General features: G+C 44.9%; 2 protein-coding genes across 5 annotated transcripts; one reads left to right on the top strand and one right to left on the bottom strand.

Moving 5' to 3' along the window:
• Window positions 1–3,690: 3,690 nt before the first annotated feature.
• AMFR (autocrine motility factor receptor) lies at window positions 3,691–33,630 on the top strand. Of its 2 annotated transcripts, none has more exons than XM_048515745.1 (14): window positions 3,691–4,192; window positions 10,506–10,598; window positions 12,304–12,468; window positions 13,456–13,608; window positions 16,622–16,662; window positions 18,055–18,187; window positions 19,524–19,657; window positions 21,513–21,623; window positions 24,800–24,990; window positions 26,727–26,830; window positions 27,916–28,050; window positions 29,316–29,399; window positions 30,710–30,894; window positions 32,122–33,630. In XM_048515745.1, the coding sequence occupies exons 1-14, from the start codon at window positions 3,926–3,928 to the stop codon at window positions 32,264–32,266; spliced, it is 1,941 nt and encodes a 646-aa protein (XP_048371702.1). In that variant the 5' UTR covers window positions 3,691–3,925; the 3' UTR covers window positions 32,267–33,630. The 2 variants fall into 2 exon arrangements, with proteins under 2 accessions (XP_048371702.1, XP_048371703.1); XM_048515746.1 differs by having other exon boundaries at window positions 3,694–4,192; window positions 30,743–30,894.
• A 6,290-nt stretch (window positions 33,631–39,920) lies between these two features.
• GNAO1 (G protein subunit alpha o1) lies at window positions 39,921–210,742 on the bottom strand. Of its 3 annotated transcripts, XM_048515433.1 has the most exons (9): window positions 209,845–210,742; window positions 209,043–209,085; window positions 142,137–142,278; window positions 93,123–93,283; window positions 76,034–76,162; window positions 74,870–74,999; window positions 65,147–65,300; window positions 61,223–61,343; window positions 45,321–45,498 (listed from the first exon to the last, which is right to left on the bottom strand). In XM_048515433.1, the coding sequence occupies exons 1-9, from the start codon at window positions 209,960–209,962 to the stop codon at window positions 45,336–45,338; spliced, it is 1,161 nt and encodes a 386-aa protein (XP_048371390.1). In that variant the 5' UTR covers window positions 209,963–210,742; the 3' UTR covers window positions 45,321–45,335. The 3 variants fall into 3 exon arrangements, with proteins under 3 accessions (XP_048371391.1, XP_048371390.1, XP_048371392.1); XM_048515434.1 differs by lacking the exons at window positions 45,321–45,498; window positions 61,223–61,343; window positions 65,147–65,300 and adding exons at window positions 39,921–43,069; window positions 45,499–45,652 and having other exon boundaries at window positions 209,845–210,702; XM_048515435.1 differs by lacking the exon at window positions 45,321–45,498 and having other exon boundaries at window positions 59,125–61,343; window positions 209,845–210,739.
• Between the last annotated feature and the right edge of the window lie 33,267 nt (window positions 210,743–244,009).

The following is a 244,009-nucleotide window of genomic DNA, read 5'->3' as shown; positions in this document are numbered from 1 at the left end:
ATATGGTTGCCTAAATTAATCCAAATGCTTTCCCCACCAAATGCCTTGAACAGGCTTCAGAAAGGATAGAATGTTGACCAGCTATGTGTCAGTTAAAAGGAAGTCCCTGAGAACACTGATAACCTTGTAAGGTGTGTGTGTGTTCGTGTTCAGATGAGATACTTAAATTGTGTCTGCATCTACTGCAAACTGAGATGGGCTGTGATGTTAAGTAGCCATGAAGCAGGCTGAGCTGCAGCCTCTATGTTGCAGATGAATTTACAGCCAGCAGAGCTCGGGCTCGGCCATCCCCTGCTGCTTCCGGAAAACCTAAATGTCTTCTGCTGTGCACGTCCTTGTGGCTGGCCATGCTGCTGTGCTTTGCTAGGGGCCTTGAACACTTCTGCCTCTGACTCCCAAGCTCAGGCTGCCACTACCCCTTCTGGCCTCCCTTCCCTGTGGCAAAGTGTGGCAGTGCAGCCAGAGGCAAGGACTCGCATGGCAGGAGAGGGGGAGACTGCTCCACCTCCAGGCTCCTTGGCTGTGAGCTGCACAATGTGGCAAAGTGCCACATGCAGTTTGGCCACCCCTGATATAGAGGCATGCTGAAGATCTGTCAAGTGATCTTTGTAGATTTTGAATAGCCACAACATTACTGAACTGTTTGTGCTGTTAATCCAGGCCAGTTTGCTTGACTTCCATCAGGTGTTTACAGAAGGATGTACAATGTAATTCATATCTCACTACGTGAAGACGATAACCACTTTCAGCTTTAGCAAATGAAATGACTTCCATTTCTGAATAAAAGTTGTAACTTTTGGTGTCTTCCCCCTTTATTTCAGCTTGAATCATAAATCATTTTTGAGTTTCTCTGCAGAGTCTGGAAACCAAGTTACTCTTCTGATTTCTATGTAAGAAAGAAAACTCAGCTTGTTATTTCATTACATAACTTGTAAACAGCTTATGGGTGGTGGCCATATATTATTAGTCACTGTGAAAACATACCGATTTGGCACTTAACCTTGCCACTGACGAGCACGTAATAGAGCTGCCTGTAAATCAAGGTGATCTATTACTAAACCCCATTTCTCAGAAATAGATAGCCAAAAGCTCAGTGAGACTACACAGACTTTATTGTGTGACTTTAAACAAACTTGATCATCACTTCAGCCTTTGACCATTCTCACTCATCATTCACACAATTGAAGGCTTAACGAATAATTTTAGTAAACATTTTGTAATTTTTATTAACATGGGTTGTGCTCAAGTGGTCCAATAAAGGCATGGGGTTGCAAACATTCTTCCGTATGCATTAGCTGTCTCAAAATGTTCAACTCAATCTGAAATTTGGTAAGTGAATAAGGTACCACAAACATAATCCTTCAAGATGTTGTGGAAATGAAGATCCCAAGGCAAGCTATGCATTTTGGTCACACTATGAAATGAAAAAAGTCACTCGAAAAGACTAATGCTAGGAAAAGTTGAAGGCAGCAGGCAAAGAGGAAGCATAGAATCATATGGAAGAGACCCCAAGGGCCATCAAGTCCAACGCCTTGTAATGCAGGAACACATAATTAAATAACTCCTGACAGATGGCCATCCAGCCTCTCAAAACCTCCAAAGGAGACTCCACCACACTCCGAGGTAGTGCATTCCACTGTCAAACTGCCCTTATTGTCAGAAAGTTTTTCCTGATAAGGTGGAATCTCTTTTCTTTCCCCTTGAACCCATTACTCCTGGTCCTAATCTCTGGAGCAGCAGAAAGCAAGCTTTCTCCCTCACCAACATGGCATCCCTTCAAATATCTAAACATGGCTATTATGTCACCTCTTAATCTCTTCTCCAAACTAAACATACCCAGCTCCCCGAGTCTCTCCTCATGGATTCCACTCCTTTTACCATTTAGGTTGCCCTCCTCTGGACCCTTTCCAGCTTGTCAATATCCTAAGGTTAGCCAGGAAGACCCAACATGAGATACATTGACTCAGTAAAGGAAGCCACCACCCTCAGTTTGGAAGGCCTGAACAAGGCTGTTAACAATAGGAGGTCATTCATTTGTAGGGTGGCCATAAATCAGAAGTGCCTTGACGGCACTTAACAAGCACTACCAGCAGGTTAACATTCTAAAGGCAAAAAGGAAGGGCAGCAAAAGAGCAAACGCTACCTCCGCTCCACAGCCATTTTACATTAGCAAAACATGCCAAAAAAGGCTAAAGCTGCCTTCTCTGCTGCAGTCTCAGTCGTAATTGGATCCCAGTTGTGCTGCAAAAGTAAATTGTCACAGGAAACTTGCAGCTGCTCTAAAAGCAAGTCGTCTCCACCATAGTAAGTTAAATGTAATGGTCCAGTTTGTCTCAGTGATTCTTTCAGCCTGACTTACAGTGCAAGGTTGTTGTGACGATGAATAGGCAGAAAGCAAGCCAGTGGCACGCGATGGTTAATGTTGGTCTACGACCCGAGAGACCCAGGTTCAATTCCCCACTCTACCATGGAAGTTTGGCCCAAAGATGCTCCCCTCTTAACCTACCTCACAGGCTTGTTGTGAGGCTAAATTGGAGGAGAAGGATATAAGTTGCTTTGAGTCCTCAGTGGGAGAAAGAAAAGGTATAAATGCAGTTAATAAGCAATAAGATATGGTTTTTGCCTTCCTGGAATAAACATGGGGAGCCAATCGTTAGTATGAGCCAGTCTGTCACATCAGGGGGATTTGGTTTAAATCCTCACTCTGCCATAGAAGCCCATTGATAAGGGCTCAATTCTTGTCTCAGCCTAGCCTACCTGGCAGTGTGTTGGGGGCTTTGAGAACAAAACGGAGAAGCGAGAACGATGTTCTGGGGCCAGGGATGCGGGAGGAGAGAACACTGTAAATATATAATTCTTATAAACATATAATGCTCTTATTTATATTTATTTATATCTTACATTCCTACCCTGCCAATCTCCCAGGGGACTCGAGGCGGCTTACATATCTATATATAGTAAAACAATACAATAATATAAAAGCAATATAAAAGGTATAAACATTAAAACCAGTTACCAACAAGATTGCACAAAACCTTGTAAAAAATAAATAAAGCAGAGGTGCGTGTCTTCTCTCATATACACAAACACATATATTTTCTTCTCATCCATTTAACAGAAATGTAAATATATAATACTCTTCTCATATAAACATAATGACACTTAATTTGTATTCGGATTTACTGTTTAGCCAGCAACACTCTCTGCTTTTCTTCCTCAATTAGTGCAACCCAGTCACACGCTGTAGGCGGAGATCAGTGGCCCCTTCCGCGCATGCAGAATAATGCACTTTCAATACACTTTTCAATGCACTTTGCAGCTGGATTTACTGTGTGGAATCGCAAAATCCATTTTCAAACAATTGTGAAAGTGGATTGAAACTGCATTATTCTGCATGTGCGGAAGGGGCCAAGTGCTTCAGAATACTCCTTGAAAATGCACAAGTTAACAAAACTGCAAAAGCCAGGGTGGGAAAACCCTGATCTAAAGTACGCGGCAGAAACGATTTAACCTGCTTTACGGACAAAATCGAGACTCAAGTGAAATAAATAAGCGACCCTCCTGCCTCCCGCCCGCCCCTGAGAGTCTCCGCAGTTGTCCTCCTCTCGGGCCGGGCCTGTTCCTCAGCCGCCCCTCAGCAGCCGCGGCCTCAGCGCTACCCCTGCTCGGCCAGGCCGGCGCCGCCTCTGCCCGGGCTCAGAGCCGGGTTGGCAGCCACGAGCGGGCGGGCTCCTGAGGGCGGCGCTCATGCGCCAACCGAGCCCGGGGCGGGCGGCGCGGCCCTTTCGGCGACTGACGTCCGCGTCGGGTCGGAGTAGGCCTCTCTGCGCGCTAGGCCGTTGCCGGGCGACTCCGCGGCGCGGGAGGGCCGCTCCAGGCGGAGCAGCAGCAGCAGGAGGGCCCCGCCGCCGCCGCCGCCGCCGCCATGCCGCTGCTCTTCCTGGAGCGCTTCCCTTGGCCCAGCCTGCGCACTTACACGGCGCTCAGCGCTCTGGCCTTGGCCGGCAGCATCCTCAGCGCCTACCGCGCCCTCAGCCAGGCCGCCGAAGAACAACGGGAAGGCCCGCCCGAGTCGCAACAGCCGACGACGACGGAGGAGCAGCCGGCCGGGGAGGACAGGCCGTCGCCGGGATTGGGGCCGAGCGGGGCGGATGTCGCCTCCTACTTGCTCTCGGACGGCCTCTGCGTCTGGGTGAGTGGCCGAGAAGGGCCCGGGATGGGGAGGGGGCAGTGGGGGGTCAGAGGTGGGGAGGGGGCAGACCTTTATTTATCCATTTGCTTGCTTACTTTACCCCACCAGCTCCTTGAAATGATCCTGGAAACACTTGGGCAACTAATGCTGTTACCTTAAAGGAGGAGTTATGTGCTTCCTGTGGCTGGCCCCGGTAACAAAAGGTGACCTCATTCTGTATCAGCTGTGGTTTCCCAGTCATTTCCAAGGGGAGTCTTATTTAGGACATATAGTAATTCAGTCTTCTGGATTACTTTTTACATAGATCAGTTTGTCTCTAAGCTGTCGGCGGCCTCTAAATATGCAGGAATGCTTGCAAGGTAAATACAATTGCAGAAAATGTCTTTTTCTGCCATCGATATGCTTTTCCAGTAGAAGAATTTCCTCCCATCAGTGAGGAGGGTTAAATTCTCCATAGTGATACATGCATTGACTCCTTGAAGGATGTTATAAACCTTGACAGACTACATATCGCGGCTCTTACAGAATCCAGCACCCTGTCAGCATCCCTGAGGGAGGCCCAACTAAATTGATCACTAATTCTAGGGCCAGAAAGGAAGCAGGCGACGCAATCCTGTAGACATCTGTGTCAAAGCAGATCTGGGATTTCATTAGCAAAGGGGGGGAAAAGTGGAACTGAATACCAAATGTCCACGGATGACACTGTTTTAGCAGGATCAGTACTTGAGATGCTCTAAACAGAGCCCTCCGGGGATAGGGCGGTATACAAAACCCACAAACAAACAAGCAAACAAACAAACAAACAAACAAACAATTGGACTTGTTGTGATCCAGCTAATGCAGTGGTAGCAGAGAGGTGAGCTGTCTTTGCTGCTGTCAGTACCACTACCACCTCATAAGCATTCAAATGGGATCTGTAGTATGGCCTGTCAGATTCAAAGTGAGCTTTCTGCCAATAATGTTCTAGCCATCTTCTAGGAAGTTGAGTAAGAACAGCTAGGAACAACCCTGTCAATAGTATGTTGGGGCCTGCCATTTATTTTATTTTATTTTATTTTATTTATTTATTTACTTACTTACTTACTTACTTACTTACTTACTTACTTACTTACTTACTTACTTACTTACTTACTTACTTACTTACTTACTTACTCAAATGTCAGTCGCCCCTCCCACAACTAGCTCGGGGCTCTTTACAGAATGAACAGCAATACAATAAAACTATCTCAGCATGATTAAAAGCCTGTAAAATTAAAAGCTGAGTAGGGATCTAACATTTACGGTGCAGTTAATTCAATTATAATTAATCTATAATAAATACTGCTAACTGAACCAACCACTGTAGCTGAATCAGAAGGCAGACAAATAAAAAGATGGTGACAACCATGGGACTTCACACCTACAGTGGAGCAACAGATATCCACGGAGGCATATGGAAAACGGCCGGGCCTCAGCAAAATGCCTGGCCCCCTTTGCACTCCTAGAAGCCTCAGTTCATCTTGAGATCCATTAGTCAGGGTGGCCGGGATGGGGGCAGACAGAGGAAGGATGTTACTTTTTGAGTGGGCTTTAGAAAAACCTCATGGCATCGCTAGTTCTGTAGCCCCTTCTGATGACCAGAATCTGTTTCGTGGAAATGATGAACAACGCAGTCCTATGCGGGGAAGAGCTGAATGTAGCTGTGAAACTGACACAGGGCTGCTCTGATGTGGCTGGCCCCTCTGCCAGCATAAAGGGCACTCCCACCAGCATAGGGGGCAAAGGTGCTGGTGGTTGGCCACCCCTCAGCTCCATGGTGGTGAGACCTGGAAATCAGGGCCACTGCGGAGTTGTGCTGACCTCCGATCAGAAGCTGCCTGGGTGGTGTGGACTGGGATGTTCTTAGGGGTGGAGGATGGTCAACTTGTGGATTCTCAAAACCAGATCAGGAATGACTTCTGCCAGCTTAGACACTACCCTGTTTCCCCTAATATAAGACATCCCCGAAAAATAAGACATGGTAGAGGTTTTGCTGAAGTGCGAAATATAAGGCATCCCCCGAAAGTAAGACATAGCAAAGTTTTTGTTTGGAAGCATGCCCGACGAACAGAACGCAGGAAAAATAAGACATCCCCTGAAAATAAGACATAGCACATCTTTGGGAGCAAAAATTAATATAAGACACTGTCTTATATTCGGGGAAACACGGTATTAGTTTGCCCAAGTCCATAATGCCTGTGAAAAAGTGGCTCAGTTGAACTGCAAACCATGGTTTGTTGCTATGAGCCCAGCTTTGTGGGCAGGTATGTCGTGGCCTGGAGCCTTAGAGGGCTTTCCAGCAGCAGGGTTTTTTAAAAAAAATCTGCCTTCCCGCACCACCAGAAAGCACTCTGGATGCGGTGGGGCAGGGCAGTAGTGGCATTGTCCCTGGCCACTTCAGGCTGTGGATTGGCTTGCCTGTCTAGCAAACATCCTGTTCAAATCCATAGGCATCTGAAGCACCCTGGGATAGGCCCATAGTCACTATAAAGTTATGACTTTCACAGGGCAAGGCAAGATGGCCTCTGGATATTTGTGTTCCCCAGGACTGTCAACTTGTAGACTCTCAAAACCAGATCAGGAATGACCTCTGCCAGCATAGACACTATTAGTTTGCCCAAGTCCATAATGCCTGTGAAAAAGTGGCTCAGTTGAACTGCAAACCATGGTTTGTTGCTATGATAGCAAACCTCGAAGCAATTTAGGGCTTGATTGCTTAATCCCTTCTCTCCTGTTCTCTTGATTGTGGTGAGATGGTTATATCCATGTTTGTGGCAAACTGTAGATTGCCAGTACGTCTGAACTAGTAAACTAAAGTTGTGCTTACCCTGCAAACCAGGGCTCGGAATGCTGATTTATTCCTGTTTTGGAATATATGCAAGGCCAAATTTGCCAGTTTGGATAGAGTGGCAAACGTGGAAACAACAGATGATCCTGCTGAGTGTGAAAGGAAAAGAGAATAGAGGTCATGTGAGCAGGCCTGAAAATTCTTTGACACTCATTTTATAATTTTATAGTTGTGGTTGCTGTCATAGCTGGACTTAGCCAACAGTTTATGGGATCTGTATATGTGCAGGCAGCTCTCCATGTTTGATCTGCCTGGAATGAAGTCCTAAATTCAAATTACAATTGCTTCATAGCATGTGAACTGTGAAATAATTGGAGTAGATAACCATTGTTTTAACACTCTTAAATCATACCAAAGTGCCACTTGTGAGCTGTTAAACAGAAGAGGAAGTAACTCCATTGAAATGCAGCAATTTGGACTGTTCACTCCATAAAATATATAACTGTAAAGTTGTCTGATTACAGTTAATCTCCTAAAATAGCCCACCCCTTATCCCACTCTTGTTTTGCTCAGAATCTCCCACAGCGCTCATGTCAGTTTTTGGGAGCCTTGTGTTGCGAGAAGCAGGTCTAGGTGTGCTGGAGACGGGGGTGGTCTTGATGCCTGGACACTGATGCCAACCCCCCCCCCCCCCAGTGTGTCTTTCACTCGTCAGAAAGCACCTGTCCAAAATCAGTAAGCGTAGCCTATCCGTGTCAGTTGCCTTGGGGGTGGCATTAATGTGTAACTTGATGACCCCTCAGTGGCTTGTGTTGAATTCATTTGCCTTAGTTGTCTCAGTGGCATTGCTGTAAGTATGTTTATATTTAAGCCGTGTAGTTCATGCTTGGCCAAGATGTGCCGGGATAAACAAGGGATAGGCAGAGTTCACTTGGGCTGAGCTCCATGGAAGAAAAAGTGTTGCACCTCTCCCAATGCATGTGATTTATAATGGCATGAAACATTAACAGTTGATACAGTTCAACACATGGGTCATGTTTGTTTAAAAGGCTGCTGCTTGAAAAATCTCAAGTTGCAGTCAACCACTCTGCGTCAAAACACAGAGTGTTTAGGGTTATGCCAGATTATATAAAAAACTCTGGGGTGTATTTGATCTGCAGTGACTTTGTGAAGACATGGAAATCACCTCTTGATCCTGGTACTAATTGAGGTGACTGAGGAATATGTGTATGTGAACTAACTCAAATCCTTCTTGGATATATCCTGAAACTAAGTAGGTTTCCTTCACCTAATGATGGAAACCTTGCAGCTAGTAGGAATGTGCCTTCCAGCATCTGACAAAGGAAAATCTGTCTCCGTAAGAAGCGTTTTATGCATTGATTAAATCTTTGTGACTTTACCATGCTCTTTTCATCTGAAACAAGCCCCGGTGTGGTGGACTTATTACCACACTAGCAATAGAGTTACACTGTCTTTAAGTCCTGATCAGTTGAATTTGTATTTTTTATTATGAGGTGGAAAGTTACTTTTTAAAATGCGAGTTCTCTTTTACACAGATCCCTTCAGGTGTGAAGATAATTTAGAAAAATGCCCGAATCATAAGAAGTGTGAATTAGTTCTTAGATAAGGGATTTCTTTTATAAAAATTAAGAAAGCCAGTTTTTATATCTTTAGTAGCTAGCCCACTAACTCTGCAAACCTTTTTATGATTAGGTACTGGTAGCCATTGCTAGCAGCAAGAAATTTGATTCAAGGGAGAGAGGAATAGCATGTTAAGGCTCAATAATCTGATTGAGTGGCCTTAGCAGGTGAAGAGATATTCTGAGGCGGCTTGCCATTGCTTACCAAACGCGGACATCCTCGATGGTCGGCCCCATCCCAATGCTGAGGAGGGCCAACCCTTCTTAGCTTCCAAAATTTGATGAGATCAGGCTAGCCTCGGCAATCCAGGTCAGGGCATGTGGTTGTGTTACTGTAGGGATCATTAAATCAACTAATAGGATTAAGGCGTTAACATATATTTTTACAGCTCTGAAGTCTGTGTAAACCCATGTTGGGCTCAGATATGCAACAGCTAGCAAACCTCATTACTTAGTCCAGTGTTTCCCAACCTTTTCGACATCGTGGTACCCTTGACCTCGCTCTTCATATCTCAGGGTACCCTTGAGGTTCATTTGATTTTTTTTTGCATTTTTTAGGTTTTTTTCTGTTTTTGGCCTGTAGGTGGGGGGAGTGGCAAGCAGAGGGAGGGGAGGGAAAGCAGCATTGACAGCCGCGTTGTTTGTCTGCCTAAATTCGACATGGATTGGGGGGATTTAAAGGGAGAGCTCCATTTAAATCTACCCCCCCATGCACACCCAATTTAGACAAATAAAACAATACTGTTTTTCAGTGTTGTTTAAAGGGAGCCCATGAAGCTTCCAACCCCCCCTTCAAAATCCATTTGATTCCGGTGGGGGGGGGGGGCAGGCGGTAGCATTGTCATGGTACCCCTGGGATGTGCTCATGGTACCCCAGGGTACCACGGAACCCTGGTTGAAAATCACTGACTTAGACTAACGCAGCTTCTTGGTTTGGGATAATTACTCTGAATAAACAACTTCAAAGCCCTACATCAGCGTTGGTGAACCAATGACGCCAGGGGTGGGCAAATTGCAGTGTGTGAGCCACGTGCAGCTCTTCGCCCCGTAGTGGCCTTGATTATGATTATCTGATGCTGAAATCCAAGAAACATAATGTTTGGTTTGCATGGGGAAGGCTGGTCGGTGGAACAAGACTCCTGCTCTCCTGGCCTGTCTCCTACTGTGTCTTCTGACTGTGAGGCCGGAAGGGTCAACAAGAGGCTGGGGTTGGAGGTGGAACTGCCCCTTTCTCAGAAAGCTATGCTGGGGGCTGACAATTTATAAAATTGACTTTTTAGCATTGCAGTGACCTGAATTGGATTCAGACTGGGTGGTTTTCTTGCGGCCATTTCAGGCCAGGAAGATAGCATTCCCCCCCCCCCCCCCAGCCAGAATCTCAGTGCAAATTTCAGCCCCATGCACCCAAAAGTGAAACTTTAAAGAATTGCTGGGAGAGTGGAAAACAAAGCGTTTGTGCAGGTATGGTTTGGTGCTGAGGCTGCAATCCAAAGACTTACTTAACGCTCACACAGTGATCTTTTAACTGTTGGCAGGGTGGAGGGAGTAAAACATTAGACTCTTGAGCAGGTTTTAGGACACCAGCTTTTAGTCCTCTGTAAAGTGAGGTACAAGTGACTGAAATCTGTACTTTGTTGCTTGTGTGTTGTAATGGAGAGGGAGGCAGGTTAGGGAGCGGATGAAGTCTGCACAATCCTTGTCACACGGAAGTTCCAAATAAATGGAAGTAAGATTGCATTTCGGCTGTGATAGGCTGAAGATTATTGCTTTGCACAGTTTTCATTTTTAAAGAGGTATTGTTGCTTTTTAAAATCATCCTGAGACTTGGTAAGCCAAACATCCATGTGCATTTCTCTTTTTGTTCCAGGTGCTCGTGAATACTGCTTGCTGTATTCTGATGCTAATCGCGAAACTAATTCAGTGTGCGGTGTTTGGTCCTCTCCGTGTTAGTGAGAGACAGGTAAGGAACAACCTTTGTGGTTTGCTGGTGGGTCATCTTACCAAATAGCTTTGTGTACCATGATTGCAGATAGGGTGGTGGGTATTAATTTCAAAATATATTTGGATTCTGTTCCATTGGCAGTTTTAAGGTTTGATGACGGCAAATGTTTTTGTTTGCTTTGAGAGCCCTTTTGTACGTTGTTGGTGTGTCTGTTTCTATTAGTTGTTAAGATTTCCATCTAGGAAATGAAGTAAATTCATTGAGGAACATAAATAACCACACATTATGGCCAATGCAAACTTTATGCTTCCGCAGTTGCAGTTTGTCTCAGCAGTTGTGCAGGAAAGACAAGAAAAAGTTTAATCTTTCAACTTTCACTTGCTTTCTGCTCTGTGCAGTCTTTTAAAGAAAAAGATTCCCATTGACTACAGAGAAGAATGTGCTCTAGCCAATAGCAAGGGTCACTGTGCTCTCTGTAGTCAAAAGACAAGCTAGGACTTTGATGGGAGGAATATCCTCCAGGTCACCTGAAAATTCCCAGAATTACTTATCATTTTTACTCAGCAGTCCTTGTTTATGGCTGTGGCTTGCTTTGAGGATGGAGTCAGATGATTGGGGAGGAGGGGGAGGGTTCCTGATCAGTCAGAGAATGTTTTAAAACTTTGCTTAAGGAGTTATCTTCTTAATTCTGTGTTTGATGGTTCCCTCTTGGGAAGGATCCTTCTAAGAACAAAGGTTAATTACTCATTAATTAAGACTAATTAGGTAGAATGTGTCCAGCAGTCTTTTGGATCCAGATCCTTATGCAGCCATGAACTGGCAACTGGAGTTCAAAATGGGTCCGAAATGATTAGCAAACCTCAGATTAGAATGTCCTCCATCAACAACCACATTCTAATTGCTGCTACTGATGCCCAATTTCCCACTGATTCGTGAATTTTTAGCATATATCCACATGTATTTAAAGTCGCAATATGAGGCCCCTTGGAGTTTATGTAAGCCCCCAAAGCATTTTATTAGAATTAGGAGACACCCACACATTTACTGTTTTTAGTTTTTTTGTGCCAGTTATCATGATTACTGTGATAATTTTGTTATAAAATAAAATTGTAACCTACTGGGAGCAGAAATGTTTGCATGATTTTAAGTTCCAAAGATTGTTCAAAGGCATCGAGATGCATTGAAAGGCTGATTCTAATTGTAGAACAAATCTTGAATAAGTGACACACGTCTACCAAATGTCATTGTGTGCTCCTAGAAATGCCTCTATCTTTTAAATGTGTGTGTGTATGCGTGTGTTTTATTGTGGCTGGAATAAGCAGAATGCTTGTTTAATTGTGCCTTTCAGTTATGCCAGTGTCAAGCAGTGGGTGCAATTGATAGTCTCCTGTTCTATTTATACACAAGAACTCAGATACTAGTATAAGTTGTATTGACAGTGTTCAATATACCCCTGCTTTCTGCTTCAGATTCCACTTTCGCTTAGTGATACAGTCTGCAGAAATTTTGGGACCTGTTATTTGCTTGATAAAAACTCTTAGCATTTCAAAGAATTAGTGGTTCTGTGATGGTCAAACTGCAGACTTACAGCAAATTCTTAATCAAGAAAGTGCAGGAAAGTGTTAAGCGTAATAATTGTAAAATCAATTATGTGTGGTTTCCAGAAATTGTATTCTTGAAAGGTTCTTTTTAAAACTCCACATACTTTGGTTTCTTTTTTCAGCATCTCAAGGATAAGTTTTGGAATTTCATCTTCTACAAGTTTATCTTTATTTTTGGCGTGTTAAATGTCCAGACAGTGGAAGAAGTGGTCATGTGGTGCCTTTGGTTCTCTGGGCTGGTATTTCTCCATCTCATGGTTCAGCTTTGCAAGGACAGGTTTGAATATGTAAGTTTTTTGCTGTTACCTTAGAGCTGGGTGGGTATGAATTTTCTATAGGCAGGAGCGCTGTTATTCTCCTCAAGGAATAACTGATAACATATAACTGAAAACTGGGACATCTTTACATGAACAGTGGAGGCAGAAGAGGGCACACAGGCTAGGTTTAATATTGTGTTGGGGGTGAAAAAATAGTACCTTGTAGAAGAGGAGTCTGTTCTCAGATTGTGGGCCCTGCTTGAAGTCCATGTTGTTTGTTTATTTATATGCTGCTTTCCTCCCCAGTGAGTTGGCCAAATCAGCTTACATGCTCATTTTCCCTTCCTCCATGTTATCCTCACAGAAACAACCTCGTGAGGTAGGTTAGGCTTTGGGTGAATTCCTGGCCCAAGGTTGCCCAGTGAGTTTCATTGGCCGAGTGAGAGTTCAAGCCCAGGTCTCCCAGATCCTAGTCCAGTGCACTAACTGCTTCACTAAACGGGCTCCCTGTTTTCAATTCTGCTGTTATGGAACGTTGACACTGCATCAGGATTGAGGAAGTGCTTTGCAGACGGGGGTCTCCTGGAACACCCTTATGCAGGAGATTAGCCGGGCTGGCTGCACAGCTTCTGCTGGTTCTGCTGTATAGATAAACTAGTAGTCAAACCAGATTGGATGATCTCGCCTGAAGGGATCTGATGACCCTGATGTCCACCAAAAGATCTAAGTAGAATTGTAAATTCATCCACCACATACTGGACAGTCTTTGTTTTAGAATGCTCCGCTTGGGTCCCAGTGCCTGCCAAAGGAACCAAGTGAAGCATTCTAAAACAAAGACCGTCCAGCCTGCAGTGGATGAATTTACAATTCTGCTTTTTAATCTTTTCCCTGAGAACAAAAGCTGTGGAATTGTGCCCTAGGCATGCTCATTGATCTGGGCTGGGTGATACCTTTGAAAGTCAAAGTCAACAGGTGGATGTCTTCTTACCCCCACCCCCTTTATGTTGTATATTTCAGCTCTCTTTTTCTCCCACTACACCAATGAACAGCCACATCAGAGTCATGACCCTGCTGGTGGCTATGTTGCTTTCCTGCTGTGGATTGGCAGTTGTGTGCGGCATTTTTGGCTATACCCATGGAATGCATACATTATCTTTCATGGCAGCTGAGGTGAGCATTCCAGTTAGAGGTGTTTGTGCACTCTTTTGGTTGACATTCTCTTATTTGGAAATCATTATGTGCATTGATTTTTGAACTGTTTAGCCAGGATACATCGAAAGTTATTTTTTCTATTGCAGAAAAAAATAAGATTACTGTAATATTATGTTCCAGTTTGTGAATTACTTTCACTGGAAGCAGCTGTAACTATGAGGAATTAACTTCTGTTGCATATATGCAGTGATGTGTGTTTTCCCTGCAGAACCCTTGAACTAGAAAATATTTCGGTGCCCTAAATACAGTGTAATCTGATTCAGCATGCTTATTTTGTCTTATGTTTGGTAAATAAAATTTTTTAAATATCCCATGTCTCAATATCAATGAATATCTGAGTAGGGAAAAATGAAGTGTGGTTTTAGCATTACCTTTAAAATGCAGAGTTTAATGCACGCATAATTTTTATACAAATTATAAAAATGTAAGGACAGTATATCATGTGCTGTGTTTACTCATAACAAAAATGATCTAAAATATAAGATAGCTTCCCCAAATAAGAAGTTATACATAGAAATGAATGACCGTAAAATTTAAAATTACTCATCCTTTAAAAAAGTTGCAATATAAACAAAGTTTTTTATTATATAGTAATCAATAGACAATAAACAGTACAGAGAAAAATAATTACTTTCACAATTTGCACCTCTATAACTATTCACAGGTAGTATTTTCTTCAGTGATTTCACTATAATGATGCTATGCAATGGTTTTTGCTGGTTGGATATTAGTCACTGTTTCTCAGGCCCTTTCCCCATGGGCCAAATACAGTGTCCCAGGGACAGCAAAAATGCCGTCCCTGGGAGACCATTCGCACAGGGCCTCAGTTATCAAAACCACTTAAAAGGAACTGGATCTTATACAGCCAATTAATTATTGCCTTGGTTTCAGTTGTAGTCTGATATCAAATAGAAAATTTGACTTTTTAAAATTTCTGGATTATAGTATATATTTGTTGTTTTAATTCCCTTCATTTGCAAATCAAGAAAACATGCTGATACTTTCTCACACATTTGCTTCGGGATAATTGCCTGAAAAAACATTAATTGCAGCTTTGAAACTGCCACGGTTGCATGATATCGAATTGCCAATGGCATCCATTCATTATTGTTAGCTTTCTGAAACAATCATTAGAAATGGCAATTTTTCCACAAAAAAATGAAACAGTGGAAAATGTTCTACCCCATAGCTGTATACGTAGCACAGTAATTTATTAAATTGGTTAAAATAACCAGCTTTTAACAAATTGAAAGGGATTCCTGTTATGTATGAACAATACTCTCAAATTATTTTTAAGCATTTTATTTATAGTATTTTTGATTTTGATTTACAATAATAATTACAGTTTAGGATTGTTTATAATAATAATTACACCTAAGGGTTTTCACTGTTCATAATGTTTCCGTACACATTAGCTTATTATCTTTATAACTTCCGTGTAAGAGAGACCAGTTTCATTGTGCCTATATTGCAGATGGCAGGGGCTGAGGCTCAGAAAGAGTAGCTTTTTAAAGGTTAACTAGGGATTAACAAAGCTTGGCTACCGGTAAAAAACACCAGAATTAAAGGCCAAGGGCATGCTAAATTCATGGACAATGGACTCTACCCAGACACAGGATTTACAGTCACCAATACTGCTGCTGCTGCAGAGAATGCAAATGCGACTACAAGTGTAAAACCCCAGCCGCAATACAATGCACTCAACCACACCTTTGCATAGCAAGTTCCACCCAAACACTTACTGATTGGTTCCCTACCCTGGAACATGAACGATATATACCCCACTAAACATTCCCTTCTCACTAGACACAGTGTATAACAGACTTCTCTCTGTGAACCACCTCTGAAGATGCCAGCCACAGATGCAGGTGAAACGTTAGGAACAAGACCTACCAGACCACGGCCACACAGCCCAGAAAACCCATAACAACCAGTTGAATCCAGCCGTGAAAGCCTTTGACAATACATTAACTAGGGAGTTTGTGACAGATTTGAACTAGGTACTTAATAGATCACAACTGATTCTGCATTATGTTTCTATCCTCCAAAGCGCTCGCAGTCCTTTCCAGTTTTTCATTATTAGGAATGCAGCTTCAGTTTTTGATCAAGTTCCCAGCCAATTTTTGTTATATATCTTAACATAACTCTCAGTTTTAGTTGTCAGCAAGTGGCCCACGAGCAACATCAAAACCACTGAGCTCTTCCCATCAGCCTTTTTGTACTGTTGCCTTTTCCCTTTCCCTCTCCTACTTTCTGTCACAACACAGTTTGTAAGGCAGTGTAGTCACAGGAGCTAGAGGAGCAGGTAAAACTGACCAGGGTGGAACTAGTCAGGATGTGGGACCAGCTTACCTGAAAGTAGTCATTTAATAACATTGCAATGTGGAGTATGCCAACATATATTTTTCTTTGCAGTAGAACAGTGACTGAACTTATTTGTGCATTTTCAAAATACTGAATGGTAGTTCCAGTTTAGAAAATTAGAAGGCAATGAGGAAACAAAGGAGTACTAAGCAAAAGCAGTACGGAGCAACGTAGCGAAAGACCTAACGTTTCAGAATAATTTTTATTTGCTTGTTTAGATGATTTCTCTGTTGCCTCTCTGAAAGGCCCTCCTGCTGCATTAGATCTCCTCAGTTTGGAAAAACAGTTTTTTTAAAAAACATTATCTATCTCTAAGACAAGTTTTACCCTGAACTGGTAAGCCCAGGCAATCCTGATCTTATCAGATCTCAGAAGCTCAGTAGGGTTGACCCTGAAGTATTTGGACGGGAGACCTCAAGGAAATACCAGTGTCCTGACGTGGAGGCAGGCAGATAGCAAACCACCTCTAAAATTCCCTTGCCTTGGAAATCAAATAGTTTCTCCACAAATCAGCTGTGACTTGATGGCCAAAAAAAAGGACAGACAAGTTTCAAACGATGTTCTAAGAGGTCCCTCTTTCTTTTGTTTTTGTCTTCTTCCCGTATAGTCTCTGCTTGTTACAGTGAGAACCGTTCATGTGATTTTACGGTAAGTTGAAGCTTGGGGCCTGGTGTGGGGAAGGAGAGTCCCTCCTTTGGGGGGGGGCAAGACTGGGGGTGGGTGGGGACCCTTTTCTGGGCCATTGTTGCCTCACAAACTATCCCCAGCAGGGAGGCATTCTGGTTAGAAAGGCAGTGGCAATCAACCTCTAAACATCTCTTGCCTTAGAAATTCTACTTGTTCACAATAAGTCAGCTGTGACTTGATGGCAGAAAAGGAGACAAGTTTCCAAATGATGCTCTAAGACATAGGTGTCAAAGTCACGGCCCTCCATGTGTTATGGACTACGGTTCCCATCATCCCCTGCCAGCAATGTGCTGGGAACTGTAGTCCATAACATCTGGAGGGGCGCGAGTGTGACACCTATGCTCTAAGAGATCCCTCTTCCTTTTGCTACTGGACCCAAGGTGTATCATCTATAGCCTTCATTGATTTGTCTTTCCTGGGGAGAAAGTGTCCAGAGAGATGCAGATTTTTGCAGCTGGAAAGTTTAGATTAAGGGACAAGGTATGTGGACCGAAGCCCTGGAGTTTTTGAGAGTTGGCTCTCTTGCTTGCATCCTGGCAGAACCATTCTGACTGCAGGCAAGTGACGTTGTCTCCTGCTTACTCGTGGAATTTCTCTCCACCAGGATCATGGAATGGCCTCTGTGAATTAGCTAGGAGGGCCATCTCCCTGTGGGCTGTTGGGTAGTTTTACAGGGAAGGGCTAAGCTCAGTGGAAGAGCATCTTCTTGGCATATTCAGTGTCCCAGGTTCAGTGTCTGGCGTATGTCGTTAAAAAGGATCATGTAATAGATGAAAGACCACTCACTGCCTGAGACCCTTGAAAGCTGTTTTCAGATGGCCTGATTCAGTATGAGTCAACTTCATGTGCTTAGTGGAGCTGGACCAGAGAGGCTTTTGAGGGGGACTGGTGGCTTTGGTGGTTGTTTAGGGCCTGTGTTTTTTTCCTCAGGTTGTATGTTTGATTGTGTTAATCCAGGGGTCTGCAACCTGTGGCTCTCCAGATGTTCATGGGCTACAATTCCCATCAGCCCCTGCCATCAATTGGCCTTGCTGGCAGGAGCTGATGGGATTTGTAGTCCATGAACATCTGGAGAGCCGCAGGTTGCAGACCCCTGTGTTAATCTGTTGAGATCTATTGTGTTCATTTTTTGAAAGCCTGTTTGGGGCCTGTAGAGTAAAAAAGACTAAAATGTTTCAAGTAAATAAACACTGGGTTATAGATCACTTGATGTAGAATTAGTAATAGGAGTAAAGTGAACAGGTGTGTACCAGAGTGCATTAGGAGTACTATGTTGTTGTTTCTTTATTATTTGAAAAACTGGCGACATGCTGTTCCAAAGAGGTTGTGATACAGGGATTTCTCTTCCCCTAGTTACGTCATTCATCTCTGGGATCTCAACCATGAAGGCACATGGGAAAGCAAAGGGACTTACGTTTATTACACGGATTTTATCATGGAGTTAACTCTTCTGTCGCTGGACCTGATGCATCACATTCACATGCTGGTATGCAGCGTTACTTTTGCCACTCCCTGTTCTTTACAGGTTCAGTAGAATAGAATTGGCTTGTGTAGAATTGTCACAATTCAGGGTTGCTATTTTGTACATTTCTGTAATTGAAGGTTAAGAGCATTTGGAAGGGAATCTTTGCTTGTTGCATTTGCCTTACTGATTCCACACTCCTTTGTCTGAGTGGCAGAGGCTTATCTGGTGAACCAGATGTGTTTCCGCACTCCTACATTCCTGCTGGGTGACCTTGGGCTAGTCACAGTTCTTTGGAACTCTCTCAGCCCCACCTACCTCACAAGGTGCCTGTTGTGGGGAGAGGAAGGGAAAGGAGCTTGTAAGCCACCTTGAGTCTCCTTACAGGAAAGAAAGGTGGGGTATAAATCCAAACTCTTCTTCTTTTTCTCTTCTCTTAGCTGTTCCCTTTGCAGTAGAGGCAGAAGCTGCTCTCTAAGCCAAACATTTACTTGCCCCTTTGTAGTTGGGACCTAATGGCCCAAAAACTGGCAGTTCGGCTGCCTTAGTGGTACTTTCCCATAAACACATGCCCCTCCACTGCATCACAATGTGAAGCTACCTAGAAATATATTTTAGCCAGATTCTCAAATCTAGCTGTTCTGCTGCAGACCAACACGACTACCCTCTGAAACTAGAAATATTTTGTTACAGTGCTGCAGGTACCTTAATTGCTTGTTACAAAAGATAGTTATACTGACAAGCGCTTGAGCAATGTCAAACAGAAATTCCATGAGAGACTCCTGTGGGCTTAGACAAATAGCAATTAGAATGTTGTGTTCTTTCAAGATAGTTCTTGTTAATTTTTTTAAAATGACATTCGGCTGTACTACAGATCTGGCAGAAAGGACATTGACGCCCCATATTGGCTCACTGCTCAAGTTCTATAACCCTTATCCTTAGTGGCATTCCCACTTTCTGCCTTCATGGTATTCACCTCCCCCCTCCATCCCCACAAGACCATGAATGTCACCACAGTAGGCAGCAGGAACACCTCTTCGCACATTGTAATGCAGATGAGACCGCCTCTGTACTCAAGCAGCCTGTGGGTTGGGCTTCGCTGCTAATTTTTGTTTTGGAGAGGAAAAGAGTACGCTCTTGCTCTCGCACACCTTGTGGGAAACTGCTTGTTTTTCCCTCTCGTTTCCATCAAGCCTGGAAAGGAGAGCGCCTTGCTTGCAGCTCTCAGAACCCTGCTCTTCCTGAGGGCTTCCAAATAGGAGAGCTGGGTGTTCGGTAAGGCGCCTTCCAATGGCCAGGAGTCGGGGTGTGTGAACCATCGAAGCTGAAGTGGATGTGCTCTTGTGTCCTTCTCTTGAAGCTGTTTGGCAATATCTGGTTGTCGATGGCCAGCCTGGTGATCTTTATGCAGCTGCGTTACCTGTTCCACGAGGTTCAGCGTAGACTTCGCCGCCACAAGAACTACCTCCGTGTGGTTGGGAACATGGAAGCGAGGTGAGCAGGTGGATCTATTGGCTGGTAATGATTGCAGGCGGAGTCCCGATTTGAAAGCTTAAAAAGTCTTTCCCTGTGATGACATGCTGATTCAGATGTTCAGCTGCTTTTTTATCATTAAAAAAGCAGCATGTAAATAGAAGAAAGTTGGGGGGACCCTTTAGGACTTAACAGAGAGTCTCATTTTCCCCTCCCCAACTTTGTCATCTTTCCCTTTCTGAAGGCTCCTGTAGCCTCTCCCATTTTCCTGCTTCCTTCTCTTCTTCCCACTGATCAGGCAGCCTACGTCTATCAGCCCCCCGCCCCGCCCCGCCCCGCCCCGCCCCGCCCCGCCCCGCTCCACCTTCAGCTGTCTCTCCTTTTTACCCCTTAGCAACCTCTACCCAGGAAAATCAGCAAACCAGAAAAGAAGAAAGATGCTAGATGCCGGTTTTATTGTTATACAAAGCCCCTAGGTTTTTTGCCCTGCACGCTTAATTATTAGCCCTTCTATTGTTTGTAGCTAATGTAAAATTACGTTTTTATAGATCCCTCTGACAAAGCTTTTATGGCAGTACTCGTAAGGGCTTTGTATAACAAAAAAGCTGTCACCTGCTGCCTTTTTTTCTTCCCCAGTTTGCTGATTTTCCCAGGTAGAGGCTGCCAATATAGCAGTAAAACTGCCCACTCGTGTCTTTCCTCTTTTTTAGGATGTAGTGATGGCCACAAATATATACAGCATTAAAAGATGACTGGATGTATTCATGCAGGATAGGGCCATCAGCTACAACAAGCCAGCGGTGTATAGTGGTTAGAGAAGGTGGGCTCTAATCTGGAGAACCGGGTTTGATTCCTCCACTCCTCCACATGAGTGGCAGAGGCTTATCTGGTGAACCAGATGTGTTTCCACACTCCTGCATTACCTTGGGAACTCTCTCAGCCCCACCTACCTCACGAGGTGTCTGTTGTGGGGAGAGACAGGGAAAGGAGCTGGTAAGCCACCTTGAGTCTCCTTGCAGGAGAGGAAAGTGGGATATAAATCTACACTTTTCTTCTAAAGGGAACCTCCACAATCGGAGGCACAAAAGTCTGAATACCAGTGCCAGGCCACATTGAAGGAAGGCATTGACCTTCTGTCCCGTTCGTTGGTCCTCCAGAATAACTGGTCTACTGCTGGGTGAGGCAGCATGCTAGACTAGATGGATACTGAGCTGAACTAGAATAGCTCAACTGATGTTTTTATGCCTGCTGAGCAGATGGAAAGAGCACCGTGCCCTGCATTCTTTCCACCCACCGATAAGAAGTAGTCTCAGTAGTACATGGCAGTGTTCCATTCATCTACTCTTATCTAGCCACCTAAATAAAGGCGCTTTATTTGAATGTTCTCGTTTGTCCTCACAGCCCTTTGAAGTTACTTTAAAAATCAGTTAAGAAAATGGGGCTCTAAGAAGACTGATGGAGCAGATAGGTTTGTCAGAATCACGTAGATCTGTTTAAATGATGATGTGTGCTTCTGTTTTGTACTCGGTGTTCCATGCAGGGAACAGTCATGTAAATGCAGTGTTCTTGTCACCCTAAATGATAAATTGGCCTTTGGTGACTTTGGTGTACAAGATATTCTGGTTAAATATTTGACTGAACCATCCACTGAAGCTGGTATCCTAGTTCCAGTCATAATTCCAGTGTAAACACAGTAAATACCCGGTGGAGTTTTCGCTGCCATTCTGTTCGAGTGAAAAGAAGGCATTTTCGCTTCAGTGATATTTGTGCATTGCCAATGAGTAAATGTTTGGTGGGAAACCTTTGGTCCTCCCCACCTGTTCTGTATGGACCTGGACGACGGCTGGCAGACTTTTCTTTTGTGTTCTTATTGTAGGTTTGCAGTTGCGACACCAGAAGAACTAGCAGCCAACAATGATGACTGTGCCATCTGCTGGGATTCCATGCAGTCCGCACGTAAACTCCCCTGTGGTCATCTCTTCCACAAGTACGTACCTGGGAAACAAAAGCCGGGTAGAATTAGCTGTGTACTCTCATTTGTCTGCAGCTAATTATTGGGTTAGAGTATATCGCCGTATCTTTGTTTTCCTCTGCACAGCGATGCCCCAGTTTCCCTGAGGATTCAAAGCTGACAGTAGAGGCCTGATTCCATTTGGTTTAGGGGTCTGCAACCTGCGGCTCTCCAGATGTTCATGGACTACAATTTCCATCAGCCCCTGCCACCATGGCCAATTGGTTGCAGACCACCCAATACCCAGCAAACAGGGATATATGCTTGTTTCTATTCTGTTTTCCCTGTCACATGAGTGTATACGTATCAAATGAAACATATATCATAACATACAAAAGTAGGGCAAAAAATTGTCGAAGACTTTCACGGCCGGGTGTTGTGGGGTTTCACAGTCCTTGAACATGTATCCAAGCAAGTTTAAATATGCACAGAATAAGCCAGGGCTTAAAAATGAATGATAATTCGCATATTCAGTCAGGATTATTTTCTAATGCGGAAGCATACTTTTTCCTGTACGCCACAACTGATGGACATGAATCTTTCAGTGGAAAAGAGTATAGAATGTAGACTGGGGCATCAGTTTGGTATCTGTCTTTTAGAAAGTTCCTGTGGCTAATGTGATCTCTGTGATCTTATCTTAGAACTGCTAATTCTTGAAGATTAATTCTTGAAGGCCAACTTATTGGAGCTGCAATTGCACGTGCAGAAAGAGAGTGCTGTGTTCAGTGATGTGTTGCAATAGTTTGAAGTTCTGGAATTTCCAAATGGGCTTGAAAATTATCCCAGATCTGTAACCAGGACAGCCGTTTGATAGTTTCATAACAGTAGGCTTTCCCTCTTGTGTTTGAACATGTGGATAAATTGATATGGCATATGAAAAGCTTTAAGATATTTTTTTGCAGAAATGGCTGCCTGGTTGCAGCAGCTTCAGGGCAGATGGAAGAAGTTACTTCTTCATGCAAATTCTTTAATGTTTTAAGGCATATGCTGCTACAGTAGATAGCCAGTGACTTGTGAAGGAGGTTAGTTGTGGAAAGTAGTTTTTCTGCTCTTATTTGTCACAATAGCAAAACAGCGGCAAACCTTTTGAATATCAGTTGCTAAGCAGTAAGGGTGGGTCAGTTCCGTTTCGGTTTCCTTGGAGGGATGTGGTTGGCCCCTGTAGGAGACCGGGTGCTAGGATCGGTTAACTTTTCAGCCTGATCTAGTAGGACTGCTTGTCTGCCCTTGTGAGGTACCTGAAACAGCCCTCAACAAGCCTGTTGATTCAGTTGATGCCTTTTGAAGCTGTTGTTCCTGTTTCTGTCTCAGTTGCCCATCTTGAACTGGAGAAAATTAAAATGCAGAGGCCAGTTTGTTGTGGGTCACTGGAAACAGGGACTTTAAATAAATCTCAGTATTTCAGTGAGTAATTCAGTGGTTCATCATTACTAGCTTGTGCTTCTGTGCACTTTTTAAACCTTGAAACACTGCAGTAGAGCTGCCTTCACCCTGTATAATTAAAATGGGATGTTGCTTTTCCATAGGGTCAGCTTGTTCTTGGCATAATTGAGAGTGGACGGTTGATTGACTGAAGTCATAACACCAGGATTAAAAATACACATTCAGGAAACAGGGTTTGCTCCGTTCCAGGGGCAACCAGCATAGCTCTAGTGGGCAGAACATTTTTTATGAATAAATAATAAACATGGGTTGACGCTGAGATTGTAATCGCTGTTCAGTGACTTTGTTGCATGCCAGTAAGGAGGTAAATGTTATTTCTCTCTGAGTTAGGAGAGTTGGGGGTTTGTGTTGGTCTTCGCTCTCAAGCAAGTCGATTTTTTTTGGCAAAATGTGCCTTCTGTTTACTTATTTGTGTTAAAATGTTTTTTATCAAGCAAGTAAGATCTGAGGCAGGGATGACACAAAATAAAACAATTTAAAGTAAAGACAGTATAAAGGCAGTTTTTCCACCTCACATAGAGATGACTATGGGGAGGACATGGGCAGTGGGGGGGGGGGGGAATTCTGGATCAGCCTGGGATGTCTTGTTTTTGTCTTTGGGTTTCATTTGACTTCTCGCTTGTGTGTGATTAACAGAAAACAATTGAAAGGTTTAGAAAATGAAACTTCAGGAGAAATTGTCCAAAGTAGATTCTTTCTGTTTGTGGCAGATTTTATTACACCGGATTGTGATAGTCTGACAACGGTGCCTTCTTCATGTTCCAGTGCATGTTGTCACTGTGGGTGACTTCTGAATGAGTCATTTTTTCCTCCCTCTCGGGCATTACCTGATGATGATCAAATGCAGTGGCGAGAACATTAACTGAAGCCCACCAAATGGAGTATCACTCCAATGTGGTGTCACCTGCATTAGTAGCCTGCCCTTCATCGTCCCGGTTGACCTTTAAATCTCCAAACAGTCTCGGTCTATATCATTTCAGTGGTTGTCTTCTATGATACATGTCTCTATCCAACTTATTAAATTAATACCGAGGGTTAGGGGGGCGGCGGCGGAACTTGCTGTGTGTATCTTTACCATCTGAGGTGCAGTAAATTGGTGGCAGGGCTTTTTCTGTTGTGGAGTCACATTTATCGTATTTTTTAATTAAAAAAAAAAACCCTTGTATTAGCCAGCCACCTTTTTTCCTTATGGACCTCAAGGCAGCTTACATTATAAAAACATAGAATAGCGTACATAACTCTCCACCCACATGATGTAAATAAATAAATAAAACCAAAATCTAAAATCACAGTCTAGGACTGCTTTAATCAAATATAGTTCTAAATAAACTCCTCTTCAGCTGTCTCCTAAAGATCACAAGTGGGGGGGCCAGGTGCACCTCCCTGGGGAGGTTTTCCACAGCTGTGGGGCTGCTGTTTAACAGAACCTCTCTTATGTACTCACCAAATGAGCTCCTGGCCAGCGTGGTGTAGTTGTTAAGAGCAGGTGGATTCTAATCCGGAGAACTGGGTTTGATTCCCCACTCCTCCACCTGAGTGGCAGAGGCTTATCTGGTAAACCTTTACTGTTAGCTGCTCTTGTGGTGTTTACTTTATTTGAAAAGTAGGGATGAAAGCGTCCAAATAAGCACATACAATCTGTTGAGTTTCCAAGGAGCACTTTATCATTTCCTGTTTAAAAGGCTCACTTAACCTTCTGTCTTTGTCAGCTCCTGCCTGCGCTCCTGGCTAGAACAAGACACTTCCTGCCCCACCTGCAGGATGTCTCTGAATATCACCGATAACCGTCGTGCCAGGGAGGACCACCAAAGAGAGAACCTGGATGAAAATTTGGCTCCTGTGGCCGTGGCAGAAGGCAGACCTCACTTGAACCAGCACAATCACTTCTTCCATTTTGATGGTTGGTTTATCTGCCTTTTATTTTCTTAACTATTACAGTTTAGTTTAGTGATAAGAAAATGTCCTGTGTTGAGAAACTTTCTGAAGCGAAGAGACACTTCTTGGTTTTAAAAAATGCCAGTTTTTTTCTACTGTAGAAGAGTAGCGTTCTGTTTTATGCAACATGGTGATGTGGCTGAATTGCAGGTTCAACTTCTGTCTCTCACTGGATAAAGTAAAGCAAAACAGCCTTTTAACTGCTGACACGCAACAGAGATAAGCTTTGTATTCTGCTTTCAACATGAGAATACTTTCCTGGAAGTTCATCGGAAAAGAGTTTTGACAGCTTTGTCCACGTGCATTCAATTTCTACGCACTTTTTAAAGAAGGTGCACCTAGGTGGGCCCCCTCAAACCAGCAGTTTCCTCACCATTAATTTTAAAAATTGCTTAGATTTTCTGAATGGGCCCAGTTTTGTATTTACAAAATGTACTGTATATTTCTCATAATCCAGTATTGCCATTTATGCGGAATGGCTGGGAGCTGTCCATGGTATTCAAGCTCCTTCAGTAATCCAGCCACAGTACCAGGACATCACATTCAGCCACCCCAGTTTCAGAGGTTCCAGCTGATGTTATCCAAACACTCTCTAGAGCCCATAATGGCTGAAAGTTGTTTCTTTTATAAATCAATGACTTTAAAATGGGCTATCAGTGTTTTCAGATAAGAGATGCTTATACCAGCATTTCTGCTGAGGAGTCCTTAGGGGAACTTCTAGCTTTTGAAGAAACATTGATTTCACTTAAGAAAGGTTTGGTTGTTCAGATCTTTTAACTGTTAGAGCAGGAAAGAGTGGAAGCACTCTTCAGAAAAAGTGAATGAAGGACATGTATGGAACTCCTGACTATGTGAAGAAGAGGATGAGGAATAGCTCTTCCAGGATCTTATCATTTGCACAGAGGAGAGATACAGACAGGGGTGGGGGGAGTAGGGTTTACACAATGACAATAGTTGTAGGAGCAGATCTTCTAAAACAGATTTTATTCATATTTTGGGAAGGGGGCATTATCAAAAAAGGAGGAAATTAATATTGAATAAAACAGTGGTAACACTTGCAAGAAGAAATCTGAGCATTTGTGTGTGTCTTGTTAGATTATTTGAGATCATTGTAAGTTAAGACCACTGTTCCCATATGGCAGTATTATTGGAACTGGAATTGACGTGTAGTTCATGGCTGCAGGAAGACACGATTGTGATAATTGTTTTATATACCACTGATTAGTATCTTGGTAATTTGAAACAACATGATTTGTTATAGTGTAGGACCAGTTTGCATTTGGTTTTGAGTAGAAGGCAGCATTTTATGTTAGGGTTTTTTTAATGTTGAACATTGTGGTTTCTGCTCTCAATCCCATGCTCTGTACTCCTTCAGAATTGCAGCATTCATAGATGTGACTCATGATAGTTTCTGATTTTTGATACATTAGATAGGATTTCATGCTTTTCTTTCATTTAATAAATCAACAGTTATTTTCTTCTTTCTTCATCGTTTCCATCAGTGAACAATTCTTCCGTTGCCCATCCTGATTATACCTTACTCATTGATAGTTCCTGCAAGTGGGTACATCTTAATTTTCTTCTGTTCTCCTTATGGTGGAGTTTACTTCGAACATTTTAATACAGTGGGAAATGTACGTGACCGTGAGTTAATCCTGAATTATTTACTCAAAAGGCATTTTAATGGTTTCTTTCTTGCAGGCTCACGCATAGCTAGCTGGCTACCCAGCTTTTCAGTGGAGGTGATGCATACCACCAATATCCTTGGAATTGCGCAGGCGTCCAACTCCCAGATTAATGCAATGGTAAGTCAAGTTGCACACTGCTGGCTTCTTATTTATTTGTAGAGAACTGTGTACTTGGAAGGGAAACTGTTGCAGTGGTAACAATTGGAAATGTTCAGCCTCAGCATGCTCCATCTTGACTCTTCCAAGAAGTAGTTGGTGGCCTGAGAGTCAAGGAGCTGTCAGTCTGTTGCTGCTGCTTTTACCTTGCTATGAATGTTTCCAAGAACTTACATCTCCACACTGATAGGTGCTGGGAGATGTCGTTACCCAAATTAGTGGCCTGCAACCAAGTAGCAGCAGTGGTGTAGGAGGTTAAGAGCTCGTGTATCTAATCTGGAGGAACCGGGTTTGATTCCCCACTCTGCCGCCTGAGCTGTGGAGGCTTATCTGGGGAATTCAGATTAGCCTGTGCACTCCCACACATGCCAACTGGGTGACCTTGGGCTAGTCACAGCTTCTCGGAGCTCTCTCAGCCCCACCTACCTCACAGGGTGTTTGTTGTGAGGGGGGAAGGGCAAGGAGATTGTAAGCCCCTTTGAGTCTCCTACAGGAGAGAAGGGGGGATATAAATCCAAACTCTTCTTCTCTTCTTCTTCTACATTACGGGAAGGGGGTGGTGGATTTTAATTCATGCAAGAGGTGGGTAACAGCAAAATCTCTCCACCAAGGTATACCAGGATCCTTCTATTGGAGTCTAGACCTTTGTATAATGAGAACTGTTTTGACAATAGAGGGTTTTTGTTGAGTCTCAGAAAAATAATAAAAATTACTACTATAATCTTAGGGTGATTCATTCATACATAGTCTAAGAAAATAAAGTATTGAATGGGGTTTGGAGAAGATTGAGGGCAGGGTTATACATTACCAGTCCAGGTCAGGAAGCAAAAGAGCTACACATGAGTGGAGAAGGGGTGATTGGGGATTGTATTACTTACGGTCATCTGAATCTGTTTATTGGGTGTTGGAGTTTATTGTTTTAATATTAGTATATTTATATTTGTATGCTGCTCAGGGTTACTTGCAAAGCAGCGCTGATGGGTTTTCAGGCGCCCAGCTTGGGTCCCAGACGGGTATTGGCGTCAACATTGTCGTTTTTTCCCCAGTCACATCAGATCCAGGAGATGTTTCCTCAGGTCCCTTACCACCTCATTCTGCAAGATCTGCAGCTGACTCGGTCTGTCGAAATAACCACTGACAACATCTTAGAGGGCCGTATCCAAGTGCCTTTCCCAACACAGGTGCGTCAGATGTAATGCACAATGAGCCCGATGCTTCCAGTCTGCACTTGCTTGTGGACGTGTTTCTGGTATCAACTGCTAGTTCGTGTCTGGCTTGCCCCCTGTAATGTTAGCAGTACTGAGATTTTTTTAACCCTGAAATGGGAAAACTTCATTCAGCATCATCGTGCGTCATATTAAATACTAATAGTAATAGTAATACTAATAGTAATAGTAATAATAATAATACCCTGTCTCCCCGAATATAAGACATCCCCTGGAAATAAGACGTAGTAGAGGTTTTGCTGAAGTGCGAAATATAAGGCATCCCCTGAAAGTAAGATGTAGCAAAGTTTTTGTTTGGAAGCACGCCCGACGAACAGAACACAGAAAAATAAGACATCCCCTTAAAATAAGACATAGCGCATCTTTGGGAGCAAAAATTAATATAAGACACTGTCTTATTTTCGGGAAAACATGGTAATAATAACAATAATAACAATAACAATAATAACAACAACAACAACAACAACAATAATAAACAATTTTTAAAAACACGTGTCCGACGTGTGATTTAATGCAAAATCCAGCATAGTGATCTTGTTTGCTGTGTATTACAGTTTTTGTATCAATAAAGTAATAATAATTGCCTGTCGTACACTACACTGCTGGCATAATTAACTGGACACAAGCTGAATTGGATACCCTGGAAAGAAAAACAAGGAAAATTATGACCATAAATTGAGCACTGCACCCAAGAAATGATGTAGACAGACTCTACCCAAACACAGGATTTGCTTTCACCAATACTACTGCTGCTGCAGGGCATGAAAATGTGAATCACTCCCTGGACTGATAAGCCCCACCCACAATACAATACTATCAACCACATCTTTGTATAACAAGTTCCACCCAAACACTTGCTGATTGGTTCCCACCCTGGGACATGGACAATATATACCCCAAACATTTCCTTCTCTTTGTGTGTAACAGTGTGTAACAGACTTCCCTCTGTGATACACCTCTGAAGATGCCAGCCACAGATGCAGGTGAAACATTAAGAACAAGATCCACCAGACCACTGCCGCAGCCTGGAAAACCCACCAGAACCAATAAAGTTACTTACTTCCAGAGGGAGTGGTCTTCATGCAAAGTATTCTGAATAAAACGTTCCTGCAAATTACTGAGATCTTACCTAACCATGATAACTTAGAGCTGGACCAGTATGCTATCGGCCTTTTGTTCCATTTTCACATCAGTTCACTCAGTTCTGTTTATGCTTTCAGCGATCAGAGAGCATTAGACCTGCGTTGAACAGTCCCTTGGAAAGGCACAGCGCTGATCAAGAGGATCCTGAAGAGGCTGCTCAGGTAACTGACAAAGCAGGGGAAAAGTGCATTAATTAATAGTCAAGGGACGGGTAAACAAGCACACCTGGCAGCGTAAAGGTCTCCTAGTGCATGTCCATCCTGTGCTTTTTGCTGATGCGTTTCTGAAGATGCCATTACAGACAACCTCTGACTAGAAGGTTTAAGCAGGTGGCCATTGTGAGCATAATTATCTCTGCTGGGACTTACTTTAGGACTCTTAAGTTACATGTTGAGGAAGGAAGTCTCAAGGGATTGGCAGAGAAGAGAATACAGTTCTTCATAAGCCTATACTCTGTTCCACATATGGATGCTAGTTTGGTCAGTGGAGGTGCAGCAGTTGAAAACGTTGTATGCTTCTGCGTTAGAATATAGCCCGAATGAATATGACTATATATTGTTGAAGGCTTTCACGGCTGCAATCACTGGAGTGTTGTGTGGTTTCTGAGTTGTATGGCCATGTTCCAGCAGCATTTTCTCCTGACATTTCACCTGCATCTGTGACTGGCATCTTCAGGGGATCCTCTGAAGATGCCAGCCACAAATGCAGGCGAAACGTCAGGAGAAAATGCTATTGGAACATGGCCATACAGCCCAGAAACCCCACAATGCTCCAGAATATGACTATAATTCATTTTCATGCACCGCCTTTGTCAAAGTCATTCTTTTGTGTGTTATTGAACATGGTACTTTGAAACAAGAGCATTATAGGAGTATTATAGGGGGACATTCAAGGTGCCAACAGTCCTCCCTCCAAGAGTTCATTAATTACTGGTTGAAATCCCTGTCTCCCTTCTCGGGGTATAGGATACTGTTTAATTCCACTTCTCCTGTATTCTTTAAGTGGTTCAATATCCAGTGTCCCATATTTGCCTGGGACTTACTTCGCAGAACCATCCTGTAGGCAACCCTTCTGCTCCTTTAGTTTTTAAATGAATTGACAGGGAGGGTAGACATGATGGTTGATTTATATGGCCACTTGCTGCATGTCAGAATGGATCATGACGGATCTGACCTCCCAGCCATGTGCTCTGAGCATCCGTTGGCTGAAGTGTATGTCCCTCTGCCCTTTTTCCTTACCCCCTGGCACCTGTTGGAGGGCAAGATCAAACCTTTTGATGCAGTTGGACAGCATTTACATGCTTTTGACATGCACATTCTGAACAGATTGGACTCTCCCCCAATGTCCCCAGTTCCTTACTGCTCTTTTGATGGCTTTGAGTTCACACAGTTCTTCTTGGTAAGAGGCTGAGGATTATGAAGAGCTGCCTGAATTCTGCCCTCCCCCACCTCAGTTTTCTTCTGCATGGTAGACTGAGAGAGTCCCTCTGAAACTTAAATCACAGCTGGAAGAAATGGCAGAGTTCAATGAGATGGAAGTGGACTCAGCCGAGATGGAAGACTTTGAAGTGAGAGGGAGCCGTTTTTCCAAGTCGGCCGATGAAAGGCAGCGGATGTTGGTGCAGAGGAAGGAAGACCTTTTGCATCAAGCTCGCAGGTGAGGTTGTGGGTGTGTCCCAGGTCCAGTTTTCTCTTAGTAATTGCAGCTGACATGGTATCTCTCATATCCGGTTTTCTCTTAGGACTTGTAGCTGAGGTAGTATGTCTCAGATCTGGGGTTCTCTCAGTAATTATAGTGGGTGCGGTATCTCTCAGATCTGGGTTTTTTGTGGGTTTTTTTAGTAATTGTACCTGACATGGTTTCTATCCGCTCCAGTTTTCTCTTAGTAATTAAAGCTGGAGCTTTTCTAATATGTTGAAAGTCCTCTTAAATCATCTTTCATTGGTGCTGAACTGTCTCCATGGGGTGTGGGAAACATTTATAAGAAGAGGAATTTGGATTTATAGTATCTGTCCTGTAAGGAGACTCAAAGGGGCTTACAAACTCCTTTCCTCTCCCCACAACAGACATCTTGTGAGGTATGTAGGACTGAGAGAGTTCAGACTGTGACTAGCCCAAGATCACCCAGAAGGCTTTGTGTGTAGGAGAGGGGAAGAAATTCATTACACCAGATAAGAGTCCACCGCTCTGGTGGAGGAGTGGGGAATCAAACCCGGTTCTCCAGATTAGTGTCCACCTGCTCTTAACTGCCAGTGCACGAGCAGCAACAAAAGCCTGACTTCTGCCAGGGAAGCACCAGTCATGCAACTCCATGGGCCGTGCTGATGTCAATCTCAGATCTAATCAATTGCTGTGAAGCACGCTGGCCCTCTGCTACCCTAGAATGCCACTGTGAGGCTTATCCGTGACTTGCCTCCCTCCGTGACCGAGGACATAAATGTCCATTGTGCAGCTGGAGAGAGAGAGTACAGCTATGCAAGGATGCAGATAGTATGTGCCATTCTTGTGGATTGGACTTTGGAGTACTGCATAGCCCCTAGCTGCTCTCTGGCTGTCAGAACCAGGACAAATCGGGCAAAATAGTGAAAATTATAAACAGCATTTTGCCTGCTGTCATAATTAATGTTAGGTCTCAGGGTTCACCTTTTCTCTCTTTTTGATACAGGCTTTGGGTTGCACAGCTTCAGAATTTCTGGTTTTCACTTTTTAAAAAATCTGCATGGAGTGCACAGAACTTTAAATGTATCTTGATTTTTCCAAAGGGGAAAAGTTGAATGCAAACCAAGAACCTCTGTTGCCAGAGTGAACCTCTCTGTTGTTGTTGTCATGGGTCTGTGTTTTGGTCTGTTTTGGCTTTACCTGCATGATTTCTCCCTTTCTCAGGCGTTACCTCAACAAAGCTTCAGATGAGATGGGCTCAGACATCCCCCTGCAGGCCGAAGGAGCAACTTCCGACCCCATCACCTTGCGTCGCAGAACTTTGGCTGCTGCAGCGGAACGGAGGCTTCAGAAGCAGCACCCGTCCTAACACTCCCCTGTTTTGTCCTGGGTCGTCTTTCCCACACAAGCGACACAAAACCATTCTGTGCCCTTCCCTGACTGCTGAGGGAGGGGTCTCTCCAGAGCTCGGCTAGCTGTGCTGAGGATGAGCGAGCAGGCTGCATCTTCCCTGTACAAAGCATGTGGTATCTAATAAGTGTTTGAACAGCTGACAAATTAACCTTTATGGGGTCCTTTGGGGTTTTCTTTTTAAGTGTGACATTGATTCCTCCTTTGCAAAAACAAACAAACAAAAAAACAAAAGAGCAGCCTTTTTAAAGCCTTGGGCACGGACTGCTGCTTCACATAAGTTTCAGGGGACGCCAGCTGACGAGCGCCACATCCATTCAGCTGCCTGCCAGTGTTCTATTTAAACTTTTCCCAGAAGGAAATGGAACAAGTGAGAAAAAAAAGTATTGACAAAGTATTCTGTCCATCACTGCCAAGTCATCACGCGTCTCATCAGTGGTTTTTTTTTAAAAAAAGTTACATAGGTCTTTGCAGACCCTTTTAGGTGAAGGTGGCATTTCTATGCATCGGAGCACTGAGGTGACGCAGCTCCTGCCTTCTTGAAGGGAAGGACACCTTGAGAGCGGACGATGTCGAGTTAAGTTTTAGCGTGGTGGCAAATGAAGTGTTCACTCTTCTCAGCTCTGAGATGGACCATGCTTTGTAGACACTGCTGAACGACTTGCGCAGGAGGCCGGGTTGTTGTCCCCCTATGCATTTCATTGCAATATTAGGCTGCTTGAATCAGCAGTGTCCGTAAAGCAGATGAACGGCTGTGAGAGCATAGAGGTCTGTTCTGTCAGGCAGAGCGGGCACCATCCAGAAAGGGAGCAGGGGGAGTAGGCCATTGTTCCAGAGGACGGGAGCGTGCAAAAGGATCTATTTTTTTAATCTTTCATTTTGCAGTAATACACTTGTGAGTAAAATCAGATTTGCCGACTGGAGACAGTTGAAGACTACTAGACAATTTTTAGGTTAGGTGTGGTCAGACTTCTGCTGTAGTATTACAACTGCCATAAATGGCGGTGGAGTAATTTTAAGTGTTTGAGGAGTAGGAATATCCCTGTTCTTCAGAAGGTGCCCAGTGGTGTTAAAGAAAATTATTGGGGAAAAAAATACCCTTTTATTGCAGGTTTTTAGGATATTTGAAGGCAAATATATATGAATCGCATAAACATTTAGGCGGAGATAATTTATTTTGACGAATCCCCTTTTGGGAAGCCTTACTTTGCAATGCTGTTAGTTAACTTTGACAAGACAACTCTTCTTTTGTGATTCGGTTTTGCTCAGAGCCACAGTTCTTTATTGTTAAAAAAAATAAAATTATTGATCAGTGTTGGAAAACGTTTCAGCGATATGTCTCCTAAAACTCTCACATTTCTCCTTCAGTGGGGCTACAGTCACCAGACTGGCTAGGTCAGACCTCCTTGGTATGGAAGATGGACAGGGAAAAATACTTAATGCATGGGTCTTAATGCATGGGCAGAAAGCAGTGTTAAGAATCGGGAGCGTTTCTGGAGGAGAGGAGATGTGACTTGGAATGTCATTCTGTAAGTTGGAGCTTGGAATGGGGTTGGAGGTGACAGAAACAAGAATGAACGCTTAGCTCTGTCTAAGAGGGAAAGCCCTCCCGCCAAAGGCACCAACTGACCCCTTTCTGCCCTGCACTCCCCAGATAACATCCATGTAGGAATCTTTCCCGCTGCTTTGCTTGGGAAGGCAGCTGAAAAAGAAACGGATAGTGGACTAGCCTCTTCTCTTCAGCAGCAGCCAGACTGATGACATCACCTGTGCACACAGTCCAAACTGGAGGTGGTCGAGTACAGAAGAGGATAAATGGACTGTATCACTTCAGGACAGGGGTTATATATATATCGTTCACAGTTCCTCTAGAGCATGGGTCTGCAACCTGCGACTCTCCAGATGTTCATGGACTACAATTCCCATCAGCCTCTGCCAGCACGGCCAATTCCATGCTGGCAGGGGCTGATGGGAATTGTAGTCCATTAACATCTGGAGAGCAGCAGGTTGCAGACCCCTGCTCTAGATTAATCATTCCTTGTAAGTGAAAGGAAACTAATGTGTAAAATGAGAGCTTCCTTTTGCCCCTGACATGTTAATTTACTAATTTGCAGGAAGGTTTTAACATGCATTAAAAACAAAGGTGTCCCCCACATGGAGTCTAAAATGGTTCAGCTCTATCACCTCCAGATTCTTCTGCATGGGTGGACCTGCCCTTGGACTTCTACAGAGCAGAGTGTTCACAGCATTGCCCTTCAATGATAAAGGCTGACAGGCAGGCCCATGTCTTTCTATGGGGCTGAATCCAAAGGAAAGGGGGTACAGGAAGCATTTGAGACTGCCCCCTCCCCGGCCCTCAGTGAACGACCACTACATCGCTCACCCAGCTACGCTGAATGCATATTTCGTTCTATGTGCTTTTGAAAGCTTATATCCTGAGAATCTTGTTGGTCTGTAAGGTGCTACTGGACTCAAATCTAATGGCATACTTCTGGAAGTTGCACAATGGACGGTTTTCCTTCCTGGGTGTATGAGCTGTTTCAATTTCTAGACAGAATTGTGCAATATGAAGGAGGCTTTTTGTACACATGAAACAAGGAAGAGGAATGAGGGAATGAACAGTTTTTAATTCCTCATTGTCTGAAGCTTCAGGTAAGAATTAACAGCAATAAGAGCCTTCACTGTTCCAATTGTCAATTGCCAATGTGTGGTAGAATAAGAACACAAGTTCCATAATTCAAGATCTCCGACACACTAAATCCTGTAGTGGTAAGCTCTACAAGTTAATTATGAAGACGGTACTTTCTTTTGTCCATTCTGAAATGGCCATCAGCATGAGTTGAGTATTTGGACTCGTACTCTAAAAGGTGTTTATCAGGTTACCTTGGAAGAGAAGTACGTTGGTGGTGATTTCCGCACAGCAGAAATATCACGTCTTGAGGACATGATGAAAAGCGTTTGGGGAAGAAGTTTGCAGAGCTCTCTCCCCCGCACAGTGTTTTATTTTCCTCAACCCAGGTTCTTCAAAAATTGCTAAACTAGCAATCTTTTCCCCCCCAATTTCAAATGCACTACTGTGTATATAGCTAATGATGTAGGCAAGATGCCGTTAACTCAATTACCGGGTTGCAGTGACAGTTTCTAAACCCTTCAGGCAGAATTTCATTTGTCCCCAACAGTGTTTCGGCAACTGCTGTATGAAAACTCATCCTTTAGGATTTTGAGCCCTGATGCCTTCTTCAGCTTCATTGGAACCGCTGGACGTGTCGTCTTAAAATTCAGTAGAGCTATTTTTCCAGGCACGGAAATTTTTATATTTCTGCTCAGGTTTGCAACCTGTAATCAGTGAGCCGTGGATGAAGTGGAACGTTGAAGCAGGCTTGCAGATCCATGCCCCACAGCGAGTTTTAGTCAAAATGTGACTATCTGGCCATCGGTAGATCTTGGACAGCAAAACACACACACATGGAGTTTGGAAAGTCCATCCTCTGAGCTTGTTGGATTCCAGGCAGATTTCCTACACGGTGTCTCATGGAAGATAACTGGAAATGTGCTGCACCTGGAAGGACTCTGTCTTGCATGCTATAAACCTGTGGAATGACCAAGAGCTTAACTCTGACCTGGGCTCTTCTTTTCAAGATTTGGCCCTCAGCCTAATGCTGGACCATGTGCCTGCCAGCATAAACAGTCTCATCAGGCCAGAAACTTTGGGCTTTAAAGGCTGCTGCTGTTGCCAAACACTAGATTCTTCCTTGCAGGAAAGCTATACCTCCACCGAATATATAGAAACCGACATGAAAAGATTATTGCAGGTTTCCACCAACGTGGTGCCCGTGACCACCTTTATTCAAATGGAAGGTTTTTACATCTATAACAGCAGCAGCCACTGGTAAATCAGGAGAAATGATAAACATCTGGGTTTCTTCCATTCTTTCTTTAGGCTTTCCCTCATTTTTATTCCCCCTTCTATTTCTCCCTCTTCTCCATGGATTGCCTTTGTTTCTTTTTATTCCCCAATTCCTTCCTTCCTTCCTTCCTTCCTTCCTTCCTTCCTTCCTTCCTTCCTTCCTTCCTTCCTTCCTTCCTTCCTTCCTTCCTTCCTTCCTTCCTTCCTTCCTTCCTTCCTTCCTTCCTTCCATCCATGGTTTTTTTTTTTTGCAAAAGGAGGAGAGAGGTATTGTTTGCAGTAACCGTTTTGGGCTTGGCTCTGCCCTCCTGCAGCCATTTTAGGGTTGTGCTCACCACCCCCCTCTTAAAATTCCAAAGGTGACCACAGGCTCAAACTGTTTCAAGACCCCTAGGTTACTGGATTTAGCTGTGATGGGGAAAAAATAACATTAATGGATGGGCTGCAGGAATGTAATCAAGTGGCATTTGGGCTGAATTTTGAAAATTGTATGATATTTAGTGTTTAGTTGTAACTGCTGAGGTAAAGCTTGCTATCCTCTCCCCTCTTTTTTCTTCATTGTATTTGGTTCCTTCCCTTTTCTTCTCTCCCTGTGTTGTCCTTTCCTTTAAAATACTCATTCCTTTCTATTCCGTGTTTAGTGCTGAGGGAAAGGAGAGGCTGACAATCAGTGTTCTATGTGGTAATTTTAAAAGTGGCAATAAAACTTCAAAACAATATTTCTGCTCCTTGTTCTTTGCTGTCTCTTTCACACACTCAAACATTCCTGAAGTGCTGTTCCGCAAGCTGCGCAAAAGACATCCAATATGATACAGTTGTTGGAGCATCAGCCAAGAATTTGGGAGACCAAGGTGCCACAGAAACATATTGGGTAACCTGGGGATACCCTGACAAAGCAGGGTATAAATTGGAGTGTTGTGGGATTTACAGGCTGTATGGATGTGTTCCAATAGCATTTTCTCGTGACGTTTCGCCTGCATTGGTGGCTGGCATCTTCAGAGGATCTTCAGGGTATAAATTTATAAACATAAAATACGATGGCAGCTTTGGGCTTGCATCCTTCATCAACGACCCAATTTGTGAAAAGGACAGAGGTGTCTAAATAGATTTGTTGGGGAGGGTGTGGGGTTGACCCTTTTCATCAATATATGTGTAAGCTAATTGCCCTAATAGGGGAAACATTGTAGGCCCCTGTCTTGAACCACAGACATGTTTAGGTTAGGTGTGGTCAGACTTCTTCTCTAGTATTACAACTGCCATAAATGGCGGCGGAGTAATTTACCACAAAGTAAGGCTCATTCCGCACATGCAGAATAATGCACTTCCAAACTGCTTTCAGTGCTCTTTGAAGATGAGTGGAATAGCAAAATCCACTTGCAAACAGTTGTGAAAGTGGTTTGAAAACGCATTATTTTGCGTATGCGGATGGGGCCTAAATTTTAGGATACAAATAAAAAAGGAATTGGAAGCCACATTGTGCGTCACGTACTTTCATTCTGCGATGCGCGGCTAGTTTCAGTGTTCTAGGATATTCTAACACCTTTTCAGAATCTTGATTGTACAATTCCAATTTGTGTAGGATAAGTTTAAGATCAAACACTTATGCAAGATAAATTGTAGTATAACCTCAATTTGCCTCAGGGCCATGCAAGGAGGGGAGAGGGCATTGAATAATTTGCAACTGGATTGTTAAATCCGTGCAAGAAAATCTAGCTGTGAATCACCACTATAGCACTATAATAGAACAGTATGTAATGGAGACACTGATCAGGTTGAGAGCCATTTCCTGTGCTGTTAAGGGGTGGGCAAGAATGGGGAAGGCAAAAATATTCTGTTGTCAGCCAGTGTTAACTTAGAGCAATGAGGGAGCCTGCCACAGAAGCTAAGCAGAGCTGCGCCTGGGTGAGAGACCCCACCACATGTGAATGCCTTGAGCTCCATGGTGCAATAAAAGTGGGATACATCTGGAATAAATAAATATATTCCCCATCCCCAATGACTTATATTTTTGCAGGTTTAACACATGCAGAGGGAGCCTTTATATATGTCAGATGGAAATGCGATAACCTCATCTAGCTAAAAATGTTGGTACAAACTGGACTTTCACTAGGGATTCTGGCCCCAGAGGAGGTGCCATCACTCAGCAATGGGAAAGAAAGTGAGAGGAAATGGCGACATGCACTAGCATCATATTGGCCTGCTGATACCAAAAACTAGAAGTTTTGTGATGTCGGGAAGGAGGTCCAGGACTGAACCATAGAGTTCTTGCAAATCCTAGGTTGTCCCCCTCACAGTCTGGTTTTGCCAAAAGTGATATCTGTATGCCGGTGAGCTGTTGACACTCCTGTCCCTGCCCCTAAATGCTCCTGGGGGGTTTCAAGCTGGGGCATGACAAGCCTAGGTCTGAGACACATGACCCCTGAGGCTCTGACAGTTATAGATCTTGGTTATGCCTTCTCCTGCAAGCTCTATGGTTAGTCCACTTCTGGATGTGAAAAGAACTTGCTGGAGACCCCAGAGAGCTACTGCTAGTTAAAGCAGACAGCACTAACCTTGATAAGCCAATGTTTTTATTCAGTATTAAGTGGTTTAATATGTTCAATCAAGAAAGTGTGTGAGAAAGGAGAAGCCAGAGGAGGAACTGATTGTTTTCTCCCTCCAAAACGGTTTTCGGAGGGAGGACGGGAAGCAATGCTGCAGTTTGGAAGTGTGCAGTGGCTCCATAGACTGCTGCCTCTCATAAGGAGCATATTCCATAGAGAATCTGGCACTTGGGCCCCTTCCACACATGCAGAATAATGCACAATTGTTTGAAAGTGGATTTTGCTCTTCTGCACAGCTGCGAAGTGCATCAAAAGTGGATTGAAAGTGCGTTATTCTGCATATGCGGAAGGGGCCCAAGTCTCTCTAGATTTTAGAAAGAGTAACAAAATAAAGCTCCCTGTATGCTTTTAACCTTCTAGACTAGCCAACTGAGACATCATTAGTTCCTTAAGAGGTGTTTCCTTTCATGCACTGCAATGTGTTCACTTACGGATCAATGACTTGTGACTGCAGAAATAGAGCAGTAGTGCCAAGCAGAGCACAAAAAGGGCAGAATGTGGCACTCAGACACGATGCTGAGCATCCCGAGGTTTTTATTTTTAAGAGAGCAAACTGTGGTCACAAAGAGATGCTTGAAGGTATGTGAGGCGTGCCTACGGAACTACCAGAAGCCTGGTGGAAGAGTTCTATAGGCTGTCTGTCTATGTTTGTGTGTGTGTGTGTGTGTGTGTGTGTGTGTGTGTGGAGGGGAGGTAGAGTTTCACTTTCCTTAAAAATTCTTTCCCACCCATGACCCAATAAACCTGGAATACATTATGCAATAGTGTAAAAATGCAGGATTGATTTGTAAACTAAAACAAACAAACAAAGTTTGCTAAATTGGCATCGCTTGGATGGACTGCAGAATGTACCTTTTCTTGACATAGAGCTTTCATGGGTTATTTTGATGCACTTCATAGCCAGCCCTGCTCGTAATGTTTTGCGCTTTCTTTATGAAGTGCCGCTCCAACCAAGTATGCAGCCAAACAAATGTTAAATCAAATAAGTAAAATGAAAAAAAAGAAGAGAGGGTTGCTGTTCTCTCTTCAGAGGGGACATTAAAGAGAAACTTAAGACAATAAAATAATGGTCATCTTGAATCAGAAGGTGAGAGTCGTGGTGGTACAGACAAACATTCTCTTTATTAAGCTACACATGAATTTTCCATTAGTCAGAAAGAAATTGGCAGTGTCTAATAGATCACAGAAATCTCACTGATTGGTAATAGAAAGGCTTAGAAAGACCTGGAGCTTTTTAGATATCTATATATAGATATTCTTTAGTTTTTCCTCTTTAATCTGTTTTTTTCCCTTTAAATTTGAAACAGATGTCACTGGCTTTCTCCAGCAGAGGTACCCCCTTAAAAGTGAAACGGTGAAGACATCTGATTACTATGACAAAGGGTTGGTCATGAAAACTGTGGCTTTTAAAATAATGTAAACACTACATCTGCTTTTGCTTTTCAAAATTTTTTGGGCTTTTTTTGTGTGTGTTTTAACTTTTTTTAAGATGGTTTTCTTTTTTTCTTGTTTTTTGTGATTTTTTTTCTTTTTGCAGCACAAACATCTCACATGAGAAAGAGAGAGAGAAAACACCATTCACTAAAAGGAAGGATAAGAGGAAGGGGAAAAGAAGCCACATGGAGAATCCACTGGGAAGTGTGGAAAATATTTTTTTTTTTAAAAAAATTCAGAACAGAACCAAAAAAAAAGCTTTACAACCCAAACTAATCCATTTTCCTTAAAAAATGAGACAGAGAAACAAAGAAAGCAAGAAAAAGGAACAGAAACGGGTACGTGGTACACAGCGTCTTTCAGAGCAAAAGACCCAAAACAAGGGAATTTGGGAAACGTTGGCCACTTGGGACCAGTGACAGATGTGCTTATTTTTTAAAAAATAACAAATCCAGAGAGTGAATGAGACTATTTAGAACAATGAGTCATTATTGAATTAAATTGGCTGGGGGTGGGTGGGGGATGAATCCCTTTCTGGTCACCTGGCTCAATCTGAAGGCAGGATTGCCTGGTTATCATTTACACAAAGAGGCTTATGGGTGGAAAATGTCCCTGGACATTCTTAGACGTCGATCTGCTAGTGGGCTATGACTTGTATAATAACAAGTGAAGTATGAAAAAAAATCCACTGAAGTTGCCCATTGAGATCTCAGAACTGACCGTGTTTTCCTATCTAAACAAATGTCCCTTATAGGTAAGGTGGGTGGGATGCAAGGATAATGGAAGAATTTCACCTCCCTTCTGCCACCCCATGGACTAAAAACAGCACCTGTAAGAGGGAAGGGGAAAGCGGAGAGGCAGGACCGAGTCCCACAATTCCCCTGTTCTGTATTCCCCGTGGATGAATGTTGGTCTGAATATTCAGCAAAGGCAAATAATCCTTCAACTTTCTAAGCTGATTCTGGATACCTAGAAACCCTACAGGAAGGGTCTTCAGGGCCCCAAATTGTAATGGCCGTCAGGATTGTAAAAACTAAAGGTGGCCATTTTGTTTCTACTGAGGTCCTGTTCTCCTGCTCAGACCAAGGTGTTACCTGCACCTTTGACAACTTGCACTCACAATTGACTCGGATGGAGAAAGCCTCTCTTAGAATGGTTGCAAGCTGTTATTGTGTATGTGTGTGTATGTGTGTGTGTGTGTCAATAAAGCAGAAAATGAATGCAGAAAGTATGTAGGTGGGGGAAATCTTTCAATCTCCCCACCTTTCGTCATCTCCCTTTTTGTTTATTTAGAGTCTAACCTTGGCTAAAACCAGGTTTTAAGCATCCTACAGAAATTCACAGCCAGCATTCCAGTGATTAAGGACGTCATACACTGAGGCGATAAGGAAGGCTGTATCTTTATACAAAGGCCTAAAGGGGCATGCTATTTAGCAACGAGAAGGCTACCAGAAAGGTTCATGTAAAGTTGGCTAGACAGACAGACAGACAGACAGAGGGGACGATCTGGGCACACATGTTCGGAGGAAAATGAAAACCTCAAAATCAAGCACATTCAAAAGGGGGACATCTCCAGACCCAAATATTTGAACTGAGGTGCAATTTTTGTGGTGAAAGGGGAAGCATCCTCCCCACGTTTCTCGGAAAGAGCTTGGCACTGACACTTTTTACTGGCAAATGCCAGCTCTTAGGCTCAAGGGGGCGCTGTTGCAACGGTCAGGCCTTCTCTTTCGTGCCGTCTCCTGTGCTGGTTTAAGAAAGAACAAACAGAAACATCCTTGCTCCTGCCCTTTTACTTGGGATGCAAAACAGTTTTATTTTACATATTCAGTAAAGATACCACTCCATAATCTCTTTAGGGGGGAAGGGGTGAAAATGAAAATCCCTTGTTCTGAATTTTCATGTCCAGCAACTTTTCGTTTGAATGGGTTTTAAGCACGCAAGAGCTGAACGGAACCGAGAGGTCCTGAAAGCCCAGCCGACATAGCAAAAGATGCAACCTAGCTACAGCTTGGATGGAAAATTTTCACAAATGGTGGTACCATTGAAAAAAATCCACAGGAATCAGGGGGGAAAAAAGATAAGATCCCCCCCTACCCTATTCCCAAAAGCACCCTATGCACAAAGGATTCTTAAAAAAATAACAATACCACTTCTTCTTTTTTTTTAAGAAAGTTGATGCTTCTTTTAAAATTCTTATGTTTCACATATGTTGGTGGAGAGTTTAAAAAATTCAGTGGTGGATCATTTTTTTCCCTTGGTATGTTCTGAAAGCCAAACATTTCAATTTAATTATTTGTCATTAAGTGACTTTAGACAGCAGGAAGGGCTGAAACTTGTCAGGGGGGCTTCAGTTCTGTCCATAGCTCTTTGAGGCAAACTAAAAAAAAACGTGTTTTCATATATATATATATATATAAATATATATATATAATTTTTCATTATGCCTTTTTATTTACCAACTTGCATGTTTCATTAATATCGTGTGTGTGTTTGTGTGTGTGTATGTGTGTGAGAGACTCATATTTTGTTTTTGCCTTTTTTTTTCAAATATTTTATTTTATTTTCCTCTCGGTGTGATTGTTTCCAAATAAGTTGCTTGCTATACAGAATGGGAAGGGGAAAGGAGGTCAGTATAAGCCGCAGCCTCGAAGGTTGTTGGCAATGATGATGTCAGTGACGGCGTCGAATACCACCTGGATGTTGTTCGTGTCCGTCGCACAAGTCATGTGACAGTAAATCTCCTTGTTTGGCGAACGGTTTTTACTCTCAAATTGTGCTTGGATGTAGGCTGCAGCATCCTCGTATGTGTTGGGACCTGCGGGCAAAGGGCAAAGGAGGAAAAATGTGGCTCCTCTCAATGATTGCTAATGATAATTCTGTCAACGACAACAACAAAAAGGAGTAGCGAACATTCTGGCCCAGTTCAGTCCATAGATTGTAAGTGAAATACAGAATCGTTAGGATAAACCCCTCCTACAGAGAGACATTGGGGCAGATCAATCCATCCTCCAAATAGCCTTCATCTAGCCCCAGGGTCTGCAACCTGTGGCTCTCCAGATGTTGACGGACTACAAATTGGCCTTGCTGGCAGGGGCTGATGGGGTTTGTAGTCCATGAACATCTGGAGAGCCGCAGGTTGTAGACCCCTGATCTCAAAGAATCTTCCTCCAATGTAAGTGGCTCTCTTCCAATGTAAGGGCCACTAATGTTGGAGGAAGCATCCCTAGAGGAAGGATTTAAATGTAAGTAGAAGGTAAAAATGTTTTAACATATAAATAAACCTTGTTCAGAGAAGTGATTGAATATGGGTAGAATTTGGAACATTTACACAATCTGATAAGTGAATACTACATACATTAAAATACAACATGAGTTTGGGACTGTACAGTCATTTCAAATTTTCTTTCAGACGTGTACACAACCCTTTTGGGAGGACATTAAATGCTGTGGTGGGTAACCGGATCTCAGTTTGAGTTGCAGGGGCCAACTGGATCTTAGTTTGGTCCAAAATCTGCCTATTTTTACAGGAAGGGGAAAATAAGTCCCAGTACCCAGGACATCACATCCACATTTAAGCACTCTGGTGTCTTTGGGCTCACCTGCTCCATGTCATAGGGTTGTTGTGGGAGGGGAGCCATTCCCAACACCCTTAATTTCTTGGAGATAGGTGAAATAAATATCAAATAAAGTAGGCACACACCGACAATTATCTATACCTTAATTCTCTAAAATAGTTGCCAGCATAAAAAAAAAAAGCGGCAGAACTGACCAAAACACAGAATGCAAATTTCAAGTAAATGCAAAACGAGGAAGCAGAATTGCTGCATGTCAGGTTTTTGGGTTGTGGGAACCCTTATCGCTGAATGGGTGGGTGTGCTCTACCGTCAAGCTAGAGAAGAAGTCGTCATTCGGTGGCAGAGCACATTCTTTGAATGCAAACATTTCTAGTTTCATCTCCGCTATCTTTGGATAAAAGAGTGGGACAGCCCAATCCTGGGAGTGGGCGAGGGGTCAGATGCGTGGAGGCCAGGCATGGCACAGCCTTGCCACCTCCACAGAAGTCTGTGGTACTGAGCCCAGCAAGAACTGAGACAAACCTTTGCTGGCGGTCGTGAGAAGTTTCTATGAAATCCAGTGGTCTGCACCATCCTTTTTGATGGTGTAAGTCCATTCCAGCAAAAGAGGGCATTCCCTGGCTGAAAGGGTTAGAAAGTTGTCTAAAGTTGGCTCCGCCCCCATTAACACCTCTCTTTTGCGCTGGTGTGGGCTCCTGCACTGGAGGAGTGCTGGGGCTGCAGCTGTCTTGGCACCTGGGTGTTGTGTAGCCACGTTGCTCCCTAGCACTGGCACAGGTGCTCCTGCACTTGTGCAGCTGCCTTGGCACCTGGGTGTTGTGTAGCCACGTTGCTCCCTAGCACTGGCACAGGTGCTCCTGCACTTGTGTAGATGCTACTTAAGCCAGCATATGGTGGTATCTACACTGGCACAGGTGCCCTGCCATTCCCAGAGTCCTTTAGTTCCCCCAGGATTGCACTGCTTCCCATTAGAAAAGAACCAGCTGGCTCAATGGTCTGACAAAGAATAAAACAACTTCCTATGTTCCTATGGCACCTTAACAATAACCTGGAACTGGCCCTTCATTGTCTTCTAAATGGTGCTGTCCTCAGTCAGAGACAGGTGATCAGTGCTGGGAAAATGACTTCTATGCACTGATCCCACCAGGAAGAAACCTGGACTAGACCTTGGCATACTGACTGTGTAGGTAACAGGATTCTTTTCAAATGGTGGAAGCATTTCCTACAACCTGCCAATCTGAAGTGGAATAGCTCGGCAGAAACAATACCAAAGGACTGGGGGGATTTTCTGTTTTGGTTGTGTGCATGCTCCTCTTCCTCTTCCTCCTCCTCCTCCTCCCCCTCATCATCATCACCACCACCACCACCACCACCACCACCACCACCACATGATCCAATCTTCCTTCTCTGTGGCCAGAACCTGTGAATGTTCCGTGAAATCATAGCTGTTTGGCCAATGCCTGAGGCCACACTAGATGACAGGTAAGCAGAAAACCAGGCTTTATTCTAATTTGTCAAGGGAAGATACCTCTCAAGTAGTGCTGGATAAATCTTATGTTGAACCACATTCTGGGCCTCAACATACTTTGATCCATTTGCCACTGATCCTCGGGTCTTAGATTGCTGTGCATCTAGGTTCTTGTTCAGTGAAGGCGAAGACATCACATACCTGTGTATTCAGGGAAGCAGATAGTCAGAGGTGATTTCTTGATCTTCTCACCAAACAGGTCTTTCTTGTTGAGGAAGAGAATGATGGAGGTATCGATGAAGAATTTGTTGTTACAGATGGAGTCGAAGAGCATTAGAGACTCATGCATGCGGTTCTATGGCAGAGCACATATTGGAAAAGAAAAAGACAGGGACAGACACAGGACAAGAGAAAGAGGGAGGGAGAGAGAGAAAGTTAGGCTTAAGGAAAGAGAATTGTTACCGAATGAGCAACTGGGAAATGGTTGAAGAACCATGGCAGCAAAAAACTAGAACAGTTGTAGGTCAATAAGGCAGTTAAGGTAAGAAAGTAAACAGTATATTTTTTCCTCAGCACCTTTTTAAATCACAATTATCTTATAACCATGTTTATAGTCCTTTTCCCTCAGTAGTTTGAATGTTTGTGCCACCATAGCAGCTCAGTCACAATTCTCTGCCACCTCACTATACAGCATATCTAGACCAGGCCTGAGACTCCCTTCGTTCCTAGCAGGGTGCCTTCCTGTTGTCCTTTGGGCAATCGATATTGGTAGCCAGTCACCATGCCATTTCTTCCCAATGAGGTAAAGACAGACCTTTGTTACTTAAAACAATACTGAAAGTCTTCCGCTGCATGGAAGAAAGCAACTGCTTTCCACAGATTCGTCTTATAGCTGTCATAAAGCCAAGGTTTTCTGTCTTTCAAGGGGACATGGTTTTCACTACACACATGTGTCTAAGTCAGGGCTGGACCCAATAAATGGATTTGGCTTCTTGGTTCATTGAGCAGTTGGGCCTGGAAACTTCTCTGCTGTGTCTCAATTAAACATCCCTTCATTCATTTGAAGGGCTCTTTGCAACCTATCGGTTTTTAACATTCACTCCATTAAACACATTGCCAGACCAGGGGGCAGGTGAGGGGGAAAAGAAATGAGACTCAGTTGCTGGGAAATGGCTGCCAAGAAGCTGTATAACACCATTAAATGGGGCCCTTCCACCTTTCTGCTTCATTTGAGTTTCATCACATGAAGTGGCTGGTTTAATATTATGTATGAACAATTTTATATAAAAGTTATTAGAGGGAAACAGAACAGGGAAAGCAGTTGGAGGAAAGACAGATTGGACTACACTCTGGAAACTTCCCAGCAAAGGGGACATCTTCTTTAGAAAAATGAATGCGTGCAGAGGATGAAAGGCAAAACCTAAGGCAAGTCTGTACGATCAACATTGCTGCGCTAGAGCCGGGGTGTCAAACTCATGGCCCTCCAGATGTTCATGAACTACAATTCCCATCAGTCCTTCCCAACATGAGCATTGGCTATGCTGGCAAGGGCTGATGGGAATTATAGTTCATGGACATCTGGAGGGCCGCGAGTTTGAAATCTGTGGGCTAGACCCTCAACTTGTTCTGTTTCCAATTTACAGGCAGGGTGTGGAGCAAACCTTTCTGTCTGTCCCCAGCATCTGTTGTACCAGAGGTATACTTTTCTGAATCCAGAAGTTCAGATTTTTGCCATCTTGGATAATAGCCACTGCTTCAGGCATCAGACACCTGAATCAAATTCTTTTTTTTCTTTTGTAAAACTATTTAAGACACTAACTGTTATCAAACCTGAAAATGAATTATATGTTGCCTGGAAAAGAACCTTTTGTTCACTCTGAGGATTTTTTTTCAACAGGGCAGTATCACAGCAAGGTGAATTGTCTCTGCTAACCCTTTCCTTATTTTTCATTCTTAAAAATGGATCCCATAAAGGCACCATTTATTCCCGACAGAAGGCACCATTTATTCCCGACAGAAGGCACCATTTATTCCCGACAGAAAGTTCTCAGCTTAGGGCCGGAGAAGGTTTGGAAGAAGACAATCAAACAAAACCAAAACTCCATCCAGAGCAGAATCAGAAAATGTCACTCCGCAATTTTACATTCTTGGAGGTATGCTTCATTAAAACAGTGTCCCCATATGAAGCATTTAATAGCAAAACCACATTTCAGAGGATCCTCTGAAGACGCGAGCCACAGATGAAGACGAAACATCAGGAGAAAATGCTACTAGAACACGGCCATACAGCCCGGAAACCACACAACACTCCAGACTCTGTTTGGTTTTAGCTGGAAATGATCACGGCAGATGCCACTTTGAAATTTTGCAAATTTGTGAAAAGGGAGGAGGTGGGAAGAAATGACAAATATTCATTATATTTTTCTGCCTCAGAGCACAGCATTTCTTTGACCCATGATAATGCAATGTATTTTGATGAGCATTTTGAGGCAGGTAACAATAACGTGTGCAATCCTGATTCTGTGGAATAGCTACCTGTAACAGCTAGTCAATGCATGCCAGTTGCTGCAGACATAATGCTTTCAGGGCTGGTTCTAGATTTTGGAGGGTCCTGGGTAGAGAATTCCCAGGGGCCTCTCTTTATGTCCACTTGCCCATGTGTGTCACTAACAGCCAATGAATCCTTCCCCTTCACTGCTCACAAGTCCTCCAATTGACCATGCTCATGGCTATTGGAACTGCCCACTGGGCAGCGTGTACAGCTGGGTGTATGGGTGGCAGGGCAGTCACAAGTGAGCAGGCAGGAAAAAGGCACATTGTGTGGGGGAGGCGGTGGTTGGCCTGCCGGAAGACCTGGGCCTTTGGAGCTGCCCCACCTGCAGGTATGCAGACAACAGACCTGCTTGCGCACACACGTGCACCCTCTTCTCATGATCATCCATGTAGAAATGAATGTACGGAAAGAGGAGCAAAGTTGGGCCTGCTGGACATGCCCTTGAATTAACTGAAACCTGTGATCAGAGTCTACGCAAGCATATTCCAATGAACACATGGTCAGGAGGCAGATTAGAAAAAGGCGGGGTATAAATGTAATGTAATAAAATAAACAAACAAACAAACAGGTCTCCTTTACGAGTTCAATTTCAACATTGGTGCAGGTGTGAAAAGAGCCACTTGTCCAATTACGCGCGCGTGAAATACAAACTCACAGACGTTTCCTGCTGATTCTACGTGCCTCTGCTTGCTTTACTCCCCAAAGAATGCAGCTTTTAATAGTGATGACTAAAAGTCTTGGCTTGACTTGTGAACACATGCTTGTGAAATCACAATTGCAGAAGGAAGCCACCTGTGAATATTTCTTTAGCCAGTTGGCTGGAGGGCCATCCTTCCTCTCTTGTACAACAACAGCCACAACAACAACCCGGTTTACTGCGGCACATAGCCAGGATTAGAAACACAATAAATATCACGTACACAAGCGTAAATCCTAAATCATAGAACAAAAACAAATTGGTCAATAAAAGTCGCTTTAAAACGTCAACCCACTTTAAAAACATTCCTAAAAAGAAAGAAAATTACTACTTATTTCCAATATTTAGGGTCTGACGAACTCTGTATGTTACTAAACAGAACTTAGGGACTTAGCTGGTTAGTCGGGAATTCCCATCTGAGAGATTTTTTTTAACCTGAGCCTTTTCAGAGAGTCCTGGAGTTTTATTCGTGAACTACAATTAAGCCACATTATAGAAGGTGCACCAAAAACATACATGTGCAAGTTTCTATTTCCCCAGACCTGCAGGAGGAAAATCTCTCCACCCCAGGGGTCTTATTAAATCTCCCCTCCAACATTACAGAGGGTAAAGCAGAATACTTGGCTAGTGTAAAGGCTCTCCTGTGTCTAATAATTTCCAGAGCAGATAGGTAAAAAGCCAGTGGAAGAATGTATCTGCTTATTGGGCATAAAATAGATGAGTTAAAAAAGATCAGATTATTGCTTAGTATCTTCCATTTTTTGTCTTGCTTTGCTTGCTCTTTACTTAACTTGAGCAAAGCAAGGTAAGGAAACTCCAAGTCTCTCTGTTGTTTCTCCAACAACCTTTAACCACTTTGAAGAAAAAAGAAGAGTTTGGATTTTATACCCCACCTTTCTCTCCTGCAGGAGACTCAAGGCGGTTTACAAGCTCCTTCCTCTCCCCACAACGGATACCTTGTGAGGTAGGTGGGGCTGAAAGAGTTCTGAGGGAACTGTGACTAGCCCAAGGTCACCCAGCAGAAATGTAGGAGTGCAGAAACACATCTGGTTCATCAGATAAGCTTCTGCCACTCAGGTGGAGGAGTGGGGAATCAAAGCCGGTTCTCCAGATAAGAATCCACCTGCTCTTAACCACTAGACCATGCTGGCTCTCAAAGCTGTTGTAGAGAACTAAAAGTAACAGACCTTGGGGGTTAAATTTATCTTCAGCCATAGATTGAGAGATGAGAGGCAAACCCTCGCTTCAGCTTTCAACATCCCTGTCTCAAGACATTCTGACAAGTTTGATACCCATTTGGGGATCTGAACAGTGACTCTAAGGAACTTTTCAAGTGGCATGAAACAAGAGGCCAATGGTCCAAAATGTGATCCACACAACAGCTGAACTAAAGTTTTGTCTTAAATAGTTTTGTATTGGCAGGGACATAATGACCCTCCATAATGTGAAGAAATGTAATATTATGAGCTGATCTTTCTCCCAAATGAGTAGCTTTAGATCCCAAGGCCTGTAAGACCCTTCCTAAATACTGTAAATATATTTACCTGCTTTACCTTTTGACTGTTGATGCTCCACACCCTAGTCTTTGGATATCTGCCACGTGCCATCACCTTATTTCGTGATATTGTTAATATTTATTTTTTAACAGTAGAGAGTCAGCCTAGCAAGAACTCTTCTCAGACCAACAAGGGTTCTATCTAGACGATAAAATGGCACTGTTGGCATAGAGCAGCATAGAAATATGCCAATGGGGCAATTTAGGCAGATGTAAATCAGCGGCACATAGGCAATTTACCATGCTATTAATATTGTAGGTAAAAAGCATTGGAGCTAGAAGGCATCCCTGTCTGGTTCCTTTATAAGTATTAATTTTGTCTGACGAGTGTCCCTTTCTGCTGCATCTTACTGTCAATGCAACTTGGACATGGAGAATGCAAATGAGAAAGAAGAGCCTTTTAGTGATAGAAGACGCTTCTAATTTATCGAATAAAAGAGATCCAGAGACAGAATCAATGCTGCCTGAAGATCGACAAATGCAGCATATAATGAATATCTATTATGTATCCAGACGGATTTCCCAGGACGGAAGACAGATGGTTAATAGTGATCCTTTCGGAAGGCTTCCTGGGACAGGAACGCTCAATAAAATGTCTCACACACTAGAAAAGAGCTGGCACTTTATTAACATTTGGTAACTAATAAATATATTACGGACAGCCAATAAATTATTACAATAAGAATTAAAAGACGTATTAAATCGATGGGCAATCATTCACACTCCATATGAAAAAGGCAGTTTGTACAGTTCAAATCCATTGAACGTGCAAAGAAAAAGAAAACAGCGCTTGGAGTTAAGTGGCAAAGAAAAAGGAGATTTTTTTTTTTGATGAGCCTTCGGAGTTGCAGTGTGCGTGTTTGTGCGTGACTGCCTGAGTAGACGGTGAGAAAAGAAAGGGTAAAAAGAGTGGGAAACGGATGGAAAGCAGAGAAAAGACTGGTGGTGAGCATACTGTTCTAAAGAACGTGGTGCATTGTTAAGTTGAGGACAAAGAGAAAATGGCTGGCTAGATGAAGTTGGTGATGGGCACATGCACGTACAGAAGTTGGAGACATGCCTGTACAGAAGTAGATTTCTGTATGCATTTCTGGGTGAACTTGGCATGGCAACAGATGCTTTATATGTGCTTCCTCCTCTGATCCAACTTTATGTATGTTGCCTGTAGCTTTTTTCAGACATTGCAATGCTGTGCGTTGGGAGACCACCACCAACATGGACGCACTCCCCATGACCTTCCTGGTATATGCGACCACCATGTTGTGTGAACTAAGGCAACAGACATATTTACCATGGATGTACAACCTCGATACATATGTACATGACTCTTGAAAAATGGAGTGATCAGTTCACATGTGCTGGAGCGGTTCACACATGGTAAATGCGCCTACTGCATCTGTTCAGACAACACAGTGACAGGGTATATATGAGGAGAATCTGTGCGGAATTGTTAAGCTCACAGTGTGCATAACCTGAAAAGGACTCAGGTCGGAGGCAACTGAGGCCCTCGGCTCTTTGGGACGGAGAAGAAGAAGAGGCAGATTTAGTCCTCCCTCAGCTCCATCAAAGAAGTAATTGGCACAGTGTTAACTTTCTCACGGGGCTGCCCCAGTGGACAGTTAAATCCAGGCTGTTAGATTTAACCTTTACCCAAAGGACATCTCCAAGGGGTTATGTCTAAAGGGCAGCTGGGGAATATACCGGTATGTATATTTTCACAAGGAACCCATGATAGATTAGTGTAAAAATAGCAGCCACTACAAAAAAAGTCAATTTGAATTTTCCAGGTTCAGTGGGCCACATATGGCAACTCAGAGGGCCAAAGGTAGATCCTTAAGCAGAAGAGGTGTTTGCACATGATGGTGTGAAGCACTGCTATGGCACACTTCAGACGCACAATCTCATGCTTCTTTCTGGTAACGCAATAACTGCACAAAGAAAACTGGTATTCTTGTTTTTTAAGATTCATGCAAGGGGCAGCATGAGAGAGAAAATAGGTGTTTTTCTAAGGGGACCTAAGAAGTTAATAGCTGAAAAAGAGTTCGGATTTATATCCGCCCTGTCTCTCCTGTAAGGAGATTCAAAGGAGCTTACAATCTCCTTTCCCTCCCCCCCCACAACAAACACCCTGTGAGGTAGGTGGGCTGAGAGAGCTCCACAAACTGTAACTAGCCCAAGATCACCCAGCTGGCATGTGTTGGAGTGCACAAGCTAATCTGGTTCACTAGATAACCCTCCACAGCTCAAGTGGCAGAGTGGGGAATCAAGCCCGGTTCTCCAGATTAGAGTGCACCTGCTCTTAACCACTACACCATGCTGGCTCTGAGCTGATGTTTGAACTGGGGACTCTGCTATTTGCGTTGAACTGTATTGCAAACAGCACCAACCTTTCAGACATGACGTCTGGAGAAGATTCTCATGACTTTTATTAGGCCCTCAGTTGCATGTTCTTCGATCTTTGGCTTAGTGGTTTTTCATGCTGCTTGTTTGAAATATTTTAATGATGCCATATTTTAGCACACAGGGCTGAATCCCACTTGCAGAGACACTTTCCTCCATCAGAAAGAGCCTTCCCTGATCCGAGAATCTCAAAAAAGCCCCCCCCCCCCCATTATTTTTTGAAGCAGAAGAGAAAACAGAACAATATTATTCTTGATTATTCAGATGAATCAGCCTAGCATGGAAAGGATGACATTCATACAGTGACAGCATAAAATCTCTATGGTGGAAAAAGCCGTCAAATCACAGCCAATTTATGGTAACAGCCAAGAAAAAAGGCGAGCCAGAGTTCTATTGCCTGCCTCTGTGTAGCAGCCCTCGACTTCCTTGGGGGTACTAACCAGGGCCAACCCTGCTTAGCTTCCAAGATCTAACAAGATTGGTCTAGCCAGGGCCATCCAGGTCAAGGAACAAAATTCCTGTAAATGCCCTGTTATTAAAACTAAGCCGAAAATTCGCCAACGAACTCTTTCCAGCTTGAAATGAGAGATATTGGGATATCCCTGTGAAAAGATACACAAAATTATCCTTTTCCTGCCCACCTATTTAACACTTCCCACCATTTTTTTCATAGTCTTGATGGCAGCAACTCCCTCTGTGGCTGAAGGGCACTCCCCACCCACTGTTTTTAAATGAAAAGATCTCGGGATGGAGGGGGCGGGGGGGAAGCAGCAGCGGCTACTCCTGTCCAAAGCAAGATCTCCTGTGATGGCACATGAGGCACCTTCTTTGGTCATTTAGGAAAAAAATAGTATTATATGTAGGTTGCAAATGGGGCGATGAAAGGTGGGGAGGAGAGAATTTTGGTTCTGCTCCCATTACTACAATTTGCCATTGCAAGGGAAAACCAAACAATAATTTAGGGTGGGTTACCCCAATGTCTTCCACTCCAGAAACATAATTAAAAATATACCTGGTGTGTGTGTGTGTGTGTGTGTGTGTGTGTGTGTGTGTCTGTAACACCAACTGCCCCTGTGTGTGCGTGCGTGCGTGCGTGCGTGCGTGTGTGTGTGTGTGTGTGTGTGTGCGTGTGTGTAAAATGTGATTTGCAACTCTCTGGAGTAAATTGCAGGGTTCCAACAAAAGACAGCAATGAATGCAATCAGAGGGCTAAACTTACAGTGTAGCTAGCCATCTTTTTTCCTGGAGCATGTCGGCTGCTCCAGATACTAGGGCCCCTTCCACACATGCAGAATAATGCACTTTCAATCCACTTTCAATGCACTTTGCAGCTGTGTGGAATAGCAAAATCCACTTGCATGCTCTTCCTCTGCACTAGGATTTTTAAATACTTCACCATCCCTTCTTCCTGAAACTTTCTGAGCATCTCAGAAGCTTTTGTGTGCATGCAAAACTTTGTGCTTATCTGGGGGGGGGCACTTTGTGCTTTCTGATGTCAGGTATAAAACAACAAACATTTGCTAAGGCTAGAAAGGTAAGAGGTCACCAGGGCACTAACTCTAACCTTCTGATTGCTATTCTAAGAGTTTCTGGCTGAGGATGTTCTCTGTATAACCATAAGGGGCTTTTTCGTGGCAGGAAGATGGTATAGTAAAACAGTTTCTGTCTGTCATATTTACACCCACCCATACTAGAGTAGTCCCACTGGTCCTTTCACCCGTTCTGTCAGAGGTAGGGCTGCCAGCCCTTGTTTGGCAACTCCAGGGTGACTGGTGGGGGTGGGACTTGCCCAAATGGCAATCTTTCACTATGTTGACATCACTTCTGCTTACACAGCTGGACATGACGTCATGGCATTGGAAGATTTCCCTTTCTCAGCCCTCTTTCCTCACCCTGCTGGTCCACTAAGCAGCAGCTGGGGAAACATGAGTGCTGCAGGGATTCTCCTGTTGGGGGTGGGCAAATGGCAACCCTAGCAGCCTGCAGGCATGTTTGGACATGCACAGAAAAATACTCCAGTTGGGATCCTTGGAGCATTTCCCTGTGTCTCTCTGCTTCACACTGGACAGGGTTTTTTTTGCTGTTAAAGCTTGCCTGTTGTGCAAAATATGACTTGGTCCCAGTATCCAACTATTCATCAAGCCAAAGTTGTGCTATTATAACATCAGCAGAGGGAGCTAGCGGGACACATTTGCACAAGAACAGCCACAACATTGCTTTCTGCAGATATGTAAAAGACCAACCATAGATTATGATTGCACAAGCAGAACTTAGTAACTGATATTGAATTTAGTTTCCTGAAAACCTCAGCTTCCTTCCTTCCTTCCTTCAAGTTTCTGATCCATATGACTATAAAATACCTGAAAGCGTACAGGCAATCCTTGCTGAACTCTCAGAAGCCAGAAAGAGAAGCAAATAAGACACTGATGTAGATCCCACCCCATCCTACCAGTCTACTGAAGTCATCCTCCAAATTAAGGAGAGCTCCCTCCAGCAGAAGAAGATTGGAGGAAGTCTCCTTATCATGCATAGGTGTCAAACTCGCACCCCTCCAGATGTTATGGACTACAGTTCCCATCAACCCCTGCCAGCATCATGCTGGCAGGGGGTGATGGGAGCTGTAGTCCATAACATCTGGAGGGCTGCGAGTTTGACACCTGTGTGTTAGAGGAAGGCTTCAAACTTTCTCATGGGAGTGGCAGCACATGAGTAGAATCCAGGCCATGCAACCTTTGAGGGAGAAACTTTAACATCCCCAGTCTTCCCACAATTAGCGAAATTGGAATAATTGTTTCAAAACTACAAACAAACAGATGTTGTGCAAAATTAGAAAGCTTGCTACTTTGTCAGTCTGACTAACCCTTTTTCTGGGTACAGAATTTGGATTGCCTTGGGACATTTTTAAAAAACATGTTCTGTAGCCCTTGCATAGGTATCAAAGGGTATCTCAATGGGAAGGAAGACGTTGGCACCAAACATACCATGCAGCTACCCCAGAAGTATTACTTTGGCACTGAATTGTTATTTATGGCCACAAAATGAATGAATGAGCACAGCAATATGACTGAGAGATCTGTCCCCATTTCTTGCCTCACAGAATGGTAATAGAAAAATGTTGATGATTCGGCACTATCTGTAGAGTCTGAAAATTCACTTTCCCCCCCTCTCTCCATGGCATGGAGGTACAAGTGTAATAAGGTTATCTTTCTTTGTAAAAAGAGCAATGTATTGTTGAGCTGTCATGAAATGCAAAGAACAGCAGATGAAAGAAGAGAGTCCTAAAACTCTACAGATCTTTCTCCACCAACTATATAAAACAACATTCATTTACTGGGGCCTGCCAGCTCAGATTGACTAGGAGCCCCTCATGAGTATGCACTGAAGAGGCAGGGAAATATCTACTCACTATTCTTGGACTTGATGTAAATGCTGCAGAGGTTAAAGACTGCCAGAAATAAATAGTTGGTAAGGTACAGGATTCTGTGTCGTAATCACAGCCACATCTACATGTCACTTTCAAGTATTCAAAACTTTCATGTGTATTATCTCAGTTACCTTACAACATCCCTGTAAGGTAGATTTTGTACTGAGGGTGGTGGTGATGACTAAGACTAAGAGGCCTGCCCCAGGCCAACTTGTGATTCTATTGCAGGGGTGAGATCTGATTGGAGAATTTCTGGGTAGCTTACATGCATCCTTTAAATTATTCTGTGCTTTTGCCTTGCCTTCCCTCTAAGGTTCAGGGTGGCACATATAATTCTTCTTGCTCCATTTTTACTTCTCACAACAACCCTGAGAGGTAGGTGAGGATGAGAGAAAGGGACTGGCCCAAGGTCACACTGTGAACATCAAGGTAGAGTGAGGATTTGAACCCAGATCTCCCAGAGACTGGTCCGATACACTAACCATGCACCACACTGTCTCTCTGTAACACCAACTGCCCCTCCTTTCCATACAATTCATCTTAACCCCAGAATGTTAATTTTTATCTGTCTCACTTGCACCTCCCTTCAACATGTCCCTCTTTCCCTTCTTAAATAGTTCTTCACATATTTCCACACAGTAAATGCACGCTGGCCTCCTGTTTTTTGCATATAGTCCCGAATCCTCAAACATTCCCTCGAGATTGCTTTCGTCATGCAACTAACACATTTTCCAATGCATCCATAACAAATAAACCCACTGCAAAGTTAAAAGCTGCGGGGTAAGCAATACATACATAAAGAACCAATGTTTTGCACTTGAGAAAATAGAACATTTCCTAAAAAGCTCAAGCGATATTGTAGTCCTGGGGATTTTCTTTAAACAGGGTTTTTTAAAAAAATGGGTGAGCAAAATTTGATCCTCTTTCCAATTTACTACAAGCAATTGACTATCATGTCTATGAAAACCCACATGCGTTGTTCAGTGGTAGATTCAGGGCTTTTCAATACTATTTGCTGCGACAGAATTACAGCATTCCCTGGGAGGATAGAGTGTTTAAATCTACAGAACAAAATTTGAGACCAGTAGTTCCTTAGAGACCAACAAAAATGTTGAGGATATAAACTTTTGTGAGCTTTCACTAATAAACTGAGCTTTGATTCACAAAACTTTATATCCATAACATTTTTGTTGGTCTCTAAGGTGCTATTAAACTTTGTTCTGCTACTACAGTGTCATACTGTTGCCAACCTGAAACTTCAACTTTGTAGCGTGACAAGTCATACTAAGGTCTTGTTCATTTTGGGAGTACTTCTGGTTTGAATATACATTGTTCCTTCCTTCCTTCCTTCCTTCCTTCCTTCCTTCCTTCCTTCCTTCCTTCCTTCCTTCCTTCCTTCCTTCCTTCCTTCCTTCCTTCCTTCCTTCCTTCCTTCCTTCCTTCCTTCCTTCCTTCCTTCCTTCCTTCCTTCCTTCCTTCCTTCCTTCCTTCCTTCCTTCCTTCCTTCAACCAAGTAGTCATGAACAGTCACTAAGACATTATGGCCATTTATGCACTTGTGGTTTGAACAGTCCCTTTGGGTCAGTGAACAGTCCCACAGGGTCAAATTCTTGATTGTGCACGCCATTTTCCCACTCCCAAACTCACTGCACCAAAGATCAGGAATCCCTACAGTTTCCAAAAACAAGTAAAGTGTGACTTTCCCCCTGTCTTCGCAGGGCAAGCAAAGGCCATACAATACTCTCCTCCACACCTCCCACTGCTTACCCAACAGCTCTCCTGGCCATACTGTTCTTTTTATTTTCATGCTGCTGGTCTACTGATAATTCATTAGATCAGTGAAATTGACATGGTCTATTGAAGTATCAATGGACCAAAGACGGAACCTCCCCCCAAAGGGGGCAGCCAGCCTTCCCAGAGGGAGGTTGCATGGAAAGGAAAGGAAGTGGCAGGCAAGCAAAATGGCGGACCAGTTCAAGACTCTCAAAGCAAGAGACTTCCTTTTTAAATGGAAACCAGTGGGAAAATCCCACTGTGAAGCACACAGCTGCATTGAAGCAGTAAGTGTATAAATGGCTGGTGTATAAGCAATTGATGGAAAACTGCCCATTCTCTACACATACATGCCATGTGTGTCCAGTCATAGCAAATGCACAATCTCCTAAAGTCCCATTCACTCATCTTTTCTATTTGTATGAAGAACAGTGAGTATGTTTTTTTCCTCTATGCACCTAATTTGTGCAATGGTCCTATTTATGCAATTCTTCCACAGGATTGCCTATGTGGGCATCCATGTAGAAGGATTACATCCCACAATTATTTTAGGTGCATGACAGAGTGCATCTTCACTATGGGAATGGATTGATGCCTGGGTACAGAGTCTGAACTGGGTCTAGGAACAGAATCAAGTACATAATCTGCAAATGGAGCACACATACACACACACACTCTCCAGAAGAATGAGAATTCCACATCTGAACTAATCTGTGGTGGAAAGGTGAACAACTTAAAATGTGTATCAGGAGACAAGCACTGTTGACAATGGACAGCCAAGAAAAAGCAACCAAAGAATGAGAGCCTAAAATCACTGAAGAAAGATGTGCAAAGAATCACACAGAAAAAAAATTGCTACGTAAATATCTCAAGCAATGATTAAACCTATTGAAACTTGAGGTAAAAACTGTTACCAGTAACGTAAATTCATTAGGTCAGCAGGGTTTCAAACTTTTGGCCTTCGTTTCTCTGAATCCCTGTGTGTCAGAGAGGATTCGGGAGCACATTCTAAGGCACCCAGTCTGACTTGGCCTCATCATCACCACATGTGAACTGAGTATTTTTTTGAGAAACAGCCATCTTTCTGCTTTACTGTGCTTCCCCATCTCTATATGTGAGGGACCTTTGTCCACCATTCCTGATCTTCTCATTGAGGACCTTCTGAAAAGCTTCTAAAGAAGCCAAGGGTGCCCCAGAAGGCAGTTTAAAAACCACTGCATTAGGTTATTCCAAGATACTTAGTAATATCTTCTATAACAGGGGTAGGGAACCTGCGGCTCTCCATATGTTCAGGAACTACAATTCCCATCAGCCTCTATCAGCATGGCCAATTGGCCATGCTGGTAGGGGCTGATGGGAATTGTAGTTCCTGAACATATGGAGAGCCGCAGGTTCCCTACCACTGTTCTATAACCAGTTCCTATTATGAGACACTGACAAGCATCAGTTACAGTACTGTAATTAAAAAAAATAGTCCTCAGATTTCAAATTAAGCCATGATATTGTCGACTATACTACCCATCTAACTTTAGGGGTAGAAAGTAGAGTCAGACTGTCTCCAAACTAAGCATCTTTAATGAGAAACTGGTTAAATTGGTGAGAAAAATGGACTGCTCACCATACACTAGAGTTGCCAGTCCCCTGTTGGGGGGAACAGAACCCCCAGCCCCTACCTCTTGTTTCCAGCCACTGCTTGGAGTAGCATCAGGAGAAAATGTCTTAAAAATGGCGACTGGGCTAATGGATGACTTCACTTCCAGGGAAAACATGAAGTGCTTTACACCTCTTTCAGAACCACTGGAATATGGTAAAACCAAAGAGTTTTCAATGACTCCTAGAGATGGCTGACATCAGTTCTGAGAAAAGGCTGGAAGAGATATCAGTGCTCTCTAAAAGCCACCAAAACTCTGTTGCTTTACTATAGATTTTCAATAGGTTCCTAGAGAGGCACGATGCGACTTCAGCATTTTCCCTGGAAGTGATGTCACATTGTTTGCCCTCCCCCACTTTCTGCTGGTTGCCAGGCCATGTCTGGTAACTTTATCATAATCTTATATGGGGTTTTTAAAGCTTTAAGATGTAATAACCCAGATTTATTAATTTTTGGTATCAACATGACATGTCAATCTTATACCAAAAACATGAATCAATCTAGATTTCTTTACATATTTATGCAGGGTTCCGATTCTTTTGTGTAAGCTTCAATACTGATACCCATCCCAAAAGTGGGATGGTAGGGGAAATAAAAGAATGTTAAAAGCAAGGAAAAGAGAATGGGAAAATGGTGTCAAATTTTCTGTCAAGAGTTGGGCAGGAAATAATTTTTCCATTTCATTTTGCTAGAAATTATGGGCAACTTTCCCCTTCCACACACACTCACACAGAGAGATCCCCAATGCTGTTGAGCCCTTGGGCACTTTTGGAATGTTGAAAAAGGGTTGTGGCCACCACCACAAAATGGATGCTATGGGAAGTATGAACAATCATAAGATGGCTGCCATGGGAGCAATCAGAAAATGACTGGAAATTCCAAGTCTAACCTCCTTCTATAACAGGGCAATTGTTTCTTCCTTCCTGGACACTCCCTTCACATCCAAGGTGCTGCCTCCTTGAGTCTTCTGAAATTTATATTGCTCTAATAAAAGTGAAGGAAAGCCAAGACTGATTCTTTGGTCTGGGGAAGAGGTGGGTTTGGGAAGAAGTAAGTGGGCAACATCAGTGGGTCCCATGGTACCCATGGATGCTATGCTGGGAATAATTGTGGTAAAATATATTTATTCATTCAACTTCTAATCCACCTTTTCCTGACCAAACTGGACGCATGATGGCTCACAACGATTTCCAACTACAGTTGAAAATTATATAATTTACAATTTAAGATCCTCAGTATTTATTAAAATTCCGGTGGCAGCCTTAACTACATAAAAGTAATGGGAGCCAGTCAAGAGAGGAAAAATATGGTAAGAGAAACAGCAGGGTATCTTCAACAGGAAAAGGATGGGAAATAAAAGTAGGCAGATAAAGGTAAAAGGGGAGGGTAGAAGGAAAGGAAACGGGAGAGGCCAGATAAGATGAAAAATGTTGTTGTCCTCAACTGTAGGCCTGGTGGAACATCTTAAGTCTTACAGACCCTGCAGAATTGCATCAAATCCCGCTGAGCTCACTTGAGAGAGAGTTCCACCAGGCTGAAGCCAGAAAGGAGAAGGTTCTGGCTGTGCTTGAGGACAGTCTGTGGTAATACATTTGCCCTCACAATGCTATTTTTACCACATTAATACTGAAACGGGAACTGTGAATTATGGTAACTTTTCTGTTTCAACTAAAAGCTGTATGAATGGGTCTAAATGCGTAGGATGCAAAGTATGTCAGAGAAATAAAAATGAGACCATTGGCCGAAAAGGCAGGTGGCATTCCAGGCGGAGAAGGATGGGAAAAGAAGAAAGGAAGAGAGGGCCTTAGTACAGTCCACATCCACGCAAATTGTTGGCAATGATAACATCAGTTACAGCATCAAAGACAAACTGAATGTTGTTGGTGTCGGTGGCGCAGGTGATGTGCGTATAGATCTCCTTGTCAGATGACTTGTTCTTGCTCTCGTATTGAGACTGAATGTAAGTCACAGCTTCAGTGAAAGAACCAGGGCCTGCAAGAAAGAAACATGAAGCCAAGAGAAAGTCTATTTTGATACACAAAGAAGCCCCACCCATCTGAATGGATGCCCCTTCTCTCCCCAGATTTACTCCTCACTACCGTGTTTCCCCAAAAATAAGACAGTCTTATATTAACTTTTGCTCCCAAAGATGTGCTATGTCTTATTTTCAGGGGATGTCTTATTTTTCTGTGTTCTGTTCATCGGCCTGCTTCCAAACAAAACCTTTGCTATGTCTTACTTTCGGGGGATGCCTTATATTTCGCATTTCAGCAAAACATCTACATTTTATTTTCAGGGGATGTCTTATATTCAGGGAAACAGGGTAGCGCAAGAATCAAAGTGGAGCGCTTGCAGAATCACAGTTTGGGTTTCTTCAAATTATCTGCATTATGAGATCCTAAGTCAGCTCTGCCATGACAAAACTCCAAGCTAAATGAGATGTACATACAATTAATAATACTGATGTATTTCTGAATGTCAGTAATACTAGTATCTATATAAGTATTTATATACTCTTATACTAGTATTTATATAAGGCACAAATAGCTGGACTCACAGAGTTGAATCCAGCCAGCTCTAAAGCAGATTCCGCATGGGCCAAAAACAGCAGTGTGAAAATGGTGTAAAATGGTTTTAAACGGTGTAAAAAGGTTTACACCGTTTTCACACCATTTTCACACCACTATTTTTGGCGCTTGCAGAATTCGCCTAAGTCTTTCCCAATTCCTCTCCTAACTCCAGCTACATTCCACATTACTTTAGCCTACTTGCAACCCACAATTAGGCTGAGAGAATACAGGTCCCAGTAGGTGGAACTCAAAAATGGTCACCCAGAGTAAGACGCCAAGATGGAGACAGCCAGCCCTCAGCATTCTACAACCTGCACTAGGGGGGCAACTGCAGTATAGAAGATAGGGAAAGTTTGTAGCAGGTACAGTCCAACAGCACCATCTGGTCTGTCATTTCCCTTCTTGCTTCAGGCATTACTTGACCGGGCATCAGCGCATGAGCCTCACTCCTCATAGAAATCATCCCGATCTGTCTTCAAATTGTGAAGCTGATTTCAGTTAGCATCAAGATTCAGACAATCCAGGTCACCATGGTTTGGTTTGCATCAATTTGCACCCAATAATTACCACAGGCTTCAATGAAAGACCCAAGTAAAATGTCAGCCTTTTTTATTTGACAGGTGGCAGATGTTCAGATGGTCTCAGCCTCCTTATGTCAGGAGGAAGTCATGCTGGAAGCTCTGTGGAAAGGTTGGATTGTTACCAAATAACCTGACCACCCAGACACAAAAGACAGACTCAGAGAGTCTGGTAGACAAATGGTAGACTATTTAGCTTTATTGAATTATACTTGCCGAGGCAGCCCTAAAACACCCACCTGTTCTCATTTGGGCTTGACTACACAGGAAGTGGTTTCCAGGTCTGCTCTAGGTCCTGAGGATCCAGGGCAAACCCAGAAAGGATGTCCTGCGTAGGCAAGTCCTGAGTTGCTTCCAATAAAGGCAGTGCAGAGAAGGCAAAAAACCTGAGTCCCCCAGGGCCAATCTGGGGACATCAGGGAAAAATTCCTTCTCAGCTCCAATTCAGGCAACCAGCTGTAAGCCTGCACTGTCGGGTAAGCATGGTGGGTGTACCAGTTACGCGCCGGGTCTTCTCAAGGTCCCTCGAAGCCCACGATTTCATGGACCAACTCTGGCCCTTTCGTTGGCTGAATCCAATCAGCAGGCTCCCTGGATGAAAACAAGGAAGATTAAAAGGGATCAGAGATATTGGGCACGCAGAGGATACCACCTTGGGGGATACCATCTCAGAAGCACACAGATGCTGACTCTCCTGGGAAGGCAGAAAGAGGCATCTGCTTCATCAGAGGTCAGAAATGGTGGTCTTATAACCTGGCAGGACAAAGATCATTGTGAGGTTGGCAGGGGGGTGGGGTTGCTGGGCTTCATTGTGACTGGGCAACGAGGGGAGGCAGGGGAGGGGTTGCAACCTATGCATAGGTCTGCCAGTGCAACCTATGCAAATGAGGGTAGAGGTCTGCCTCCCCTCTTTGCCCAGTCACAATGAAGCCCAGCAACCCTACCCCCCTGCCAACCTCACAATGATCTTTGTCCTGCCAGGTTATAAGACCACCATTTGGAAGCCTCTGATACTTTAGTCTATATACCTTCCCAGGAGAATCCTTATCTATATGCTTCTGAGATGAGTATCCCTGAGAAAGGAATTGAGTATCTGCGTGCCCAATATCTCTGATCCTTTTTAATCTTCCTTGTTTTCATCCAGGGGAGCCTGCTGATTGGATTCCAGCCAGCGAAAGAACAGAACGTTGGTCCATGAAATCACGTAAGGAGCTTCGAGGGACCTTGAGAAGACCCGGCGCGTAACTGGTACACCCACCATGCTTACCCGACAGTGCACAGGCTTTCTTACCACAGCACAGGTTGCCTGAATTGGAGCTGAGAAGGAATTTTTCCCTGATGTCCCCAGATTGGCCCTGGGGGACTCAGGTTTTTTGCCTTCTCTGCACTGCCTTTATTGGAAGCAACTCAGGACTTGCCTACGCAGGACATCCTTTCTGGGTTTGCCCTGGATCCTCAGGACCTAGAGCAGACCTGGAAACCACTTCCTGTGTAGTCAAGCCCAAATGAGAACAGGTGGGTGTTTTAGGGCTGCCTCGGCAAGTATAATTCAATAAAGCTAAATAGTCTACCATTTGTCTCTCTGAGTCTGTCTTTTGTGTCTGGGTGGTCAGGTTATTTGGTAGCAATCCAACCTTTCCACAGAGCTTCCAGCATGACTTCCTCCTGACATAAGGAGGCTGAGACCATCTGAACATCTGCCACCTGTCAAATAAAAAAGGCTGACATTTTATTTGGGTCTTTCTTTAATTTTAATGGTAATTATTGAGTGCAAATTGATACAAACCAAACCATGGTGACCTGGATTGTCTGAATCTTGATGCTAACTGAAATCAGCTTCACAATTTGGAGACAGATCAGGATGATTTCTATGAGAAGTGAGGCCTGTGGTTACCCTAGGACAAATCAGGACATCCCGAGGTCTATAAAATCTGAGTCTGCAGACTGCTTCTTCAGTCTGAGACGCTTCACAACTATTAACAACCTAAGCTTAAATATTACATCTAATCTGAAGTGTAGACCTAAACCTTGGGCCTCTCAATTACTCCCCTAAATGTTGGGCTTTTGAGCACATAAACACATACATTTGTCTTATACTGAATCAGACATCAATCAGTCCATCATGGTGAGTTGTCTGTTCAGACTGGCGGTATCTTTCCAGGGTCACAGGTGGAAGTTTTTCACAGCACCTCCTACCTGAGTCTTTTAACTGGCGATGCTGGGGATCGAACCTGGGGCCTTCTGCATATCACACAGATGCTCCACCACTGAGCCACAGCCCACCCCCTTTCCTGCCTGTGAATTTGTTTCCCACCTCTGGCCTTTACACTCTCATTGCTTCTGGATAGAGCCACTCCATTTAACCAAAAACCATTGCTGGACTTATTATTCATGAACTAGTCTAACCTGTCTAAAACTAACTAAAACTATCGGCCATCGCTGGGTTCTGTGTATAAATTAGTACTTCTTGTTTGAAACACACAGCCAGCTGCATTCATGCCTCTCCTTTAGCTTAGACTAGCACAGAAAACGCATAAGTTTAGAATCAAACAGAACTCATTTAAAAACGCACATGCTTTTGAATCATTTATAAATTTGGTGCTTTGCGTATTTATTTTTTGGTGCTTTGGGTATTTATTTTTTTTACCTGTGTACTCTGGAAAGCAGATCGTTAATGATGATTTCTTGATTTTCTCCTCAAAAATATCCTTCTTGTTGAGGAAAAGGATGATGGATGTACCCAAAAACCACTTGTTGTTACAAATGCTATCAAAGAGCTTCAGTGATTCGTGCATGCGATTCTGCAATAGAAAGGAGACAGTGCGTCAAGCAAGAGATGGCGACAACGTCCTTTTTTTTCAACACATAGCGATTTATCTAAATAAAGAACAAAAAGGAAGCTGACAACAGAGAACATAATAAAATTCAAAGGTGTACAGACTGAAAAATGTGTACATACAGAGATGCAATCCCCACAGATTTGATGTATAGTTAGTAGCACTGTAAGGATTTTTTAAAAAAAAATGTTTAAAAGAACTATAGGGTTTTGCATAGCACATTTCCCGCTCCCCCCCCCCCACCAGCTCAACTAAATTATCATGCACCATGCATGTATGGGAGGAAACTACAGTTGCCCTTAAAGGTCAAAAATCTACATGCAGATTTTTCTAGAACATTCTTGATAAAATGTCCATCATCTTATTCACTGATGCCTGTGTGTATGGGACATGTATTTGTTTGGATACATTAACCAAGGACTGATGAGGTCCTCGAATTAATCGAGAGTTGAAAGCAGACCAGGAGGTAACGTCTTCTCGACAATGACCTTGCCATGACCTTTGGCTGTAGTAGTTTGTTATTTTGTTTAGTGTTGGCAGTTTGGTTGACTTTTTTTTTAGTGAAAGCCTTTTTTTGGAAAATGGTTGGATTGATAGCATCTTGTACATAAAAAATAAATGAATGAATTAAAGAAAGAGGAAAAAAAAGAGAAAAAGATAAAAGGAAACCACTGCAGGAAAGAAGAACCAAAGCACCTATTTGCAAATTGCCTTGCCAATGTTATATAATGCGTCAGCATTAGATTTGGGTGTACGTGTGCATAATTTCTTTTTCTTTGCAAATGTTGTAAGATGACACACATGAATGAAGGAGAAGCAGCTTTTAGTAGGATTTCACGCAACAAATAATACAGAAGAAAGTAAAAGAGGTCAACCCAAAACAGTGCATTGGTTAGATAGCTGCAGGGTTTGGCGCATGAAGGAGGAAAAGAGCTCACAGCAAAATCAGCCAATTAGCGTTATGTTCCCCGGCTGCTTTCAACTCCTGGAGTATTGATTTTTTTTTCCAGTTCAAGAGAAGCTTCATACCTGCCAAATTTGTTGGGTCTCTCAAAATCTCATTATTTTGGCCTTTGTTTGGTAAGGTAAGGTCAGACGGCCGAGGAAAAGTGGTGATGGAGCAGAGGCCTGGTGAAGTTTGGAGCGAGAGGGTGAAGCTGGAGCGCCTGGCCGGTCACGTGGCCACCTCTCCCAGCAGGAAACGGATTAGCAGAGAGAAGCAGCCGTAATGGAGATCGGAGCATACCCAAAGAATCAAGGGGGAGGGGGGGTGATCAAAAGGCAAAGCAGGTTACAGACCAGAGAGATTCCTTCTAATTGGCAGCACTGAAGGCGAGACTCTGCAGTTCCCGCCATATGAGACGAGCACAAATTATCATCAATAAAGGAAATAGATGAGACAGACAGAGAACTTTGGAGATTCATCAGAAGACTCTTCAGAGCAGGCAGGACGGAAACTTCCGCCAACTGTCTTGCAATGGTCCTACCCTAGGATGATGCCACAGTTTCTGATTGACCACTGTGGTTTCTCAAACTGTGTTACAGGTAAACACAATGAGCCCCTGTGGTTTAGGGGAGATTCTTTCAAGAGAAAGTCAGCAATTGGCAGAGTAAGATCCCTGCAAACAACTTACTCGCCACTGTCCCTGCACAATGGACAGCTTTGTATGAGTGTGAAGGGCATTCTAGTTTCTGCGAGTAACAGTGAGGGTCAGCGGGCATGGACATTGCCTCCTAAACTTGCGTTTCCACCATGCTTTGCAACATGCAAGGACTCTTGTCTAGATGTTCAGGGGTTTGTAGGTGGTCTTTTAGGATTTTCTGAAGAGAGAAAGTTTAAAAACTGGTTCACACCAACATTTATTTATCCTACTGACTTCCATGGGATATGACCGTGTGGAAGCCAGACCAGAGTCCAGTGGACAAATTTTGCAGTGGCAGTGGAAACTCAGGTTCAGAACCATTGAACTAGTCAGTGTACATGTCTAGGGTGTACTCCTATAGTGTTCCTTCTGGTCCACATGTCTCCTACTTGTTTTCAAAAACTTAAGGGCACCTCCATCTCCGGAAGAGAAAGAGGTGATTTCTGCCAACACTTCCTCCAACCACCATTTTGGCCTTTGTGCTGTTCATGGAGGTCTGCTTGACCTACAGGAACAAAACCAGGGAGGGCTTAGGGAGCTTCTTGTGAAAACATAAGGAGCCAGAGTGTCATGGTAGTTACAGTGCTGGACTGACAGATGTAGGCTCAAATCCCTCATACTGATATGAAGCTCCTTGAGTGATCTAAAGTCAGTCATAGTAGTAGCCCACACGTTGACTGATTGCATGAGGAAGAAGAATGGGCACAAGTACGTTGACCCTGTCCCTTGCTCCTGCCTGATTACATGGTCATCTTCAGGATACCCCCTCCTTGCTCCTACCCTGGCACTGGTACATCAGAGCCCTCATATTGAGGGGTCTGCCGTCCCCCCCTCTTTTGGGGTGGGTTGAAATTGAGGCGGGACGCCTTGTTTAAATGTTAATTATTAACCGCTGGTTTTAGAGCGCATTTTTAAAGGCGTAGCGTTTTATTGCAGTGGAGCCTATGTATTTGTGTAGCCTGGATTAGAAACTCCTGTTTAATGCTTCCATGTTTTATATTGTATGTTGTTCACCGCCTGGAGCCCCTATAGAGGATCGGTGAAGTAGGTAGAAATGAGAAATAATAAATAAATAAAATAAATAAATACCACTGTACAGAGAAAGTGGCAGTGCAAACACACCCTCCCCATGATCAGTAATGTTCGGAAAACAGCATTGTTGATTGAGGAGGGGTTTACACATGGTCAGTTTCTCCATGTCATCCCCTGCATATGACCAAGTGATCGTGCAGAGGGTATGAACATGCCTCCTCCCCCTCCCCAAATGTTCAAGTAATGTGTGTGTGTGGTGGGGAGGGGATGTTCTGTAACAGGCTTCTCTCTCAGCCCAGCCTACTTCATAGGGTTGTTGTGAGGATAAAATGGAGGATGGAAGACTGTTGTTAGCTGCTCTGCATCCCACTGGCAAGGAGAGTGGTGTATATAAATACCTAAATAAATAAAGTAGGAAGAGGTATCTCTTTTATTATGCATACCACACTTCTCACATGATACCTGTAAGGAAGATTAACCTGATCGTAAGGTGCCCCCCTTAACAATGTTTACAATGAATTTTTTTATGGTATACAACTATGACTTGTATGTGACCTGAAGGCAATCCCCTTTTCTTCTTGATAGCACACCTGGGGAAAAAACCCTCTAAACTTTCTTTTGGGTAAATACAATATCCTCCATCTTCCAGGTTCTGGACAGCTATGAAGTCTTCCAAGGTGCAAACTGCTTTAAGATCTTCAAAATGCTGCAGCTAGCCCAGAAGACAACAGTTAATATGCACCAGGAACCTGTACATCCTTTGGTGTTGGAAAAAAAAATCAAATGGTATTACGTTTGCATATAACAAGGCATGGCAGAATCTGCCACCATCTTGGTTGATCTGGTTCATCTTGGTTTTGCTGCAATCCTTGTCAATTGCAGAAATTCTAAGCTGAAATACCAATTGTTACTGTGCCATATACAATGTGCTAGAATGTTTGCCAAGTTTCAGAACAGCAAAGCAAGAAAAGAATGGGTTAAACTGCTTATTTCAACTGATCCTTTAGAAAACAGGAAGAAAGAAATGGGGTGTGGGTGGGGATACCAAAGGGATGTTATTTACAGTCGTATGAAAGCAACACCCCTCTGAAAAGAAATATTTGTGACATCCTTCTTGTGGATCAAGTGATTCATTAAGGTGGAGCAGGGCACTTGGCGCAATGGGCTTCAAGCTCTTCAGATCTGGAACCTGCTAAACATAGGGTACACGGAGCTGCAAACACATGGCCAGAAGTCATATGACATCATGCTCAAGGGGCAGGAAGAAAAAACACAGAGCTGAGACCTCACTGAAGTCAAGGCCAGAACCGTGAGCAGCGGACCAAGAGAGTCAGGGACAGGAAACACAAGCCAAGCATCAGAAAATGTATCATAGAGAGGAACAAGTCAAGGAAGAAACCGCAACACTTGTGAGAGACCTTGTCTTACCATTCTGCTGTTCCCAGGTGTTGATTGTGCTGGCTCGTGTGAGACACTGAGAAGAGTTTGGCTATTGGGTTGATATACTGTCCATCTAAAGCGTCAGCCTCTACCCTGCTGAACCTGTTGGAGGTGGTGTCTGGGTGGGCCATGCAATCTCCCAAAGTAATGGTTTTGGGTGATTTCAATGTCCACATGGACAACACTGCCTCCATGCAGGCTACAGACCTAATGTCTTCAATGGCAACACGAGGACTCTCACAATTTGTGTCGGGTCCCACACACTGAGCAGGCTACACTCTGGTTTTGATCTTTGGCATGGGGATAGATACAGGTCCAGTTTCTGTACATAATGGGCCATAGTTAGATCACGGTGCCCTGAAGGCCCACATGAGTAACCTAACCCCTCCCTGTATACATAGAGAGTGAATTTATGTTTGCCCTTGGAAACTAATGGATCCTATTGGTTTCCAGAATGATCTCCCAGTGACTCGTAGGATGAGCTGATGGAGGATTGGCAATGCGGGCTCTCTGAGGCCATCGATGAGATTGCACCCTGATATCCTTTGCACCCAGCTCCTTGGAGATATGAAGGAAGAAGTGGGAGATGATACGATTTGAGAGAGTTTGGTGGAAAACTCATGATGAAGCTGTAAGAACATCTTACAGGACACTTATGAAAGCCTGTGAAATGGCAGTGAAGGCCACTAAGAAGGTTTCTACGTGCCCTCCATTGCATCTGCTAGCTCACATCCGGCACAATCATTTTAGGATCATTAGCCAATCATTATCTCCTATCATTTTCTCAATCCTCGAATTTGGCTTCCTCTTCCCTGATATTTTTTTAAGCTGCCACTGGGTTACAAATTTCATTGTTCACATACAAGCTGTCTTAAAACAATAAAACATTGGATTGAGATTTGAACAAATAGAATGGATCACATACTATACATATATCTAAACAAACCACCCAACACAACTCTAAAACGGTAACCACTAGCCCTTTAATAATAAATATCTTTCAGCTCACCTGCTGAAAGTTAAATAAAGAACCAAACAGTGCTCCGTGATGAACCTTAAATGCAGAGATCATGAAGAGGCAACCAGAGAGTCAAACCACATCAAAATATACAGAAAGTGGTCAGGAAAAAGCTAATATAAGAAAGCCCATTGGCATAACCAAAAATATGCACCTCTTCATATTACAGATAACGAACATGTTTCTGAAGCCCAAATACTAGTAGTTGTGGGTCTTTTATCAGGAAGTGGCACACACAAAGTCTCACAATAAATAATAAATATATACAAGAACACCCCTGCGCAACTTTTTTAGAGGACAGACCTAAATCGACATATGGTTTGCACTTGGATTACTGTTCACACACAAAATTTTCCTTTTTAAAAAGCATCTTCAAAAAGTCCTTTAGTCCCAGTAAGTATCTCTGTCTGCCACATATTGGTTATTCTGACATCTCACCAACCTGACCTTCACTTAAAGAATTCAGATTTGGTTCTGCATTGAGCCATGTTTGGCTTTGAAGCCATAGACTGCAGATCCCAAACTTTAATCCTACTGACACCAACACCAACAGTGCTACCCCAGTAACACCAACAGTGCTACCCCAGTAACATTGTTTTTATGTTTTGTGGGTGCTTTGAGAACCAACGTTTGGCAGAATAGTAGAACAAAATAAATAATAGAATGGACCACCTACCTTCTGGTGTGCTTCAGTGCCACCTGTGACCAGGAAGTAGTTCTGCAGCTACCTACTTAGCAGAGATTGGGCAATACTAGACCCCTAGTTTGATCTCATCAGATCTCAGAAGCTAAGCAAGGTCAACCCTGGAATAGAGACCTCCAAGGAATACCAGGCAAACCACCTCTGAATGTCTCTTGCCTTGAAAACGCCACCAGGAGTTGCCCTAAGTCATATGTGACTTGATAGCAAAGAAAATTCACATCAAACTGTGTAGTAACCCTGATATTTCTTGGTGGCCTCCCATCCAAATGCTAACCAGAACTAACCCTGCTTAGCTTTCAATCTGATGATATCAGGCTAGCCTGAGCATAGCCAGATGTAACTGAGCACTCTGTATTCACCCTATGAAAACCCTGCCAGTCAATCGACAGCAAAATGGTAAATCCACACTCTTATCAAAGCTGGAGATAGCATAGGCAGAGGTTGTGGCTCAGTGGCAGAACATCTGTTTTGCATGCAGAAGGGTTCAGGATCAATTGCTGGCACCTCCAAAGGATCTGGTAGGAGGTGATGCGAACGATCTTCACTCAAGATCCTGGAGAGCTGCTGCTAGTTAGGGCAGGTAAGATTGTCATTGATAGATGAGCGTTCTGATTCTGTACAAGGCAACATCTTTAAAGGGCCGTGGTTCAGTGGTAGTACATCAAAGCCCCAGGTTCAATCACTGGCACCTCCAGCTAAAAGGACCTCTATCTGAGACCCTACAGAGATGCTGACAGTCAGAGCAGACAATATTGAGCCTGACAGATCAATGATTTGACTCACTACAAGACTCTTTTTTGGTTCTGATCTAACTCTGTCTGCCCTGTCTCTCCTGCAGGGGGCCAGCAGTTTTGAACTCTGAAATTGGCAGCTCATCTTATGAATTTATGGTGCTCAGAATTGGAAATGCAAGCCCTTAAAAGCTACAAAAGAATTTATCTTCCCCTCTTGTGTGGGCTTGCGAACACACATCACTTGAAGTTGCATTAGATACTGTTTAAACAGAAACATGTGTGGAGGATTAATTCTGGGGGAATCAAAACCTCTACTTCTAGGAAGTGCTTCTAGAGAAAGAAAGCCTTTGAAAGTACAAGGTGCCATTGATGTGGTCTGAGTATATAGCAAATTCATAAAAGCACCATCTCCTTGACTGTTTGTAGGCTGAACACTGGAAACTATCATGTGTTGCTAACACTGGTATGCAATTCCCCCCCCATTATGTATTCCCCCCCCCCATTATGCATTCAGCCATAGTAACCACAAATAAACAATCCTATTGTACAACAGAAAAAAACCTCATGCCCTCTTCTCCCTAGCTTTGAAAGAGGTGCCTCAGCTATGAATTCACTTGAAATGAAACAGATTCTGGCTGTCAAAATGGGCTGGTATCAACCTGCAGCATCCACTGCTGGCTATATCCAAGCTTTTGAAGCTAATCTACATGCAGAGCCAAGACTGCAAAAAGCCACATCTGCTTTACCATTCTTTGCAACTCAAAGACAAGAAGATGATTTCTCAGAATCTTACTATATAATTGAGCGGCATGTTCATGACAACAAACCAGAAAAAGCAAAGGATTCTGAGAGATGTAGTCCAGAGGGTGCCATTTCTCATGTACAAAGGGGCAGATAGGACTACAACTCCCAGACTCCTTCTCACTCAGTCAATAACACTTCTTTAAGCTCTGGAGTCCTTGCAGGGCTATCCTGGGATCCAGATTTGCAAACGGTGAAGGGGATGCCTGTGAAGATGGGAAGAACTCTCCCCATCTTCACAGGCACCCTGCTGACTTTCCTTGGCAAAGCTGGGATGTTTGGGGGGGGGGGTGCAATTTCAGTGTTTGCACCGGGTGCCATTTCCTATAGATATGCCCCATCCACTTCTCTTTCCCTGGGAGGATTAGTTTTTTAGAGGCCGTTGTATTTTTTCACACAATGGGCTTTATTGCTAGTCTTCTAGTAAGAATGAAATGTCATATATAGCTGTTCTTTCAAGCTTTTTCTCCTGCCTCTAGCTTTCAGAAAGGCTTCCTTCTTTGAAATGTTTTTAGATGCTATATATCACAGTAGTTTTAACTGTGAGATTAAATAACTGCCCTTGAACTGCTTGAGTTCCAGCTACCTCTCATCATTTGCCTTCCCAGTTCCATAGTCCATGCTTTAAAAACAAATCCATCAAGAAGACATTAATTGTACACCTGACAGAATTCTACTTTATTGCTATAGCAAAATTATTTCCCCTTGTTGGGGGGGTGGGGGGAAGTGATCAATGTGAACTTTGTTGCTGTTGACTATAACCATATCAATGTGTTCCCTGTTATATAGAATCATAGAGTTGGAAGGGACCACAAGGGCCATCAAGTCCAATCCCCACCCTGCAGGAACACACAATCAAAGTACTCCCGACATACGTTCATCCAGCCTCTGTTTAAAAACCTCCAAAGAAGGAGACTCCACCACCCTCCGAGGCAGTGATTCTCTGTCGAACAGCCCTGACAATCAGGAATCCATTTAGCAGACAGTTGGTTGAGTAGAAGAAAGCAGAAATTTAGAAACTGATAGCTGAGCAAGCACAATTGAGCAAAGAAGGTTAACAGAGCAGATGCCAAACAGTCCAGCAAAGAATACGTAGCCTTCATTTTTGCAACTAGGAACAGTGACGCAGGATTAGTAGGGACAGAATTCCACTAAGCCGGAAATCCAGTACAACCGCCTGAATGCTGAAGCTCCCGAGGAATACTAACTCAAAGTTCCAATAACATATCCGAAGTTCCCCTGTTCAAAATTCAACTTTTAAAAAATTGTTCTTGTAGATCTCCCCAACTTCCATACACTGTTCATCACACATAAACAGACCACAATTTCCCAATCCTCTCTGCTCCAAAGAAAATCCCCTCTTGGCTTTCTTAAACTTACCGCCCCTTGGAGAAGGGGGAATATGAATCAGTATTATTCTTTATCCAAGCAAACAGGCGCTAATCACACTAAAAGAAATTTGCTTCAGTGTGTAATGAAAATATTTCACAACCTATTCTTCAATACCCAGTTTTCTTCCTTGCACAACAGTGCCTTCAATGCAGAAGACCAACACTGCCTTAAGGAGGGATTGTGATTGTAGAAATTCATTCAGGGATAGCCATTACAACTGCAGTTAATTCAGCTGCACTCACACATATTCAGCCATCAGTAACTCAGACTCTCTCTTTCCTTCTCTTGTCTTCCAGATTTCCTGACTGCTGAGATTGTACACACACTGCGGGCAGACACCCTCACTTTTTTTTGGCTCTGTTCTGCAAGTTTTCCTCGAGCAGAATCATAACAATACTTCTGCAGATATCTTATAAATGCACCTTTGCATGTATATTTTAAACACAGTCCAAGCAGCTTCTTCTGTACTGGGGACATTTTGACCATAGAAAACGGGACATAGATTTGCAGCCACATTCTTGATGAATTTAATAAGAGAGCAAGGAACAGTGGTTACCTGTGCTAATGTCGAATGGAAGACTTAACATCCAACAGTTGGCTGCAGAATGGAATCTCTGTAGCATTTAAGAGTCAAAGGAAGACATGTTAAGTAAGAAAAAGTGTAACATCTTTTCGGGCTAAGAGCCAATGACAGATTCAGCTGTGACCTCCAACTGGTCTGTAGAAAAGTGCTGACTTCTCAGGGCTTAATTTGCCCAGAGAATACTCACCGTGGTTTCGTCTTCATGGAGCACCTGGTCATATCCACTCAGTGCAACACAGAAAATAATTGCTGTGACATCCTCAAAACAATGGATCCATTTCTTACGTTCTGACCTCTGACCTCCGACGTCAAACAGCCTGTGAAAGAAATGGGGATAGTTCTTTGTTATGGCTTGTATCCACAGAACTTTCTGTGTAACTGACAGCCAAGGAGAACCTCCTTCTTATGTTATACTCTTGCTTGACGTGATTTTATCTACACTTAGTTGTGTACTGCCCACTTGTTCAATACTTCAGTAATTTTCAACTGGATTATCTTGTCCAGAGAGGAAAATTCAGTTATGAATGACTTCTGCAGTAGAATGAAGGAGCAATATCCAACCATGTGCAGATACAGCTTGAGCTGTTGACTGAGGGAGAAAGATCTACTTCGGAACAATTTAATACCTGTGTCAGAGTCAATATATTTGGTTACTTATTTAGTCTCCTACAGTATTTTGTACTTTTTTTTGATATCTGACCAAAAATTTCAAAGTGGAGGCAGCTGACAGGACTGGGGGGAACTCCAGTGCCCAGAAGTCCTCCATAGAGTTTAATGAAGTTATGCCACCCTTCTGGGTGGCATAGCTCCAAGTCCTGGACTGTGGTATACCCAGCCCTAAAGCCAGGGTAGAAGCTAACTAAAGTTGGCTTTGCCAAATGTAGGATTTGCTGAATCAAAGCCATTTAGGGCTTTAAAGGTCAAATTAGTATTTTGAGATGGAAACAAACTTGGAACCAAAATAGTTTTTCCAATATTTTTTTCCCAGTCAACTATTGTCAAGTTGGTGGTTGTATCAGTTGATGTTTCCAGATATTCCACAAAAGCAGCTTCACGTAGAGCATATCTCAGCACTTCCACAGTGAATGTGAAATTTCAGGATTGTCGTCTTGATAAAGACCTGAGTTCCACTAAAAGCTCAAGTAATAATTTCATCCCACTCACAGTCTCCCAGCTGAAGATATCTCACAGGTTTGCTGATGAGAAAAGGAGTTACAGAACATTACATATACTGCCCCAAGGGGTTTTTTTGGAAGAAGAATAGAGCAAACTATTAGAAAACAGATGGATTTCAGCCAAACGAGGTTGCAAAACCGTGACACAGTCAATTGTGTTTTTGCATCGTACTAACCTGAAGTGGAGGTTTTTGAACGTGAAATGGGTTTCTACAATGCCGGTTGTTTTGACCCTGGTTCGAAGGATATCTTGCTCTGTGGGCTGGTAGTCAGAAGCTCCAATTCGATCTAAGCTGTCTAAGTAGCTGTGAAAATGAAAATATTAAGAGGCATGAGGCACAATGTAGACACAAAGAGAAGAACCCATATTTTCTTTGGGTTTTTTTTTAAAAATTATCAGAAGTAAACAAACATAGAGGGTATATAACAAGCATAGAGGGTATAATATCATTAGTACAATTTGAGAGGGTCAGAAAAAAATCCAAAAGGTAGGAGAAATAAAAGAATGGGATGGTTCCTTCCTACTGTTTGATGATCTTGTTCCTTCCTTGCCAGATTATTTTGGGTTCATATCGTTGCTTAGCCACTAAGCTCACTTGATAATTTGGGGATAACCATTCACAGACTAACTTATTTCACAGGGCTGTTGTGAAGTTAAAATGCAGGAGGAGAGAACCAGGTAAGCTGTCTGATCTCTCTTAAGAAAAAGAGGGGTAAAAACAAGCTAAATGGATAGCAGAACTTCAAAGGAGATAGAAGAGTGTAGTAATCCCAAATACCAATTAGTACTGCCAAGGTTTTTTTTCCTGCTTGCTGTTTTACATGCCCATCTCAGACTGGGGGAGAGAAAGAGTGAACTTCAAATACTCATTGGAGTGTTGGTATGCGTACAAATGAGGGGGGGGGGGAATTAGCGGTTCAGATTGGCAAAGCAGGATTGCTGACATCCTCAGTCACAGTCATTGTTCTTGTATTTTATTTTGTAATTGATTAAAAAAATGAGAAAAGGTGGTTGTGGCCCTTAAAATATTAGGCTAAGTATACTTATATCTAGGCTCAGTGCGGATCAGCCACAGCAACAGCTAGGATTTTGCAAACCAATGTGGGGGGCATCCATTGTGTATAAAGGAAAGAAATGGGGTTTAAACTCCCTCAAATGTTTTAAGTGCAACACAGAATGCCCAGTCTAGGGTTCAGCAGCATATTAAGTCACTGCACCAACCCAAAATGGCAGCAGCAGCAGTAGCAGCAGCAGTCTTTAACAGTGTGGGGATCTGAGTTAGGCTCATTCTGCACATGCAGAATAATGCACTTTCAAACTGCTTTCAGTGCTCTTTGAAGCTGTGCGGAATAGCAAAATCTACTTGCAAACAGTTGTGAAAGTGGTTTGAAAACGCATTATTTTGCGTGTGCGGAAGGGGCCTTTGACACAGGGGAAATAGGGTTGGTGTGGGAATGGATTCCCCATTCCAGGCAAGCTCTCATGGTTGTCCCTCTTGTTCTATTCTATTTTTAAAACTGGAACTGAATAACAAATAGATTTTGTTTTCTTCAATTATTTCCTCCGCATTAGGAGCCAAAAACAACTTATGTCATTCTCCATTCCTCCATTTTAGCCTCACAACAAGCCTGTAAGGTAAGTTGGGCTGACAGTATGTGACTGGCTCAAGGTAACTCAGCAAGCTTTCATGGCAGGACAGAGAGTCAAACCTGGATCTCCCAGCTACTAGACCGATATTCTAATCATTCTAATCTCTGCACTGTCTCTTCCACTGCTGGAGGCTGGCAAAGGCTTTGAAAGAGTGAAGAGAGACCATTTCCACCACTCAAGTTTTATTCTCTAGCGCTGCAATTCCACAGAATCAAAGGCTTCATTGAAGTCAATGGGACTGAAGTATTGCAGATGGTTCACCTTAATCCAGGAGATAAAAAATGAGTGACCAATGGTCAATGGTGACAAAAATGACCAAAACCAATGGTGCAAAACAGGTAAAAATATTTTATTACCCCGATAAAATTCCTTATGCGCGTCATCCGAGAGGCATTTTCAGGCAAAAAAGTTCAGTAGGCACCTGTATGTATACTCTATTTGAAAAACATGCCAAGTTGAACAGATTCCCCTGAAGAAGACTCTTGGGTGAAAAGCTTAGAAAACTGGCCTAATTTTTTTTAAACGCCTGAGACTGGTGTGGCCCTCCCCTCACATTAATCTAGAACCCTGCACGCATTACCACAAACCCTATTGGCCCTCTCTATTCAATTTCCCACAGCTGTGTCTGCTGGAGAAAAAAGGCCACAAGCATGAACATTAAAGCAACATGTGGCCTGTAGCCTGCTGCTCCACATGCTAGACAAGGTTGCCAACTCAGGTGATTGGAATACCTGGAGATAGGCTGAGGAGGTAAGGTTCAGGAAGAGGAGGGTCTCAATAGGGTACAATGTCATCAGTTCCACCTTCCAAAACAGCCATTTTCTCCATGGGAACGCGCCCTAATGCTACAGCTAAAGTCACGTTCATTCTGTGCAGCAGACAGTGTATTTGCAATCCTCTTTAATTTATAGCAGGCAAGCTGCTGCAGGGGAAATGAGCACAGGAGGCAGAGGACAGCCTTCAGCACAGCATAATGGTCTTTGTGTGTGCATGTGTGGGAGCCTGGCTCATAATGTGACCCTTGGTGGCAGGAGAAGAGCGCTGTCATCTGTGAAATGTTAGAGGGTATAGGGTTACATCCCAGAAAGCTTATTTTAGTCCCTTCCAATTTAAGCAGTATTCGTTGCTGGCAAGAGGCGAGGAGGAATGACAGGCAAAATCCCCCGTGGAATCTACGCAAGCGACTTCTCAAGATGGCAAGCAGTCTGCAATTACTCTCAAGTTTTCCGATCTCAGTTGGCAAATGCTAGCCTCCGGAGGGGAAAAAGTTCACGTTTCCAGACTCCAGTGCCTTGGGAAAAGACAACCGAGAGGGCACATTGCAACTTCTGCTTGCTTCCTGAACTAGCACAAATGACCCCTTGTGCGGAAAGCCTCAATAGATAATTTTTTCCCCATATTTGATCTCATTTCCATGAAACTGTGCCCTCCTGAATGTAAAGAACAAGCTCCAGGCGAGGCTAAAAGGCACGTTTCTTGGCTTGGTCACAGCTAGTTTCTGTTTTCTTTTGCTTTGTTTTCATTGTTTGTTTCCAGGGTCATAAAAACGACATAAGCCAAGGAAACATGCAAGGCCCAGGCGGACTTATTTCTCCCATGCCTTTTGCTGATCATTTCAAGACAGGAGGCTCCCTGAAGAGACTCGCAGTGGGCAGGTCTTCTGCGACTGAAGCCGCAAGGGTTTATCTTGGAAATCAGATTCCTTGTTTCGATTCCTTGCAGACACCACCATTCATTTCCCATTCACAAATGGCTGTTGTCTTTTCTTACTGGTGAGGGGAGGAGGGCCTTTTTGAAGGAAGTTATCAACCGCAGCTTTGGTTGTCCTTCTAGCCCAGTGGTTCTCAACTTTCCTAATGCCGTGGCCCTTTAATACAGTTCCTCATATTGTGGTGACCCCCAACCCTAACATTTATCCATTTTACAGATGGAGAACACTGATGCAGAGAGTCTTAGGTGACCCCTGTGAAAGGGTCGTTCGACCCCCAGGTTGAGAACCACTGTTCTAGCCTAAGCTGGGACTGGTCTGGATAAAAGCCTTCCATCAGACTTTCCTAGTTGAGAATGGCAGCTAAGCAAACCCCAAGGCATGCAGGAAAACGTACTTTGTGGGGGATCCTGACCAAAGAGAGGTATGAACAGGTTGCTGTTCTGAGGTAGAGGGACTCCTGCTGTAAAAGGCAGCAGGGAGAGGGGCTGAAGCCATAAGGTTGCCAACTCCATTTATCTCACAGGATTGTACTGAGGCAAAAACTGTAAGCAATTCTTTGGGATGCACGTGACTGTAGCATAATAACAGAAGGAAGGAAACATTTGCGAGCAGAAATGAGACTTGTACAGAACCCTAATCTGTAGTGCTATGTCTTTTAAGACACCCTGAAGATAACTAAAATTCCACAGAGATTTGAGATATAGAGAATCTCTTTTCTTAAATGTTTTGTTTTGCAATGGAATATCATTTTCTGAGTCATCCAGTTTTAGAGGCAAAGGAGGAAACAAACCCAGACATAGTTCATTTGCTAAAGGCAAAATGCTATCTCTTGGGGTATAGTAAGGAGACAGATTGGCTGTAATGCAGAAAAAGGACATAAACCTACAAGAAGAATTCTTACTGGAAATCTTCAAACAGTCATTCTATTTCCCCCAGTTTTTTTTTAGGCTGGATATAGGCAATAGCTGTAAAAGGGGTTCAAAATGAAACAACAGAGGCAGCATTGAAAGTGGCAAACCTACACGTTTCTTCAACCTTATGGTCAAACAGGTTTTTGAATTACCTGTGAAACCGGGCAATTTCCCACTGGCGATTAATCCTGGGATAGTCACCCAAAATATCCAGGTTTCTTCACGATTTCCCCACTGCCGAACCGCAGAACACAGATCAGTCCCGTTTCTGGCACTCCCCCCACCCTTATCACAGGATTTTCCTGGACCTGCTTGTATATGCACCTTTTTGAAAAAAACAACCCACTGAAATTGGAGTAATCGGAGATGGGGGCTACAAATTTAGGGTCCATAACTTTGACCCCCATGAGCCAAACCTCACTAAACCTGGGTGGTATCATCAGGGGAGTCTCCTACTGATACCACCCAGGTTTTGTGAAGTTTGGTCTAGGGGGTCCAAAGCTATGGACTCCCAAAGGGGGTGCCACATCCCCCATTGTTTCCAATGGGAGCTAATAGGAGATGGGGGCTGCACATTTGAGGGTCCATAACTTTGGCCCCATGAATCAAACTTCACCAAACCTGGGTGGCATCATCAGGAGGGTCTCCTAAAGATACTCTGAAATTTTGGTGTTGCTAGCTTAACAATTGCACCCCTGACAGCAGGCACCCCGCCCCCCCAAGTGGCAGGTCTAGACGTCTTCATGAGAAACATGCTGCAGTGAGGATGTTGGAACCTGGATGAAAAGGTGCCGATTCTTTTGAATCTTGGCTGTATCAAGTTTAAATTTTCAGTGGGAATTTGGCCACCTATTTACAAGAAGCGATCATAGGATGAGGAAAATATATCAAGGGCACTAACGTCTCTCCAGCTCTTAAAAATACTTGTGTTTTATTAAGGACAATGAACAATATTGTTAATTTTTTATGATAACAAGTGGCATTCACCTCTGATTTAATATCATGGTCACCTCTGCAACCACATGTGAATGTATGTGTACGTGTCTTGCACACTATTTTGCCAGGGGGCCTATAACGCTGTTAATACAGCCCTGCTTTGGAGGGTGGCCTCTATGACATTATACCACATTGAGCCCCCCCGCCTCTGCAGACTCCACTCCCAAATATGTAGGAACTTCCCAACGCAGAATTGATAACTCAAGGAGGTGCTGACGAGCACCTTGCATCTCCACTGCACACATCCCATTTTTATCCCTAGAAATTATACCAGTGAGATGAATCCAGTTCGGCCCCTTTATTCTGACCGAAAATTCAGATTCCTGGTTTAAAATTTAGTTCCAAATGTGTAGATTCGCAAACTGAAACTTCGCAGAACTTCACAGAACCTCCCCTTTCCATTTAGCAGAAAGCTTTTCGCAGGCAGGGAACTGCATTATGACAATAAGGAACGCCATAAGTATGTTTGCACAAAGTGGCATGCAGACAGCTTGCAGCTCTGAGCTGGACTCAGGCCGGAAATTAATTTGCAAGAAGTCATAATATTCTGGCAGGAAGTCAGCGCTGCTCAGAGCTGGCCAGTGGCACCACCAGTCTGTGCCCAATGAGATATTATGCATTTAACCTTTCAAGTGAATCAAGATAAAAATGCTGCATGGGGGGTGGGGAGAGGCAAAGATATTGGATCTTTTCTGGCAGGTTTCTCCACCCGGCTGGCAGAACTGCAGGAAAGAACAGAGGGGTGAATTATTGCAATTTTGGACTAAAGTGCAGCAACTGCGAGTCTGATCTATTATTGTAACGGAAGAAGGTTGGAAAGTGACACATGGTGGTGGTAGTGATGGCTATTAGATTTCAAAAAGAATTAGGTACATGTGTACAAGATAGGGCTACCAATTGGAATTAGCCACAATCCTAGCTTTGCCATACTAAGGCCATGTACCTCTAAATATAGAGGCAGCCATAGGATTGCCGGGTCCCCCCTTCCCCAGCCACCATGGAGGGGGTAAGGTTGCTAGATCCAGGTTTGGAAACTCCTGTGGATTTGGGGAAGACAGGGACTTCTCTGGGGTGCAACGCCATCGAGTCCACTCTCCAAATCATCCATGTTCTCCCGGGGAACATGTCTCTGTAGTCTGGTGATGAGCTGCAACTCTGGGAGATCCCCAGGTCCCACCTGGAGGCTGGCATCCCTAAGCAGGCAGCAGGAGTTGGCCCCACTCTTGGATTTCATCAAGAATGTTTGGAAGTAGAGCCCTGGACTAGACTGATGTGGGTCTGATTCAGCAATGCAAAATCATTATGTCCTCTGTACCTAGTGATTTACAAAGCTACAGGTAGGCTGTGCCTTTTGATACCGAGGCCCAGCTGGTCGGCTGTCACCTCTCGCTGCTGTTTGCAATTATCTTGATCAGGATCCCGTTGTTCAGTAATGTGTTTCCTAGCAGTTGGAGGAGCTTTTTCAGGTGCACTCTTTAATGTGGGGGAAAAATTAGTAAAAACCTGGATTTGTGAGAAAGGATATGGGAGCAGAGCATGAACTGCAGAGTGCAGGACTGCCCTCGGCCTTAACTATTTATTTTACATGCTGGGGACCCACAAGGGATTGCAGGAGGCATCTGTTTTTATTTCCCCATTGTTTCCTTTTCCCCTTCCCTGAAAGCCCACATGACCTATTCCCCTTTCCTGCCTCCTTCTCTATGTCCTACCAGCCAGCCGATTTACCTTTATCTGCACCTCACCTTCTGCTAGCGACATCAGCCTCCAAGTGGGACCTAGGGAATCTCTTGGAATTACAGCTCAACTCCAGACAACGGAGTTCAGTTCCCCTAAAGAAAACGGATGCTTCAGGATACGTAATCTCTGGCGTTGTGTGCCACTGAGGTTCCTGTCCTTCCTGGGTTCCATTCCCAAATCTCCAGGAGTCCTGCAACCTGCATTTGGCACCCTGCCCCCCATCCTCTACCAGTGTCCAGGGAGGACTTGTCAACCCTATCTTCAGTTATCCTTCCTTTCCTTTCCTTGACAGCCTTTCCCTGGGAAAACTATGGACAAGCTGTGTAGTGAGGAACCAGCAAGGATTTACAGACACTATGAAGGATGTTAAAAGAAAGGAAGGCTGTGAATTACCATGGACCAGGATTGCCGCTAGGGGTGGGGAAAAGGGCAGAGTCTGATTCCGATCTCAATGAGGGTGGAAACGAAGGGGTGGCCATTATTGTTTAGGGTGGACAACGCGGGTCATAAGCCCGCTGGCCACGTCAGAGGGGAGGAGGGAACCCAAGCTTTTAAAGGGCCAACCCCTTCTTTGTCCCGGCCATGTACTTGGGATTTACAGACACTATGAAGGATGATGTTAAAACAATGAAAATTCTTCATGACACTTATGGTGGGAAGGTAACAGCAATTAACATGAATAGTGTTCCCAAGATGGGTTGTTAAAATGTTGTTGTTCCTATTGCATCTTTGCTGCTGAATGGTAAGTAGAAACTTTAAGTAGACTTTTATAGGAAACTAGCGGGGCCCAGCCACGTGTTGCTGTGGCTTATTGTGGTGAAATGGGAAGGGAACAGTAGCAGCAAATCAATTGCAGAGGCCAGCAGTACATGCTCATGGAAACGCACAGGCTGATACTGTGCGATGTCATTGATGTGTGTGACCGCATCCTCCCTCACTTCTCTTCCCTTGCATGGCACCCCTCCCCCTACCTCCCTCCCCTTTCCCTTTGCTAGAGTAGATGGGTCATATCCAGATGCTGGGGCCCCTTCCTCCCCTCCCTTGCATGCCACCCCTCACTCTCTCCCCTCCCTAACTTCTGTTCCCTTGCATGCCTCCCTCTCCCCCTCTCCCTCCGTCCCTTCCCTCTCCCTCCGCTGAATGTGTATGAGAGTAGGTGTGTTGTGTGGTAGTAGTGGGTGAGGCACAGAGAGTGAAAGGTACCTGCGTGTGAGGGGGGGAATCCCACCTGATGTCTCACATGGCAACGTGTGCATGTGTTTCACGTCCACTCAAGTTGTTGCCTATGTACTGTTTTCACTGCTAACATTCTAAGGGCACAAACATTCTAAGGGCACAAACATTCTAAGGGTGACAGTTACACACCGGCAGCTTCATGGCCTGGTGCGCCAGGAAAAAGATGTTTTACCTGGCTCAGGTGTGTTGTCTGACAGCGGGAGGTACGTAAGAACACAGTCAGGGGAATGAGTAAGTGTCTGTGAAATTTTCAGAGCGTTTGGGCCAGCAGGTGCGGGGTTATTCTCGAAGCAACAAATGCATGGTTCCATTTTTATATATATAGATAATATTGAAAGAAAAAAGTTCTACAGAAACCTCTATGATAGAGATATGGAGTATCCCAATCTTATTTGGTTCTTTGTTTTGAATTGTTTCAACTGTGTGATGCAATCAAAGCTGACCCCTTTCTAGTTCTGCGTGTATTTCATTTATTTGGACTTTGCTTTTACTATTTCTGGAAACACATTAGAGCTAAAATAGAATAATAAGCTTGACAGTGAAATCCTATGCTGAGCCCACTCCAGTCTATTGAAACCAGTGGGTTTAGACTGGGGTAACTCTGTGTAGGATTGCACTGTTTTTGGTGTAATGAATTCTGATCTTTGTATGCTGAGAAAAGAAATTGGAGAAACAAGAACATAAATCCACATCGGGTTTTGCTGTTTGAAAAATGCACGTTACATTGATAAACAAGACAATCGAGATAATGCAAGCTTTGAAAAAGCCAAATTTGACATACCACTATTTATTTATTGGTTTACCCCACCTATCCTTGAGGGACTCCGCCTGGAACAAACATTTATCAAATATTTATCTTATTTTGTTTGAAACTGAAGAGTTCTTTGGGAATACATTTAAAGCAAACTAGGATACAATGTTTAAAACCCATGTAAAAATTCCAGTTATGAAATTATATTTATGTACAAGCCTGCATCTCAGGTAGAGGTTATCACCTTTTTGAATTCTGGTGATGTTCAAAAGTTGATTTCATTCACATCTGGTGGGAATGTCCATCTAGTCAAAAATTCTGGAATAGAATTCTGTGTGTAGCTGGACCGATGGTTGGTTATATAATGTTACTTGTACAGTTGCCAGAAGAACCTGACATTGAGTGCAATCCTAAACAGAGCGACACTCTTCTAAATCCACTGAAATCAATGGGCTTAGAGTCAGATGGCACAGACTGCAAATTAATTTGGAGCGTATTTATTGCTGCAAACGTGTTAATTGTTGGTGACATTCGGGACCATCAGTTTTCCCTTGGGATGCCAAGGCGTGGGACCACTGTGGAGATGTTGATCATTATGGACCTAGTTCACAAGCAGCATGACATTTCTTATAAAAAACCACACAATTATAATGTGGCTTATATAATGTGACCAGGCAAATCTTCAAATAATATTTTCAAATTGTTTGAACGTGGCAATGAGACTGTTGTTTTAATACAGGAATCCATAGCCTTGTTGAGCCTGGGGGCACTTTTCAATTTTCAAATGGAGAGGTGGATGCCACCACAAAATGGCTGCCATTGGGAGGTTCTGACCAAACACAAAATGGCTGCCATGGATGCTGGGGCCAATCATACAGCACTAGGAGGCTCCAAGCCAAGCGTAATCTTGATCAGGCAGCTGGTTCTGAACAGGGGTCCCTTGAAAATGCTAAGGTGATGCCTCTTAGACTTTTCTGAAGAATCTCCTTTGCTCCAGTGAGGAGGTAGAAATCCAGAATTGGCTTGTTGCTTTGATGAAAAGATGCTTTGGGGAAGAAGGAAACATGCAATGGGAAACACATTGTCAGGAACGATGCCACCCACAGATGCCACGATAGAGATCACAGTTATATTATAGCCAACATATGATCGTAAAATACCTTGGGCAGGGCATTCTGACACTCAGCAAGCTTTCGCCAATGACAGCACGATAGAAATACATGAGTAATGCGGACACACAATGTGCTGGGCAATTCCTATCTCATCTTTAACAAGTCTGTGAAGACACTTCAGTGTGTGCGCTCTTCTCCTCGCAAGATAGTGACTTGCTAGAATGGACATCAATCCAAGCACAACCAGCTTTCTGATAGGCTACACCCAGTTCTCTTTTCTAGTACAACGCTCCCCCGAAGCGTCCTTCCTTATCCCATGCTTCACTTTCCATGACAATCCCATACTTGTTATGTCAAGGAGTGAGCTTTTCCTCATCATTTCCATCTTTCTTTGTATCAGCAAACTCCCCTAGCAACCAACTACCTGAAAATTACATTTGTTTCCTTTACAGCAAACTCAAGCTCGTTAGATGGTCTCCGCTGAATAAAATGCTTTAATGGGTCTCTGGAAATGAGAGTCAGAGGAAGGCAGAAAGATGATCAGAGAAAGGAACAGTCACATAGGGTACCTTTGGGGTGTAATAGTACGACCAAGAAATCCTTGTGAAACTTTTGGCAAGAATAATGGGCTCTGATATTTTGGGTTTGGAGCACATGACAGTTTTTCAGAAAGTTAAGGATGGCCTCATTTAGAGAATGGCTTAAAGGCAGAGCATTGGTTTTGCTTGTACAAGGTCCCAGATTCAATTGTCTGCAGTTTAAGAGGACCAGGTAATAGGCAATGCGAAGGACCCCTATTTAAGAGCCTGGAGGGCCATTAACAGTCAGAGCAGACTATGGTCGTTTCTGCACAAACAAAATAAAACATTTTGAGGCAGGAACTAAAACGCTTCCTCCATGGCGTTCTGCATGGTTTTTAGCCCAAAACATTTTATTTCCTGTCTCAAAATGTTTTATTTGCATGCTGTTCTTGAGTGATTCTTTTTTTAAAACATCTTGAAAACATTTTCATTTGCTGTATGGAACTCTTTAAAACATTTTACAAGCCTCTCGCTGTCCCCAGTCATCCTTGTCGGTACCATTTTCTGAGTTTGTGCTGTATTTCCGTCAGTTTTTAAAAAATTGGGGGGGGGGATTACAATTTAACTATTTCAAAGACTGCTGTAGCCCAGGATTCTGCACAAAGAGGAAAGTTTCTTGGCTGAGCGGTTTTGCAAGAGAACTGCTGACATCCATGTGAACAGCAGAGCTTATTAGTGCAGAAGCAGACCATTGAAATAAATAAGATATGCCTTACGTCTATTGATTTCCCACTTGTTGGCTGGCACAGACTAAGTGCACCATTTAGAAAGACCTGTGCTCTTTTACGTCAGGCCATTCCTTTCTGTGTGTGTACCCAGCAACGATAAGAGGAGATGGTTTGCTCATTCCAGTCCTGATGTTGCATCTGCAAGCACCTTGTAAACATCTAGGGATGTTCTCCTATGACTGGAAGACTGATTGCAGTTTGGAGGCATTTAAACAGCAGGAGCATATTACAGATCTTCAACTGGTTTACCCTTCCTTCATTCCCCTTTCTCATTCCAAGAACCGAGCTACTGCCCATCTGGAAGAACACAGGCTCAGAATCTCTGGAGAAATACTCAGACACAATATTTAAAAAATCTGCTCTTGTGGCAAAATTATGTGATTTTTTTTTTAGTCTAATGTATTCCTCTGAATGGCAGAAGAGGATTAGGTGGGTGGCAACTTGAGACAAGGTCTTTTTGGTCATGGCACCAAAATTATGGAACACAGGCTGATTCTGCATGAGCCAAAAACAGTGGTGTGAAAATGGTGTAAAAGGGTTTAAAATGGTGTATAAGGGCTTATACCATTTTCACACCGTTTTCACACTGCTGTTTTTGGCCCATGCGGAATCAGCCTCTCTTTCAGGGATATTTGTCTGTCCCTTTTTGTCGAACACCAGCAGATGAAGACTTATTTGAGAGCAAGAGTGGTGTAGTGGTTAGAAGCGGTGGACTCTGCTCTGGAGAACCAAGTTTGTTTTCCTACTCTGACACATGAAGCTTGCTGGGTGACCTTGGCCTAGTCACAGTTCTCTCAGAACTCTATCAGCCCCACTTACCTTACAACAGTGGTGGCGAACCTTTGGCACTCCAGATGTTATGGACTACAATTCCCATCAGCCCAATTGGCCATGCTGGAGTGCCAAAGGTTCACCACCATGGCCTTACAAGGTATCTGTTGTAGAAAGAGGAAGGGAAGGACTTTGTAAGCTGTTTTGTGATTCCTTGCAGTTGAGAAAGGCGGGGTATAAATCCAAATTCCTCCTCCTTCTCCTCCTCCACCACTATTACTGCTCTTCTTCTTCTTCTTCTTCTTCTTCTTCTTCTTCTTCTTCTTCTTCTTCTTCTTCTTCTTCTTCTTCTTCTTCTTCTTCTTCTTCTTCTTCTTCTTCTTCTTCTTCTTCTTCTTCTTCTTCTGCTGCTGCTGCTGCTGCTGCTGTTGCTGCTGCTGCTGCTGCTGCCTAGCATTCCTTCAATGATTCCATCTTCCTTCCCTCTAATTACTATCCCTTTACATATGTATTTTAGTTTTGGAATTGACTGCACTTATAACATATTTTTATAATTTAACTGTTAGCTGATTTGGTGGCTGAGATGGAGCTGAGAGATGGGGTATACATTTTGTAAATAAAAAACAAAAAAAGCCACGGATGATGTTGACCCCTTCCCACCCCTCACTGCAGCCTCTTGACTATGTGGATAAATTTTCCTGGGACTGGAAAGAACTCAGGGAAAAGGGAAAGCAGAAAAAAATCCATCACCACCAGCATATTTTGCTGATGAATAGCTGGATCCAACCCAGTATAGTAACTGCAACTATGAAAACTAGCCTTCCTACTTCCTCTGTTGCCTCTGAGATGGGAGTAAGTGTTTCAGCCCAGCCCTTCCTGATTGGGTGATGAACCCATAGGAGAAATTTCCCAACATTCTTTGCAAAGTCCCATTCCAGAGATTTAGCTCATTCCCTGAGCATTCCTGGAGAAAAAGATGCTCACCATTACTCTCTGCAATGCACTCACCATCGGGAGTCAGAAAATCATCAAGTTGGAAGAAGCCATTTGGTTTGAACCTCTGCTGACAGGCAGGATAGTATGCAACCCATCAACCTCATGCATACCAGTATCTCCCATTTGGGCCCCAAGCAGGATGCAAGTGCACAACTCTCTTGGGTCAATAAGCATCTCCCCTGTTTTCTGTCTCTGGGGTGTAATGCGCACGAGCCAAGGAACGCCAGAAAACAATACGAAAAACTGTAGCTCCAGCAGTCATCCCTAACCATCTGGAGGGGATTATGATCATGCGTTCTGGTGATAGATCGGCACCCCCTGAAGTTGAGATTGCTCACTAGTCATTACAGGATCACAAAAATTGCACTTGCTGTTTCATTTGGATATCAGACTTCAGCTATTTACTAGAATTCCTCTGCAAACAGCTTTGGCAGCGTGGGAACACACTGTTCCTTCCCAGGGATGATAAAGCAGCAGCCGATACACAAACAGTGAATCAGAGCTGATGGACTAAATGGAATTAAATAGACATTGACCAACCATATCAGCGTCTGATGCAGCATCCCCTATAGATACTTCATTACTTTCATGCCCGTGTCAGGGCCCATTATTTTTGCTTCTTTCTCTGCTATGTGTGATTAACAAAGGAAATGAAGGAGGAGGAGGAGGAGGAGTTTGGATTTATATCCCCCTTTCTCTTCTGTAAGGAGACTCAAGGTGGCCTACAAACTCCTTTCCCTTCCTCTCCCCACATTAGACACCTTGTGAGGCAGGTGGGGCTGGAAAGTTCTGAGAGAACTGTGACTAGCCCAGGGTCATCCAGCAGGAATCTATGAATGTGGAAACACATTTGGTTCACCAGATAAGCCTCTGCCACTCAGGGGGAGGAGTGGGGAATCAAACCGAGTTCTCCAGAATAGAATCCACCTGCTCTTGACCACTACACAATGACATAGTTCAATAGGATACTATGATTATATGTTTATGACATCCTTTTTGTTTGTATTGTGTATGTATGTGTGCATGTGTGTGTGCGTGTGTGCGTATTAATGGCAGAATACTGCATGTATAGGCTACAGACCATAGGGGTTTCAAGACAAGAGATGCTAGGGTGGAGGCTGAGAGTGTCTGACTGGTCTGAGGTCACCCAACAAGTTTCTATGGCAGGGTGGGGATTCGAACCTAGGTTTTCCAGATCATAGTCTGACACCTTAACCACTACACCATGCTGGCCCTCTTAGGGATGATGCTTTTTAAACCAGCCCCCCCCCCCTTCTTTGAACCATTTGTTGGCGATTTATATCCTCTTGCTTTTCAGAGCTGGGGAGGGAGAGGAAGAGAAGGGAAGTGGTCAAGGGCTAAATAACTGGCAAGTGGGTCATAAGCAGCCCGAAGTGAACTGTCACTTGTATTATTACCCTGCTCTGCTAATGCACCAAACCCGTGGCTAGAGAAACCAGGAAGTGCTCATAACCTTGACTTGTGACCAGCCTTCTACTCAGGGTGCTAAAAAGCACCAGAGGGGATGCAGCAATAACAAATCTGAACAAGTTACAATCAGATGACGTTTAAGCAGAATCACAACCCTTGGGAGTTGGACAGCAGTTCTTATACAATGTATTGTCGAAGGCTTTCACGGCCGGATTCAACTGGTTCTGGTGGGTTTTCCAGGCTGTGTGGCTGTGGTCTGGTGGATCTTGTTCCTAATGTTTCGCCTGCATCTGTGGCTGACATCTTCAGAGGTGTATCACAGAGGGGAGTCTGTTACACACTGTGCCCAGAGAGAAGGAAACGTTTGGGGTATATATTGTCCAGGTCCCAGGGTGGGGAACCAACCAGTAAGAGTATGGGTGGAACTTGTTATGCAAAGATGTGGTTGATAATATTGTATTTTCTGTTTGCAACCACAGCAAGCCAACCAGGAGAAGTGACTTCAGCTCCACCTCCCCCCACCAGTGCTGTCTTCTGGTCTTCAAACTGTCCCAAGGAGCCACTGTTGGCTCTGTGGTGAAACTCATGGGTAGCCATGTAAATAACATGATTTTTACAGTAGAGTTAATAGTGGCTCCACAGGGCAGTATGAGGATGGTAAAGAAGCACTAGGGGTGAAGGATGGGGAGGTTACAGCTGCTTCTCCCTGCACGCAGTGGTCACAAACCCAAAAGACTCAGTGCGTATCTGGGAGCACAAAACTCCCATCCCATATCTAACGCAACAGTCTCATGATGTTTCCCAAGAAACCGGAGGAATTGGTAACAAGTAGGAAGAGCTGGAATTGGGCTTCATCGGGAACTCAATTATATTATTGCTTTTGGCGATCTGTAGAGACACATGCAGATTAAATTCACTGATTTGAAGTGGGAAGGATGGTAGGCGAGAAATCTCTGCCTATTGTTCCCTGGAAGAACATATTGACATTATTAGTAATTACCTGAGGGCACTGCAACACTGATATGTTTCTGTCGTGCTGGGGTGATGATGATGATGTTGCCAAGAATACCTTTGGGCTTCCTAGACTTGGGTTTTCATTGTACCAGAGAGGCTGGCGAAAAATGTCATCTCTTACCTGGAGGCAACACTGGTCATGTGATAGACAGACCAAGAGAAGGCTAATTTTGGCAGCCAAGCAGTACAGGTACTGAATGAGAAAGCTGAGGATTAAGACACAGCATAGTGCAGTGGTTAAGAGCTGCGGACTCCAGTCTGGAGAACCAGGTTAGATCCCCCTCTCCTCCATAGGAAGCCTGCTGGGTGACCTTGGGCTAGTCACAGCTGTGCCAGAACTCTCTCAGCCCATGTGGAGGCAAACTACCTCTGAAGTCTCTTGCCTTGAAAACCCTATGGCAGTGGTGGCAAACCTTTGGCACTCCAGATGTTATGGACTACAATTCCCATCAGCCCCTGCCAGCATGACCATTTGGCCATGCTGGCAGGGGCTGATGGGAATTGTAGTCCATAACATCTGGAGTGCCAAAGGTTCGCCACCACGGCCCTATGGGATTGCCAGAAGTCAGCTGTGACTTGATGGCGCTTTCCACCACCACATATGTCTATCATGCTTCCACATGGATTTATTTTTGTGCATGTGTGTGCGTGTGTGTTTGTGTGTGGAGGGTTGTTTGATGGACAGCCCATCAGGTGGAATGGGGAGGCAGAAAATCCTCCCACAAAGGAACACCTGCTGCCAGAAAGCCCTCCATGGCGGTTGATCCAATTCCCCAGCCATGGTGCAACTGCCTACATATCTGGGGTGGAGACTGATGAATGCTGGCTCTACTCCCGGGAACACCCTGCCCCCCCCCCCCCGCCCCGCTCACAGTCTTGGCAAAATGCAACATGCCAGATCTGATGTTCTTCCTGAAGCAGGAAGCACTTTTGGTTGGTGAAGCACTGCATACATTTACAACCTGTTTCCATACTATCACAGCTTATTACGAGATGACAGCGCATCTATTTTGCATGCAGGAGGTCAGGGGTCAGGTAGACTGTTCTGGGCTGCACCTGTGCATTTCTCTTGTAATGCAGATAAGGAGTGGGGCTTTGGTGTTAAAAAGCAGGTGAGGCCAATGCACTCTACATTTTGGATCTTTGAGTCTGAGTGCATTATGCAAGCCCACCATCAATCCCTATTTGCATAATTTATTCTGCTTATATGAAGCCTGGGGGGACGAGGAACCTCATAGGGCACTGAAGCTGATTTTTCCCCCAATGAGCTTCTTTAATTCTTACATCTCTCTCCATCTTGCTGACAGCTGCTCAGGAGCTACCAAAAGATAATCATTTCTCCCTAAAAGTCACAAACTCTTCCGCTTTATTCTACAGTGTTTTCATTAAGTTATATAAGAATGTAAGCGCATCTACATCACAGCAAAGGTCCCACTAGTTCTACTTGGGCTGCACCTGCACATCATTGGCTATTGCAACTGGATTTTCTTGCATGGATAAGAGAATCTTGGAAATGAAGGATTGAACTAGAGCATCAACAGACTACAAATACTGTCTGAGAAACTTTCCCAGTCCTTCTGCTTCTGGCAAATGCACGTAATTAGGGCTTGGGGGTGCAGAGTCCCACCAAGATACTCACTACTGAGCAGAGTCATTGAGTTGATATTCTCGGGACCGGTTGAAGCATTCTTGGATCCCAGAGTCTGCCCAAAGTCTCATCATTGCTGAGAGCAGCTCTGGGGAGAAGGGCTCGGTATCCTCCATCCGACTGACGACATCACAGACCATCTTCGCATCAGCCTAGAGAGAGACAGAAGCAGCAGCAGGTCATGTCGGTGCATTCCTGGAAGGATCCTCCAAGGCCAGCATTGCCTCGGGACCTGCTATGAACGTAGATTGTGAGGACAAGCTTTTGCCCCTTTAATGACGATCTGTGACCGAATTCACAAGGCAGACAGAATCGTGCAAGGTTACGGCACGGGATTTATTCAAGCTACTGGGAGCTTGTAGACAACAGATGGACCAGCTAATCCTCTCGAGTGAGCTTGACAAATTCTTTCCCTCTTCTTTCCTGACTATACTGGTCCCACTCCTCTCTCTGACTCTTAAGCATCCCAGCCCATGATCCCTGACGAAACTCTGCTGCAATATTTATCTTATTTATCCCTGCCTAAAACAGAGCAATTTCTACTAGATTCTTTCATGGGCCCTCAAGCTAAATTACTGCTAGCTTGTAACATTTGCAAAGGGAGAATGTCCATCCCTTCTCTGTCCCAGTCGTGGCTGGGCAACCTGAAAGCTATTTTGCACCTAGCATGGACCACCGGCCTCCGACTTCTCCATGTCAGCAAAACACTATTAGAAACTGCAGAGCAAGAAGGTGTTCCTTTAACACACACACAAAAAAACCCTCCCCTTTTTTTTGGTTTAACATGCAGCTTGGGAATTAAAAAGGGGTTCCGGGGAACTTAAAACCTTGCACACTTACTTTGCAACATTTCAGCTGCTCCCAGTAAACTTTATTTCATGGCTACCATTTAACATTTGGCAGGGAATTTGGCATTACATGGTTACAGCATTGATGGTCTGCAAACTCTTGAGTAAGACTCTGGCCCCTTCCGCACATGCAGAATAATGCACTTTCAATCCACTTTCAGTGCACTTTTACTGGGCAGAATAGCAAAATCCACTTGCAGACAGTCGTGAAAGTGGATTGAAAGTGCATTATTCTGCATGTGCGGAAGGAGCCTTACATTAAAAATCCAATGGGGTCACCATCTGTGACTTGACGGCACTTTCCATCACATATTGTTTGCTGGCCTCTAGCAACATGTGAACTGTAATATCTGAAAAGGGTAATTCTTTCAGTGTTATTGTAAATAAGAGTACTTCTTATTTCCCTATAACTGATTTATACGGCAGCATCCCCCCTCTCTGCGAGTATCTCTGTCCCCCTCCCTCCCCCCAAAAGAGCCCGTGCTATCCTGATTCAAAGGCATATTTTCATTTCTTAGAACCAGGAAAACATAAGAGATGGTAGGGGCTGCCTTCCGTCTGCTCACAGTGGGCTGAATTCACATTCATCTCTGGCCAAGCAGGGACAGTCGTATATAATTTATTGTGGCATTACTATAATTGAGGGAAATGGCGCACGGAGGAAAACACAATGAAAGTGATCACACAGATGCTGCGTAATGACTCTGTGGTTGGTGTCCGGCAACCAGCAGCCCACAGCTTGGATCCTGCCCATGGAGGCTTTCACTATGGAAAGAATTGTTTGTGGTGAGTCATGGCTGTGAGGGTCACGGCAAAGGCTTGGAAAGCTGGGTGGGCTGCCGGGTGCTCTGCATGTGCTCCAAAGAGGTCCTTCAAAGACTCACTTTTTAAAGCAGTCTGCCCTAACCCTAACACTTTCTTCCAACGTCACATTTCAAAGGAATCCATTTTACTCCTGAGAGTTTTCTTCGTTGTCCTGCTTTCACACCCATACATAGTAATAGCAAGAGCCAGAGTGGTACAGTGGTTAAGAGCAGGTGCACTCTAATCTGAAGAACCGGGTTTGATTCCCTGATCTGCCACTTGAGCTGTGGAGGCTTATCTGGGGAACTAGATCAGCTTGTGCACTCCAACACATGCCAGCTGGGTGACCTTGGGCTAGTCACAGTTCTTTGGAGCTCTCTCAACCCCACCTACCCCACAGGGTGTTTGTTATGAGGAGTTTGTCAGCCCCTTTGAGTCTCCTTACAGGAGAGAAAGGGGGGATATAAATCCAACTCTTCTTCTTCTAATAGGAAATACTTTGGCATGAATTAACTTGATCTTGATTGTCAGTGACACATCCTTACACTTAAGAATCTTTTCCAGCTCCTTCAGGGCTTCTGTTCCCAGTCTCAATCTCCTTCTGACCTCTTGCTTGCTACAATCTGAGGGCCCTTTCTATACACCGAGTTACCTAGCTGTAAGGCAGCTTTGAAAACATTTTAAGTCAATAACTAATACATGCAGGATCATCAACCTTGGTTAATCTTTAAAAATATGTTATTGGCTGCTTCCCCCTTTCCCTTGATGGGCTTCTTATTTTAGGCATTGTTAAAAATGAACAAACCCCAAAGCAAAAATACTACTGCTGCTATTTCATTGAATTCTATGAACTTGCAGCCCTCCAGATGTTATGGACTACAGTTCCCATCATCCCCTGCCAGCATGATGCTGTAGTCCCTAACATCTGGAGGGCTGCGAGTTTGACACCTTCTATGATTATTTTTTTGCATATTTTAAAAATTACATCCTGTTTTTCTTCCTCTTGAGTCAAGCCCATGAGCTGGAATCTGGGTACATGAACTACCTGGTGCATTGCCTTTCCTGTCACAGCTGCCGCAATAGCTATACTACGAAAACCTTGCTGGCTGGGAAGGATAAAACGAGGTTGTATAGCCATTATCAGTTCATGCGAAATCCCCCAAACAAGAACGAAATCCATGTCATACCTTTTATTGAACCAACCAAATTAGCAGAAAACTCTGCAAGTGTTGAGCCCACTGGGACTCTCTTTGTCAGACCGGATGTTACAAAATTCAGAGAGACAGAAGGGTGGCAAGCAGATGTTTTAGGTCTAATGTTTCTGGCTTCTTACGTTACGATGTCAGCAGGTTAGTTTTGTTGGCCCAATAAAAGGGAAAGATAAGGCTTCTCGGAGCTAGTGATTTAGAAAGATAGTTTGCTTGGGGAAAAACTGAGCGAGGTTGCAAGATTTTCAGCGAGAACAGCATGGGGTCATAATCCCTACCTGCATTAAGGACACATTTCCCGGTGTTCTGCTTAAAGACATCAGACTCGAAGTCCAAATAAGTTTACATTTACATTAATATTTACACTTTAAAAAAGAATCTTTTCTAATAGTACTAGGGAAGGAGACACAGCCACAGAATCATGCAATGTGATACACTTCAAATAATGTATGATGCAGACCACTGACTATGAGTTGCTGTTCCCCCACCAGCCATTTGGGATGTAGCATTATTGTTGCATTGCATTGGTATTACTGTGGACTATTAAATTCCATCACTTCTCCCCTTGGAAGCATGATGCCTTCCAGAATCATCATATCACTCCTTTCGTTGCCTGTAACTCGAATCTGATTCATGCACTCACAGGCAAATGACAGATTTCTCTGCCCTTGATGACGAACAACTGAAAACTGGCCCCATTTGAGAGAATTGTGCACAAGTTGTTGGGAGGCAGGGCAGAGGGTCAACATGCCACGTCATCTCCAAAATTGCTCGCTCATACGTGCAAATTATCACGTAGGGTTAAATGAGAATGTCTGAACCAGATGAAAGGCTGCAGGGTGTAGAGCAGAGGAGTCCAACTGTGGTGCTTCAGATGTTCATGGACTACAATTTCCCATCAGCCCCTGCTGGCATGGCCAATTGGTAGGTGGGCACTTTGAGGTAGGTGGGTGTCATGGCACTTCTCCCTGCATGCTGTGATCATGAGTAGAAACAAACTAGCATGCACTTGAGACCCACTAATCACTTTTGCATGTCCAATATCTCCACTACTGAAGATGAAGACTTTGTAACAAGTAGGGTGGCCCTTATGAATATGGATGTTAGCTCTGGGCTGAAAATACCTGGAGATTTGGGGGATAAGCCTGAGGAAGATGAGGTTTGGGAAGGGGAGGGACTTCAATGGGGTAGAATGCCATGGAGTCCACCTTCCAAACTGGCCATTTTCTCTGGCCATGATCTCTGTTGCCTGGGGATCCGTTGTAATTTCAGGAGCTCTCCAGCTACCACCTGGAGGATAGCAACTTTACTTATGAAGGCTATCTATTGAATTCATGGAAGGGGCAGAATTTGAATCAGAGACTTTCCGATGAGCCATTTGGCCAGTGTTACTTTGTGCTAATTGCAAGACCAGTCTGGTTCAATCAATGGCCACCATTAGCTATTCAGAACCTTAAACGGGCAGTCATTTGTGCTGCCATCTTTACCAGGTAGTCTCCTCCCTGTCTCTCCTTTTCTTGTCGAATATTTTCTTTCTGGAGGTTTCTTTGTCTGGCCAGACTGCGACATGCGCAGTGAGCACTGCCGTACCTCTGAAGTAATGAAAGCAATCTTTTTCATGTCCTGGCCGCCTGCCACCTGCAATCGCATTGCCAAGCCCCGAAGCCATCGTGGCTGGCCCTCCTGGCAGGCAGATTAAGCAGGCACTCAGGACTGTATTTCTGCCACAGCAGCAGCAAAGGGGGAAACTTTCTCCTTCTGACGTCATTTCATTCAACATGCCTTTTCTGCTCTCCGACAGCAAGAACAGAGAAAGGACAAACACTCTGAATCAATGCTGGTAGGAGGCCAGGGGTAGGGGACAGAAAACAGGCACAAGGAGAGAGGAGGGGAAGGTTTCTAGTAGGCAGAAAGGGATGCACAGAGTCAGGTTTTTCAGGCTCATGAAGCCAAAAGGTATTGGAAGAGTTAGGGCAGAATGAGTGAAGCCTAGAAACCCCAGGTTGTTCTGGTTGTGGGAAAGGAGGGAGGAGAGAGGTGGGTTTGCTGCAAGCTTCCCAGTCAACTTGGCAGCTGAACACTTGGCTTTGGGCCAAAAGAACACTGTGCCAGTGTGGTGTCGTGGTTAAGAGTGGTGGACTGTGGTCTGGACAACCGGATTTGTTTCCAGGCTCCTACATATGAAGCCTGCTGGGTGACTTTGGGCTAGTCACAGTTCTCTCAGACGTCTCCCAGCCCCACCCACCTCACAAGGTGTCCATTGTCAGGAATAGGAGAAAGGAGTCTGTAGGCTGCCTTGAATCTCCTTACCTCATGTGGCTCCACCCACTTTCTACAAACACTTGGTGGGTGCTAGGAAAGATGTTGGCAGGTGTCATGGTACCCACAGGGACCATGTTGGGGAGCCCCACCTCACACTGTCACTGTGCATGATATTTAATAACATACTGAAGATGGGCCCAGATGACAACCTCCTGTCTGCTGCTGCTACTGAACATGATCTACTGTTACTGAGCAGTCTTGTCAACTCTAAATGGCAGAGGCTCTCCAAGGTACCAGGATTTTTTTTCAAATGACCTTCTGCCTGATTCTTTTATCATTTGAGGAACCTTCTGCAAGTCCAGCAGATGCTGTACCACTGAGCTACAGCCCCTTGCTGAACACATGAAGGCATCTTCAACTGAGTCAACCCATTGGTCTATCAATATTGGTCTATCAACCCATTTGTCTATCACAGGGGTAGGGAACCTGCGTCTCTCCAGATGTTCAGGAACTACAATTCCCATCAGCCTCTGTCAGCATGGCCAATTGGCAGGTTCCCTACCCCTGGTCTATCAGTATTGTCTACTCTGGCTGGTGGTAGCTCTCCAAAGTCTCAAACAAAGGTACTTCACATCACCAATTATCTGATCCTTTTAACTTGAGGAGCCAGGGATTGAACCTGGGACCTTCTGAATCCCAAGGAGATGCTCTACCACTGAGCCATAGTCATTTCCTTTCACACAGAAGGTGCCTTCTACTGAGTCAATCCATTGGTCTATCAAGGTCAGTATTGTTTACTTTGGCTGGTTTCAGCTCTCTTCTGCACATGCAAAATAATGCACTTTCAATCCATTTTCACAATTGTTTGCAAGTGGAATGTGGCTATTCCGCACAGTAAAGTCCAGCTGCAAAGTGCGTTGAAAATGGATTGAAAATGCATTATTCTGCATGTGCGGAAAGGGCCTCAAGTAATGTCTCAAGTAAAGAAGAAGAGTTTGGACCCCACTTCTCTCTCCTGTGAGGAGACTCAAGGTGGCTTACAAGCTCCTTTCCCTTCCTCTCCCCAAAGACTTTTCACATCACTGACTATCCATGCCAAACAACAGTTTTACCACTGAGCCATACCCATTCCTCAGATCTATGTAGCCCAACTGCTTTATGCTTCTGGCTGGCCTGTGGTCTGCCAAAAAATAATCTTGTTTTGGGGTCTCTGTTTCTACTCTGGGTAGATCTCGCTGTTTGCTGCCTTCATAAAAGGCACCTTATTCAAGAAATGCAGCATGTCACATATCTGATTTATGACACTAGGCAGGACGAGCGAAAAGGAGGACATCAATGAACAGTGATGATTCAGCAGAAACTGTAGCTAAATAGGGAGAATTGGAAGGCATCTCTAGCAAGGACCAGGTCCTCAGCATGGGACAGATGTTAAGCTAACATGTCATGGCAGAGAAGGTAATCTGTGACCCTGTGTGTCAGCGGATACTGTGTCTTCCTCTGCCAACTCCTTCACACCACAGTGGTGATTTGGGCTTTACTTGCTAGGAAAGTCCTTGCACAGGAGAAAGCTGCCATTCCCACTTGATGGAAATGTATAGATCAGAATTTCCTCTGTTGGTTTGGTTGCAGGATGCAGAGGCCAAGCATTATGGGATGGGAGGAGTGGGTACACTTCATCAGGGACCAGGCAGAGGCTGGGTCTAGGCAGCCTAGACGGCAAGCTCATTGTAAGTTGTATGTAAGTTGTGTCCCAACAAATCCATCCAGAGTCACAACTTATGATCAGTCATGTTTCTATCCTGCCCTTCTACCCAAGGAGAAGAGAAGAGTTTGGATTTATCACCTGCTTTTCTCTCCTGTAAGGAGACTCAAGGTGGCATACAGCCTCCTTTTCCTTTCCTGCCTCATAACGGACACCTTGTGAGGTAGGTGGGGTTGAGAGAGTTCAGAGAGAACTGAGACTAGCCCAAGGTCACCCAGCAGGCTTCATGTGTAGGAGTGCAGAAACAAACGTTGTTCACCAGATTAGACTCCACCTGCTTTTAACCACTACCCACACTGGCTCAAGGTGGCCGACATGATTCTCCCTTCCACCATTTAACCCTTAATAGCATCCCTGTGAGGTAAATTAGTTTGTGGAAGACTGATTAAACCAAGGTCACCTGGTGAGGTTTGTGGGAGGGTGGAAAACTGAACCCGGGTCTTATCCTTCCAGCATCCTAACTACCGACGTCTGGAAGAATCAAAGGTGTCATACCATCTGCCTTGAGAAACTTCTTCATTTAAACTAAGCACGTATTGTAAAAATGGTTGAAATGACAATAATAATATTTTAAAAACCAGCCACCTGGAACCAGCAACTCCAAAAGGGCACTGGGCCCAATCTTTCAATGTGTGCTTTTGTTAGCTGACTTAACAAGCAATTAGCAGTCCAAGTGGAGATGATTCCCCCCTCTCTTCTCACACTCCAGGACACGTCTCAAACTGTGCATGACCTTCACATCTTTGTCCCCCCTCTGGGCCCAGCAGGTCAGATTTGAAATGCGGCCGGAGGATTTTCCTCTTTCTCTTTTCCCTCCTGGCCTTCTTCTGTCTCTCTTTCCTCCCCAAGGTGGCAGGATTCGAACCTCCTGCCATGCTTTGCCATCTGTACTGAAGTGTGCAATTAAATAAAACAAAACAGGAAAACACACACATACCGTCCCTGGCAGCTCCCATCCCACTGGGGTTTTGTTTAATGAATACCACGGTGGTATTTCAGGCAGGAGGGGAGATAAAAATATATATAAATGGGCACTCTGGGGATGGTTGGACCGAGAAGAGGAAACAGGCGGCACAATGGACCTTTCTATCTTCTCTTTTCCCCATTTTCTCTTTGTTTTTTTTGCCTGCTTTTCAGCAGCTACCATCTCATGGCTCTCCAGGACTGATGAGCACAAAAGGAGCGTCACATTTATCATGATGATTTATTACTAGCAAAAGGCCCACGTGATAAAGGAATGCACGGGAGCAACAGGGCTGCTTGCTAGTTGCCTCCGATGGCCACGGCTTGGAGTCTTGCTAAGGCTAGTAGCCTCTGCTCCCTTCAAAGTGAAACACCGTGGTCGCTGGGCATGCAAATAGGCTGGGGAGGAAAGCAGCGGCTGGCCTTTGGTATCTGAAAGGAATGGCTGGCTTCCCTAAAGAATGACTATGGGCCTTTCCCCACTTTTCCTTCTACCACCTTCGCTGCGCGCTACTCACTGCACACGCCCGGGCTTCCCCACGCCCGGGCTTCCCCACGAAATCAAAAGGTGCCGTTTTGAGGAGCGCCAGGAATGACGGGCGCTGAGGGGGCACGAGAGCGGCAGCGTCGGGGTGGCTGCGTTGTCGCCGCCCCTGTAGTGGGGAGTGCTGCGGGACCCCGTGCTACTTGGCCTGAGTAGCGTGCAGCAGAAGGTAAGAGGGGAAAGGCACTATGACTGCCAAGAGACGTTCCAGGTTGCCACGTTAGTCCAAAGTGAAACTCAAAGAAACAAAGGCCACATAGTACCGTTTTATTACAGCTAGTCCAAATGACACAAGTGAAATATGTGAGCTCTAAAGTCCTGCAAAAGTCTTCATCCGGCTGGGTGTTGGAAAAGGCGTGAAAGAGGGGGTAAAGATGCTTATGGCTATGTTCTTGAGGTATGTCATTTCTTCCTGTTCTGAGAGTCTAAGAAACTAGCAACATAATCTTAAAGAGAGTTAAGCTCCTCAAAGTCCACTGACGACAATGGGGTAGCTGAAACATTTGTTTATTTTGATATATTTATATACCACTTTTCTCCTCAGCGAGAACTCCAGATGGCTTATGATGGTTCTCCCCTCTGCTCTGTCCTTACAACGACCCTGTGAGAGGCAGGGTAAGCCGAGAGAGATAGAAAGAGGGAGATAGAGACGGGCCCAAGGTCACCCAGCAAGCTTTCAAGGCAGAGGATGGATTCGAACCCAGATCCTAGTTCAACCCTCTAGCTCCTATCCCACGTGGCTCAAGCTTTGGAAACAATCAAGTGAAAGAAAAAGCAGAGGGGAAAAAAGGAAAAAGCAACTCAAAACAAACACCAAGTAACCAGACCTCCCCTGAAAAGCAAAATTTATTGAATGTCTGGATCTGTGCGTATATACAGAATAGTATGATTGTGAATTAAAAAATGAAGGGGGCGAGTGGGTGGGGCGAAGGTGACGGGTGTTCTGGGAATGACAGTTTCGCCTCCCCATGGACAGCCGAGCGCCACCTCCAGACGGTGTCCTCTGCCTGCTGTGTGCTGACAGATCCGCTGCCTTAATTACAGTGTGGGTCTCAGTCCGCTCCTTGCAGCTCTCAGTTCTGAACAGCCAGCTAATTACTGGGTTCCAGCCACTGCGTGGCATCCCGGGATGAAGAAGAAGAGTGCCCTATAAATCATCCACCCTGAGCTGTACTTAACAACAGATGTGCGCCTGGTTGTGTTTACAGGCAGGGTACACAGCACCGCTGCCCTTGCCTCGGTTTGCACCTTCTCTGTCTTACCAATTCTGCCTCAGTCACAAGTGCCATCCGATGTAAAGTTACGACAGTCTAAATAATCATATTATTTTAGAATCGCATTAAGTAGCTTTTCTCACTGTGCACTGGTGGTGGTAGAAAGTGCTGTCAAGTTACAGCTAACTTATGAAGAGGAAGAAGAGTTTGGATTTGTATCCCACCTTTCTCTCCTGTAAGGTGACTCAAGGTGGCTTACAAGCTCCTTTCCCTTCCTCTCGCCATAACAAACACCTTGTGAGGAAAGGTAGAACTGGGAGAGTTCAGAGAGAACTGTGACTAGCCCAAGGTCACCCAGCAGGAATGTAGGAGTGCAGAAACACATCTGGCTCACCAGATAAGCCTCTGCCACTTAGGTGGAGGAGGGGGAACCAAACCCGGTTCTCCAGATTAGAATCCACCTGCTCTTAACCACTACACCACGCTGGCTGACCTGGCAGGGTTTTCGAGACAAGAGGCGAATGGGGGTAGTTTGCAATTGCCTGCCTTGGCACAATCTCTGGATTTCCTTGCATTCAAATACCAACTGGAGCCAACCCTTCTGTGCTTCTGAGATCTGATGAAACATGGCTAGTTTTGGCCAACCAACCCTGACTCTGGCATTAGATATTGCTGGCATTGTATTTTACAATAGTTTTCTTGGATACTGATGCTACGGTACAGACTTCCACAACCACACCCATGTTGACCAAAAACAGAGGCAGTGTGATGCAATGGTTAGCATTTGGGACTAGGACTTACAGAGTTGCAGTCAAATAGCCCCGGGCTAGCCTGATTTTGTCAGATCTCAGAAACTAAGAGGCAGGAATGTTAGGAATATTACATACCAGTTTGAGCCTCTCAGCATAAAGATGGTGGTGGGGAGTATAACAAATATATTTAGATGCAAGGCCTTGCCTCGATTGAGTAGAAACTTCTTTTCTCGAAAGCCTGTACACCTGCTTCTAAAACTAAATTATCAACAACCCCATCCAGACCTTTAACATTTCAACAGCTGATCAAAGTTTCAAAAGCGACCTCTCCCAAGTGACATCTTTTTCTGAGGGAAAAAATTATGCTGAATGTTGTAATTGGAAATATTGGCAGAACAGCGGTCAGTATTGATTTATTCTTTCTTCCACCTCTTAGTAAGAAAGGCTTTGATTGCGTACAATGACATTTTCAATGGGAGATATATTTATCCCCAAAAGATATATGCCACCCAATATTATTTGTTTTTATAACTTCTGGAATAATAAACTAGTTAACAAAAATTTTCTTTGAATTCAGAATAGCAGACTTCCGCAGATATTTTCTCATGCATTCATTTATCCCAACACCACAAAACATGTTTCAGGTACCTTAGGATATAATTGGTGCACTTTCATACCTTTATCTGCTTCTTTTAAAATTTACTTATTTTTACTTCATTTATTGTCTGTTTTGCTCTCTAATAGGGATCAAAAGTGTCTTATATCATTCTCTTCTGCTCCATTATATCTTCACAATAACCTTGTGAGGTATGTTAGGCTGAAAGTACATGACTGGTCACCAGGGGCATACCGCTCAGAGGGACACATGGAGGCAAATGCCCCTAGGCGGAGGCCATTTAGTCATGTGGGGGCGGAAAATCGCCCCCCCTCCTCTGGATAAATAGGTGGTGTCAATCACGTTCAGCTTTGCATGCTTTAAACGTAACATGAGAATTATTCAGCGCATGTATAAAGAAAAATCAAATGGATACTCTACATGGATTGTAGATGCATTCACTGCAACTTGTGAACAGGACTACTCCAACCACTACAAATATAAAATTGCTGCTAGTTTTGAGGCATGGTAATGTAGCTTTGCCCTGGTCTGGATGACCCAGGCTAGCTTGATTTTGTCAGCTTGGAAGCTAAGCAAGGTCAGTCCTAGTTAGTACTTGGACTGGGGGCTACCAAGAGACCATCTAGAAATATGGATGGGAGGCCACCACTACATAGATAGAAGAAGAAGAAGAAGAAGAAGAAGAAGAAGAAGAAGAAGAAGAAGAAGAAGAAGAAGAAGAAGAAGAAGAAGAGGAGGAGGAGGAGGAGGAGGAGGAGGAGGAGGAGGAGGAGGAGGGGGAGTTTGAATTTATATTCTCCCCACATTCTCTCCTGTAGGTGACTCAAAGGGGCTTACAATCTCCTTGCCCTTCCCCCTCACAACAAACACCCTGTGAAGTAGGTGGGGCTGAGAGAGCTCTGAAGAACTGTGACTAGCCCAAGGTCACCCACTGGCGTGTGTGGGAGTGCACAGGTTAATCTGAACTCCCCAGATAAGCCTCCACATCTCAGGCGGCAGAGCGGAAAATCGAACTCGGTTCCTCCAGAATGCACCTGCTCTTAACCACTACGCCACTGCTGCTCCAAGCAAAGGCAAACCATCTCTGAATATCTCTTTCACTGAAAATCCTAGGGGGTAACCATACGTCGGCTATGACTTGATGGCACTTTTCACCACCATCAGTGCAATTTATTCCAGCATCCTACTTAAGTCTTTCCGGTTGCAGAAGATACTTATCAGAGGTGAAATCTTAACACAGGCACAGTAAAATGATGATAGCAGTTATCTGAGGCAGCAAAAGAAAACCCCCAGAGGTGCACCCCTCCCTTGTGCACCCCTCCCCAATGCCACTTTCCTGAAACAGCCCTGGAGACCCATTACTTGTCCTGATGGGGAAACTGTACATGCAAAAGTTTCCTCTGTTTAAAAAGACCAGATAGGAGATGATGCAAAAGGCCTTGACCTGAGACCCTGGAAAGTTGCTGTCAATCAGAGTAGACACTAATGACGTTGATAGACCCAAGTTCTTGCAGGGGTCATGGCAGACCACCTGTTTTAGGTGCCAAAGGCATCTCCACTTAAAAGGATCAGGTAGGGAGGGATGAGAAAGACTTTGATCTAAGACCCTGGCGAGCTGCTGCCAGTCAGAGCAGACAATGCTAATCTTGACAGAGCAACAAGTGGTGGATTGCTTGTGACGACCATTAGTGTGTAGAACCAGTCAGTCCTGGGACTGAACCAGAGAGAGGAGCACCTGGGAATAATTGCATGGGGTTGGAAATGGAGGCGATTGTCCCCTTCTGCCCTCACCAAATGGAAGCCAGCCTTAATAATAGCCTTCTCTCTGCCTCTGTCTCTGTGTGTGTGTGTGTGTGTGAGTGAGTGAGTGAAAGAGAGAGAGAGAGAGAGAGAGAGAGAGAGAGAGAGAGAACATTCTTGGGAGCTGCAATTTTCTCGCAGATATTCTGCCAGCAATGCGATGTGAAAGGGGAGGGAGAGCACTTGACAGTCCGGATGGAGTGAAACATGCCAGCAAAATACAGACTTGTCCCTTCCATCTCCCATGGCTACTTTCTCCATTCGTTGCAAGCCTACAGGATCTTTGTCTGGTTAATAAAAATATCATTTTTAAAAAAGTGCTCCGAGCGGGGTGCGGTGATCCCACAGCCTCGAACCATCTACGGGGTCTTTGTTGCCAAGGCAACATCTCGTCTCCTAGCTGCAAAAGGCCATGAGAATGAAGGCAGCCTATGGAAGATGAATAGGGTGACAGCACAACAACAACAACAACAGCAGCAACGCACACACTCAAACAAATCTGCAAAGCAGAGTGTGAGGGGAGAGAGGCAACGTCTTGGCCACAAACAAAATGGAAATCCAAATGAGATTAGCTAACGAAGCACATCAACGGGTGAGCGTGCTCTCTGATTTCCAATGCAGGGTGCAAAATCCCAGTGCCTTTATTGGGAGGCCAAAAAAGATGCAGAAATCTATCTCTGGCAAGGTCGATTATCAGTTTATCTAATTCTCAACACGGCCCTTAAATCCAGAGCTCGGTGCCATGAACAGACAAGACAGGTCATTCTACAAACCAGATAAAAGCTCCAGGTTTGCAGAAACATCTGAAATCTTTTAAAAAGAGGGATTAACCCACCCAATAATAGAAGCAGCACTTGTACCTTTAAGAAATGAGGGCCCTGTGAGATGTCATAGGCCACTGTGGGTTTTGCTAGGCAACCACAACAATATTGCCAGCCTCCAAGCCTTGATTACTCTCAGTAAAAAAACATGGGAAGGGTCTTTTCCTGGGCTATTTTGGCTTCTTGGTCCACTCCTTCTCTACTTTCTCCTTCCCTAGAGAGGCGACTTAAAGTTACTGGGTGCAACATGAAATATGCAATTTATCCAGGTGCAGCAAAGCTGCCAGACTACTTGATACCACACAACTTGCCAGGGCCTAGAAGCAGCCTCCACACCACTTGCAAGGATTCAGGGCCCAGCAGTGGCTACCATACAATCCTCCCGGTAAGCTATTCCACACAATCCATTTAAAATGTTTTGAGGCAGGAAATGAAACAGTTTCCTCCATGGAGTTTCATATTGTTTGTACCAAAAAGTTTCATATTGTTTGTACCAAATGTAACCCAAAAATGTTTTCTTTCCAGCCTCAAAACGTTTTAAATGGATCCCCTTTTAAAACGATTCTCTGGATGGAACGTTTTGAAAATGTCTTCAGTCGCTGTGCGATCTATTGACTACACTTCCCTGAACTTCCTCCTTGGTGCCATTTTCTGAGCTCACTCAGTTCCCCCCACCAGTATATTTTCAGTATTTTTCTTTGTTCTTTTATTGGGGGGGGGGGGAATCTTTGTAGCACCGAGTATACAAGGTGTATAGAACACAGCATGAGACTGTGAAGCATTGAAGCATCGATTCAACATGGAACTAGAAAAAAAAGGGGAAGGGGAATCCTGTGATGGCAGCCAGGAATCGTTTCGAGAGGGTGAGTACAAACAAAAGAGTGGGGGGTTTGAAAACCTCTTACAAACGTTTCACAAACGTTTTAGGAGTTCTGTATGGAAAGGGCCTCTCTCAGCTTATTGGATCCACAGATTGTTGCAAGGAAATACGGAGGAGATGAAAATGATGTAAGCTGCTCTGGATCCCCACTGGAAAGAACAGTGGAATATAAATGAAGACAATACATACTAAATTAAACAGGAACAGATAAAGAAAAGGTTGGGTGGTGAGTGGGAAGGAGAGAAGGAAGCAGGAAAAAGGGGGGAGGATATGGAAACTGCTAGGGCACAGGTGTCAAACTCGTGCCCCTCCAGATGTTATGGACTACAGTTCCCATCATCCCCTGCCAGCATGATGATGGCAGGGGATTATGGGAACTGTAGTCCATAACATCTGGAGGGCAGCAAGTTTGACACCTATGCTCTAGGAGGTAAGAAAAAGGAAACAGTGTAGGGAAGTATAAGTAGAGGAGTATGAAGTTACTCGCTCAAGTACATGAGAGGTTCCCACCTGTAATAGATTAATTTCAAGATATGAGTAATAGAATCCTGGAGTTGGAAGAGGCCCCAAGAGCTATCAATTCCAACCCCCTGCAATGCAGGGACACACAATCAAAGCACTCCTGACAGATGGCCATCCAGCCTCTTTTTAAAAACCTCCCAAGGAGACTCCACCACACTCCGAAGTAAATGGGAAATACATTTCACTTTGATCTGTTATGGATCAGAGCTGAATATATTTCCCAACCATGTAAACATATGAAATGCTCTGAATCCTCCAAAGCACTCTATAAAAGTGGAGCTTGACTCAAATACTTTTCCGGAATTGTTTCCCAAGGGTCCACCTTTCCTATTTCCACTATTGCGCCTCTTCAACCAAAGCAGCAGTGGCTCAGGATACAGGATACAGACATTAAAGTCTGGACAGAGAGTTTATTGGTGTTGTGTGATGTGTTCTTCCACCCGCCCCACTCCCTTTGATGATGAAGCGCTTTCCCAATCAACCAATGTTCAGCCATTTGCATCTCACAACAAGCTTTGCTTTATAGCCCCTGGCAGTCAATAAGATAGGGCTGACAGCCTTGTTGGCTCACCTTGCGAGATGAATTGCTTCCTGCCTGCTCGCTGCAGAGCTGCAGACCATACATTAGCGCTGACCCGCCAGCTCCCAGTGATCATGATCTATGGTTGATTACAAAAGCGGCATTTGTTTGCTTGCAAGGAATACGGCAAGTACAGCTTAGATTTGCCTCTCACGTCCTCGCTACACGCCCGAGAGGGAAAGCAGGGAGAGGGTGGACTTCATGTAGATAGTAGCTTGTCAGTGGAGTTGGGACAAAAGTGCTAATGAGATCCATAATTCAGATTTGGGATGATCCACTACCCAAGGCTATAGGCCAGCTCAACCTCTTAACTTCTCTTCACCAAACTAAACATACCCCTTAGGGAGCTTGGGATGTTTAGTTTGGTGAAGAGAAGGTTAAGAGGTGACATGATAGCCATGTTTAGGTATTTGAAGAGTTGTCATGTTGGAGAGGGAGCAAGCTTGTTTTCTGCTGCTCCAGAGACTAGGACCAGGAGTAATGGGTTCAAGGTGAAGGGAAAGAGATTCCACCTAAACATTAGGAAAAACTTTCTGACAGTAAGGGCTGTTTGACAGTGGAATGCACCACCTTGGAGGGTGGTGGAGTCTCCTCCTTTGGAGGTTTTTAAAGAGAGGCTGGATGGCCATCTGTCAGGAGTGCTTTGATTGTATATTCCTGCATTGCAGGGGTTGGACTTGATGGCCCTTGGGGTCTCTTCCAACTCTACGGTTCTATGATAGAACACCACTCTGTTTCAAGTGGTGAAAGCAAATCAAACGCAGCTCCTTTTCTTGATGGAAAAACGAGAAGAACTGAACCTATGCCCCCCCAAATGTTGTATTTTTTAAAATCTTGGACAATGCTGCCATAAACAGAATCAACCTGGACAGACTTTGGCCAGCATCCCAGACATTCCAGCCTCATTCTAAAAGAGATAACCTCATTCCAGTATTCCCAGCCTCAGTAGAATCTTCATGCGAGGAACGCTCCGCTTCCTTCAGCCCAGTTTTTTTATATTTACCAAAGGTTGAAGGAAAAAGCGAAGATATTTAAGAAGGCTCCATTGCTGGTAGAAAACGATAGCAGGAACTGAGGATCTGGATGATCTAGTACAGATGGGATGCTTTTGCTTGGAATTCTGGAAATCATTTCTCTGGCACAGGTTGGAGAAGGCCCTGTTTATGTTGACAGCAAATGTAGTACCACAGTTAAAGAATCTAGAAGGCCTCAAGTACCAATTCTGTCATGAGGGTTGTTGGGTAACCTTCGACATCACTCTTACTCAGGCTAACCTGCCTCATAGGTTTGGTATGGAGAAATGGGAAAGGGGGAGCCATGCACACTGTTCTGGGTTCTTTGGGAAAAGGGCAGGATACAAAAATATGAGACTGATGATGTGATAGATGGGCACAGCAGAAGCTAAGAGTTCTAGTCCCTGAAACATGGTGATGAGATCATTGCCATCCAAGTATGCTCAGAGGCCCAAGGTGAATTCTGTTCTGACATTCTTGGCACCTAGAGGATGTCTCAGAAATTAATATATTTACATTTGGACTATGTCCAGTGGTGTGGTAGCAGTCCAGTTGCTCCTATCTGCCTCTTTCTCTTAGAGTGGAAGAACACTGGTTGCCATGGAGATGTCATTGAAAATGGCCTCCCTTTTGGCAAGTGATCATCTGTCTATCTTGTAATGTTTGTGAGTGCTTTCTGTGTTGCTGGCTTCCTTGCAAATTTCTCCGTCTCCGCTTCTCCTCACTAAAAGTTCATGGAAACCAACAGCATAGGCTTTGCTCACTGGAAGCAGGCAGCTCCCCATCTGTACTCTCAATAATTTGAGGAGCGGGAGACAAAACAGGAGGGGTGGAATGGCATTGACAGTGATGTTCTAGGAAACCCCCTTAGCGTCTATGGCCTTCATACCTGAAATTAGGGGAAATTCTGCAGTGGTGTGATTTTCTACTGATATGTTTCTCTCTCCAGGCACCTGTCCGAAAATCTCACATTACTTGTTTGCACAGGGTTGGAAACCCTACTACATCATGATGAGATAAGTCAAGTTTTGAGTACTTGTGAACTTGATTGGCTCAGGTGCAAATCAACTGCCGCCCCTTTCTTTTCTTTTCTTTTTGTTACATCATACTGAGAATTCTGTAGGTGGGCTTTATAGTTTCCAGAATCCCTTTGGGGAAAATACACAACGTGAAACCATTTAATATTTATTTATTTAAATATTTATCCCCCAATTTTTCTTCAACAAGGACCAGACTGACTTACAACATCATGCTCTCATCCTTCGCTTTACCCTCACAACAACGACTTGGGGAAGTAGGACAGGCTGAGAAATAGATTGACTGGCCCAAGGTCATCTAGCAAGCGTCCATGAGAGAGTAAATATTTGTACCTGGATGTCCCAGATCATAGTCCCACACTCTCATTGCTACAACACTAGTTCCATGTCTGTGATGGAGAGATAGCTTCTCAATGGTACAATTAAGTTATTTGAGATTCTGGACTTAGTGGTCTTGGAATTCCCTTCTACAATTCCCAGAATGCTTTGCAGAAGAAAGGAATTAGACAATGATTATCAAGATGAGCTGGGAAGAGTTCATCCATCTCTAACTCCTCTCTGCTTCTGGGGTCCACCTGTTTGGCTGGGGTAGTGGAAGGCCCTCAACCTTTGCCCCAAAAACTGACCCGCACAGTTTGAATGGGCTGACTAGATATAGTAAAATGAGTGATGGATCTGTGATAGAATGTACAGTTCAGGGGGCTACTTAACGTGAGGTAGGATTCATCTGTCCTTTGCCACCATTAAAGCCACAGGAACACACATTTATGAGGTTGCATCAATGCTTGTTGCTTTGTAATGTGGTTAGTTCTCCTTGATCTTCTAGCTTCTAGCTCAGAAGCAATAATGGCCTCTAGCCGTTGCTTTTCTCTCACTGGCAGGCCGAGCAATCTTGGGAAATGTGAGTCATCATCCAGAGTCTTTTACTAGAGCGCTACAGATTCTAGTAACAGGGCTATTGATAGCAATGACATGTCCCCCAGTTCCTGCCAGTATCACGCCTGGACCCATTCAGTGCTTCCAGATGGAAGGTGCCAGTTTTGCCAAGCACCCGCCTCACTTGCCAGAGAAAACCTTAGCTGATCAAACAAAGAGAAGAAACCCGGGTGGCAAAGCTGGACTCTCAGCTCCAAGGAGGAAAGGTATTCTGCTTTGAGACTGGGCTTCACATCTCTAGGGAAATAGTAGAGATTAATCACCAAGGGCATACCGCTTAGGGGAATACATGGGGTCAAATGTCCCGGGGCTGCAGAAAATTGCCCCCCAAAATCTTCCTCCTGGTGCAAAAATACATTGTTTGGTAGGGGGAAGCGGCCACCTATACTGGGTGGGGGGCAGAAAATTCAGATTTTGCACTGGGTTACATTTTCCCGTAGATACGCCTCTGTTAATCACCCATTGGTTTCTGCTTCGCCCCTTCTGAAAGACCAGGGAGCTACTATCAGAGGGAAGTGATGATCCATCCATTTTTTCCATAGCCTCAATTGGCTGACAGGATCTTATGGAAGAAAGATGAACTGCTAGAGGATTTAGCCTGTCCGTAGCTGTGACTCATGATGGCCACATGGAATGTCTATGTTCAAGGACACATCTTGGCACCTGATACTAAAGATAAACAAGTGGGGGGGCTGCCATCTTTCTGTCCTCTTTGTGGGTGTAGCTGAATAGATGTTGCTGGAAAGAGAACACTGGACTAGAAAGACCTTTGACTGAGCCTGGATAGTGGGTCTTATGAAAGCATCAACTCTGAGGAAGTTCTTAAAAGATCTATCAGGATCTGATTTTGCATTTTAAAAAGATTACATCTGCTGAATGCCCCTCCGTCACTGAAGAAGCAACCATGTATTTCTTACCAGTTGTCCTTGTCACACTGCTCACCCAAGAGGCAGTGTGGTGTACTGGTTAAGAGTGGTGGACCCTAATTTGGAGAAATGGGGCTGGTTCCCCACTTCTACACATGAAGCATGCTGGGTGACTTTGGCCTAGAGTCCTCTCAGAACTCTCTCAGCCCCACCTACCTCTCAAGGTATGGGGATGGGAAGGTAATTATAAACTGCTTTGATACTCCTTAAAGGCAGAGAAAAGTATGGTATAAAAACTAATTCTTCTTCTACAAGTAGATTGCTTCCGTAGATGGACATTTTACAAGCAAGCCCTGAAAAATAGCACCTTGCACCAACTCTTAGAACTGCAAGTTTCACCCTGTTCCTGAACTGCTATTTCACTTAATGCATGGAATGAATTCCTTCTAGGTCAAAAACACGGGCAGCTGAGCTATTGCAAAAAAGCTCCTTGGCTTTTGCAGCTACAAAGCCAATTTATACCAGGATCTGACTCCACGCTTCCAACATGCATCCCAATGGAATTTCTCCCATCTCTGACTCGATGCTCGTTGGCATTAAATATTTACAGTATAAAATGTCTAACGTATCTCTTTGCTGCACCTGCAGCTTTGGGAGATCCGGGAGCTGCTAACATTCTTTGCCACCTTACATTCAGAAATTAATAAAGTGGTCGATCTGTTTCCATGCTTCCTCCCCTGAATGATTTCTTAGCATATTTGGTAGAGCAATCCTGCCCCCTTTGTGGGGGCCATACTAGACTTCCTTGCTCAGCAGAGTCAGACATTTCCACCTTGGGTTTCAGAGAAATGAACGGAAAATAAGTCACAATTTTACATTTTTGTACCATTTTCTGTTTCCCTGCACCACAAACCCTATTCACAAGTAAATGCATGTTCAATCCATGTACAGCGTACACTTTGGAGATTTGTATTATATTTGGTCATTGACCATAAATAAAGTCTTCTTCTTCACTTGATTTTTCTTTATACATACATTATGTAATTGTCACAATATATTCACTGCATGTACAGCTGAATGTGTGGTTGAAACCCCACATTTATACAGGTATTGATCCCAGATTTCATTTGTAAAGTGACCACACATTTGTCGAACAGGTATACACATGTACATGGAAGTTGTACATGCATTCATGGTAACCTGTGAACAAGGCTAGCATCTTCTCGTAAAAAATTGTACATATTACACCATTGCTTGTGCACACACACACACACACACACACACACACACACACACACACACACACACACACAAAACCAATATGGTGGCCATTATACCAAGGGCCCCTGATCTCTTTGAACTTGTGGACTCTGATAATTTTGAGAATAGGCAAAATGGCTGTCAAAGAGGGGAGGGGCTCTGGGGACATTCAGAAAATGTGCAGCTGAATCTGATTGGGTGTTCCCTGCAAACACAAAGTTGACACCTCCTAGGTTCTTCTAAAGCATCTGCTGTGGCAAAGAAAGGAGGGAAAGCCAGGTTTTGTACTTTGCGCTGGGGAAAAGATGCTTTGGAGAGAAGCAAATGGACACCAGGAAACCTAGTGCTGGGTACCACATTGAGAACAACTGCATGACCTTCCCTTGACACAAATATAAACAAATCATAATAATTTAAAATGCACAACATAGGGAACATTTGCTCATCTCTAATATCTGGGAGCTATGAGGCTCCTGTTCCTATACCCTCTCTTGCCAGCTTTCATTCATTTTGAAAGCAAAATGTCCTATTTCAGCCTAACAATATCAACAAAAAATGGATCTAATCCAAACATGGAAAAAAATTCAGAATAAAAGGAGGGGAAAAAAGCAGAATTGCACAGGCAATTCCATCCCATCACGATTTTTAAACTTGAGCTCTTTTAATAGATATTTCCATAAGTCTCTCTTGCCTCTTCTCCCTGCTTGACTACATTTCTTGCCCCCAATTGGGTAATGAATCTGGTAAAGACTCTGTACAAGAGAAAGTTCGTAACTATTTTCATAGTATTAGAGATGCCATTCCCCCCCCAACACACACACATTGTAAGCTTGTTAAGATGATGACTTCCATGCTGCACACCATACAAATTTAATCACAATCAGAAACTTGTGTTGTACATACATATAAATATGTTTTCCTTTGCAAGGGATCCATTAGTGGAGAAGATGAGTCTTTTGATCATTCAGACGACAATTACTTGAAGTGCTCAGAGTTTACGGTATCTTGGATAACGAAACTTAAATAAATTCAACCAAGGAAGAGGGCCATGCACACCCTGAATCTCCTTGTGCAAGCCAATTCAGCCCTATTTCCATGTAACAGTAACTTACATCTCTGTGTAAGAAAGAGCCAGCAGGCATTCACTTTACAGATGAAACTGAGGAGCAATACACAGACAAATTGATGGTTTCAGTCGCATGGTGGAGCTGCACGTGCATTTAAAACAACATAAGACTTACTCAACTAATATATAAAGAAATATTAAATGTACATAGGTTCATTGTAACTTATGAACAGAGCTTTAGATATAGTCTTATGAATAAAAGGCTAGACAAAACTGAAACAAGATTTAAGGGCACACCCTGGTAGGCATATCTCTTGCACAAGCTCTTCTGAAATTATCAGAAGAAGAAGAAGAGGAGGAGGAGGAGTAGTAGTTTGGATTTATACCCTACCTTTCCCTCCTGTAAGGAGACTCAAGGTGGCTTACAAGCTCCTTCCCCTTCCCCTCCCCATAACAGACATCTTGTGAGGTAGATGGGGCTGAGAGAGTTCTAAGAGAGCTGTGACCTGTCAAAGGTCACCCATCAGGCTTCATGTGGAGAAGTGGAGAAAGAAATCCAGTTCACCAGATAAGAGTCTGCTGCTCATGTGGAGGAGTAGGGAATCAAACCTGGTTCTCCAGACTGGAGTCCACCTGCTCTTAACCACTACATCACACTGACTCTCTTTAAGGGCACACCCTGATAGGCATATCTCCTGCACAAGCTCTTCTGAAATTATCTTAAATTCTGCAATGAACCCACCTGTCCTCCTACTTCTTTTTTGGGGGGAAGGGGCACAACACAGTGGTTGTATGTAAAAGATCCCACACTCAACCTCTGACATCTCCAGTTGAGAAACTGTGAAATAGGAGGTGGAGAAGACTAGAAGTTTTGCAATGACCAGGTTTGACACTCAAACACATGCCAATTGCTAGATTTGTTCACTTTTGCAGCAAACAACTTGAATTTTGGATAAACAGGTTTGCCTTGGGATTTTGCTGTTCATGCATGACAATACTGACTTTCTAAACAGCCTGGCAGCCATTAAAATAACGAAACATAGACAAACATCAAATACTTCGGTTTTAACACAGCAATTATTTTTTGGCTGATTAATGTGATTTGTGCCTGATTTAACTGTCTCAGTAGAGCAGCAATGTAATGGGGTGGGATGGGGGTGTAGAACAGGGCCCGTGAGAATGGAAATATGTGAAAAGCCAATTGTGCTGTACTGCACTGTTAGGAAGAAACATGGAAAAGCAATGTGCCGAATATTCGTGAAAAGGTGAACGAATAGGCGAATAGTCTGTGCTCAGCTAAATGGCAGGTGTTCGGGCATCCATAGAAAGGAGCTTCTTCTGCTTCACGTTCTGGAAAGCCACTGCAAATCAAAGTGCTCTCTACCTGAAATAGGAACCCTCTTATACGATGGTATGAGGCAGGTTTATCTGTTCATTTTCAAGATGCTTATTAAGGAGATGGGTCCTTAACAGATTCAGCCAGAGACAAAGTAGAAGCCAATTCACTGTGTGTTTGTAAAGTGCAGTCAAGTTGCAGCTGCCTTATGGCAAGTAGGGTTTTCAAAGCAAGAGATGAACAGAGGTAGTTTGCCATTGCCTGCCTCTAGATAGCAACTCTGGTATTCCCATCCAAGTACTAGCCAGGGTTAACCCTGCTTAGCTTCTGAAATCTGATGAGATCAAGCTAGCCCGGGCCATCCAGGTCTGGACAGTCAATATATCACCCAGGAGTAAATTTAGGGAGACACATAAGGGTCCCTTTGCCATGCTAATTCCAGCACTGTTATTAGGAGCAGGGACCTTGGAACAGGAAGGCATCATATGGAGGGAAACAATCTCTTAGAAGAGTGCCCTTTTGATAATGAACTGATCCCCTGCTGCACCAAAGTTGCACCAGAGGTGGAAGGGTTCTTGTAGCAGATACATGGCCATTGACCATACTGGCTAAGTGGAACCTCCACAGATAAGAGGCCGTATACCTCTGAATACCAGATGCCGTGAAATGACAAAAGTCCTCATCTTTATAGTCTGCTTATGAGCTACCACCTTTGGAAACAAAATGCCGAATGAACTAGACAGATCGCTCCGTTCTTATGTTCAAAAAATTCGGTAACAATCCATTTTGCCTCCCACACAGGCATGTTAATAGTCTCCAAACAGTTTTCACTTCAGAGGAGATCCTGGAAAGACCAGAGTCTTACGCAAGGCACCAGAAGAACTGATTTGCCTTTCATTAACCCCTGGAGGCAGAAAAACGGCATATCTGGTGATGCTAAGTGCTAATCTATTATGCGCTGAAAGTCAGTGTCGGGCGTGATGGAGCCGAGGGGTCAGAGGGAGGGTGCGCAATTTCTTCTCCTCCTACTCTTCCAAGACACTGCGAAGAAAAATGCTCATGAAGCACAGAAAGGGAATTTTAACCCAAGGCAGAATGTGAAGAGTTAGCACAGCAATCCCTTGCAAGAAAGGGAGAAGTCCTTGAGACAGATGTCCCAGGGTTAAAGTAAAGTTAGTACATGGATGAAAGAAGGTGACCCCTATCTCGCTGCAATGGTCTGCTGTCACATTTATTTTTCATACAGCAGCCTCCCCGCAAAGAGTACATGAAAAACATGATGGCTACTGGGACTGGGCAATCATGGGCCACAGAATACAGCAGAACAGATGATGGCTCAACATACTGAGGCATGTTGCCTTCCCCCAACCCCCAGGACTCTAAAAAAATATACACTCAAAACTGCCTCTTATAATGACAGGAAGCTAGATCATCAGTAACAACCACAACAGCTGTCAGCCAATTAAGGAAATCTTAGGTGAATAATCATCTGAGTTTTAGTGGACTCCTATACTTGCATATGAGTGAAAACAACAGTTCTGAAGTCCCCCCTCCTGATTGGATTTTAGATTATGCATGTGCCACAGTAAACATCATTTTAGGAGAAGTATGCTATCTTACCTAGTGAGGTAAGCCTCTTGTATGGTGATGTTAGCGATAACATGTGTAGGTATGTGTGGAAGAGAAGGGGAAATGGCCTCATGTACTGCCCATACATGTCAGAGCCAACACCATCTTAGAAGATGCATTCTTCCCCCTTCTCTCTTATCCAGGAAAGAATGCCACTTCTAAGTTGGTGGTGGCTCTGAAGTGTGGGCACTGCCTGGGTTGAGGTATTCCCCTTCTTTCTCACCCAGGAAGAAATGTTTCTTTTTAGCTGTCGTTGGCTGGGGCCTGTGTGGTCATTTTCTAAGAAGTATTCCCCCATCTCTGCCATTTAACCCGGGTTCAGTTAAGTATAACAGGTTAGGAGTGTTTGAGGGCAAGTTCTGTGGGAACTTCTCCCCCATAACACTTTTTTCACACCCCTGAACCCATTCTATTTGGCCTATGCAGAATCACCCATTAGTGATATTGCCATGTTGAGTAATTACAAACCCTGGCTGAGGCTAGTCTTTTATGATAAAGTGGAATGCAAGGTCTCAATAACAAATATTTCACAGGATCACCCTGAGCAATTGCTTTAGTGCAGTAGGGGAAATCTGCACACGGTTTGCCCTTGGATTCCTGGAATATGTTCACCACTATAGTTTTCCTTCCTGTAAACTAAGGCTGTTTCCGCACAGCCAGAGGCAGTGGTATCCCACTGGCTCAAATGAAGCCAGTGGGGCATCGGGACTGCTTGCACAGTCCCAATGCCCCACTGGAGCCGCCCAGGGTACGTGCAAGGGACTTATCTTGCCATCCTGTTCAGCTCCGGGCAGCTGCACAGTCACGCCCACACTGTCCTCCAACCCCTGGGGGTCAGAGAGCAGCGTGGGCGTCAGGATCCACCCGGAGCTGAACAGGACGGCAAAGTAAGTCCCTTGCACACACCGGAGGGGCCAAAAGCGGTGCCTTCACGCCGGTGCAGTTTGCACCACGCCGGCCCAAAGATGGAGCTTTCGGAAGACCTCCGCAGCTTTCAGAAAACCTCGCCTGCTCTGCAAACAGTGCCCCAGGGACGGTGTTTTAACCATCCCTAGGGCGCTGTTTTCCGCCTGTGCGGAAACAGCCTAAGTATCTCTAAGAAGCCTGTTAGGCCTATTTACATCTTTCCCTGCCCTCCTGGTTATACTGGTTATTCTCAAATCCTGCCTGCTACTCCAATACCATGGTAGAAAGTGCCAACAACTTATGGCAACCCCTTAGGATTTTCAAGACAAGAGATGGTTTGTCATTGTTTGGCACTGCATAGCAACCGTGGACTTCCTTACTAGCCTTCCATCCAAATAGTGCTTAGCGTCTGAGATCTGATGAGGTCAGGCCAGTCTGGGCCATCCAAGGCAAATCGTGTTTTAAGTGCCAGTGGAAAGTACCAACTTCAGGCGAACTCACAGAGCTTTCAAGGCAAGAGATGAACAGAGGCGGTTACCACTGCCTGCTTCGGTATAGCAGCCCTGGACTTCCTCGGAATGGCTGTTTGCTAATCTCCTACACTGACTTCTGACATAGTGTGACTGTGTAATTATAGAAAGGATTGCAGCAGACCCATGGGCTCCTGCTGATCAGAATACAGTTCTTTTGTCAAGATTTGAGTCATTTCTCTCATATTCTAGCAGATCTATTAGGGCACGGGGAAAAAAAAGGAGAATAAAGACAAGTCACCCTCCTGGGACTTCATTTTAACTTGGCTGTGGATCATCCATGCAGGAATCCTAACAATCAAAGCTTCTTTTTTTTCCTTGGCAAAATCTGAAATTGCTTTTTAAAAATAATTATGTTTTTTCAGATGACAAGTTGATGGAATAACGCTGCCCGTGGGGGTTACAATCAGTGTGCTTTCCAAAAATTGGCCAAAAGCATAGATTGTAAAAATGGAAAGCATTTAGACAAACAGTTGCAATAAGCAGTAGTGGAACTCTGGTCAGCGTGCACAGGAAATGAGAAGACGACCCACCCGAGGGAGAGCCACATTGGGTTTTAAGGTTAGAGACCCTTCCGTCCATTCATGTCACTTCCTGTCTGTCTTCAGACTGATCATCTCGTGTCTGATCTCCTCTTTCATTCTCGGGAGTCTCTTTTCCCTCCCTCCTTCCTCAGCTAAGTAGCTGCAGGCCAGCTTTTCTATCTGAAACGCAGTTCTCTAACAAACATTTAACTTTAATCAGAGAGTCTGCCATTTCTCTGTGTAACTAGTACTCTGCCAACAAGGTTTACTCCAACAGTGTGGAATTTTTAAGGCCCTTCTCCCCAGTGGGTGTTGACGTTCCATGAAAGCCATGAGTGGTGTGACTGAGAATTGTAGATCACCAGGATACTGGGACACCACAAAATCATGGCCACCTAGTTTATTCTCACTTCCCTGAGAGAGAATATTTTATATTGGGAGCATCCTTGGCAGGGATGTGGCCAAGCTTTCCTTATCAAAAGGCAGCACATTCTGACTAAGCATCTCAGAAGGCAGCAATTTTCAGCAACAGTAAACAGGATTCCAGTGACACTGTTAAAGATAAACAACATTTATTCCAGCATAAGCCTTTTGTGAGTCAGAACTCACTTGGTCAGAGGCATCGGAGTGGGCATCCTTTAAATGCACTGGCCTAATGGATACAGGGAGGGAAGGCAGCATGGTGTAGTGCTATCTCATCAGATCTTGGAGGCTAAGTAGGGTCAGTATTTGGAAGGGGGATCACCATAGAAGACTCAGCAGAGGCAAGCCATCTCTGCTTCTCACTTGCCTTGAAAGCTCATTGCTGGCATCACCGTAAGTTGGCTGTGACTTGATGGTACTTTACACACGCGCAACATACCACTCCAATAGATCTGAGAAGGGTGACCTTGGACTAGTCACAGTTCTTCAGAACTCTCTCAGCTACACCTACCTCATCAGTTGTCTGTTATGGGGAAAGGAAGGGAACGAGTTTGTAAGCCACTTTGAGACTCCTTACAGGAGAGAAAGGCGGGGTATAAATCCAAACTCCTCTTCTTTTCTTATGCAATATATTATAAATAAGCAGCAGCAACACCAACATAGGGAGTGAATGGAGCTGGTGCAGTGGATAAAATTTTTTGGGGAAAACTTGTGTTGTACTGCTGCCCTGATGTCACTTCCGGTGCAAACTCAGAAGTGATGTCATTGCATTGTGGAGACGCTCTAGGAGTTACCCAAAAACTCTATAGTTGTCCCTGTCCCTCAGCATCTTCAACCAGTTGCCTGTGATGGCTGCAACCCTAGCAGAGGTGCATAGACAGGCATTCTCGTCCACACAGTCAGACATATTTGAGGATTCTCACTAAGATCTGCTGCTCCGCTCTGTGCAAAATGCCAGCATGGCCCTGCAGATTGACATTAGGCTGACCAGCTGTCCCGCTTTGGGCGGGACCGTCACGCCTTTAAACAATTTGTCCTGCGTCCCGCGGGTTCTACAAATTGTCCCGATTTTTGGGAGGCTGCTGCACTGCCTTCTGGGGCGCAAGGCGGTGTGGCAGCCTCCCGTGCGCCTGGCCGCAGGAGTGCATGGCCTTCTGGGGCTTGCCGTTTGCTGCCCTGTGACAGGGCGGCAAACGGCAAGCCCCAGAAGCCCGTGCGCAGCCGCTTCCCATCCTGGATCACAAAGGTGACCGTCTGGTCACCTTAATCTACATGCTTAGAAAACCTGGACATGAATGCCCAGTATATGTGAATGGCAATTCGCTTGGCAGAAAAATGGGCTTTTGGAAGTTACATGTCACTCACAACAGACTCCCTGTGGTGTCCTTTCTTTTTGTTTTTAACAAATCATCATCACCCTGTGCATGGTAATTCTTGCAAAAGTGCTTTGCTAAGATGATAGCTCCTGAGCCACACAAGGCCCGCTTTGAGAACCTGCTGCCTCTTTTCAAGGTTGGCCTGTCTGAGTACCACTCATGAGATTCAGCCCCTCGGGCCCAGTGGCAACATGCTGGTTGTTCTGACATTCAACCCTTCTGCCGTTGGCTGCCCAAGAGATAAATTAGAGAACCATGTTGAACAAAGAGCTGCTTGCTAATTAGCTGGGATGCCGGAAGGGAAAGAGGCCGTTTTGCAATGAGGCACTGTCAGGGAGAAAAAAATCTCTCTTGTTCCGAGACCTCCCAGTCCCTCGGGAGGGTTCATTTGAAATTCTCGGGTGACCAGATCTACAGTGGGAGGAGGCAGTGGGGTTTCTCTGCTCCCAGGAGTAAATGGCAGTTGGAGCTACTTGTGGCACAGTCCCTCATATGCACAGCAAAAAAACAAAACAAAAAAGACACAGAAGTGTTATTCAAGCGATCATTGGCAGGGAAAGGGAATCACATGGGTTTGCTTATCCTTTATCTGGAGGGTAACCCCCATTCCTTTTGTTGGCGACCCATTGTTTTCATAGTGGAGGAAAAGAAGCAGCGTTGCCAGAGTTTTTCATCAGAAGGATGTTTGGTTTGGGAACACATAACTCACAACCAGGGTTTTTTGGCCAGGCTGCAGGGGAAATTGGAGGGCCACCGCACCCTGCGCTAATGGACACAAAACTTTCCTCTTTGATAATTCTCAAAGAGCACGACAACTGAGGGCCAGCCCAGGGCCCAGCATTCCAAAGAATCAAGAGAGTCCACAGGAGAAACAGTGGCATAGTGGTTAAGAGCAGGTGCATTCTAATCTGGAGGGGCCGGGTTTGGTTCCCCACTCGGCCGCTTGAGCTGTGGAGGCTTCTCTGGGGAATTCACATTAGCCTGTGCACTCCCACACATGCCAGCTGGGTGACCTTGGGCTAGTCACAGCTTTTCGGAGCTCTCTCAGCCCCACCCACCTCACAGGGTGTTTGTTGTGAGGGGGGAAGGGCAAGGAAATTGTAAGCCCCTTTGAGTCTCCTGCAGGAGAGAAAGGGAGGGGTATAAATCCAAACTCCTCCAAACTCCTTGTCCTAAAAACACAGGGCGCGCAGAAAAGGGTTATGTTCATGTGCAAAGAACAAAGTGGATCATGATTTAAATCATTAAAAAATAACCTTCCCATGTTTCACATTTCCTTTACAAGCAGGCTGTATTCGTCAATTTCACAGGGCATCTTGCCTCTCCCTCCGTGCCAAGGTTGTATCTGGAGAATGGATTATTCCTGGTTGTACCTTCAGTAATATTGAGCGCTGAAGTTTTCAGTGACCTGTATAACTTGAGGTTGCAGGAGGGCTATCAGGGAACAGGTACGTTTATCAATTACCATGTGAGACTTAGCTGCTCTCTAGCGTATCAGGTAGACAGTGTTCTTTCCAAGCACCAAAAGTTCTTTCCCAGCACCTCCTCGTCTCTCCCCCATGATTTGGAAAAACAGAATAATTTAGCCTTCAGTTCAACTGTTTGCATGCAAGGGGTTTTTTCCCCCCAGCTAAAAGGGTGACAGGATAGGGAACATAAAAGGTCTCCGCTGAAATGCTGGAGAGCCACTGCCGGTCTGAGTAGAAGATATTGACTCTGATGAGCCGAGGGCCTGATTTCAGGAGGAAGCAGCTTCATTTGTTCAAAGAGCTGTATTGTTTTCATTTGCAGAACATACACAAAATTAACCTCTGTCAGATTCAGAAGGCAGCCTTACTGGGATCTGCACAAATACTATGTCGATACAGTACAACTTCCTAGGCCTCTGGGTGAGGCTCGAATTGTAATGAAGGCCAACAACCAGCTAAAGAACTGGCAGCTGTGAAATCAACCAACAACAAATACAACAACAACAACAACAGCAATATATAAAGCTTCATTCCTAACTCATGTGCTCCCCCGCCCAAAAAAACATTAAAGGGTACAGAACAGAGTTCTGTGGCGCAGCCCTTTTTATAAAAGTCATCCTTTCCAATTTTGTAATGTTTATTCTATTATTTATTTGTAAAATTATTTAATTTATATTAGTAGAGCCATATGCACGGTATCACAAAATCAACCAAACACATGTTCCAAAGTCCAATTTTTAAAAATCCAGTTTTTAACAGACCAGTTGGATTGAGACTCTTCATTCTCATTTATAGCGGTGTAATATTTAGTTAGAAAACCACAGGGCAGTTTCTCTTATGACATTCCGTGAGCAGCAGTGTGGTTTTTGATGCCCAGTTATATCCTCATTGCCAGTCCTTGATTTACTTTCCTTATTTGTAAACCTGCCTTTCTCCTAGGCAACTAGGCTCCAAGGCAGATAACAACACCAAACAGCCATTTAAGACCATGACACACACACACACACAAATCAAATGATTCAAACATCCAACAAACTTAACAAACAGTATCACTTTACATAACCCTCCATTTAGATTTCTGAATAAAAGAATGTTGGTGGCAGAACTGGACTGGACCCAGTTGTTAGCAAGTGGCAACACTTGGGTGTATCAATTGATTTTATGTGATCCAAGGTTCAAATAATTTCATCATTGGACAAAGGATTTCAACCAGCAGCTCAACTGCTGTCTGTCATGGCTGGCAAAATGGGCTACTGTTATGACTTAGTATAGTCATAACAGTGGTATAGATTGCATTTCCTGGGCCCCTTCCTCAAATGCACAATAATGCACTTTCAATCCCCCCTGCAACTGGATTTTACTGTGCGGAATAGAAAAAATCCACTTTCAAACAATTGTGAAAATGGGTTGAATGCGCATTATTCTGCATGTGCAGAAGGGGCCCTGGACTCGTTTGGAATGGCAGCAATGAGCAATAACAGTTCTCTTCCACCAGGGGGCAGTGCAGTGCCAGCACCAGCAGCACTTTCCAACCCATAGTGACTCCCAGATCCTGTGCAAGTGCGTACATTTGGTTATGTCCAAGTGCACACACTTGGTTAAGATCAGACAAGTTATGCACTTTCCCTCTGGGAAATAAAGCCGGTTCCCAGAGAACTGTCTCACAAATTCCCAGACAATTTTCTGAAGCATGCCTCTGTTTTGGACAGAGCGACGGCTCTCTCAGCAGTGCTGGCTAGCTCCGACTCAGCCCCAACTGAAGGCGTAATGTTTACAAAGAGGAAGGTGTCTCTTTGCCCAGCAGAGTGAACCAGCTGGGAACTGCATGTACAGACCTGTTCCCTTGAGTTTTATGTCAACAGCAGCAGATACTCTTAATTTTATTGCAAGAACTCTCTGAAAATCAAGATCGACAGAATGGGCGCTCACTTATATCCTTCTTTCATGGTAGGTTTCAGGGGGAAATGCCTCTGAGCACTCAGGCATCAACCACTCTAAACAAATGTGATACAGTTCTTCTTAGGATGGCTCAGAAGGTTGTATGAATATGAGACAGTGTCTTTTTGTGGATGATCGTCGACAAAGGGGTATTTTCTGTGCTCTTCTCAGACCCTATTCACACCCACCATTTGCCATCCCCATATTGCTAGACTCTAGAGGGATTTCCAACAACATTAGAAAAATGGTTACTAGAAGAAGAAGAAAAAGAAGACAAGTTTGGGTCTATACTCCACCTTTCTCTCCTGTAAGGAGAATTAAGGTGGCGTACAAGCTTCTTTCCCTTCCTCTCCGCACAAAAGACACCTGGTGAGGTAGGTGGGGCTGAGAGAGTGGGGAATCAAACCTAGCCAACCAAATCAGCCCAATCAGCCCTGATGAACAATGGTGTGACAGATGTTGCAGCCAGATTGGCCTCCTACTCGAGAATATACATAATGAAATATTAAGACAGAGGGAATGTGATGCAACTTATATGCTATTTATGTGGTCACTTGATCATAGTATGCCCAGACTAATGTAGGTTTTCCACTGAGGCTACAAACCCAACTAAAAAAGCAAGGGCCTTAAGCGACTTCCCAAATAGACAGCAGGGGAAGAAGCAGCAAATGGAGAACATTTCCCTTTTGTATCCTTGATGTTCAGACTGGTCAAGCTTCTGTTATCAACAGGATACTCTGAATTTAGTTTGGGGGCAAGATGGGTGCATGGTGTTGTTCTCTTTGATGGAAGTTATTGCAAAGAACTATTTGCTCGGGAGACACTGTTGTCGTTCTATTCCCTGCAGCTATATAATGCCTACAGATCATTAGTAATTTGCATATTCAGCAAAGACTCATGGGTATGTTGTTGAAATGATCACCATTACTTGAAAACATAGTCCGAGGCACTGACCTTGGAGATCAGGAACATGGCCCCAACCCCCTGCTTTTAGCAGGCCCAGTCCTGCGTTGAACTATTTTTTCAAGTTATTGTTGAAATGCTCACCATAACTTGAAAAGATAGTTCAAGGCAGGATTGGGCCTGTGAAAAAGCAGGGGCTGAGGCCATGTCCTTGGTCTCCAGAGTCAGGGGGTGGGGCTGAGGGAGGCCCAACTCTGCACGCTCTGTAGGTAGGCGGGAGTGGGGAATTCCAGGCTCCCTGCAGCAGGGACAGGTGGGGTGGGGCGGGGCGGGGCGGGGCGGGGGGTGGCACCCAGAGGATGCTTTGTCTCTGGGCACTGTTTGGACCCCGTACACCTCTGTTCTCTCTTGACTGATGCTTTGTGCCCTGCAACATTATCTTCTCCTGGGTGCATCAGAAGTGGCTGCTTTTCTGCAGCACAGAATAGCAAATGCTGCAGAAGATGCTCCTTCATCATTACTCCCGCGTTAGTGACACTCCCTTCTATTCTTTTGAGTCCTTTTTTCTGGCCTTACAATCCCCCTGGGGCAGCTCTGCCTCGTAATAATGTAGTACCTTAATGAAAGCCATCGGCATTTCTACAAGTGGAAATATTCAAAGCTTTTTTTAAAAAAAAAAAATCAAACTTACTACATACAGATCTTTACCAATCCATTTTGGGACAAGAACAAAACCAAACCTCCCCAAGCTTATTTGAATGCCGACTGGAAGAGCATGTAATGAGCAGGGGAGATAAACAAAAATAGAACTCTGGGGCTACAGCTACCTGCTCACTCCTTTATCTATAGCTACATTGTTCTAGCGTTTGGTTTAGTTATTCGAAATATCTCCCAACCTCCTTTGCTCCCAAAGTGGAAGCTGTTTTGTATACCTGGCAGCAGTTGAATATCTAAAAAGGGGTTGTTTGTTTCCTAGCCATAAGAAATCTTGCAATGAATGCAAAACAGAGAGAATTAAGCCCCTCCTTATAACATCAGCAAAATCCTAGAACAGTTTAGGCTGCTGGTGAAAATACCCTCTGATGAAAAAACAGAAAAGCTCCATGCATACAGAAAGCTAGGAAGTCAGTGAGAAAGCTCTTTCCTTGACATCCTGGCATGGAATGCACGTGAAGCTGTGGGGGAAGTATTGTCGAAGGCTGTCACAGCTGGAATCCCTAGAATGTTGTGGGTTTTCCAGGTTTTATGGCTATGTTCCAGTAGCATTTTCTCCTGACGTTTCGCCAGCATGCATCCATGGCTGGCATCTTCCAGAAGATGCCAGCCACAGATGCAGACGAAATGCCAGGAGAAAAATACCCTGATAGTAGCTTCTGTCGTGCTTCTCTTGATGCTTCTAGTTGTTCCACTCCATGGGCACCGTGGAAGCCTCTAGCTGTGGGAATAACGTCACCATAACAGTCATCGTTTCATGCCCAGATTCTTGTTGGACGCCCCTCTGCCCCATCCTTGGATCACATGACCCAAAGCATCAGATGATGTCACTTCATATTAAGGCCATCTAGTGGTAGAAAAGAGGAGAAACAGCTGCTTCTGTACTACACAAAACAGACAGCAGCATCTAGTAATATACGGACGGAATAAACCAGGGAAGGGAAAGAATGGTACTAAACAGAGAGCAACAGCTGTTGTTCCTATTGTCAGAGTGGTAGAAAGTGAAAATTTAGCCCCCAGGAGAGTAGCATCCCCCCCCCTTCACTCTTTTGCATTTTCTTGCACGAGTATGCAGTTGGTAAGGAACTAGGTTGACTGATTTTTGGAAATGGGGAGGGAAAAAAAACACACATGGTTCCTTTTTTCTCAAAGGGCAATGCATCAGACACGAAGAAAAACACTGAATATGGAGTTCAGCAGCTGATGGTCACATGACCGCCTTCCCATTAGTAATCCCTTGAAACATCTCATTCCCTGCAAATGAAAATTAAAACAATAATTTCAAATGAGGCCATCTGGACTGTTCCATCCCTCGATTATGCAGATGTGTTGGGCTAAGCTCACTGCAGATTCAGAAAGGGGTGGGGGCGGAGGGCTCCAACTGTTCCTGTTGATGGCGGAACACAGAGAGGATCAATATACATAAGCCATGATAAGTGGGCACCAAGTACCCAGAATCCAAGGGTCCTTGCTGATGCTGAATTGATTTAAAAAAATGGCTCTGTGGCATCCAGAGAAGGAAGGGGCAATGTGCTTGCTACCTCCTCTGGACCTGAAGGGCTTAGAGCCTCACTGTGCATAACAACAGGGAACTGACTGCTTAGAATCTTGACAGTCTCCTGTCTATAATTATGCCTACAGATGGGGGAGATTATATATCTTTGGCCATTGGGATGGTTGATCTTTCAGTCTAACCTACCTTGCAGGGTTGTTGGAAGATGATGTGCAGGAAGGAAAAGTGATACGTACTGCCCTAAGCTCTGAGAAAGAGCAGTATTTAAACTTGACAGACAAGGTAGTCAGACATAAAATAAGATAGATAGATAGATAGATAGATTAGATAAGAAAAATGCAGATAAATTAGCTAAGGCAGATGAGACCAATATCTATAGATAGATAAGACAGAAAAGATACATAAGGCAGGTAGATATTTAAGATAGATGAGACATATAAAGTAGATAGATGTTACAGAAGACAGATAAGATAGGTAGGCAGCTGTATTAGATAAAATAAGATAGACAGATGATAGATATGGCAGACAGACAGGCAGAGTTCTGCAGTATACTTTCCCCTGTTGTCCCAGAAAGAAGGGAAAACACTGGGTGAATGAAAGCAGTAGGGAATACCTCTTGCCTGAATCATACCACTTGGTCTTTTAAAAAAATCTGTTGTTTATCTGAAAAGCAGCAAGAAAGACGTCAATTTGAGATTTAACTACCTGGACAAACTCTAGCAGATATCAATTAGGAAAAAAAAAGTCAGCGGTGAGATGACGACCCCTTCTTGCAAGCACGCAGCTATTCCTGCTGCTTCTGTTTTGCTCCTGTTGCTTTCCTCGGAGAGCAGAGAAGGATGAGTAGCGCAGGCCATTTTGCTTGCCTGTTGAGATGTTTGAAGGAAGGAGACCCTCTGCACAGTTTGAAGGAAGGAGGTCTCTGCACAGTCAGCTTCCCAGCTGAGGAGCTCTATTGTGTAGGCAGAACCACGTGGGGAAGAACCGTTTCGGCAGCTGACTGACTCAGAGAGGAGCTACATGAGGGGAGGCTGGAAGAGCTGAGAAGGGGAAGGATAAAGCAAGCGGCAAGTCATGTTTGACACAAAGATGTGGGTCTCAGAAAGGAGGAATGGAGAAGGCTTGCTGGCCTGAAGGAGGGATGATGATGGGTTCCCATATCCATCGTGCCTAAATTCTCAGGGACCAGGCCCAAGCTGGAGTGACCTGGCTGGTCAAGGCTACCTGAGCCTGACAGTGGCAAACTCAAATGGCACCACCTTCCAAAAAGTAACATGAGCCACAACTAGGGCTGCCTACCTCCAGGAAGGGCCTGGAGATGTGAGAATGGCAAGTGATCGCTCCCTTCCCCAAACCCACCCTCCCCAGTGTTTCCGCACTCCTACATTCCTGCTGGGTGACCTTGGGCTAGTAGCAGTTCTCTCAGAACTCTCTCAGCCCCACCTACCTCCCAAGATGTCGATTGTGGGGAGAGGAAGGGAAAGGAGCTTGTAAGCCACCCTGAGTCTCCTTACAGGACAGAAAGATGGGATATAAATCCAAACTCTTCCTGCTCCTCCTCTTCTTTTCCCAAACCTCCAGGAATTTCCCAATCCACAGTTTGCAACTCCAGTTGCTGTCTACTCCAAATGGTTGGTCAGGCTTCGGCATCAGCGGTCATAAAAGAAGACCTGTGTCATCCTTCCCGACTCTGGTTTAGCATCAGCCAACTGGGCTGACAGCAAGTGCTCCATTCTGTATTCGTACCCAAACAACGTGCAGCTCCATATTCAAAGTGAATCAAGGAAGCAGGCTTAAATGATTACTTTTAAGTGGGGATTAAAAAGGCTGCCATGACAACATGAGTGACATGCCCAGGATGCAGAACAGACTTTAAAAACACCACAACGATAGGCACTCCGATTATGCTTGTTAGGAGAGAAAGAGAGGAGCGCGCGCGCGCACACACACACACACACACACAAATTGCACAATATTTTCCAGGTTCCATTAAACAGTTTACCATTCTTTCAGTATAGAAGGAAAGGTTCTCAAGACCAATGCTTCTTGTTTCTATTTGGAGCACCGTATAAATTCAATTGTGAATTTAGCTCCTGTTGCGGAACCCCATTGGAATCGCTCAGTGCTACAGAAGGCATATCGTACAAGGAAACACTGAGTCTGCTTGCTCTTCAGGGTTGTTGTCAGAAAGCTTTCCTCAATAATTTTATGGAGCAGCCCCTATTTACTTTCACAGGATATTTCCATCTGACGCTGGCTCTCCAGTGTAGTGTAGTGTAGTGTAGTGTAGTGTAGTGTAGTGTAGTGTAGTGTAGTGTAGTGTAGTGTAGTGTAGTGGTTAAGAGCAGGTGGACTCTAATCTGGAGAACTAGGTTTGATTCCCTACTTCTCCACATGAGTGGCAGACTCTTGTCTAGTGAACTAGATTTGGTTCCCTGCTCCTACACATAAAGCCTGCTGGGTGACCTTGGGCCAGTCACAGTTCTCTCAGAACTCTCTGAGCCCCACCTACCCCACAAGGTGACTGTTGCGGGGAAGAGGAAGGGAAGGATGGGTAAGCTGCTTTGAGACTCCTTCCAGGAGAGACAAGTGGGGTATAAATCCAAATAATTATTCTTCTCCCTACTCTTCACCATTCTTCATAGCATAAATTCTGTTTCCTTGTGTCTGCAAACACAGAAGTGTTTATCCATTCTGAATAATCACAGCAGTTACAAAGTAGAAAATATGGAGCTTTTGCAAACAGTGACTGGCTCCTCCCATCTTGAGTTCATGTTTGAATATTGACCTCCCATAGGGCACCTGGAGTAGTCAAGCAAGGGGAACTGTCTACACTTTACCGCAGCAAACTGGGTACTCATTTTACTGACCTCAGAAAGATGGAAGGCTGAGTCAGTCTTGAGCCAGAAACCTCAACTTGACATCCATTGGGATTGAACTCAGGTTGTGAGCAGAGCTTGGACTGCAGCTCACCACCGTGCACCCTGGGGCTGCTTCCAACTCTTCAGGCTTTTATTATTGTCTATTATGTTTGTATTGCCTTGACCTGGATGTCAGATCTTGGAAGGTAAGCAGGGTTGACTCTGTTTAATACTTAGATGGGAAGCCCAGGGTTGCTACATGGAGGCAGGCACTGGCCAACTTCTGAACGTCTTCTGCCTTGGAAACCCATGGAGTCATCATAAACTGGCTGAGACGATCATCATCAACTTGACAGCCCTTTCCACCACTTTGCCCACCAAAATGCTCTGGCTCAGCTTAGTCGTCCTACACTCCGATCTCATGATAACCCTGCAGGATTTTTTTTTCTGAAACACAACAACAGGTAAATTACACAGTTCACCCAGGAAATTTTAGCGCTGAACAAAGGACCCAAAGTAATCCAGCCCAACACTGCATTTGCTTTCTAGCTTGGGTGCTTGCAGTCCTTGCCTCCTGGTTGAGTTATGTGCTGCATCTCAGAGTTTTTCTCCAATATAGATGGTATAAAAGTGAAGCAGATTTGCCTTTTCTCAATTACTTAGCTACTGCTACACAGTCATTGCAACTTTTACCACTTATTCTATTGAATTAATATGTGCTTTGTCCTTTAAAACACTATGGTTCCCAAAACCAAATTAATGTGCTGAGAATATAAACCGAATGGGTTTGCAAAGGCTGATCTGCTATGCATCTAGTGCCCACTTTAACCATATCCCCAAAGGCTACAAACAGTGGTGGGATTCAGCCAGTTTGCAGTGGTGGGATTCAGTGGTGGGATCCAGCCCACAGCCAAACAGTGGTGGGATTCAGCCCACTTTAACCATATCCCCAAAGGCTACAAACAGTTGTGGGATTCAGCCAGTTTGCACCAGTTCAGGAGAACTGGTAGCTAATTGTTTGCTTAGTTCCGAACCAGCTGAGTCCCAAGGTGGCTTACAAGCTCCTTTCTCTTCCTCTCCCCACAACAGACACCTTGGGAGGTAGGTGGGACTCAGAGAGTTCTGAAGAACTGTGAGTTCAGAGAGAACTGAAGAACTGTGACTGTGTGTTACCCAGCAGGAATGTAGAAGTGCAGAAGCATATCTGGTTCACCAGATAAGCCTCCGCCACTCAGGTGGAGGAGTGGGGAATCAAACCTGGTTCTCCAGATTAGAATCCACCTGCTCTTAACCACTACACCACACTGGCTCACCAGGTATGGTATGGCCATCATTTTGTGCCTGGCTTCACCCACCATGCTGTGTCAGAATTCCAGAGGTGTCCACAGGGTCATGGAGATCCCCTGCATTAATCCGTTATGGAAATCCAGTTCCAGAATTTCCCTTAATATGCACAATTTATTTCTCGGTTTGTATTACTTTGTCAGAGTGGGGGCCAGAAGCTATGAATGATATAAGTATCCTACCTTGCAGTCATCTATTTTAAATCAATCGACTACATTAATCTCTTCTCTAGACTCTGAGATTTCTGCAGGCATTGCCCAAGCATATCTTCACAACTAAGGGGACTAGAAACCTGCAAAGGTAAAGAAAGAAAATGACGGCTCAGATTCTCGAGAAGATGAATTCTGCCCCCAGCAGCACATTCTGTGTTATTTCCTACCTCCGCAGAATAGCGGCAGACACACAGAAGGCCTGCTTTTGGCTAAGCAAGTGGCCTCAGTGAGCTAGCAGAGTTTTGCAAAGCTACCGTTTGATTGGCTGGCCCAGAAGGTTTGTCTCTCATCAATTAATACCAAAGCTCTAGCTGGCTGTGTAGATAATCCACTGTGCATTAAACATGATTGATTTTGGTATTTACTGTGCACCTGGTAGCTGACAGAACAGCTGGATGGCTGTCCTCATCATCATGTCCCTAACATCCTCTTTAAAACATTTGCCACCAAAGGATTGTAGAAGTTCATTGGACAGAAGAAGAAGAAGAAGGAGGAGGAGGAGGAGGAGGAGGAGGAGGAGGAGGAGGAGGAGGAGGAGGAGGAGAAGAAGAAGAAGAAGAAGAAGAAGAGTAGTAGTTTAGATTTATACCCCACCTTTCTGTCCTGTAAGGAGACTCAAGATGGCTTACAAGTTTCTTTCCCTTTCTCTCCCCACAACAGACACCTTGTCAGGTAGGTGGGGCTGAGAAAGTTCTGAAGAACTGTGACTAGCTTAAGGTCACCCAGCAGGAATGCAGGCGTGCGGAAACACATCTGGTTCACCAGATAAGCCTCTGCCACTCAGGTGGAGGAGTGGGGAATCAACCCGCATCCACCTGCTCTTAACCACTACACCACGCTGGCTACGCCACAGATTGTGTAGCTCTGCCCTCTCTGCCCTCCAACCTTGATATTTAAAATCTTGCTTGATTCTAGCAACAAGACTGTTTGTGAAAGTAACTAGCAAAAGAAGTAGGATCATTTTGTCTGCCATTTGGATTCTGTAGAGTTGTAGTATTCGTTTTCAGTGTCCTCAGTGCTTAGGAACGTGACAGGCAATGCTGCTCTGGCAAAGAAAGGAAACATAATAAACCCAACTTGAAAAAGCAGGGATGCCAACACAAGGAAGGATGGGCACTGGCTTTAATTCAAATCTCTGAACGGTCATACAGAACTGTACATGCACAATCTTAGCACAACCTGTCTAGTTTCCATAGAGAAACCAAATAATTTGGCAGCCTCTAATCTTTCATTTTAAAAATTTCTGAATTTTGTACAATGTGGCCGCATATCCAGAGGCTGCATTTTTCAATCCACTCACTTCTTTTATACCTTTTCCCAGATCCAACCAATTCTCACCACTTCTCTAGAAGTGGTTACTAATTTTTTCTGAGTGCCGAGAAGGGGTTACTAAAGCAACCTCCCTGCCCAATAGGGACTGGAGGTGCGTGTGTGCGGCGGCGCCACTGTTTGAATCCCACGATCATCGGAGCCTGTTATTAAAATTTTTGGATCCCACCACTGCCTTTTCCTCCATACAGTTGAAATATGCATGTGCATATTGATAAAACATTGCAAAACAACAAACCTTGCAATAATCATAACCTCCTAGGAACTCCTAGGAATCATAATCGTAATCCTAGGAACTGAGGGCAGGGTTTATTCATTATGGGCAGACAAATGGCAAGGCTACCTACAACACTGCGCTCTGTTTAGGACCCACACATTTGTCCTTACTTGTCCTCAACCAAGGTAACCTCAGCCATATTTCAAAATACTTCTTCCTCCCTAACACCTTCCCCCCACTCCACATACAGGGAAATAAATAAAGCACCCCCCATGCTTTTTCTTCCTTCCCCCATACCCATCTGTGGGCAATCATGACCTTTTGGGTGACGATTCTGCTGTACTTTTGGAGCTTTAAAAAGATTTGTTTAAACAGTCTGCTTAGAGGCCCTTGGAGGAGTCAAAGGTCTCTTGGACAGCGCATCTGAATATGTATCCACAGATCATACAGCAGCTGCTCCAGTGTTTGGTCAACAACTTACATTTTTTTAAAAAGAGTGTCATTGTGCATATTTATGTAGCTTGAGGTGGAAAGGCTTGTGCATTATTTATCGGGTGTACACAAGGAGCCAGCCCTTATGAGGAAGGGGAAGTGTTTACACTCACTCCTTTCCTCCTGAAGTTGTTACCATGGGAATGGCGAGAGCCTGGCGGCTTCTGACAGATTCCAAGCCCTTTCTATAAATGTCCAGTTCTCTCTCATTTTCTCGCGGTTTTCTCTCTCTCTCTTTTTAAAAGTAAACTCTCTGGCCCTTTTACTTGTAGCGATAAAAGGGAGGAAAAGATGCAGGGAATTTTTCTACCCAGTTGCAGAAAAAGTAATCAGCGTAGTCCCTCCTCCAATGTTTTAGTCCAATGGCAGCAATTGCACAGGAGTGACTGACAAGCAATTAGGGACTAGTCACTTATCTTCTAATGATATTCATTACATTTTTGCTTTGATTTTTAACAAGGTCTCGTTTTTATTAAAGTGAAATCTTTGTTAAGATATCACTCACGGAATTGCTGTGGTTATGAAATGTACTTCACATAGTCTGAAGGGTGTACCAGTCAGGTCCTCCCCTATTTCTGACAATCCCTACCCTGTCGCCTGACTAAAAATCACACAAATGCAGTGGTGGGATCCAAAAATTTTAGTAACAGGTTCCCATGGTGGTGGGATTCAAACTGTGGCGTAGCGCCAATGGGGCTGGGCGGGGCATGACAGGGGCGTGACCATGCATTCCTGGGCGGGGCTGTGGCAAAGGACACAGCTGCTGCGCCGGTCCTTGGGCGGGAAATGAATGCACGCAGGCGCAGGCTGCCATGCATGCTGGTGCACCTCCTGCTAGACTGCTACAAGCTCTGCACGCTACTGCTGAGAGGAGGGGCGTAACTAAGGCAAAAATCACGTGGCAAAATCACCAATTAGTAACCCCCTCTCAGCACACACAAATAATTAGTAACCTACTCTCGGGAACCTGTGAGAACCTGCTGGATCCCACCTCTGCACAAATGTTTTTTGAAATACTAGCCAATGAAGGCAATATTCATTCAGTTATTATTTTATAGGCCACCTTTCTCGCTGAGACTAGAGTGGCATCATACAACGCAAATCAGTGCAATCAACTAGGAGTGAACACCATATCTTGTATTGTCAAAGGCTTTCACGGCCGGATTCAGCTGGTTGTGGTGGGTTTTCCAGGCTGTGTGGCCATGGTCTGGTAGATCTCGTGCTCTGTGGGTTCTTTTTAACCTGGACATTTTCAGTAAAGTCGAATAAAGCTAATACCATTGGCTTTATTCGGCTGTTACTGACAATTTTCAGGTGAAAAACCCCGAACTTGAAAATTTTCAATTCACAACCCCCTCAGGGGCTTGGGAAATGGCAGTGGGCGGAGAAGGAGTTCTCTCCTTCCCTCCCCTGCCAACAATTTCTAAGTCCCAGTCAGAACACAGTTCCATGATGCACTGAAAAGTCCAACGACATGAAGAAGAACATGACTTTGAGATGCAGCCAACACACAACAATCCTACCCACAAGGCATTCTAGGCAAGAGACAAGCAGAGGTGGTTTGCCATTCCCTTCCTTCACATAGCAACTCATAGTTTATTTTATTTTTAGCTATTGTGCATGATAATTGAATATTAACATTGGTAATGTATACAAATGTAAACTGAATGTTAACCTAATTGGATATATTTGTATATAACAATCTCCATTACAGCCCCATCTCCCCTACAAATTTGGCCGAACAACTGTAACTCAATCTGGTCTATTTGTTAAACTTAATTACATATAGAAAGAATTTTGTAACAGCCAGTGTAGTTTGATAATTTCTTCCTTCAGAAAAGATCTGAAATTTTATCTGGGCTGGATCCTTTAAGAGGGGAGACAGGAACAAAATACGGTATTTATTAAATTTTGGGCAGTCCACTAAACAGTGTAGGAAAGTACCCAGTATTCTCTGAATCACAAGTACAAAATCTGTCACAGAAAGAGGTCTTTCAGTACTGTCTGAGCAATTCTGCCATTGAAATAGTGTTTAGACAGATCAGCATAAATGGTCGATGGTATTTGGAGAGGCCCCAACAGCTTAAGTCAACTCTCTCATCCAGCGCTACAGCTCTGTCTTCTGATGCAGCCTTGGACCTTGAACCTGCCACCTCCGAGCCTACTCCCCAATTGACTTCTCAAGCCCCATGGAGTCAAGAACTACCCCAACCCTGTCCAATTACTCATTGCCATAACCATAATAGCACTTTAAGAACCACTAGCTTTTTCTTGGAGGGAAAGAGCTTAAATTTCCTTCTCTTTACAAGAGTATTTTAAAATCTCAGTCCACCCTTAGCCTTTGTGGGAACGTCTCAGTTCTAGTGCTGTTGGCTCCAGCCCCAGCAACTTGACTCCTGGACCTCAACCTTGAGGAGACAGACAATGAACTTAAGAAAAACCCTGCTGGATCAAACCAAAGGCTCATCCTGCCCAGAATCCTGGCCCCCCAGTGGCCAATCTGATGTCTCTGGGAAGCCCGCAAGCAGGATGCAGAGGCGTAGCTGTAAGGGGACAGGTGGGTGTGCCATGCACCGGGTGTGCTGGTGGGGGTGGAAAATCACCCCAACCCAAACCCCTTCTCCCTTGCCCTACCCTGCCTCAGCAGGCCTGGGCCTGTCTCACCAGCCTGGCTCATTTTCACCCGGCAGAAAGCTGTTTTCAGCCGGCAGAAAAAGGTAAGTGGGGACAGCCATCATAACAGCCACTATGGTTACTAGCCAGTAATATTTGTGCATTAATGTTTGCAACAATTGATACGTGTGGCAAATATACATGGAAAAGTCACAACTGGGTACATGGAAATGTGTCTTTGTTTTTGACTAAGGCTAACTGCTATCATGCCGCAAATCTATGGGAAGAATCGAGCTGGCACTAATGGCTACTGCTGGAGGGCAGTACCAATGGATACTGGCCCTCTGAACTGGCCCTTCAACAATGCAAGTCTGCTTCCTAGTAAAAGATCAGATGATCTGCATATAAATTTCCCAGCCCTGTTGTTGAACTATTTGTATTCTGCCTTGAACTAAACGATGGAAAGTTTGGATGTCAATCTTTAAAATAAACAACCAATCACAGGCCATTGACAATATATTAAAAGGGAATTGCAGAGGCACAGAATAAACAGTTTGCCAGAGGGTCAACAGTGAACACCCCATTATGAGCAAAAGATTCTGAATCATGAATAAAAAAGTTGAAGGAGTCATGACTGACACAGCAGCACCCCTGACGTTACACAGAACAACAATACTGCCTTCTGAATTGTCTATTATGCATTTAGTTCTGGAACTGACATATGTGGACCACAATGAGCATGACAGCAATCCAAAAGAATTACCCAGCATGCTCAATTTCCATTTAGAAATAGCTGAAAATCAATTTTCTGACTGTACATCCTCATCTCTAAAGACCTGCATGCTCTCTCGTTTCCTTGGAAAAAAAAATTGGGGCCTAGCCTTAGAGCTCAGGTTTCACTAAAGAGCTACAATAATCCATTTGATGATGACAACGAATGCCAAAGGAACTTTTCTCCTGACCTATTTGCATTTGAGGATGTGTGGATCCCATCCCCCTTTTATGCCTCAGCACACGTCTTGAATTGGATTTCATGCTTGCTAATCTTACTGAAATGGCAATGGGAATTCAGAACAAACACATCTGCCTGCCTGCCTGTTGGGGCTATCTGCTCCTCTAATTATGCCCCCACCTTGTTCAGGATAACTTGCAACTCGTACGTCAACGGTGATGCGCTTGGCCTGGCCCAATGGTCGGACTGTGAGCATAAGGGCCCTATTGGAAATTGCTCACTAAAAGGAGAAAAGCAAGCAAGATGGAAAGGGAATAAGCAGGCACTGTCTATCTCCTTCCTCTCTGCCATTCTCTCTTGTTTTTTCACCCACGCATTTCTCCTCGGCTTCTTCTTGTGCCTGGGCAGATCGCCCATGCTGTGAAGCTGCTCTCTATGGAATCAGACTGCTTGTCCATCACAATCAGTATGGTCTAGTCCAGCGATGGCGAACCTATGACATGCATTTCACAGGTGACAAGCCACTACGGTTTGGGTGACATGCCAGCATTTACCTGACAACAATTATTCTTCCTTGTTTGAGCCTGAGTCATTTTTGTAATTATTTGACAATTCTTTAAAGAATACATAGCAGCACTCATGATTGTATTTTTTTAAAAATGAATATGTTAACAATTGTTTCAATTTTGTTCAGGGATTTCTGTGTGTGAGAGAGAGCCATGTCCCCAGAGGCGAATTAGGCATTTTACAAATTTTTGACATGCCGAGCCCAAAAGATTTGCCATCACTGGCCGTAGCTCTCCAATAACTTAGGCAGAGATCTTCTACTACCAGATCCTTTGGTTGGCCAGAACAGGAGACTGAACTGAACACCTTCTCCATTCCAAGCAGATGCTGTACCCTCCTGTGCTCCAAACGTGAGTGCCTTTACACCAAAAGAAGAAACTAGACAAAATACCCGAGGTCCCCGAAAGGGTTGCCCGCCATCTTTCTGTATCTCCAGTAGGCTCCTGAAAAGTCTTTCCAAACCCCTGTTTTGAATCTCAAGTACATTTCTTTTCTTTAAGAATGTACACCAAATTCTTGTTTATTTTTATATAATAAAATGTGGTATATTCCCACAAATCAACACTCCATTTTGGAACGTATCCTTTCCTTATATTTTCCATACATCAATATATCCTCTCCTAATGATACATTATGTTTCACCTAAGAATGCCAGATGTCATCTATCTGGTTTACAGACTTTTGTTAAAGGTACAGAAATGCTGCTAACTTATGTTTCTATAGATCTGTTGGTCTTCTTGTTTCTGAGTAGACTATTGTGCACCTCAACATCACACAAAAAAACCCTAAGTCACTGCCATATTGGCATTTTATGCAAAATCCCCAAACGTCCTTGCTACTAAGAGGGCATAGTTAAGTAGCAACGCTTCTAGCAAAGATGGATAAAATTGCCTGATGCCTTTACAGACTGTTTAAGATACCATTCCCAAAGTACATCTACAACTATTCGACCCCTTCTGCACACGCAGAATAATGCACTTTCAATCCACTTTCAATGCACTTCGCAACTGTGCGGGATAGCAAAATCCACTTGCAAACAATTGTGAATGTGGATTGAAAGTGCATTATTCTGAATGTGCAGAAGGGGCCTTTCCTTTCTGAACTGGTTTCCATATTCACTCAACCCACTGAATAGCTGCAAGTATCAAACAAAGCATGTCAGTGTCATTGCAACAGAGGTGTAATGTCATACATGAAACGTCTATGCTTGGCTCCAACATAATGCTTTTTGGCAGAGTCAGTTTATAACATTCAATCATGAGTTCTCGCCAGGAGCTGAGTTGTCTCCGTGCATGTATGAACCAAGCCTTAGTTGTGAGATTGGCCGGCTGTCACAGAGCTCCAATGCTACAGACATAAAACAATGTACAACCGCTGTACAGAAACAACTGGCAAGAGGAAGATAATTGGTTAGGTTCTCCAGGAACAAGTTCCCTCTGGAGAATAACCTCCAGTAATTAAGGGGAACATCTGCTGGGGGAGTCATCAGACAACTGAGTCAGAAATATTGAAAAGATGTCTAGGCTCGCCAGAACAAATGATGAACTGTGCTGGCTCAGGTTCCTTGCAGAGTTGCCTGTGCACTAATGTTTGGAATTTCAGCAAATTCTCCTTTGGTTCTGTTAAAGGAGATGGTGCAATTAAAGAGGCACAGGGAATCGACCGGGATCTGATACCTCCCACTTCAAATCTCACCTTAGCCAGGAATGCAACCTAGCTGACCTGAAGGATGCATCTCAGAGACCATAGCTGCAACACAGAGGCGGATTCCGCATGGGCTAAAAACAGCAGTGTGAAAACGGTGTGAAATGGTTTAAAACGGTGTAAAAAAGTTTACATCACCTGATTCCGCATGGGCCAAAAACAGCGGTGTGAAAACGGTGTGAAAATGGTGCAAACCCTTTTACACCATTCTAAACACTTTTACACCATTTTCACACCACTGTTTTTGGTCCATGTGGAATCTGCCACTGTTTTCACACCGTTTTCACTCTGCTGTTTCTGGCCCATGCAGAATCCGCCAGAGATCATTTTATAATGTGGATCTACCTTAAAGAGCTGTTGTAAGGATTATAGCCAGATGCCACTCTAAAACACTGGAAGCACAACAAAAAGGCTAACCCATTTGTCAAGGACCAAGGGCACAGGTACATACCATTCATGGTGTGTAGCTGTACAGAGTCCAAGGTGGTGACCAGGAAAAGGTCTGGGCCTCCACTTCTTAAACAGGTAAAGCACCAAGATTTGCAGAGACATGGAGGAATTAACACACTATTGTTGGGAAACAGCTGCTCCGTTTTTCTCTGGGACAAGGGTAATTACATAAGACCCCTCACAGGGCAATCGTAACTAGAGTTGCTCTAGTCCAATTACACTGATTTCAACTGGAAGAACGGGGCAAAGGATTGCTCTGAAAGGCAGTAAAAGATGTTATGGAAAAACAGAATGCCCTGATCAGCAACAAAATTTGCCAGCGGACTCCCTTGACAAAAGGAGAGAACCCAGATGTCATCCCACCTGCAACATGGCTTGTGGCCAAGTCCCAGAGTTGCTCTTACAAAACCCTTTAAAACTGGCAGTGGGAAAGGTCGACAAAGCACCACTCAGGGGGCTGGATTTGGCCCAGTGATCCCCAATCACAACTTCTCTCTGCTACAGCATCAAAAGATCTCAAGCTGCACAGACCGTTCTTTGGGCCCAACAGCACTTTTCTCACACACAGATTTAAAGCTACATTGGTAGCTGAAGTAGATTCTCCTGTGTGAGGGATTTCCTGCTCAGACCCCGTTCAGTACAAATCATAGAATGTTTCCACAAATATTGCTGTTAGAGTTTGATATCACCTGAAGGACTTAATCAGGTGATCTACCTGCTACAGTGCTTGCTAGGCTGTCTGATTTTATTCTGCAGGTGAAAGGGAACATTTCACAGATAGGGATTTTTTTTTCTAACACTGAAGAAATATTCAGATTTGTACAATGCATTTCTACAAATGACAGGTTGCTCCTTCCATTGTTTCCACCCTGCTGTTTCCCATAAACATTCAGCATTTAAGCTATCCAAAACTGTCCCCCTCTCTTGTATAGTTTACTTAGGTAGCACACCATTTGACAGTGTCACACAAGGCATTGGTTCAAAAGCATCAGGTGCACACTTGTTTGTGGGCAGGTAATTACATGACAGCATATGCAAACTGATGTAATAATTTACTGACCTGTGCAATTTAGGCAAACTACACATCAGTTACATCTGTAGGGAATGTGGCAATACTCTTCTGTCACTTATGAATACGCAAACTCATATACACTTATGAATATACAAACTAAAGTGTGTCTTCTCCCCCATTATGTATTAGCCATCTGAAGAGCATTTGTTCACCGGTATCTCCTGTATGCTGACTCACCCTTCTCTCTTTGTCTCCATACTCGATTCCCAGGGTGTCCATCGCACGAACAATGGCTGCCAGCGACTGAATGGTGTTGCTATAGACCACAGGCTTGTACTGCTTCACATCTTCTCCAGAGAAGCCATCTTCATGGATGATCCTTTCAAAGAAAGAAGGGGGAAAAAAGGCTCTAAAATTTGAAAAGGAAAAGGTTCTTGCCAGGTCTTCCCCTATGGGAGTGGCCGGGCACTTGACCACACCCAACGTGACTTGGATGAGCTCTGCCATGTTGGGCTGAGAATCTCTCATGGCCAAGAAATCATAAGAATCCCTTGAGCAAAGCAGAGAAAGCTGCAGGGGATTGCAGATCCTCCAGGCATCTTTCTCCATCTGTTGTTTACCTCTGCTTATCTCGTACCTCCTTAGCTGCTAATTATCCCAGCTCCTCCCCCTCTCAACCCAAGGGAAAATTAGTTACAGGAGAGATAAGGTAGCCAGCTGTGCTCGATCCCCTCCAGCTTTCGTTGGCCGTCCCTGGGGGGACCTTGGGAGAACAGCTTACTTGGAGCTCCTTTGCAAAGTTTAATTGAGGGGGCAGGTATTTCTATCTCAGCGGGATCCTAAAAGAGGTTACAACATCAGTCTCCCCTCCTCTGTATTTATCTCCACAACAACCCTGTGAGGTAGGATAAGCTGAGCAAGAGGGACTCGTCCAGTGAACTTAGAACCAAAGAATCATAGAATCACAGAGTTGGAACGGGCCTTATAGGCCATCTAGTCCAACTTATAGGCTATCCTAGGCAGCCAACTCCATGGCTGAACGACTCTTATTTCCATGGCAGATTGGGGATTTGAACTTAGGTTCCCCAGATCCCAGTCTGACACTCTGACCACAATACTATGTGGGTCCAGCAGTCAGGATCTTGGAGCAAGAGATGAGAATTTCCATATTTAGCTCTCACTTCTGCTGTAAGCTCAGCAGGAAGTCTCTGAGGCTACTCACAGACACAGCCAGGAAGTGTCCCCGCCCCCGTTTTCCTGAATGTTTGATGATATTATATGCTATATCTGTGTGGTACAGCGATTGGAGCAGGACTTGGTTCAAAAACCTTCTTGTGACATGAAGAAAGGTCATGTTTTCCTATCCAGGCTTGGCAAACCCTACCTTTGCTTGCTGTGACCTGAAAGACCGATGGGAGAAAATGGTACCCAGTTGGGGGATACATGCTGGCGAAAAGTGGAAGGGATGCCATGGGGCAGTCAAGGATTTGCAAAAACACTCTGGTTTCACCCTAGAGTTTTTGCAAATCCCTGAGCGCCCCATAACATCACTTCCAGTTTTCACCGGAAGTGACATCATCATGCCAACATGCCTGTCCTTGGGCCCAAAATGCTCCAGGGGTTGCTGGCTGCAGCCTGGCAAAATACTCCTGGTGCTAAAATTAAGAGGTTTCTTTCTTTAAATACAGAGGTTCCCTCTGGCCCCCAAGGATAGCAGCCATGGTTTATCTTCCATCAACATCTGATCCCCTTTTAAAGTCATCTGTGGTAGTTGTCATCATTACATCTACAGGCAGTCAATTCCACAGCCTGATTATTCCTTGAGTGAAGAGTGAGCATTTGTCTGCCAGTTGTACTATTGAGAGGATGGAGGGAAAAGTTCCCTGTATGTACAGTCTTGTCTCCATGCATAATTTTATAAATCTCTTTTTTTTTCCAAAATAGAAAGGCTCCAAGCTCTTCAGCCATTCCTCCTAGGAGAGGTACTCCAACCCCTTAATCATCTTGGCTGTTTTCCCTGGTAAGCATGCTTAAGACCACAGCCTCCGTTTCACAACATGGAAAGCTTTCCACTGCTTTTGTGATGACTGCATTTAGCATTCTGAAGGCCCCTTCTTGCAATTGCGTTCAATGCTGTAGTCAGAGCAACCATTTGCCACACTGGAGAAAAAACACACACACAAGCCCTTAACATTTGTGGCATAGCTGCTTTCATTTACATGTTAGGGTAAGAAAGTTCTGGCAAAAAAAAGAAGATCTGTGCCCTCCACCTCCCAAGTCTTGGTTTCAAAACTCCACCTGTGTGACCACCCCAGATCTGCCCAGCACAACTATTTTTCCAAGATGACCACCATAATTCTCCACCATAAAAAAATCCCCTTTCACCACTATGGCCGCCCTTTCATACCCACGGTTACGTGAAGCAGCCGGGTCGGGCGCTATGACGCCTTCAACCCGACGACACTGGGACCGTCCACACGGACGGTCCTGGAAACAGCCGGGCAGCCGGCGCTGCGGAGCGCCGGCACCCGGCCAACCCGCTGCATAACTTTGTCCCTTGCCTCGGGCGTTGTCGCCAAGCGTTTCCTGGGGACACGCCCCCCCCCTGGTTCTGCGCGCCTGCTCCAGCTGCATCGCAGGGCAGAGTGTCCCCAGGCTCCTCGGGCGACAGCCACCGGAGGCCCGGGGACAAGGTAAGTGCCGGGTGGGGGAGGCGTCGCGAAGTTGCTGCTGTTTGCTCGGCAGCGGCTTCGAGGCGGCGTTTCCCTAAAAAGAGCGCTTCCAAGCGCTCTGGGGAAACGCCGGCTCCGGCGACGTGGCGGAGCGGCGCTGAGAGACAGCAGCTGGGCTCGCGATGCAGCTGCGCCCCTGTGTTATCGGTGGCCTGGAGACGCCGCTTTTACACCGTCCTTCCAGGCTGCCATCCACGTCTGCCCACGTCGCCGGAAACGGCCTATGTCTGTGAACATAGCAGGTATTTAAAAGAAGTAAGGAAACTGCTTAAATAAGTGATCTATTCAAAACAACACCACGTAAAAAGATCTGGACCTAAACGGTTCTTCTACGTTTTTGATGCTAACTGTTCATCAGTAGTGGAAAAGTTATCAAGTCAGGCAATGGATATAGGGAGAAAGGCAAGGGAATGAATTCATACCTCAATGTCTGCTCGCCCTTAAAAAAAAAGTCATCAAGTTTTGTTCGGGCAAAACACAGCCAGACTATGGGGAATAGGTGTGCCATGAAATCAACAGTAATGATAAACGGTCACACCAGAACTCTTCACCAATTTTCATTTCTGGGAATAAGCAAACATATTACAGAAGCCTTGTTGGTACAAAAAGCAGGTGGTGCCCAGGGTAGCAGAGACTCTGGGGGGAACTAAACAAAACAAATGTATTGTTGTACAAGATTTGATGCCAACCACCCTTGTCTTCACAAACACAGGTTCAAAGAGAAACACAATCCCTGTACCTGGACAGCAGATTTCTAACTACATCCTTTGGGACAGCACAGCATCTTGGGTAATGGTTCTACTTTGTGAAATGTGGTCGCTAAAGGAGTACAGCTGTACAAAAGTGTGACCTTTTCAGAATGTCACTTTTATTCTGCCAACACAAGTCAGCAAAAAACGAAAGACAAGCCCTTCCCATGGGCCTTATAAATAGGAGTTAAAGACTCCTCACAGCAACGCACAAAATGGCAGATGCCCTTGCAATGGAGGAACCCCATGAGAAGATTTAACATACAAATAAAACAGAAAAGTAGCAGGAATGGAAGAAGCATGTAATTGAAGAGGTCATAATGGTGAATGGTGGAATGACTTAAAAAGGCAAAAGCAGAAATTGGTAGGCAGCCCATAAATGAAGAAATTCAGCTACTCAGCCCTAACAACACCAATCTTAACAACATTCCTTGGATTATGGAATCACTTTGTGAGCCAAAATACTTGTGTGCATGTAAGGAGCAATCAAGTTGCAGCTGACTTATATTGACCCCTGATGGAGTTTTCAGGGCAAGTGATTAAGCAAGGGGGTTTGCCATGGCCTTCCTCTGCAGCCTTCCTTGGAGGTCTCCCTTCCAAGTACAGACCCAACTTAGTTGCTGAGATCTGATGGACTGTAGGATTCTTAATGCATCAATTTCACTTTGGAAACACAACAGGGGAATTTGGAAGAAAGCTGTGGGTGCCTTCTGGGCTAGAACTGAAGGGGAAGCAATGAGAACTGAGTCGGCCCCTGGTCAAATGGTTCCATCCTGTCTGCATTGTCCCATCCTGGATTCAGTTTCTTGGGATGACGCAACAGTGTGATGGGACTCCAGGAACAGGATTTCTAAACCAGAAAGACCTAAAAGACAGCTGAAGATCCCAAAGAGGCTCCTTCCCAATTTCCTAATCTCCTAATGTCTGATTCTTCTGCTAATAAAAAATCTCACAACAGGGAAATATGGCGTTGTTCACCAAAGAGCCAAGGCCTTGAGTAGCATTCTCTGCTCCCAACTAGCAAATCCAGCTGAGCAAGCTGAGGACAAAGCTGACCCTACCTTTATTACCCTAACCAGGATAATTCAGTTTGAGGTTGCAAAGAGGACCTACTGGTAGGACCTACTGAGTTTGCACTAGAGCAGGGGTGGCCAACCTATGGTGCTCCAGATGCTCATGGACTACAATTCCCATCAGCCCTTGTCAGCATGGACCAATTGGCCATGCTGGCAGGGGCTGATGGGAATTGTAGTGCATGAACATCTGGAGCACCATAGGCTGGCCACCCCTACACTAGAGTCACCAACTCTGAGTTGGAAAGTTCCTGGAGATTTGGGGGTAGAGCCTGGGAAGAGTGAGGTTTGGGGAGCAGAAGGACCTCAGCAGGATATAATTCCATAGGATTCACCCTCCAAAGCAGTACCTGTTTCCAGGGGAACTGTCCTCTGTCATCTGGAGATCAGCTGTGATTCCAAGAGATCTCCAGGGACCTGGAGGTTGGCAACACTGCTCACGTATCGCTTTTAAACGTGTGGCTCTTGGCGATTGTTCATACTAGCCACCTACTTCTTACAATGGTAGATTTGAAACATATAAGGGGTTGAGCAGATGACACTGGAAAACCCACGAATAGAGCAAGCAGTATTTTTTCCTCTAAACATCAGACACCTTAGATTGAGGCCACAGCATGAGAAGCAGGAGTTAAGCCTTCCTCCTGGGTGCCACTTTTCTGACCTAAAATGGCTCCAGGAAGCCATTAGTTGCCCTGACAGCAGCTCTCTAAAGTAATGTTTTAGGACAGGAAAACATCACAGAGGGAAAGAATAGTCCTGTATACCTGAAGTATAGAGAGAGGAAAGGCAGTAAGAGTGTCAGCCTAGAGCAGGGGTCTTCAAACTATGGCCCTCCAGATGTTCAGAGACTACAATTCCCATGAGCCCTACCACTTGGCCATGCTGGCAGGGGCTGATGGGAATTGTAGTCCATGAACATCTGGAGGGCCATAGTTTGAAGACCCCTGGCCTAGAGTCTGACCAAGGTTTGAGCCCCCAACTCTGTCACTGACGCTCACTGGATGACCAGTCACCATATTGAGGTTAAGCTATCTCATACTGTTGTGATGGGAAATAAAATGGAAGACAGGAGACCAATGTAAATCTCATTGGGCCCCCACTGGGGTAAAAAAATGAAGTAAATAAATAAGTAAATAAAATGTCCTGTATCTGTTTGAGCCCTAACTGAGATATTTGGACACCGCAAGCTACAACAGCAGACAAATCAATTAAAAAATTGGCTGTCCTTTGAATTTGAACCCTTTATACCCTCCAGCTGTAGCATCTGTAACTTCACGGAATGTCCACAAATATCCCATCTGTTCCGAAGAAGGGTTGGTTATACAATGCTGATTCATGGTACAACCACTGGAAGCAAAATGGAAGCCTCACAGGGGGCCAAGAATGATAATGGGGTTAATTTCAAATATGGGTCAAAAAACCCCAGGCATGGTTAATTTTTTCAACAGCAGGTTTCGATTAGTGTAAATATTAAACGATCAATCTGCCAAACACATATTTGCAGCATTTCAGTGAAGTGGCTCTCACAGCAACAGTTGTGTATAATTTCATTTGCTCCCCACTGGTATGTTCTCCCTTTCTCCTGCCCAGAGGCGTAGCACCAGGGGGATGGGAGGGTGTGTGTGCGACACACTGGGTGCACGCTCCTGTGGGGATGTGGCGAGGGTGTTCCAGGGGCATGGCGGGGGCGTTCTGGGGCGGGGGCATTCCAGGGTGGGACGGGGCAGAGGACGCACCAGTGCACCAAGTGCTTTCCCCCTTTGCTATGCCTCTGCTCCTGCCTCCTTCAAGTCCTAGCTATAGTTTGTATCAATCGCTGCTTATTACTTTGCTGGTTGATGCTGCAGAATACATGTAGCGGAGGGTGTGGGGCACCAGCTGTATCCCATTGTCTCTCAATGCACATCATTTAAACACATGATCAACTCCTGTTCTGATCAGAGAGCCTTTGTTAATTACTGCGATATAAATGGAAAGAAAGGGGGCCCAGCTGTCTTTCGCAGAGCCCAAAGGGTTGACCCCTTAGAAACACCATCTCTGGGTTTTGAAAATGATTCAAATTTAGAGCTGATTCATCACACCCAGAAACAAGGCTTTCGTAATGTGCTGCCATGAAAGAACTGGAGCAAAGGCACAGTAAAATGTCGGATGATAGAAGAACAAATGGATTTTTCTGAGCAATCACCGGAAAGCTTCATTGTGCACCTAGATTTAGGCAATGCCCTTCAAATGTACCATTAGGTACACTTTGAGGATAGAAGAGCTTCTTTTCACAATCATTTTTTCCCAGGCGATCACAGGTGATGGGTGGCCAGAGGTGGTTTCCTACAGGTAGGGCTTTTTTAGTGATGGCACCTTGCCTTTGGAATGCTCTTCCCCTTGTGACTTGCCTGCCACCTATTCTGTTATCTTTTCAGTACCAGGCGAAGACATTTCTTGACCCAGGCTTTTTATTAGGGGGTTGTTCATTTAGAGCTAATTTTTATCATCTGCTTTTAGCTTGAGAAGTGTTTTACATGACATTTTTTGAAGGTGTTATATTGTTTAGGCAGGTTTTTATGCCCTTGATAGATTTTTAATACTTTATTAATCGTTACAGTTCAGTGGCGGTTACGTTCTTAATTGTGTGTTTTACTTCGTATGCTGCCTCAAGCAAGTTCTATGGAGTTGTGACACAAATCAACTAAATATCAAGAAATAAATAAGCCAACTCAGGATGAATTCTGTGGGATCAACTTGCAGAAAAGTCATCCTGAGAATCCTCCCTGCATGCTGAATTCATCCCAAATTCAGACCTTCTTGAACTTCGTTCCTGATGTTCCTATCTTCTATCTTGACTCTCTCAATGTCATTGGCTGAGTGACTCTGATGTCACAGAAAGATCATCTTATGCTTGCATATTACGGCCATACTGTAAGCAGTAGAACTAGGCTGGGAACATCTTTTTGCCCACTAAAGGTGTGGTCTAAGATTCTGTACCTTCTGTGTTTTTAGGTATTTAGGAGAAGTTGCCAGAGAGCAAAACCCAAAATGGTCTTGGCTCTTGTTGAGCTGTAGGCTGAAATGAGCTGAACTGAGCCAAGCCAGAGTGGTGTAGTGGTTAAGGACAGGTGGATTTGGAGAACTGGTTTGATTCCCCACTCCTCCACCTGAGTGGTGGAGGCTTATCTGGTGAACCAGATGTGTTTCCATACTCCTACATTCCTGCTGGGTGACCTTGGGCTAGTCCTGTGGTGGCAAACCTTTGGCACTCCAGATGTTATGGACTACAATTCCCATCAGCCCCTGTCAGCATGGCCAATTGGCAGTGCTGGCACGGGCTGATGGGAATTGTAGTCCATAACATCTGGAGTGCCAAAGGTTCGCCACCACGGGACTACTCACAGTTCTCTCAGAACTCTCTCAGCCCCACCTCCCTCACAAGGTGTCTGTTGTGGGGAGAGGAAGGGAAAAGCTCTTGTAAGCCACCTTGAGTCTCCTTACAGGAAAGAAGGGTGGGGTATAAATCCAATCTCTTCTTCTAATGGAACCAGCAGCAACCCCAGGATGTTGAAATCATTGTATTATATTTGTTTCTGTTAACATTGCATTTTTACATTCATTTTTATCCCAATTTGCAAAATAAATAAATGAACAAAAACTTCCAAACTCGATGAAGATCTAATGCATCAGTACTTCCTGAAACTGCAATTGGTTCAATGATTCTGATATCACAGGATAAGAAAAAAAATCCTCATACAGGTTGTAGAATTGCAGAAAGCTTCATGATAAACAGCCCCCTTTATGTTTTGCTAGCTTATTAATTACAAAATGCGACCTGAACATACAAAATGCTACCTGAACATGTATTCAAAGAGAAGCACAACTATTTGCACAGTGAATCTCATAATGTCCAATAGCCAATTAGGCACATTAATTTGGAAAAGGTACCTTCAAGTAGAATTTTTTTTAATGCAACAGATCCTGTGTATAGTTGGTTTTAAATGTCTCATCCCAGCAGTTAAGATTCTAAAATCCCCAATTTGTTCTCCCGTGTACAAACTGAACCTATGATTCTTTATTTTTGTGGCAGTGTGTATTCTCATATGATTGTTCCCCATGAAATGAACATATTTCCAATAAAATTTGTGTGATAAGAATATCAATATTATGTATTATAAGCACAAAATTGGGGGACCATGAGGACTAACAAGGGAGCGATTTCCCCATGCCTTCTGTCCTGCTTGCCTTGCCTCTTCTCTTTACCCTCATAATAGCTGTACATTCTCCCTTTTCCTTTTTTTCTAATGGCTCACCACAGCTTTTAGAAAAATACTCTACCTGTACATGGCCCCAATGTGCGGATTTTTTAACCACGCTCTGAGGCCATTATTCAGGTAGCTGACTTAAGTTTGACTCAGTCCTCCATTCTTCCAAGGTTAGTAAAATTGAATACCCAACTTGCTGGGGGTAAAGGGTAGATCAGGGGTAGGGAACCTGCGGCTCTCCAGATGTTCAGGAACTGCAATTCCCATCAGCCTCTGTCAGCATGGCCAATTGGCCATGCTGGTAGGGGCTGATGGGAATTGTAGTTCCTGAACATCTGGAGAGCCGCAGGTTCCCTACCCCTGGGGTAGATGATTGGGGAAGGCAATGGCGAACCACCCTAGGCCTTTGTTGCTTTTCTGTTCTTTCAGCACCCCCTCACCACCAGCACTATTTAACACCATATCTCCATGGTGGCGAACCTATAGCACTCCAATTGGCCATGCTGGCAGGGGCTGATGGGAATTGCAGTCCATGAACATCTGGAGTGCCATAGGTTCACCACCACTGCTGTAGAACATAGTCTTCCTAGTAAACATCATGATGTGATGTTACCCCGTGGGTCAGTAATAACCCAGTGCTTACGCAAGGAACTACCTTTACTGTGTGCATATAAACTGTGGTTTAAAAACACACAAACATATACCTCCTATACAGATGGGTTGATAAAACTAACACAGAAAAACAAACAGAAACTCTTTGCAAAATAGAAACTAATCTACAAAGAAATAAAATAGGGAATATTTGCACGCCCCCTACCTCTTTATATCACAGCTGATGCTTTTCTCCTATTAAAATCTCCCCTACAAACACTCTGAAAGTAACTATTCCGTCCAATTCAAATTTTAATAATGTCGTAGACCAACAAAACCATACATTACTAATGAACAATAAAATTATGTAACATCAGTACAGTTTCGTTATAAGACATTTAACAATTAAAACAGCATTAAAATTTAGATTAGGTAGGCAAGAAATAGACTAAGGGGTCCTTCGTGCAACACATCTGAAGTTTCAGTATCCCTCTGAAAATTGCACCCTACGAGCTTTAGAAACCAAAGGGTAAAACTTTGCAACTTGGCATGAACTCTGAGAATTCTCATTAGAAAGGAGCCAATCAAGGCTTGCCTTTTCAGGGGAACCTTTGTAATAACGGGTGTGTGCCTCGTTAAAATGTGAACAGCAAAAAACGCACGTCTGAAAGGAACTAGTTTTGCATATATTATTGTGAACAAAAGCTTTGTGGCACAGTTTGCTTTTTAGCCTGCAGCCCTCTGCCTTGGACTGTAAGAGAAGGCAGGCAAGGGTCTCTTTTGAAAGCTTCACTTTGCCACAGATATCGGAATGTTACATCAGACTTCTGATGCAACGGCAAGAAGTGAAGCTGTTTTGAACACCTAACCTGCATTTTGCTTCAAGAAATTCCTCCAGCGACAGCAGTCTCGGCTGCTCCTGTTTCTAAATAGCCCTCTTAGGTCAAAGTTGATCAGAGTCTGGGACTTTCCAATGGCTAAGGGAGCTCTGAGCAAAATGCACTTTCCAATGTTGCAAGGTGCAACCTTTAACGTTCTGAGCAATCAATCCAGTCCTGTCTTGCTCATTTGTGCAATTTATTCTGCATTCAGGATTCCGCTTATAAGAAACTAGGAATCGCAGGGGTTTTCTTTGCTCCTGCTTGCCTCCTGCCCTGTGCCACTGCACTGTGACAACTCCATTTTCTCATCCTGCACCTGTCTTCTCTGCCTGCTGCCTCCTCATCCATTTGACCTCCCCACTGGCTTGATAGATTTTCCCTCCCCTCATTCACTCCTACCTGTCTGACTGCTCACCTTTCCCACCCTCCAGAAAGTGTAGCAATGGGTGGGGAGGGAAGCGGGCAGGTGGAGGAGTCAAGCCAGAGCAAGGCCAGCAGAAGAGGCAAATCAGAATTGGCCTTTTCCTTCTCGTCCGCTCGATGTGGCCATTCCTGCCACATTCACTGCAGTTGCTTAGACAGGAAGAGTACAATCTGGGGCTTTCAAATCAATTTGCATTTTGCGATGCAACTGCACCCTTAAAATATAGTCAAAGTCACTTCCTGGCAATAGTACCGTCCTCTGGCAAGGTGACTTCCCCAAATATAATTCAGCAAACTGGCACATTTTGACAAGGTGCCTGTCCATGCACAAAGTGGTCAAAGGGTGTGCCCTTGGAAAGACACCATCCTCAACACTGATCAATAAGAATACTTCAGCTCTATGACAGAAGTGCAAGTACCTGTCCAATTTAGGTAAAATGATACCTCCTCTTGGGTAGAATGAGGACCTTGACACCAAGTGCGTGATCAGCAGAGCAATTCTTAGACCTTTCACAGAGATGGGACACCCAAGGTCTCCGTATACTAAGATCTTCTTCACATTGTTGAGAAAGAGGCAAGCATGGGGGTCTTGCCTCTTCCTTGTGATATAGCATGTTGGCTCTGCCCCACCCCCAAACATAGGCATGGCACCTATGCATGTACAAGCACATGAGCCTATGCATGTGTAGGTTTTTGTGACTGGGAACAAAGCTGTTCAGATGGCCCATGGTTGTGCACAACAAGAGGCAGGGCTAACTCAGGTCATAAATGGGGAGGGCAGCACACTTGCACCTATTCACCTTGTATGTGCATGGATGGATGTCATGTCACATGAACACAATTCCTGGAGACCAGAGGTGGGATCCACCAGGCTCTCACAGGTTCCTGAGAGTAGGTTACTAATTATTTGTGCGTGCCGAGAGGGGGTTACTAATTGGTGATTTTGCCATGTGATTTTTGCCTTAGTTACACCCCTCCTCTCAGCAGTAGCGCGCAGAACTTGAAGAAGTCTAGCAGGAGGTGCACCGGCGTGTGTGGCACCCTGCGCCTGCATGCATTCGTTTCCCACCCAAGGACCGGTGCAGCAACTGCGTCCTTGCCACAGCCCCACCCAGGAATGCCCCGCCCCTGAATGCCCAGCCACGCTCCCAGAATGCCCAGCCACGCCCCCGTCGTGCCCTGCCCAGCCCCATTGGTGCTATGCCACAGTTTGAATCCCACCACCATGGGAATCTGTTACTAAAATTTCTGGATCCCACCACTGCTGGAGACCCTCCTTATCCTACATCTGTCCTTTTCCCAACTCTCATAGGCCTCTGGTTTCCATGTTAGAACACTGCCAGGTCTTGCATACCATTTTTGGGTTGCTAGAGCAACCTCTAAATACCGCAAACCCTGGTTGTTCACTTTTTGCAATGCCTGCAGATAGTAGTTTGTAAAAATCCAAAGTCAAAATCCTACTTCACAGTCATCACTGGCCCTATTGTGTTGGTGTAGCTAGGTATCCACAGGGATGCCAACCATTCAGTGTTAGATTTTGCATTATCAGCCTCCCCGCCCCCCAATCAGCTGGCTATCAGGGGGACTTAATTGGCAGTAGAGGAAGCCTTCTATGGTATTTCAGCCATGTCATTGGTGATGCAGCAATTTCACTTCCAGTGCACCACATCGCTGACAGTGTGGTAATACACTAGTTTCTGGGCAAAAAACTACTGTAAAAGCAGTTTCTATAATAGAGTTTTTGCACAAATACAAGACTGCCCCCCCCAGTCAGTGACATGATAACAGTGGCATAGCGCCAAGGGGGTGGGGGTGAGCACTGGTGTGAGGGCATGGAGGGGGCATGGAGGGGGCTTTCCGGGGCGGGGTAGGGGCATGGCAGGGGCATAGGTCATGCACATGCCCCAGACGAAGTTCTCCCTCGCTCTGGCCCTGCATGATAATGTCACTTCTAGTGTTAACTGGAAGTAACATCACTGGTGACATGGCTGAAACACTGTAGTAGGCCTTCCTCACTGCTGGTAAGCCCCCAGCCCCCACCGGCTGCCAAGGGGGGCACCTGGCAACCCTGACCATGACAGTTTTCAGGCTCTGTGTCTGATAAAATAAAACCAACATTCTCTCTCAGGGGAGCTAGGGAACATCAAATAGTAGTTCTTTGGAGAGCTGAACGTGGGCCGAATAAATAATTGCAAAACAGAACTTAATCGGATAAACTGTCTTGGATTATCCTCTGCTATCACCTTTTCCCAGATGGCCATTAATGTCTAACTAATGCCCAGCACCATTCATTCTTATCCTTCAGATGCACTGTGCTATTTGAATCAGAACAACATTTTTGGATCAAGGGTGGATAGCAAACTATAGACTATCCCATGCGGATTTAGTTTTAGCTGCTAAATGAAACTTAGCGAAAAAACTGTGTTTGATCAAAAGCAGCACAGATTATCTTTTGTTAGTCTGTTCAATGCTGAGAATGCACATGGAACATTTTCTGATCTTTGTTTAGATGGATTTGAATTTCAACCCAAGAATACTTTTCTTTCTTTCTTTCTTTCTTTCTTTCTTTCTTTCTTTCTTTCTTTCTTTCTTTCTTTCTTTCTTTCTTTCTTTCTTTCTTTCTTTCTTTCTTTCTTTCTTTCTTTCTGATTGGCTGTTGAATGGTCCACTTGTTCACTCTGGAATTTTGTGAATGAACTTAACCTCTTACCTGCCATGTTGCATTAATGTCATGCAGAAAAGTGCAGATTCTGTGTGGGACACCATGCCAAATATGATTGGCCAGAAGTGTTTCTATAAAAAGCAAGCATGCTTCTGTCATATTTATGGTCAGCATGAGCCCTCTGCTTGAAGTTCTCACTTTCTCTTGAGCTGAGTACAGTGTATGTTCACAATTGCTGATTTGTTCACAGTTTTAACAAATGCAGTGTTTCAAATGTATTTGTATCATGTGGTATTAGAAGACTAGTAGCCAGCACTCAGAATTTATTGGATGGTTGGAATTGATGTGAGTTCTGGGTTTGTTTTCTAGGAGTTCTAGTTCAATTTGGACTGTGAAATCTACAGTTCCCATTCACATCAGCAGGAAGTTACAGTGGGAAGTTTGGAGATACCAATTTACAGAAAACAGGGCCCAGTCAAGCTTCTCATATAAAGTTGCCCCCTACAGCAAAGTTCCCAACTCCATGCCACATAGATAAATTTGAAATTTTGCATGGTTAGGGGAAAAGGGACATGAACATATTTATATGGACACATGTGATTTTCGATTTTTTTCAAGTATTTGATGTGGTTTTAAGCATTTCACATTACAAAGCTTAGTGCACGGACTTCCACTCAGAGTGAACTTGGTTGACTGTAAAGATTGTGAGAACTTGCTGTTCTCTGGCATTCTATATGATCGAGCCACCTACCTCCATATAACCAGCTAATGTATCTCTGCTTCCCAATGACAGACACAATGAAATTACATGTAAAGTAGCATGATTCCATGTGATCACCTGTTTATTAAGACGGAGAAACACGGACAAGGTTCAACAAAATTTTATTCTATTTTATTAATTAATTGCTACATTTTAAATTAATTATAATTTAATTATAATTAATCTTATTCAACTGATCTGTTACTTAGGTTGCTGATCTCTGACCATAATCAAGACAACCAGCCAGCCCAATGAACTATCCCCGGAACAAAAGTCAACAAATAGAATGGTGGCCACCAGATAGAGATGCCAGCTAGGCTTGGAGATTCGGGTACAACAAATACCGTATTCGGCCTGAGTCTGGGCAAAAATCGGCCGAATATGTCCTGCCCGAATATGAACAAATTCGAATGCCAGGTATTTGGGCTTTGGGTGGTGGTGGTATTTTTTGGTGTTTTTGTATTTCGGCCTGCAGGGGGCACATTTTAAAGCTAGCGGCACCAAAATTTCAGGGTATCATCTGGAGACTGTCTTGATGATACCACCTGATTTTGGTGAAGTTAGGTTCAGGGGGGGGCAAAGTTATGGACCCTCAAAGGGATGGCCCCATCTCCTGTTAGCTCCCATTGAAAACTATGGGGAATGGGGCACCCCCTTTGGGGGTCTATAACTTTGGCCCCTCTCTACCAAATTTCACCAAACTGGGGTGGTATCATCAGGACAGTATCTGGATGATACCTTGAAATTATGGTGCCACTAGCTTTAAAAATGTGCCCCCTGCAGGCCAAAACACAAAAAACACCCCAAAATGTTATTTGTCTTATTCGGGCATACAGATAATTTTATACCCAAATAAATCCAAATCAAATTTTACCAAATTTCTAGGGTGTTGACCAAGCCTAACGCCAGCCTACAGGTGGGACCTGGGGATCCTGTGGAATTACAGCTCATCTCCAGCCTACAGAGACCAGTTCCCCTTGATCAAATGGATGCTTTGAAGGGTTGACTCCATTGCCTGGTACTCCACTGAGGTCCCTGTTCTCCCAGGCTCCATCCCCATATCTTCAGTGGTTTCCCCTGCTGGTGATCATGGGTAACCTGGTAATCCTACCACCAGAATTGGAGCATTTTAAGTGGTGCCACTCAGTTCTCTTGCATCTTTCATTGTGAGGGGGCTCCATGTAGCACAGTCTGTCAGTGAAGACCTTCCTCCTCTATCTGGCTTTTAGTACCATGGGGAGCTGGTTAAGTAGTTTTTTTTTTAAAAAATAGCTCTAATTAATTGTCTGTTTTATGCTTCTTTAAAGTCCTTTCATGTGCATTCTGTTCCCAGTAGTGAAGGGAAAACACCCGACTTCTCAATAGAGGCCTCATCCTCCAACATAAGTTACTCTTCTACCTAGAGGACATCTCCAAACTTCAGTGAGTGGAGTAGCAGGACAGAGATCCTCATAGGTGTATTTTTCTTGTGCAAATTGTTTTGTACTAGTAGAGGTCAACAGATACTTCTCAAGGCTCCTTGGTGCAATCCAAAGGCTTTGTAGCAATTAGAGAAGCTGCGTGGAAAATTTCTCACCTTTTTTTTTTTACCCCCATTTCAATTAACTTGCAATTGTAGACTTCCGGCACATCGGAAACAGTTATTCGGTAAACATATCTGATACCTTTTCAGTATAAATTACCAAAAAGAGTAATGTTATACACTATACAACCACTTAGTACTTGTCAGGGTGACTTTGATTTATTCTTTTGATGCCATCTGTTCCTCATTCTTCTTCACCAACGTGTCCAAGCTCTTTTACGATAGGGACAAATGATTATATATTTCAACTTGAATGTAACTAAGCCAATCTACCCTAGATATCTGACTCAACAGTTCCATATCTACAGTGGCTGATGCAGATTAGAAAAAAACCTGCCTCCAAAAGGGTGGGGAATAAACTCCCTTCAAAATTTAAACACATTTATTATGAGGTCCCACATTCTCTGTTCTTGCAAAGTTTGCAGTCTTTTGTTTCTTGTTTTTTACATTTACTTTGTATTTGAACTGCAAAAATTTGTGATCAGATTTTTTTAAATCTTAATTTTTAAGGTAGTATACTGTTCAGACTGCAAGTATTCCCCTGCCCCGGCATAATTCAGTGCTCCATCTAGATGTGTAGAGGATAGCATCCTCAGATAGCACCCTCCCCTTTGGTTTCTACGTGGGAATCTTTCTATCTCCCCTCTGTGGCCAGAAGTGGTACAGTCCAAGAACAAGTTTTACTTTTGATGAGCTGTTTGGAGTCTTTTTTTTTTTAAGTCAAAGCAATACTGTGTTGCCTCTTTACTATCTTCAGGTTTGGAACAAGGAAGATTCCAGCCCTTCAACTTGGGCCTCTGACCCTAATTTCATCCGACAAATCTATTGTGCAAAAGGCACATGGTACTCTACTAGCAGGTGATGCCCCAAGAAGCAGTTTGTCCTTCGAGAAAGGTGGAAGATGACCTGCAAGGCTGCAGTGACTAGAGAAAAACCAAGAGCACTAAGGAGTCAGGAGAGGCCAAAGACTACAAGGATCTCTTGAAATCATCATTTTTCCAGTGCTAAAAGAACCAGGCAACAGGTCTTAGTGTAGCTACTTTAATAGCACTTTGAGCAAGAATATCCTGTAGCAACACAAAGTGATATGTGCTGCTAAACAGATCAGTGGGGATGCATGTAGACTACCTTTTGATATTTACCCTGGCAAAGATTGTGGCAAGTGTGTAGCAACAAAAACACGAATCTACTGCAGAACATGTTCTGGCCTATGGATTTGCTTATGTTGCCACGGGTCGTTTCTGCACAGTCCAAATATCCCGGGTTGAGCAAGGGAAATATCCCAGTTTGGCCAAGAAGTTCACATGGTTCCCGGTCCTAAAGTGCATTTGTCCCACAATATTTCCCTCATCCCAGAATTTTCAAAAAATGTCCGTTTGGCGATTCTTTTTTTAAAAAATCCCACTGTGAACCTGCTACCGTGCAAACACCGTGCAGAACCAGTTTATTTTTCCCATCCAGCCACCTGATCTCCCTGCCCTGCCCTGCTCCGCCCTCCCTGACCCCCGCCCCCACGCCATGTCAGTTTTCAACTCTGCTGAGCTATGGAGACAAAGTGCTTTTGGGTGTGGTTTGAAAGGGCTTTCCCCCAAAAAACCTTTGAACTGCCACCTGCAAAAGATGCTGAGCTTTCTCTATTAGAGATCTCAGCGCCCTACAATTAGTCTCCATTTGTTAGACTTAAATTCCCAGAGATCACTAGGAAGACTTAAACTCACTATCAAACACTTTACGTCTGAAACCAAGGCATGCCCTAAAAAAAGCTTAAAACGCATTCAAATATATCACAGATGCACTCTCTCTGCCAGCTAGCCCAGAGGGCTTGCGGGGTGGCCAACAGCACCAGCCAGCCTTGGAGGGTCAGACAGGAGTCACGTCTGCTGCTTTGAGTGGCAGGGGCCGAGCGTGTTCATTGCTGTGCGCATCCTTCTCATCGCATGATACACTAAAAGTCAGAACTCTCATTAGATCTCTGCTAATGTTACGTAATGCCATTCCGATGAATTACACTTGTTCCGTTAATCCTCTTAAAGGTTCCCGAGGAGAAGTGGCAGTTGGGGAGGGGGGGCACAGATGATGCATTCTCCCCTCAGTTTTCTCACTTCACTCCCATCTCTCAAATTCAGGATAGTGTGTTAAAGATTAGTGGTTTATTGTGTGTGTGTGTGTGTGTGTGTTTGAGTCAGCCTTCAAACCAGACCCACTGTTGAAAGCAGCTTTGCCTTTTTTCCTCATAACAATCTCACCTCCTTATATAAACCCATAAGCTGTCATTAGCGGCCATAAAAGCCCCAGAATGCAAGACAAATGTAATCAGTGTTGATTTTACCGCTTCTGCCCATTGACAACATGTACATTTTTTTCATTCCTATCTCGCTTGAATGGACAGAGTATGAAACGGTTCTCAGGTGTGGATTTCTTTTCAAAGATGGCTCCAAGAAATATTTGGCGTCTCTTTGGGTACATTGCCTTGACTTGGATGGTCTAGAGGCCAGCCCAATCCTGTCAGATCTCTGAAGCTAAGAAGGGTTGCCCATGGTTAGTACTTCAATGGAATCCCACCAAGAAATTCCAGGGCTGCTACATAGAGGCAGGCAATGGTAAACCACCTCTGATTGTCTCTTGCCTTGAAAACTCTTCAGTGTTCCCATAATTTGGCTGCAGCATGATGGTACTTTCCACCCTGACCAAGGAACATTGTTCTCAAGTCAAAAGCCTTCAAAAATGGGGGAAGAAAGGCAAACAGGCATTTGACAGATGAAAAGTCCTCTTTGGAGTACACAGAAGGTTGGACTTGGTGGTGGAAGACCCAGGTCTGAGTCTCCCTCTCTGCCAAGGTGACCTTGGACCACTCATTCTCAATCAGCCTACCCTATCCTACAAGATTGTTGTAAGGATACAAATGAAAAGGTAGAGGGGAGAATAATGACGTAAGACACTTTGCATCCCCGCTTGAAATAAATGTGGGGGTACAAATATCTAAACCAATCATCCATCTTACTGTAAAATTGAGGAGAGTGTTCCCAACATTGAACCAGAAAAAGTGAGGGCTGCTGGGAAGTGTAGTCCTCAGTCGTTCAGGAGGACTCAGATTCCAGCTCCTCCTGGAGGGGCAAGGACTATACTTCCCAGCAGTCTTTGTTCTAAGACACCATACTTCTCTCCTCACCGCACAATGTGCTTCTCCCTACCAGCACTAAGTCCCTGTGGTGAATTTGAAGAACTTCCCGTCTGGGAACACGTGACAAACTCTGTCAAGCCACAGCTGAGCTGGAAGAGCCCATTTGCAAAGTTAGGGAAGCCTGTCTGTGTGTGTGTGCAGGGGAGAGGGGATCTGCAAATTTTCCCACTGAATAATTAGGCATAGAATTTGGAGACTTTAAAAAAAGTTTATAGTCTTGAGAGTCATTGAGGGCAAACATGAACATTGGCAGTAAATCTGAAAGTGTGTTGCGTTGTGCACTATGGTGGCCATGGGCGACCGGGCCGGAGCACTCAGCCCCTTGCATTTCCAAGGAGTGCCTGGGTTAGAATAGCCACTCTTGGGGATGGGGCTCAGAGATCCGTTGGAATGGCAACAGATATCCAGACAACAGAGATCAGTTTCTCTGGAGAAAAATGGCCGCTTTGAAGGATGGACTTCATGGCTGAAGCCCCTCTCCTCCAATCCCATCCTCCTCAGACTCCACCCCCAAACAGCTAAGAATTTCCCAACCAAGAGTTGGCAACTCTAGCCTGCCTGCATACGCAGAGCTGATACTGAATGACAAAACTTTGCCTGGGGATAACAATGGAAAGCGGATGTTCCTTTGTCGCCAGCTCATGCCGCGCTGCCAGAGAACTAAAGCAGACGCTGCGGCAAATGCACAAGCTGCCAAAAGACTAGAAATAATTGCTTCCACCAGATAGGAGGGGCTGTCATCGCTGGATTCCAAAGTGCAGCCCTTGTGCAAATAAATCCATATCGGCAGCTGGTTGGCTTGTAGGCAGTGCGTGCACGGGAAAGGCAAGGCACCAGGTCTTGGGCGTTTAGAAGTGCAACATATTCGCTGCCACTCCCCATCCTCCCCTCCCTTTGCCTTCCTGCACACATAACTGGAGCACAACCAGAGCTGTTCAGAGGAGAATAATAAACAAGTTTGTTTTCCTTCAGCAGCCCATCACCTGATAACCAGGGGCTGGCCAATGGGGATGCATCGCAAAAAGAGCACTTAAGGGGGACAGAGGGTAATTTTCAGATTCCCACAAGGCACACCAAACTGTGTGTATTTCTCGCATCTGCAATTGCATCAGGTACTTTCAGCCTTTAGCGCAGAGCTCAGCAGCTGAGTCCTGATTACACCCTTGTAAATTAATTTTTAACTGGAGTTTTTCCTCCGGCCCTGTCAGTTGTAAAAGAAGCCTTGGTTTTGTACTATTCTGTGCTATTTTGTGCTATGAACACACAGGTGTCAACAACGGCAAAAAAAGTTGGTAAAACTGCAGCTGAGCCTGCCATCCGTTAAATTAAACAGGGTTCTTTAAAAGCTGGCAACGTTAGCACATGATTTTGAGTCCTATTCTGAAGTGGCTAATGTGAGACAGAGATCATGTCATTGGCCCTGCCTGCTGGTGCTTGTATTGAGATGTTCGCCCCAGTGCTTTGAAGGAGTGCCAGATCTCGAATAGTAACCCTTGGAAGCATTGGGATACAGAAAGCGTGAAATCAGCATTGTGCGGCACTGTAACATCACTTCCAGTCATTTACCCCAAAATGACATCATGATGTCAGGTGACACTCTAGGAATTTCTCATACCTCTATTATTTTTACCATCAAGATCCGGGGGATTTCTAAAGTATCATCTGATGTCATGGCATCATTGGAAGTGATGCCGTGGTGTTTAGGGATGCTGGTTCTCTCCCATTTTTCTTCTACAGCTCCCCCAAGCAGGAGCAGGAAGCTGGATGCAGGGGGTGGAACATCACCTGCAAGCAACCTGGCAGCCCTAGCACTGTGGGATTTCACCCTGAGATTGTCAGCCTTATCTCTCAATCCCTGGCCAAGTAATGCCGGTTCCTAAATATGCATAAGATGTACAGTCATGGATATAGAGTGATGGGCTAAGATGGTGGTGAACCAGAAGACTTTCTGCTACATTGTGGGTTCGAAACCAAAATTGTTCCTTGAGACAAGGTGTTCACACTTACTGACTTTGCTTCCACCTTTGAGGTTCAGTGTGATTTTGGAATGCAGAGTATTGGAACAAGTGCAGAGAAGACTTACTAGAACAAAGAAGAAGAGTTTGGATTTATATCCCATCATTCTCTCCTGTAAGGAGACTCAAGATGGCTTACAAGCTCTTTTCCCTTCCTCTCGCCACAACAGACACCTTGTGAGGTAGGTAGGGCTGAGAGAGTCCAGAGAGAACTGTGACTAGCCCAAGGTCACCCAGAAGGAATGTAGGAGTGTGGAAACACATCTGGTTCACCAAATAAGCCTCTACCACTCGGGTGAGGGAGTGGGGAATCAAACCCGGTTCTCCAGATTAGAATACACCTGCTTTTAACCACTACACCACCTACACATTACGAAAGTCCAACTAGGGGACGTTGCATCAGATGTGTCATTTTTCACTTCCCCTACCCCTCTACGCCTCTGCTCTTTGAGTCCTGCCTTTCACCCACTTCAAAACGCCTGCAAGGCTGTATGATTCCTTACTCTTCCCTCCCTTGTTATGGAGTGGATGAGTCCCTTCTTTGGTTGCAGAAGGTCCCAGGTTCAATCCCCAACATTTTCCGTTTAAAGGACAAAGTGATGCGAAAGGCCTCTGTCTGAGTGAGCTACTGCCAGTCTGACCTTGACTGATCGAGGGTTTGATTCAGTATCAGGCAGCTTCATGTGTTATTCTTAACTGGAGGGGAAGCTGAATGAGTCACGGAGCTGAAAGGCTTTGGGGCATTCCGCACAGGAGAGGCTGCTGAGTTTAATGCTCCGCTCCGACCCCATTGATGAAAAGAAAAGAAATCTCACATACTGGCAGGGAACGTCGCCCCAAAGCCTTGTTATTGTAGGTCTTATTTCTCTGCCAGCTTAAATTCCCAGGCATTTCTCTCTCTCTCTCTCTCTCTCTTTTTATCGCAGTGATTTCAGACTCTCTCTCCACAGTTCGCCCGGCTCTTAACGGCAGCCGGAGGGAAACAAAAACCCGTCGCTGACATTTTGTGTGAGAGATGGATGCCAAACACCTGGAGGTCAGCCAAGGGCAATTCCACCATGCAAGTCAACTGGGGGAAAAGTCAGTGGTTGCTGAGCTGGGGATGAGCTGCTGACCAAAGATGAATTCAAAGCGGGGCTAACCAGGACTTGTGCCCTGGGTGCTGCTGTTGGCAGGGGGGGTGGTTCCAGGAAGTTGAGAGTCACCACTTCAAAAGCCTTGCCCCCGCCATCAAACAGCGCCCTGCCCCTGAACTCCATGGGGGTGGAGTTCAAGGCTGGGCCCAGGTCCAGAGTCCAACTTTGTACTCCAACCTCGAATTCCACGTGGACTTGTGGGAGAGGAGGCGCACAGCTCAACGGTGGGCAGTGCTTGTCCTGGGCACCACCTTTCGTAGATATGCCCCCACTGCTGACCTGAACCCATTGCCACCCTGGCAATTCCTGCTTGGTAATCAACAGATGCTGTAGACACCCACTGAAGGGCAAGATTGGGAAAGCCGAGGTCCTTCTTGACTCTTCTACATTGCAAATGCCCCCAACAAAACTAAACCCATTTCCTCTCCTTCAGATTTGTTTGTGTATGTAAAAGTTTTTTTAAAGTCTAAATCTGTCCTTCCACATGTTCTTGCAATACTAAAATACCCCCTATTGAGTTTGAAGAACATCATACTGAAAAATCTACTGAAAAACTTTAACAAAACATTTATTATTATTATTATTATTATTATTATTATTATTATTATTATTATTATTATTATTATTATTATTATTAAACTTAATCTCCCACTCTTCCCAGTCTAATGGCCAGGCTCAGAGTGGTCATTATGTTAAAATGTAAAATGTTTTAAGTAACTGGAATCTTCTAACACTCCCTGGTCTACAAGGTGAAAAAAGAAGGGAAAAACAGGGGTAGAAAGAAGCAAACGAGAGAGAGAGAGAGAGAGAGAGAGAGAGAGAGAGGCCCAAGATCCTCCAGCTACTTTCATGGCAGAGTAGGGGCTTGAACCTATGTCCACAGATCATACTCTGAGGCCCCTTCTGCACATGCAGTACAGTGCACTTTCAAAATCCACTCACAATTGTTTGCAAGTGGATTTTGCTGTTCCGCACAGTAAAATCCAGCTGCAAAATGCATTAAAAGTGGATTGAAAGTGCATTATTGTGCATGTGTGGAAGGGGCCTGACTGGAACTCATAACTATTACTCCATGCTGACTCCCTTTGCAACATTTTCATTAGTTTTAATGAAGGCATTGCACTACTGTACAATCAACATCGAGGACAGGAAAGCAATATTTTTATAACTAAAGAAAATCAGATGAAAATAACTTAACTGACTTAAAATAACTTTTAAAAATAGATTCTTTAAGATACACAATGTTCATTGTCGTGGCCTCTGTACAGTCCCACGTGGGACTGTGTTGGCGCAGGCCTGCTGTGGAGCATTTTTTGTTAGCGTTTTAAAACTCATGGCCGTTAGGTGAGTGCTCCCCTCCCCCAGTCACAGCCTGGGCTATCTGCTTTCCCTGCTCTGACTGGCAGCAACTCTTTGACTGGCAACAACCGAGAAGGTCTTTTCTCTTTACCAGCTTCCTGAGAATCTTTTAAACAGAGATACCAGAAACGAAATGTGGGACATTCTCCGCAAAAACATGGGTTTGTCCACCAAGCCACAGTCCTACCAGGAAACTTTAATAAACTTATGAAGTTTCCTTATGCCAAATCAGAACACTAGTTCATTTAGATCAGTACTGTATACTCTGATTAGAAGCTGCTCTTCAACAGTCTTGGGCAGAGAAGGGCATTTCCCCACACATGATCTGAGATGCTTTCAGCAAACATCAAATGTTAAACTGTGTACCTTCTGTGTCCAAAACAGGTGTTCTACCAGCGGGCCATGATCCCTGTCCCAATTCCTTGTATCAGTGCAAACTGAAGGGATCTAGTTAAGTCTGGCTACTTTTTTTCTTTCTGCCCTAGTCACCAAGGGGATAAATCCACTTTCCCCTGCATTTTTAAGCATACTCCATAGAAGAATTTTGGTCTGGTCCTTGCTCCAAAGCCATCCAATACAATCTGCCTTCTCCAAACTATATAACCCTCTTCCATCAGTACTCTGCTGCACAGGCACCAAACTTTTTTAATGTTTAGGAGTCATCAGGAAATTATATTTATTTACTTCATTTAGACCCCACTTTTCTCCTCATGAGGACCCCATGTGGCTTACAACATTATCCCTTTTCCATTTTATCCACACAACGATCCTGAGAGGTAGTCAAATAGGGTATGACTGGCCCAAAGTTATGCAGCAAGCATCTTTGGCAGATTGGGTATTCGAAAATGATTCTTCCAAGTGTAACAGTGCAACTCTAATAGGTAGGGTTGACAATCTTCCATTAGTACAGTTTGTCTCCAGATGACCAAGTTAAGTTCCCCTGGAGAAAATGGCCGCTTTGAAGAGTGGATTCTTGCAATATACCCTGTGGAGACCCATTCCCTCCTCAAACCCTGCCCCCAGTAACTATTCTACCTTTATAACAGTGGTTCTCAACCTTCCTAATGCCGCTACCCTTTAATACAGTGCCTCATGCTGTGATGACCCCCAACCATAAAATTATTTGAGTCTCGGTTCCTAAGACTATAGGAAATATGTGTTTTCTGATGGTCTTAGGTGATCCCTGTGAAAGGGTTGTTCGACCCCCAAAGGGGTCGTGACCCACAGGTTGAGAACCACTGCTTTATAATGATTACTGATAGAGTCTTATAGGAGTAATATCATAATCAAAATACAAAACCATTTTTTCAGGAAGAACAGCACCACATCGGGAGAGATGAGTCTGGAGAATGACCAACACCATAGACTTTCTTTCCCTTTCAGGTCATAGATGGGGAAGCAGGATTGAGCAGACACAGAGGCAGATTAGTGCCCTGGCCCGTTTTGCTACATTGTGATGTCAGCAAGTCAGTGAAGGTTCTGTTGGCCAACCAGAAGTTACCACCAGTAACAATGTTCACCAGCCTTTAATGCTGGTGTGTCCACGCAGATGTTTAGGTCTGTCTTCTGCATGATGTCATTGTACAATTATGCCCGATCCCAGTTTGTCTCTATCTCCCTGTGCCCCTCCCCCCAACCTGGCTTGGTACAATCTTTCCAGAAAGTTCACTCTCCAAGCAGGTTTAATTGTCGTGTGAAAGGGAGGGTGTGGATAACCAGATCTTTGTGCCCACACTGGCTCCATTTTTCTACTGTATCCCCTCACTTCCACCATTCCCTGCCCTCAGCAGGGTTTTGGTTTTGTAATCCAGCAGGTTTTTAGAAGAAGAAGAGTTTGGATTTATACCCCATTTTCTCTCATGTAAGGAGACTCAAAGGGGATTACAATCACCTTTCCCTTCCTCTCCCCACAACAAAAACCCTGTGAGGTGGGTGGGGCTGAGAGAACTCCGAATAACTGTGACTAGCCCAAGGTCTGTGTTGGAGTGCACAAGTGAGTCTGGTCCACCAGATAAGCCTCTACAGCTCAAAGTGGCAAAGCAGGAAATCAAACCCGGTACTCCAGATTAGAATGCACCTGCTCTTAACCACTACACCACACTGGTTCTCTCAATACCAATCTTTTAAAAAATGGCAACAGTACTGCTGGTGGCTGTGGTATCAACAGCAGGAATGACATGATATGGAGGAAAACACAGACAATCCCCAAGTACAAAGGTCTGTAGTGGCAATAAATGCATAATGGGGAACAACCCCTTTGAGGAAGCAGCCCTCGATAAGGACACAAATCATGCTCAAAGAGACTCTGATTACCCATCTGAAATCTCTGGAATAAGAAAGCAAACTGTTCAAACCAGAGCCCCACAGGAACAAGTGGAGATTCCAGCCTCTGACATATTCCGAAGAACATTCCATTTTGGTTTTGTGACTAGATTTAACCCTGCTTCTTAAGGCAGCTCCCTGACAATTGTCTGAGGAGGGAGGGGGAGAGAGGCTGGCTTCCAAGCACAATAATTCTCTCTGAAGGATATTATTAAAATGTCCCAGTGTATTTTGGCAGAACCAAAGTACAAGCATTTGCTTACAAAAAAAATCCCCCCAAAGAATTTTAAAAAATCCCTTCGCAGCTAATGTCTGCAATGTTACTCAACCACTCTGTAAAAATTCATTCACTAGTATCAAAAAATTAGGGCAATTAACCAGTTTGCTCTATTTTAGACATTCAAAACATTGTGGGTTCTCAATTTCAGGAAGAACCACTTCAAGACAAGCATTGCAATTATTTTAGAGCTCCCTAGCAAAAGTTTAATTTGTGCCTCGGTTTACCCAGATAGCATCTGTTTGAAATGGAATACATAGTTGCTGTCTAACTGGAGGCGTATCTAGGAAAAATGGAGCCTGGGACAAAATCCGAGTTTTCCACCATTTCCCCAAAATATTTTCTCCATTTCCCCAAAATATGCCTCTGGGCAATGCCGCTTCCTGGTTTGAAGTTTGAGCCTAAAGGAAGGTGGTCTGTGAGCGTTTTAAAAGGTCTGGCTTTGAGTGGACCTGCCCTAAGCCCTTGCAGAGGGAGGGCCTTTTCTGCACCACACAAGCTCAGGAACAAAGACACGTCTCAGCAGCAGGAAGAAAGACCCAGCAAGGGAGCAACGGCCTTCAGCTGCAAAGGGAATAGTGGGGGAAGAGAAACCCAAGCGGGCTGAAACAACACAGACTTTATGCTGTTTTAGTCGCATGTTGAGCCCATTCCGAGCAACAGTCATGTGTCCTCTTGGGCCCGCAGAGGGCGACTCAGGTCAGGAAAGCCTTGCAAGTCTGCAGCTTGGAAGGGCTTGCAAGTCTGCAGCTGCTTGAAACCAATGATTAAGCTTGAGCAAAACCTGAAAAATTTGGGGAAATTCGGATTTGGCTTGATTCGGCTGCAAAATGATTGGTACAGCCGAATGAGCCGAATCCATGATATACATTCGAATATACCGAAACATTTGGGTTTGTTTGAATTTTTGGGCATTTTAAAAAGTTTTTCTGTTTTCAGCCTGTAGGGGCGCATTTTTAAGCTAGCGGCACCAAAATTTCAGGGTTCCTTCAGGGGATTCTCCTGATGATGAAACCAGGTTTGGTAAAGTTTGGTTCAGGGCGACCACAATTATGGACTCCCAAAGGTGGTGCCCACATTGTTTCCAAACGGAGCTAAACGGAGATGGGGGCTATATAATAATAATAGTTGTTGCTGTTGTTGTGATTCCCAGAACAGGATCCACAAAGCAATATACAAGATTAAAAGGCATTAGAAACTGGTCTAAAGTCCCAAGTAAAGCTAACATCAAAATATATCAGTTCTAAATCAAAAATGTTACAGACCAGCTCACTGCACTATTATTATGCATAAACTTGTACAACTTTTTGGCAAGGAAACTTGACTGTTATAGCAGTTAATTGTACTGTTATCTCTTTTGCCACTTAGGGAAGCATCTGCTGACCCATTGCCTACAGATAAGTAAAATGGTTTGGTTGAGATCCACCTACCGGTTCATCTACAGTTATTGGGAAGGGGGCAGAAACAGTCCCCAGCAAGTGCTGTACTGGCCAGGTGGCCAAGACAGTTAGCCATACAGGTGGCTCATGCTTTGGGAGCTTGAGACTGAGGTCATCACTGCGTTGTAGCTTTTTGAAGATTTGTTGCTGGAGTGGTGTCATGCAAACCTTTTGTAATCTTCTCTTTGGATTCCTGTGGCCCTTCTGCAGAATCCAGAGGACTTTGCTGTACTCTAAAACATGGCCTTCTACAACAAGTATTTGTGCACAAAGAAAAATAGCTGGGAATGAGAACCCTTTCCACCACGACTTGTTGCAAGGGGAATCCCAGGAAAGCTCTGCTTACAACCTGCTTGTGCCCAGCTGAGGATTCCATTTCCGCTGCTCCCATCCCCCATGGCAAACTGAAGACCGTGGGGTGATCCCCTCTTAATCTTGCTTGCCCTAAAACTAATGCAGAGGCTGAATGAGAAGGTCACCAGCTTTAACACTGGCGCTGCCAAGCTTTAAATGTCCTCGATTAACAGAGTTAAGCCATTCTGAAGAATTAACCCCTTGACTGTGTGCTGATTTTAAGTGAGCCAGGCTCCTTCTATTGGTTTATGGTGTACATATGTTTGGCAGCCTTTTGCCGTAAATATTTCCCATAAAATAGCTGCAGTTGTGACTTGCTGGAAAAACACACTTGCAGTAGCTTTGGAAACAGGGGTCTCCACTGTGGGTGCTAAGACACCCATCAATATCTTTCCTGGCACCCAGTGAGTGCTTTCAGGAAGTGGTCAGGGGGTAGATGGGGCTTTTGCTAAGTGAGGCGTCTGACCCACCACTAGAGATTTGATTGGCTGTTCAGATTTTTAAGAAGCAAACAGAAAGGGCACATGAATCACAGAGATAAAAATAGGTGAAATACTGACAGTCCACATAAAGAATATTTATTATTCAGGGTTTTTTTTAAACCCTATGCATTTCTCAGTAAATCTTCAGAGGGATCAGCTGGTCCACTAGTGTTTTTACAGTGAGAATGCAAGATCAGTCGTTCTAAATAACCCAATATCAACCTGAAAAAAAAAGATATTCTGGCATTGGAGAAAGATTCACCTTTGATAAATTCCCAGTAGAAAGGAGTTTCAGAGCTGTGGAGCAGCCACAAAGAATGCCTCTTTACATTTGACACATGTGTAGTAAAATCACTAGATCAGGGGTCCACAGCTTTTTGGAATCTGAGGGTACCTATGGAATTTTGAGAAGGGTTGGTAGCCTAAAATAGATTCCAAGGGAGACAGAGCCCATCTCAAAATGGTTTCTGCAGGATGCAGTGCCAGAGCAACAATAGCTGCCACAGGACATGGAGCCAAATACAATATCTCCCTCCTTGCTTTGCAAAAGAATCCCAGAATGGGAATAAAAAGAAATAAAGAAAAGCTCAGGTGGGAGAAAGAGAAAAAGAGAAGGGGACATAAAAAGGAAAGTCTAAAGGGGAACTGGAACTACAAACCAGTATGCTCACAAGTCCTTCGGTGGCTGTGGCTGCTGTTAAAAACACTTTCATTTGAATGAGCGCAACCAATAACAAGTCCTGCTTTGCAGTGGCCCCGCCCATGTTTTGCAAAGATTGGTGGGTGTCGTGAAGTCCAAAGGTGCCACACTGGGTTTATTTTAAATACAGGAGGATGTAGTCTCTAACAACAGCAGCAAACCATTTGGACCAACCCCTCCGGGGGTGAGGCGGCCTATAAATCTAACAAACAAACAAACAAATAAATAATTATAGCAGCACCTTGAATTTAGCTAGATGAATCTGAAGCAACTGCTGGTAGAAGACCACATGTGCCTCTGAACATACCTGTGAGATCTGACATGCATCTCTGGCCCACAGCACCTGCACCGAAAGTATCCATGCATGACACTTAATCTGTGGAGTGCAGGGAGCTGATGTATTTGTGGACAAAATGGTAGATTGACATGCACACTTCAATTCTCATCAGCGACATTTTCTCTTATAGGAGAAGAAAGCCCTGGCAACCATCAGATTAAAAAGAAACCACAGACTCCTCCTCTGCTTCTTCTCCAGTATTTTGTGGTAAGTTGCCAAGAGCAGACATGAAGCAACTAGTAGACAATGCCGCAATTAATGTCCTTGATTTGTATAATTAGCAAACCATTTTCATAATATGCAAATGAGGCTGTCCAGCATAGAGAAGCTGGAATGTGATGCTCCAAGACAACTGCAGTAGGAAATAATACAGTCCCCAGCAAATCTACCCCAGAGAGTTTTTGCTGCGTTTGATCTCAGATCTAAGGCCCCTTCCGCACATGCAGAATAGTGCACTTTCAATCCACTTTCACAACTGTTTGCAAGTGGATATTGATATTTCGCACAGTAAAACCCAGCTGCAAAGTAGATTGAAAGGGCATTATTCTGCATGTGCGGAAGGGGCCTGAGAGTTCAACCACGCATTACAAAGTCCCAGTCATTGCTGGGAAGCCATGCCACGCATTATGCATGCAATCTTAGCAGTTTTGTGAAGCCATGCACACTTAGTTGCTTTTGAAGCCATAGTGGCTCTTTTCTATTTGCTACCACAACGAATACACCCACATGCAACAGCAGCACACACACACACACACACACACACACACACACACACACACACACTGTTTTCACATAAGAAAATGCCCCATGGATCTGCTACTGGATGCCAGCTTGAGCAAGTGAAAGCACCAGGGCATTCAGGAGACTATAGTTGCTTCCCCCTGCCACAAACACAACAGAGCAGCAGTGGCGCAGTGGTTAAGAGCAGGTGCATTCTAATCTGGAGGAACCGGGTTTGATTCCCTGCTCTGCCGCCTGAGCTGTGGAGGTTTATCTGGGGGAATTCATAGCCTGTGCACTCCCACACACGCCAGCTGGGTGACCTTGGGCTAGTCACAGCTTTTCAGAGCTCTCTCAGCCCCACCCACCTCACAGGGTGTTTGTTGTGAGGGGGGAAGGGCAAGAAAATGTAAGCTCCTTCCAGTCTCCTATAGGAGAGAAGGGGGGGGGGGATATAAATCCAAACTCTTCTTCTTCAGAAGCGGCAAGTGTCCAGGAGACACAAAACATTCATTGCATGCGTGAAAAAAGTTCCTGGTACTGATCCCCAACAAACAAGTGGGTATTGTGAGCCAGTGCAGTGTAGTGGTTAGATAATTGGGCTGGGAGACCCGGGTTTGAATCTCAGTCTGCCATGGAAGCTTGCTGGATTACCTTGGGCTAGTCGTCACACACTTTCTGCCTGAACCACTTGACATGGTTGATATTGAGGATAAAATGGGGAAGAGGAGAATATGTAGACCTCTTTTGGTACCCACTGGGGTGATAAGTGAATAAAGGAGAAATAAAATAAAATAAACATGTGGACTTTATATTCGATAGATGGAGCCTGGGCTAAATAGCAAATCTGGCCAGTTTACTGAAGCGAAGTGAACTAAGTGAACAGCGCAAACCGTTAAAGCAGCCATATCCGGGGAAAGCGGTAGGTGTGAAGTCACTCCCTGTCTAAGACTGTCACCACCTGAATGTGGAAGTGATAAAAACCACACACACCGCAGCCTCCACTGTGAGACGATTTCAGGGAGGAAGTGAGTGTGCTGTGTTGAAGGACGGCAACATTAAGCATAAGGAAATGGAAAGCGAGGCAGTTCACCAAAGGAACAAAAACTGAAATGAACAGTTTCATTTCCCTGCCACCCCGTTGGCCCTTCCCTGCCACCCTGTTTCAACCCTTTGGCCCCGTCAGAGCTGGGTGAATAGAAGAGACTGCACTTTTGAGGCAGTCTTGGGGTCACTTTGGTATGTGATTTTTTTCGGGGGAGGGGTAGGTGTTTTAGATGTATAAAATGTTATTTCTACTTCATTTCCAAGCCAGTTCATTTTTTTTGTCCCTGGAAGACCAAAGTATTTGTGTTGGGGAACAATGGCAAGCTGTTGTGAGCCAACAGGATGGAGAGGACTATCTGAAAAAGGTTGCAAAATTATTGCCTGGGGGATAGCAAGGCCATTTTTACAGAGGTGGTTTCCTGTGGGTTTGATGCTGTTAGGAAGTGGTTTTTCTTTTTTTCTTTTTCTTTTTTGCTGCTTTCTCATAGCATTACAGCGCATTTATGCACATCCCCAGACTTTCCCCAATCTCCTTCAAAGCTGTTTAGCTACAATACCTCAGGAACGATTGCAGCAAAGCCTGGATAGCTGGATAGTGGCTCAGGGGAGGGATTGGTGGTCTCTGATGAGAGGCTGGTGCATGAAAACTGCGGGGAAACTTGCCATGTGGAAGTCTCATTGCTGGTGTGGTGTACAGGCAACTGCAGCAGCAATGAAAAGAAACCATAAGGCCTATCCTGTATGGAAAATATCCATGTCTCAAATCACAGACAGCAGTTTGGGCTCCCAGCTCAGCGTTCACTTCTCTGAGGACTATTCTTTCCCATCATGCGTTCTTCCTGTTGCCGGTAAGAGTTGCGCCCTTGAAAGAGATCTGTGAATCCTCTTTCAAGGATTCCAACTCACGGTGCACGAGGGCCAGCTCAGCCTTCAGAGACAGTCCAGTGCAGAGAAAACAAACGTTTCTTGCCATCTTAATCTTTGAGAAAACGCAGGCCAAAAGACACTCCAGCCTATCTGCCTAGTGCCAAAGACCTGTACTCCCTCAAGACCTGGGGCCTCCAAAGGATGCGACGGTCTTTCGAAGACAAAGTTTACAGAACCTTATAAATAGTTCAGTGCTGGAGAAGTCCACATAAACAATCTGCGGAGAATCTAAATATTTAAAGCGTTAACTGGATGATCCCCTAACACATTTTCGAAACCTATTATGCATCAAACGCTGGGGTCTGTGTCAGCTCTTATAAATAATCTGAGGAAGGAGAAAAGGGACCGGGCTTGGTCGTTCCAGATATGAAAGACAGCTGCCCTGACACCAAGCCATGGCTGTCAGACTGCTGCAGATGGACAATCCACAGATTCAAGACTCAGTGCAACCCTGGGCAGTCCCTCCAGTCTAAGCACATTGACCTCACTGGGATAAGACTGGAACAACTCTCATAGATCGCAGAATCATAGCATTGGAAGGGCAATGAAGACCATTCTAGTCCATAGGTGTCAAATTCGCAGCCCTCCAGATGTTATGGACTACAGTTCCCATCATCCCCTGCCAGCATGATGCTGGCAGGGGAATGATGGGAACTGTAGTCCATAACATCTGGAGGGGCATGAGTTTGACACCTGTAATCTAGTCCAATTCCCTGCTCAGTGTGGGATCAGCCTGGAGCTGCTTGAAGACTGCCATTGAGGGGGAGCTCATCACCTTCATAGGCAGCATAAGAACATAAGAACAAGCCAGCTGGATCAGACCAGAGTCCATCTAGTCCAGCTCTCTGCTACTCGCAGTGGCCCATCAGGTGCCTTTGGGAGCTCACATGCAGGATGTGAAAGCAATGGCCTTCTGCGGCTGTTGCTCCCAATCACCTGGTCTGTTAAGGCATTTGCAATCTCAGATCAAAGAGGATCAAGATTGGTAGCCATAAATCGACTTCTCCTCCATAAATCTGTCCAAGCCCCTTTTAAAGCTATCCAGGTTAGTGGCCATCACCACCTCCTGTGGCAGCATATTCCAAACACCAATCACACGTTGCGTGAAGAAGTGTTTCCTTTTATTAGTCCTAATTCTCCCCGCCCCCCCAGCATTTTCAATGAATGCCCCCTGGTTCTAGTATTGTGAGAAAGAGAGAAAAATTTCTCTCTGTCAACATTTTCTACCCCATGCATAATTTTATAGACTTCAATCATATCCCCCCTCAGCCGCCTCCTCTCCAAACTAAAGAGTCCCAAACGCTGCAGCCTCTCCTCATAGGGAAGGTGCTCCAGTCCCTCAATCATCCTTGTTGCCCTTCTCTGCACTTTTTCTATCTCCTCAATATCCTTTTTTGAGATGCGGCGACCAGAACTGGACACAGTACTCCAAGTGCGGTCGCACCACTGCTTTATATAAGGGCATGACAATCTTTGCAGTTTTATTCTCAATTCCTTTCCTAATTATCCCCAGCATAGAGTTTGCCTTTTTCACAGCTGCCATGCATTGAGTTGACATTCCCATGGAACTATCAACTAAGATCCCTTTCCTGGTCTGTGACTGATAGCACTGACCCTTGTAGCTTGTATGTGAAGTTTGGATTTTTTGCCCCTATGTGCATCACTTTGCATTTTGCTACATTGAACTGCATTTGCCATTTCTTAGCCCACTCACCTAATTTATCAAGGTCCGCTTGGAGCTCTTCGCAATCCTTTGTGGTTCTCACCACCCTACATAATTTGGTATCATCTGCAAACTTGGCCACCACGCTACCCACCCCTACTTCCAGGTCATTTATGATTCCATTGCTGAACTACTCTCACTGTAAAAATACATTCCGTAATGTCCAGCTGGTACCTTTCTGCCCATAATTCAAACCCATCACTGTGAGTCCTATCCTCTGCTGCTGAGAGGAACAGCTCCCTGCTCTCCTCTGAGTGAAAGCCTTTCAAATGAGAGCAATCATGTCCCCCCTCAACCATCTCTTTTCCAAGTACGGTTGTTATGGGTTTTCCAGGGTGTGTGGCTGTAGTCTCATGATTTTAGCTCCTAATATTCCACCTGCGTCTGTGGCTGGCATTTTAAGAGGCATGTCTCGGCGAGATCTTTGTGGCACAGGGTGGAATGATTTATGCAGTTGGGTATCAGTTTTATCCTTCTCTCAGAGCAGCTCCTGGTAACCTCCACTGCGGCAGCCGGGGGCAGCACTCAGGCCCCTTCCGCACATACGGAATAACACATTTTCAATCCACTTTCAATGCACTTTGCAGCTGTGCGGAATAGCAAAATCCACTTGCAAACAATTGTGAAAGTGAATGGAAAGTGCAGTATTCCACATGTGCGGAAGGGGCCTTAGAATGGGCATTTGGGCCTGGGGTCCCAACAGGGAGAGACATGGGATTCCTGTTGGATGTAACAATGTCTAATGTGCAAAAGAACTGAGAGGAAGACCCAGCAGGGGACAGGTAAGTGGTCAGCTAGAGAGGGCTGTGAAGTTAGTGTCCTTTTGTGTCACTTCTTTGTCTGTCTTTAGACAGATATCCTCAGGTCAAATATCCCGCTTCTTCTCGAAAGCTAGTTGCAGAGACTCTTCCTAGCCAGCAAAATAGCAGCATTTCCCTCTTTTCTATCCTAAATGTAGTTCCTAATAAACATTTACCTTTAACTCTTTTAATCAGTCTGTTGGCGGTTTCTCTTTGTATGGTAAACTCCAACATTTTCCCCTCCCACTTATGTGTGTGTTTGGTGGAGAGGCACATAGGGCAGACGGTAGCCATGTGGCTCTTTTGATTGATACTAGCAATCAAATGTGGCTTTCCATGAACTGCGAAGTGACTGCCATTGATATGGACCTATATTTGAACCGTCAAATGTTTTTAAACTTGGCAAAGGTCCCATCATAAAGTGGTGTTCACAGACTAGATCACTTGGGGGTCAATAAATGAAAACCAAGCCAGTGGAGAATATAGTTCTTTAAAAAATTCCAGTATGTTTGAAGCAATTACGTCTTCTCAGGGAATTTTTTTAAAAAAACCAACAACTTGGGTTAACTTGTTCCAAAAACAAAAACAAAAAACAGCCTGCCAGCCAACTCATGCAATTATCAGCAAATAATCTTAATTTCACATATATGCTGATGGGATCTGAGCTGGCAGTAACATTTCAAGAAAAGGCCTCTGGGGCTGTGGTGAAAAGGACAAATTCTGTGCTGGGAATCATTAAGGGATGGAGAATAAATCTGCCAGAATAGTAATGTTTTACACAATTTATGTCATTCCCCGATGAATCCTCATTTGTTATTTTGTATACAGTTATGGTTGCTGTCTCTCAAAAAGGATATTCAAGAGTTGCGGAAGGGAACATCTATGCATTATGAGCAGTGGTGAGATTCAAATAATTTAACAGCCGGTTCCAGTGGTGGGATTCAAACAATTTAACAACTGGTTGTTTACAAGCATCATTTTAACAACTGGTTCTGCCGAAGTAGTGCGAACCTGTTGAATCCCAACTCTGATCATGAGGCACCTTTAAGAAGTAGCAGCCTGTTACTAGACTGAGGGGGGTCTTCAATCCCACCTTCTTGTAGGGGTAGTTGAAGGCCTCAGCCCACCATTAGCCTTTGCTGGACCAACAGCTTAGCTCCCTGCTCCACTGAAGTCAGCTCTCCTGTGGACCTCAGCCTTGGGAAGGTCTCTTATCGATCCACCACATATAAAAACCTGACTGCCTGACTCATAATAGAGATATTGACAGCCAAGAATATCGACAGCTGAGCAATTAATACATCAGTTTTTACCACAGCCAAGCTTGTTTTCAAACTGAACATGATTCTTTGCATTGACGGCAAGAACAGGAAACGTCTCCTCTCTAATCTGACCAGGATAGGAATGTTGAATAGTCTGGCCAAATATCCCTTGTTGATGAAATGAGAGGCACTTAATGAGAACCCCACTGCCTAATGAGTCACTTTCTCCCACGATTTAATCCACGGGAAAATAACACAGCCAAAGCAAAAATGTCTTTCTGATTATCACAACAAGCCCCCATGCCTCCAGCTGCACCTTGGCTTTCTATTTCCAATCTACCAGCAGGGGGTCCACGGCCCAGCCACATCAAACCATTCTGCCCATTAAAATTGCCTCTTATTTATATTTCATGCTTAACATTCAGTGCCAAATGGGCTCCCTCCCCTTTCCCTGCATTAACAAAAGCCCAGGTTTACAGGTCACTGTGAAACTGTACGTCTTAACATTTTAAAGCTGATGCCAAAATTATGGACTCTTGAAAACAGAGGTGGATCTCCAGTTCTTCAGTCATCCTGGGAACCAGTTTACACAAGCAGGAGAATAAAGCAGTAGAATGCTGAGAAGGCAGAATGGACTAAAGTTAGTGAATTTTAATTTTAAAATCCATACTTTTTTACAAAAAATTTTCTGTAAGCAGACAACTAGTGACACAGGGAGAAAACTTTTTCCTCTCTTTGCTTGCAATTCTGATTTTCCGTTGGCAGAGAGTTTTTGAACATAGGGAAGGATCCCATAACAAAATCCTATTTAATCATCTGCTTGCATTCTGAGGTTGTTCTATCCAGTTGACCACCTCAACACTTTCTTTCCCATGTGTGAACATGACGGTAGGATTTTCCTCCCTTTGGCACAAGAGATCACTTTAATTATATAACAAGCCTTGCTTGTCACAACACAAGATCTTCATAATAGGGTAGCCAGCAAGCAAATGTCATCCACTGCTTTCATGAAATCTATTCTTTTCCAATTCCCAATACCTTACTTTCCAAAATATATATTTTGGAAATTCACCTTAATGTGGTTCGGTTGCTATCCAAGCAAACACAAAAGAACTTACCCCATTCGACATTTTAAGTGTCCAGTTTCTCATTTAAATTGGCCTCCTTGAGCACTGTTAACATGCCAGGGAATCAGTAGCCTAGGTGAGCATCACACCATCATGCTACAAGGCACACTGGCTGAGGACCCAGTTTAAATAAACAAGCAATGGTACATATGCAATGCTACATGAGCAAGCTCCTTTTCCCATCTGCATCATGCTTACATCAGGCACGGATCCTTAACAGCTGCAACCACCCCCACCACCTACTGCTGAGCAAAAACGAGGGGAAATTGTAGTAATTTCTACTAATTTTGTTCTCTTCGCTGAATTTACATTTACTCTGCTGGGCTATTTACACCCACTTGTAGACATTTCTGGATCAATTTACTCCTGACGTGTAATTCCTTACTAGTGTCATTTTGGAATCTAAACCCAACCACTGTATGAAGAAGACAAGTTACCAGACATTTCATATCACCCCTTAGCTCACATGAACACACGAAGCTTCTGTATATCAAATCAGCCCCTTGGCCCATCAAAATGAGCACTGTCTACTCAGATCTGGAGTGGCTCTCTGAGGTATCAGGCAAAGCTCTTTCATAACATCTACTACCTGGAGGAGGTGGGGATTGAACCAATATCTTCCAGCATTCCAGGAACGTTTTACCACTGAGTCATGATGGCCTTTCCCCACAGAAGGCCTATGTCTTTTTATGGTCATATTGAAAGCACACAACATAATTTAATGGTGGACATTTTTATCACAGAGTTGAGAAAGTTGGCAGATTTTAGTCCAAATTTCCCCCTTTTCAGACCCATTTAGAGACGAAAACAGGGAGCTGAAGTGATAGGCAGAGAAGGTCCCATCAGTTAGATAAACTATCATAATAAAACTGCTGCATGTTCTGCGGTTTATTTACACAAGAGTAAACAAAAGTCAAATCTGCCCTTTGCACCCTCCAGGCTGATCTCCAGAAAAGCAAGGGGAAAAAAGGCTTGCTTATTTCAACTGGATAAACATAGTTACTTCTAATAAAACCCTTAAATACAATATGTGGACTTCCTGTTTCACACGTCCCATCCTTTTTTTAATCCCAGCTTTCCTCCCTCTTCCTGTTGACATCCCACCCATCCCCACCCCCCAGTGTGCTCCATGTGGTACAAATGGTTGTCATGATCTCATTTTGTTTTTACAAGAAACCTGCTAGATAGCTTAAGCTAAAAAAGAATACCTCAGATCTTATGCCACTTGAGTGGATTTGCACTCTGTTATGGTAACTTTCCTGTCTTCTTTCCCCTGCTGCATTGGACCCCCCGGGGGAACATGGGGGACTTCAGGAAGAGGACAAGAATTGGCAAAAGAAAACAAAAACACCAACCTGCCCTTCCCCTCTTCCATTAATAGAAGTGCCTGTTTCGGATCTTAACCAGTTACTAGCTTGGTTCACATGTTACAGGGAACACACACGCATCCTGTCCGCATGCATGTACATGTTGGGCTGACGAGTGTTCTTTTTATGAATGAAACTGCAGTCCAGTACCCAGAGACGTATCTAGGGAAAGTGCAGCCTGGTGCAAAATCTGAGTCCCCCCGCCCCGCATAGGGGCCAAAATCTGAGTCCCCCCCTCTCCCACCACAACCAAAACAACATTGTTTTTTGCACCAGGGGGGAAAGAGTAGGGGTGTGGGGGCAATTTTCCACACACACCCCCAACATGGCTAAATGGCTGCAGCCTGGGGGCACTTGACCCCATATGTCCCTCTGGGCGGTACGCATAAAATCAAATTAAATCCAAGATTGTTGCTTGTGGCCACCTTCATGCTATTGCACAGCAGCTAATTTGCTAAACTACCAAGGTACTGACAGCCAATCCCTGTGGCAGAGCTCTGAAAATGCTGACCCAAGAACATTCATCTGGTAATTTATCCATTTGCTTCTCTTGTAATATTTATCATCTCCCGCCACTGTTTGACTGTCTAATTTACAAACCATTACCTGAAAGGAAAAGCGGCCGTATGGTAACGATGCACATTCATCATCTCTTAAAATTGCCCCGTTCTTTTCTGCAGTGTAATCTACAATGAATTCATTTTTCTTCATATCTCAGAGTCCCTCCCCCCACGTCCTCCCCGAGTCCCCACCTGGGTTTTAAAGCGATGGGATCAACTCATAAGCCCCAGAGATACAGAAATTCAGACATTCCAGAAGATGGAAGCTAAAGACCGAAGCATGGAAACCATGAATGATGCTGGCATTTCTCAGAACCAGCCCTCTTCCTGAACCTCGAGCAACAGCCCAAGATGCAGAACTTTAGCGCCACTGCAAGCCCCCAGCCACAACAGCATGTTTCAATTGCAAGAAAAAGTTGCATCCTTTTTTGGTCCACCATTTGGCCCAGCACTCCCCCCCCCCTTTTTTTTTTTTAAATGGAAGAGAATTCAATAACCTCAAACGTTTTATCCTAATAATACATCTTAGCATATGAAGCTGCTTTATACTGCACCAGATGATCAAGGTCCACAGTATCCACTCGGTCTGGCTGGGGTTCTCCAGGGACCCAGGTTGGAGGATTCTCACATCACCCACCACCTAATCCTTTTTAACTGGAGATGTCAGGAACTGAGCTGGGACCTTCTGCATGCCAAGTGGATGCTCTACTACTGAGGCACAGACTGGACGTAACATTTATGTAATGCTTTTGAGTATTGAAAGAGGTTCACATATATTATCACTGTAATCTTTACAACAACTTAGTAAAGTAGACGAGTATTATTATGCCTGATGTTGGAGGTGTCGGTAGGTCTATGGTGGTTGCTTATAGACCCCTTGCGAGCTCCTGGCAGAGGAAAGAGTGCAGGCAGGGCTTTTTTCTGATTCATAGTTTGGCCACTTGGCTAAGCTGACCATCCGTCCCGCTTTTGGCGGGACATTCACGCCTTGAAAGAACTTGTCCTGCGTCCCACGGGTTTTCCCCAATGTCCCGGGTTTTGGAAGGCTGCCGCACTGCCTTCTGGGGTGCAAGGTAGTGGGGCAGCCTCCCGCGCGGCCGCAGGAGCACACTGCCTTCTGGGGCGCTGCCGTTTCCCGCCCTGTGACAGGGCGGGAAACGGCAGCGCCCCAGAAGTCTGTGCGCTCCTGCGGACGCTGCTAAGACGCTGACGCGAGAGGCATGGCCTTCTGGGCACGCTGCCGCTTCTCGCCCTGTCACAGGGTGGGAAGCGGCAGCGCTTCCAGAAGTCTGGCGCTCCTGCGCGACATGCGCACGTCGCGAGAGGCATGGCCTTCTGGGCCGCTGCCGTTTCCCGCCCTGTCACAGGGTGGGAAACGGCAGCGCCCCAGAAGTCTGTGCGCTCCTGCGGCCGCATGCGCACGCGGCCGCAGAGGCATGGCCTTCTGGGCCGCTGCCGTTTCCCGCCCTGTCACAGGGTGGGAAACGGCAGTGCCCCAGAGGGAAGTGCGCTCCTGCGGCTGCGCGAGTGTGTGTGTGCGCGCGCCCACCCGTCCTGGTTCTTGAAGGTGACCATCCGGTCACCTTACACTTGGCTGCCATGCTGATAAAAAGCAAGCACACAAAACTTATTGGACTGAGTTCAAAAGCTCACGTTCCAAACTAGATACTGAGAACTTAGCCAGTGTAGAACATGTATTAAAACATCCCTTAATTGCTTGGAATTGTGCTGGTTAAATTTGTCAGGGCGTAGCCTTAACTAAAGGGAACCTCTCTCATTCCTCTGTAAGCTGCTCATCCATTCTTCATTCAAAAATTGTGAAAAGGACAGCAGAAATACTTCAGATGGGCCCAAAGAAGCAAAATCATCCAGGCAAGCCTCCTGCCCAAATAAAATCCTTATGTTTGTGCTATGTATTAATTTGTACCCCACCCAAATGAACTTGGGGCAACGTATGTGAGATTCTTTCTATCTATACAAACATCCTGCAAGGCAGGCAAGGCAGAGACATCCATGGCTGGCCCGAAGTCACACTCTGCACTTTGGGGCCGAGCAGTAGGGATTTGAACCCAGATCTCCTCCTTGAGGCCACGCCCACCCACCACTACTCCAAGCATTTTAGCATCTTACGCAGCCTCAGTCAGAACTGGCTGTCTTTCAAAACAAACCTTCTCTGCCTGATATACGCTTCTACCTTTTTTTTGAGGCAATGTCCCCAGATGCTTGCAAAACATTCTGCTTTTTTTTTTTTGCAATATAGCCAGGAATGTCAGGCTAAGCATGCACTAAATAAATGAATAAATAAATGAGAGTGGACATAAACTGCAATCCTATACAGAGCAACTTCAGCCGAAGCTGAATGAAATCAGTGGGCCGAGACTGGAGTAACTCTGAACAGGACTGTGCTCTGAACCATTCCCAATACATTTTACTTCGATCAGTAGCCCACCTAGCTCAGTACTATGTTTCCAGGGTCTCAGGCAAAGAAAGAACTCGTCCCAATGCCTACTAACCGAGATTCTTTCATTGGAGGTGCCAGGAATTGAGCCTGGATTCTTATTCAGGGAAACAGGGTTGCCATCTCTGGCTTATGAAATTCCTGGAGATTTGGTGGTCATGCCCTGGGAGAATTTGGGGAGAGGAAAAAGCTCAGTGGCAATATGTCACTGTAGGATTTCTGTTTATCCTACACTCTATGGTATATCATAGAGTCTACCCTCTGAAGGTGCCATTTCTGATCTCTGCAGTCTGAAGACCTACCCTACTTTGACATTGGTGGTCCTAAATGCCAGGCCGGCGCTCTCTCACTGAACCACTGGCCCAAGGTTAGTTTTGTGGCCAAGTGATGGATCAAATGTGGATTACTCCAGTCTTAGTCCAGTCCTAGTCCAACATGTTTGTCGCTATATCCATCAGACTGTGTCCCTGCCAGAAGAGATAAGGAACCTCCATAGTCTCTCTCCCCCAAATGGCACTGATACTCATGTTTTAACCTCAGAAAAGACCAACAGAGAGGAAATTACATCCTCTGGACTTCCTGCCAGCATGATGCAGTGGTTAAAGTGTCAGACTAGGATCAGAGAGACTTAGGCTCAAATCCTTGCTCTGCCATAGAAACCTGCTGGGTTACCTTGAGCCAGTCTCTCTCTCTCTCTCTCTCTCTCTCTCTCTCTCTCTCTCTCTCTCTCTCAGCCCATCGTACCTCATAGGGTTGTTAAAAGTATTATTGTGAGGATAAGAAGGAAGAGGGGAGAACAGCACTATAAGTTGTTTTGGGTCCCCACAGGAAGAAAAAGCGGGGTATAAACATCTCAACTAAGTAAACAAAATGGTGTCAATTAAGCAGCAATGGAAGGTCTTTGCCAGACATGAGCAACAAAGGATGGTCGGCAAAAAAGTTCTCTGTGACAAGCTCATCCATGGAAAAAAAAATCTGACGGCTGACTCTCTCTTCCCTTCACTGAAAGACTGATTCTTCTCCCTCTGAAAAACAAACTGGTTGCTGCAGAGACGGAAACAGCATGTTCTTCATTTGCTTTGGAGAAGAGACACACGTCGCATCTCACTATCAGGCAAACCAGCTTCGTGCCAGCCAGAGACAGGCCCGAAGTCTGTTTTGCTGTACATCTGTGTGGGGAACTCTCGGCTCTCGGATCAAACCATTTTTTCCCTGCCAGTTGCCCGCTAGGAAATAAAGAAAAACCATTGCAGGTGTCATTGCTTAAAAATGTCAACTATTTATGTCTCAAATGATTTATTAGAAAACAAATCAGGGCCATCCTCCATTTCCTTGCTTTTCTTTCTGCCTGAGGCCTGGGCAAGGTGGTCTTCAGGAAGGGCAGGATGCTCCGCTCTACTGGGAAGCCAGCTCCATGGTACCACTGGCATCTTGCAGCCGGATGCTGTAAAGCATTACTGCGATATATCTGTGTGCTGTTCTATATTCTAAAACTACATCTGGTGTATATATATATGAAAGAAATCGCCATGCAAAACTGCCGATGACTCAGTCTGTTTTCAAAAGGGTTAACACCGGAAAGAGGGCGGCCCCATGTACGTATTATTTCAGAATCTAGGCAAAATGTCACAAAATAGAAGTTTCTCACAGAAGCTGAAGCAAGAAAAAGTTTTTTATGAGAATGACATGCTTCCCACAGCCGCACTTCTACTAGTCCAAAGGCCATTATAGTAGCACAGGGATCTTTAACACAGGGGCGTACTGGCCGAAAATGGCACGTGGGCCAAGACCTTATTTTGCGCCCCCCCCCCGCACTCGACCCCATTTATGGACTCCCTGAAGCTGCCCCCCCCACCTCCATCGGAGGCCGCACCTGCCTCGCTCGACTGATCCTTGATCAAGGCATTGTGCTAACATTAAAATGTTTTTGGCGCTTGGGGTAATTTGGTGCCTTTCTGCCTCTGTGGCCCCGTCTGCACCTGTAGAATAATGAACTTTTAATCCACTTTCAATGCACTTTGCGGCTGGATTTTACTGTGCGGAATAACAAAATCCACTTGCAAATGATTGTGAAAGTGGATTGAAAGTGCATTATTCTGCATGTGCAGAAGAGCCCTGTGCCCTCATGTTTGCAGTGTTGGGGAGCAGTTTTGGGTGCTTGAGGTAATTTTCTGCCTTTTTGCTTCTGTGCCATAACGTTTGGACTGTTTTGGGGGGGCTAATATTATTGTGGCATTTCTAAAAAGATGGGTGCCAGATGTTCATGCAGGGGGGCATAAAATCACCTTGCCCCAGGCTCCATTTTCTGTAGATACAACATTGCCAGATGTTAAAAGCATAGAGATCACTGCATTGCAAGATGTCAAGCAAAGGTCTTTCCCATCACTGGGTTTGGACTTATTTCTATGTCTTCTGTTTAATTGCATTTCCTTGTGTTATCTCCTTAACCACTTCCCCTCCAAGGCTGTTTCCCCCAGTTTCTTCTCTGTTCATCCATACATCATGCTGATGATTCTGGTGAGCAACAGCCACAGACATGATGAGGTCTTGGGCACCCTCTGCATTTAGAAAACCACCAAGCCAAGAAACAACACCAGCGATAGCTCCATGAGGCTTGAAGGCTGATCCTTAAGGAATTTTTGTTTTTAAGTCTCGGATAACAAAAAGCTCCCTTTGAATCTGCTCTGGGCCATGAACACAAACAAAGGACAAGCTACTTTCTATAAACACTCAAATGTGCCTTCTACCAAGTCAGACTCCTGGTCTATCAAGGTCAATAGTGCCTACCCTGACTAGCAATAGCCCTGTTTACAAGGTACAGTGAATGCAGGTACAATCCGTGCTCTTTTATACATCTGTTGAGTGATTTCTATGTTACACGCAACATATGTATAGCTGAATACATGACTGAAACCATTTATTCGTCCTGCTCAGTGGTGGGATCCAAAGATTTTAATAACAGGTTCCGATGGTGGTGGGATTCAAACAGTGGCGCCGCCACACACACGCACCTCCAGTCCCTATTGGGCAGGGAGGTTGCTTTAGTTCCCCCTTCTCGGCACTTCTAGAGAAGTGGTGAGAACTGGTTGGATCCCACCTCTGGTCCTGCTGCTAGGACTGCTACCGTGTTTCCCCGAAAATAAGACCTACCCCCAAAACGAGCCCTATCATGATTTTTCAGGCTTTTTGGAAGAGGCTTAAAATATAAGCCCTCCTCCAAAAATAAGCCCTACTGGTAGTTACAGATCAGGATGGTGCCTTATTTTCGGGGGAACACGGTAACCTCCAGGGGAAGCCTGGGCTTTTTCCGCATGGATCATTTAAAACATTTTTCAACCGTTTTAAAAAGAACCATTTTGGCTTTTTTTGTCTGCATGGCACAGAAACATGGGCTCATTCCGCACACGCAAAATAATGCACTTTCAAGCTGCTTTCACAACTGTTTTTGCCATTCCGCACAGCTTCAAAGAGCCCTGAAAGCAGCTTGAAAGTGCATTATTCTGCGTGTGCGGAATGAGACATGCATTTCAGGTGAAAACGGTTCTTTTTCCACCACTTTCTGCCACTCCAGTGATACTCGGTGCCTGTCACCATTTGCTGAATGTTTTCCACGGACATTTCCTCAACTGACATCATGGCTGGCCATCATGTCAGTGATTTAAGTTCTTGAACAAACTCAGTTTTGCCTGATTACAGAACCGTGTCATTTTTCCTTCTTTAAAAAAATTCTGTTAGTTATCTTTAAAGGATAACTGAGAGATAACTCACATAAAACTTTAAAAAAGGAAACATCTATGGGAAACATTCAGCAAATGGCAGGCGACAAGGAGAATCACTGAAGCGGCAGAAAATGGCGGGCACAAGTAGCAAACTAAATGAGAGCTTTGAAGTTGGGTGGGGGGAAAAACCTTTCCTGCTCTCCGCACAGCAAGCAGGAAACATTTTCAAAAACGTTTTGAGAAAAAAGACTGCTAGTTCAGTGTTTTCGAAATAACCCATTTTGAGCACAAATGAAATATTCTCAAAACGTTTTGGAAGAAATTCTGTGTGGAATTTCACCCCAAAACTCTCTTTTCCCCCATCCTGAAAATGTTTTATTTGAGCTATATGCAGAATGGGCCCTGGTCGTCTCCTGGAATTGCAACTGATCTCTATGTGAAATAATTTCCTCTGGAGAAAATGGCTGCTTTGGAGGCTAGACCCTAAGGCATTGTTCCCTCCACAAAGTCTGCCTTCCACTGGCTCTACTCCATATCCCCAGGAATTACCCAACCCAGAATTGGCAGTACTGGTCTTGGGTTTCATTTGTGAAATGAACACGTGTTGTCTCTTTCTTACAAACAGATGTACACATGTATATGTACACGTGTATATGTAAGATATTTGCACATTCACTATAAGATGTAAAAGGGGCTATTTGACCCTCCAGGGAGTTAGGCAGAAGTCTTTCACATCACTGGCTACCTAATCTTTTTAACTGACAGGAATAAAGAATGAACCAGTGACTTTCTACCTGCAAAAAGATGCTCTACCATTATGCTACGGCCCTACCCGTGAAAGCAGGCCAAACATGAATTTCTTAATGCTACACACATCAGGAGTCTCACAGATGGCTCACCAAAGTTATTATTTACTGGAAATACAAGGGCTTCGGTTAAACAGATTCATCTTGACAAGGACTCTCTCTAGAAACAGAACTATAACAGATCCTGCCATTCACCATAGCAAGCTAGTCCATATTGTTCCCTCTCACTACAGAGTTGTTTAGAGGACTCTGAGCTTGTGTGTGTGTGCCTTTAAGTCATGGCTGACTTGTGGCAACTCTAAAGGGTTTTCACTGCAAGAGATGTTCAGAGATGGTTTGTCATTGCCTGCCTCTGTATGGGTTGAAAGAGTTCTGAGAGAACTGACTGGCCCAAGGTCACCTAGCAGGCTTCATGTGGAGGAGTGGGGAAATAAACTTGGCTCTCCAGATTAGAATCCACTGCTCCTAATCACTGCACCACACTGGCTCTCTTTTGGCGCTCTGTGTGTGTGTGTGTGTCTGTGTGTATGTGTGGTGGAATGACAACCTAGCCACTTGAATGTAAATGGGTTGCACTCAACATCACCACCCTCAGGATCTACATCCAAATACGCAAGCAGTTACAATCCCAGAGTTGGCAATCTTAGTACAAAAGCCATGTGAGTTTGCTACACATTTTGCAGCAAAGGTTTTTAAAAGTAAAGTAACAACAAATACCAAACAAGGGATGCTGCATGGGGAGAAGGAGCCGTGCTGGTGTCAATCGCTGTGTTTCATTTGTAAACAGCCAACCAATCTTTTGCACATCTGGTGGGAAGGGAAAATCTTTAAAGATTTTTTTAAATGCATCTTATTAAACAATTGCAGAAAGTGATTTCTCAGCAACCAGTTTGTTTTCGAATAGGCGTGTCAAAATTGCAAAAGGCATAAAATAATACATTGCCCAGCAGGAAGGCATCAATTATGAATTTACCACAATAACAAGAGAAAGAAACAACAAACACAGAGCCTCCAGGTTTCTTTCTTCATCTATGCCCCCCACAGTGATGTCCCTTAAATCTGCAAAGCAAGATATTGCTGGAAATTGCAGCTGTTCCAAAATTCTGCACTCTGAATATTGAGTGCATGGTCCCTTGAATGTTGATACTTTTGTACTGCTTTTATATTATTGTATTTTTATTATGTGTATTTATATAAACCGCCTCAAGTCCCTTGGGAGATTGGTGGGGTAAAAATGCAAGATATAAATATAAAATATAAATGAATAAAATGATGCTACAGTTGCAGTATCTCCACCAGCTTCAAAATTATCACTGTGCCCAGATTCCTAAAGCGGCATGACATCACTTCTGGGTTTCCCTGGAAGTGATGTCAAGCCATTGTTCTGACAGCCCCAATGTTCCTGCCTCCAAGACTCCCACCAGTTACCAGCCACTAGTTGGCAATCCTTCTTGGAACTCTCTCTGCCTAATTTACCTCACAGGGTTGCTTTTCTGAGGATGACACAAAGGAAGGGAGAACAATGTTTTAAGCCGCTTTGGAATCCCACAACAGAAAAGTGGGGTATATATTTCTAAAAAATAAATAAATAACTATATACTAAAGCTAGGTGAAAATATGATATTTCTGTTACTGGGGACAGGGGGAAATGTTTGCAAATAGATTAAAGTAAACTCTGTGTTCATACCCCTTAAGATAGGGGTCTTCAAACTATGGCCCTTTAGATGTTCATGGACTACAATTCCCATCAGTCCCTGCCAGCATGACCAAGTGGCAGGGCTGATGGGAATTGTTGTCCATGAACATCTGGAGGGCCATAGTTTGAATATCCCTGCCTTAAGAGAAGCAAGAAAAGGCATTTACAAATCTGGATTCAGATTCGAAATCTGGGACATCCAAAGAAACCCTGTTAAGTCATCCCTGGATAAATATTTCAAAGGACTCAGAAGATTAAATACAACTGTACAAGATCCCACCAATCCGAATGAGTTTATACAACCCACACAGTTTAATGGCAAAACAGACCCGGGCTTCACCACTTCGGGCGACCAGTTGTTGCAGGGACGGAGAGCTGAAAATTTGAATGTTATCCCATCAGATAACTCTTCCTCCCCAAGCAGCAAAATAAGCCCAGCAAGTTCAGCAGATTTTTCTACGCAGTATGTTTTTCTTTCAGAGCGGAAAGATGGAAATATTCAAGCCTCCAAAACAACCAACACTTTTGTCTGTAGTACATTCTGTAGTGCAGTAGTATGGATTACTACTTTGAATCTGTTTACTGTATAAATCACTTGTGGTGAACCTATGGCACGGGTGCCAGAGGTGGCACTCAGAGCCCTCTCTGTGGGCACGCGCAAACAGAGTACCCCCCCCACACATCTAGGCTGGCCTGGGCCGCTGGGCTCGATTATTACTGTAGCATTAAACCTAAGACCTAGTTTTGGGGAAGCAGTGTAGGTAACCCTGTTAAGCGCTGTTAAACCCCACTGATTTTCATGCGAAGAACTAAAGCGCAATCCTTTACCTGGGAGTAAGCTCGGTTGCTGGCAATGGGGCTTGCTTCTGAGTAAACTCTCCTAGGGTCGTGATTCACCCGTTGGAAGAGTTGCACGGTTGCTTCAAAACAAAGCCACAGACTACCACCAAGCTTACTCCCAAGTAACGCACGCCTTGGAGCCAAAAAGTTTTTTCTAAACTAAAACCTCAGTATTCAGGTTAAACTGCCGTGTTGGCACTTTGCGATAAATAAGTGGGTTTTGGGTTGCAATTTGGGCACTCGGTCTCGAAAAGGTCTGCCATCACTGGTATAAATGAACCTCCCCTTCCCACAGTGTGCAGGTAAACCTCCCTTTCCCACAGTGCGTAGGATACCAGAACTATGTCAGTTGCATCCGTTCAAAGTTTTGGTCCCTCTAAGGGGGAATAGCAGGGTATAAATACTTTTTGAAACTGACTGACTGACTGACTGACTATAAAGCTTGGTGAAAAAAGTCACGCTACCTAATTAAATTGCTTTAACAGTAATGCCTTCTTCCAAAGGTCACCTTAGGAAATGTAGTTCTGTGAGGAAAGCACGGGGGCTCAAGCCAGGGATTCTCAGCACACTTCAACAAATAAAGTTACCTGCATTCTTTGGAGGGAAGCCCATTCCAGCTTTCCCTCCATGGCCCTGGGCTAGAGGTCTTAGGAAAAGAAAAAGTGATCAATTGGTACATGTGTATCAGGCCAAAGGAGTTTAATTGGAGTTTTAGAATAGGACAGGAAGTGTTCTTAAATCTGATAGGAAAGATTCCTTAAATTATTAATGGCTACCAATGCTGCTGTCTTTCACCTGGTTATGAAAATAACTTCTGTGGCTTCTCGGGTTTTGTCACATGCAAGCCTCAGTGGCTGTCTTGGATTACAATGACTCCTCAAAAACGAACCAAGAAGATGAACTGAGAAAGATACATTCTTCTTTGTAAACAGGTTTCCTGAAAGGTCTGGAACAAGAGAAGTATGGAGGGAAGTGTACGTGTGAATTTTTCCACCGTGGCCCAACAATGTTTTGACCCATCTTTTGTGGCAGATTAATGGTTAGATCATATCAGTTTTATAGCATTGCTGTGAAAAAAATTACCTCCTGATTTCTTCAGATTAAGCTAATAATAATAGAAACAGGAACAGATCAGACAAGTTTTCTTTCCTGGTCAGCTGATAACTTAACAAAGCACCTGGCTTGTCATTTGTCCTTTTTTACTATGCCACCATCACCCAACATCTGTCCTTTAACAAGTGCTGGCAGAATCTTTAAGGATGTGGGGAAGGTCAGCAATCACAGAGTGGTCACCATGGGAAGGCAACCACAAACTGTGGGACGTCCTAAGCCAAGAATCCTCCTATTTCCAAATGGGTACTTCTTGTAGATCCAAAGATCTTGTTTTCTAAGGAATCATGAATGAAAGTTCGCCAACATCGGAATCTTCTCCATTTGCTATTGGTGATGGAAAGTGATGTCATATTGCAGACAACTTACAGTGACTTTGTAGGGTGGGGTGGGGTCCTCAACCTTTTTGAGCCGGTAGGCACCTTTGGAATTTTGATACAGAATGGTGCAGGGGTCTGCAACCTGTGGGTCTCCAGATGTTCATGGACTACAAATCCCATCAGCCCCTGCCAGTATGTCCAATTGGCTATGGTGGCAGGGGCTGATGGGAACTGTAGTCCATGAACATCTGGAGAGCTGCAGGTTGCAGACCCCTGGTGGTACGTACAATCACAAAATAGCTGCCACAGTAGGTGGAGCCAACTACAATATGGTTGCCAGAGCTTATCTTCTATCGTGAAGACCCTTGTGCTGTAGTGGCAGCTTGGTTCATTTTTGAGGAGTCATCTTCAGTGGGTACGAAGAAGCCTCTCTGGATAATTGGCAGGCACCAGTGAGGGCAGATTTACAAAGCAAGAGACGAACAGAGAGGGTCTGCCATTGCTTGCCTCTGCTAAGTAACTCTGGACTTCCTTGGTGGCCTTCCAGCCAAGTACTAACCAGTGCTGACCTGGCTTAGTTTCAAGATCTGACAAGTTTAGGCTAGGCCGAGCCTACTGACTAATACTAATCCAAAACGCACAGTTGTTGATACATTCTACCCAGGCCATGTTCAAGAGGACAAGAACATCCCTCTCACAGATGGAATGTGTGCATCCCACAACATGTCTCATAATCCTCAGCAACACACTGGGTTCTGTGCCAGATGTGCAGATGACCCATTGATTTGGAAAAGTGTTCCCTAAAGTTGAAATGTATGCTACCAGTGGGTATAAATGAGGACAGCAGTTGAGAGGTGGCCTCCTGTTTGGCACCCGTAGCCTGCGCACCTGAAATAATGCCCAAGATTTGTCAACTCGAATGCCTGATTCAGTCCGAATACATTATAAATCTACGCGCTTAGCAGAATTGAGATTCCCATTTAAAAACTGGCCAGGCAGCAGCTACCTTGAAATTACCAAGTTGATACAGCACTTTGGGTTTTCTGCTGAGCTGGAAAACAGGAAGCTATAAATTTACCTCGTACTTAAAAGTATGTGTGGGGCGGGGGAGGGGGGACAAGGTTCTGTTACCATAGGAGACCTGTCCTTCATTGTCAAAGTTTCTCATTTGAGCAGAAGGGTCTCGTAAGTCTGGCCTTATAATCAAACAGAAAAGAGCTGCAATCAAATGTAAAATCACTCGGTGAAATTTTTGCATCCTACTTCAGGATCTTTCTTGGTCTGGCCCATTGCCTTAATACTAAAGATCCTATAATGTATGGATCTTACTCGCTTAATTAGATTCAAGAGCAAGCAGTTAGCTTTCAATTGAAAACAGAAGTCAAGTAATTGCTTGAGAAGTCGCAGCGTCTATTGAAATCCCAAGGAGTGAAAAAAGACAATTCATTTCAGCTTGGATGCTTTTGCTGTTTGAGATAAATCAGGCTCCCCGACGTTTTTGGGCTGGCAGGCGTCTCTGGAATTCTGACACAAAGTGGCACAGGTGCAACCACAAGATGGATGCCACAGGAGGTGGAACCATGTACAAACACACACATAAACACAGGCTTCCCTACCACACAGGGAAGAAGAGGGGTAATTTAAAATAACATTCTGAGAAAGAGGAAGGCAGCTGCTGCTGAAGCAACGTTATTTTAATCTACATTCAGACTCCTCTGAAGGCTAGCCAGAAGTCCTGCTGGGTAACAGCTCCACCTGACCCCACCCACTTTCCAAAACACTTGGCAGGATGAGGAAAAAATTATATTTGCTTGATATCTTCAAAGACTTGGTTGTACAGCTCACTTAAAGCACACAAACAAAAAGAGAATGTTCCGAAGTTTCAAGACACTCAAATGATCCCCAAATTGGAAACAAGCTGGGAGCGTGAGAATGGAAATGTGAGGTAAACCTTTTGCTGCTCAGAACGCAGGCAGGATTGACCCCAGTTAATTCACTCATCAAACGCTGTCAGTTTGACCAACTATTACTTGACCACAGTCATAATTGTTAATGTCTATGTACCTAGTAAATATTTGTCCCATCCTTCCTCCCAGGATATATACGGTACTGCAGTTCCTATTTTGCCCTCACAACCACTACTGATAAAAAAATTGACCGCCATGTTCTTGAACTAAGGATTTGACAGATCCATGGAGGGAGAGGGGCCTTCAATGGCTACAAGTGAAGGTGATTAAAGGTAACCTCCACATAATATCCAGAGTCACTGGCAATCCCCAGGAGCTTTCGGGGCATCATGCAGCATAGAGTTTTGTGGGATACCTAGATTGTTGCCATGACAATGTCAGTTGGATTATGTGACCAGAAGTGCCACAACATGGTTTTACCCTCAAAATTTCTCCTGCTGCAGCAATAGTTGGGCAGTCATCTCTGGGTTGGGGAACTTCTGGAGATGTGGGGATGAAGCCTGGAGAGGGGAGGAGAACTGATCTCTGGAGACTGAAGAGGACTGATCTCTGGAGATTGGTTGTAATCCTGGAAGCCTCATTTGGCAACTGGCAACCCTATATCATCAGGTAGCACCAATTGGCCAGAGAAAGGAGGTATCCTGCTTTGGCCAGCTAGTCCAGAGGTAGTAAACCTCTGAATAGCTATGCAGTTGCAGAAGTCCTAAGAACACTTACCCATGAGTAAGCTCCATTGACTAAAATGTAACATACCTCTAAGTAGACATCCCTAAAGTTAGATTGGAGTCCCGTAGCACCTTACAGATCAACAAGATTGTCAAGGTATAAGCTATTCCCTTTGTCAGATACAATTTAGAAAGGTATTCCTCCCTGTGTATGAGAGAAGGGAGAATACCTCATGTTAGGCAATGCCCATATGTCACAGCCAACATCATCTTAGAAGAGGCATTATTTTCTGGATGTGAGCAGGGGAAATACCTCATCACAGGTAGTGCTCACACGTGTCACAGTTCAATACCATTTTAGAAGAAGTCTTCCTTCCTTGAGAGAAGGCATGGCATAGTGATCCAGAATGGCCAGTTTGATTCCCCACTCGTCCACATGAGGTGACCTTGGGCCAGTCACAGTTCTCTCAGAACTCTCTCAGCACACACAGAGGCAGGCAATGATAAATCACTTCTGAGCATCTCTTGCCTTGAAAGCCCCACAGAGTCACCATAAGTCAGCTGTAACTTGACAGCACACACACAGAGAGACGCCTTCCTGCATGTGAGAGAAGGGGAAATACCTCACCATGGGCAATTTCCACAGCCAGCACCATTTTAGAAGAGGCTTTCCTTCCTGGGTGAGATAGAATGATTCTGCAATCATGATGCTTACTGTGGCACGTCATGCGTCATCTAAAACCAAAATTAGGAGAGGGGATTTGCTTCAGAACTGTTGTTTTCGCTCATATGCAAGTGTATGAGTCGACTAAAAACTCAGATGATTATTCATCCAAGATATCGTTAAATGGACGGCAGCTGTTGTGGGTGTTTCTGAGGAGCAAAATGCCTGTCCCTCAGGAAGCTCTGAGTCTCAAAAATTTATACACTGAAAATCTTGTAGGTTTCTCGGTCTTGAATCTAACTTGGGTGCTGTGTGGTTTCCGGGCTGTATGGCCGTGTTCTAGCAGCATTCTCTCCTGACTTTTCGCCTGCGTCTGTAATTCAGGAGACAGGAGCAGAAAAATCAGGCGACATTCTGAGCGCCTGCTCTATCGGTTCCGGGATCTCCCCATAGATGTTGATTCTGGACCACTGGAATAAGAGCTACTCCCCCAGGCTCTCCAAAGCTTGAAGGAAATGTCTCAGCCCTCAGTGGGTGAGAGAACTCATGCTTCTGTTCCTAATATAGAAGGAGGTGTAGTGCCGGCAACTGGGGATTCCCTACTGAGAGAAGTGGAGGGTAAAAGTGTGCCAACTGCTCTTGTTGCCTCAAGAGGTATGCTATCGACCAAGTGCACACACCCATGATGCGACAGTGTGACAAAGAGGCTAGGAAGACTCATCAAGCCCACAGATTATTATCCTTTCTTGCTCATCCACGTGAGAACAAATGACACTGCCCGACACGTATTAAGAGACTTTGTGGCTCTGGGCAAAAGGCAGCTTGCCACTGCTTCTCTGCTGGGCTCGGGTAGGTTTTGGGGCCAGCGGGAGGGCGGCTGGGGGAATCGGGAGGTTGCTGCTTTGGGAGGGGGCAGGGAATGTAGTTCAGAGGTGGGATCTAACCAGTTCTCAACACTTGTCTAGAAGTGGTTACTAATTTTTTCTAAGTGCCGAGAAGGGGTTACTAAAGTAACCTCCCTGCCCAATAGGGACTGGAGGAGCGTGTGTGCGGCGGCGACACTGTTTGAATCCCACCACCATCGGAACCTTTTTGGATCCCACCACTGAGGTAGTTGTGAATTTCCTGCATTGTGCAGGAGGCTGGACTAGATGACCTGGGGGGCACCTTCCAATGCCATGTTTTTATTATTCTAATTCCTGTCAACTTCAGGGAAAGGTCTTGGCCTCTGGGCCCTCTTTGTTGGCGTTCCACGTCAACCGGTTGGCCACTGATTGAAACAGAATATAGCGCTAGACAGGCCACTCACCTGACCTAGCCCGGCGCCTCTGATGTTCTTATGTTATGAAGGCTTCTCTCTCTTCACTGGCTCTCGTTTCCACATGTCTTGCAATGAGATGTCTGGCACTGGATTCCTGAAGATATGTTGCTAAACTGACCGTAACTGTCTTTTGTTTCAAAAATTAAGACAGTTGAATGGAATGTTTAATCTCGCCACAGATCTGGTTACACTTATTATAGAGTCGATGTAACTCAAAACACATTGATCTCAGTGTATCTAATGCCATTTGCAGACAGCTAATGTCTCTGGTATTAGGGAAGTGGGCAGAATATGTAATAGGTACACATTTTATTTTAAGGATTCTTTTACTGGTGTAGATTTAACCACGGGTCGGGCACCACAAGAACAAGCTGGACAAAATTCTCAGGCGAGCTCACACTATCTTGCCTCCCCTGTGCATTACAACTGAATTTGCCATTTCCTGGTTTCTTGCCACAAATATACAGCAGGTATCTCCTATTAAAGGATTTCAGGTACCAGGTAGCAGGAAAGAAAGCAGGAGTCAACAGCATGGAGCCAGAAGAACCAATGCTCTGATCTTATAGAATGCAGATTCCTATGTTCAGTCTTGCTTGGCAGTATGAAAGAAACTCCCAGGAGAGGAGCGACATCAGTCAAAGAAGGCTCTTTACTCCAATAGGCCAGAAGGAGTCAGGTGACATTTTTGGATCCTTATGAAAGCTTCAGGATTGCTCACTGAACCAAGCAGCTAGACGACTGGCTCTTGCTTCTGACAGACTTCTGTTTCTTGTTGCACTCTTAATTGTACAGAAACCAGATCTGAAATATCCGACAAAGATTCCCCCTCCTCAGATCTTCTCATAAGCTGATGATAACTGTGTTTCGCTCAAACGTTAGCCACCTTCTTACAATGCAATCTTACTACCCACAACTTACACAATTCTTCCCCTTTCAAGAAAAAAGGAAGGAAATGATGCAAATCAAAACCATGAACGTACAGCTGTGTGCACAATGAAGGGCAGTTTGTGCATATGCTTCTCTAACCCAAGGTGAACAACCTCAGCCAGGTAAACAGACAATCCACTGCACAGTCTATGGCAGGGATTTGCAATCTATTTATAGCAATGATAGTGACCTGGAAGCCACATGTGGCTTTTTGACATGCCAGATGTGGCTTTTCTGACCCCAGTTCTCCAATGTGGCTCCTGAAATATGGGCCAGGTAAGTAGTCAGAACTGTTGCTCAATGGTGTTTTTGGTTGATAGTTGGTTCCCACCTTTAAAAAGGTGCTGTCAGAGAAATGGGTAGGCTGCAAGCCTTCCTGAGGTATGGATTGCCTCATGTCAGGGCTGGAAGTCAATGCATCTCCTTTGGTTGATAGTAACAGCAAATTTGGCTCTCCAGAAGCTCCGAAGAGAGTCCCACTGCCCTAGAGTCAAATATGGCTCCATGGAGTACCAAATATAGCTCTTCAAAAACCACAATCACATATTTAGGCCAATGCATACTAGAAGAGTAGACAGGGTTCTAGAACAAGCAATGCCAGACAAAGATTCTTATGGGACTAAAGGACTTCTTCCAGATGCTTTACAGAAACAGAAATTATAAGAGATGAACACCTGGCAGAAATCCAAATGTGAATCATGCACAATCATGCAGAATGCTCCTGCATGTCAGTATTACTTTTTGCAAGACCTTGCACATGCGACTTCTTACTAAAGGACTCACAACAACCAGAGTTTGAGATGCAGAAATGTTATGGATTATTAATCAGCATGTCCATTGTCCATAATGTTAAATGATATATTTTCCATTTGACAAATGGGCTTTGTTATCCTGGTGGGTCTCTGTTGATCTCTTGCCCAATCTCACCAGATCTCAGAAGCTAAGCAGGGTCAGCCATGGTTAAACTTGGACAGGAGACCACCAAGAAAGTCCAGGGTTACTACGCAGAGGCAGGCAATAGCATGTCACCTCAGAACGTTTCTTGCCTTAAAAACCCTACATGTCTGGCTCATTCCGCACATGCAGAATAATGCACTTTCAAACTGCTTTCAGTGCTCTTTGAAGCTGTGCGGAATAGCAAAATCCACTTGCAAACAGTTGTGAAAGTGGTTTGAAAACGCATTATTTTGCGTGTGCGGAAGGAGACTTAGTGATGTGGCAGCACTTTCCACTATTACAACTGTAAAAGGGTGCAGATTCAGGACCTATGGAGCCTCTGTGAGACAGAGAAGGCCCATCTTATGTTCCAAAACCTGACTCTAGTCCCCTCACAGTTCCTTTATCTAGAAGGCAAATATGCATTTAGAGCAACCACAAAACATTTAAAAGATACATTTCATCAACGCTGTCCACACAATACAATACAAACGTGAAGTATAGATGCACTATATTTCTGAACAAAACCACATCCACTGCTTCTTCGAGCTAGCAGAAGACAGTAAGGTAGCATTGGCCAAGTGAAAAGTTTTGTTCCTCTTGCTTCCACACCCACAGAGGTGCTAGTGAATTTATTCCCAAAGGTGTCCCATGTACATTGACTGTCAGTTGCCCTCCCCACTTCTCCAGTGACAACTTCTTTCCATCTTCTACAAGCTGGCTACATAGGCTACAATCTTGCAGCTGGCCATCCCAGACCAGATTGCTCTCCCCTTTAGCAAACAAGTCCTGCATCGATTCATCAACAGCCTGTGACTGAATCCTGTTGCCTGTGACTGAATCCTGGTATATCTTTTTTTTAGAGAGCAGGAAAACCCTGGCTCAGGAGGCAATTCAAAATAATCCTCGCACAGGATTATTGGTCAACAGGCTGTAAGCATTTCGACTGCACATGCCCTACGAAACAAAAGCCTGCAGTTGTAGCCAGGGTGACATTCGGGGAAGGCGGAGGCCTGTTGCAGATCACGTGCAGTGACTCCTGTGCTGGTCTCAATCATTGGACAGCTATTGTTAGAAACAATTAAAAGGGCCCACATGCCAGGTAGCCCTGCCAAAGGCACAGTCCCTTTGATACAAAACAGAGGGACGTTTTCTTCAGTGCTAATAGCAACCGCAATAGGTGGCAAGGCTGACCGGGCGATTGTACGCAGAACTACTGCAGCGTCTGCCCAGTGAAATCAATGCATTTAATTATGCACAAGATTGCATCTACATGAAACTCACTGTCTTAAATCCACACCACTAGCTCGTCCACCTAGTTCAGTGGAGCTGACACATTTCCAAGAGGGGATTTAAGGAACTGAAGGGGGGGTTGTCTTTGATATCCTGTTTGCTGTGTATGTGCATCTGCTTCTATGCACTGTAGCATTGCTGAAATGTTAGCTGGATAAGAAGAGTATCTGTTTATATTCTCAGAGTTTTGCCAACTCGTAATGAACAACTTGAAATTGGCTCTTTATCTCCTGGAAACTTGTCACCCTGCTTGCAGCCTGCATACCTAAAAGCATTATTTTTCTGGATATCTTACATGCAATGTGTGTGAAAATGATGGGAAGGGAGGGGATACTAGAAGGAAAGAACACAAGTCAGACTGGTACAGCTTGGAGGATTATCATTTTGGGAGGGCCTCAGCCTCTGCATTGCCTTTAAAAAACCAGAATTGCTTCTGTCTGAAAGCACCCACATGTTAATGACAAAATAATGATTATCAACAAAGAGTAGACTGGCTAGTCAATGGCTAGCAACTAGTAGAAATCACTGGGATTAATAGTTTGGGGTTGTTGGCCTGACAGTGTTATATCACTTCTAGGGACAGAAAGGAAGTGATGTCACACTGCTCTAGGAATTGCCAGAGCCTCTATAGTTTTTTCCATAGAGTTTCCAGACATCCCTAGAGCAATGTGATGTCACTTCTGGGTTTTCCCCATAAGCAAAGTAATGCTATTGCACCAACTGTAATATCTTTTGTTTCATTTTTTTTCTCCCACTGCCCAACAGAAAAGCAGTTGCAGACAGGAGGTATCCCACCATAGCAAGAGATCTAGCAACCCTACGAAAGAACCAAGATTTTTTTTACAAAAAGGTTGTAGGTGGAGTAGATCTCCCTAGGGCTGTAGCTATACTTATAAGACATTCAAGTTTGGTGGTGCTGTTATTCTTCTTATTGTTATTATTATTACTGCTGTTGTTATTACAATTTAACACTGAAGGCCTTTGAACCTTTGCTGAACAAAAGATAGTAGCTTGTTTAAAGGCACCTACAGAAGCCAAAGTAGAGCTGAAATCTGAAACAGAGATGTCCTCTTTCACAGCTAGAAGACCACATCTGCCAAATCACCAGTTATTCATCATCAATTTAGTTATGGCAACCATCAGAGAAAGCATTAAATGCAGGGGTAGAAATTTTTGTCTGTCTTGAGCAGGGGTCTTCAAACTATGGCCCTCCAGATGTTCATGGTCTACAGTTCTCATCAGCCCTGCCACTTGGCCACGCTGGCAGGGGCTGATGGGAACTGTAGTTCATGAACATCTGGAGGGCCATAGTTTGAACACCCCTGGTCTTGAGTGTCAACACACATGAAGCTACTGTCTATTAAGACAGATCGCTGGCCTACTAAGACCATTGCTCCAACAAGGTCTACTCTGATTGGCAATGGATTTCTAGGGTCTCAAGCAGAGGTCTTTCAGATCACCAGCTCCCTGGTCCTAACTACTGGAGATGCCAAGGACTGAACCCGGCACCTCGTGCATGCAAAGCAGAGGCTCTTCCTCCTCGCCACAGTTCCACAACAAGTATCTGTGATGATGTCATTGTGCCAGAGAACAAAGGACTTGTTGAGAGATGGCCCTAGGAGACACTTGGAAGCCCCAGCAGGGTTGGCAACATCTCAGAGGCTTGCCTCAGTCCTTTTGACAAAGCACCAGCTTCTCTGGGATCAGATTTGCTTGTCATTGTACTACCATTCAGCACATACACCAGTAGTTACCTATTTCTGCTGCATTTGACCATAGAAGAGACCACTTTCTTAAAATCTGTCTGATTTATTTTTATATTTATTTATGCATTTGGTTTTTACTCCGCCCTCTCCCGAAAGGTCAAGCTCAGGGTGGTTTACAACGTAGAATGACCATTTTTTAAAATACACAAATAACCATTACAGTGCAGGCCTCCTCCCATTTACCCAATTGGAATGGATAACTGCCTGCCCCTGTCCCAACTTCCCACCCCCAAGGGTTTGAAGAGCAGGAGAAAAAAAATGCCCTGCACACAGCAATGCTGTGAGAATTTCCCCTTGCCTCCACAAAGACCATAGAGACAGGGGGAGCCTAGAGAGTCGTTGGGAAGTGATATCAGTATCAATTCTGCCTTCCCCAAGTACCCCCTGCTCAAGTCTCCCATAGTGTTGGGAACCCTGATCTGACAGGACTTCACTCACTTTGCAAAAAAACCCCAATTTTTTTGTCAAATCTAAATAAAAATGTTACAAGTGAAAAATTGGTTACATCGGCATTTCATTTTATTGCCTGATTATCTCTTTCCAATGTTTCCTTCGACAACCTCAGCAAGGCCTACATATAATTCCTAATTTCCAACTCCTCAGTGTGCCAAAGTAGACCTAATTAGGTTCACTTTTAGATTTACCGGTAAGTCATGAGTCTTCAAACCATTTTCTGGACAAACAAGATGAAATGGTCCTATCTTCTATTGGAATTACAACCCACAAAGATCACTGTAGGACGTATCTGTTCAGGGTGAATGTGAGACATGGCATTAACCTAAAATATGTTTAATTATCCTGGGATGCCCGAAACATCCTTGTCTAATCCTTTTTATTAAAGCCACACATTCTACCCTGGTATTATCAAAATTCTACTCATTGTATTCCTCTTCAGTCACAGACCTATGACAGGTTATGTGCCTTTTGCTCACACGGGAACCCCGATGGACAAAACATCTATGCAGGACAACATGATACTTCTCTGTGGTCCCTCAGATAACACTCAAGACCTATTTTCAGCTCTTGCGCATGACTAGAGAAGAGTAATTATAGTAACACTTTTCTGGGATCAATTCCCATTGGCTGGACTTGAGTAGGATTGGAAATACACCTATTTAGAATAGGCCCCTTATTCTGTGGCAGCACTGAGGCCCCTTCCGCACATGCAGAATAATGCACTTTCAATCCACTTTCAATGCACTTTGCAGCTGGATTTCACTGTGCGGAACACCGAAATCCACTTGCAAACAATTGTAAAAGTTGATTGAAAGTGCATTATTCTGCATGTGCGGAAGGGGCCTGAGAGTTTTACTTGATTTTTTGTAACATTGCCTTTCACATTTCAGAAAGTGAAGAATGCACAACTTGATGAATCTATTAAATAAAGAAGGGGGAGGGCTAAATACGTCAACAGGGTTTGATATAGATCTCCTAAGATGGCCAAGGAAATGGTAAACCTGAATTCTCAGGAATAAAATGTAAGAAGGAGGCTCTCCCTCGGAACAGCTCTTCCAAACAAAATACTTCCCTTCAAGCAGAAGTCTAGAAGTAAGGTCCCGAAGAAGAAGAAGAAGAAGAAGAAGAAGAAGAAGAAGAAGAAGAAGAAGAAGAAGAAGAAGAAGAAGAAGAAGAAGAAGAAGAAGAAGAAGAAGAAGAAGAAGAAGAAGAAGAAGAAGAAGAAGAAGAAGAAGAAGAAGAAGAAGAAGAAGAAGAAGAAGAAGAAGAAGAAGAAGAAGAAGAAGAAGAAGAAGAAGAAGAAGAAGAAGAAGAAGAAGAAGAAGAAGAAGAAGAAGAAGAGTTGGATTTAATTTCCCCTCTTTCTCTCCTGTAAGGAGACTCAAAGGGGCTTACAAACTCCTTTCCCTCCCCCCCAACAACAAACACCCTGTGAGGTAGGTGGGACTGAGAGAACTCAGAAGAACTGTGACTAGCCCAAGGTCACCCAGCTGGCATGTGTTGGAGTGCACAGGCTAATCTGAATTCCACAGATAAACCTCCACAGCTCAAGCGGCAGAGCGGGGAAATCAAGCCCGGTTCCTCCAGATTAGAGTACACCTGCTCTTAACCACTATGCCACTGCTGCTCCTGAGAATCTACCTCCAGAGAATCTACTAGCGTGGTATAGGTCAGACACAAGATGACCACCTCCTCTCTACTCAATGACAGAATGCTGCAATAGCAAAAAGAACATCAACGTGAAGATTTGAACCACCATCTCTCCAAACTGGCAAGCTGTTATTCAACAATCCCCAATGGAATAGGCTCTCATGCAGGCTCCGAAAAAATCTGCCCGATTTGTTAAGACCAGTTCTTCATCCAACATCTATTCCCCTGAATTCTCCTTATACAAATATTAATTAGTATGATTAATTACAACAATAATTCCCTATCAATACAATTTATGCATCTCTACCCTAAAAAAGTGTAGGAACCTTAGTAGCCCAGATTAGCCTGACCTCATTGGAGTTCAGAAGCTAAGCAGGGTAGATACTTGCTTGGGAGATCACCAATGAAGACTGGGTGGGAAGAAAATGGCAAACCACCTCCACTCACCTCTTGCCTTGAAAACTCCACGGGGCTGCCATGGGGCTGTTGTGACTTGGGAGCACTTTTTTTAATGCTATCAAGTCACAATGACTTATAGTTACCCTATAGGGTTTTGAAGGAAAGAGATGTTTGGAGGTGGTTTGCCATTGCGTTCCTCCTCGTCATAACTCTGAGCTTCCTTGGAGGATGCCTATCTAGATACCATACCCTTTTCAGGATAAAGATGACAAGAGATTTGTGAATTCATCGGCCATTTCCTGGACCGTCTTTGCCCTAGAATACTCCGCTTGGGTCCTAGTTCCTTGAGGACAGAACTAAGCAGACACTAGAACCCAAGCAGAGCATTCTCGAACAAAGACAGTCCAGGAAATGGCCGATGAATTCACAAATTTGTCATCTTTATCCTGAACCAGGGCTGACCCTGATTAACTTCTGAAATCTGACATGATTAGGCTAGCCTAGGTATTACGTACTTATTTTAAGCAGCTATACCCTGTCTTTCTCCCAGAAGAACAGTAAATATGATAAATATAAATAAGCATCAGTGACTTTACTTCCCACACCCAAGCTCTTCCATTTAAGTCAAGATAAAGTCCATTCCAAAGCACTGGGTAAGCATAACTGAAGGATGCCAGTGCTAGAGCATTCCATATGAACAGGAAGTTGCCTGCAAAAACCCCCACTGCCTCCCGACCCCTTCCTCCTATACGATCCGCTGACCTTAACATAGCCAGCAGATGGCTGCCATGTCATGAGAGACCCTGCCAGATTTGCAAGGCTTTGGTTCAATGCCAAGAATACCAAGCCATGACTTTAACATGCACAACTAACAAACACACATGTCCGCCTAGCAGAGCTCTAGCTATATGCAACTAGTGGGAACAGCTGGGGTTGGGCATCAGATGGATGCATCAACAGGCCCAGATTTGCATTTGGGTGCATCAGCACATCACAGAGCTAAGTGGCCAAGAGCATGGCCGCCTATTTCCACATGAATCTTCCTTGCTGTTAAACTGTTGTGCTAGTTTCAGCTTAAAAAAAATATCCATAAGCTCTTGCAGCTCTGGTTCAGGTAGGCTAGAAAGGCCCTAAGTAAAGCCTTGCAAATATTTTTCCTTCCTAGCATTTCCTGAAGCATATTATGCTGGGGCACTCATGTTTCTCAAAACCGGGGAGAGCATGGTACAAAACACTGCCTAGCAGATTATTTATAGACCAATCAAGGCTCTGGGTTTTCCAGTGTGTGACTCATAGCTCCACCGGGATTAGGGAACAGCGTAAGCGGCAATCACAAGTCCTTGATTGCTGCAGGGTCCAGTTTACTGCAGGCTGCAGATGTAATGCTGGAAGGGGGGCTTTTTCAAACTAGGAGGGGGGTTTCCTAGGAGCAACTGAAGCTATCTTATGTCAGCCCATGGAACAACTAACTGGCAGTGGCTCTCCAGGGTCGTGGGCAGGAAAGGGTCTTTCTGAGAGTCTTAATCTTGGATATGGAAGCTGGGACCTTCTGGATGCAAATGTAAAATCCCTACCTTCTGAGCCACAAAGTCAAAATGGCAAGTTTTAAAGACTGCTCAATATATAGCAGCTGTAGAAGTGAGCATTGATTTAATGAAAGCTCAGGCCGGAAGAAATGTCTTTAAGGTGCTCCAGGACTTGTGTTTGATTTTGCTCTAGGATAGAAGGAAAGTTAAACCGCCAAAAGAAAAAGAAGTGTCTTATGAGAAATCTCCTCCCGTGGCTTTTTAACAACCGCAAGTAAAAAGTATAGCTGTGATGCCAGCACACATCAAATAGCCACCGTGTTTGTTTCAAGTTTTTAAAGATGAGGAGTATAGGTCACTTTGGGGACAACGCCTGGTATGTCTGCCCATTCGTAACAAAAGTCGTTCTGTGGTTCAATTAACATGCTGGCTAGAGATTGGGACATTCCAAAAGAATAATTACATGCAGCCTGAGAGCCATTCTCTTTCACTTAACCGAGTCTTGGATGTGGCACTGTGGTGTAAGGGTGTCTAGATCTGGGCAGAGGGATAAAATACTGCGAAGATGTTAACTACCATTTGTGCAGATTGGGGAGAGAAGCATTAACAGTGTAGCCCTGAGCAGAGTCACACCCTTCTGTGCCCACTGATTTCAATGGACTTGGAAGTGTATAACTCTTTATAGGATTGGGGTGCTGTGTGGTTTCCGGGCTGTATGGCCATGTTCTAGCAGCATTCTCTCCTGACGTTTTGCCTGCATCTGAAAGCCATCAACAATACATCTTTACAGGATTGCACCATAGCTCTCAAAGCTTGTCAACTTGGATCAGCCATTGAGAATCTGCAGAAATTCTTAGATCCAACCTGTCCCGCCTGTAGTTAAAAGATCTTGGGTACCAGGAGATAAGGAAATCCCTCTTGGTATATGCTACCTTGGAGAGCTCATGCTAGAAGAGACAATGACTTGACTTGCTAAAGAGGTAACACAGTGTAGTGGTTAGAGTTTTAGTCTAGGATCTAGGACATCTATGTTCAAATCCCCGTTCTGACACGGAAACTCCTTGGGTGACTTGGGCCAGTGACTGTCTCCCCTTCTTCACAGGATTATTGTGAGAATAAGGCTAGAAGAGGGGAGATCAATGTTGTAAGCCGTTCTGGATCTCCGTTGGGGAGAAAAGCAGGAAACAAACAAACAAACATACAAATAAATAAATAATGGCAATCTTGTGTGTTTATAATGTTTAAGACATAATTCTTAAAAATAAGTTTTCTCCCTAAATTACCTATAGCAACCATTTCTCTTTGCCTGTCTTCTTATCTTAATACCAACTGAAAATTTCTTAATTTTTCTGTAATAAAATGATCTGAGTGGTTGTTGCTAGGGCAGAATATCCTGTGCACTTTAAAATAATTTTTTTAATTATTCATCCTGTAAGGCATGCTTTAAATTACATGTGCTTTACTGGAGAATGCCAAAACGTCACAACTCAGGGTACAATTATGCACGGTTACAATATTAAAATTGTTAATTAAAAAAAATGCCTTTCGCCAATGTTCACCATGTGTCAACAAACATACAGATTTATAATTTATTTTGCCCTCACTGCAACCTTGTGAGCTGGGCAAAAATTGGGGGTTGCTGAAAGGCTTCAGAAATGGGCTTCATGTGGAGTTTTGCAATAAGGATTACCGTCGGGGCCTATGTAAATACATTTTTAAAAACATGTTTATGCATAGGCAGGAGGAGGAATAATCAGATTGCCGAAGGGAGCCGAGCCTTTCCGGTTCTTGCCGAAGCAGAGAGCTTCCGAACGGAAAGCCTCCGAAGACGAGACGAGCTCCGGAGCCGACAACACCCGAGCATTGCCGATCCCCCCAAGAGCCAGTCGCCTCTTGGCGTCCCTGATGGGCGCTGTCCACCACTTGCAGCGCCTGAAACCAACCTTCTAGCCCAGGGGTGTCCAACTCTGACGCTTCAGATGTTCATGGACTACAATTCCCATCATCCCCTGCTGGCATGGCCAATAGTCAGGGGCTGATGGGAATTGTAGTCCATGAACATCTGAAGGGTCAGAGTTGGACACTCCCGACCTAGCCCCTTTGGCCAAGGAGAGGGGGCGTGAATCCCACACACGGAATCTATTCTATGCATAGGAGAGGGGATGAGAGATGAGGCCAAGGGGCGTTGCCATGTTGCAAATAATCATTCCCTCCCTTCTCCGAAAACATCAACGCTCCCTTGACGTGCAAACCCTGCAAAGGGCCCTAAAGACATTTTCGGTTTCTTTCTTCTTCTTTTTGCAGTGCCAGAGTAACCTTTCTACAAATCGCCTTTTTTTTGCAAATCGAAGCCGGCCCCGATTTCTCCACGCGCCCCGGCTGAGCCCCTCTCTCAATCAAAAGCAGCTCCCCCCCCAAAAAAAATTCTTGCTATGCTCAATGAATCCCTAAGCCACATAAGCACCCACTGGACCACAGCCTCTGGCTGGTCACATTTCTTTTCCCAGCCGGGGAGGCTTTCGGGGCCAGGGCAAACCAGTCTACACCGCTTGTTTATCCGCACGGCGACTCCCTTCCAGCCAGGGTGCGCGCCCACGCGCGCGCGCCCGCCTGTTTGTACAATAAGGCTACAGAACACCTGTGCGTGGCCAGATGCCCAACGCATTTCTCTCCAACCCCCTCCCCGCCCTTTTGCACACACCTCATGAGATTTTGTCACACACACACACACCACCACCACCACCACCACCACCGAGCATGCATTACAGTCAGCGCCCCGACGAAAATGGCTTCAGCGTTCGGCGCAGCAACGCCTCTGGCAGCGCCCTGAAACTGACACGGCTCTGGCGGGTCGTGTGAAAACGACACGCAAAGGAGAGAGGCGCGCCCAGGCGCGAGAAAGAGCGACCCTCCTCCCGCCGCAGCCTTCCAGCTGAGTTGGCAACAGGCGATCCCAAGCCCAATTCTGCCTTCATGAATTAAAAGAGCCCGGGGGGCGGGGGGAGTGAGCGCGAGGGGGGGAGAGGGGGAATCTGGAGGACTGCGGGCAGATCCCACCAACGGAGATGTGGTCCCCATCAGCCAAGGAGGCCCTGTCAGGAGATCAAACGCGGCGGGGGGGGGGGGGCAGACAGCGCTGGGGCGGATCAAATGCTGACGGTAAGCTTCACGGACAACAACTCGCTTTCATGGCCGGGCCCTGCCTGCATGGGCGCCGTCCCTCCGGCTGCGGGATCCCCCTTCCCCTCCGCTTCCTTCCTTGGGGAGGAGGAGAGGCCGGGAGAAGCCGCTTCAGCACCACGGCCGTGAACAGCACACACCTGGCCCAGCCGGTGGTTTGCAAACCGAAGGAGGGGGGAGAGGTGTCTCTCCCCCTCCAGCCTCCTCCCCACACCGGCCCATTTGTCTCCCCACCCCTGGGCGATCTCTGCTCCAGAGGTGGTCCCCCCAAGGGGGTCGGGGCAAAGTGGCTCAGGAAACGCCACCCCCAACCAGATCTTCCCACTTCAAACATGGCGGACGCCCATTCATGCCACGGAAAGGCCACTTTGCCTCCCTCCCCCTTTCCTGCTCCCAACCCCAAAAAAGACATCGACGAGGGAAGCAATCAAGAGGGGGGCCCATCTTGATTCTCCCCCCCCTCCTTATCTCTCTCAATCATCACCCTTTTCTGATCCCAGTGACGGGGTGGGGGTGGGGGGGGCAACGAGCCAAACAGCGCTATAAATACATAGAGGATAGAAACCAGCTCAGATCGTGCCCAGGAGGTAAAACCCTCGAGCGACTCACTTCATCTGCTTCACAATGGTGCTTTTCCCGGACTCCCCAGCCCCTGTTGGGACAAAACAAGAAGAGAAAGCAAACATTAAAAAAAAAATATCCCAGGAAAGGCAAAAATCTTGTGAGTGTGACAATATAAGAAGATCATGGAGATTACAGCGGGCAGGGGCGGCTGTGCCATGCAGTTGGCAGGGCAAGAAGGAGACGCTGGCGTAGTTTTGCAGGGCAAAACCGGCATTGGTGGGGGGGGGGGGGGGGGTCAGGCATGCAATTGTGGGGCCGAGAGCGAACGGTCCGGGGACCCCTCCTCTTGGAGCCCTCCCGTGAGTGAGTGGTTTTGCTCCATCCAGATGAGTGAGTGGTATTACTAGAATCATGCGGGGGGGTGGGGGTGAGAGAGAGAGAGAGAGAGCCTGGCAGCGGGGAGGGGGGGGCAGGTGTTGGGAGGGATCCCGCTTGTGCAGTCAGCGCAAATGGTTGGCCAGAAGATGGAGGAAGGAAGATCACACCTAGTTGGTGGAAGAAGGAGGGGATTTTGGAGGGATGGGGTGGAGATTTGGGGAGTTGTTTGCAATCGGTTGGTTCTCCTGCCGGGTGGCAAGGAAAGACACCAAAACCACCCCACACCACCCCCCAGCGCTAGGAATGGACTGAAGCCCTAAAGAGGAAGCCGGATTTCTTTGCCATTGCGGCGGGGGGGGGGGGGTTGCAAGTGATTGGCGAGTGGGGAATGGGAGCAGAGGCATGGGATGTGGGGGGGCAGCTCCTCCCTGGGGCGCCAGGGGAGGGGAGGGGGCGCGGGCAGGCTCACCTAGCAAGAGCAGCTTCACGTCTTTGGCCGCGCTGATGCCATCTTCCTTCAGGTTCTTCTCGATGGCTTTGCTCCGTTCCAAGGCGGCCCGCTCCTCCGCGCTCAGTGTACATCCCATGGCGCCGGTGGCCCCCCGAAATTATCCTGGCCGGTGGACGCTGCTCTTCCCCCCCACCTCTTCTCACACACTCCAAGCCGGGGTCGACGGAGGGGGGAAAGGAACTCCCAGCCCGGAAAAGCGAGGGGCGAAAAAAAAGGCAGATCTCCCCCCGCGATGTTCTTTTTCAATCAAGCCCCAGGAAAAGAAAACACAGGTCGAGGATGTCTCCCCCCTCCAAAAAAACCCCACCTCGCCCTTCTCGCCCTCCTTCTTCCCAGCTCTGCGTCTCTTGCGCCCCAGCAAATCAATGCATCCAAATGAGATCCGAGCTGGGGGGGGGGGGGGCTGGTTGCAGGCACCGGCAAAAGGGGGGGGGGTGCTGGAAACAGCGCAGGCAGGAGATCTGTTGCAAAGGGGGGGGAGAGAAAAATCTGAAGGAGATCAGTAGACGTCTAGCTCTTCTTCTCCTCGCACCGGGGACCACGGGCTGCCTGGGCTTTTGCAGGATCTGTGCAGGATTGTGCCCTCCGGGATTTCTTGCCTCTTTTTTTCCCCCTCCCTCCCCTTTCCTGGCTCCCCCCTCCCCCTAACGTGGGGGTCTCTAATGGGCGGCGGCGGCGGCGATGGCTGCGAGCGATCGCATCGTGCAGCCGGTTCTAATGGAGAGAAATGCAGAAGGGGGGGGGGTGCAGGCAGGCAGGCAAGCAGGGAGGGAGGGGAAGTGCGCCGGCGCCGAGCGCTCCCCTTCCCAGGCGGGCGAGCCAGCGAGCAAAGCAAGCAGGCGGGCTGGCTGGCTTTGCCTGCCTCGCTGACGTCTGCCGGGCCGCCCGCGCATGCGCCCTGGCCGCCTCTCGTGTGGCTTTGCAAGGGAGAACTGGGGGTGTGCAGAGCCCGCCCGTGAAATCCTTCCCAGATTCCGCCCCCCCCCCGCGCCCTGAGGGGGGAAGGGAAAGGAGATGGTAAGCCCCTTTGAGTCTCCTACAGGAGAGAAAGGGGTGTGTGTGTGTGTGTAAATCTAAACTCTCCTTCTTCTTCTAGAATAACCTGGTTCTGGGGGGAGAGGCATAGCCTCATGGGTTTTCAGGAGTGTTAAGGTGGGTTCTAGTGGTTGTTGGGACAGGTCATGGCTAGCAGGGGGATCAATAGGGAAAGCATTTTATGTTCTTCCCTCCTCCCCCTACCCAAAATCCTGTGTGCTGTAGCAGTTAGAGAGTGTCACAGCAGGATCTGAGAGACCCGGGTTCGAATCTCCCACTGATGGCCAGCTGTCCTATACAGCCCTGGGTAGCCACATCCTTCTCTGACTTTGATCCTTAGAATTTTCAAGTGAATCCTCCCACCTTGGTACTCCCAACCAGGTGTGTCTGCCCAGTCTGGCCTACATGTTCAATGTCAGTTTCACATTTGCATTGCTGAACACTTACCAAGGGCTTCCCAGCTGGCCTCAATGGGACTTCTGCAGTATTGACCAATGGAAGTGATACCACCATTAGTAAGTGGTTGGGACAGCAGTATGGGGTTTGGCATCTGGATCCTGAGCCATCCAGTCTTCCAGGCATAGTCTACTTCGTCCAGTAAAGCCAACATCAAACAATCTTCAAAATGGGGTGTAGTGGGGTTTGGCCGTGTTCCAGTAGCATTCTCTCCTGACGTTTCGCCTGCATCTGTGACTGGCATCTTCGGAGGATCTGATGGTAGTAGAGCAAGTGAAGTATGTATACCTGGAGAACAGAAAGGTTTGTCTGTCCCGAGAGACTGAGTTTCTGTTGCACAGATGGATACGCGTTGTACCTGTGCTTGTACAGCCAATCCCATAGAATCTTCACTGACTCCTTTGGCAGATACTTGCAGGTGAAACGTCAGAAGAAAATGCTACTGGAACATGGCAGTACAGCCTGGAAACCCCGCAACACCCCAGTGATTCCAGCCGTGAAAGCCTTCGACAATAAATCTTCAAAATGTATCAAAGCATCAAGTAAAACAAGATTGGAGCCCCGCATACGTTGAATTAGATTTTGAAAAAATTAACCAAATTTGTGGCTTGACAAGAATATTTTACTCCAACGCTTGAAACAACGTTCTTTCTGCATCAAGCAAATAGGCGTGGAGGGATTTCTTCAGCCTAGATGTGACCACAGAAAAGACCCTGTCTTGCCTTATCATCCACCACAGCTGTGAAGATGGAATGACCCAAAAAGAGGCCATCCACAGGAAATGGTAGGTCCTGGGGTCAAATTGGGGAATGTTGGAAAGTGTGTTATTAAGCACAATACCTGGCACTGAATCCAACTTAAAAATAACTAATTAGCCGATGAAACACCACATGGTTGTGTTTTGCTTTCTCCTGCCTTCTCCTTATCTTACCTCTCCCCTTTTAATAGGAACTGAAACGCCAACATATAAAGTAAGGATTCATCTGAGCAGGGGTGGATAATCTCTTTTGGTTATAATGGGGATTTGAGAGGGGGGAAAACAGGGGAAGGGGTAAGCATTGTAGAATAATCACTCAGGGGAGCCATCCCCAGAGGCTCTTTCCTACACAAACCCTGGTGGAAATGAAAGATGATTGTAAGAGAAATATGTCGCAATTGTGTCCTGCGATAACAAACTCTTCCTATGCGCAGAAGCCTGCTTTGTGCCCAGTACATAGACAGGCCCTGTGTACTCGAGAGCTACTGTGACAAAGATCCAATTGACAAAAAAAAACCCATTCTCTTAAAAATCAACCACGAATGGGAACAGTTATGGCTGGAAAACTGGAACTTTTCAATCGAGCTACAGAATTCATTAGCATCCCTCACTGTAATCTGAGAGGCTGAGCAGAAGCTCCATTTGTCAGGGGACAGAATTTGACATCTGCTGTGGAACAAGGATGCTGTGAATTTTGCCACAAGCATTTTTGACTGCCAATCTCACCACGTTCACAAGTGTCATTCCGATGTGAGTGGATTGCCCATGATTAAGACTGTACGTGCCCTCACCTAGATGGTTCAGGCTAGCCTAATCTTGTCAGGCCGCAGAAGCTAAGCAAGGTTGGTCCTGGCTAAGACTTGCATGGACGACCATCTAGGAATACCAGGGTTGCTTTGCAGAGGAAGGCAATGGCAAACCACCTTTGTTAGTCTCTTGCCTTGAAAGCCCTACTGCATAAGTGTCAAACTCAGGCCCTCCAGATGTTAATGGACTACAATTCCCAGCAGCCCCTGCTGGCATGGTCAATTGGCCCTGCTGGCATGGGCTGATGGGAATCGTAGTCCATGAACACCTGGAGGGCCTGAGTTTGACACCTATGCGCCTACTGGGTTGCCATAAGTCAGCAGCAAATTGACAGCACATCACACACACGCAATACTTTATGCTTGATTTCAGATTTCAGATTTCTGTAATCCTAGTCATATCACATCGCCTATTGTATTGTAACTATCATATCACATTTCATCCTATGGATTGCATTGACTTGCACTGTCTAATCAACCTTGAGTCTCCGTGAGAACGGACTGTAAATAAAGTAGATGAATAATGTCAATTGACTGGCTGGTGGCAGTTCTCCAGATGACCCGATCCTTTCAGTGGAGAGACTGGGTTTTGAACCTGGTACCTTCTGCATGCAAAGCAGATGCTCTGCCAAAGCCCCTCCCAACGTTATTTCAACAGGTCTTCATATTTGCATTTACTGGTGGACGAAATGAGGCTGATGTTGCTACTGTGGTCTCTAGAAGTGGATGGAAACCAACCCAGGCCACAAAACTGCATGAAGATTGGAAGAGTGAGCTTTAATTTAGAGGGTGCCAAAAGAGGATGTTCAGTTCTTATCAACGAGGGGGGTGGAGTGGAATTCCATTCCACAAGCCTGGGCATATGGTCCATGACCAAGAGAGTGCAACAAAGGATACTCTTGAAGTTTGCTGATCATTGGAGACCACTGTGGAGACACAACAGCATGGCTCATCCTTCCTTATGTTACTACTTCACGTTTGACATTTGATATCGCTGAAAAGAAACCCAGAACCGAGTCCTAGATCTTAACCAAGTGAATTCCCTAGGAGAGTGATTCTCAACTTGGCCATCGTTGGCACCCAACAATGTGGTTTTCTGTGGCCCACTTGCTTCTTTGTCCAAAGAACGTTTTCTGAAAAATGAACAGTCAGTCCTGATTTTCCTCTGCTTCACTGGGGTATGAAGTGACTAAGCAGAGCCCAGGAGTTATCACCTTGGTATCTTCAGGGAATGCTCATTCAGCATTTTGTGGCGACTTCTAATGCTTTCTGATTGGACTCCACCTTCTGCCAGCCTTTTTTATTGGTCCTCCATCCCATGAAAGCCATGTTGTGGTTCCCCTTACCAGTTGCCACAGTTCCAAAAATGTCCACAGGTTCAGTAAGATTGGGGAATCCCTGCTCAAGGACATCAGCTCTGTCGCTGCATGAAATAAGGAGTGCATTATTCAAAAAGAGTTTTAGAAGAGAATGTCTTCACATACTTTATATGTTGGGCATCCCTTTCCCTCTACCCGAAGAATGTCTGCAAAGTGTCTCTGCCAAGACAGAGGAAGGGGAGGAATGTTCAGTTTCAGAAACATCTTGAGAATGAAGCAGTGATGCATTCACTGTGCCAGCTTGCCAGCGTCAGAGATGGGAGGCATTTCTATTAGTCTGGTTGCTGTGAAATCTTTAAGAGCTTGGGAGTGTCCCATGAGTAAGAAAGCCCCAGTGTCAGAAGACGAAGGGAAGAAAGCATCGAGATAAAGAGCAGAAAAGGAAGGAAAGAGAAAGGATGGAGCAGTCTTTTCCTTCCCTTTCTGCTGCTCGTTCTTTGGCTCTCTTTCTCTTACCTTAGGCGAAGTGATGACTCAGTTGTGGACTGAAACCCACTAGGCAAGAACCAATAATGTGCAGTATCTAATGCAAACTAACAAACAAACAAATCCAAGCCAGATATTTCATCAGTTGCATGGAATGGACTGAGAACACCAAATAACAGTACAGGGCTAAAGGGCATCAAATATTGTCATTTAAAAAAAATTCTGGCAGGAACCAACAGTTTCAGAAGTGTAGACAGTCTCCTCATCACTCTTTGATTATGCTTTTACAAATCCTGCCTGGTGTCAATAGTTCCTCTGCTTCTATGGCTGCTGGGATCTATCCTTAGCTGGCCACTTTCCCATCTCTGCTGATTTAGCCTAGCAGAGGATCCCACCCAATGGGGACCAAGTGGTGGATTAGATGCTGTCATGACTATGTGCTGGATCTGATATCACCAGATGCCAGCAATTAAAATCACAACGACCACTCAAGTTTGGCTACGTCACCGAGGGCCAATGACGACAACCGAGAATACAGACAATCCAAATGATGAAAAACTCTGGCGCAAAATGGTTGAAAAGAGAGATGTTTCAGACACGGATGAAAATGTTTACAGTAACTGGCAGGCTGGCTTGACAGCTAATCCGTAAAGATTCATGAAATCCATGTTAGTATGATTGACGCTGCCCCACTGTTCATGCATGGCACACAACAGAAGAACGATCAGTTTGAAAGTTCTCCAAAGAGAAATAGCAGGGCCTGTAAGATGGAGCTGTTCCACCAGGTGTGCCTACGGTTGAGGCAGCCTCAGTTTCCCCATCTGAATGGCAGCCCTCCCCTCTTCTGACACCTTCTTTTTCAGTTTTTCTGATTTCTAGTTTTGGTCTTTGTTCCGGGTCTGTTTTTTGTTTTTTGCTCAAGTTGAAATTAGGAATTTCATAGTATTGATGTGCAATTTCAGTCACCATCTGAATTTGAAACTGATCTTAATTTTGATTTGATTGTATGTATCGATGCATTGGAAACTGGCCCGAGCCCTTGAGGGGAAAGTTGGCAAATAAATACATGCACAAATAGATAAATACAAGTAAATAACTAGAACCCTTTTGAGCGCACATGCAGAACAATCTGTGCACTACTTGGAAATAAATAACCAAAGTAAAGAAGGTCTCTAGGAAACTCAAATTCTAAGGAGAAATTTGGATATGGTGAAATTCAAAAGGATCTTATTAAAAAAATTGGCTTCCTTGAAAATTCCTCGGGGTACTGTTTCCATTTGGCTTTAGGTGAGATTTCAGTGTGAAGATAAATCAGGACTGGCCTTCATAATGCCCCTAACAAATGAAGGAAAGACTGTTTCCTATTCGTCCTTGGCATGAATTCTGTTGAGCTGATAGCTTTCGAGAATAATGAGTTTAAAACTAGCCCACATGATTTTTCTTTGGCTAAGAGAAAGAAGAGTCTTAGCTGCCATTTGCCACAGCAGATAATCATCCCAGATCCTAGCGGGGTTGGGAATTAGACTGAAAGCTATAGATCTACTACCTTCCGCTGGGTACAATTGTGACCTGCAGTGTTAAGAAGCGGAAACTGCAATCTTAAGCATTTTTATTGTCAACTGAGTCTTAGTGACAGCAAAATGATATGTTACTTTTAAGTAAACCTTCACTGGCCTATGCTGGCTACTGCACTTGCGTAATCATTTGGTATCACGTTCCCTGATTGCAGCAGTGCTTCGAAGAACCTCTATGGCTGCATCCACCTCATGAAGAATCTCTGTTGTGCGCCCATTGCGTATCGGCAACGGAACTTTACACCGGAGATTTCTGTGTCCTTTCCTCCGTCAGTGGCCATTTTTCCTGCATTTGTCCCACCTGGCCACTAGAGGGATTTTGTTTGTTTAAGTGTCCGTTTATATCCTGCTTTTCTCCTCATTTGGGACCACAGCACCTTACAATTTTGTCCTCTCCACAAGGGGTTGTTGGATGGGGATTGGTGCTGATGCTAGTGGGATCTTTGACAATGTGCAGCTTCCTGTCCGCACGGTGCTTGGATTGCATTCTAGCTCAGCATCCTGTTTCCAGCAACATTTCTGTGCTTGTGGGTTGACCGGCTCACAATTGTCAGGAAGCCATTTGAGGCTGGATCCTGCTAGCTAGGGAGAGAAGGGAAAGAGACTTCTAGGAAGGCTAGGACTATTGATGACATGGTGACAATTGCTGTGGTGCTCTGTCTCTCCAGTTCCTTCACCAACCCCAACCCTTTCGACCACTCCCTTTCCAACATTCAGAAGGTCCCAGGTGTCAGAATGGTAGTCATGGGGGTTGGGCTACCGTGGGGATTGTAACTTGTGGCTCTGCATTGCTATCTGCTACTCTGCTTCTTCCACAGCTGCCTTATCAGCCAACTGTAACCTTAGACCAGGGGTAGGGAACCTGCGGCTCTCCAGATGTTCAGGAACTACAATTCCCATCAGCCTCTGTCAGCATAGCCAATTGGCCATGCTGGTAGGGGCTGATGGGAATTGTAGTTCCTGAACATCTGGAGAGCCGCAGGTTCCCTACCCCTGCCTTAGACAGTCTGGAATTCGGTGTCAGAGAAAGTTCCAATGTTGTGTTTCACATGTTGGGGGGGGGGGGCGGAATACATGGGTCTATAATGCCTTCTGAGAGTTTGAGCCTCAGAACAAGGTTTCATTTCTTTCCTGTCATTTGCAATAAATCTTTGAACTTTTATAGGTTTGTCTGCTTCGTTGTCTAATGCAGGGGAGTTCTGACACCATGTGTGACATAACAGGATGGAACGAGGTGTGGGTAAATTGACTAGAACAGGGGTAGGGAACCTGCAGCTCTCCAGATGTTCAGGAACTACAATTCCCATCAGCCCCTACCAGCATGGCCAATTGGCCATGCTGACAGAGGCTGATGGGAATTGTAGTTCCTGAACATCTGGAGAGCCGCAGGTTCCCTACCCCTGGACTAGAAGGAGATGGTGGGAGAGAAAAGTCTTTGCTGCTTTGGTTCCTTGATAGAGTTCAAGTTTCAACATTAATTTCAAGGTTGTTGGCAACCAGCTATCCTTGCTTGTTCTAATAAAGGTAGAGGGCCCCTGGCAAGCCTGCTGTGTTCCTACTTACCTACTCGCCTGCCTGCCTACATACTCCCAAATGGCAAGATGAAGTTTGGGCAAATTCTAATGGAGCATTTGATTAGTTTCCAATCATTTCCCACCCTACGTCCCCTCTGAGCCAATTTGACAGCTACTGCTGAAGACGGCGTGCATGCGGTCAAGATTTCAGTCACTGAGCATTTGAGCATTTGCTGCTATTTACCTTGTAAAGCACCCCTTTGCAGTGCGGTGTTTAGAGCTACCATCTGCTCAGAGGCCTTTTCAGAGATGCTTCCTTTTCTGCAAACTTCATGAATTATGATAGATGCATAACGCATGGCGAACAATGGCACAGTACAGGAGTAGATGCATGCAAACAATTAGCCTGCACATGAGCCTTATTGCACATGTGCAGGCTAGCTGTTCGTGCCCATTTCATCCATGACAATTCATGAGATGTATGCCGGATGGTTCAGGATTTAATAGTTATTAAAACACCTGTGTACCTCTTTGGATCAAAGTAGTTTGCAATAAAATGAAATACAAATCCCATAAACGCATGAGTTAGGAATTCACTGCCTCAGAGAGTGGTGGAGTCTCCTTCTTTGGAGGTTTTTAAATAGAGGCTGGATGATTATTTATTAAGGAATGCTTTGATGGTGTGTTCCTGCATGGCAGGGGGTTGGACTTGATGGTCCTTGTGGTCTCTTCCAACTCTATGATTCCAGGGTTATCAGTTCCAGGCTGGGAAATACTTGGAGATTTTATGGGTGGAGCCTGGGGAGGGTGGGCTTGGGGAGGGGAGGGGCTTCAGTGAGGTATAATGACATAGCGCCCACCTTCCAAAGTGGACATTTTCTCCAGATGAAGTGATCTCTGTTGCTTGGAGATCAGCAAAGGTGGAAAGCTCATGGGGACATGTGTGGTCACATGTCCCCAGGCACATGCCAGCTGATCATGTGAGGGGGCCCACTCAGCCCTGCCTCGCCAGGCTAAGGTAACTGCAGTGCAGGGGGTTTGGGGGCGGGGGGGGGGTCCCCTGAGCAGGTGTTGCCCAGGGCGCCATTTCCCCCACATGCCTCTGGAGATCAGTAGCAATAGTGGAAGTTCTCCAGCTACCACCTGGAGATTGGCAACACTAGTGTGAGTGGTATTGTCAGAATCGGTCGGAATCAACTGGTTGTTTTAGGTTTTCAGAGGCATGTCATGATGAGATGTGACACAGTGAGAGAAACATGCCTTTCCATGAACATGCCTCAAGATGCTAGCAAAACGTTAGGAGCAAAAATGATCACGCCATGGCCACTCAGACTGAAGAACCTGTAACAACTAGTGTGAGCTGTTCTTAATTCCTGTGTGGTCAATACCCTATTAAAATCTGGACCATGGGCAGAGGTGGGATCCAGCAGGTTCTCACAGGTTCCCGAGAGTAGGTTACTAATTATTTGTGTGTGCCGAGAGGGGGTTACTAATTGGTGATTTTGCCACGTGATTTTTGCCTTAGTTACGCCCCTCCTCTCAGCAGTAGCGCGCAGAACTTGAAGCAGTCTAGCAGGAGGTGCACCAGCGTGCGTGGCAGCCTGCGCCTGCGTGCATTCATTTCCCGGCCAAGGACCGGCGCAGTGGCTGCGTCCTTGCCACAGCCCCGCCCAGGAATGCCCCGCCCCCAGAATGCCCGGCCACGCCCCCATCGTGCCCCACCCAGCCCCATTGGCACTACGCCACAGTTTGAATCCCACCACCATGGGAACCTGTTACTAAAATTTGTGGATCCCACCACTGACCATGGGGCACAAGGAGAAGGGGCTTCAGACTTCTCTCCTCCCTCTCCATGCCATTTTCCTCACCAGGTCGGTGCTATTGGTCCTGCCATGGGAACCCACTCTTACCCAACAAATGTGGGGGCTACCAAAAAGCGTTCCTGGTATTGTTTGAGGCTAAGAAAAGGGTATATATGTGTGTGAGGAGGGACACTGAAGCCCTGTCCCCACGTGGTTCAGTTCCTAATCAGACACTGCACATGAATCACATGTGGTACCCAGCCCCTAGATCCAACCTGTGTACTTGGTAATGTGAGACACACACTTGCATAGCATCAGTTGTGCTTGCAGAAACACCAGAGCACAACACAGCGTTTTGTGGGAGGTGCAATTTTGACTAGCGGCTGAGTGCTGCTGAATCATTTAATTAGACCTGCAAATTTCACTGGAATGTTGTGCGTGCGTGTTGAAATCATGACTCGAGTAGATAACTCTGATGATAACTTTTTGCACTCCAGAGGATGGGTGTAGGACTTGCTTCCAAGAGGGCAGTTTTTGGTTGGCCTGAGGTGACATGCATAGGGTACTCTGCAGTTCTCAGTTTCCTGGCTTCAATCTCATCAGCTTTGATTCCTAAGAAGGAGACTTAAATGGGTGTATGTTGTGGGGATAATATTCAGCAAGATTTCCTTGAACCTGTGCGTTTTGAGACCGTTGCTTTTAGTTTTATATCTTTTTCCTGTGAAGTTTTTAGACAGTTTTAGGCAGCTGATTGCCTCATTTGTTGCAGGGGTCCCCCACCCTTTTGAGCCCAGGGGCGCCTTTGAAATGGTTAATACAAGAGGGGGTGACTACAAAATGGCTACCAGAGGAGGTGGAGCCAACCACAAAATAACTGTCAGAGAAGACGGAGCCGTGCATGAAGAAAGGAAGTCCAAGTGTTGGGGACAAGTGGAGTGATTTTATTTAAAAACATACTGGAAAAGAAAAGAGAGAGAGAATGAAACCAACACTGTAGTGGCAGCTGCCACAAAACAGTGTTATTTTAATCTGCACAGCCAATCAGATTCTGATAGGTCAATCAGAAGCTCTTCAAGGAATTAGTCCAACTAGCTCCACCCACTTTCTTAAAACCAAAGGAGGGTGTCAGAGGGTGTCTTGGTGCCCATCGGCACCATGTTGGGGATCTCAGGTTAACTGTATGTTCAATGTTATGTAGAATGTATTCTTACCTTTGAAACCTGGTTTCATTGCACTGTTTATTGTATATTTTATACATCTCTGTGCCTGTCTTTTAACAGTATCATGCTGTCCTTACTGCATTTTTAAAAACTGTTGCAATTTGTCTTGAGCATCTCAGTACAGAAGGCGGACGATAAATTAAGTAAATAAATATCTCCTTCCTCCCGTGTGCTGCAGTGGTCTCCATACTCCTTCTTTGGGAGCCTGTCTGCTTTCAAGACTCCCCCCCCCCCCCTTGTGTCCAACTTCTGGGTTAGGCCTGGGATTTGAACCCGGACAAAGCCACCTCCTGTCTGAGCAACAGAGGGCATTTGCCTCCTCCTGGGCCTAGCAGAACCTCCTCCCTCCTGCCATGTCAAATCTCCTAGAATAGATGTCCGTGCCTCTGGAACTACTGGCAGCCGGAGTGGATTCCTTCTTCTAATACTGCAATGTGATGACAAGACCGGAGATGGTGGGATTTCCACACACAAGACTAATCTCCTAAAGCCAACGTGTGTGTCCTTTTCGCCAGAGACTCGGGGGGGGGGAGGAGAAAGGGAGCACACAACGAGAACTGACCATGCTGCTTGCATTAATATAGTAAATGACTTGGGTAAGCTGCCTTAGAGAAATTATGTGGCTGTCAGAGAAAATGAGCCGGTGCTCGCATATTCTTTTTCCCCTCTCCCACGCCACAATCTGTCGAAGGGCGCACGCTCCAGCAGCAAAACACTACCGAAGCAGCCAGACCCAGCAGCTTGCTTGGCAAAGCCAGCTGTGATCACCCCCCCCCCACTCATACACACTGGAAAGCCCCCCCCCCTCCCCAGGTTCCTACCTTTTGTAGCAAGGAAAGTCTGTCTGCTTACTCTCTCCATTCACTGGCGTGTGTAGCTAAACCCCATTCAGAAATCACAGCAGCAATGCCCCTTTAAAATAGCAGCGTTTGCTCACTGGTAGATGCAGCTACCTGGGTTCTAATGCAGCGTTTTCTTAGCAATCAAGGGGCATGAAAGAGCTGTCTCTTTGCTTATTGTAAGAAATTCAGGTTGAGATTTTGACGTACGCAGAGGAGCAGTGGATTGTTTGTTAGGGGTTGCCAATCTCCAGATGAGGCCTGGAGATCCCCTGGAATTACAGCTTATCTCCAGAGTACGGAGACAAGTTGTCCTGAGAAAATGGATGCTCTGCGGGGTGGGCTGTATGGCATTATACCCCTGACCCTCCCGCAGGCCCCACCCCTAGAACTCAGGCAAGAATCATAACTTCAGCTGAATAATCTGCTTAAATATATATATATATATTATATAATCTGGTCAGAAAACATGGGTACAAAACAGTTGGGATCATCATCATCAGCTGATAGGCAGAGCAGCGCTGTAGGGCTGCCACGTCAGGGGTATATTGCCCAGGGGGACATATGGGGTCAAATGTCCCTGGGCTGTGGTCATTTAATCACATGGGGGTGCCCCACACACCCCTCCTCCTTCCCCCCGGGTCCATACACTGACTTCAATACCTGGTGCAAAAAACGTTGTTTGGTCATAGCGGAAAAGGGTGGCCACCCATATTGGGGGGAGGGGAGAAAACTCAGATTTAGCACCGGGCTATATTTTCCCTAGATACGCCTCTGTGCCAGGTCCAGGTTGGGAGTTACCTGGAGATTTTGGAGCCTAAAGAAGGGTATAATAGAGCCCATTATCAGAGTATAATAGAGCCCATCCTCCAAACCAGCCATTTTCTCCAGGGAGACTGATCCCTGCTTCTTGGAGATCAGCTGTAATAGCGGGATCTCCAGCCATCACCTGGAGGTTGGCTACCCTGCCCATGCCACAGGAGCCATGTTTGCTCAAACTGCAGTTTCCGGCCCATCTTTGAGAGTGCTGGAAGGCCTTCTCGCGGCTTGAGAAAGCAACCAGGAAGAAGTGATAGGCCAGTGCCACAAAATCAAATAACTTGTTCCCACCCCCTTCCTCTCTTGTTGGTTTCCAGCCAATGGCAACTGTAGCCGCCAGACCATCTTGCTTGGCACCCAACCCCAGGTCTTTGTCCAAGCAACCAAGGCATTGGCAACATTGCAAGGGTTGGTGGTGTGAAAGAAAACAGCAGGCATGGTTTATACCTGGCATGGCCTCCCAGATGTGTATAGCCAGCTGGACCCAGTGCAAATCCCTGAAATATCAGTAGTGCCTCTAATGCTTGGCTTACAACCCCACCTCTATTTTGTTTGCTGGCATAGAAGAAGAAGACTTTGGATTTATATCCCTCTTTTCTTTCCCGTAAGGAGATTCAAGGGGGCTTACAATCTCCTTTCCCTCCTATAACAAACACCCTGTGGAGTGAGTGGGGCTGAGAGAGCTCCAAAGAACTGTGACTAGCTAAAGGTCACCCAGCTAGCATGGGTTGGAGTGCACAAGCTAATCTGGTTCCCCAGATAAGTCTCCACAGCTCAAGTGGCAGAGCAGGGAATCAAACATGGTTTTCCAGCTAAGACTGCACCTGTTCTTAACCACTACACCACACTGGCATACCAACATCTTCACAGGTAGAGGTTGCCTTTTTTCAGTACTTGGACTGGAAATGTTACCTATCCCTGATGTGCTGTCCCACACACACCGAACCCACTTCCAATGCACTTTAGTGATTGCTTGCAAGTGGACTTTGCCATTTCCCACAGGTAAATCCAGCTGCAAAGTGCACTGAAAGTGCATTATTCAGCCTGTGTGACAAAGCAAGCGACTGTAATCTCTTCCATGCCTTTTCTTACACAGCTCTTTCCCCATTCACCGGACAGGGTAAAAGCCACCTTGTTCTTGAATGACAAGGTAGTCAGAGACAGACTTCTCTGACATATGAATGCATAAACACGAGGTAGATGTTTCTGGACATGGCATTGCAGTATCTTGCAAGAAGAACAAATGGGCTGTCTTCCTTTTCTGTGTCACGCCTCACTGGCCCTTAGCTATGGATGATTTTCAGCATAATGCGTGCACAATAGTTGCGCAAGCAAAATCACTTGCCTTTTTTATTAGCATGAAAACCAAATGGTTTTTCATCCTTCCAAACAACACCTCTTATGAATGAGATCATTTAGAATAATCTCAGGCAGAAATATCTAGTTGTGCGTGTTCGCTCCGTCTCCCCCTCTCTGTCTCCCTCATTTTAATGGTTTTTTCTTTCTTTGATCAAAGAGGAAAGCTGATCCACATTCCCTTCAAAGGAAGCCCTCCTTTATTTCTATCTCTTCCCCGCTTCTTCCTATACATCTGCCTGATGCCGAATCACTGTTGGTCCATCCAGTTTATTATTGTCTAGTCCAGGGGTCTGCAACCTGCAGCTCTCCAGAGGTTTGTGGACTACAATTCCCTTCAGCCCCTGCCAGCACGGCCAATTGGCCATGTTGGCAGGGGCTGATGGGATTTGTAGTCCATGAACATCTGGAGAGCCACAGGTTGCAGATCCCTGGTCTAGTCAGACTGGCAGTGCCTCTCTGGGGTCTCAGGTAGAGGTCAGTCATATCACCTGATACCTGTTTCTTTTAACTGGAGATACTGGGGAATTCACCCCGGGGAGGGGGGGGGAGGGATTGAACTTCCTATAACCCAGAAGGGACCAAAAATGAGTATTTCCAGGTTAAGTATGGTGTGAAGATGTTGTGTTGTATTATGGATAAGGATATCCATGGTATTAATTTAGTTATTTTAGTAGGTTAGTATATATGGGGTGTCTTGTGTACATTTTAATTTATGATGTTGTATATGAGGAGATTGTGAGGCCTACGGCCAAGACAGTAAACTTATACTACTACTACTACGTAGGTTAACAGCAACCGACATGGGGATGCTCTTGATTGACACCAGGCTTCTGGGCGTAGAACATGCAATTATCATAGTACCATGACCCCCTTGGAAAAACTGAAGTCTGGAAGTTCCCTTGATTCTTTTGTTACGTACAAACTCTTTTCCCCAGTAAAATGCTAATGCTGCAAACAAACTGCATTTTGCCAGCATCCCAAAGTATAAATTGCTACTATGAAAGTGCAGTGTCCCCTTTCTATCACTCTAATGTACCATCAGTGCCACATGAAATATAGTTGGACAAGTGACACAGCCATCTATTGACCAGTAGCCAATATTCATTTGAATTTTTTTAAATTTTTAAGTTGGTTAGGTGTAACTGAGAATTTTGTGGCACATCAATTTGGGCGGCTGTGATCATTCATTAGGTCAGCCTCAGAAGATCTCCGCTTGCCGTTGGCCACCCATCACTAGCATTATGCCGAACAGCTCTGTGTCGTCGTGCAGTAGCTGTGAAAATGGAGTTTCATTTGCCCCTACCTCGTCTTCTAAAATATCTCAAGGTCTCAAATGCATTCCATTTGGCCCCTTACTCAGTTGATCTGGATTCACAGAACCTCGAGGCTGGACTATTGAAATGCACTCTACATGGGTCTGCCCTTGAAGACAGTTTGGAAACCCCAGGTGATACACAACTTCACAGCTTGATTACTAGTGCAAACTCAGTGCAGTAAGTATATTACATGTGCTCTATTGCCACCCCATTGCTTACTGAATTGTTTCTGGGCTCTGTTCAATTTGCTGCTTATTACCTAGGAAAACCCTTCATGGGCTAGGACAGGGGTAGGGAACCTGCGGCTCTCCAGATGTTCAGGAACTACAATTCCCATCAGCCCCTACCAGCATCTGGAGAGCCGCAGGTTCTCCAGCATCTGGAGAGCCACAGGTTCCCTACCCCTGGGCTAGGACTTTCATTTCTGCAGGGTCATCTCCTTTGGCATGCTCCACTGCAGAAACTACCTGCTCTGCTGAGTCAAACCTTCTGAAGGTACTACCCAGTGGTGGGATCCAAAAATTTTAGTAACAGGTTCCCATGGTGGTGGGATTCAAACTGTGGCGTAGCACCAGTGGGGCTGGGCGGGGCACGACAGGAGCATGGCCGGGTATTCTGGGGGTGGGGCATTCCTGGGAGGGGCTGTGGCAAGGACACAGCCGCTGCGCCGGTCCTTGGGCAGGAAACGAATGCTTGCAGGCGCAGGCTGCCACGCACGCCGGTTCACCTCCTGCTAGACTGCTTCAAGTTCTGCGCACTACTGCTGAGAGGAGGGGTGTAATTAAGGCAAAAATCATGTGGCAAAATCACCAATTAGTAACCCCCTCTCGGCACACACAAATAATTAGTAACCTACTCTTGGAAACCTGTGAGAACCTGCTGGATCCCACCTCTGGTACTTCTCTGCAAAAGGGCGACAGCAGAAGATGGTTATATATGAGCATTCACCTGTTGGAATATCCTGACTGAGGAGCACAGGAAGACTTCCCTACTACTGTCATTCCACAGAATGTGTAAAAAAGGACTATTCTGGAGGGTAGTTTTAGAACATGTAGTTAAGAGCTGCAGAGTCCAATCTGGAGAACCCGGTTCAATTCTCCACTCTTTCATATGAAGCCTGCTTGGGCCAGTCACAACTCTCTCAGAACCCTCACAAGAGGCAAGCAATGGCAAACCACATCTGAACCACTCATGCCTTGAAAACCCTATGAAGGGTTGCTTTCAGGTGTGATTTGGCAGCACACACACGCAATGTTTATTGTTTATTGAAATGTTTGTGTTTGTTTTTAGTGGATTTATTTTTATCATTTTCATTGTATTTATTGTAGCAAACGGAATAGCCCATATTATTCTGAGCTTGTCAGAGTAAGCAGAGTTGTGTGTGGGTAGTAATTGGATGTGAGACCACCAAGAAAGACCACAGTTGCTACACTGGGCAGATAATGGCAAACCACCTCTGCTCATCTGCTTTGCAAACCCTGTTGGAGGTTTCCATAACTTGGCTATGATGACTTGAGTGCACTTAATTATTAATTTTATTGTATTGACAGTTATAGTTTCTCTGTATAAGGTGCAATACAAGGTATTCAAGGAACCTGACTTAAAAGCAGGACAAATTCTGGGGAATTATGATTCACTGTCATGAGAAATCTCAGCAGATGAGGTGGCGTCTCTGCATTTCGACAGTACTTGTAAAGCACGGAAGGGGAAAATTAAAGACCACAGAAAACAGACTGGCTAAAGAATTTCTGGGAACTGTTAAATACGGGGCAAATAATTGCCCTATCAAAAAACCTAACTGAAAGTATAAAGACATTTCAGATGCCTGTGGACCTGATGTCAGATTTTTAAGAAATTCTCTGCACTTCTGGTTAGCAAGCTATTTTGAACAGTTTGTTTATTATGTTTATTGTATGTTTATAATTTAGTCTAACTGATGCATTTTCACATCCAATTAAATTTATGGGCGAGAGATTTAGGGCCACTGAAGAGAAGTACAGTATGTTTTTACTCAACAAATAAATTAAAATATGGACGTTACTATCAGTGAATGTAGTGGTGGTCACAAGCATAGACACCTTTCAAAGGGGGTTAGACAGATTTGCAGAGGAGATATCCACCAATGGCTACTAGCCATGATGTCCAAAGGGTCCCTCTATATTCAGAGATAGTAAGCTTTGGAACACCAGTGCCAAGAGTCAACATTAGGGGAAAGTTTTTGCCTCTGTGTCCTGTTTTTGGCTCCCTTCAGCAACTGGATGGTCAATGTGTGAAATGGGATGCTGGACTAGATGAACCACTGGGCTAATCCAGCAAGCTCTCCTTCATTACATCTCTGAGTCAGAATCCAAAGAACAGCTTGTTTGTGCAATATGCACACACACACACAAAATCACAGCTCCTTTGAGATTTTGTTAATTACTATTGAACTTTCTCGCAGAGGTTGTTAACAGACGTAGCTGCAAACATCATTACCAAAAGAAACTGCAGCAAAGAAAGGAGAAAAAACGGGGGGGTGGGGTCCAGGAAAGAAAAAGAAGAGAGTACTAACGCACTTGTGGAACAGAGAGCTCGGCTGGTGATGAATGGTATTACTATTATTAAATTTTGTTTAATATCACAGCTGCCAGTTCTTTAGCTGGTTGTTGGCCTTTTTTTAAAAAAATGTTTTGAATAATTTTCATTTTATCATTTAGGAATGCATATTAATTGGCAGACTGTCTGACTTAAAGTGGTTCCAGTAATAACAGAATATGATTTCTGTTGGCCTTTTATTACAATTCGAGCCTCACCCAGAGGCCTAGGACATTGTAATGTATCAGCGTAGTATTAGTGCAGATCCCAGCAGGGCTGCCTTCTGAATCTGTCAGATATTGTTTTTGTTGATTTGAAGATGTTTTAAGTTTTGCCCAAGTGTTTTCGGAACGGCACCCAGGGTGCCGGTTACCACTGGGATGACCTCAGCTGGTTTGTGCCATAGTTGCTGAATCTCAATTTTCAAATCATGATTATGATTATTTACAAGAATGAGGTGGATTGACTTTATAAAGGCAACCGTGGCCCTCAGTCTGAAGACCTAAGCAAGGCTGTTAATGATAGGACATTTGGAGGTCATTAATTCATAGGGTCACCATGTTTGTCCGTATAAGGTGCAATACTCTGTATAAGGAAGCAATTTGACAACAACTAACACACACACGAAGTGGACAGGGAGAGGACAGCCCTATACACAAGTCACAGGACCGGTAAGCAATGAAGAGGCATGAGGATTGATACACTGGCTCCATCACCTAGAGTACTGTGTTCAGTTCTGGGCGCTGCAATTTAAGAAGGATATTGACAAGCTGGAACATGTCCAGAGGAGGGCAACCAAAATGGTAAAAGGTCTGAAATCCATGCCCTATGAAGAGATGCTTAGGGAGCTGGGGATGTTTAGTCTGGAGAAGCAAAGCGAAGGTTAAGGGGGGACATGATAGCTATGTTTAAATATTTGAAGGGATATCATGTTGAAGAGGGAGCAAACTTGTTTTCTGCTGCCTCAGAGATTAGGACATGGAGTAATGGATTCAAAGTGCAGGAAAAGAGATTCCACCTAAACAATAGGAAGAACTTTCTGACCGTCAGGGCTGTTCAACAGTGGAATTTATTGCCTCGGAGAGTGGTGGAGTCTCCTTCTTTGGAGGTTTTTAAACAAAGGCTGGATGAGCATATGTCAGGAGTGCCTTGATTGTGTGTTCCTACATGGTAGGGAGTTGGACTTGATGACCCTTGTAGTCTCTTCCAACTCTATCTTTCTATGATCCTTGCCAATCATGGAGTTTTATCTTATCTGGGCACATCATCCACCTAGGCTGCCATCTCTGACTTTTTGTTTATTGTGTTGTTTATTGTTTAACTTTTATTGTTTATTGTTTAACATTTATTGTTTTAACTGTTTTTATATTTCCTGTTATTACTGCTATTATTCAATTTTTTTAAAATTAAAAAGAAAAACAGTGAAAGGTGCAGCAAAAACAATATAGCAAATAGATTACAAAATCAAAACATTCTGTACAGAATTAAAGAAGGTAACATATACAATAAACAGTGTAATAAATTACAACCCCATTCTTTTAATGAAATTAATTAAATTTGAACCAACAAGGTGTTCTGGGTATAAGCTCTGGGCCATTTCCACACAGCACAATCATACCTAGTTACAACCGTTTTTTTTACAACCTGGATCCGTTTTATCCTGGTTTCTCCCTTTGCATGGCTGCCAGTTTTTTGAAGGAATGAAGACCTGGGACTTCTGTTGCAAGGTTATCTGAATGTGCCCGGTGTCTCGCATTCTGTTGTTTTTGAGTGGCAGCTTGAATGACCATCAGGCGGGGAGATCAGGGGGGCAGGCGGAGGGGAGGGGAGATTAGGCAGCTGGGCAGGAAAAATAAACAGGTTCTGTTCCCGTAGTGTTTGCATGGTAACACCCCCCCCCCCGGGTTTTTTTTAAAGAATCACCAAATTGCCAATTTTTGAATAACCGAGATGAGGGAAATATCGCAGGGCAAACCCACTTTAGGACTGGGAATGGTGCAAACTTCTTGCACAGAACAGGGTATTTCTCTCGCTCAACCCAGGATATTTGGACCGTGCAGAAACGGCCCTTGGAAAGTCAAAGCTCCTTTCACCCCTCTCGAAAGTTTATACCCCCCAAATCTTGCTAGCCTCTAAGGTGCTATTGGACTCAAATCTGGCTATTCAACTGTAGCTAGAATACAACACAGCCAACCTCCAAAACGATCTTTATGAAAGCTGTTTGCCTGGCATGTTTCATTCGCTGTCACTCTATTTTCTTTATTAACATGCCCTCCTGAACAATTTTCCTTTTACGTTTCTGCTCGAAGCTAGAAGTGTGGGAGACGTCCTGTTGCAGAAGGATCCGAAGAGCTGTTTCCACTTGTGCGAGGCATGATAGCAGTGTGAGAACTTTTGCCTAAATTTTTATATTTTAACGATGCAGTCAATGAACCGCATTTCCAAGCAGAAAATGGCAAGTTCTTCCAAATTTGCAACGGTCCAGCCAGTCCTGTTCAGGGTTCCCGTTTGTGCTGTGATACTTGCTGAGTCGGAGATGAGCTCTGCTGATGTTTTGCTGATGCAAACTTCTTGTTTAGTTTTTGCCAGGAATATATCTTGGACTGCTGCAGGTCCCCCAGTGTAAAGGAGTTGGTCAGGGCCTGTGGGCCAGCTCTTCCACAAAAGCTTTCCTTGTTTGCTTCATGTGATTGCGAATGAGCAATAAAATCAGGAGTGTCATATGATGTTACCGTATCTCGATTTTTGATCACTCATGTGAAACAGGAACCCAGACCCTGAGGCAGTGGTGGGATTCAGCAGGTTTGCACCACTTCGGCAGAACCCGTTGTTAAAATGGTGCTTGTAAACAACCAGTTGTTAAATTATTTGAATCCCACCACTGCCCTGAGGCCCAGCATGTCGTGAAGAAGGGCTGTATCCTCCTCTTCTCACTGGTGCAGTGTGATAGCCAGAAGTATTTAGAAGGAAAGGTGAAGTTTCAGGGTATTTATTTATGAGACTTCTATACCGCCCTTCCCCTTTTGGGCTCAGGATGGTTTCTGACCTTCCCAGATATAAAAGTTTAAAATGAATACAAATATAAATACAATTTGAGATAACAATATAAAATTTAAAATGTCAAAATCTAACAAATCAAAGCTTAGCCATTTCCTCTATTCTATGCCAAGCACCCTAACTCCCTTGTAACTTACATATTTCAGATGGGCCCATAATAAAAGTAGCAGCAGGGGGACCAAGAGACTAGGAAAACAGGGAAAGGAAAAGAGGAAGGGAAAAGGTGGAATTAAAAAAAGGGACAAGAAGGGAAAGGGAGGAAAAAGGGGGAAGGGGGAAGAGAAGGAAGCTAGGAAGGAAAAAGGGGAGTGAAGCGGGAAAGGGGGGGGCATAACGATGGACCACTGTAAGATAGAGCTGTTCCACCAGGCATATAGTTGAAACAGTGACGGTGCTATGCCACCACTATTCAAATGCATTGAATTGCTACAGTGCTGTAGTGCTGTAGCACTAATCTTAGGACCTTTGGGGATGGGGCGGTATAGAAGTCCAAAGAATGAATGAATGAATGAATGAATGAATGAATGAATGAATGAATAAATAAAAAGAAAGAAAGCACCATAGAAAAAAGGCAGGAAAAAGCACAGCACTGTTGGAAATAGCCAGAACGCTTCAGAGCACTTTAGAGAACTCATTAATGGATTGAAATCAGCTAATGAAACTCTTTTATACCCCACTTTTCTCTGCCATAAGGAACCTCAAAGCAATTTACAATCACCTACCCTCCCCCACAACAGGCACCTTGTGAAGTAGGTGGGGCTGAGAGAGTTCTGAGACAACTTTGACTAGCCCAGGGTCACTCAGCAGGCTTCATGTGAAGGAGTGGGGATTCAAAACTGGTTCTCCAGATTAGAGCCTACCATTCTTAACCACTATACCATGCTGATTGGGGACCCCATACTGTAGTCACTGACTGAGCTACCCACTGGATGTTGACTTCACAAAGGAGGTGAGTTGGTGTTTGTTTTCTTCCTTTATTAATTGCCCTTTTGCATGCTGAAATGGTTTGTTTAAATTATATATTTCTGTGAGCCACACTGGGTTTTTGCCAGGGAGAAAAATGGGTTGATAAATGACCCTTAGAATGAAGTGTATTTCTTTCAAGGCCTTTTTAATGGGTAATTTCTCAATCAAAATCAGCTTGTGTAATGAAAACAATAAATTACATATGATTAAGATGCTATGCATCCTATTGGTATGTTTGATACCCTGTTTCCCCGAATATAAGACATCCCCTGAAAATAAGACGTAGTAGAGGTTTTGCTGAAGTGATAAATATAAGGCATCCCCCGAAAGTAAGACGTAGCAAAGTTTTGGTTTGGAAGCATGCCCGACGAACAGAACACAGAAAAATAAGACATCCCTTGAAAATAAGACATAGGGCATCTTTGGGAGCAAAAATTAATATAAGACACTGTCTTATTTTAGGGGAAACATGATATTAAAACAGCCACATAATCTGCCCTTGATATAATTAATATCACAGATGTTCTTAGTTTCATCCACCAATATTTTCCTTTGCCATTTGATCACTGTTATACATTTCAGTCTCTGTTGGCAGCGTGGCTAGACTACTCTAACCAAACTGAAACTTCAACATCTTGTGCACATGACATTAACTGTGCTATCCTGTACTTAAAACCTTCTAAGCACATTGATTCAATGGATGTAGAAGGGTTCCACTGTGTTAGGATCCAACAGCCTGTCTAGGGCCCCTTCCAGAATAATGCACTTTCAATCCACTTTTAATGCACTTTGCAGCTGGACTTTATTACTGTGCGGAATAGCAAAATCCACTTTCAAACAATTGTGAAAGTGGATTGAAAGTGCATTATCCTGCATGTGTGGAAGGGACCTATGATCAGGAGAAAGATTCTTTTTACATACAGATTTCTTTGTACACACACCAAGAGATTTTGTAGCAGGATTTATGAGAAACTGCTTCCGAAGCATTGAGGTTATGCAACATCCTTCCCTGCTTCTCATGCGCAATGTCTGTTATTATGTATGCATATTATTACAAAAGGGTAATATGCCCTTCCTAGCATGACATCTTTGTGACTTAGATTAACAGGATCAGCATCCTTTTTCTTGGCGCAGAAAAGACAGTGATGTTACCAAAATTCAGAATGCAAATTTACAAAGTGTATCACGCTTGAATAGATTATGGAGTGAACTCTTCTTTTCCCCTGAGAAGTTCTTCCCCAGCTTTGAACATCAAACAAACATTGGCACATACACAGAATATAGTTTCAGTTTAAATGCCTTTTTCCAAGTTCTGCAGAATCTCTTTCCCCCCCAACACCAGACTATTTAGAACTCTCCAAAAATCCATGACTCCTCCCCTTCCAATATTTTCGACCAATACTTGTAATTACTTGTAACCTAGTTTTTCAGCACAGTCCTAAAAACCCAGTCCTGGGAAAAGATTAATTTAGTAAACCTGAGGTTACTAACTTGCTTAGGACTGCTGCCTGCAGTTTAGTCTCTGTGTGTGATTGTGTGTCTATGTCCCATCAAGTCACAGTTGACCTATGGCGACCCCAAAGGGTTTTCAAGGCAAGAGGCATTCAGAGGTGGTTTGCAATTGACTGCTTCTGGATGGGCTAAGAAGAAGAAGAAGAAGAGTTTGGATTTATATCCCCCCCCCCTTCCTCTCCTGCAGGAGACTCAAAGGGGCTTACAATCTCCTTGCCCTTCCCCCCTCACAACAAACACCCTGTGAGGTAGGTGGGGCTGAGAGAGCTCCAAGAAGCTGTGACTAGCCCAAGGTCACCCAGCTGGCGTGTGTGGGAGTGTACAGGCTAATCTGAATTCCCCAGATCAGCCTCCACAGCTCAGGCGGCAGAGCGGGGAATCAAATCCGGTTCCTCCAGATTAGATACACAAGCTCTTAACCTCCTACGCCACTGAGAGAACTGAGAGTTCTGAGAGAACTGTGACTGTCCAAATATCACCCAACAGGCTTCAGGCGACAGAGTGGGAAGCTGAACCCAGTTCTACAGATTAGAGTCTGCTGCTCTTAACCACTATACCACATTGGATGTCTCTGCAGTTTAGCCTATATAATCATATTAGTGCGGATATCCAAATATATCTTTTTAAAATTCTTCTCTTGTCCATATTTCACTGATAATTTTACAGATGAGCATAACTGAATGTTGTACCTGTATCATACAGTCCATGATTCATTTGTTCATTGGCTTCTTTCCAACCAGCCACACCCATTGATGTCATCGGTCACCACACTGCAAGGAATTGTGTTATTTGCAGGTATAGTTATTTATTAGGACGTTCATAAGGTTTGCTGCTGCAGCGAGGAACTGCCCATGCCTGAAAATTGAGGAGGGGATTTTACCTCATGTGATTCTACAGAAAGTGTCGTTAAAGAAAAGAATTAATATTGATTTGTTGTGAAAGAATTGCAGATGAGCTTGTATGTGGTACAGTAATATTAATCTGGAACACTGGGTTGTATTTCCCACTCATACTCATGAAACCTTTTGGGTGCCCTTAGGCCATTCACAGATGGGTATCTTGCCTTGAAAACCCTACATGGTCTCTATACGTCAGCTATGACTTGAGGGCAATTTCCACCACCACAATATCTTAGGTTGCAATCCTAAGAGCACTTTTGGGGGAGTAACCCACATTGGACTAGACCTTGATGGCCCAGGCAAGCCTATTCTTGTCAGATCCTGGCTTCTAAGCATGGTTTGCTCTGATTAGTACTGGGATGGGAGACCACCAAGAAAGACCATTATTGCTATGCAAAGAAAGGCAATAGAAAACCCTCTCTGTACGTCAGAGGCGTAGCTCCAAGGAGGCCAGGGGGTGCGCAACGCACTGGGAGTGCACCCCTGTGGGGGTGTGGCAAGGACATGGTGGGGGTGTTCCGGGGAGGGAAGGGGGCGGAGGATGCACCAGTGCACCAGGTGTTCCCCCCCTTGCTACGCCTGTGCTGTTCGTCTCTTGCCGTGAAAGTCATACAGGATCACCATAAATCTGCTGAGACTTGGTGGCGCTTTCCAACATCACCACCAAGCCCCACTTAGTAAAATAGTAGCTACTTCTGAGCTGACGGGTTTAGGATTGATCCTGTCATGACAGTATTTCCATCTATCCTTTGATCCATCTGATGTTTGGTTTAGTCCCTACACAAAGTTAGATTTTGCAGGATTGTTGAATGTACTTTTATCTTTCATTGAAGCCCTTCTAGCATTTTCTTCCAGGCTTGGGCATAATTTTAATTATTATGGAAAGAAAGATTACACATACATACAAGATTATACAAGATCAGTTACCATGAATTAAAATTTAATTTCAAGCCATTATAGCAGACATCTACAAATATTAAAATTGTTCAGGCTTTTGGATTGCAATAAAGGGCAATTTGATCATTTTAAACAGATCTTTAAATTGACCTATCCATCAAATGGGACATTTTCCCCAGTGCCACACGTAGACCAAATACACAGCTAAGACAGAAATAGAAAACAAATTCTTGCATTCTCTTTGGTATCATTGAATCATAATTTAACAATAATATTGCCAGAATCCAGGGGACTCCATGACATTGCAAATAAGTACAGGCATAGTCATGTTTACATGGAAGCCAGTGAGGTATAGAGAGAGCCAGTGTGAAATAGCGGTTAGGAGCCGTTGTAAGGAATTCCATAGAAGCAGAAATAAAAGGCTCTTTGGTGTAAAAGACCGTTTATTCAGACATCGTAGAAAGCTCATGTACACGCAGTGGCAGGAATAAGATCTCCCGCCAGAAACACAGGTTATAACTCTGTCCATCCCATCCCCCCTCCCGGATTCCCATGGGAACGGAGGTCTCATCTCCCTCGCAGAGATAAGGTCTCCGCCGGAGCCGTTGGCCCATCGCCCGGGCTGTGGAATGTAGTCAAGGCCAGGCGGCTGTCCCTCTCATCAACACCATTGAATCCTTTACACTCTGCCTCCCTTAAAAAAGACCCCTCCCCCCAGGTTTGTGCGGAAAGGTGCGGTGGAAAGCAGAAATAAGGGCGGGGGCGTCAATATTTTCGGAATAAACCCATTGATTATACCCAGAGGAATACCCCACCCAAGAGACTAAATATTGTAAGCTGCCATGCATTAAAACGAGTCCAGGATGGCGCTGCAATTTCGTAATGCTTGTGGCCATCAATAATAGTCGGTGGGGGTCTCTCCGGCTGGTCGTACAGGTATCGGAAACGGAGCCTCCTTGAGTAAACTGGAATGGAAGACAGGATGAATGTTACTAAGAGAGTTAGGCAAATCCAATCGGGCAGTGACATCATTAATCACTTTAGTAATCTGAAAAGGTCCCACGAATCTTTTGCCTAGTTTTGAAAATTCTATGCACGCCTCTGAGATTTTTGGTAGACAAATACACCCAGGCGCCCACTCGCAGAGGGAAATCTGAGGGGTGCTTATCCGCTTGCAGCTTTTGGGAGTATTTAGCCTGTTGTAAGGCAGTCTGGACCGCTTTCCACCCTCGGCCAGAGATGAAATCCATTGTTGAAACTCTGAGGATCCAATGCTTCCGCAGGTGAAGTTGCGGCAACGGGCGGGAAGGAACGACCGGACACAATTTCGGCGGGGTCTTTTGTACTGCTATGAACCGCATTGTTATAGGCGTGCATTCGCAAACGGAATTAGCTCGCACCAATTGTCTTGGTGGTAGTTGGTGTAACAACGTAAATACTGCTCTAGGGTTCTGTTCGTTCTCTCCGACTCACCGTCACTTTGAACGCGGTAGGGGGCGCAACCGCCGGGGCGGCCCCTAACAACCCTAGAAAAGCTTTCCAGAACTTTGAAATGAATTGGGGTCATGGGTCGGAGACCACCTTAACGGGCGGAGTGTAGACGGTAAACATGCTGAATGAACAGACGCTTAACTTAGGAGCCGGAGGGGATGGAAGCACATGGAATAAAATGGGCTTGTTTAGAAAATAAGTCCACCACCACCCACAGGACCGTGGTTGCCATGACTTTCTGGCAAATCTGTAATAAAATCCATGGAGATGACTTCCCAGGGCGGAGGCCACCGGGAGAGGTTTCAACAGACCATGGGCTTTCCCCGAACGCTCTTGGCTTCTGCACAAACAGAGCAACCTTTAATATACGCCTCAATGTCTTTGCACATCGCTACGCCACCAGAACTGACGGGCGGGCCAAATGCAGAGTTTTTAGAAAGCCAAAATGTCCAGCCGAAAGGGCATCATGGCAGGCCTCGAGAACCTGCCATGCGGAGGGGGGGAGGCATCGCATCAACAATCCCCCCACCGCCAAACGCCATTCTCCAAACGCAATTGGGAGTCGCCGCCGGAGCCTCACGTAGCCCCGGCCTCCTCAAGTTCCCGTGAGAAAAGGAGAGACCAGGCTGGGAATGGGCGGAGAAGGAGGAGTAGGTGTCTGAGATCAGGTGACAGCCAGCCCTAATTGGGAGGGGGAGAACAGTGCGCTGAATGTCCCGTAAGCTGGCTCCACCCTCCCGAAGGCGCTTTAGAGCCGATCAGCCAGTTTATTGGTTTTTCCGGGAAAATGGACCGGAAAGAGAAACGAGAAAAGAAATCGGCCCAACGGTTGCTTCATGGACATCTTGAGGGGGGGGGTGGAGAGGGCGTGCCAAGTTCTTGTGATCCCACCAAACTTGAAAGGGGTGTTTAGCCCCTTCCAGCCAGTGGCTCCACGAGGAGAGTCCTACTTTCAGGGCCGCAGTCGCTTTATCGCCTACAGACCAGTTGAGCTCAGCACCGGAGTAATTTCTTTGATAAATAAGCACACGGAACCAGCCTACCATCTTTATTTTTTTCTGCAACAGGGCTGCCCCAAGCGCTTTGTCCTAGGTATCCACGTGAACCACAAAATGGGAGATCTGGATCAGGGTGCTTCAGGATAGGTTCGGTAGTAAAAGCAGATTTTAAAAGTTGAAAGGCTGTTTGACATTCTTTAGACCAGGAAAGGGGGGCTCCGGGTTTGGCAGTCAGTGGATCTTTCCCCTTAGTGCGTAAGAGGTCTGTGAGTGGGAGAGTCAGCTCAGTGAATTGGGGTATAAAGTCACGATAGAAACTAGCAACACCCAGAAACCATTGCAGCTCCTTTCGGTTGGTAGGCAGGCCATTGAGAACTGCATCAATCTTTGCAGCAGCTATCTTCAGGCCCTCGGGCGAGATCCGTAACCCAAATAGTCAATAGAGGTTTGGTGGAAAGAGCATTTCGAAAGTTTGGCAAAGAGTGAGTTGTTGAGCAAACGTTTCAATACTTCCCGAACCAACGCTTCATGCTCCTCCATGGTTTGCGAATAAATTAAAACGTCCATCTAAGTACACAACTACTCCCTTGTACAATAAATCATGGAGAACTCTCGCTGATGAGGGCCATAAAGCCCAGGGGCTCCACTTAACCCAAATGGCATTATCAAGTATTCAAACTGTCCAAACTTCGTGTTAAATGCAGTCAAGTGTTCATAGCCTTCTGCAATTCTGACCCTGTAGTAAGCTTCTCTCAAGTCCAACTTAGTAAAGATGCGCCCCTTGCCCAATGCGTCTAACAGGTCCTTGATTAATGGCAAAGGGTACTTATTGGACAGAGAGACCGCACTGAGTCCTCGGTAATCTGTGCAGAGCCGTAAAGAGCCATCTTTCTTTTTTACAAACAAAACAGGAGCAGCATGTGTGTGTTTGGTAGCCCGCCGTATGAACCCGCGAGCGAGGTTCTTGTCTAAGAAGGCACGTAGTTCCTTCTCCTCTCATTGGGACTCATGCGGTAGATTCTACCTTTGGGCAGCTGTGCCCCTGGCTGTATTACGATTTTGCAGTCAGTGTCTCTATGGGGTGGCAACTGATCGCATTCTTGCTCCTGAAATACTCTGGCTAAATCTTGGTAAGCCGGTGGAATGCCGGGAGTATCGAGCAATTAGAGCGGGCATCGCTGATGAAGCCAGGGGGAGTGTGTGTCAGGGGAAGCCGAGTTGTCCCCCCAATTCATGTGTTCACCGCAGGGAGGGTCAGTGAATTCTAAGAGCCTTTCTTTCCAAATGAATTTTGGTTCATGTAACAACAACCATGGCATGCCCAGAACTATGGAGTGTTTGGCCACTGGCGCCAGAATAAAACTAATTTTCTCCCAATGGTCGGCGCGAGCGGAGGAGAACCGGTTGCTTTTGAACTGGGCCGGTCCTTCGCTTTCGAGAGGACTGTCATTCATTTGGGTGAATGGTATGGGCTTAGCCAGGGGATTTGGTCTAGACCCAGTTCCTCCGCCACCTGGGGCCACATTAAGCAATGGGAGCAGCCAGAATCTACAAGGGCTGAGGCTATAATGCGTAGTATGCTTAGCGGGTTGGCCAGAAACGCTTTGATTGTGATGGGCTGCCTTCACTCACTGCGGCCCGGAGTCGAACTCCATGTCCATGGGGCTGAAGAAAGGCACACAGCCGTTTCCTCCCTCTGGGTCGCCTTCATTAACTGCCTGGGACGCGCCTGTTGGGGGCGGCCCGGAATTGCTTGGTGGCTTGGTAGATGGGGTGCGCGCAGCCGGGGCGGTTGGCTTCTGTTTTTTCGGGCAGTTGGCGGCCAGATGACCTGGTCCTCCGCAGTAAAGACACAATCCCAGTCGGCGACGGCGCTCGGAGGTGGTCTCGGTAGGGGCGGCTGGGCTTGGCTTGGTGGTCGCAGTGGCGGGTTCTGGGCGTGGGCGGCCCCCGGCACGAGCGTATTCCAAACGAGACGCCACTTGGGATCCCAATTCGATCCAATCAGCGATAGTGCGGGGGATCTGAATTAAAAACACCGTTTCACGCAACTTGCCGTCGACAGCATCCGAGAAGTATTCGCATTTCATGCGTTCAGGCCACTCAGGAGGGAGTCGAGCAGCCGCCGCACGAAATTCACGGGCAAATTCTGCAAACGAGCGGTTGCCTTGCTGGATAGATTTGATGGTGCGGATAGCTTCATTTTCAGCACCCGGATCGTGGAAGCGAGCCCTTAAGGCTTGGAGGAATGCGGGCACCGTGCGAGTATCCCCCTCCTCTGGGTCGCCTTCATTAACTGCCTGGGACGCGCCTGTTGGGGGCGGCCCGGAATTGCTTGGTGGCTTGGTAGATGGGGTGCGCGCAGCCGGGGCGGTTGGTTCAAATCTTGTAGGTTCAAAAGAGTCACGAACCAGTCGGCTGCCGCCCCATCCAGGACTGAGCCGATGTCCCGTATTTTTTCGCGCTCAGACCGGTATAAATCGTCATAGTCCTCCATGTGGGCATCGAGTTGCAAGATGAAGTAGGGAAGTTTGGAAGCGGTCCCATCAAAACGGGCAGGTATTGGAGGCCTGTAGTATCCCCTCTCCACGGCCCTTGGCGCCCGCAAGGGCGGTGGTTGCGCAGGTTGAGCAGGTTGAGGCAGCGGTTGTGCAGGGGGGGCTGGAATCGGTGGAGGTACCAACGCCGGTGCCGCTGGCGTTCTGGTGGGAGCCGGTCCTTGGAAGGTGGCAGGACCCAGCAGCGTCGCCCCTCTGGCGCCGGCTGTACCAGTGACAGCATAGACTCCAACTTGGGTTGTCCTGTTCTGCTGCTTCTTCAGTTCCCTCTCCAAGGCAGCTAGCTCTCTCTCCTTGCGAGTCAATGCATCCCGGTCTCTTTGCAGGTTTTCATGCTCTTGCTGCAGCTGTTCTCGTTCCTCCTCCCATAGCTGCCGTTCACGGGTCCATGCTTCTTGGGCATCTCGCAGTCGGCCCACTTCCTCATCCCAGCTCTCTTTCGATGGGAGAAGGAATAGATCCGGATGGGAGTACAGGCTCTCTCCGGACTCCTCATTCTCTGAACGCAGGACGTCGTGCCCACCGGTGGCTCCTCTGGGCATCTCAGATCCAGCTGCTAATCCGGGATCTGGGGGCCACGGTGGATTCTTGGGAGCCTCACCAAAATACGAGTCCAGGAATCGTTCAATGGACTCCTGCGTTGCCGCATGAAAGGTGGTCAGACCCGTCTCCTCCATGACAGGCTGCATCTGAGGTTTGTAATCCACATGGAAACGGGCAGATATCCGATCCACAGGCGCTCGATCCATAGACAGCGCCCCAAACGACTCATGTAAGTCCACATGATCGCCTCCTCGTCCCTCGTGCCAACGGAGTAAGGGAAGACTCGTGTCGATACGAGGACGGGAAAGAGTTACCAGCGAGACCCGTTCTCCCGCCGGTTCCTCCAAATTCAGAAGGGAAGGCTCGGAGCCCTCTTTGGGGGCTACCGCACCTTCCACAGAAATATTCAACCTCTCCATGCCGAGACACCAGAGGTCCACTGCACTAGATGAACGATGGATTCCTGCCACAATGTAAGGAATTCCATAGAAGCAGAAATAAAAGGCTCTTTGGTGTAAAAGACCGTTTATTCAGACATCGTAGAAAGCTCATGTACACGCAGTGGCAGGAATAAGATCTCCCGCCAGAAACACAGGTTATAACTCTGTCCATCCCATCCCCCCTCCCGGATTCCCATGGGAACGGAGGTCTCATCTCCCTCGCAGAGATAAGGTCTCCGCCGGAGAAGCTGGCCCATCGCCCGGGCTGTGGAATGTAGTCAAGGCCAGGCGGCTGTCCCTCTCATCAACACCATTGAATCCTTTACAGCCGTGACCTCTAATCTGGAGAACCAGGTTCAATTCCACATTCCTCCACATGAGTGGCAGACTCTAATCTGGTGGACTGGGTTTGTTTCCCCTGCTGGGTGACCTTGGCTAATCACAGTGCTTCAGAACCCTCTCAGCCCCACCTGTCTCTCAAGGTGTCTGTTGTGGGGAGAGGAAGGGAAAGGAGTTTGCAAGCTTTTGAGATTCCTTACAGGAGAGAAAGGCCAGGTGTACATCTAAACTCTTCTCTTTTACTACCACACAAAAACTCTAGCTTCTACACATTTTCATAGTTGGTACAATTCTTCACAAAGGTGGGGGAAGTAAAACCTGCTTTAAGGTAATAGGTGAGGTGGGCATTTCGTACACCAACCTGTGTGTCACAGTGGTTAGAGTGTGGGACTGGGACATAGGAGACTCATGTTTAAATCTCTACTCTGCCATGAAACCTTGGTGGGTGACCTTGGCCCAGTCGTACACTTTCAGCCTAAACTACTTCACAGGGCTGTTGTGAAGATATAATGGAAGAGAGGAGAATGACATAAGTTGTTTGGGTCCCCACTGTACAGAAAAAACATAGAATAAACATGGTAAATAAAATATGGTGGCTTAGATGTATGGAGTTCAGTTGTCTTTGCTTTTTTTCCCTCAAAAGAAGAGGAAGAGTACATAAATCACTTAACAGGCACCACATGGCGTGTTTGCCTCACACACTACCTCAGGTGCACAGGGAATGGGGGCTGGCCCACACAAGCTGCTCCCCCACATGGGGGAATCACTTACCAGGCAACTATGTGAACCCTACTGGTGAATCTGGCAGGTTGCCCAAACAGCATCAGGAATTCCTGTCATCCCAGCAGGTGAAGAAAAAGTCAGCTGCCAGTATCACAAGAGTTATTGGCTACCTGTCCCTACCTTCCAAGTTATTGAATCTTTTTCTTTGAAGAATTTCTGCCTTGCTTTTCATACGAATATGCCTTACGCCCAAACCGACCCATCTAATTACTCTATATGACCAATAGTGGCTCTCTGTGATCTGAAGCACTGGCTTTCTGAGGAAAGTTCTTCTGGAAACTTCTCTCTCTGAGAATAGGACAAGTGCCATGAGGGGAAGGTTGATGGGTCACAAGTGTTCAGGCACAATTTAAAAGCATATCACTCCCTTTGTTTCCAAGAGCTGGAAAAACGTTATTTGATTAATGCCCTTGGGAGGGGGGGAGAAACAAACAGTTCCACTTTCCCTTGGTGCTTTTTGCAACCTGTAATATATTTACTCAGGACCCACTGAGTTCAACAAGTTTGTGATCTTAGCAAGCACACTGCAGGGTGTCGCTTTGGTAACGTTATGCAACCTACGTGGAGATAGAGAGGCGCCTCTCCCATCAGCCAAACATGATGATTTGGGGAAGAGTGAGAAAGGATGAAATAGCTGCCTGCAATCTACTCTGCGGACAGTTGGGCTGGGATTATGCTCATTCTCTTGACCTCATAAGTATAATAATAAAAAAGCAGTTATGTTTATCAACCCATCGCCAGCTCTGCCCATTTAGAAGATTACCGTTTTTCCAATCCCATTTTTAGTAAAAGAGGATTGCTAACCATTTTGAGGGCTGGTTGCTTATCTGCTTGTGGTGTTCATGAAGGGGAAGAGGGAGAAACAGTGTTTACTCTCCCTTTCATCAAATCCTAGTGAGATAATTATTTACCCCAGAGAGTGTAGCAGAGTTCAGTGGCCTGAAACATTTTTTCCCCCATAGAATCAACATTACTGGTATGTCTTCTGAGTTCATGTCTGGAAAGCGGACTTTCTTAAAGTGACTAAACCCAAAATGCTATCTCCAAATAAACATATGAGAGGATCATGGCACCAAAATAACAATCACCAGAGGCGCTGACTCTTCAAGTTTATAGGGCTCACATGTTTCTTAGAAGCAGAGCAGCCTGCAAGAACAACAATCCAAAATTTGCAGCCTCAGATCTGCCCAAAGTCTAGCAGCACAGTCCTAAGCAGAGTTACACTCTTCTAACAGAGCTGGTCCAGCAGGGGTCTGCAACCTGCGGCTCTCCAGATATTCATGGACTAGAATTCCCATCAGCCTCTGCCAGCATGGCCAATTGGCAGGCAGGGGCTGATGGGATTTGCAGTCCATGAACATCTGGAGAGCCACAGGTTGCACACCCCAGGCAGATGTAGGTGATCGCCTAGGATGCCAGAGGAAGGGACATCAACCAGCCCTGAGGCTAACCTGCCCACCCACTGGCCTCTTTTCTCCTTCCATCTTCCTCACCCTGTGGTGCAGCACTAATCAAAAAGCACCCCTATAACATCAGTGCCATCAGTATCTTCTCCTGCCTCTCCTGCTAAAACCATCCCTGATAAGATTCCTAAGCCGACTACATCTCATAGGACTTAGGCGAGGAAATGAAAGGGATCTTGATCAGAGATCTCAAGGCAGTGATCCATCAACTAGGTTCTGAAGACTGCTCGATGGGGCATGCTTTACTCAAGAGGTAAGTGGTGGAGATGAGAAGCAGTGAGGAAGAGTAAGTGCCATCTCA

The sequence above is a fragment of the Sphaerodactylus townsendi genome, linkage group LG14 (assembly GCF_021028975.2).
Source record: "Sphaerodactylus townsendi isolate TG3544 linkage group LG14, MPM_Stown_v2.3, whole genome shotgun sequence".
Lineage (NCBI taxonomy): Eukaryota > Metazoa > Chordata > Lepidosauria > Squamata > Sphaerodactylidae > Sphaerodactylus > Sphaerodactylus townsendi.
Note: the sequence above shows the minus strand (reverse complement) of the source record. Positions and strands in the feature narration are given on the sequence as shown.

What these genes read in the sequence shown, in the direction of transcription:
- AMFR (XM_048515745.1), top strand. Translation starts at nt 3,926, where the DNA reads ATGCCGCTGCTCTTCCTGGAGCGCTTCCCTTGGCCCAGCCTGCGCACT. An exon ending in TCCGTGTTAGTGAGAGACAG is followed by an intron (nt 10,599 to 12,303) that starts GTAAGGAACAAC and finishes TTCTTTTTTCAG; the next exon opens with CATCTCAAGGATAAGTTTTG. An exon ending in ACTCCCAGATTAATGCAATG is followed by an intron (nt 26,831 to 27,915) that starts GTAAGTCAAGTT and finishes TTTTTTCCCCAG; the next exon opens with TCACATCAGATCCAGGAGAT.
- GNAO1 (XM_048515433.1), bottom strand. Translation starts at nt 209,962, where the DNA reads ATGGGATGTACACTGAGCGCGGAGGAGCGGGCCGCCTTGGAACGGAGC. An exon ending in ATGGAGACAAAGAGAGAAGG is followed by an intron (nt 93,284 to 142,136) that starts GTGAGTCAGCAT and finishes GTCTCTCTCTAG; the next exon opens with GCTGATGCGAAGATGGTCTG. An exon ending in ACCGACACCAACAACATTCA is followed by an intron (nt 45,499 to 61,222) that starts GTTTGTCTTTGA and finishes CTGAATACACAG; the next exon opens with GTATGTGATGTCTTCGCCTT.